Source organism: Amblyraja radiata, chromosome 17, assembly GCF_010909765.2.
Source record: "Amblyraja radiata isolate CabotCenter1 chromosome 17, sAmbRad1.1.pri, whole genome shotgun sequence".
In the NCBI taxonomy this organism is placed as follows: domain Eukaryota; kingdom Metazoa; phylum Chordata; class Chondrichthyes; order Rajiformes; family Rajidae; genus Amblyraja; species Amblyraja radiata.
Window position 1 is genome coordinate 16,938,167 of NC_045972.1, and position 288,358 is coordinate 17,226,524.

A 288,358-nucleotide genomic window follows, 5' to 3' on the forward strand; every position below is an offset into this window, starting at 1 on the left:
CTTCCCTGAAAGACATTGGTAAGCCTGATGGTTATTTTTAGTCACATGATTATCAGTACTGAAACTAACTTTTTATTCCCGATTTAATATCTTGAATTTAATGGCAGGATTTGAGCTTGTTTTCTAGATCATTATTTCAGATCTTTAACCACAATGCTACCATATCCCACAATATTTTACATATAAAGAGGATTAAAAAAGTTTCAGGGATTTGGGGTCACAAGGTCATAAGGGCATAAGTTATAGGAGCAGAATTAGGCCATTCGGCCCATCAAGTCTACTCCGCCATTAAATCATGGCTGATCTAACTCTCCCTCCTAACCTCATTCTCCAGCCTTCTCCCCATAACCCTTGACACCCTTATTGCTATTATTTCATGAATGGGGCTCCGTGCTTAATATTTTCAAAAGCAAAGGCTGTAGCCATGTGTCTCAGATTCCAATACATGTCTGCATTCTTTGAGGTCTTGTGGTGGACTTCGTGTCTGGCCCTCGGTCTCGCATTGTACATTTTGTCCAAGTATCCCTGTGGTGAGATGGCCACCTGAATTGTGGCAATGGTCTGAGAATGTAACTCTACCAGCTGTATGGCTTTGGCAAAGAACTCTTGAAGCCTCAACAGCAGGAGAATGAATACAGCAAATCATTCGTCATTGCCCACAAAATAAAAGCAAATACAACCATATACTTGAATTAAGTACAAATATATCAGCCACACCGTTCCAGATTATTTGTACTGTGAAAAATATTGAAAATAACCAAATCCAAAGCAACTACAATTTATTGAGCTATCTTTAACCAAGTTTGCTGTATCTTTATTATCTTGCATATCAATTATTATATTGCATATCAAATTATGGGAATCGGAGAACAGAGGAGGAGGGGTGGGGGGAAGAACATACTTTGTAGCAGATACTTTACAGATACTTTTCAGATTTGTGAGTGGCATTTATGTGGCGACTATTTGCATACCTTGGGTTTGCAAGCAAATAATTTCAATGTGACAATAAAGTATTAATTAATTCAATAAACATTGGGTACAAAATCAGGATTGGCTGTGATTCTGTTTCCATTTACACTAATTTCTAACCCTACAGATTTCAATGGAACCAAACTTCATGAGTTCAACACGTACTTGCTGCCAGACTGCGTTTTGCCACGTCCACCACAAATGAGTTCTTTGCCACAGGTCTAAGGGTGCAGAGTTTGATCATGTTACCATTCATTTGAATAGGGCAGTTATAAGGTTCAGTGTTTAGTTTAGTTTAGAGATACAGTGTGGAAATAGGCTCATCGGCCCACCGAGTACGTGCCGATCAGCGATCACCGTACACTGACACTATCCTACATACTAGGGTCAATTTCTTTACAATTTTACCAAGCCAATTAGCCTACAAACCTGTACATCTTTGGAGTGTGGGGGTGAAACCGAAGCTCCCGGAGAAAACCCAAGCGGGTCACGGGGTGAACGTACAAACTCTGTACTAAGCAGCCATAGTCAGGATCAAACCAGGTCTCTGGCGCTGTAAGGCAGCAACTCTACTGCAGCGCCAATGTGCCACCCCTAAATTGATATTGGCAAGTCCCCAGGAGTGGATCAGATTCACACTATTCCATCCACAGAGTGTTTTCACTGGCAAAAACTCTGCCTTTTTCTGTCTCGGCTCGTACATGATTGTGGTCACTTGAACAAATTAATTGTAAGGCGATCTGGGACACTGGTCAATAGAATGCAGCCTTCTGATGCAGAGAAGAAAATGCACAGTGAAAATACATATTGTGGTTTTGTGGTGGCACAGTGCGCAGTGGTTTATATTCTCCCTTACAGCGCCAGAGACCCAGGTTCGATCTAGACTACAGACGATGTCTCCATGGAGTTTGTACATTCTCCCTGTGACCTTGTGGGTTTTCTCCAGGTGCTCTGGTTTCCTCCCACATCCCAAAGACGTACAGGTTTGTAGATTAATTGGCTACTGTAAATTGTTCTTGGTGTATAGAATAGAACTAATGTACAGGTGATCGTTGGTCACCGTAGACTCGGTGAGGCAAACGGTCTGTTTCCATGCTGTAACTAAAATCTCGGTGTGCTATATATTAAACATTACAAATTCAAACATGAATTGTTTTGAATTTGAAGGGATGCTTTATAGTCGAAAAATCATAAAGTTTTACAGCGTGGAAACAGGCGCTTCAGCATAACTTGCCCACATGTCCCATCTCCACTAGTCTCACCTGGTCCATTTGGCCCATATCCCTCTAAACCTGTCCTATCCATGTACCCACCTAAATGTTTCTTAAATGCCGCAATAGTAACTGTCTCAACCACCTCCTCATTCCATGCACCCACGCCTTTTGTGTGAAAAAGTTATCCCTTAGGTTCCTATTAAATCTTTCTCCCTTCACCTTATACCTATGTCCTCTGGTTCTTGATTCCCCTACTCTGGGCAAGAGACTCTGTGCGTCCACTCAATCTATTCCTCTCAGGGATGCTTTAGTAAAGTAGTTGCTGTTCAGTTTAGGATGAAACCATGATCCTGTGTTTCCCTGGTACTGTGACATGTACAAGAGATGGCATTGGTGTGCTGACTGCTAATTCTGTATTTCCTTGCAACATAGAAAACCATTCAAGAACAATGTGGCTAATCTCACTCACTTGCCCATGTCAAGAGTGTTTTATTGTCATGTGTACTGGGATGGAACAATGGAATTCTTACTTGAATCAGCAGCAGCACAACAGGTTTGAAAACACAGTAAATAAACAAAAAAAAGTACAATAAATAAATAAACCTAATATAGTGCAAAAACAAAACAGAGCCCAAAGTCCCAAATGCAACCCAAGCAGGTTTCGGCCTGAAACGTTGCCTATTTCCTTCGCTCCATAGATGCTGCCGCACCCGCTGAGTTTCTCCAGCATTTTTGTCAACCCAAGCAGTTCATAGTTTGTGTTAGTCGGAGTTCATGGCCTGATCGTTGTTGGGACGAAGCAGATCCTGAAACTGGACATTACAGTTTTCAGGCGCCTTTACCTTCTTCCTGAAGGAAGGAGTGAAACGACAGAGTGGCCAGATGATGCTGGCTGCCTATTTGAGACAGCATGAGTCTGGATTTTTTTCTTCTTCGCTCGGTTCCAACTTTATTTAGAAAACAGTTTCCACACTGTGTGAAATATTGCAGATGTAGATAATCTAAAATGGAAACTCTTACTGGAAAGAAGCCCACTGACCATCAACAACGCTACTTATAGTGCTCAGTGTTGACCTCTGGCATTTCATCATAAGATTTTTGGAAAATTGTATTAACTGGCATCTTGGGCTGGAGTGGAGAGATGCAACAGCTTGAAAATTACTGTTCTTGATCAAACAGGAATTATGCCTGGCTTTGATAGAGCTTCTTGCCAGGGCTTGCACTAATACACATCTCATAATCAGATCTGACAGCCTGCATATACTGCAACTGGTCAACCACATTATCCAAACAATGTGTCACACTTCTTTCCTACTTGCAAAATACGTCTATGTCTAAGTCCAACAGCACCAACAAACCATGGGAAACTGAAATGAGTGTACCCTTATTTCCTTATGACACAGAATAAGGCTAATCAGTCCACTGAGTGCCACTTCATACATCTCATTCTCCAGCAATTTCCCCCATAACCTATTCCTCCTCCATTTCCATCAACAGTCTCCAGATTCTACCTCTTACTAGGGCAATTTAGACAGACCAATTAATTGACCAATCTACTGTCTTTGTGATGTGGCAAGCAGCAAGAGCACTGGAAAAAACCCATAACACAACCCAGTGAATGTTATATGAAGGTATAAAGCCTCAGTTTGCCTCAACCTACCTGATCTCCCGGTTGCTAAACACTTTAACTCCCACACTGACCATTTGGGTCCTGGGCCTACTCCATTGTCAGAGTGAGACTCAGCACAAATTAGAAGACCAGCACCTCACATTTTGCTTGGGCAGCTTACACCCCAGCAGTTTGAATATTGACATCTCTAACTTCAAGTAACCCTTGCTTTCCCTCTTTTTCCATTTCTCCCCCTTCCCAGTTCTCCCACCAGTCTGACTGTCCCTCTGATTACATTGTCTCCTATTTAACAATGGTCTATTCTACATTTTCCTTGATCTGCATCTCTATTGATCTCTGACATTTCCTTATCTCTGTAATTCCCTCTCCCCGATGCTCAATCTGAAGTAGGGTCTTGACCCAAAACATTCCATCTCTCCACAGATGCTGCCTGCCCCACTGTTACTCCAACATTTTGTATCTATCTTCAGTGTAAACCAGTATCTGCAGTTCTTTTACACAAATTTGAAAATGTTATTTTTTGGTAATGACGATGTTTCAGTAGTTTTTTTAAATTGCTGCCTCAGCAAAAGACCAGCATTGTGAATCAACTGCCCATTAAGTAATTCATTTCATTCTTCCTTTCAATTAAAATGAAAATTGAATATTTTGAAAATGTATTTTTGATTCACGCTGTCTGTCAATGGAATCTCCAACAGCATCAGCATCACCAGATAATAGTTCCCTTTTATTGACTGTTTCTTTGTTTCTTTTTAGCCTACTATATAGATGATGAAATACTGGCCTACATTGTATAAGGATGTAATGAGGTGTAAAGTAATATCAAGGCATGTATTTTCCAGCTTACTGAACTGATCCCATTACTGCTTATTGTCTAGTTAACAGTCAGCGCTAATTCTTTGTGAAGCTTCAGATTTTTTATTGTTTATAGCAAGTGCTTTACCGATGAACATGAACCATTAAGCTGATTTTAATTTACCGTGATAGTAAATTACCATCCAATCATATTTTTTTCATTTCAATTGAAAGTAGACTTACATGTTCAACTTGCAAGCAAATGTAAAATACATCAGTTATATCACATATAAATGGCATTTATACAAACTACTTCTCAATGTCTTGAACAATGAGCCATAAACATAAGACCATAAGACATAGGAGTAGAATTAGGCCATTCAGCCCATTGAGTCTGCTCTGTCATTCAATCATGGCTGATCTTTTTTCCCTCTCAACTCCATTCTCCTGCCTTCTCCGTGTAACCTTCGATGCCTTTCCTATCAAGAAATGAGGGAACGAAGTCCTCATTGATTGACAGATAATTATCACAATAACTCAACTACCATTCTTCAGTAACACTAATCCAAATTAAAGACGTGTTTCTGTATTCGAAGGGCCGAATGGCCTACTCCTGCACCTATTTTCTATGTATTTTCTCTCCTCACTTTGATCCTGGGATGTAATGACTGCTTAAGTTGATTTATTTTTAAAAGACGGCAATAAGTCTGTGGAGAGGCACACGTGATGGGTAGACAAGTTGGTTTACAAACAATAAAACATGAAATACATCATTACCCTCTACCACCTTGAGCAGCAGTTGAATCTTACTTAGACCAGAATTCTAGGTATGCTTGCAATTCTGACCATAGGAATATAAATATTCTGGAGATGGTGCAATATAGATTTTGAGGGACTTAATCAGAAACTTTAGGTTATGCCTATCAAGAAAGGCCAGTATAGGGTGGCCTAACAGCAGACTTAAAAACTATGAATAAGGGCCAAACTAAATTGTTGGATGAACTTCAAAGAAATTGCAGTTAATTTGCAGATGGAAAGAACATGTTATGGAAAGCCATCTTTATTTTCTTTTAATTTTCAGTAATTTGCACGTCAATGGAGGCTGGAAATCCCAATGCAGCGGGTAGACAGACCAGTGACCTTTGGGAGTACAGAGGAGGACGAGACCATGGGAGCTCGAGGAAGATCATTGAGCCTTGCAGTGCGATTGCCTGTGACCTTTCGAAGCTTAGGACGAAGAGGTTGGACAATCTGCTCCATTGATAGATTCACAGTTGCCGCATTATGGCAATTTATGCAGGGCATTGACTTTGAAAGACTTTAATATGGCAGACCCAGCCAGGAACTTTCCACTACAGATAGAATAAAGCTAAAGTCCAGTAAGACAGCATACCCATCAACAAATCAATTTGTTTTACAGTAGAAGAAATGTATGGCCCTTATCTAAATAGTATGGCTGCATGAACGGGGAGGGTAGATAAGGAAGTCAAGAGCAGATGGTTGTGCTGAGAGGGTGAGATGGGGAAGAATAGGAAGCACAAAAGACAGAATGAAGCACAAAATCAGTGGGGACAGTTCAGGCCGATGCTACTTCCGTGCCAAATGATCCATGTAACCTGTTCAGTCATCAATTCATTTTGAATGTTCATTTGAAAGGCCACTTTTGTGAGCTGTAGAGACATGAATGGGAAGAAAAGGGAATGTGGGTAGAGGAAGGATGGGATGAAATAGGGATTAAGTCATTATGTCTTCTCTCTGTTAGATGCTTTGGATTTACGTCATAACAGAACATTGACCATCAATCACAGTTTGGAATTCCTTTATAGCCTTTACTTAGTCACGCTACATTTAGTTCTTTGTCAGTGTCTCTGTATCTTCGTGGGGGATCATTTGTGCATGATCTTCAGCTAGTTCAAGTCTGGCTACTTGCCATTTCTACAATGCTTTAGTTTTACCCATATGAATAATGTGCGTGAATACAAAAATCATACAAATTGCATCTTGCAATTTAAGTAAAACTGATTGTGAAATTTTGTAGTGGGATGTAAACCTACAAGACCCAGCAAAAAGTGGAACAATGGTGCAACAATGCTTTGCTGTTTGCAAACAATTGTTTGCGTACATTTCAATCAGGCCTGGCTCATTTAGAGTTAGGCGGCTGCATATATGACAAAAAAACACCTTAACCGAATAAAATTGCTACAAAAGGTTTCTCAACGTTTTTTTGTAGTATCAGATGTGCTTAATAACATACGTTACCACAGTCAGCCTGCTGGAAAGGTCTAATTTTCAAGATGGTGTCGAAGATCTATTTTATGTGCAATATTAGCATAAAAGGGAATATTTTCCAGTGCAAGTATAGGTCTGCCATACAAACAAACATGACACATGAAAATCAAGTAATAGGAACTACAGTATAACCACAAATTGACCACAATATCATTACTATCGATGGCAGGGGTGCTTTCCATGGAATGGGAATCACCCCAGGGTGAAAGAAGGCTCGTGTTATCCCAAGGAGAAACTTTACCAACCTGGATTTTTTAGTGCATAGTAAAATTCCCATCATCAAACATCGCTTCGCGAAACATCACCAAACCATCGTGCTCGAACAACTCCCAGCATTGGTCAACAGTGTTAGGACAATTGATGCACTGTGGGAGCTCTCACTAAACTTCAAACATGAAACCCCTGGGTGGCAGCGAATGACGCACATCATTCATCAAGGATTAGAACATCCAGGCCAATCATCAATTGTGTTCTTGCCTATGATTGACATGTACCCTGGGGACAAGACATGCATCCAGTCCACGCTGGATTTCATTTGCGATCTCGCTATCAAACACCATGCTCCGCCAATTATTATGTTCGATCAGTCCCTGTATTGGAAAGCTGCAGAGATTATCATGGATGCACCACAGAGTAGTCACTTTAAAAACATTGTCTTGATGCTTGGATGTTTTCATACATTCATGAACCTACTTTGTGCAATAGGAACACTGATGTAAGGCACAGGATTCAGGAACATTATGGAAGTTGTCTATGGTGAAAATGTCGTCCAGCATATGATGACTGGAAAATCAAGAGTCAAGAGAATCAAGAGTGATTTATTGTCATATGTCCCAGACGGGACAATGAAATTCTTACTTGCTGCAGCACAACAGAATATGTGAATATGTAAACATTGTATATAACGGAGAAAAAAAGGAAAAAGTTCAATAAATAGCAAATATAGTGCAAATAACAAATAATTATATTTGCAGTTCAGAGCTCATAGATTATTCATTGTGTTTAATAGCCTGATGGCTGTGGGGAAGAAGCTGTTCCTGAACCTGGACGTTACAGTCTTCAGGCTCCTGTACCTTCTTCCTGATGGCAGTGGTGAGATAAGTGTGTGGCCAGGTCCTTGATGATTTTGGCTGCCTTTTTGAGGCAGCGACTACGATAGATCCCTTCGACGGTGTGGAGGTCAGAGCTGGTGATGGACTGGGCAGTGGTCACAACTTTTGGTAGTCTTTTTTGCTCCTGGATGTTCAAGTTGCCGAACCAGGCCACGATGCAACCAGTCAGAATGCTCTCTACCGTGCACCTGTAGATGTTTAGGAGAATCCTCTTTGACATGCCGAATCTCCGCAATCTTCTCAGGAAGTAGAGTCGCTGATGTGCCTTCTTTACAATTGCATCGGTGTGCTGGGTCCAGGAAAGATCTTCAGATATATGCACTCCCAGGAAAGAGCTTTCCGTGGACATATGTTGGTGGACAGATGTCTCAATCACCTGGTTGGGTCGGATCTGCTGGAAGATGACCCACAGTTACAGTCATTGGTAGACCAGGCGGGAGAAACGTACTCATCCTTGGTGGAGAAAGAAACGACTTTGGAGAGTACTGCAGCATCGGACATGTTAATCCAAATCAAAGAAAAGATTGACACAAAGAAGGCAGAACTTAACACAAGGTCAAAAGCCAGTCAACTGTGGATAAACTATCAGAGAATGCTGCAGACTGCCTGAGATTAGATCAAAGCGGATCGCACAGGATCTTGGATGCTGCACTTGCATGCAGTGTCAGATTGCCTGCCTATATTTGCCGCCGCTAGGCACTATAACTATCTGAAGTCTGCATATTTCTATATCCAAGAAATGTGCCAACTCGAGAACAGACATCCTGATATATCTGTCAAATTCTCTAAAGGTTTCCAAAGGTTTCCAAAGGAGCAACCGGTTCTGGGCAGGCCTTAGCTCTGATCTTTTCATTGAGCAGACATTGATGCGGTCCTTGAAGAGTAGTACAGGATCGACTCTTGGAAGTGGAATGACCGAAGAAATGCGTGCGTTGTGGACCATGTCCACACCCATCACATCTGAGTACAACAACGTCATGCAAGAATTCAATGATCTCACCTGCACGACCAGCGAGCAACACCGGGAATCAACAGAAGCAAGGATGAAACGAGATCACTCTGACTTGGAAATGATCAAGGAAAACTTTCCACTTGCACGTCATTCTCTTCAGATCCATCTCTGAGAAACATTATTACTGGTGTAGTCGCCCAAAGAGGATGTGAATGTGCATGGGTTGAAAAATGGTTGGAAAACCAGTTTTTGGGATCTCGTTCAAATGGAAAGACCGCGCAAAACCCTTGCATACGAGTCCAACATTTGCGAGTCAAAGTTGCCCAAGGCCGAACCATTGATCTGCTGATCCAACGATTTTTATTTGTGTCCAAAGCCGGAGACCTTTCACTGGAAGATGTAATGAGCTATGAGCTAAGCCCATTCCCTACATCCCTATTTGAAGCCAAAGAAATCTTTCGTAAAGCCAACAAGCCCCAACTAGCACATGCAGTGGCTAAGTTTTCAAGCAAGGAATCAACCAAAACTGTAATTGATTCGATCCCATCAACTGAACATGATGTCCTTGGCAGTCGCTCCCTGCTTCATCGCTTGCCATGGAAAAGGGGTGACAGTTATGGTGACATTGCAAACTCGTACGCCGACTTTACCATACGCCATTATTGTAAAGCAACCATAGTTTTTGATGGTTATAGCGAAGGTCCTTCCATCAAAGACAATACGCATCAGCGACATGGGGAAAACACCCACCCAATCATCAACTGCAATTCAAAAACTGAGTTTGTGGGAAGAAAGGATGATTTCCTTTCCAGACCTTGTAACAAACAAGGACATTGATCTTGTAACTGAGAAAGTGCAGAAGCAGGGCTGCACTGTGATCAATGCATCAGGGGATGCAGACGTGGACATTGTCAAGGCATCACAACATCAGCCCACGACCTTGATAGGGGAGGATACAGACTTACTCATTCTTCTTCTCCGCTATGCTGAGACGCTGAACAATAAGGGCCTCTTTTTTCGTTCTGACAAGTCCACAGTTCCTAAGGTGTACGACATCATCGAGATGAAACAAGTCCTGGGTAGTGATTTGTGATCTCAGATGCTGTTTATTCACGCTTTCACAGGATGTGATACGACTTCGCGCATTTTTAGTGTTGACAAAAAGTCAGCGTTTCAGAAACTTGCGAATGGTGAATCGACCATCCAGACCTGTGCCAATGCGTTTCTGCTTCCAAATCAAACAAACAATGTCATAGAGGACCTTGGGAGCAAGGCGATGACAGTTATGTTTGGTGGAAAGAATACCGATTCACTCGCTTCTTTGTGCTACAACCTTCTTAACAAGCAAATTGTTTACGCCAAGTCATTTGTTACCCCAGAACGTCTCCCTCCTACCGAGTCCTCGACGAAATATCATTGCCTTAGAGTGTATTACCAGATCATGGTGTGGATTGGCAACGAGAGTGATATGAACGCGGTGGATTGGGGATGGTAACTGGAGGGCAATCGGTTTGTGCCAGTTATGACCAACAAAGGTGCTGCCCCAGAAAGCCTCCTGCAGATGGTCCACTGTAATTGCACAACTGCCTGCTGAACAAGACGGTGTAGTTGCAGAAGATAAGGACTACCATGCACGCCCGCTTGTGGACCATGTCAAGACGAGAATTGTGAGAATCCACATAATCAGCCCTTACAGGAGGAAGAGTATAACAATGACTATTTGTAAATCTGATGCGGATCAAAGTTATTTTTCAGATGGGATTTGTAATCATTTTGTAATGTAATCACTTCACTATATTTTAAATCTGCTAATTGGATTCCTAGGTCCCCAAAACATGGGGTTAGACACCAAAATTACATGTCTATGATGAATGGCAAGTAGTAATGGGAATTTTCATAGCTCGGCGGCCATTTTGGTTCACAATCTTGGATTTCACAATTATGTACTCACTTTACTATAATTTAAATATGCTAATTGAATTCCTAGACCCCCAAAACATGGGGTTAGGCACCTAAAGTATTTGTTTACGATGAATAATGAAAGAATAATGGGTATTTTAAGGTTTTGGCGGCCATCTTGGACGCCATCTTGAAAATTTGACCTTTCCAGTGGTCTGACTGTGGTAAACTTTTGGTATTGTATTAAGCACACCTGATACTACAAAAAACTGTAGAGAAAACTTTTGTAGCAATTTTTTGGGGTCAAACCACATATGCAGCCGCCTAAGTGCTCATTCCTCTGACCAAGTGATTGTTGGTTCAAATTGAATTGCCGGCAGTCTCATTTCAGTAATACAATATTTTCAGTGTATATATACTTACTGTATTTCATTTTATATGGAGCAAGCTGCCAGCAGCTGGAAGAGCCAGGCACAACCATGACATTTAAAAGACAATGAGGCAGGTATGTTGACAGGAAAGGTTTGGAAGGATATGGGCCAGATGCAGGCAAGTAGGATTAGTTTGGTTAGGCAGCTGGGACGGCATCCATGGGTTGGGCCAATGGGCCTGTTTCTGGGCAGTATAGCTCAATGCCAACTTTCCTTCCATTTACACCTTGTGCTGCCTCAACAAGGCCACCAGCATAATTAAGGATGAGTTTCACTCCAGTTACTCTCTTTTCCCCTTTCCCCCACCAAGCAAGAGGTATAGAAGTGTGAAAATGCACTCCTCCAGATTGAGAGACAATTTCTTCCCTGCTGTCATCAGGCAGCTGAACCATTTCATCAACGACTAGAGAGTGGTCCTGAGCTACTATCTACATCATTGAGACACAGAGACTATCTTTAATCAGACTTTACTGGACTTAATCTTGCACTAAACATTACTCCCTTTATCGTGTATCTGCACACTGTGGATGGATCGATTGTAATCCTGTAGTGTCTTTCTGCTCACTGGTAAGCATGCAACAAAAGCTTTTCACAGTACCTTGGTACATGTGACAATAAACTAAAGTAAAATATATAGAAATCAGCAACACTGTGTGGTTTCACGACAGCACTGCAAATGATTTCTAGTTTAGGACACTTTATATCTTGACTAAAATGTTTATTTTATTTTCATATGTTTTAAACATAAACTGTTGAACACACAATTATTAAAATGGACCCTTTCAAGTTTTTTTTTAAGCCTGATAAAGCCTGAATAAGTTTTATTCCATTGTGGGGAAAACAGGAACATTAATTTTTCCATGCACATGTTGAATATAAGTTGCACTTTGCAAATTATTTTCTGTTTCCTTTAATACAGCTACAAAACAAAAAATATATTAATAGTTCCTATCAAGTTGTTTTAAAATCTAACTGCTGGGTATAATTGAAGGTTAGTACACTTCATTTAGTTCTGCTCAACTACTTAATTGCAACATTATCAATTCCAATTACACAATGGATGTCCACCTTTATAAATGAATATATGCGCACATCTCTTTTGTTTACAGGACACAGGGCTGTGGACTCCTGGTTTGCAAGTCTATTCATGCACAGGAACAAAAAGCTAGGAATCTAATTCTGGGAAATGTGTGGCTGAATTTTGTTTGCACTCCCCTCACCCTACCTCCAGCTGCTTGTGGTCAGAAAGTATCTTACGCTAGTTCTCTTCCACAATCCTTTCAATTACATCAACTTAGTCACCAATGCTATCAGCCAACTGTTAACATCAACTTCGTCAGAGCAGTACCAAAGTGCTGACTGTAATTAACATTGTATCCAGAGCATAGTTGATTTGACAATTCCTCCTACCTTATTCATCATACGTTCTTTACAAAGTGGACCATTGAAAAGATCTAACTACTGACATTTTCCCCAAACTACTAATGTTATGGGACAGAAAATGTTGCAAGGTCATTGCAATTTCTTTCAGCAAATGATTAATTTTTATATAGTGGAATTGGGTAATTAGTAGGACCAGGGCAGCATTCACTTGTATATCTTCACTTTGTCTCAAGCAGCTTGGTGTCCGGTGAGTAAGTAAGTGATGGCTCTTCGCTAAGCGGACATTGTTCATGTTGAAAACTTGACCACTCGGGTCAAGCTATGCTCAATTGTGTCATCGCCCAATATCTTCTTATGGTAACTTCTAGGAGTGGGTGATGGCCCTTTATGTAGTCTAGGTCCTCAATCTCTGCAGAGAGCACCCAACTTGGACACATTACAGATCAAAACATGATCTCCCCTTTGTTTTCTACTCTTTTAATAAAACCACTGAGTAGTTAGAAGAAGGTTGATATAAAATATCAAGAGCTCAGTATAAACATTGAATTCTCCAATTTTAAGTAAGTAATCAACAACCATCCCTTTTTTTCTCCCCTCTCATCTCTTACTTGTGCCCCATCTGGATGCACACACATTTCCTCCATTATCCCCTCTCCTTCCCTCCCTTTTCTCTCCGTTTTCTTTTCTGCTAAATCCCTTCCTCTGGCCTCGCAATTCACGCCCCTCCTCTCCTTAAACCATCTTTTGACTCCTTTTCATCTCTGGACTTTGTCCGCCCATCTGCTAATCAACCCGTGTCACCTGTAGCCACCTAACACTTGCTGGGCTTTGTCACTCTTCCAGCTTCACCACAACTTTCTCAGAAGACTTTCTTTCCTCTGTGACAATCTGTGACCTGAAACGTCGCCTATTCATGTTCTCCAGAGATGCAGCCTGACTCGCTGAGTTACTCCAGTACTTTGTGTTCTTAGCTCTAATTAATAATTTTATTTTATTTGCCCCATAACTTCTGACCTCACCAACACCCTAATATGACCACATTTCCCTTCTTCTTGCAAATACTGACCTCTGCTGTGCAGTGATGCCACTAGCCAGCTCCACCAATCCATCATATAAACACAAATCTAAATTCTAGTTCCAACTGAGGTTCGTTAAGTTGTACTTAGTAATGATTACTAATCCCTGTTGAGCCTATTCACTTGCTGCATATTTTCTAACAGTGGTCTTGCATAAATATTTGACTTTTTTTTAGTCTTGACCAATTGTTACCATTGTATTACATACTAATTGAGGGCATATCGTAGATGGGATCAGTTAACCTCCTGGTATATCTGGTCCGTTGCAATGTATGACTGTAGCATTGTTAAGGCAAAAGGACACAAAGTGCTGGAGTAACTCGGCAGGTCAGGCAGCATCGCTGGAAAACATGGATAATTGATGTTTCAGGTCGAGGTCCTTTTGTGTATTAACCACCATCTGCAGTTCCTTATTTCTGTGCTGCTAAAGTATATATTGACACCATTTTGTAGATGTTCTAGTATGGAATAAGCCTCAGAAGGAAAATTGTTAAATAAAAGGTAGGGAGTATCTGGCATATTACAAAGCACTACAAAGAAAAAAAAACAATTTTAGCCAGTTGCTTCCTACACATTATACACCTTTTCGCCAAGGAAAATAAAAACGCTGATATCATCATTTTGATGAGCCAATAATAAAGCAAAAACCATATGGAGAACTTTATAGAAAGTAACTTTCCTGGACTAATCCTGAAGGTTGCCACTAATCAAAGTGAGGAGGTTGCTAGCTAAGACAATAAGAAGCTTTCGTGCTTCTGGAAAAAAAAAATTGGAAACTGAAGTTAAACACATGCTCGGAAACATAATGTTATTTTAATAAGATTCATTTGAATCTTTACAGTATGGTCCATTTAATGTTTCCTCTCAGTTGTCAGTGTATTGATGTAGGCCTCAAAAGAAACATTCCCGGTTTCTTTCAAGTGTATCTCTGATGTGCAATGTTATTTGCCTTTAATGTGAAGGAATAGGAATACAACACCTTTCTCATCTCCCGGATTATTTGATGATTATAATTTTTTTAAATTCTGTTAAATGAGAAAATAGATCAATGGTTCTCTGTGTTTAAGAAAGAACTGCAGGTGCTGGAAAAATCGAAGGTAGACAAAAATGCTGGAGAAACTCAGCGGGTAAGGCAGCATCTATGGAGTGAAGGAATAGGTGACGTTTCGGGTCGAAACCCTTATTCAGACTAATGTGGGGGTGAGGGGGCCGGAAAAAGAAAGGAAGAGGCGGAGACAGTGGGCTGTGGGAGAGCTGGGAAGGGGAGGGGAATGAGGGAGAAAGCAAGGACTACCTGAAATTGGAGAAGTCAATGTTCATACCGCTGGGGTGTCAACTACCCAAGCGAAATATGAGGTGCTGCTCTCTCCAACCTATCCTTTTTCTCCAGAGATGCTGCCTGACTGCTGAGTTACCCCAGCACATTGTGCCTATCTTTGGTGCCAACTAATCATATTGATTTCAGAAACAAGAAATATATTAGGAAATAGGAAAAGATTCCCTGATTCTGCTCCACCGTTCAATTAAATCATAGCTATTTTGATCATCTCAGGGGTAAAGAATTGTAAATATTCATCACTATCTGCAGGTAGAAATCTCTCCTCACCTCCATCTTAAATGGGCAACCATTTATTCTGAATCTGTGCCACCAATATTAGATTCTCCCACAAGGGGAAAATTATTACAGCATCTCACCCATGAATGTCCCCACAGAAATTGTATCCTTTCATGAAATCACCTCTCACTCTTTTTATTTCAAATATGTATGGCCTTAAACTGCTCATCATTTCATCATTAGCCAACTACTTTATTCCAGAACTCAGATTCATACAGCAAAGAAATAGGTGGGATGAATATTGACTTCAAGTAACCCTTGCTTTCCCTCTCTCTCCATCCCTCCCCCTTCCCAGTTCTCCGACCAGACTGTCTCTGACTACATTTTAACTCTATTTGCTTTGTTGCTACGTTCTCCCAGCTAACAATTCTACATTTTCCTTGATCTCCATTCCCTTTGTGCTGGTTTAACACCTTACACTTACTTATCTATTTATCTCCCTCTCCCCTGACATTAGTCTGAAGAAGGGTCTCGACCCAAAATGTCACCCATTCCTTCTCTCCACAGATGCTGCCTGTCCCGCCAAGTTACTCCAGCATTTTGTGTCTATCTTTGGTTTAAACCAGCATTGCAGTTCCTTCCTACCGAACGAAATAGGCCCTTCGACCCAACTCATCCAAGATGTCCCATTTAAGCTAGTCCATTCACCTGGCCCACATCCTTCTAAACGTTTCTGTCTATAACACCAATGTAACTCTAGAAATTGTCTTTGGCCACTTAGAAAGCTATGGCCAAGAAAACACACTAATGCCTCCACTTTCTAAGAAGGCATAGGAAGTTCAGCATCTCCAACAACCCTCACCAACTTCTCCAGATGCACCATAGAATGCATTTTATTGGGATGCCTCACAGCATGGTTTGGGAACAGCTCCATTCAAAACCACAAGAAATTGCAGAGTTGCGGACGCAGCTCAGACCATCACGCAAACCAACCTCCCTTCCAGTGACTCCATCTGCACCTCACAAAGCCTCAGCAAGGCCACCAGCATAATCTCACCCGATCACTCTTCCTTCTCCCCTCTGTCATCAGTCAAGAGGTACAGAGGTTTGAAAAGGCATACCTCCAGATTCAGAGGTAGTTTTTGTCCCAGGTGTTATCAAGCAACTGAATTGTCTTCTCATCAGCTGGAGTACGGTCCTGATCTCACAACTACCTCACTGGAGATCTCTAAACTATCTTTAACCGGACTTTATCTTGCAGTAAATGTTGTACCCTTTATCCTTCTTCTGTGCACTGTGGATGGTTGAGTGTATTCACATATAGTCTTTTATTTCATTGGATAGCACGCAAACAAAAGCTTTTCATTGTACCTCGGTACATATCGCAATAATAAACTAAACTAAACTAAACTAAACTAAACAAAAGACCTTTGTGGTGGTGATGCAACTGATGGTACTGAGTGTGACCGTTGTAGATCAAATGAAAGCAGATGTAATAATTGCAATGAAGTGTTGTTAATGAATGTAGCTGGCTGATTTTCTACAGTTCTTGCTCAAGAGGATTAGGCCCCAGTGGGCATTGCTGAGGAGGATGATTGTGATCAGGCTGTGGAGGTCCTGCACACGAGAGACACCTCCGACTGTGGGAGTAACCTCACAGAAAGGAGCTGAGAGACATTGACTCATCTTTTCATCGTTCTATCTTTGTAGACAATCCCAGTGCGGGGATATCAATGATGGGACGAGGGCCAGGTTTTGTGTAGGATGGGAGTGTCCTTGAGGGCATAGAGTACAAGAATTGGGAGATTATGTTACAGCTGTAAAAGATGCTGTGAGACCTCACCTGGAATATTGTATGTAGTTCTGGTTCCCGAGCCATAGAAAATACTGTATGTTATTAAGCTGGAAAGTGCTTAGAAAAGCTTCACAAGGATCTTACTGGGGTTAGATGGCTTAAATTGTAAGGACAGGAATTGGAGGTGCAAAGGGACTTGGGAGTGCAGATGCAGGATTCCCAAAACATTAATTTGCAAGTCGAATAGGTTGTTAGGAAAGCAAATGCAATGCTGGCATTTATTTAGAGTGGGCTATAATACAAAAACAAGGATGTAATACCGAGGCTTTATAAGGCACGAGTCAGACCGTATTTGGAGTATTTTGAGCAGCTTTGAGCCCCACGTCTGAGGAAGGATGTGCTGGTGTTGGAGAGGGTCCAGAGGAGGTTTACGACAATGATCCCAGGGATGATTGGGCTAATATACGATGAACATTTGATGGCACTGGGCCAGTACTAGAATTAGAATTTGTACCCCCCTGTCCCCTTCTACCAATATTCCTTCCTCTGGCTTCACATTTCAGGCCTCTTCTATTCTTATCTCCTTATCTCATTCTTTTTGTTTTTTCATCTCTCACCTTTGTCCAACCATCTGCCTATTAAGTATGAAGAAGGGTCTCAACCCAAAACATCACCCATTCCTTCTCTCCAGAGATGCTGCCTGCCCCACTGAGTTACTCCAGCATTTTGTGTCTACCTGCCTATAAAGCCCACCTTTTGCCTGTATCCGCCTATCACTTATCTGGCTTTGTCTTGCCCTCAACTATCTTCCAGATTTCTCTCTCCTACTACATGTAGGGATGGTCCTGACCAGAAACGTCACCAGTTCAGGTTCTCCAGAGATGCTGCCCAACCCATTGATTTATTCCAGCACGTTATGTCTTTTTATTTGTAAACTGCTGTTCCTCATGTCTGACTTTTGAAGGTATGAATGATGGGCTAGAAATGTGCGTTACTCCAACACAGACTAGTTTACTGATATAACAATTCTTGGTGCATTAATAAGATGTAATGGTTACATTTGGAATTATCAATTGATTGATATTTATTGATTAATGGCATAGCCATTGATGTAATAAAATTGCTGAAAAATTTAATGGGCTTCTGATATTTACACTTTGCATGACCCCAAAACAGTTCTGAGTTGGCTGGGAAATCCAATAAGGAAGACTAAATGATTTTCCTTCTTTTCACATTGCCCGAGGGGACAAAAAGACATGGAAGTACCAAATGGAGATGTAATTCTTCCAACTAATCGTCCACTGTGTGGGTGCATCCTTCCTGTAAAGCCCTTTCACTAATCTCAGCCATGTAGTTGTTAAACCTCTAAAACACATGTCTTTTGGTTCAATTCACTTTGCTTTCTTTACATTCTCTCCCAATTATTTGCTCTTTTCCTCTAACTTCTCTGTTCTACTAACTTCCCATTTATTTGCCTTCGCAGTATCTCCAAACAAAATTTCCAGTAATACCAATATCTGAAAAAATAATTCATAGATGGAGAAGTGTATTATTTAACATCGTGATTTAGATTTTTTTTATGTTTAATTTTTAATCAACGCTTACAGTACATGGTGACAGCTGATTCCTAATTTGAGAAAGGACATTCTTGCTATTGAGGGAGTGAAGCGGGACTGTCATATGCTGAGAGCTGGGCTTGTACACTCTGGAGTTTAGAAGGATGAGATGGGATCTCATTGAAACATAAGATTGCTAAGGGTTTGGACACGCTAGAGGCAGGAAACATGTTCCCGATGTTGGGGGAGTCCAGAACCAGGGGCCACAGTTTAAGAATAAGGAGGAAGCCATTTAGAGCGGAGACGAGGAAACACTTTTTCTCACAGAGAGTGGTGAGTCTGTGGAGGGCGGTGGAGGCAGGTTCTCTGGATACTTTCAAGAGAGAGCTAGATAGGGCTCTTAAAAATAGCGGAGTCAGGGAATATGGGGAGGCAGGAACAGGGTACTGATTGGGGATGATCAGCCATGATCACATTGAATGGCAGTGCTGGCTCATAGGGCCGAATGGCCTATTCCTGCACCTATTGTCTATTGTATACTGTCTATTATCAACATTAAAAGCCACTATTCTGAACAAGCTTGAACTAATTTTTTTTAGATCAGCTCAGGTGGCTCCACCTACTGTGAGAATTCTATTATTGCAAAGATAAAATATTTTAATGTTTGCAATCCGATTAGAAGCAGAATTTACCAGCAATTTTGTGACCAATGTATGGCCTTAAATTAATAGATTACACATGCTGTGACTTGTATTTCTAATCACAATCTACTTTAACCTGCCTTCAGGTTCAGGCAATATTATGTTGCATTCATCGTTAAAAGAACATATAGGAAGAGTCTGCAAATGGATATAGATAAGCTAGGTGAGTGGGCAACAACTTGGCAGATGAAATTTAATACTAATAAATGTGAAGTCATTCACTTTGGGAAAAAAAATGATAGGGCAAGTTATTTTCTAAATGAGGAGGAGCTGCGTTGTAATGCAACGCAAAGGGATCTAGGGGTATTAGTACATGAATCACTAAAGGTCAGTATGCAGGTGCAGCAAGCAATCAGGAAGGCCAATGGAGTTTTGGCCTTTATTGCTAGGGGGATTGAGTATAAAAACACGGAGGTCTTGCTGCAGCTGTACACAGTATTAGTGAGACCACATTTGGAATACTGTGTACAGTTCTGGGGTCCATACTTAAGGAAGGATGTACTAGCCCTGGAGGCAGTGCAGCGAAGGTTTACAAGATTAATTCCTGCAATGAGGGGATTGACATATGAGGAAAGGTTAAGTAAGCTGGAGCTCTACTCTTTGGAGTTTAGGAGAATGAGAGGCGATCTCATTGAAACATATAAGATCGTGAGGGGCCTTGATCGGGTGGATGCACCGAGGATGTTCCCAATGATCGGGGAAACTAGAACTAGGGGACATAGTTGCAGAATAAGGGGGGGCTCTTTTAAAACTGAGATGAGGAAGAACTTCTTCACCAAGAGGGTGGTTAATTTATGGAATTCACTGCCCCAGGGAGCAGTGGAAGCAGAAACGTTAAATATATTTAAGTCTAGAATAGATGGTTTTTTAGCTGCCGAGGGGATAAGGGGCTACGGGGAGAGGGCAGGGATATGGACCTAGGTATGGTTAGTATAGTAAGACCTGAGTGATCTCCTGGACAAGTGTCGATCGCCTGGATTGGGGTCGGAGAGGAATTTCCCGGATTTTTTTTCCCGAATTGGACCTGGGTTTTTATCCGTTTTTTTGCCTCCCCCAGGAGATCACGCGGTTCTTGGGGTGGAGAGGGGTGATAGCGGTATGAAGGGGAGGGTAGTGTCTTGTGTTCTGTGTCTTGTGTCTACTGTTTGTGGGTAAGTGTGTCTGTTTAGTGTTCAGCCATGAGTGAATGGCGGTGCGGGCTCGACGGACCTGGTGGTCTACTCTCGCACCTACTTTCTATGTTTCTATGTTTCTATATTCTTTATTGTGCCTGGAACATTAACTTGTGATATACAGTATATCTGTATTAGATAAGGGATGCACTTTATTTGACGTGAACTTAAGATATATCCTGCAGAACTGTTAGAAACAATCAAAGTAATGGGTGTCTTTAAAATTGAAGAGATGAGTGATGTATTTGTTTAAACGTTTCCCTTTTCTGAAAATAATCTTGTAATGTAATTAATGACAGTTATGCATAGACTTTAAAAGTCAATGGTTGTACATTGTGCTTTCTACTTACGTTTTAGCATATATTATGAATATGATTTTAAATCTACATGGAAGATTGAAGTACTTTAGACTAAATATTTTAGTCATATTGACAAGCTGAATCTTGAAAACTTTTCAGTACAGAATTGCGATACACAATACGATACGATAGAACTTTTTTTACCCCAGAAGGGAAATTGATCTGCCAACAGTCATAAAAAAACAGATATGACTTATTTAAAGGGTGAGAGATATTATCCATAGGGAATGGAACTTATTTTGTTCAGGATGCAGGTTCTTATTCTATTTCCTATATATGCAGAAAATATAACTCAATCCAACAATGTTGGATGTTTTGACATAACATCTGCTTTCCAATGCAGTTTGGAGTGATGGGGGAAGCCCTATATATAACTGGTGCTGAATCTATCAAGGTAAACCTCCTGCTAAAGACAATAGCTTCTTTGTTTCTGATCTTGAAGAAAAATAAAACATGATTGAAAATTGGACACTTAAGTATGCGTTGTGATGTCCATAATTTTCCTAATGGATAGAGGATCTTGGACATATGCAGTAATATTCAACACACATCTAGAAGCCTTTTCCCAAGGTTTTCATTCAAATTGATTTGTTCCGTGTGATCAGCAGGCATTTCCTACAGAAGCAGCTCCCATTATTTTGAGTGTGAGGTAAAACACTTGTTCATGGCAAACTAGGCTGGGGAATACATCAGAAACGGCTGGAGGCAAAGATAGGCCGAACAAAGAGCGGCACTGGGGTGTCGTGTTGGAGTTGCTGCCTTACAGCGCCAAAGACCCGGGTTCAACCTGACTACAGATGTTCTCTGTATGGAGTTTGTACTTGCGGGAGCTTTTCTCTGAGATCTTCGGTTTCCTCCCACACTCCAAAGACATACAGGTTTGTAGGTTAATTGGCTTGGTATAAATGCAAATTGTCCCTATTGTGTGCAGGATATTGTTAATGTGCGGAGATCTCTGGTCAGCGCGGACTCAGTGGGTCAAAGGGCCTGTTTCCGTGCTGTATCTCTAAACTAAACTAAAAACTAAATATAGACAAGGTTTTTAAGATGACACTTGCTGGTTAAGCATAAAATTGACAGCAGGAAGATCGTGCAAGAGCTATACAAAATGATAGTTATGTCACGTCCAGGGCACCTACCATTCTGATCACACATGAAGGTTAAGATAGAAGTAGAGAGAGTCAGATAAGAGTTACATGATTTATGCCAGGGCTGGAGAATTGCAGTTATGAAAACACACTCTAGACTAACATGGTTGACTGAAACAAAGGAAATTGTGGGGAGATTTTATCATGTAAAATTATGAATGAACATAAAGTACGGAGCTATTTTCCTTAGCAGAATGGCTTGTAAGAAATGGGCAGAGATTTAAATTAATTGCTCAGGAGGATGAGAGCGGTATTGGGGAAAAAAAATCTTTCATTCGAGAAAAGACAGGAATCTGGAATTCTGATTGAAGTTGGTGATGACACAAACGCTCTCTACATTTCAAAAGTTCCTGGGTGATCACTTGAAAAACCATGACCTTCAGAACTATGGACCAAGAGTCGGGAACTGCGGTTAACCTAAAGTTCACTTTTAATAGGAAATCAGCCATGATCATATTGAATGGCGGTGCAGGCTCGAAGGGCCGGATGGCCTACTCCTGCACCTAATTTCTATGTTTCTATAATGGGCAAAATAGCTTATTTCTGTGCTCTGAGTGTCTATGAGCATTGAATGTGCCTGTAGACCTCTTGCACATTCCAGTCCCGTGTTGGGGACATGAGTCTATAAGATGGACATCTTTAGGTTATTTATTACTGTCTCTGCCCAGCGCTCCTAATTATGTTCACAATCCTTGTCCAGTTGTATCTCCCCTACTCCACTTGACACAACTCCTCTCTACATCCCCCTGCCTGACAGCATTGGTAATGCAGCTCTCCAACTCAATGTAATCTCACCCCCCCCCCCCCCCCCCAAACCCAACCTCCAATCTACAATTGCAAACCTTCTGTTCACCTCCACTGTTTGTCCACAGAAGACCCAGAACTCAACTCTCTTTGCTGATCCATGACCCTCCCCTTCATCCACGTTTAAGACATCAAGATAATTCTGGGGAAGATGGCGCTGCAGTAGAGTTGCTGCCTTACAGCACCAGAGACACATGTTCGATGCTGTACAATTCTGTGCTTCTATAATCACTTCAATGAATGGAGAAGCCAACTCAAAAGCCTGAAGGGACACATGCTGCTCCTTACGTTTTGATGTTGTAAGGAGATGGGGCACAGTGGCACGACGTGAGAGTTGCTGCCTTACAGTGCCAGACACCTGGGTTCGATGCTGACTACGGGTGTTGTCACTACGAAGTTTGTCGTTTTTCCCTGTGACCATGTGGGTTCGGTTTCCAAAGACATACAGGTTTGTAGGTTAATTGGCCTGGGTAAGTTGTAAAATTGTGCCTATCGTGTAGGATAGTGTTAGTATACGGGGTGGTAGTTGGTCAGCGTGGACTCGGTAGGCCAAAGGGCCTGATTCTGCGCTGTATCTCTAAAGTCTAAAGTCTATTTAGTACTGATGAGTGGAAACAATTCCTCGGCAAATATCTCATTAAAGCTTTCCATCTCTGTGATTTGTAAAACTCTACATTTATGATCAATTTCATGAAAGAAGCAGAGTTCAAAGCATGTCCCTTTGAAATTACTTTGCACATTTGTAGCACGCAACAGGAAATGTATTTGTACTCCATTTTAATCTGTATAAACTATATTACATTTAGAAAATACTTTGCTTTACTTAAGTAATTTTTCCGCACATTAATAACTTAGCAACAAATCCAAAGGATTGTAACCTTGGGACCGTATCAAACATTATCTCAACATTTCCTATGTTTTCTGAATGTTTAAAATAAATCTCATTGAGAGTGTGGTTTTGATATTGGTTTATCAAGCAAAGCCTGTTTCTGTCGTCAATTCCTAGAAAAAGCAATCCAGTCTATTTTTGTGAAAAATCTTATAAATCCAACCTTCATCTCAACCAGCTGGCAGTTTTTATTTGTTGAAAAAAGTGATGAATTGTTTTCGAGAAACACTACTGGCAGTTTTAAACTTTTACGTTTATTAAAAGGATTTGTGAATACTACATGTTGTCACTGTTCAGTTGCCAAGTGACAAATAAAGTACCATTAATGTTGACTTCTGATGTTAAGCTGTATGCATTTATCCAATATCCATAGTGTTGAATGGCCTAATTCTGCTCCTATCACTTATGAACATCAGATATAGATAGGTTCTTGATTAGTAAGGGTGTCAGCGGTGATGGGGAGAAGGCAGGAGAATGGGGTTGAGAGGGAAAGCTAGATCAGCCATGATTGAATGGTGGAGTAGACTCGATGGGCTGAATGGTCTAATTCTGCTCCTATCTGATGAACTTATGAACAATGTAAAATGGGGATATGAAAAACTGCAAATGATGGAATATTGAGCAAAGCACAAAGTGTTGAAGGAACTCATTAGGTCAGGCAACATCTGTGGAGGGAATGGGTAGATGGCATTTTGGGTCGGTACCAATCTTCAGATTGATTGTAGTAGTGGGGAGAAATCTGGAAAAGAGAGGTGGAGGCGGAACAAAGGCCGACAAGGCTTACACCACCAATCCACTCTCCAAACCCCCCTCACCTGTATCCACCCATCGCTTGCCAGGCTTTTTCCTGCCCCAACCTCTCTTTTCCAGCATCCCCCCCCCCCCTCCCCCGCTCCATTTGTCTGATGAAAGGGCCCGACCCAAAATGTCACAAGTCTATTCCCTACAAAGGTGCTGCCTGACCTCGCTGAGATCCTCCAGCACGGTGTTCTTATCTAATGTAAGGTATCTTTGGACAGGAATGGAAATGCCAAATTGCACAAATGCTATAGAATGTGCAGTCTATAAAGCCAAAAACTTTCAGCAGGATTCACAAACAAAATACAGGACTGCCCTATTCATACTGAAGGTGATGAACCAAAGAGCAGTCAATCAAAAGCAAACATTCTTTGCCATTGACAATTCTAAATAGTTAAGGAGCCACCAATGACACATTGGTTGAACTAAAATATATTGTGATTGGAGTCATAGAGCATGGAAACAGGCCCTTCGGCCCAACTTGTTAAGGCAGACAAAGGTGACCCATCTAGTCTAGTCCCATTTGGCTGCATTTGCCCTTTATCCCTCTTAACATTCCCTGTCCATGTACCTGTTCAAATGCCTTCGAAATGCTGTAATGGTACCTGCCTCAAATGGCCCTCTGGCAGCTTGTTCCATATACCCACCACCCTCTGAGTTCTTACTTGGTCAGTCACTGTACGTGATTCTAGACCCCTAACAGTGTCCTCTCTGTAGGCAGGATGTGGACATGCTGGCATTGTCCTAATTTTTTGTCCATTACTGGCATTCCTACTTGCTCCTAAGCTCAAGAGGTAGATAATAGTCAACCACATTGGTGGGTCTGGAGTCAGGTACAGTCCAGACTGAGTCAGCACAATAGATTCTCTCCCCTGAAGTGAAATCAATGTTTTTTTCACCACAATCAGCTTGGTACGTTACTAACAGTAGATTTCTATTAATTGGAGATCTATTTATTCAGTCCCCTGTGAAATGCCTGGGCAAATAATTGGTTCCTGCATCCAGAGAATAATATGATGGCTCTTCTGTTTCCATTCCTCAGTAGAATCTACTTTGGTTGTTACTGGGATTTATATTGCAAAATGTGGGTGTTAAAGTATTTTTTTCTGAAATAAACTGTGATTTTAATTAGCTGTCCATTGAGTGTAATTAACCACACGACACTTGAACAGATATGTTTAATGATTGTTTTTACTGGCAAAATCTTTATAAAATTCTTGTGAAATGATGGAATATTTGTGAAATGTCATGCAGTTATTGGGCACTCTAATAATGAGTAAAAGTTTAAATACTCTATTTGCACATTCCTTTTAGGATATTTCCAAGTGCATTAGAGTTTTGAACTTTAATTACTGAAGTAATTCAAACAAATACCGTTCGCTAATAGCCTGCTTTACACTGATCCTCACTTTGATTTATCTTAGTGTTTTTGATCCTGGAGTCAGAACACTCAGCGTTGGGAACCTGGGGTGGCACAGTGGACAAAACGGTAGAGCTGCAGCCTTGTAGACTGTATGTACAGTACCTCTCTTTTCCAGATTTCTCCCCACTACTACAATCAAAACGGTAGAGCTGCAGCCTTGCAGTGCCAGAGACCCAGCTTTGATCCTGACTACGGGTGCTGTTTGTACTGAGTATGTACGTTCCCCCTGTGACGGAGTGGGATTTCTCCGGGTGCTCTGTTTCCTCCCACACTGCAAAGACGTGCAGATTTGTTGGTTAATTGGCTTCTGTAAATTGTCTCTAATGTGCAGATAGAGCTAGTGTATGTGCGATCGCTGGCTGGTGTGGACCGAAGGGCCTGTTTCCGCTCTGTATCGCAAAACTAAACCTATGCATCAGCTCTGAAGTGAATCATGTGGGCTGGTACTGGGCAGGTGGGGTGCGCTCAGTACTGAAGGGTTGGTCTCAGGGGATACATCTCGGCCACTGTGCACCTGCGCTATCTTCCATAACCTCCTGTTGGATATAATGAAAGCTGCTACATTCCCATCTCTCCCTAGTCCAGGAATGTCCCTGTGCTAATAAGCTCATTGGCCAGGAACTACCATGTTACTATTTGAGATGATTAGAGAGACTGTAGGATCTGGTCAATTTGTCAACACAAAGAGTAGCTACTGCCCAACAAAAGTTGGATGAGGTGATATGATCTGTATACCAGGCAAAGCCAGACAGACCCATTGAGTTACTCCAGAACTTTATGTATTTTTTGTAAGAGACCAGACCCAAAACATTGCCTCTCTATGTTCTCCTGAGATGCTGCCGGACCCACTGAGTTATTCCATCATTTTGTGCTAGTTTTAGTAAACCAGCATCTGCAGTTCCTTGTTTAAGAAGGAACTGCAGATGCTGGAAAAATTGAAGGTAGATAAAAATGATGGAGAAACTCAGTGGGTGAGGCAGCATCTCACATAGTCACTTAGTCTGAAGAAGGGTTTCAACCCGAAACGTCACCTATTCCTTCGCTCCATAGATGCTGCCTCACCCACTGAGTTTCTCCAGCATTTTTATCTACCTTCTGCAGTTCCTTAATCTTTCTTTAATAGTAGTGTCATGGAATCTTCTGTATCCACTGTGGAGGACAAATGTGTCTCAGTTTAATCCATCAGGATGTTTGTATTGAAATCCCTGGAATGCAACCTAAACCATGTCCTCTTGTGTACAGAATCAAAGTGCTCCACCATCTTACACTCTTGTACTTAGTATGATTGTGCTTAATGTATAGTGGTATTACAGTATAGTAGAACTATTTGCAAAAAAAAATTTCACTGTACAGGTGCACAACCTTTTATCCGAAGTTCCAAATAACGAAAAGCTCCGAATAGCGGACATTTTTTCGGTCCTTGAAGAAAGGTCCTTGAAGACGTTCACCGAGGGCGGCCCGCAGAGGTGACAGCAGAACCTCCGGTCGGTCCGCGAAGAAAGGGGAACTAAATCCCCATTCATAAAAGAGAAGGTGAGGGTATATTGCGCGGGAAGGTTAATAATTGACAATCTGGTGCTGCCTGCCCGCTGAGTTAAAAAGTTCCCACGGTAGACTCACGATAAACAGTGTATCGTGAGTCTTGCGTGGAAACTTTTTAACTCAGCGGGCAGGCAGCAGCAGATTGTCGCTCCCTTCAGTTTCACCCCACCTACACCCCTCTGCTTCCCAGCCATGTGTGTGACCCCTTCCCTCCCCTCTCCAGCTCCCCGCTCATTGCACCGGCGCGGGGGCTTTGCACTGTCTTAACGTCGGCGATGCCAGCAGGGATAGTGGCAGTCACCGGAGACGTCAGGACCAACGGGACACCGACCCCCAGGCCCACTGCAAGCACGGAGATCCCAGAGACCCACAGCCCAGCCCCGATCCAACTCCAGAGGAACACGCTCCCCGTAGGGACAGAAGCTGATGGTGTGCAAGGTGCGTCTTGTTCTTGGGGTTGCGGATGAGGGGGCGCAGCTCGGGCTGTGATGTCTCCGGCCACCCCCCTGTACAGGAGCTGAGACTGGGAACTGTGGGGTTGTATGCAGTTGCAGAGGGAGGAGGCAAGGGCGGTACAGTTCCCAGTCTCAGCTCCAGTCCAGGGGGGTGGCCGGAGACGTCAGGACCAACGGGACACCGACTGCAAGCACGGAGATCCCAGAGACTCACAGCCAGCAGCAACTCTAGCCCAGCCCCGCTCCAACTCCAGAGGAAACCGGGTTGCGGATGAGGGGGCGCAGCTCGGGCTGTGGGTGAACTGCCACTTGTCGCTGTAGCGGCCCATCGGGGAGTGGGTTCCTGTTGGTCCTGATGTCTCCGGCCACCCCCCTGGACAGGAGCTGAGAGACGTCAGGACCACCAGAAGCCGCTCCCCGATGGGCCGCTACGGCGACAAGTGGGAGTTTGCCCACAGCCCGAGCTGCGCCCCCTCATCGGGACACAGACCCCCAGGCCCACTGCAAGCACGGAGATCCCAGATCAGCAACTCCAGCCCAGCCCCGCTCCAACTCCAGAGGAACACGCTCCCCGTAGGGGCAGAAGCTGATGGTGTGCAAGGTACGTCTTGTTCTTGGGGTGGCGCAGCTCGGGCTGTGGGCGAACTGCCACTTGTCGCCGTAGCGGCCCATCGGGGAGCGGATTCCTCTGGAGTTGGAGGGGGAGGGGGGTATTGTGCTGTTTGATCGCCCCCTTGCTATCCCAGGGACAGGGAGACACAGCGGCTTTTGAGAATGGTGGGCAATCACTTCCAAAGTTTTGCCCAGTCAGTACACCTCTCCTACATTTGTCTCCCGCACTAAGATCATCTCGCAGAGAATGATCCCAGCCTAACCCTCCCTATTCTCTCCTATTCTGCAAGAAAAAACTACATTGAAGCCTCAAACTCGCGATCGAGTAACTGCCGGGATCGAGGCGCAAACTCGCGACCTTGCGGATATGAGCCGAGCACTCTACCACTGAGCCAGCCATTAAAATCTACGCTAAAAATCTTCAATTCCGAAAGCCGAAAAATTCCGAATTACGAAAAGTGTCTGGTCCCAAGGCTTTCGGATAAAAGGTTGTGCACCTGTACTTAGATACACGTGACGATAATGTACCATTTTAAGTTTCTTACTCTTTGGCAAGGGCGCAATCAACTCAGCCACAAACCACTGTTTATGGCTAATTCACCTAGATCATTTTGACACAAAGCCGAGACATGTGTTTAAAAAAACCAGATGTCAAATTATAGGCAAAATATACCACTTAGCTCTGTACTATTCAAGCTTTACACTCATTTTTACCATCATGTACAAATTAATATTTCTATTTTGTGTAGTGTTTGGTGTAGGTCAGGAAAATGCAATTATTAGATTAGATTAAATGTTAGAAGAGTCCTTGCCTGTACGTTTCTGATTGATGCCTAATGTTTGGCAAGGGTTAAGCAATATTAATATTAGTTTGTTATTGTCACATCTACCGAGGTACAGTGAAAAGTTTTATTTCCTTGCTATCCTGATTATTCAAAGCATGAGTACAATCAAACAGAAGAGAAAACACCAGTGTGCAGAATATAGCATTAGAGCATTACAGTTATTATAATAATAATAATAATAATAATAAACTTTGTTACGGACTCAAGGTCCAGACAAGGGGCAACATTACATTAAAAATGCATTGCATATCAAATATCATAAATACCAGTGTCTCCACAACTGGGATTCGTAGCGTGTAGTGCTAACCCTTATGTTTGTCAAGGCCACAATAAGCACATTTTTATAGTCATTTATCCTGCAAATGAATTTATACATGTGGTGTCTTAGGATAGCTTCTAAAGTACTAACTCCTGCAGCCACAAACATATTACTGGCACTACACCATCTAGGTTCCCTTAGCAATGTTCTCATGGCATCGTTATATGCCACCTTTAGTCTCTGCATACTTGTCTTTAAATAGTTCGACCACAGGTGCGCAGTGTAGAGGGGTGTGCAGTATGCTCTAAATAGCGACATCTTCACCACATCTGCACACGCACCAAATTTACGCAAGAGGATATTTGCCTGTACATACAGCATGCGTCGTTGCCTATAAATATCCTCACCATCTGTCATTTGTTCTGTAATAATATGCCCTAGATATTTTATCTTATTACAGACACTAAGATTGTTGTCAGACAATTTAAAAACAGGATATTTTAGGCATTTATCCTCTTTGGTTCTACAGACCATAATAGCATTATATTTAATGTCATGTTCCACACCATACACGGAACATATAGTAAGGAGCTGCTGGAGACCAGCGCTAGATGGACTAAAGACCACAAGATCATCTGCATATATAATATGGTTCACTAAAATATTACCAATCACTCATAGAGAGCAGTCTGAAGAAGGGTTTCGGCCCGAAAACGTCGCCTATTTCCTTCGCTCCATAGATGCTGTTGCACCCGCTGAGTTTCCCCAGCAATTTTGTGTACCTTCGATATTCCAGCATCTGCAGTTCCTTTTTGAACACTCATAGAGAGAGTGCAGGTAAAGAAAAGTGCAAGGGCTGCAATAAAGTAGATTGGAAGATTTTACTTCGGAGTTACGTGAGTGACTACGTGAAGAACCCCACCAGGATGCATGTGTGTCATATCGCTACACGCATTGCGAAACGTCAGACGTGGTGGAAGGACGTTCCCCCGCGGCGGCAGTTTAAAAGCCACTAATTGCAGGTAAGCGTTTACTCTGCGGTCTTTTTTGTTTCCATTTCCAACTACAGGTAGGGAAATGGAGAAAACAAAGAAGACAAGGGCTGCGACAAAGCTGGTGAGGGAGGACCGCGGAGTAGCGGGCAGCCAGCAACAGCAGCTGACGGCACTTGGATCACCCGTAGTGGGATCAGCTGTGCCCGATGTCGCCTCCGCACCGGCTAAATCCACACGGCAGGGCGGCAAGGCTAGACACAAAACTAACAAGGTCGTGGACTCAGAGGAGTCCGACTTTGAACCACCGCGGGCGGCCAGCGACCGAGAGCGCTGGAGCCGAATGGAGCGGTGTATGGAGCATTTGCTCCAACGTGACAGACTCCAGGAGATGGAGTCGGGTCACTGTGGGCCCTATGATAAACCTACAGCAGTACCTTTTCAAGGACTGCACAGTGCTTCTACCTCATCGGAGGGGAGCACTGCGGGTCAGTTCTGCGCTGACCTGGAAGAGGGGTCCGCAGAAGAAAAGACAAGTGTGCATGGGGTGTGGGAAAAAGAGAACTTACTGGACATGGTGGCCAATTTTACACAGCCGGAACAGACTGGACAAAATCTGGAGCCAAAGCTTGCTGCCAGTATAGACTACATGTCTCTAAACCAGTTACAAGAGCAGGCTGTACTGGACACCACAGGAAGACACCTGGCACCGGGCAATTGCATATCTCTGAACGTTCCAATAGTTAACAACTGTATATGGAAACACATTGGAACAGGAGTCAGGAGCATGGATGTAAAATTGCAAAAAGTACTGAAATTACTGACTGCAGGGATAACAGCATTTGCCCGTACAGTGGACGACAGGGACATGTCCCAGGACCAACAAGATGCACTGGCACTTTTCTGCAACACCCAGCATGAAATAAATAACATCAGGAAAAGTGCCATTCAACCCACACTGAACCCAAAATTCGCGGGACTGTGCAAACCTGGGACCACGAAACCACCCATACTCTTGTTCAGAGGCAACCTATCGAAGCAGGTAAAAGAGCTCGATGAGGAAGCAAAAACCTTGGGATTAATAAAAGGAACACCAACAAAAACCCACTACAGCCAAAGACAGCATCCCTACGCACCCACCAGCAGAACTGGTGAAAGCTCGAAGGCACGGTATTTCAAACATGAGTCTTTTTTAGGCCATGGCCCAGGCCGGCCTTCTTGGAAGATGCGGGGAACCCCAACGCCAACCAAACCGAAAAACCAGACACCAGCGCAACAACAACAGCGAAAAAACTACAAAAAGAAGTAAACCTGCCACTGGTAACAATGGAGGTAGGTGGGTCTGGTTCCCTAAAAAATATGGAGAGCATGGAGGTTGGGGGAAGACTACACTGGTTTTTGAATGCATGGAGCATATTAACAACCGATACTTACATCTTAAGCAGTATCCAGGGATATACAATAGAGTTTATACACAAGTACAGCCCTCCAGTTCAACATATACCGAACCGAGTGTTCGTGCTCTCTGATAAAGAAAAATCAGAGGCACAAGCTGAACTGGAGCGGCTTTACATAAAAGGTGTAATTGAGAGAACTCAACACGAACCATTAGAATTCGTGTCCAATATTTTTACCAAAATCAAAAAAGATGGTGGTTGTCGCATTATCATCGATCTGACAAAATTGAATACATTTGTACAATATATTCACTTTAAAATGGAAACCTTTGTTACTGCTAAACAATTAATTTCCAAAGGTTACTTCATGGCCAGCATCGATTTAAAAGATGCTTACTATTCAGTGCCTATACGAGGTGACCACAGATGTTACTTAAAATTCAACTGGATGGGATAACATGGCAGTATAAAGCACTGCCAAATGGGCTATCATCAGCCCCCAAGCTGTTCACAAACAGTTTAAAAGTAGCCCTAGCATTTCTACGTAAACGTAAACACATGGTTATGGCATATTTAGATGACATACTCATTGTGGGCAAAACTTTGGAATTGGCCATACAAACTGTAACAGCCACAAAACAGTTATTTGAAAAACTGGGATTTATCATCCATCCAGTTAAATCTAAACTAACGCCGTCCACCACTATGGACTATTTGGGGTTCACCATTGACTCAGTTCACATGATGGTGACACTACCTAAGGGAAAGGCTAGAGATTTAATAGAGGCTTGTAATAACCTCATTGACATCAGAAAACCATCCATCAGATTGGTAGCAAAGGTAATTGGTAAAATGGTGGCTGCTTTCCCAGCCACACAATTTGGACCTCTACATTACCAAAACTTACAGAGAGCAAAAATACAAGCGCTCAAAATTAATGCAGGTCACTTTGACAGACCTATGAGACTACCAATCCAAGCCAAAACGGAACTAATATGGTGGATAGACAACATCTGGCTTTGTTCAAACCCAATCATTGTTAGTAACCCTTCCATGGTACTACAAACTGATGCCAGTGCACTTGGGTGGGGAGCCACCAATACCATCACCAGCTGTGGAGGTAGATGGACTGCACAGGAGGCATCTTTCTTACCCACACTGGGCATAAACTACTTGGAAATGTTGGGTGCATTCCATGGCCTAAAGTCATATTGTACTGGGTCATATCACCAGCATGTTCGACTACAAATAGACAATACCACCGTGGTAGCATACATTAACCACATGGGTGGAAACAAATCGATATCATGTGACAATCTGGCTAATTCAATTTGGCAATGGTGCATCCAAAGAGATATTTGGATATCAGCCACTTACCGACCAGGGAGACTAAATTTAGTGGCAGACACCAGGTCACGCAAATTCAATGAAAACACCGAATGGATGTTGAACAAAATAGTATTTGCTGATATTACACCAAAATATGGAACACCAGATATCGATCTATTCGCATCCAGACTAAACAACCAGATACCAAACTATGTTTCATGGGAACCAGACCCTGGGGCAGCAGCGACTGATGCATTTTCGCTGCATTGGGGGAAATTGTTTATTTACGCATTCCCTCCTTTCTGCCTCATCAGTCGGGTATTATGGAAAATACAACAAGACTCTGCGTCTGGTATTTTGGTAGTACCCGATTGGCCTACACAACCATGATTCCCAGTGGTACAAAACATGGTGTTAGAACCATGTATTACCATCCCACATAGACCAGACTTACTGCTACATCCCATAACAGGGGATAGCCACCCATGCCATAAATATTTGAACCTATTAATTTGTAGAGTTTAAAAACACCACTTCTACAACTGGGACTAACGGACCGAACAGCGAACATGATCTCGGCGGCCCAAAGACAATCGACTAAAAAACAGTATCTGGTCTACATCAGGAAGTGGGAAATGTACTGCCATAAAAACAACATTACCAACAGAAACATGAACATCCCGTCTGTTCTGGAATATCTGGCAGGCCTCCACTATGATGAGGGGCTCAGTTACGTGCCATCAACAGCGCCAGAAGTGCCCTGTCGACTAACCTATGGCAAGGGACAGAGCGTTACTCTGTAGGGACTCACCCACTGGTAACAAAGCTCATGAAGGGAATTTTTAATACTAATCCCCCAAAAACCAGGTACTCCCAAATTTGGGATGTAAGTATTGTCCTGAAGACGCTCAAGAACTGGTCTCCAGCATCAGCTCTGTCCCTACGCAGACTGACTTTAAAAACAGTCATGTTAATGGCATTGGTCATGGCACAGAGGGTACAGTCACTGCATAAACTTAGACTGGACAACATGACTTCCTCACCTGACAATATTACGTTCCACATCTACGAGCTAGTAAAGCAGAACAGACAGGGATCAGCAAGCCTCAATATACTATTTAGGTCATACCCTACAGATGACCGTCTCTGTATAGTTAGACACCTGTCATTATACATAGAGAAAACAAAAATCCTAAGAGGCAATGAGAAGGGACTTCTGATCAGCCACAAGCAACCTCACAAAAGAGTGACGGTCCAGACCATCTCGAGATGGCTGAAACAGGTGCTTACACAGGCTGGGGTGGATACTAACATTTTTAAATCTCATTCCACCAGGGCTGCAGCTACATCAGCAGCAATACAATTGGATGTGCCCATGGACCAAGTCCTCGAAGCAGCAGAATGGTCAGGGGAAAGAACATTCCAATTATTTTACAATAAACCAGTAATGAAATCTGGAACATTTGCAGAAATTTTTTAAGTTCTGTAAATTAATTCAAACCCATAAAAGGATTATAATTTGTGTTAATAAATTTTATGATTTCAATGTCGAATTCATGTCCAAATTATGTTAACACTATTCCTCCTACAGTCAAGGCAGACGTGATGCATGGACTCGTTTCCACGGCATGAAATCACAGAGCTTTAAAATCTTCACGTAGTCACTCACGTGACTCCGAAGTAAAATAGTAAGATTAAACGAGAACTTACCAGTTTGAAGTTTGATCTGTATTTTATGAGGAGTTACGATGAGGGATTACGTGCCCTCCGCTCCCACCCTTGATCATATACCTAACTGGTATCTCTTCTCTAATCTTACTATGTTTAGTCATTACAGTTGTCTGTGATTTCACACCGCTGCTTTGAAGAATGACACGCATGCGTCCTGGTGGGGTTCTTCACGTAATCCCCCATCGTAACTCCTCATAAAATACAGATCAAACTTCAAACTGGTAAGTTCTCGTTTAATCTTACTATTTAGATTACATCCTTATTTATGGGAGGACCATTCAGCAATCTGATAACAGCATTGAAGCTGTTTCTGAAATGGTGGCATGTGTTTTCAAGCCTTTATATCTTCCGCCCGATGGAAGAGGGGAGAGGAGGGGAATGTCCGAGGTGAAATTAATCCTTGATTATGTTGCTGCTTTCCCGAAGCAGTGTGTGAAGTGCTCATGGAGTCAATGGTGAGGGGGGGAGGCTGGTTTGTGTGATGATCCACAACACTGCAATTTCTTATGGTCATGGGTAGAACTGTTGCCAAACCAAACCATGATGCATCCCGATGGAATGTTTCTACAGTGCACCTGTAGATGTTGATAAGATTTGCTGGAGACATGCTGAACCTCCTTAGTATTCGGAGGAAGAAGAGGTGCTGGTGCGCTTCCTTGGCCATAGCTTCAATGTAGTTGGCACAAATGATCAAGAATGGTGACTCTTTGAGTGCTGGTCCCAAAAGAGGATCTACTATCATCCAATACAACATACTGTAGAAGTATTTACTGAGCATCAAATGTGTTTCATTGGGTTTGCACTGTCCACATGGTGGACAAATTGTGAATTGTTATCCATCCTTTGTGCAGAGCACCTCAATGGAAGATGAGAATTGCCCCATTTCCTCCATTTCCCACTCATCTCCACTGATGTTTGACTTCCCAGACAGAACAGCAATAGAGCTCCACTGGTTCTCACTTTATGTGGAATAGGTGAAGGTTTGGGTCGAAGGAATAGGTGAAGGTTTGGGTCGAGACCCTTCTTCCGATTGAGAATCAGGGTAGAGGGAAACACGAGGTATGAAAAGGTTCAGAACAAATCAGAGCCAGCACGTGCCTTAAAGCAGAGTTGTCCATCAGTATAGGGTATGGATTTAAGGTGAGAAGTATGAGGTTTGGAAGGGAGATAAGCAATGTTATGGTTTGTACCAGCACGGCATCGCCAAGAAGTTATTACTAGATTGCCCTAGAGCTGCGATGAACATCACGTAAAATGTTACGCATACTTTTTGTCTCAAAATACATCACTGGGTATAAGGAAGATTTTTTTTCCACCCAGAGGGTGGTTGGAGTTTGGAATGCACTGCCTGAGAGGGTGGTGGAGACAGATAAGCCCGTGAGTTGCTGAGGTATAGAAGACCAGGTGCTGGTAAATGGGTTGAGTGGAGATGGGTACTTGATGAATTGCATGGACAAAGTAGATCAAGGCACTATAATAATATTTAAAAGATATTTGGGCAGGTACATAGCAAAGAAAAGTTTATGGGATATAGGCCAAACAGGGCAAATGGGACTAGTGTAGATGGGGCATCTTGGTCTGGATGGACAAGCTAGGCTCTATGACTATCAGGTCTGCTTCTGTGCTGTACAATTCTATGTTTCTATAATCACTTTAATGAATGGTGAAGCCTACTCAAAAGCCTAAATGGCTACCTGCTGCTCTGTAAGTTTTGCTGTTATAAAAAGACAGGGCACACAGAAAACCCATGCGATCACAGAGAGAACGTACAGCCTCCATACAGACAGCACCTATAGTTAGGATCGAACCCGGCTGTCTGATGCTGTAAGGCAGCAACTCTACCACTGCACCACTGTGCCGCCCATCTTGTGTAGTGCATCTCTTTTAGTCTGGAACTCCAGATACTCCTGGGCATTCTTTGGATAATATTCAATGTTCACATATTCTTTTCCATGCTAAAATTTCAAGGCAATGCACACGCTCGATCTGTGATGTAACCAGTGTCTTGGACAAAGTGGAAAGGGGTTTAGTGGTGGTCAGTCAGAAGGATGCGCTCACTTTACTCCCCAGGTGTCCTCATGGACAGCATCTATCAGGTTGAGTTACAAGGAAGCAAATATACTCAACAATTTATAATAATTTAACTAAAAATAAAATGGAGTAATTGGAAATTAAGATTGAATACATAAAATGTTGATATCTCAGCATTATGGACAATAAAGTAAAGTTTAGCTTACTTAATGCAGAGCTATCAATGTTTTGTGTATTTCCTGATTTATTCTTCTCATGATAGTTCCTTGTTTGGAATAAAACTGGTATCAAAAACTCATAAGTTGTTAACTTCATAAAGAATCTTTGGTGATGGTTAAGCAATCGAAAGAAGGCAGAATGTCTGAAGAAAATATAGTCTGCCCATCCCCCGCTGCAAATTCTAGGAAAATGTCACTAATTAAACACCCATGAGTCTGTTGAGAAATGCTCGTGCTTTCCTCAAGGAGACTTTCTGGCGATCTACGGATTCATTTGTTCTAAGATAGAGCAAGCTGTCAAGATCAAACACTCCAGTGTAGCAGTTCTTGGGCCCAATCAATTTTCATCAATCTTAATTTCCAAGTGACTATTTTAATTTTAGGTTCTTGGCTTAAGTTATTGAGTATACAGTATTTGCTACCTCGTTACTCAGCCTGATAGATGCTTCCCATGGGAGATATGTGGTGAGTGGAGTGAACATACGCTTCCGACTGATCATCCATTGTTCACTAAACCCTTTTCTACCCTCTGTTAAACACACTACTTTAGTCAATAAATCACTCATATGGTCCACTCTATGGCCTTTCCCTTTCCCTTTTATCCACTCTACCTAAGGGGGGACCTCATTGAAACTTACCAAATAGTGAAAGGCTTCGATAGAGTGGATGTGGAGAGGATGTTTCCACTAGTGGGAGAGTCTAGGGCCTAGAGGTCATAGCCTTAGAATTAAAGGATGTTCCTTTAGGAAGGAGATGAGGAGGAAGTTCATTAGTCAGAAGATCGTGAATCTGCGGAATTCTTTGCCACAGAAGATTATGGAGGTCAAGGCAATGGATATTTTAAGGCAGAGATAGATAGATTCTTGATTAGTATGGTTGTCAGGGGTTATGGGGAGAAGGCAGGAGGGAGAGAAGCATTAGGAGGGAGAGGTAGATCAGCCATGATTGAATGGCAGAGCAGACTTGATGGGCCAAATGGCCTAATTCTCCTCCTATCACTTATGACCTTACGACTTTTCCTTTAATTCTCGTTTTCCCCCCATTTATCTCAACATTTCCCCAGTTTTAAAGAAGGTCCATTGTGAAGAAATGGCAATTTTTATGGCAGGACCCAGAGGCAAACCGCTGGCGTACTTAGTTCTGAGACAAATGATAGTCATTCGCTTCCATCATATTTAATATTATTGATTTGTGATATTGAGCACTGGAAGCTTTCTTTGGTGTAGTCGACAACCGAGGAATAGTGGAAAGATATCCAAACTGTAAAAACATTAAATCATTCAAACCTTCAATGGAATATCATAGTCAACATTAAAGAAAAATTACAAGAAAAAATGCAAATACTGGAACACTGAATTTAACAGGTTGGAAAAAGAGAGGAAGACGTTAGCCTGGGTCGTAGAGAAGATGGCAGAGGGTGAGGGATGGACTACAGAAATTTCACTGTAAGGGAGAAATAATGGAAAGTTGAAACTATCTCCATCGCAGGTGATAGACTCCTGATCGACATCCATTACAAACCCACTGACTCCCATGGCTATCTGGACTACACTTCTTCCCACCCTGCCTCCTGTAAGGACTCCATCCCTTACTCCCAATTCCTCCGCCTACGCCGCATCTGCTCCCAGGATGAGGCGTTCCACACCAGGACATCTGAAATGTCCTCATTCTTCAGGGAACAGGGTTTCCCTCCTCCACCATAGATGAGGCTCGCACCAGGGTCTCTTCCATACCCCTCAACACTGCTCCCTCTCCCCATCCCCGCACTCGCAACAAGGGCAGAGTCCCCCTAGTCCTCACCTTTCACCCCACCAGCCATCACATACAACAAATAATCCTACGTCATTTTCGTCACCTCCAACGTGACCCCACCACTCGCCACATCTTCCCATCTCCCCCCATGTCTGCCTTCCGCAAAGACCACTCCCTCCACAACTCCCTTGTCAATTCTTCCCTTCCCTCCCGTACCACCCCCTCCCCGGGCACTTTCCGTTGCAACCGCAAGAAATGCAGCACCTGTCCCTTTACCTCCCCCCTCGACTCCATTCAAGGACCCAAGCAGTCGTTCCAGGTGCGACAGAGGTTCACCTGTATCTCCTCCAACCTCATCTACTGCATCCGCTGCTCTAGATGTCAGCTGATCTACATCGGTGAGACTAAGCGGAGGTTGGGCGATCGTTTCGTCGAACACCTCCGCTCGGTCCGCAAGAACCTACCTGACCTCCCGGTGGCTCAGCACTTCAACTCCCCCTCCCATTCCCAATCCGACCTCTCTGTCCTGGGTCTCCTCCATTGCCAGAGTGAGCAACACCGGAAATTGGAGGAACAGCACCTCATATTCCGCTTGGGGAGCCTGCATCCGGCGGGCATGAACATTGAATTCTCCCAATTTTGTTAGCCCTTGCTGTCTCCTCCCCTTCCTTAGCCCTCGAGCTGTCTCCTCCCATCCCCCAGCCCTCGGGCTCCTCCTCCTCCCTTTTTCCTTCCTTCTCTCCGCCACCCCCTATCAGTCTGAAGAAGGGTTTCGGCCCGAAACGTTACCTATCTCCTTCGCTCCATAGATGCTGCTGCACCCGCTGAATTTCTCCAGCATTTTTGTGTACCTTCGATTTTCTAGCATCTGCAGTTCCTTCTTGAACAACATGGAAAGTTGAGATACAGTTTCTGTCTCTTTCTCAGTTCTGATGTAAATGTTAACTGTTTCTCTTTCCACAGATGTTACCTGACTTGCTGAAGTTTTTTTTGAGCATTTTCTGTTTTAAGACAGCATAAATCCGGCCAAACACAAAAAATGGTGGAGTGACTCAGTGCGTCAGGCAGCATCGCTGGAAAACCTGGATGGGTGACGTTTCAGGTCGGGACCATTTTTCAGACTTAATTAATCTGAGGAAGGGTCCCAACCCGATACGTCACCTATCCATATTTTCCGGGGATGCTCCTGACTTGCTGAGTTACTCCAGCATTTTTTGTCTTTCCTTGGAAAGTCAGCATCTGCAGTTCCTTGTTTCTACATGAATTTGGATTCAGCCTTTTGAAGAAACCAATTCATACAAAATTTGGAGATTCTCAAATATGTACTTTCCAAAAAACATTCACTACTTCAAGAGGGTTAATCTGCAGTGTTCAATTTTCAATATGTGTGCCAATGATGAGCAATTGATTTCTTAAAAATTATAGCTAACTGCAACTAGTTTGATCATTTGCTCCTTTAGTGAACAAAGTTGTGCATTAGCAAATAATCAGTCAGACTTGTACTGACCCACTTTCTGTTACCCAGTTCTAACCAGGTGATAAACAGCAAACTTGCATGCAAACTGTTTACGATTGTAGGATCTAGTTGCGTAGAACAATTTAAATATAGTATGGCCTGACCTTTAATGTTTTGTTTCTGACAAAGACTGACAAGGTATATACATTTTTATTGTGAAGGGGAACATAAAAAGAACTTGCAATATATGCTGGAGTAACTCAGCGGGACAGGCAGCATCTCTGGAGAGAAGGAATGGGTGACGTTTTGGGGCAAGATCGTTCTTCAGACTGATGTCAGTGGAGTGGTGGGCCAGAGATAAAATGTAGTCGGAGACAGTAAGACTGGTGGGAGAACTGGAAAGGGGGAGGGGATGGAGAGAGAGGGAAAGCAAGGGCTATTTGAAATTAGAGAAGTCAATGTTCATATCACTGGAGTGTAAGCTACCCAAGCGAAATATGAGATGCTGTTCCTCCAATTTGTGATGGGCCTCACTCTGACAATGGAGAAGGCCCAGGACATAAAGGTCAGATTGGGAATGGGAGGGGGAGTTAAAGTGCTGAGCAACTAGGAGATCAGGTAGGTTAAGGCGAACTGAGCGGAGGTTTTCAGCGAAATGATCGTCGAACCTGTGCTTGGTCTGGCCGATGTACAGGAGTTGACACCTGGAACAGCATTGGTCTCGTGGATGTACAGGAGTTGACACTATGGTCTAGCTTATTTCATTTATATATATTTAGTTTAGTTTAGAGAAATAGCATGGAAGCAGGCCCTTCGACCCACCAAGTCCACACCGACCATTGATCACCCATTCACACTAGTTCTATGCTATCTCGTCTTTGAGCGAGAGTCTTTCAAAATCATGACATCCAAACAGACACCAAAATGTTAGTGTGCAAAGCAGTGGTGATTCCAACGCTTCTGTATGCATCAGAAACCTGAACAACAGGTCATCTGAAAACACTTGAAAAGTTCCATCAACGATGACTTCGAAGCAGATTAAATATTAGCTGGGAAGACAGAAGAACCAACTTCAGCGTGCTGAATGAAGCAAAAACATCTATCATCGAAGCCTTCGTCAGCAAGAACCAACTAAGATCGGTCGGTCATGTTGTTCAGATGGAAGACGAGCGTCTACAAAAGCAAACCTTCTACTCCCACCTTAAAAAAGGTAAACGTAAAAGAGGCGGACAAAAGAAGAGATTTAAAGATGCCTTAAAAGCCAGCATGAAGAAATGTGAAATCGATAATTGGGAAACCAAAGCCAAGGGCAGGAAACTTTGGCGAATCATCAACCAAGACGGAACAGCGACCTTCGAAGCCAATAGATGTGCAGAATTAGAAGAAAAGAGAAGAAAACGGAAAGAGAGGCAGAAAAAAAACAAAGCCTGATCTGCCATCTGGAATGGCCTGTCCTGAATGCCAAAGAACTTTCAAAGCCAGGATTCGATTCATAAGACACCTGAGAGTCCATAAAAACAACGGAACATAGACCATCATCCTCGACCTCGAGGGATAGCCACGACTATGCTATCTCATCCCCTCCCTGCACAGTTGGTGGCAATTTTACAAGAGGCCAATTAACCTATAAACCCACACACATATGAGATGTAAAGTACAACCCAAATGTCTATGGGAGCAATGCATTTGTGATAACTGGAAGGATTATTAAAAGCAAAAAGGAAATTTTTCGACTCATCTATTATTTATGTTTAAGACAACAGTGGATTAATCCCATTAATGTCTATTTCTGACAGGAGCATGTTAATATTCATAATTATTGAAAATAGAAGTAAACTATGCATCATTTATGACAGTGATATGGAAGTAGGTATTAAAAAAAATCCTTTCTTCCTTTCTTTGTGCTTCGTGGCTTCTGATTCACACCAACATTCCACATTCCCTTGAAAGGCCATTTGGAGAATGCGTAACTTAATACAGTGTGAAGCAGGGGGAAGACTGCATGGAGCTCAAGCAGAAGGATATCTTTAGTCAGTTGCCAGATCCAATTATTCTGCCACGAAGACTTGAATATTTGACTTCAACTCAAAGGATTAAGAACAACTTTCATACACAGGCAGTAAATGATATACTGTCACAAACATTGGGTGTCTCTATAATATTTGACATATTTAATTATATGACAATTCCTCAATTAAATTTACTTATCAAAGGCAAGAGAGTAAACTAGTCTAAGGTTTCTACCCTTATATTGGCATGCTAAGTCTGTTATGTTGGGGCTCTGCACTCATCTTTGAATCGAAAGGTTTGGGTTCTCCATCAGGTCCATTTGTATTGTATAAACATTGAGGAAGCACTGCTAATAGTTCAGTAACATTATCCTAATGTGCAGGTCTGTATTCAGAGGCGTTTTACTTCTATATGCTCATCCTGGGTTCAGGGAGAGCTGTACCATTCTATCAAAACATCTCTTGGTCTCTTAAAACCAGCATCAGTATATAACATTTTTTCTTTTAATTTAGATGAAAAATTACATAACATAATATAGTTAAGTGGCATAGCAGTAGAGCTGCTGCCTTACAGCGCCAGTAACCTCGTACATTCTTCCTGTGACTGCGTGGGTTTTCTCCGGGTGTTCCGGTTTCCTCCCACACTCCAAAGACGGTTTATAGGTTCATTGGCGTTGGCACAATTATTTTTTTGTGTGTGAGCAGTTTTGGCCAACATATCAGAGGAAGGACATGCAGGCGTTGGAGAGGGTCCAGAGGAGGCTTATGAGAATGATACGAGGATGATTGGGTTAACATATGATGAGTTATGAGGGATGGGGGAGGGAGATGGGGTAGGGGGGGGAGGGGGAAGAGTGTGGAGGGAGGGGTAGGGGGAGAGGTGGAAGAGGGACAGAGGGGTAGGGGGAAGGGGGCGGAGGGAGAGAGGGAAGGGGGTGGGGTAGAGAGGGAAGGGGGTGGGGAAGAGAGGGATGGGGGTGGGAGGAGGAGTGGGAGGAGAGGGAGAGGGGTGAGGAGAGGGAGATGGAGAGGGGGAGGAGAGAGGGGTGGGGGAGGGGAGGAGAGAGGGGAGGGGGAGAGAGGTGTGGGGGAGGGGGGAGGTGGGGTACCACCATGTGGTACCACCTCCAGTTTAAATTCCATTTGGAATATTTTGGAGGACCAAGAAACCAAGAACCAAGAAACCAAGTTGTTGATAACTCTGGGCCTGTACTCATGGAGAATGAGGATCTCATTGAAAGGCCTGGATGGGATTGATGTGAAAAGGATGTTTCCAGTAGTGAGAGAGTCCATGACCAAAGGGTATAGCCTTAGAATAAAAGGACGTACCTTTAGAAAGGAGATGATGAGTTTCTTTAGCCAGAGTGTGCTGAATCTGTGGAATGCATTGCCATAGACGGCTGTGGAGGCCGACATTGGGTATTTTTAAAGCAGAGATTGATAGGTTCTTGATTAGTAAGGGCATCAATGCTTATGGGGACAAAGCAGGAGAATTTGGTTGAGAGGGGAAAATAGATTAGCCATGATTGAATGATAGAGTAGATGGGCTAAATAACTGAATTCTGCTCCTGTCTCTTATGATCTGAAAGATAAGATCTATTTTAAGGTGTATACTTAATATAAATTTCAGGACTGGTTTGTTACATAAGAGGTTGGGAGGGAGCACCATAAGGACTCAGAAGTGTTCAAGCATCGTCTTCACTGAAGTCACCAGACATTCCACCATGGAGACCAAGTTATTGAATATTTTCAGAATGGAAATTGACAGGTTCTTGATTAGTAAGGGTGTCAAATGTTATGGGGAGAAGGCAATAGAATGGGGTTGAAAGGGAAGGATAGATCAGCCATGATTGAATGGCAGAGTGGGCTCCATGGGCCGAATGGCCTAATTCTGCTCCTATGACTCATGAACATAAACTGATCACCTTCACTGAGCACAGTACTCCAAATGAGGCCTCCCCAACGTCTTGAGCAACTGTAACATAACATCCCAACTTCAACACTCAATACCCAGACTGATGAATGCACCCAAACTAGAAATGTTTAGAGGTTACCAGGAATGTTAAGGGAAATGAAGGCATTCACAGCTATGGATGGACTGGAAAAGTGGACAGGGATGACCGTTTTCAATTATGCCATTTTTAATTTTGAATAGCTTTAAATCATTGTTCTTCACCAAACAACTGTCTTTGATTCTCAAATCTGCCCCATCCCAAAATATTTACTGTCAGTTCTAATTACATTCAATCACTTATCTACACATTAAAACATAGCATAACCATTTTTGATATATGTACAACTTGCTCTTTGCTACCTTGCTCTGTGATCAGTTACTAAAGCTCCAGGAGGAAAAGGTCAATATTGCTTGCACTAATCCTTCAACATTGGGGCGGCACAGTGGTGCAGCTGGTGGAGCTACTGTCACACAGAGCCAGAGACACAGATTTGATCCTGTCCTCAGATGCTGTATGTGTGCAGTTTGCATGTTCTCCCTGTGACTGCATGGGGTTCCTCAGGGTGCTCCGGCTTCCTCCCACATCCCAAAGACATGCATGTTTGTAGATTAATTGGCCTATTAAATTGCCCCCAGTGTGTAGGGAGTGCATGAGAAAGTGGGATAACATAGAACTTGGGAAATCAAATGATCAATGGTCAGCTTGGACTCAGTGGGCTGAAGTATCTCTAAACTAAATTAACGATGGTAAGCATGTTAATCTTCTTACTATTGCTCACTTTGAATTTCACCTAGCCCACTGTCTCCAGACCTTAACCTAGCCTTGGTCCAAACATGGATTGAAGAGCTGAATTTTGAAGGTGAGGTTTAGGCAATTGCCCTTGACCTCAAGACTTCATTTGACCAAATGTGGCTTCAAGGAGTTCTGATACAACTCAAGCCATGGGCATCAAGGGGAAACCAGTCCAGTATTTGGCGACCTACCTAAGACAAAGGAAGATTGGCATTTGTTGGATGTCAGAATTCCCCGCCCCTGGATATAAAAGCAAGTGAATGACGGAGTACATGCTTGTTTGCTTTATGTCACCTCTTTTCTTTCTTGAGAATTATCTCCTAGTCGTTGCTATATTTACAGTTGGGTTTACTCATCTATTGCAGGGTTGGTTTATGCCCAAATTCACCTCAATGACTGTAGATCAGTGCATGCTCCTTTAACATAGTGACCTCACCACTACTAACCACTCCCCATTGTCTCTTGTATAATTGTAGCTTCCCCACCTCCAGCTCGCTTTCTAGCTCCAGTGATGACCACGGACAGCTAGGGCATAGTGTGTGTAGTGCATATAATAAAGTGATGTAGTAAAAGACTTTGTGTGTCAAGAAGTCCTTTTTACATGGTGTCAGCGCGGTAGACTTGCGTCTGCTGTTTATCGGCTTTATTTTATTATTTGTTTATCCCAGTTGTGTCCCCACCTCAACATTTTTACTATGTCCAACTCGTGTCGTCGTCCCGACACGCTCGTTTTTGACACGGACATCGTGCACCACTGGACTGTCTTCCAGCGCGACTACGAACACTATATCGCGATCGCTCATCCTGGTGCCACTCCTGCGGTACAGGCTCACCTACTCCTCAACCTGGCTGGTCCGGAGGCGATGGAACATTATGCCTCGTTCGAATTCGCCCCTCCAGAAGACCGCAACGACCCGGTATGTCTCATAGCCAAATTCACTGCCCTATGCGATATACCAACCAATAACATTATTGAGCGTTTTAAGTTCTTCCAAAGGCGTCAGACTCCCGGTGAGCACATTGACGCTTTCATTGCCTCTTTGCGACATATGGCTCGGCGGTGCCGCCTTGAAGCAATAACACCGGACGAAATGATCAGGGACGTCCTTGTCAACGGTCTCCTAAACTCTAAGCTGCGTGACGAGCTCCTGATGAAGCCTGATCTAACGCTAAGGGATGCCATGCATGCCGCTCGCATGGCCTCTGCTGTTGGCTCCGTATCTCAACCGGTGTCCCAGGACATCAATTTCACCGGTACTGCTGGCCGCCGGCGGATCAATTGCCCGCCACGCCAGGGCACCGCCGCTGCGCCCGCTAAGGTCACCCCTCGTCGCTGCCCAAATTGCAATTTCTCTACCCACCAGTTCAACGTTTGCCCAGCGCAGGGTAAAACTTGTAATTCCTGCGGGAAGCTGAACCACTTTTCTGCAGCATGTCGATTGCGTGGGAAACCTGTCCCTGCTCCTAGAAGGAGTCTAAACAACCTTTTGGACTGTGATAGTGCGCCTGGTTCCCAGTACCAGCCAGATGAACTCCCTGACTCTGATACGAGTTCCTCCCATGGTGATTCAAACGTGTTTTCGCTTTTGGGTGCACCTGCATTGATAACAGACCCCTCTGTACATGTTACTGTTAATGGACACTCCTTCCCTGCGAAGGTCGATACTGGTGCTTTTGCCAATGTTATGTCTGTTAGCCTCTTCAAGCAGATAAGCTCGGGGGAGAGGGTGACTCCCGATGACTCCCGCCTTCATGCCTATGGAGGAGGCATTCTGGTCGCTGTGGGGAAGGCCACGGTTATCTGTACAGTTCTTGAGACCTCTCGGCCCCTCACTTTTCTCCTGCTGGAATCTGAAAACGTCACCCTGCTGGGCGCCCGTGCATGCCAGGACTTTGGTTTGGTCTCTTTCCACCGCGACATCCACCTGGTGCAGGCTCCCATGGACCCCCTGAACGAATATCCCGACCGTTTTGATGACGTTCTGGGCAAACTGCCCTGTGCCTACAAAATCGTTGTTGACCTGGGGATCAACCCGGTGATTAGACCGGCCCACCGTGTGTCTTTTGCCATGAAGGGCCGCGTGGAGTCCACACTGCGTGACATGGTGGCCATGGGCATCCTCAAGGAGGTGAGCGCTCCCACCCAGTGGGTCTCCACCATGGTCGTCGCTGCCAAGAAGGACGCGAGCGAGATCAGGATCTGCATCAACCCGAAAGACCTGAACCTTGCTATCAAACGCCCGCACTACCCCATGCGGACGGTGGAGGACGTCGCTGCACAGGTCGGTCCGGCCACAGTCTTCTCAGTCCTAGATGCCAAGAGCTCCTTTTGGCAGATCCCTTTGGATGAACGTTCCTCCTTCCTGACAACCTTTAGCACACCTTTCGGCAGATTCCGTTTTCTCCGCATGCCTTTTGGGATCAACTCAGAAAGCGAGGTTTTCCAGCGCACCATGGAACAGCTGTTTGCCGGGTTGCCGTGCACTATCATTGTGGATGACATCCTGGTGTACGGGAGGGACGTCGCTGAGCACGACCTGCACCTCCGCCAAGTCCTGGACAGGGCTCGTGAGATCAATCTCAAACTCAACCCGAAGAAGTGTCGGTTCCGCGTTCAGGAAGTCACTTACGTAGGCCACGTTTTCACGGCCGGGGGACTAAAGCCAGACCCCCAGAAGACGGCAGCGGTCACCGAAATGCCCGCTCCCACCGACGTGCCCGGCCTGCAGCGCTTTCTGGGCATGGTCAACTACCTGGGGAAGTTCATACCCGACCTCAGCGAACTGAGTGCCCCCCTGAGGGAGCTGACCAAGAAGGACAATGCCTGGGTCTGGCTCCCGCACCACCAGTCGGCCTTCGTGGCCCTGAAGTCCAAGCTCGCACGCACCCCGACTCTCAAGTTCTTTGACCTAAACAGGCCAATCGTCCTCACCTGTGATGCATCTCGGTTTGGCCTCGGAGCCGCCTGCCTGCAGCTCTATGACGATCGGCAGCTGCCTGTTTCCTATGCCTCTCGCACCATGACCCCTGCTGAGCAGCGCTACGCTCAGATCGAAAAGGAGCTCCTTGCCGTGGTGTTCGCCTGCTCCAAATTCAAGGACTACATTCTGGGCAACTCCTTCAACATTGAAACTGACCACCAGCCGCTGGTCTCTATCTTGAACAAGCCCATCCATGTTGCCTCTTCACGTTTGCAGCGAATGATGCTGCAGCTCCAGCGTTTCACATTCGAAATTGTGTACCGCAAGTGCAAGGAAATGTTCGTGGCCGACACATTGTCCCGTGCGCCGCTCCCTTCCGTTGCCCGCCATCCATACGAATCGTCTGACCTGATGGTACTGAACGTTAACATTGTTCCCTCTTGGCAGATGCAGTCCCTGGTCAAACACACTGCCGCTGATCCTGCCCTGCAACAGCTTGAGGGCGTCATCCGCCGTGGCTGGCCTGACCGACGCTCTTCCCTACCGGCTGGTGCCGTGCCCTACTTCCTGGTTCGGGACGAATTGGTGCTGCACAACGGCGTGGTGGTGAAGGGTCACAAGGTCGTGGTGCCGGCCGCGCTGCGGGATCATTACTTTCAAACCGCCCACAACGGCCACCCCGGGGTGGAGGCCACTTTGTCCCAGGCCCAAGCCCAGTTTTACTGGCCTGGCATGGTTCAGGACATCCGGGACAGGGTCTCAGCCTGTGCTGCCTGCAACAGTCTCCTGCCTCATCAACAGCGCCAACCTCTCATGCAGCAGCCGGCCCCCGAGTTGCCGTGGATGGCTGTCGCCACTGACATATTTGAATGGCGTGGCAAACACTTCCTGGTCCTGGTGGACTCCTACTCCATCTGGTTCGAGGTGGACCAGCTACCGTCCCTCACGTCTGCTGCCGTCATCGGGAAGCTTCGCCGCCACTTTTCGACCTTTGGTTCCCCGGTGACTCTCCAATCCGACAACGGCAGCCAGTTTACCAGCGCAGAATTCGGCGCTTTCGCCACCCGATGGAACATTCGCCACATCACCAGCAGCCCCGAGTACCCGCAAAGCAATGGCCTTGCGGAGCGCGCTGTCCGCAGCGCCAAGGAGCTGCTGGAACATTGTCGGCTTGCTCATTCGGACTTCTACCTTGCCCTCCTCAACCTCCGCAACATTTCCCGGGACCCCGCACTCGGTTCGCCTGCCCAGCGCCTCATGTCCCGCACCACTAGACCCCCTCTCCCGGTCTCTCAGCAATCCCTAAAGCCCGCGGTCCGCAGCCCTGCCGCCGTCAAGGAGCGCATCATCGAGAAGCAGGTCATCCAGAAGCGCTCCTTTGACAAGTCATCCCGTCTCCTTCCCCGACTGTTCCCAGGCCAGGTTGTCCGGATGAAGTCCACCTCCGGTCATCACCGGCTGGCCGTTGTCGTTGGCAATGCTGACTCTCCCCGGTCATACCTGGTTGACTACGAGGGCACCGTGTACCGTCGGACACGCCAGCACCTGCTGCTTGTCAACGAGCCTGCTCCGCCTCCCGCAGACCCGTTTTCGCCGCCTGTCCCTTCCCCCCTGCCCGAAACTCCTCCTGCCCCTGTCACTCCTCGCATGCCCCGGACACTGCCCTCTCAGCTCTCTGTGCCCCGCACACGCCAGCCTCCTTCTCCTGCCTCACCTGCAGGTCTACCTGTTTCGCCCCCCCGTTCTCCTCTTTCCCCTGGGCGCTTTTCACCCGGATCTCCCGTCTCTGTCCCTGCCCCCGTACCTGCAGCTCCTACGGTTGAAGGGGAAGGCGGGTTGCGCACCCGCTCTGGGCGGTTGGTCAAGCCGCCTGTCCGGTACGGAGTGTGCGAGTAGTCTGTATCATGATATATTCTAACTGTTCCCTGCTTATGGTCTGATTCTAGCGTATGAGCCGTGGTCGCTTTGTTTCCAAGAGGAAGGATGTAGATCAGTGCATGCTCCTTTAACATAGTGACCTCACCACTACTAACCACTCCCCATTGTCTCTTGTATAATTGTAGCTTCCCCACCTCCAGCTCGCTCTCTAGCTCCAGTGATGACCACGGACAGCTAGGGCATAGTGTGTGTAGTGCATATAATAAAGTGATGTAGTAAAAGACTTTGTGTGTCAAGAAGTCCTTTTTACAATGACCACATCAAATAAAAGCCTTTTAAGATAGTACAATACTTACAGACTGTTATAGATAACCTCACAAACATATACATGCTTCCCATTTTGACTACACAATTGATTTCAATTCTTAAAACAATTTATTTTGAGAGGACTAGAATATATAAACAGGAATATAATGCTGATGCTTCATAAGGCACTGGTCAGACTGTATTTGGAGTATTTTGAGTAATTTTGGGCCTGATATCTGAGGAAGGATGTGCTGGCACTGGAGAGAGTCAAGGGAAGGTTTACAAGAATGATCCCGGGAATTATCGGGTTAAGATATGATGAGCATTTAATGGCATTGGGTCTGTACTTGCAGGAGTTTAGAAGGATGAGGGCTTATAGAACCTTATAGAACCTTACTGTATAGTGAAAGGCCTGGATAGAGTGGATGTGGTGAGGATGTTTGCATTAGTGGGAGAGTCTAGGATCAGAGGCCATAGCCTCAGAATAACTGGACGTACCTTTAGGAAGGAGATGAGGAGGAATTTCTTTAGTAATTCAGTGGAATTCATTGCTACAGAAAGCTGTGGAGGCCATCAATTGATATGTTAAGGCAAAGATTGATAGATTCTTGATTGGTACTGTGTCAGGGTGTATGGGGAGAAGGCAGGGGAGTGGGGCTGACAGGGAAAAATAGATCAGCCATGATTTAATGGTGGCGTAGACTTGATGGGTCGAAATGCTTAATTCTGCAGTTAGGAATTTATGAAGAAATGCTTATTAACATTAACATGGTTTTGTGCTATATTAGACATTTTCCTGTCCTTATCTGTGGTCTGAAAGCATTTTAAAAGACACCTTTTCTTGTCCCTTCCCTGTCCCTCTCCCTCTCCCATTTCTAACTGGCAAATATTGCTTTTATTATAGTGAACTGTTAATCTTTATTTGAAGTGCCCTACCTATAAACTTCAGACAGAGACATGGCCATAAACTCAACTCGGGGTATATGACACAAGCAAAGAATTATGATCATGATAAGCTTGGGCAAACAAGTTATACTTACAGGTAACACAGCAATCAACTATATAAATCAATTTATCAGTCGGCTGTATAAATCATTTTTTATGAAACAATTAGCAATAACAGTTGTGTTAAAGTTATATTTATAGAAGACCAACAAAATGTGATGATATAAGGCCAAGAAGCAGAAGTGGAAAAACACAACCTCAAATACTGAGAGAGTTTGTGACAGTGATATATTTCCATGTCTATAACTTGATGGAGTGTGCGTCTTGGCAGTGATAACAGGAGCTAGGTACAAGTAGATAATACGATGCTGGAATAGATGAATCATTTCAGCGAGGAAGGGAGTTTGTATGAATCATTGTTCTAGGTTTTATGAATCATTGCTACTTACACATTATTGATTACACATTATGGGGATAATGGGGATACATTTTGACTCATATTTAGTTTGCTGCAGATATGTGCAATGACAGATTTCTGTTCTGATATTTTAAGTTGGGCGAGTGATCTCACTTTGGCCAGAGAAACACACATTGGAAACAAAATGTTTGACTAATCCTTGGAGCCATCTCCATGCTTGAAGCTTTACAAAGCATGAAGACTGATGAAAAAGTTAATAGACTCATCAATGTAAGGCAAGTAATAAGTGGAAGAAGGAACTGCAGAAACTGGTTTAAACCAAAGATGGACACAAAATACTCAGCGGGACAGTCAACATCTCTGGAGAGAAGGAATGGGTAACGTTTCCTGCTGAGTTAATCTAGCATTTTGTGCCTATCTTAAGTAATAGGTGGGTGCAGGTGAGGAAGGTTTTTGATAAGCAGTTGGTTGGTGCACAGGCCAGAGATTAAAGCAGAAGTTGTGAGACGGACAGGTGGAAGAGTTGCACATTGTGAAGCCAGAGGAATGAATGTAGTAGGAGGGGGAGGGGAGATACCGATGCTAGTCCAGGTGGGGTACAGGGCAGGGAAGGGGGGGGGGGTAAATAAATAAAATAGTATCAGGAGATGTGTTGTTGTAAGTGATGGGAAGTGGAGCATATTTTTGTCAAGGGGATAATATCTGAGAGATTTGGCTCTGTGTAGAGGTGCAGTCTCAGTTGCAGACATATGTTACATCAGGGAGTGGAAAGTTTAAAAATTTGGGGAGATGCAGCGGTAGAGTTTCTGCCTTATAGCGCCAGAGACCCGGGTTCGATCCTGACTGCAGGTGCTGTTTGTACGGAGTTTGTATGTTCACCCTGTGACTGTGAGGTGTGAACAGGTGGCATGGAGCTTGAAGGTGATTTAGACTAGTTGAGTGAGTGGGCAAATAAAAAACAGATAGAATATAATCTGAATAAATGTGAAGTTATCCATTTTGCTAAGAGTATTTTAAAAGGGTGATATATTGTGAAATATTACTGTAGAGAGGGATTGTGTACACCAGTTTCTGAAAGCAAGCATTTAGTTATAGCAAGCATTTAAGAAGAAAAGTGATGTACAGGCACGCCCCACCTCACGCAATATGCGATTTACATAAACTTGCACTTATGTAAACAATTATTTAAGCCCACTGCTGTACGTTAGAATCCGAGTTGCATGAACATTTGCGTTACCGTAGCAGTGCACTACTGATGTGTTATGCAGTCGTTTCAGCAAGCTAATGAGTTGTTCTTGCGGGTGCCCCCCGTGGTCTTCCCCTCTCCTTCATTCACTCACACTCTCCAAAAGAATCTCGATACTATGGTTGAGTGGTCACAACAATGGGTCATGCAGTTCAACCCTTCCAAATGTGAAACTATGCGTGTCACCAGAGAGAGGAATCCAGGCGAAACATCTTACAATATACTTGATGCCACCCTTGAAGAATCCAAACAAACCAAGTATCTTGGCATCAAATTGCAGAATGATCTGCGTTGGAATGGTCAGACTCATCATGCAACGGTGAAAGCAACAGGTGTCCTAAACTTTCTGAGGCGCAACTTTCATCATTGTTCAACTTCTGTCAAGGAGAAGCTATACTTCACCCTCGTTAGACCTCATTTGGACTACGCAGTTGCAGCATGGGACCCATACACAAATAAAAAAAATTCTTCCATCGAACGTGTCCGAAGACAGGCAGCTCGATTTGTTACTAACACCTATGATAGAGAAGCGAGTGTCACCAAACTTCTGAATTCTCTGGGGTGGAACCCTCTCCAAGACAGACGTGAAGCTCAACGTTTGACCTGTTTTTACAAAATGTTAAATGGTCAGCTCGACATAGACTACAAGACCTACACCAAACCCAAACCAATTAGGAGCAGACGAGGGCATTCGATCCAATTTGTGATCCCAGCTACAAAGACAGATGTGTACAGCAATTCGTTCTTCCCCCGCACAATTAAAGCATGGAATAATCTCCACCCTACTATAGTTACCCAACCAGATCCAACTAAATTTAAAGTAGCTCTTTCTTCCCAATAACCCTTTCTGGCTTAAGCCCTCCCTTCACCACCTCCAGTTTAAATTCCATTTGGAATATTTTGGAGGACCAAGAAACCAAGAACCAAGAACCTCATCGGCAACTACCTTCAACCCATCTCACGCCTCACGCGTAGTTTTTCTGTGGACGTTTTCTCGTGCTATTGACATTGACGTGGCTATGCAGTGATTTGGGAAAATGGGTCCCAATACCTCTCGCTTCTTTAAAGTCCAAAGAGGGATGGAAGATGTGTTAGCCTGTTATAGAGAGATCTATGAAGAATAAGGACGCCTACCATACAATTATCTCCCAATCGTTTGGTCAGAGGATTGAACGACCAGGAACTTCCGCTGCTGCCAACGTCAAACCTAATGATCCTGATGATGTTCCTTTACTACTGCATCTCTTTCCTCACCTTCCTCACCTAGCAACTAAGTTCATTATCCTCCACAATTAATACGCTACTTCCGACAAGCTTGAATGATGTTAGTTTTAAGATAAGTGCCATTACTATGCAATTTTTTTGAACAATCTATCATTCCTTTTTTCTAATGAATGTACCGTATTTGCCATGTCATCCGAATGCCAGACCGTCGGCTGCCAAAACAGCTGTTGTACGGAGAACTGTGTCAGGGAAAGCGCTCAGTTGGGGGGCAGAAGAAACGCTTCAAAGACTACCTCAAAGTGTCCCTCAAAGACCTTAACATCAATCTCAATACTTGGGAGTCGCTTGCTCTGGGCCGCCCAACTTAGCGAAGCAAGACCACCACAGGAGTGGGTGCAGCTCAGAGGCAGTGTACTACAGAAGCTCAAAGGAGACATGCCGCGCGCAAGGCTCGAGCCACTTCAACTTCTACTGCAGCACCCACCCAAGTGTGTCCCATATGTGGGCGAACCTTCCGGTCCTGGATCAGTCTCACCAGTCACCTCTGGACCCACAAACAAAAACACTGAAGTCATGGTCTTCTTCGACTACGAAGGGTGAACAACAACACTATTTGCTATTAAAGTTAATTAAATCATTTTTAATTCTTTATTCCTCAAAAAGATAATAGCCAGTACAATACAATGCATAAGATCAGTTTTCATTCTCTATACATTCTGCTGTACAGTATAGTACATATTTAGTACATTTACACATGTATAGTAGAGATACAGTACAGTAAAGAGGGGCATTTGGATAGCAGTAAAAGGATTAGTCCAAGTCAACATGGATTTATGAAAGGGAAATCATGCTTGACTAATCTTCTGGAATTTTTTGAGGATGTGACAAGTAAAATGGATGAAGGGGTGCCAGTGGATGTAGTGTATCTAGACTTTCAGAAAGCCTTTGATAAGGTCCCGCACGGGAGACTGGTGACTATAATTAGAGTACATGGTATTGGGGGTATGGTGTTGACATGGATAGAAAATTGGTTGGCAGACCAGCAGCAAAGAGTAGGAGTAAACGGGTCCTTTTCAGAATGGCAGGCAGTGGCGAGTGGAGTGCCGTAAGGCTCGGTGTTGGGGCCGCAACTGTTTATCATATATATTAATGATTTGGAAGAGGGAATTAGGAGCAACACTAGCACAACATTAGGAGCAAGTTTGCGGATGACACAAAGCTGCGTGGGAGTGTGAACTGTGAAGAGGATGTTAGGAGGTTGCAGGGTGACCTGGACAGGTTGAGTGAGTGGGCAGATGCGTGGCAGATGCAGTATAATATAGATAAATGTGAGGTTATCCACTTTGGCGGCAAAAACAAGGAGGCAGATTATTATCTCAATGGGGTTAGGTTAGGTAAGGGGGAGGTACAGCGAGACCTGGGTGTCCTTGTACACCGGTCACTGAAAATTGGCGTGCAGGTACAGCAGGCAGTGAAGAAAGCTAATGAAATGTTGGCCTTCATAACAAGAGGATTTCAGTATAGGAGTAAAGAGGTTCTTCTGTATAGGGCTCTGGTGAGACCACATCTGGAGTATTGTGTACAGTTTTGGTCTCCTAATTTGAGGAAGGACATCCTTGTGATTGAGGCAGTGCAATGTAGGTTCACGAGATTGATCCCTGGGATGGCGGGACTGTCATATGAGGAAAGATTGAAAAGACTAGGCTTGTATTCACTGGAGTTTAGAAGGATGAGGGGAGATCTTATAGAAACATATACAATTATAAAAGGACTGGACAAGCTAGATGCAGGAAAAATGTTCCCAATGTTGGGCGAGTCCAGAACCAGGGGCCACAGTCTTAGAATAAAGGGGAGGTCATTTAAGACTGAGGTGAGAAAAAACTTTTTCACCCAGAGAATTGTGAATTTATGGAATTCCCTGCCACAGAGGGCAGTGGAGGTCAAATCACTGGATGGATTTAAGAGAGAGTTAGATAGAGCTCTAGGGGCTAGTGGAGTCAAGGGATATGGGGAGAAGGCAGGCACGGGTTATTGATAGGAGACGATCAGCCATGATCACAATGAAGGGTCGAATGGCCTCCTCCTGCACCTATTTTCTATGTTTCTATGTTTCTATAACAGGACTGCAGTATTGTCAGCAATTTTGTTCTCCTTACCTAAGAGAGAATGTACTTGCCTTTGAAGGAGTGGAGCGAAAGTTTGGTAGTCTGGTTCCTGGGATGGCTGGCCTGTTGTATGAGGGAAAGTCAAGTTGACTAGGCTTGTGTGTTCTAGAGATGGACAAGAGGCCACAAATGCTAGTTTGCTGCCTGACCAGCTGAGTTACTATAGCACTTTGTGTTCTTTGTATGGACTAGAGTTAAGGAAGAATGTGAGGAGATTGCAATGAAAAGTCAAAAGTTCTGAAAGGACTTTACACAGTAAATGCAGGGAGAATGTTACAATGTCCGAGGCATCTGGAACAAGAGTCTGCAGTCTTAGTATATGGTGTAAGATATTGAGAACAGAAAAAAAAGAGATGTTTTTTTCACTCAGAATGAACACATGGAATTCTTCACCATAGAAACATGGAGGCCAAGTCGTTGAATATATTTAAGAAGAAAGTAGAGTTCTGGAATCAAATGAATCAATCGTTAAGGGGAAAGACTAGGAATATGATATTGGGATAGCTGGCACAATTGCTTGGAAAGACAGAGCAGACTCAAGGAGTCAATACTCCTATTTTTCTACTTTTTATATTTCTATGAAGTATAAAGTTTGGAATATGTCCAGAAGCATTGGAAGAACTCCCGACTAGTTATTTGTTCAGCTGTGCATTTTTGGTCTTGTGGAATCAACTAAAGTTCATGGAGGCATTCATCAAATGAGGAAGACATTACTTCCAGAACCAGACTCCATTTGTTGGACCGGGCTGGAATTAAGATTGACCTAGCACAAGACTCCTGCATTTTTCTCTCAGCAAACAGGATTCTGTGGCTTGAGCCCTTGGTTTGCTGGCGTCGTTGGTTTACAACAACTGAAATTAGATTCTGCTTCTTTTACCAAGTATGATTCTAGTGGTACATTCAGGCTAGTGAGCTTGATTGTGGACAATGGGAGTAACTTTCCATGAATGTACTGCCAGTGGTGAATGTGACCTCCACCTGCACTTACTGGAAAATCGCATTTTATTTTGCCAGATTCTGATAGTTTGCAGAAACCAACCCTATATGTGTGATTTGACAAGATTGTAAGTGTGAATGAATGATGTGTTACTGTATTTCATTATCTCATTAAGAATAAAATGAATGATGAAAGATAAGCACTGTCTTCCTCTCTCTCTCGCTCCCTCTCTCTGTTTGTCTCTGTCTCTCTCTCTCTGTCTCTCTCTCTCTCCCTCCTTCCCTCCATCTCCCCCCCCCCCCCTCCCTCTCTCTCTCTCTCGTGAAGTGCTCTCACCTAAGGTGCAGGCTATGGGTGGTTGGGTGACCACCTGGAAATGTAAAGAGATTAGGCAGGCAGTGCAGGATTCCAGGAAAGATAGACACAAATGCTGGCAGGACAGGCAGCATCTCTGGAGTGTAGGAATGGGTGAAGTTTCGAGACCCTTCTTCAGACTGATAGTCAGGGTAGCGAGAGACGTAGAGATATTGAATATAATCCTGTTATTGAATATAATCCTGTTATGAGATGAGAAAAACATTTTTCACACAGAGAGTGGTGAATCTCTGGAATTCTCTGCCACAGAAGGTAGTTGAGGCCAGTTCATTGGCTATATTTAATAGCAATGTTACAAAATTTTGAGATTTTAAAAATCAAGTCTGTAATTTATCCCATCAGATAAAGCATAAAAATAAGTTTAATTTGACACCTAATTCACTTTCATATCTCATGTATTTAAAAAGTTATGGCCATTTTCATACTCGGAAATGAGCATCTTGTTCCCTATTGATTTTCTATGGACATAACAAAAAAGTTGTGATCGTGAACAGTCAAAAGCCCATAACTTTCTTAAAAATTAAGAGAACTGAATGAAATTTTCAGTTATCATAGATTGAAGCATTCTGAAACAAATATAAAATAATCTTACTTGGATGACCTGAAATTAAAGCATATAATTAGTTAGTTACCTAATTGTAGCTAATTTCAGACTTCAATTACTAGATCTAAACATCTGTCCATTTCTTAATAAATGATTAACATTTTTAAATAGCCTAAATGTCCAAATAATATTCACAAATAATTCACAATAAAACATGATTTTAAAATCTCATTTACATTAATTTATAGGCCAAATGGAAGGAATTCAGTGTTCAATTGCTGTAAATAAATGCCCATTTAAATCAGCTTTCCAGTGGGTCCCTGTGGAACGCGCTGGTTTAGAACGTTCACATTGCGGTAGATTTGTGCCCCAAATGCCCAGAAAAATACTGCGCGATATAATGGGCCCAAAATGAGCTACTCGCAATATTAAACTTTGTATAAAGGGATCTTTAGAAGCCCTTTTTAATGTAAAAATATACAACCTACCTTCTGTGGTTTGCTTTATGAGACCCTGCGGTTGCTGGCGGTCGCGGGTTTAGAGATTGATTTTTAAACTACTATAACTATTATTCAAGGCCTTTAAACCTAATAATAGCTTTTGCGACGGGGTCTTCCAGCGATTTTTCGTTAATAATTAACTAGGCTGAACATCTTCGATTTGAACAGCCTAGAGAAAATCGCGTTTTAAACCCGCCCCCCTCTAAACGGCGCCAAAATCGCCCACACCCGCAGCGGCAGATTTTCAAAGACGCTTCAGGTAGGCTTTGCAACATACCTATATTTAAGAGGGAGTTAGATGTGGCCCTTGTGGCCACGTCAGGGGGTATGGAGAGAAGGCAGGTACAGGATACTGAGTTGGATGATCAGCCATGATCATATTGAATGGCGGTGCAGGCTCGAAGGGCCGAATGGCCTACTCCTGCACCTAATTTCTATGTTTCTATGTTTCTATGTAGATGGACACACTGTATCCGTGCCTACTATGTTCTGGTGTGCTAAAGCAAAGTAAAGAATTTCATTGTCCTATCAGGGACACGTGACAATAAACTCTCTTGAACTCTTGAACTTGAAGGATAAGGTGCGAAAACAAGGGATCAAAGGAGATGGAGATCAAGGAAAATGTAGAATGGATCATTGTTAGCTGAGCAGAAAATGACAACGGCACACCATCAGTAAAATGTAATCAGAAGGACAGTGAAACTAGTCATAGAACTAGGATGGGAAAGGGATGGAAAACAAGGGTTACTTGAAGTTAGAGAAGTCAATATTCACGCTGCTGGGTTGTAAGCTGTCCAAGAGAAATATGAGGTGCTGTGTTCCATGGTTGCTAATGCCCCTTAGTACTGGGGAGAAGAGGCCCTGTTTGCGGGCTGTTTGGGGAGTGAAGGTTTCTAATATCCATCCCAAATGTTCTTCTTGCATACTGGATACCAATAATGATCTCTGTTCTTTCCTTCTTAAAATTTGATTAATCACACTTGATCACACTTGTTATTGGGTGGATCAGTTAACATTTTCTTGCCCATTAGTCACCACGTACACCTCTACCTCCTTTCAACACCTCCCCTGGCAGCGTGCTTCAGGCTCCATTTAAAAAACACCTCGCACAACATATAAACATTCCCCCTCTAACCTTAACCCAATGGATATGAAATTTCAACCCAGGGAACAGACTCTGACTATCTATCCTAACAATTCCTCTCATAATTTTATACTCTTCTATCACATCCTCTCCACAAAAATCAATCCAATTTTGTCCAACCTCTCCTTACAGGTCGCATATTCCAATCCAGGTAAATATGGATTACCTCCTGGTAAATATAACCTCCTGGTAAACCTCTTCTAGATTAGATTAGATTAGATATAATTTAGATTAGATTAGATTAGATTAGATTAGATTAGATTAGATTCGATTAGATTAGATTAGATTAGATATAATTTATTGCCACACAGCCAGGCTGGTTGAAATTTGGGTTGTCTGCAGCGATACAATAATAAAGAACACACAACCACAATAAAACTGTAACACAAACATACACCACAGCATTCATCACTGTGGTGGAAGGCACAAAATTTGGCCAGTCCTCCTCCATTTCCCCCCCGTGGTCAGGACCAGAGTCCAGAGTCAGTCCAGGATCGGCTCTTCCTCACTGGAGACCGCGGCTTTAAGTTGTTGTAGGCTGCAGGCCGGCGGTCAAGATTTAAAGTCCCCGCCGCAGCCAGAAGCACCTTAGACTGCAGGGCCGGCGGTCGAAGCTCCCCTCCAGGGGTGATGGTAAGTCCATGCCGGCCTCGCGGTAGAAGTTGGCCGCAGGCCGGCGGTGGAAGCTCCTTCTTCCCCCGGGTCCCCAACGTGAGATCCCGGGCTGTAGACGCCGCACCAGCTGGAGCTCTGCAGACCGCGGCTTCAGGCTGCGACTTCAGGCTGCCGGCTGCCCCGGGCCAGCGAAACGGAGCGCTCCCCTCCAGCGAGGGCTAACCCGCTCCACGCCGAGAGTCCACGCTGCGCCCGCCGCTGAAGCCCTGGGCGCGTCTCCGGGAAAGGCCGCGTCGATCCTTGATGTTAGGCCACGGGGGAGGCGACCTGGAAAAACTCGCCTCTCCGTGGAGGAAGCGACCAAAGCGGTTTTTCCCTCACCCCCCCCACACCACCCCCACATAAAACACACAAAGAAACATTAAATACAGACTTTAAAAAATACTAAAAAAATAAAAAAAAGGTTGAAAAACTGACGCGCTGCATGACATGGCTGCTGCCAGAGCAGCGCCCCCTACAATACTTCTGCACCTTCTCCAACACTCTCACATCCGTCCTGTAAATGCATTGACTAGAACTGCACATAATATTCCAAATGTGACCTAACCAAAGTTTTATACAACTGCAACTTGCTTTCCCAACTTTTATATTCAATGCCCCAACAGATGAAGTCATGGGTGTCATGTATCTTCTTTACCTTTCCATGTGCTAATGTTGCCATTTTGAGGGAGATATGGACTTGCATCCCAAGATCCCTCTGTACATCAATGCTCTAAAGGATCCTGCCATTTATTACTATATATTTGCCTCATGAATTAGACCTCCGAAAATTCATCATCTCACATTTGTCTGGATTAACCCTACCTGCTATTTCTCCACCCATATTTCCAACTGATCTATAATCTGCTGTATCCATTGACGACCGTCCTCTGTAATCCCAACTTCACCGATGTCTGAGATCTGCAAACATATGAATCAGACCACCTCTATTCCGGGGATCCCAGATTGTTCTGTCGGTCCTGGCATTTCAAATTCATTGCGTGAAAGAACTCCTCTATTTTGCATTGATAGGGTTTTGAGGTCATGGAGAGGCAAAAGGGCTTTTATTTTGCTTTTGTAGTAGTTAGATTTCAATGTGTTGATACAAGACCATAAGACCACATGACGTAGGAGCAGAATAAGACCATTCAGACCCTTGAGTCTGCTCCGCCATTCGATCATGGCAGATCTATTTTTCCCTCTAAACCCCAATTCATTTGCCTGCTGCCTGCTGCCCGCTGCCCATAACTTTTGATGCCTTTACTGAAAAGAGGGACTACTGGTTGGAAATTCCACAGAAGGTTTGTACATTCTTGATTCTTGATTAGTACAGCTATAAGCGGTTATGGGAGAAGGCAGAAGAATGGGGTTAGGAGGGAGAGATAGATCAGTCATGATTGAATGGCGGAGTAGATTTGATGGGCCGAATGGCCTAATTCTACTCCTATCACATGATCTTTTGATCTTATGATCTTATAAGATAACTAGCTGAGAAAGTAAATTGACCTCAAATGCATAAATCTCGATTTATTTTGGGTCAGTAGAATAGGGCAGTCACATAGAGACAGACGAATCTCTATGGTGGTTAATGAGTACATTTATATGACCACCAGAGCATCGCCACTGACATAATGCCAGCTGTCCCGTAGAGTCATTGAACCTAGGGCACAGAAACAAGCACTTTGGCCTGTTTAGGCTGAGCCAATTATCAGGCGACCATTTCTACAAATCATAGATCACACGGCATGAAAACAGGCCTTTCGGGCCACTGGGTCCATGCTGACACATTTACACACATCCAGGGCGGCATGGCGGTGCAGCGGTAGAGTTGCTGCCATGCAGTGCGAGAGACCTTGGTTTGACACTGACGACGGATGCTGTCTGTATGGAGCTTTGCATTCTCCCTGTGGGTTTTCTCCAGGAGTTCCAGTTTCCTCCCACATTCCAGAGACGTGCAGGTTTGTGGGTTAATTGGCTTCAGTAAATTGCCCCTATTGTATAAGATAGAACTAGAGTATGGGTGATCGGCACGGACTCGGTGGGCTGAAGGGCCTGATTCTATGCTGTATGTCTAAATTAAACTATCGGGACGACAGATGGCACAATGGGCTAAGTGTTCGGCTGGCAACCGGAAGGTAGCTGGTTCGAATCCCGCTTGGAGTGCATACTGTCGTTGTGTCCTTGGGCAAGACACTTCACCCACCTTTGCCTGTGTGTGAATGTGTGTGAGTGATTGGTGGTGGTCGGAGGGGCCGTAGGCGCAGATTGGCAGCCACGCTTCCGTCAGTCTGCCCCAGGGCAGCTGTGGCTACAGAAGTAGCTCACCACCACCGAGTGTGACTGAGGAGTGAATGAATAATGCGATGTAAAGCGCCTTGAGTATTAGAATGGCGTTATATAAATCCCATCCATTATTATTATTATTAAACTAAACTAAACTAAACTAAACTAGATCAAACTATAGTAATTCCATTTCATTGACCTTTCATTCCTTCAACTCTCCTCAGATTCTATTACTCATTAACACACTGGGGACAATATATAGTCGCCATTAGGCCTGCCAACATGCACATGTTGGGATGTGGGACCGCACCAGAGCACCTGAGACCAGCATCTGCAGTTCCTTCTTAAACATTTACTTACAGTTTCTATTTTTAATAACGTATTGTGAAAATCAAAAAATTCAATGTCATTAACGTGAAAACATGTGAAAACATTAAAAACGCTGGTATTCTTACTCGAACCCTAAAGTTTAATTTACTTTAGAGATACAGCATGGAGACAGTTCCTTCGGCCCACCGAGTCCACGCCGACCATCAATCACCCATTCACATTCTGTGTAATCCCGCTTTTGCATCCACTCCCTACACATTAGGGGCAATTTTACAGAGACCAGTAATCCTATAAACCTGCACGTCTTTGGGACATGAGAGGAACCCGGAGCACCCAGAGGAAACCCAACCAGTCACGGGGAGAAGGTGCAGACTCCACACAGACAGCACCAAAGGTCAGGATTGAAACTGGGTCCCTGGCACTGTGAGGCAGCAGCTCTACCAGCAGAGCCTCTTTGCGCTTTATGTCACAGGTTTTGCATTGCTACATTATTTTCAGCAGCAATGCTTTCAAATACTGATTCAGTCATTTCTCCTTCTGAATCAGTGCTTGCTTATGAATTAATGTGTAACCTATTTTTGTTTACAGAGTAGGCAAAAATAAACATTTTGAATCTTGTCTTATCTGCCTGGGGTGACTCAACATCATCTGATACCGAGTAACATCAGCCCATTGACCTTTTCTCCAGATACATTATGGCATTGTTTTTCTGCCAACATTACAGCACTAATTAAACACTGGCCACTCCTCCCGTTAGACCATAGGATTGATTTCCGTAGTTTTATTTCTTCGGCGCATTGAGCAACTGCATGTTATAAGCGGAGGGAAATAGGGTGGGGAAAGATGCATTCCTTGAGGAAGTCTACCTGGCTCTCTGGTGCTCAGTTCACTCAGGAATCCATAGAATCATATAGTGTGGAAACAGGCACTTTGACGCAACCTGTCCACGCCGACCGACATGCCACATCTACAGGTTCCTATTAAATCTCCCCCCCCCCCCTCCCCCTCATCTTTGACCTATGTCCTCTGATTGTATCAAAACTGAGTCCTATGATGCTGGAAATTTAAATACGTTGAAAGTGGAAATACTCATCAGATCACGTGGCATCTACGGAAAGAGAAAGAGATTTATCATTTTAAATGACTGATCTTTCATCACATGATTGTGATGTGCCGCAGTTAAGTTACCAGACCAGGAATGAGGCTGCCTATATTATCAAGCTGGAAAGAACTATGGGAAATGGAAGCAAGCAAGATCAGCTTCATCATCAGAGCGACTTATGACGTGCTTCCATCACCAAAGAACCTCCATCAGTGGTACGGCGAGGATCCAACCTGTGCCCTCTGCCCAACTCCAGCGACCCTCAAACACATCATGGTAGGCTGCAAGACCAGCCTCACGCAAGGGAGATACACGTGGCGGCATAATCAGGTACTAAAAAGCCTGGCATCAGCCCTTGAGAACAGGCGGTGTGCGACCAACTCCTTGCCTCCGAGAGCAAGCAACCCCCTCCCCCTAAGGGCAACAACCTTTGTCCGAGAAGGACAGAAAACATCTAAACATCCTTCCACCAGATCAGAAGAAGGAAACCTATGCAGGGCCCGCGACTGGAGGATGCTGGCGGACATTGGCCGACAACTAGTTTTTCCACCTGAAATTGCTTCCACCAACCTCAGGCCAGACTTGGTGTTCTGGTCCCCTTCACAGAAGACTGCTTACATCATAGAGCTCACAGTTCCATGGGAGAACTCTGTTGAGGAGGCCTATGAGCGTAAGAAGCTGCATTACGCAGAGCTTGCAGCAGAGGCAACGCAGCGTGGCTGGAACACCAAAGTCTATCCAGTTGAAGTGGGATGCAGAGGATTTGTTGCGTCATCTACCATCAGACTGCTGAAGGAGCTTGGAATCCACGGTCAGGCTCTGCGGAAGACCATAAGATCACTCTCAGAGGCGGCTGAAAGAAGCAGCCGGTGGATTTGGCTCAAGCGGAAAGATCCATGCTGGGCCCCAAGTATTTCAGGGTGAATCTTTGGGACGGTTTGACACCGGACACGCGCTGAGGGCTGATCATCCTGCAGCGGGCCGCCCTTGTGGAGGGTGTATAGTGATAAAAGGCCGAAACACCCAGTGATGCAAGGGTACACTACTGATGATGTGTCCTGTGCCCAACTGTCCTAAAGGTTACCCAGGCCAAGATATACGTATCCACTCCCCCACCCCCCCCCCCCCCCCCGCCCCCCCCCCCACAGATGTTGAGCGTCTACCACTCTCAACAATCAACGAATGTCGTGAAATGCTCCCCACCTATTGGCACAAGGGACTTCTTAACATCTTGTCCTGTGTATTTGATTCTGATAATCTGGACTCGTCCAGTGACTGCTGTGAAAGGACAGCTGACAACATGGGAAAGTCCACGTGACAGCTTGGAGAGACAGCTGACAGGAGGGAACAGACCCCACTGGGGCCGTCATGGGCTAGCTACCCATGATAGCAGTCCCCAACGCTGTTTCAGTTAGTTGGAGACACCCGCTAAATGCTACTAAAAGTAAATTAAAGAGAATACCCCTAGAGCCTGCGAGAGCGGGGGCGGAAGATGGCTCACCGATTGATAACACGGTTACAGACCAAGGAACGGAAACGACTACTGACAAGGAGAGCATGGCACATGAGACATCCACAACAGCTGCGGGACACAAACTTCAGGTGTGCATTTGTGGTTGGGAGAAAATTACATCAGTGAAGGGCTTGAAGATCCACCAAGGGAGGAAAAAGTGCTTGAGAGAGCAGAGACATGGGCCTCGCATTGACCAGTACTTCTTACGAAGCAACCAGTCAAATCAGTCGAGTGAAGCACAGCGACAGGACTCAAACCAAAGTTCGCAGAGCATCAGCACCCATGTCACTGAAGAGGGTGATACAAGCACAGAAATGCCGGTGGAGGAGCCCACGCAACAACGACAAAGACCTCCATTGGAGGGAAAGATCAAAGGGCACAAACCTGGAGTGAAATGGCCCAAAGCTGTTGAAAAGAAAGAGTGGGAGACGGTCAACAGTGACCTTATACATATCTTGGAGCAACAAGCGGGCACAGCAGTGGAAAAGCTTGAAAGGATGGGCAACACAATCTACAGCTATGGAGAAGAACGGTTTGGGGTGAGTAAAGGGAGAGGTGGAAAGAAATTACCAACACCAATCAAGTCTAGGAGGCAGCAGGAGATCGAGAGGCTAATCAGAGAGAGGAGACAGTTGAAAAAGCAATGGAAAAAAGCAACTGAGGCAGAGAGAGAAGGTCTCATGCTACTCCAAGAGGACATCAAGAGCCGATTGGCAACCTTGCGAAAAGCAGAGAACTTGAGGAAACTTCGCAGGAAGAAAGAACACACAAGAACACGGTTCTACAAAGACCCTTTCAAGTTCATCAAAGACCTCTTCGCAAAGGAAAAAAGTGGAACTTTGAAAACATCAAAACGGGAATTGGAGGAACACCTGGAAAAGGCCCACCAAGACACGAAAAGGCATGAGCAGTTAGTCATCCCACATGACATCCCGCCTATTCAACCACCTGAATTCAACCTGGACACCAGCCCTCCAAGATGGAAAGAGGTAGAGAACACTGTCCGGCGAGCAAGAGCAGCATCAGCTCCGGGGCCAAATGGAGTACCATACAAGCTCTACAAGAACGCACCGGATGTGTTACGCTTTCTATGGAAGCTCATGAGGGTGGTGTGGAAGAAGCAAACAATACCTAAGGCGTGGCGAAGGGCCGGCGGCGTGCTAATACCTAAAGAAAAGAATGCGTCAGACATCAGCCAATTCCGGCCAATATGTCTCCTCAACGTCGAGGGAAAAATCTTTTTCAGCATTGTATCACAAAGGCTGTCCACCTATCTGGTAACAAACAAGTACATTGATACATCTGTACAGAAAGCAGGAATTCCAGGATTTTCGGGCTGCTTGGAGCATACAAGCATGATCTGGCACCAGATCCAAGCAGCTAAGAAGGAGAAGAGAGACCTACATGTGATCTTCCTCGATCTGGCCAATGCATTTGGTTCAGTTCCCCATGAACTCCTTTGGGAATCTTTTGCCTTTTTCCATGTACCAGAGCTCATCACCACACTGGTCAAGAGCTATTTCCAAGACCTGCAGCTGTGCTTCACAACAGCTGACTTCAGTACAACATGGCAGCGCTTGGAAGTAGGCATCATGGCAGGCTGCACAGTCTCACCCTTGGCCTTTACAATGGCCATGGAAGTCATCATCAGGGCCTCAAAATGGGTGGTGGGCGGTGAACGAACCAGGGCTGGGCTCCGTCTGCCACCCATCAGGGCATACATGGACGACATGACCACACTAACCACTACTGCAGCATGCACCAAGCGGCTACTTGGAAAGCTGCAGGAGAACATCAAGTGGGCCCGAATGAAGATCAAACCATGTAAATCTCGAAGCATCTCCATAGTCAAGGGGGTGCTTAGAGACACAAGGTTCTGTATCGGTGACGACCCTATACCAACAGTGTCTGAACAGCCAGTTAAAAGCCTGGGCAGATGGTACAATGCAAGTCTCAAGGATAAAGAGCAGGTGGAACAACTAAGGCAAGAAATTGTCAATGGCCTGGAGAACATCAATCAGACCCTACTGCCTGGGAAACTGAAGCTCTGGTGCCTACAGTTTGGACTCCTTCCTCGGACAATGTGGCCACTGACCATTTATGAAGCCCCAATAACAACTGTGGAGAAGATGGAGCGAACCATAACTTCATACGCGAAGAAATGGCTCGGGGTCCCACGATGTCTAACTAACATCGGCCTATATGGCAAAGGGGTCCTGGAACTACCTCTCACTAGTCTAACAGAGGAATACAAGTGTTCTAAAGTAAGACTTCAGATGACACTGAGGGACTCTAGAGACAAGACCATCAGTGCTGTTGCGCCGCCCCTAGTAACTGGCCGGAAGTGGACGCCATCTGATGCATTACAGCAAGCTTCATCAGCCCTGAGATACAAAGACATCGTGGGGCAAGTCCAGCAGGGAAGAGGAGGCTTTGGCCTTACGACAAGTAAACCAACTTGGCGAAAGGCCACAACATCAGAGCGGAGGACATTGGTGGTCGAGGAGGTGCGGCGACAAGAGGAGGCCGCAAGAAGTGCAAAGGCGGTCTCTCTTGCCAAACAGGGGCAATGGATGCAGTGGGAAGGTGTGGAGCGGAGGAAGATCAGCTGGAAAGAACTATGGGAAATGGAAGCAAGCAAGATCAGCTTCATCATCAGAGCGACTTATGACGTGCTTCCATCACCAAAGAACCTCCATCAGTGGTACGGCGAGGATCCAACCTGTGCCCTCTGCCCAACTCCAGCGACCCTCAAACACATCATGGTAGGCTGCAAGACCAGCCTCACGCAAGGGAGATACACGTGGCGGCATAATCAGGTACTAAAAAGCCTGGCATCAGCCCTTGAGAACAGGCGGTGTGCGACCAACTCCTTGCCTCCGAGAGCAAGCAACCCCCTCCCCCTAAGGGCAACAACCTTTGTCCGAGAAGGACAGAAAACATCTAAACATCCTTCCACCAGATCAGAAGAAGGAAACCTATGCAGGGCCCGCGACTGGAGGATGCTGGCGGACATTGGCCGACAACTAGTTTTTCCACCTGAAATTGCTTCCACCAACCTCAGGCCAGACTTGGTGTTCTGGTCCCCTTCACAGAAGACTGCTTACATCATAGAGCTCACAGTTCCATGGGAGAACTCTGTTGAGGAGGCCTATGAGCGTAAGAAGCTGCATTACGCAGAGCTTGCAGCAGAGGCAACGCAGCGTGGCTGGAACACCAAAGTCTATCCAGTTGAAGTGGGATGCAGAGGATTTGTTGCGTCATCTACCATCAGACTGCTGAAGGAGCTTGGAATCCACGGTCAGGCTCTGCGGAAGACCATAAGATCACTCTCAGAGGCGGCTGAAAGAAGCAGCCGGTGGATTTGGCTCAAGCGGAAAGATCCATGCTGGGCCCCAAGTATTTCAGGGTGAATCTTTGGGACGGTTTGACACCGGACACGCGCTGAGGGCTGATCATCCTGCAGCGGGCCGCCCTTGTGGAGGGTGTATAGTGATAAAAGGCCGAAACACCCAGTGATGCAAGGGTACACTACTGATGATGTGTCCTGTGCCCAACTGTCCTAAAGGTTACCCAGGCCAAGATATACGTATCCACTCCCCCACCCCCCCCCCCCCCCCCCCCCGCCCCCCCCCCCACAGATGTTGAGCGTCTACCACTCTCAACAATCAACGAATGTCGTGAAATGCTCCCCACCTATTGGCACAAGGGACTTCTTAACATCTTGTCCTGTGTATTTGATTCTGATAATCTGGACTCGTCCAGTGACTGCTGTGAAAGGACAGCTGACAACATGGGAAAGTCCACGTGACAGCTTGGAGAGACAGCTGACAGGAGGGAACAGACCCCACTGGGGCCGTCATGGGCTAGCTACCCATGATAGCAGTCCCCAACGCTGTTTCAGTTAGTTGGAGACACCCGCTAAATGCTACTAAAAGTAAATTAAAGAGAATACCCCTAGAGCCTGCGAGAGCGGGGGCGGAAGATGGCTCACCGATTGATAACACGGTTACAGACCAAGGAACGGAAACGACTACTGACAAGGAGAGCATGGCACATGAGACATCCACAACAGCTGCGGGACACAAACTTCAGGTGTGCATTTGTGGTTGGGAGAAAATTACATCAGTGAAGGGCTTGAAGATCCACCAAGGGAGGAAAAAGTGCTTGAGAGAGCAGAGACATGGGCCTCGCATTGACCAGTACTTCTTACGAAGCAACCAGTCAAATCAGTCGAGTGAAGCACAGCGACAGGACTCAAACCAAAGTTCGCAGAGCATCAGCACCCATGTCACTGAAGAGGGTGATACAAGCACAGAAATGCCGGTGGAGGAGCCCACGCAACAACGACAAAGACCTCCATTGGAGGGAAAGATCAAAGGGCACAAACCTGGAGTGAAATGGCCCAAAGCTGTTGAAAAGAAAGAGTGGGAGACGGTCAACAGTGACCTTATACATATCTTGGAGCAACAAGCGGGCACAGCAGTGGAAAAGCTTGAAAGGATGGGCAACACAATCTACAGCTATGGAGAAGAACGGTTTGGGGTGAGTAAAGGGAGAGGTGGAAAGAAATTACCAACACCAATCAAGTCTAGGAGGCAGCAGGAGATCGAGAGGCTAATCAGAGAGAGGAGACAGTTGAAAAAGCAATGGAAAAAAGCAACTGAGGCAGAGAGAGAAGGTCTCATGCTACTCCAAGAGGACATCAAGAGCCGATTGGCAACCTTGCGAAAAGCAGAGAACTTGAGGAAACTTCGCAGGAAGAAAGAACACACAAGAACACGGTTCTACAAAGACCCTTTCAAGTTCATCAAAGACCTCTTCGCAAAGGAAAAAAGTGGAACTTTGAAAACATCAAAACGGGAATTGGAGGAACACCTGGAAAAGGCCCACCAAGACACGAAAAGGCATGAGCAGTTAGTCATCCCACATGATATCCCGCCTATTCAACCACCTGAATTCAACCTGGACACCAGCCCTCCAAGATGGAAAGAGGTAGAGAACACTGTCCGGCGAGCAAGAGCAGCATCAGCTCCGGGGCCAAATGGAGTACCATACAAGCTCTACAAGAACGCACCGGATGTGTTACGCTTTCTATGGAAGCTCATGAGGGTGGTGTGGAAGAAGCAAACAATACCTAAGGCGTGGCGAAGGGCCGGCGGCGTGCTAATACCTAAAGAAAAGAATGCGTCAGACATCAGCCAATTCCGGCCAATATGTCTCCTCAACGTCGAGGGAAAAATCTTTTTCAGCATTGTATCACAAAGGCTGTCCACCTATCTGGTAACAAACAAGTACATTGATACATCTGTACAGAAAGCAGGAATTCCAGGATTTTCGGGCTGCTTGGAGCATACAAGCATGATCTGGCACCAGATCCAAGCAGCTAAGAAGGAGAAGAGAGACCTACATGTGATCTTCCTCGATCTGGCCAATGCATTTGGTTCAGTTCCCCATGAACTCCTTTGGGAATCTTTTGCCTTTTTCCATGTACCAGAGCTCATCACCACACTGGTCAAGAGCTATTTCCAAGACCTGCAGCTGTGCTTCACAACAGCTGACTTCAGTACAACATGGCAGCGCTTGGAAGTAGGCATCATGGCAGGCTGCACAGTCTCACCCTTGGCCTTTACAATGGCCATGGAAGTCATCATCAGGGCCTCAAAATGGGTGGTGGGCGGTGAACGAACCAGGGCTGGGCTCCGTCTGCCACCCATCAGGGCATACATGGACGACATGACCACACTAACCACTACTGCAGCATGCACCAAGCGGCTACTTGGAAAGCTGCAGGAGAACATCAAGTGGGCCCGAATGAAGATCAAACCATGTAAATCTCGAAGCATCTCCATAGTCAAGGGGGTGCTTAGAGACACAAGGTTCTGTATCGGTGACGACCCTATACCAACAGTGTCTGAACAGCCAGTTAAAAGCCTGGGCAGATGGTACAATGCAAGTCTCAAGGATAAAGAGCAGGTGGAACAACTAAGGCAAGAAATTGTCAATGGCCTGGAGAACATCAATCAGACCCTACTGCCTGGGAAACTGAAGCTCTGGTGCCTACAGTTTGGACTCCTTCCTCGGACAATGTGGCCACTGACCATTTATGAAGCCCCAATAACAACTGTGGAGAAGATGGAGCGAACCATAACTTCATACGCGAAGAAATGGCTCGGGGTCCCACGATGTCTAACTAACATCGGCCTATATGGCAAAGGGGTCCTGGAACTACCTCTCACTAGTCTAACAGAGGAATACAAGTGTTCTAAAGTAAGACTTCAGATGACACTGAGGGACTCTAGAGACAAGACCATCAGTGCTGTTGCGCCGCCCCTAGTAACTGGCCGGAAGTGGACGCCATCTGATGCATTACAGCAAGCTTCATCAGCCCTGAGATACAAAGACATCGTGGGGCAAGTCCAGCAGGGAAGAGGAGGCTTTGGCCTTACGACAAGTAAACCAACTTGGCGAAAGGCCACAACATCAGAGCGGAGGACATTGGTGGTCGAGGAGGTGCGGCGACAAGAGGAGGCCGCAAGAAGTGCAAAGGCGGTCTCTCTTGCCAAACAGGGGCAATGGATGCAGTGGGAAGGTGTGGAGCGGAGGAAGATCAGCTGGAAAGAACTATGGGAAATGGAAGCAAGCAAGATCAGCTTCATCATCAGAGCGACTTATGACGTGCTTCCATCACCAAAGAACCTCCATCAGTGGTACGGCGAGGATCCAACCTGTGCCCTCTGCCCAACTCCAGCGACCCTCAAACACATCATGGTAGGCTGCAAGACCAGCCTCACGCAAGGGAGATACACGTGGCGGCATAATCAGGTACTAAAAAGCCTGGCATCAGCCCTTGAGAACAGGCGGTGTGCGACCAACTCCTTGCCTCCGAGAGCAAGCAACCCCCTCCCCCTAAGGGCAACAACCTTTGTCCGAGAAGGACAGAAAACATCTAAACATCCTTCCACCAGATCAGAAGAAGGAAACCTATGCAGGGCCCGCGACTGGAGGATGCTGGCGGACATTGGCCGACAACTAGTTTTTCCACCTGAAATTGCTTCCACCAACCTCAGGCCAGACTTGGTGTTCTGGTCCCCTTCACAGAAGACTGCTTACATCATAGAGCTCACAGTACCATGGGAGAACTCTGTTGAGGAGGCCTATGAGCGTAAGAAGCTGCATTACGCAGAGCTTGCAGCAGAGGCAACGCAGCGTGGCTGGAACACCAAAGTCTATCCAGTTGAAGTGGGATGCAGAGGATTTGTTGCGTCATCTACCATCAGACTGCTGAAGGAGCTTGGAATCCACGGTCAGGCTCTGCGGAAGACCATAAGATCACTCTCAGAGGCGGCTGAAAGAAGCAGCCGGTGGATTTGGCTCAAGCGGAAAGATCCATGCTGGGCCCCAAGTATTTCAGGGTGAATCTTTGGGACGGTTTGACACCGGACACGCGCTGAGGGCTGATCATCCTGCAGCGGGCCGCCCTTGTGGAGGGTGTATAGTGATAAAAGGCCGAAACACCCAGTGATGCAAGGGTACACTACTGATGATGTGTCCTGTGCCCAACTGTCCTAAAGGTTACCCAGGCCAAGATATACGTATCCACTCCCCCCCCCCCCCCCCCCCCCCCCCGCCCCCCCCCCACAGATGTTGAGCGTCTACCACTCTCAACAATCAACGAATGTCGTGAAATGCTCCCCACCTATTGGCACAAGGGACTTCTTAACATCTTGTCCTGTGTATTTGATTCCAATCTGGAGATAGGAGTTTGAATGGGTAGCTGTGGAATTTGAATTCAGTTAATAATCTGGGTTTTAAAAAAATATTCCCACACAGACCTTTCTCCTAGGTCTCCCCACCCAAGTCTAGCTTCTCAGTTTCAATCAACAAACAGCTAACAATGGCCTGTTTCCTTTATCATCATTACCTTTTTGCATACCTTTCATTCATTGTTCTTTATCTCTCCACATCATCTCTTCACATCATCTTTGATATCTCTCGTTTCCCTTATCCCTAACTAGTCTGAGGAAGGGTCCCAACCTGAAACATCACCCATTCCTTCTCTCCAGAGATGCTGCCTGTCCCGCTGAGTTACTCCAGCGTTTTGTTTCTATCTTTGTCTCACTGACACGGATTACAAAACCTACTACATTTTTGTAAACAAAAATCACTCAGGAAATCTAGGTTGGTTTATGTGACTCCAGACCCATTAATGTGTGTTTGACTCTGCAAGGACTTAGCAAGCAATCAGTTCAACGGCAATACACGATAAGAACTAAATGCTTTCGGCCCACAGTGTTCATGCTGAACACCACCGGGTGGCACCTGTAATGGCTGCCTCGCCAATAGTCTGCCTCGTCATTCTCCTTCTTTGTTGTTTTTTAGTATGTTTAAGTGTTCTTTAGCTTTGTTTTATGTGGGAGGTGGGGTTAGGGGAAACTTTTTTTTTAATCTCTTACCTCGACGGAGATGCAACTTTTTTCTGTATCGTATCTCCGTCCGCACGTAAACTTTCTCCTAACACTGGTATCTTGTTCAGTGCTCAGGATGAGTGCCAGATGCAAGAGCACCAATGGAGTCAGTGCTAAGAGGAGTTATTGTTGTGCTATTTGTGCAGAGATGAGTTACTGAAGATACTGTTGGGTCTGGAACCTCGAGTGAACCCATGTCTTCTATTGTAACAAGCTTAATGGTAATTGATGGTTGTTGTGCTTGTAAACATAGATGGGCAACAAGGCAATTCTGCAGCCAAACAACACAGCATGTTTTATTACATCCAGCAGGAGGCAATGGAGAGACAACAGGATGTGAGTGGTCTGTCAACATGTGGAGCAGTTGACGCCACCACCCAGCAGTGGTCTACATGCACCAAAGTGCAACCTCTGTGCTCCAGTAATGTGTCCCCACACCAATCCTCACAGGTAGGGTCTTCCCCATGATTGAGTGCTTGAATTGATTGAAAGACACAGCATGGAAACAGGCCCTTCAACCCACTGAGTCCATGCTGACCATTCACACCAGTTCAATGTTATCCCACTTTCGCATCCACTCCCTGCAAACTAGAGGCAATTTTCAGAGGCTATTTAACCTAAAAAAATCTGCATGTCTTTGGGATATGGTAAGAAACCAGGGCAGCTCAATGTGCAAACTCTACACAGACAGCACCTGAAGTCAGGACTAAACCGGGCCATGGCGCTGCGAGGCAGTCAAGCTTCCAGCTGCACCACTGTGCTGCCCCATAATCTATTACTGATCCACTGCTTTGAGAGTGCCAATAGGTGCAGCAGCAGGGAGGGAGGGGGGGTGTTAAGACTAGGTTTCTGACACATTAAGTGAGAGGAACATAGGGTCCCAGCACAGCGGGGCAGGGAAACATGGAGGGCAGTAGTGTGAGCCAAATGCCCAGCACACAACACTCAGCACACAGCTTGAGCAGCGGCCTTACTTCAAGTTTCGTTTTTAATTTAGTTGTGTTCAGAGATACAGCGTGTAAACAGGCCCAGCAGCCCATCGTGTCCACGATGACCAACAATACACTAGTTCTAGCCTACACACTAGTGACAATTTACAGAAGCCAATTAACCTACAAACCTGTACATCTTTGGAATGTTGGAGGAAACCGGAACACCTGGGGAAAACCCACGTATTCACAGGGAGAACGTGCAAATTTCGTTCAGACAGCACCTGCAGTCAGGATTGCACACGGGTCTCTGGCGCTGTGAGACAACAAATATACTGCTGCATCACTGTGCCGCCCTATGGGGCAGAGTGCTGCATGTATAGGGTGTATGTCCCAGTAAGTGTTCCAAATGGAAAAGCAAAAGCTCTGTAATGAATCTGCGTTCGGCATAATATGGGATAACAGTTGATCCATCAACCATTCTTTCACCCAAAAACCTCAGTTCAATCTCAAGTAAATCCATAGGGATTACAGATGTAACCCCCCCAAAAATTGCCTTCACAAAGTGACCGACTCTTAATTACCTCACTAGTTCCGGGACAATTAGAAATGAACAATAAATGTCAACATTGTCAGCAATAGTCTTTCTTGTGAATTAATACGTTAAAATTATTTTTTTCATGGTAAATGGGCACTGCATGTGTTCCAAGTGCAGAATATGCTTCCTGATGCAAAATGCCTAGGACTGATGAAAATATTCTAACTGGGGTCTAGCCATTACTTTGTACAACGTGATAACCTTGATCTTTTGCATTCCATGAGAGCAAGGCCAACATTTTATTAAGGCAATTATTTTGACGGCAGATAAGCCTGCAACTGGGTTATACTGCAGTGTAATCTGTTTGACAAGTGCCATCCCAGGAAGACCAACATGGTGCATGGAGTTCATAGCCATTGCACCTCCTACTACTGCAGGTATCCCAGCTTTCCCAGTGATACCGGCCCCCAAGTCTCCTCCAGTTGAACATAGAGCAACTCGAAAAGATTCATGATGAAGAAATGGGAGAAACCTCCTGCTGCGAGAAGAGAAAGTCAAAGACCTTCACAATGTTTTAATGATATTGACATTGTTGAGAGCTAGTGAGCATTGGGGCGTCCAAATCTCTGGGACAGCAAGTGTCTGCTTGCATTGCGAAAAGCTCTGTGCTTTAGTACTAACGTAGGGACACCTAGGGACTTAACCGAGGGACACCCAGGGAATAATCTGCACCAGGAGCCTCACTGGAAGCAATGGATGGTTCAGGAAAAGTGGGTCAGAATTTCAAGATAATGGAACCCCTACCTAATTATTAAACTTTGCAATTTAGAAAAACAACGCTTTGTGTAGTTTCATCTGAACACTAGGCATCGATGCCGCTGGTCTGCACCAGCTAGTACTCCTTCACTGGCTGCGGCACGGTCCGATTGATGCGGCTATTGTTGTGGCTCACGTTGTAGCCCCTGGCTGGCAGTGCTTTCTTCGGGCTGCCACCGCTGACAGGACGTGCTCGGTCACCGTGGGACTTCCTCCCCTCTCACCATCTGCCGTTTCTTCCTGTCGGCCGTTGCTTTGTCCACTCCCCTCTACACTGCCGCCTCCTCCTCTTCCTTCTCCCCAGCAGTCGCCACCATCTCCCAAGATAGAGTATGTCGGCGACCTCGATGGAGAAGTAGGAGGAGGAGACTGTGGTGGAGGAAGAAGTGGCAGCTGGTGAGAGGGGATGGAGCCCCATCCTGTCGGTGGCGGTGGCCTGAATAAATCACTGTCCCTAGGGGCTACAACATGAACCGCAACAACAGCCGCATCAACCGGACTGTGTGATGGGTGAAGAATGGCTCGCTTGTGCACCTTAGGGGTGGCGTTGCACTCCGGCGCTGGAAGTGGCCAGGGAGGTGGTGCGAGGGTTTACTGTATTTAATAACACACTGAAACAAAAGTAAATAATTGAAAAAATGTACATATATATATATACACAAACATGTGTAAATATATGGATACACATACACATACATGCAGACAGACAAACATACATACATACATACATACAGACATACAGACATACATATGAAAACAAACAATAATAGTGCAAAAAGACAAAACATATGCCCTCAAATTTATGTAGTTCAGAGCTTATTTGGAGGTTGTGGTGTTAAATAGGCTGAAGGCTGTAGGGAAGAAGCTGTTCCTGAACCTGGACAATTCAGGCTCCTATATCTTCTGTCCCATGGCAGGAGTGAAATGAACATGTGGCCCGGAGGGTGCGGGTATCTGATGATGCTGGCTGCCTTTTTGAAGCAGCAACTCCAGTAAATCCATGTCATGATGCAACCAGTCAATATCCTCTCTGCTGTTGAAGTTAAGAAAATGGCTGATTCTGTTTGTGATGTATCCGTGCCAAGAAACTTAAATTATCAAGATTGGTCGGAAGTTTAAATTGATCATCTCTCCTGACACCTGTAACCTAACATAGTAGGTATGTTACAATACTTACCTTCAGCAGCGCTGCAGTTCTGCCACTGGCCGTGTGCGCGATTTTGGCGCGTTTGAGGGGGGGGGGGGGGGGGGGGGGGGGGGGGGGGGGTTAAAATGCGGTTTTCTCCTACCTTGTCCTGGATTATATTTGGTTGGAGTGCAAGCTTTTGCTGAAGAATTGTTCCGATGGCCGTTCTGTGTCTTTTTTTTTTTTTTTAAATCACCCTACTAGTTCAGCGCTGGAGTCATTTTAAAATCAGCTTCTAAAGCCGTCAACGCCGACAACGGGGACGGATTTCAGGTAGGTGACAGGTAAAAGAAAGCTGTTCATTTTTATGTATAAAAGTGTTTCTTAAGATGCCTTTAGTTCAAATTTTAAGTTGCGAAACGGTGATTTAGTCCCCATATGAATCTGCAGTATTTTTCATGCCGATATGGGGTTCTAAATCACCGCAAACCGCAACGTTCCAAATGACCGCGTTCCAGATAAACCCACTCGCAAGTTGATTTAAATGGTCATTAATTTGCAGGTATTAAATATTAAATTCCTTCCATTTGGCCTATAAATCCATGACAATGAGATTTTAAAATTATGTTATATTGTGAATTCTTGTGTGAATGTTATTTGGACACTTAGGCTATTTAAAAATGTTAATCTATTCTTAAGAAATTGATAGATGTTTAGATCTAGTAATTGAAATTTGTAATTAGCTACAATTAGGTAACTAACTAATTATATGCTTTAATTTCAAGTCATCTAAGTAAGATTGTTACATATTTGTTTCAGAATGCTTCAATCTATAATAACTGAAAATTTCTTTCAATTCTCTTAATTTTTAAGAAAGTTATAGGCTTTTGACTGTCCTCGATCACAGCTTTTGTGTTCAGTCAATGGAAAAGCAAGATGCTAATTTCCGAGTATGAAAATGGCCATAACATTTTTAATACTGAAGATATGAAAGTGAATTAGGTGTCAAATTAAACTTCTTTTTATGCTTTATATGATGGGATAAATTACAGACTTGATTTTTAAAATCTCAAAATTTTATAACATTGCTAAACATAGGGCCCAAGAGCAGGAATCCTCAAATAATTGCTGGGTATTATCAGGAATGCTCTATCCTTAGACTCCATTTGGAAACCAGCAGCTGAGTGCAGCGGGGAAGCTGTTGTTGGAGTTCATGCCATGTGCAGGAGCTCTAAACATTGCCGAACTTGAGGTGACTGGTGCCAACAGTTTCACCTGGCAACATTCAACAAAATGTGTGCCAAAGTGAAACGACCATTGACCTGCAGAGTCAGTTCAAGGTCCATCTCTCTACCAATTCCACAATCCGCCCACATTCAATGCCGCTTCTGATTAGGAGCACTGACCTGTGCAATCCTATTGCATAAGAAGCTAAGGACTGTAATCAGATGCAGATCCTGCTGAGACTGACATTGCAGGCAGGAGCCGAGCAGAGTGCAGGGTTACTGTTTCCCTGGTTTACGACCCTCGCAAGCCATCATGTAGGCAGTCAGCAATGAATAAGGTGTCTAATGTGCTATTACTTTTGCAATGAGTCCAGAGAATATTTGCCTACTTTTAAAATCAACCATAAAGATTAAAAATGTACTCTACTCCGAGAAACTGCTGTATATGATATAGGCCACATTGTGTCATCTTGGCTGTTAGGTTGACAATTTTTAATGATAAATTTCATGGACAGAAAGCTGGATATAGTTGAATACAAGCAAATAAAGGTTACACGAATAAATCAGTCGATCACTTATTATAGCCTCACTCTATGGCCTTATCAATCTAATGGAATATACTGGAATCAATTATTACACATAACAATAGGTATACTTTATCAGACTTCATCTTAAATATAATGAAGTAAGGTAAACAGAATCAAGCGGTTATGTCTCATATGGTATATTTTTGTGATTATGACACCTTTGTTGGAATATTGTGTTAAATTGATTGATTATCATTTCACTTATTACCATGGACCAGATTCAACTCACGTGCCAAAAGCTGAAGCTTCCAATCTATTGTCTCCATGCAGTGGCTGAAGTACAAGAGAAGAAAGCTGTATCCTGGAATTTTTTAGTTTCTTAGTTTAGTTCAGTTAGAAATACATCATGAAAACTGACTTCGGCCCACCAAGTCCACATCGACCATTGATTACCCATTCACACTAGTTCTATGTAATCCCACTTTTGCATTCACTACCTACTTATCTGGGGCAATTTACAGAGGCAAATTCATCTATAAACCTGGGTCTCTGGTTCTGTGAGGTAACAGCTCTACCAGTTGTGCCACTTCTACCAGGTCGAAGTCCATGTCCACTCTTTTTCCCTCTCCCTGTTGATTGCTGCAAGTTTGTTCTTTCTATTGCAGGTAACCCACATACAAGCATGAGAGACTGCAGATGCTGGAATCTGTAGCAAAGAAAGGAAAGCAGCTTTGGAGTTCAACAAACCTGACAGCATCTGTGGATTTGTTCTATGTTCTTTTAAAAGACTTTTGGACAGGCATATGAATATGCAGAGAGTGGAGGGATATGGGTCATGTGCAGGTAGTTAAGTGATGGTCTTGGCATCTTGTTTGGCACAAACTTTGTGGGCCAAAGGACCGGTTCTTGTGCTGTAGTGTACTATGTTCTATGTGGAGGGAAATGGACAGTTGATGATTCAGATCAAAGCCCTTCATCTTGACTGAAGATCCAGATGAAGGGCCTTGAATCGGAAAATCAACCTTCCATTTTCCTGCATAGATGTGTCACAGCCACTGAGAACTCCAGCAACTCTCCTTTCTCTGGTCTGTCTCTGGTTTCTGCAGATTATGCACTAGACTTCAGGCAATTAAGGACATATTCGGAGATTGTTATCTCCTACTCCTGTCCTCTGTTAGTGTGTTCACTATTAAATGCCTGAAATGGTTTAATGGATAAATAATTGGAATAAAAAGGAACTGCAGATGCTGTTTTATACCAAAGACAGACACAAAGTGCTGGAGTAACTCAGCAGGTCAAACAGCATCTCTGGAGAAAATGGATAGATGACATTTCGGGTCTGTCTAAAGAAAGGTTCTGATCTGAAATGTCACCTATCCATTTAGAGATGTGGACTGATCCATTGAGTTTAATTTAGCTTATATTAGAGATACAGCATGGAAACAGGCCTTTCGGCCCACCGAGTCTACGCTGACCAGCGATCCCCGTACACTAGCATTATCCTACATACTAGGGACAATTTTACAATTTTTACTGAAGCCAATTAACCTACAAACCTGTACATCTTTGGATTATGGGACGAAACCGAAGCACCCGGAGAAAACCAATGTGGTCACGTGGAGAACGTACAAACTCTGTGCCGACAGCGCCCGTAGTCAGGATTGAACCCAGGTTCTGGCACTGTAATTCCAGCATTTTGTGTCCATAGATGATTGCAGCTGCATTTAATTACAAACTAGATCTTTGAAAGTGTGTTCAGCTAAGAAGTTGCCTGAAGAATTAATATTTGACAACTGACAGGAAAGGGCCTGAATGGAATGCTCTGCAATTTGAAACGTGTGTACAGAAAGAAGCATTTGAACTCTGTCATATGACTATCCATTGCCCTTTATAGATCTGGTTATGTACCAGAAAATATTTGATAGGCATTAGTAAATTATATCATACGATGAATACTCTCTTGTACTTCTGCAGGTGTACGGCAGAGAGCATATTAACTGGTTGCATACTGAATTCCCAGGAATTAAGGAGATTACAAGAAGTGCCAGGTCCATCATGGGGATTGGCCTCCTCACCATCAAAGGGGGCCCCCATCATCAAGGACCCCCACCATCCTGACCACACTCTCATTTCATTCCTGCCATCAAGAAGAGGGTCTAGGAGTCTGAAAACTGTGACTTTCAGGTTCAGGGACAGCTCTATCCTAACAACCACCAGGATCTTGAATACTACAAGCAACAACTACGCTTCGAACTACGAACTGTCTTGATTGCACGAGCGACGCTGGGCTTTTATTTTGCACTAATATTTACTTTTTTAATGTATTGAACTTATTTTTGTTTATTGTATTACCTCTGACCATTGTGTTTATAGACCTGTTGTACTGCTACAAGTAATAATTTTATTGTTCTGTTTTGGCTACATATGACAATGAACACTTTTGATTCTTGACTCTCTTAACTATTTGAAATCCCATGAACTATGCTGTGTCAATATGACTCCTACATTAAACACTTTAAGTTTATCTTTACAGGTTTGCTGGCTTCATCAGTATCTCAAGGTTACATTGCTAATTTAAGTTTATCTTCAAGTAGATATGTATTACATTGTCATTGTAAAACTTTGGAGTTCTTGTGTAAAGGCGATAGTGTACACTGTAATTGACTTTGTGATAAGATATGCGCAGCCTCTTCATCAACTTTTATTTTGCCCCGATATCACTTAAACTGATCAATTGGTGATGTCATTATTAGGGAAAATAAATTGCATATACTCTTTAGACTTTAGAAAAACAGCGTGGAAACAAGCCCTTTGGCCTACTGAGTCTGCGCCGACCTGCGATCACCCCGTACACTAGCACTAGTCTACGCACTAGGGACAATTTACAATTTACAGAAGCCAATTAACGTGCAGACCTGTACATCTTTGGAGTGTGGGAGTACCGGGAGAAAACCCACGCTGTCACAGAGAGAATGTACAAACTCCAAACAGACTGCACCCGTAGTCAGGATTGAACCTGGGTCTCTGGCGTTGTAAGGCAACAACTCTACTGTGCCGCCCTACACTTTAATAAGAATGTGGAGATATTATTTATTCAATGTTTACAGTCTGGTAAGAATGTGGGATTGCATCCTCTGAGTATTTTTAAACAGTTTTTAAACCAAACTCAGCTAAGACTGTATCCAGTTGTCAAATATGGTGGGGCTGGAGGGTGAAGGGGAGTCAATGGAGGAACGTCAAGCTCAATTAATGCCTAGGAACAGTTGATTTTTCTGAGTAAAAGGGGATTCAGTGATGAATAACGAGTTGGAAGACTGAACCACAAATATTCAAGTAAGGTGAACACCCCTAGAGTATTAATCAATTGTCAATGTTTGGGGAGATTTTAACTCGTGTTAATTGAGAAACGTGCTGATGTTGAAATCAAGGCAGTCAACCTTTTTATTCTACCAAGAGTTTCCCCTTGGATTCGGCTACAGGAGTGACCTACAGGATTACCTGAATTGAGAAGGAATCATGTGAATCTAAGTCATGGAGTCATACGGCGCTGAAACGGGCACTTTGGCCTCATTTCTTCATGCCAGCTGAGATTCTCATCGATGCTAATCCCAATTTCCTACATTTGGCCCATATCCCTGTATTCCTTTCCTATCTCTGTACTGGTTCAGATGGGGTCAAGGGAAGAGCGTTCACGTTGCGGCCCTGTTTTCACCAATCTTTCTATCACCACGCACAAGGAGCAAAAGACAGACGCCACTGTATGCAGATGTCGAGAAGTGTGTTCAACTCTGGCTGAACAACTTCTAATCTTGTGTGTGGACTCGATAAGATCCTTTTGGTTGGGTGAGGGAACCGGAGCACTCGAAGGAAACCCAGGGAGAAGCATGCAAACTCCACAGAGAACCTGGGTCTCTGGTGCTATGAGGAAGCAGGTCTGCCAGCTGCACCACTCTTTGGTCCATTAGTCAGGTCCTTCTGGTGGGTAACCAGGTCCTTATCCAGTACCTATGTTAGGCTCAGGTACTAATGGCACAATCAGATTAGTGTTCCAGGTAATATGAATGACTACTTGTCTTGTCTTCCAAGAGTGCTTAACAATCCTGTGCCATACAACTTGGCATGAGAGGACTGTAAAAGCTACCTGACCATAATGGGTGGAAGGTCAGATTAAATAACAGACCGGTGGCAATACATCCACAACATAACTGCAGGCTTCAAGGTTGGGTCTATGTTTAGTTTGGATGTCAGATATAAAGGTGGTATTCAATTGCTTATAAGGAGTCACAGTCCTGGTAGTTCAGTGAAAGGCTACCCAGTTTAGACTTCTATACATCAGCAATTGGAAGAATAAAAGCTAATCTTCTTGAAAAGTAAAAGAAGGTGGGGAAGTTTAGTTTAGTTTAGTATAGAGATACAGTGTGGAAACAAGCCGTTCGGCTCACCAAGTCCACACCGACCAGCAATCACCCATACACTAGTTCTATCCTTTAGGGACAATTTACTGAAGGAATTAACCTACAAATCCACACGTCTTTGGAATGTGGGGGGGGGAACCAGAGCACCTGGGGAAAACCCATGAGGTCACAGGAGGAATGTACAAAATCTTTAGTCAGCACCCATAGTCAGGATTGATCCCGGGTCTATGGCACTGTAAGGCAGCAACTCTAGCACTGTGCCACCATGTTACCTTTGGGATCACAAGTTGGGTAGATGCTGAGAGGATGTGTCCTCTTATGGGGCTATCTTGAACTAGGGAAGCATAGTTCCATAATAAGAGTTTGCAATTTAAGACCGATGAGGAATTTCTTCCTGCAAAGTCAAACATTTCTGCAAAAGTGATTTCCCCCATTTAGAATTATGCTATTTCATGTTAAACCAAAATTTGTAACAACATAAGGAGAACAGAGTGCAAATATTTACTGGGTAAATATAGCAGAGATAAGGAATGCTGTATTTCAACATTGCTTGTCCAAGTAAACACACTAGAATTTCTGGCTACTACTGCTTTGAAGAATTCTCTTTAGTGTTTAGTGTAAGACGCAGAATCTCTGAACACCCGCTACAAATCAATCGAAATGGAGCAGGGTTGGGGAGTTGACTTTGATCAACCTTTGGCTGCATCCCGGCATTGAACCTCATGCTAAGGCATGAGCCAAACTATGGCCGTATGGTTGGGAGTAGGCACAAGGCTCTCGAGCCTATTTCCATTCAAAGATGCGGCCACAGTGTTTATTGCAGATTCCAGTCTCACATCAGTAAGTTGCTTTCCACACTTTACTTTTACTTTAGTGATAGAGCGCAGAAAAAGGCCCTTCGGCCCACTAAGTCTGTGCCGGCCAGCGATCCCCATACACTAGCACTATCCTAAAACAAGAGACAGTTTACAATCTTTACTAAAGCCAATTAATCTACGAACCTGTACATCTTTGTGGTGTGGCAGGAAACCGGAGCACCCGAGGAAAACCCAAGCAGTCACGGGGAGAACATACAAGCACCCATAGTCAGGATCAAATCGGGTCTCTGGCACTGTAAGGTAGGAACTCTACCGCTGTGCCACCGTGCTGCCCCATACTCTGGAGTCAACCAAGGAAGTCAGAGTCAACTGTGATCCTGACATTACTGTTGGGATCACAATCTAATGCATTTCACTTTTTAGATTAAAAGTTCTATTCTATCCTAAAATAGTGAAGTTATTATTATTAAAGGCAGCCTTTCTTTCACAGTCTATAGTCGAATATAATCTTGCTTTTAATGTTCTTTATCTTCCTTTTCTGCTTTTAATAATAATAATAATGGATGGGATTTATATAGCGCCTTTCTAATACTCAAGGCGCTTTACATCGCATTATTCATTCACTCCTCAGTCACACTCAGTGGTGGTAAGCTACTTCTGTAGCCACAGCTGCCCTGGGGCAGACTGACGGAAGCGTGGCTGCCAATCTGCGCCTACGGCCCCTCCGACCACCACCAATCACTCACACACATTCACACACATTCACACACAGGCAAAGGTGGGTGAAGTGTCTTGCCCAAGGACACAACGACAGTATGCACTCCAAGCGGGATTCGAACCGGCTACCTTCCGGTTGCCAGTCGAACACTTAGCCCATTGTGCCATCTGTCGTCCCAACTCTTGTTTTACTCTTGTTCCTCCCAAGCTCAATATCTGCGGGCCATTCCATGCCCTGTATCCTCAACAAGATTCAGTGCACACATTCTCCAACAAAATAGATTAAATTTAAGATGACACAAAATGCTGGAGTAACTCAGCGGGACAGGCAGCATTTATGGAGAGGAATGGGTGATATTAAGGGTCGAGACCCTTCTTCAGACTGGTGTTAAGGGAGAGGGAGATACATAGATAAGGAAGTGTAAGGTGTGAAAACAGGACAAAGTGGCGTTTCGGGTCAGAAGCCTTCTTCTTACTGTAAATAGAGGGGGTGGGAAATAGGCCAGAACAAATTAGGGCTAACAACAGATGACCAAGAAAGGGTGGACCCCATAATGGCCCATTGCTAACTGGGGAAGAGGTAATAATGAAGGGATACAAGGATGCGAACAGTGATGAATGAACCATGCTTCTTGCCAACATACTATGCATGAGCTAAATGATTCACAGTCTGTCGTCACATTCCACCTGTCTTTATACTTTAGAGATACAGCTTGGAAACAGGCCCTTCGGCCAACCAAGTCCGTGACAACCAGCGTACAGACGAGGACAATTTTACAATTTTTAGCAACGCCGACTAACCTACAAACCTGTGCGTCTTTGGAGTATGAGAGAAAACGGAGCACCCGGACAAAACCCACGCGATCACAAACTCCGTATAGACAGCTTCCGTAGTCAGAACCTGGGCCTCTAGCACTGTAAGGCAGCAACCCTACCATGGCGCCACCATTGAATGAATTGAATTCTGTTTAAATTATAAAACCTCTTGAACTGTCTACTAAGCATTGTGTTGCACTTAAGCAAGTTGAACTACCGAGTGGTTATTTTTCTTTGCTTGGGCTCAGGACAAATTTTATACTTTGAGTTTCAACTGAACTTCACTGCAGAAAATCCTGCCCAATCAAACATTTGAAATAAGTGTACAGTACATGCTATTAATATATATGTACACATTATTCAACGGCATTTTTGCAAAATCTTACTGATAGTTTAGGAATAAATTGCTTGGGTGGCTCCACAGAAACCAATAAAGAATTACACCTCTTTACAATGTGTACACAGCAGCACAGATAAGCGAATTGCATGAGAACAGAGATGTTGGCTATTCAGATACAATCAAGGCCTTATCAGTGTCATATGCTATGCTGTGAGAAAGACAGCGTCAGGAGTGCTGGTGCAGAACTAGGATTCCGGCTTCCAGATCATCCTGGATTGACTCATAGGGTTTATTGGGGAATATTCTGTGGTTGGTGAGAAGTTGGTAGGTAGAACTTCAGCCAGAACTTCGATTATTATTTTGAGTTGTAACAGTTGTCTTTAACTTTGTCAGCTCACAATAATGAAGCTTTGTGAGCCCATGATGGATATGGATATGCCTGATTACACTGAAACCCTGGATTCTTCTTATAGCATGCTTGAGCTCGATAACCTGAGGGTACTGCCACCAAATAACGGTGAGTTTTATTGCGTAAGCGAATATTCTGGTGATTATTTAAAATTGGATTTTATGGAGAATGCTAATGTCTAATGATTCATATTTAATAAATTGCGAAGTATGAGAATATACAATGACACCTTTTTATTGATAATGAAAGCATATTCCAATTGAAAATATAGTCCCAAAATAAAAACGAGATAATTGAGAATTCAAACGTTTTTCACAATTCAAGGTAAAAAGGTCATTTTCAGATGTGTAATTCTATCAATTCAAATACATCATGAGAAATATATTTTAAATTTGATAAACAGTAAGCCACCTTTTACAGATGTCAGCACATTATTGTAATCTTTACATGAGCGCCTGCCTATTAATTATGTAAAATATTGTATGCATACTCTAAAACATGTTTTATTTCTGATTTTATTTTTCATGAGGTATAATTTCTAGTGGAATATTTGAAACAAGAGTAAAATACTAAATGATATAGGAATTTTCAGCTTGGAGTAAAGGCCAATAGTATCTAGGTCACTAGAAGATTATTTGCTTTGTAGTTAAAATTTAACTTAGTACCCTGTAGTATCAGGGTGGAAAACATTTGTTAGATGTGTCATTTCATAGTTTAATATTGTGCCACAACTATATATAACTAGAAACTATTAAATTAAAGAAACATGCAATATATCAACTGATTTTCCTTTATCATACATTGATAGATAAGGATATAAGGAAATAATTTCCTTTCTGTAACACCTTTCATGTTCTTAGCAGGATGTACTTCGCTGATTTGTAACTGATGAGTTACTTTTGCAAGAATTAATAAAGCCAATATACACACAAATAATCCTTGTAACAGCAACATAACACAAAGCTGGGTGGCAGTGTGAGCTGCGAGGAGAATGCTATGAGGTTGCAGGGTGACTTGGATAGGTTGGGTGAGTGGGCAGAAGCATGGCAGATGCAGTATAATGTGGATAAATGTGAAGTTATCCACTTTGGTGGCAAGAACAAGAAGGCAGATTATTATCTGAATTGTGTCAGATTAGGAAAAGGGGAGGTGCAACGAGACCTGGGTGTGATTGTACATCAGTCACTGAAAGTAAACATGCAGGTACAGCAGGCAGTGAAGAAAGCTAATGGCATGTTGGCCGTCATTGCGAGATAATTTGAGTTTAGGAGCAAGGAGGTCCTACTGCAGTTGTACAGGGCCCTGGTGAAACCGCACCTGGAGTAGTGTGTGCAATTTTAGCCTCCTAATTTGATGCAGGTAATTATTGCTATTGAGGGAGTGCAGCGTAGGTTCGCCAGGTTAATTCCCAGGATGGCGGGATTGACATGATGAAAGAATGGGTCGACTGGGCTTGTATTCGTGGAATTTAGGATGAGAAGGGGGTCTTATAGAAACAAATACATTTATTAGATTGGACTGGGTAAATCCAGGAAAAATGTTCCCAATGTTGGGGGAGTCCAGAACCAGGGGTCACAGTTTAAGAATAAAGGGTAGGCCATTTTGGACTGAGATGAGAAAAAAAACAGAGAGTTTTGAAGCTGTGGAATTCTCTGCCACAGAAGGCAGTGGAAGCAAATTTAATTGATGTTTTCAAGAGAGTTACATTTAGCTCTTAGGGCTCATGGAACTAAGGGATATCGGGAAAAAGCCAGAACGGATTACTAATTTAGGATGATCAGCCATGATCATATTGAATGGCTGCTGGCTCGACGAGTCGAATGGCCTACTCCTGCACCGGTTTTCTATGTTTCTATAATAAGGTCAAAGTACTGTCTTAGCCATGTATGTATCCCTTACTCAATAACACTAAGACACCAGGGATATCTCTCCTGTTCTTATTTAATAGTTCGATCGGAACTTGTACATTGTATACAGTATGAATAGAAACATCTAAGAAAACTAATGTTAAAGAGGGCAAAGACATTCTGCACCCTCTTCCTCAAGCCTGTGTTTCTATTCAGTAAGACCATAGCTGTTATAATTTACATCTATCTATTTCTATTTTACAAAGTAGTCAATGAATCCATCTCCATAGCACCTTTGGGTAGAGAATTCCAAAGGTTTACAAACTCAAAGAAGAAATTCTTGGTCATTTCCATCTTAAATCTGCAAGGCTTTATTCTGAACCTCAATGCAAAATAGGCGGCAGTTGGTGGGGAGAGTGAGGGTGAGGCGAGGGGGGGTGGGGGGACTGGAGTGGGAGATGACTTCAATATCTACCGAGTCAAGTCCAATTAGAATCTTGTGTCTTTCTTCAGTGTAAACCAGCATCTGCAGTTCCTTCCTACACATGGAATCTTATATATTCCACTAACATTGCCTCTTGTTCTTCTAAACTCTAATGAGTATAGTTGCAACATACTGAAACAACCCATTCATCCCAAAATTCACCCATTGAACCATCTGTATAGTTTCTAATAGACTACGTGCTTCAAGGTAAGGCTTTGAATAGCAAATGTTTGATTTAAATGGCCTGCATTTATAGCAGGTTTTGTCAAATACCATTCTTTCTTTTAAAATCTTTTTATTCGTTTTTTCAAAAAAAAAAAAAAAAAAAAAAATGATAAACATAACAATGATATTGATACATAGGGATCAGGATTACATTAATAACAAGTATAACCTAAATATGAGTCCAGTGTCAAAATACACATTGAGTATAGACTTCCCGGTCTCTATGTAAATATAGTTAAGTGTTTAAAAGAGAACTTGTATATATAAAAACAAAAAGATAAGAAGAAGAAAAAAGAAAAGATGAGAAAAGAGAGAAAAACAAAACCCCCTAAACTAGAAAAAAAAAAAAAAAAAAAAAAAAAATGAAAAAAAAAGCAAAACAAATTCAATTCTGAACCGAAAATTAATTTGCTGCACATTTTCATAGGAGCTCATAAATTTCAGACCTCCTCGAATATATTTTCTGTTCCTGGAGCAACTATGCAGTTGCGGAAACTATAACCCAACATATTCAATCATCATAAAATGATACAACCCTGTATAAAATGCGCTATAAAATGTGTACAATCTAATTGCTTCACTCTTTATGACTTTCTGCCTCAATCTACAATTATTTTCTGAGATGTCTTTAAGTGCCATTTGAATTTTGAGAATAACTTAGTTCAACTGGCAACACAAAGGCACATGATAGAATGTAGGTGACCCATACACCATTGAAAGGCCATTGATACATTGGATTCTGGCTTGGCTGCAAATTCTTGAAGTTAGTAAATGAGATTTCCACTAACATTTCTATGAATTGTGGCCTGTATGTAATTTGGATCTCATTTGTATTTTGGAAGTTAACATCACTAAGAAAATAATGGTTGGCCCTCCTTTGGATAGTTTCATGCCTGATTCACCCCAGACCTCAACTCTTCTTCTGTGTTAGTTATGTGGGTATATGTAATGAGCTGCCAGAGGAGGTAGTCAAGGCAGGTACTATAACAACATTTAAGAGACATTTGGACAGGTGCATGGAAAGGAAAGGTTTAGAGGGTTCTGGACCAAACGTGGGAAGGTGTGAATAGGGCATCTTGGGCATGCTGGGCAAGTTGGGCTGAAGGACCTATTTCCATGTTATACTTCATGACTATGACTCTGAGAGTTATTGCTTTAAGCATCCCGATTAACACTTTGTTCAACTAATGCAGTAAATTTGAACATGAGAATAACTGGATCCCACAATCTCGAATAGCCCTGCCTCTAATGGCAGAAGTTTGATCTGCAGTGAATACACCAGATTTTTTTAATATGATGTAATAGATTGGAGCTCATTTTTGCTGGGTTTATGACCATGTTGGCAGTTTTGTATTTTCCAAAACAATTTGGGGTAGTTTCCATTTAAAGTTCAAGTTCATGATGATTTATTAAAAAGTTGTTCATAATGCTGGTTGCAGCTGAAGTGGAAATGGTTGTATGTTCATTTATTGGCCAAGGTTGAAGACCTCACTGTTATATGTAACTGAGATTGATTTACATCATAACTTGCAGGTAACTAAACCCCTGAAATTTTTATGAAATTACCTTGCTCTTATTGGAGAAGTTGTAGTTTCTGTTTCCTGGTTTCTTTAAATGGACTGAATACTTTGCAATTTATACATTGATATATTTGTTGTGAATAATCTTGCATTGCCCAACCTCCTGCTCCCATGACAAACCAGTAGTACTACTCAATACTGTTATTAAAATAGTGCAACTGAGCCAATCACTTGATCCTATGACGTCTAATTTCACTGATCAAGGGTTAACTAGATTAACTGTCTGCAGAGTATTTGGCACCGGTCTACAATATAGAATCTTGCTACTTTCCCTCAGGTCCCAATGGGCGTTAGTTTGTTGGCCAATCTGCCTTGTGAGATTGTGTTAGTCCATGCTCTGCCAAAGTCCACACAGATATTGTAAAATGCTCATCAACATCTCTTATTTACATTAATTAATTCAATCAAGCTAGACAAACTGGATCTTATTCAACAAATCCATGTCCAAAGTAGAACGGAGAGATTCCTACATACAAGTACATGGTTCTCTAAAAATTGAGCCACAGGTAGACAGGGTGATGAAGAAAGCGTTTGGGACACTTGACTTCATCGAGTCATTGAGCACAAGGTCTATGATGATATGTTGCAATGATACAAGATGTTGGTGAGACCACACTTGGAGTATTATGTGTGGTCCAGTAACAAAGCATTAGGAAGCAAGTTGTTAAGCTGGAAAGACTGCGGAAAAGATTTGTGAGTATGTTACCAGAATCGTAGAATTTGAGTTATAAGGAGCAACTGGATAGGTTAGGACTGTTCTCCCTGGAGTGCAGGGGACCAAAGGGTAATCTTATGGAGATATATAAAATCACGAGGGGGAAGGTAAAGTGAAGAGTCACACTCTTTTTCACACGGCAGGAGAATGAAAAACTAGTGAGCATAGATTTCAGGTGAGAGGGAAAAGATTTAAAGGGGACCTGAGTGGCAACTATTTCACACAGAGGGTGATAGGTATATGAAAGGAGCTGTTGGAAAAAGTGATAGAGGCAGGTATAATTGTGATATTTCATAGATATGAGGACATGTATATGGAGGCAGAAGGAACTGTAGATGCTGGTTTAGAAAAAAAGGGCACAATGTGCTGGAGTAGCATCTCTGGAGAACATGGATAGTAACTTTTCAGGTTGAGACCCATCTTCAGGCTGATTCAGCCAGGCACATGGATAAGAAAGGATTCGTGGGATACCGGCCAAATGTAGGCAAATGGAACTAGCTCAGATAGGCATCTTGGTCAGCATGGATGAGTTGGATCAAAGGGTCTATTATAATTTATGCTGTATAATTTAATGACTACGACTGTCATTATTTTTTTCTCTATCTTTCTATTTTTCTAAGATATAACATAGTATTGGCAGTCCACTAACTAGCAATGTTACAAAATTTTGAGATTTTAAAAATCAAGTCTGTAATTTATCCCATCAGATAAAGCATAAAAATAAGTTTAATTTGACACCTAATTCACTTTCATATCTCAAGTATTTAAAAAGTTATGGCCATTTTCATACTCGGAAATGAGCATCTTGTTCCCTATTGATTTTCTATGGACATAACAAAAAAGCTGTGATTGTGAACAGTCTAAAGCCCATAACTTTCTTAAAAATTAAGAGAACTGAATGCAATTTTCAGTTATCATAGATTGAAGCATTCTGAAACAAATATAAAATAATCTTACTTGGATGACCTGAAATTAAAGCATATAATTAGTTAGTTACCCAATTGTAGCTAATTTAAAACTTCAATTACTAGATCTAAACATCTATCCATTTCTTAATAAATGATTAACATTTTTAAATAGCCTAAATGTCCAAATAATATTCACAAATAATTCACAATAAAACATGATTTTTAAATCTCATTTACATTAATTTATAGACCAAATGGAAGGAATTTAGTGTTCAATTGCTGTAAATAAATGCCCATTTAAATCAGCTTTCCAGTGGGTCCCTGTGGAACGCGCTGGTTTGGAACGTTCACATTGCGGTAGATTTGTGCCTCAAATGCCGAGAAAAATACTGCGGGATATAATGGGCCCAAAATGAGCCACTCGCAATATTAAACTTTGTATAAAGGGATCTTAAGAAGCCTTTTTAATGTAAAAATATACAATCTACCTTCTATTATTTGCTCTATGAGACCCTGCGGTTGCTGGTGGTCGCGGGTTTAGAGATTGATTTTTAAACTACTATAACTATTATACGAGGCCTTTAAAACTAATAATAGCTTTTGCGACGGGGTCTTCCAGCGATTTTTCGTTAATAATTAACTAGGCTGAACATCTTCGATTTGAACAGCCTAGAGAAAATCGCGTTTTAAACCCGCCCCCTCTAAACGGCGCCAAAATCGCGCACACCCGCAGCGACAGATTTTCAACGACGCTTCAGGTACGCTTTGCAACATACCTACACTAACACCCTGACACCAAATCTATAACTCAAGGGAACAGATATTTCACTCTTTCCTTTACTTGATTAGTGTCTTTAATTTATTCAATTATGGGAAGCGGATTCTGAAACTGTGAAGACTGAGTTAACAAAGTCACTGAAAACTATGCACATTATCTTTATCTCCAAACATTTTTTTTGGTTCCGACAAGCAACGCTGTGCTTATGAGTTTTATTAAAAACAAGTAGAAGGATATATCTTTGGATTCCTCTTCACCAATATGAGGTGTGGCCTCTGTCATCAGGAGGAAAGATTCTAAATGACTGAGTGAAGAATGAAGTGCATGCAACAGAGGATTGAAAATCTGATAAGATATGGTGTGGCTAGTTCTATATTAATTCAAAAATGCCCCCATTGAAGGGTCTAGTCCACTCAAAGATTGAAAGCATTTTTTTTAAAGTCCTACTTAGGCAGGGTAGTAAAGATGACACTGGGAAATCTCCGCTGCTTCCAAATCTTGGACCTGAGCCAGATTTTCCAGATGCAATGAAAAGACATTGTTGAAATTTGGAACAACAATGTGCCTGCATTTACCCTGCTAGTCCAAATGGATGATGGCAGGGGGGATGGGGGAAGGAGAAAACAAGACATGAACGTTGGGTTTGTGGCATGTTGATTTTCAAAGGGATTATTTGCTGCATTCCTAATGTACAAACCCACAAGTTACATTCCTCATCGAGAAACCATGCTAACATTTCATTACGATCGGCATTCAGGGACCACTATTTCATATTATTGCAATGAGTACTGACCCCACAATGTCAGCCAACATGCTGGAGATGGGAGGGACTATTTAGTTGGAGCCACAGCAAGCAGAGGAATTTGTCTCAATTACCAACCACTATGCCAATTTTTAATGCTCAAAGCTTCATAGAAATAATATATATAATATAGATATTTCTTGACTTGGCTTGAGGAAAATTATTGTTTTGGTACACTTCATCTGTGTGGAATTTAGTGCTTATATGAGTACTGTATTGACAAAATTAACATAACCATACTTCAGAAAGCATATAGGCGTTTTATAGTTCTTTCTACTGAGGTTAAAGGGTGGTCAGAACACAATTGCATCTTATTAACGTAAACATTGGTGAATGGCAGAAACAAGGAACTACAGACGCTGGTTAACAAAAAAGACATAAAGTGCTGGAGTAACTCAGGGATGTTCAGGTTCTCCAGAGATGCTGGCTGACCCACTGAGTTACTCCAGCATTTTGTGTCTCTTTCTGATAAATGGCAGTTGGATTAATTACATCTCTCATTTTCAGGCCAAGTACATCTTGTGCTGTTCTGGAAGCATATCATTTTGTTAAATCAGTCACACATTGATCTTGTTTCCCTTTCCCCTGACTCTCAGTCTGAAGAAGGGTCTCGATGTAAAACGTCACCTATTCCTTTCCCTAGAGATGCTGCCTGACCCGCTGAGTTCCTCCAGCTTTTTGTGTCCATCTTCATTGTAAACCATAATCCGCAGTTCCTTCCTACACACATAGCTTATGAGTGGTTCAATACATGCACTTGAAATGTAATTAAACATTAAATAACTTAAATGCCACACTCTGCTGCACAGAAAGGAAAGCATAATTTTTGGAGATATTGAGGGAGACAAGAGAAGAAAGGCAACAAAGATGCAGGATAATTTTAATTTCCTCCCAGTGAGAGATCTAAGACTTCTCTGGGGAGACGTGTTCCTCCCATTGTGCAGGGACAGAGACTGCCAAAGTCCGGCTTTGTTCTCAAGAACTTTGACACAAATTAAAATTCTTGATTCTCCAATCCTAGGTTCCTTCTCGACAGCTGTAAAAATATATGCAGTGGTATTATTACACTATTATTGTTTGTTTGTTTGTTTTTTATGTGTCTATATGTGTGTGCATGCATGTGTGTGTATATATATATATATATATATACACACACACACATGCATGCACACACATATAGACACATAAAAAACAAACAAACAAACAATAATAGTGTAATAATACCACGACAGACACAGACACAGACACAGACTCACTCACACACACACACACACACACACACACACACACACACCCTCCACCTCACACACATACAATCACTAACACACACACCCTCCACCTCACACACATACAATCACTAACACACACACACTCACTCACGCACACACATACACTCACACACACACTCACTCACACACTCACTCACACCCTCACCCACTCACTCACACACACACAGACTCACACACACATACACACCCACATACACTCACACACACTCACACACATACACACAAACATACACTCACACACACAGACTCACACATACATACACGCACACATACACTCATACACACAGACTCACACATACACTCACACACACACATGCACTCTCACACACACACGCACATAGGCAATGTTTGCCACTAAAGCGTGGGTTAATGACTTCTCCAGCATAGTTAGGTCCAATCCACCTATCCTTGATGTAATGTATCAATGATAATAGCTAGAGGATATGTATCCAGTGGCAAACACCCTAAAGCCTTTTCACTGCTTATATGCCTCAGATCAGAAGTGTAAACAAGTGATACACGCGACATGTAATCCAAGATTATCTTTAATCAATATGCAAACTATAGCAGTACAGTAGGTTGTTAGTTGTCAGAGCATCCTGACTGCTACCCGAACTGAGCAGTGTAGGAAGTGAGTGTTAATATAAATGACACAGTAAGGTGGGGTTAGTGATGCTGACCTATATATGATTGGTTGTCATGCATAAACCAATCTACATCGTTCCCCCTAAAGAGTGAGTATAGTGAGCACCCATGCCATTAGAGTTAAACATATTCGCCATATCTATCGGGCAGTCTACTAATACGACCCGAACGCGTACGGACCAAGCCCTCTCCTCCTTCACTGGAAAGATTAGAGGGATGGGGTGAACCCGGAAGCGAGAAAGCCACGGGAAAGACATGCGGTGGTCGACAGGGGGAGCATGCAGGAGGGGTGATCCCGTGGTTAGGCACAGCCGCTGGTCGTGGAGGAGTGTGGGACATGCGGGGATCGGTAGAAGGTACGGCAGCAAATGGCTGGAACTGAAGCGGTGGAGCATAGGGTCCGACCGGTGGTGGACGGGGTTCCCGGACAGCAAGCAAATGTTGGCGTCTTCTGCGGTAGACAGCTCCCTCATAGTCCACAAGGTAAGATCGTGGTTCGTCAGCCGGGCCGACAACAGTACCCAAACGTGAATGCCCGATAAAAGTTTGTAAATGAACAACCTGGCCCGGCAGTAGAGGCTTAAGTGGTTTGCTTGATTTGTCATGCGATCGTTTCTGAATGTCGTGTTTCTCCTGAATACGTTTTGGATTGTAGCAGGCTTCAGCACCTGCGGTATAAGCTGTTGCTGGGCAATCTGAATTGAAGGTCTTGTTGTTCTGGACATCAGTCGTTGGGCTGGTGAACCCAGGGTCCTGATCCTACAGTTCTGATTACTGTCAACAATTTCAGCTTCAAGGCTAAATTAGACACAGGTGCAAAAGTGAATGTAATGTCTATCAACCTCTACAACAAGATAAGAAATAACGAGCTCCTGATTACGGACAGCTCCACTTTGCATGCTTACGGGGGGGGGGGGGGGAGTACTGGTTCCACTGGGAAGGACCACTTTTAAATGTGTGCTGAAGAAAACCACAAGGGATCTGACCTTCTATGTCGTGAACTCTAACTCTGTGACTCTGTTGGGCAACCATGCGTGCCAGGATCTTGGACTGATTTCTTTTGACAAAACGGTCCACAAGCTGCTGTTATCAATGGACCCGATAAAAGAATACCCCGATCTGTTTGATGACAAACAAGGCAAGCTGCCTGTGATCTACAAGGTATCTACCGACCCCAACGTGGTACCTGTCATTCGTGCACCACACCGTGTGTCACATGCCATGAAGGACAGGGTTGAATCCGAATTAAAAAACATGGTCTCCTTGGGCGTGCTTGAAGAGGTCAGTGAGGCCACTGATTGGGTGTCCGCCTACTCTCAAGAAGGATAAAAATGAAATCCGCGTGTGCATCAATCCGAAAGACTTGAACTTTGCCATTAGGCGCCCCCACTATCCCACTTCTGACACCGTGTAAACAAATGATACATGCGACATGTAATCCAAGATCATCTTTAATCAATATGCAAACTATAGCAGTACAGTAGGTTGTCAGAGCATCCTGACTGCTACCCGAACTGAGCAGTGTAGGAAGTGGCTGTTAATATAAATGATACAATAAGGTGGGGTTAGTGATGCTAACCTATATATGATTGGTTATCATGCATAAACCAATCTACAAGAAGTACAATAAAATATTCTCAAATTATCTGGAAGAGATTCATTCCAACAGCACTCAAGAAAGTCAGCACCATTCACAGCACGACTAGTTTAGTTTAGTTTAGCTAAACTTAGTTTAGTTTATTATTGCCACGTGCACCACGGTACGGTGAAAAAGCTTTTGTTTGTGTGCACTCCTGTCAGAGTAAGACCATACATGAATACAATCAAGCCATCCACAGTGCACGGATAAAGGATAAAGGGTACAACATTTAGTATATTACATTAAAATCCCATAATGTCCAATTGTCAAGGGTTATGGGGAGAAGGCAAGAGAAAGGGGTTGAGAGGGAATAATAGATCAGCAATGATTGAAATAGACGGGCGAAATAAACTTGATGGGTCAAATGGCCTAATTTCCCTCATATAACTTATGAACATATGAACTTATTAAGATAAGTCAATGGTCCCTGCATTCTTTCCAGCTTGACAGCATCTTTCCTATAACATGGTGACTAAAAGTGAACACAATGTGGCTTCACCAATGTCTTACACAACTGTAACATGACCACCGAACTTCTATACTGAATACTCTGACTGATGAAAGCCTTTTTGACCACCCTGTCTACCTGTGATGCCACTTTCAAGATCTATCTACCTGTACTAGATCTCTCTGCATCACAACATTCACCAGAGCCCTGTCATTCACTGTGTAGATCCTGCCCTTCTAAAAACACAACACCTTGCACTTCTCTGTATTAAATTCCATCAACTATTCCTCATTCCACCTGCCCAACTGATCAAGATCCTGTTGCAATTTTTGACAATTATCTTTACTATCTACAATAATTCCTAATTTTGTGGCATCTGTAAACTTGCTAATCATGCCATGTACATTCTCATCCAATCATTGATATAGATGACAAACACCAATGAGCCCAGCACCAAACCCCGAGGCACACCACTAGACATAAGTCTCCAGTCTGAAAAGCAATCCTCCATCATCAACCCTTTGCTCTCTTTCATTATGCTAATTTTCTATCCATTCCACTATCTCTTCTTAGATCCCATATGATCCAGAGCAGCCTACCACGTGGAACCTTGTCTAATGCTTTGCTGTAATCCATAAATACAACGTTTATAGCTCTGCCCTCATCAACCTTTTTGGTCACATCTTCAAAAAACTCAATGAAATTGATGAGACACAATCTCCCATGTACAAAACTGTACTGGCTATCCCTAGTCAGTCCTGCTGTGCTTAGTATCTCTAGTCAGCCCTTGTCCATCTAAATGCATGTATATTTATCCTTCAGTATACTCTCTAGTAACTTTCCAACCACAGATCTTAGACGAACTGACCTATAGTTCCCAGGCATTCCCTGCAGCCCTTCTTGAATAGAGGTAAAAACCTTCCAGTCTTCCGGCACCTCACCATGTTTAATGATGCCTCTGGGATGGCATGTTGGTCTTACAGGGATATGCTAAGTAGACTGGAGCTGTACTCTCTTAATTTTTTAGAGAATGAGAGGTGATCTCATTAAATCCTATTACATTTTTAATGGGCTTGTAAGAGCAAGGACGAATCAATAAATCTCCTACCTGGCACATCAAGAACACAGCGATGCAGTCTCAAAATAAGAGGACAGCCCACACAAGTTGAGATGAGGAGCCATTTTTTCACCACCGAGTACAGTAGATTTTTTGACTCTCTACATGAAGCTTCTTTAGTCAGAGGGCGGTGAATCTGTGGAATTCTTTGCCAAAGAAGGCTGTGGAGGCCGTCAGTGAATAACTTTAAGGCAGAGATAGATGGATTCTTGATTAGTACAGGTGTCAGCGGTTATGGGGAGAAGGCAGGAGATTGGGGTTAGGTGGGAGAGACACATGATTGAATGGCGGAGTAAACTTGATGGGCCGAATGGCCTAATTGTACTCCTATTCCTTATAACCTTATGGTTGTGAAGCTGAGTTTATTTAGGGCAGAGAAGACAGATTTTTTAAATATCAATGGACTTCTGAGATATGGGGTAAGTACACAAAAGCTATGCTGAGGTAAATGGTAGGTCAGGATCGTGTTGAATGATTGAGATGTAAAAAGGTCCTATTCCTGTTTTGATTTCCTGTGTTCTTAGCTCGATTTCAGGATGTGTCTGCTGGTGCCATGCTCTCACAAAAAACCCCAACATATTTTAACTATTTATTTGCCATTCCTAATCAACTATTGATTGCCCATACTTTAAGTTCAAGTCATAGTAGCAGAAGTAGGCCAATCGGCCTATTGAATCTACTTTGCCATTCAATCGTGGCTAATCTCTCTTTCCTTCTCAACCCCATTCTCCTGCCTTCTCCCTATAGCCCATGACACCCTTACGAATCAAGAATTTGTCAATCTCCGTCTTAAAAAAATCAAATGAACTGGCCTCCACAGCCGTCTATGGCCAGCTTCTTCTTGCGTATGGCGTGCACAGCCTAAAGTTGTAGGACAACTTGTTCTTTTTGATCTTATTTGATTGTGCACGCCAGGTTGATTGCATTCGTTGAAACAGTGCGGACCATATGAAGGTTGTAATCTCCCACCCCTATGGCCATGAATTCCACAGAGTCACCACCCTCTGGCCAAAGAAATCCGTCCTCGTCTCCTTTTTAAAGGTACGCTCTTTTGTTCTGACTATGTCCTCTGGTTCGGGACTCTTCCACTGGTGGAAACATTCTCTCCACATCCACTCTATCCATGCCTTTCATATTATACCATATTACATGTTATTTGCCCCACCCCCTCCCAGCATGAGAGTGAGTTCATAAGCACGCACGAAGAACCAGAATTCTGAGCTACCATAAACACTAGAGGATCTAACATTAAATCTTGTGCTGACCTTATTGGTGATCTACTTCCTGCTTTTCATGCTATGAAATTCATGTTTTTTTTAATCACCAGCATAAGTTACTTTTGTGAATATTTACAGCATTCCTGTGTGAAGAAGCTAAATACACATCCAGAATAATTTACCGTCAGTAAAATTGATTCAAGAGTTAACAGTGAATAATTATCATATGTACTGCAAACAGAACAATTACATTCTTAATGTTAGCTGGAAACAATTGGTGTGTGATTAAATGGGTGTATTTTATGATTCATTTTTAGTGTTATTAAGTAAACAATTGGAAAATTGGAACCATTTTGACAAAATGGATGATATAGAGAAAAAAAAATATTTTTCATATAAAATAATCAAGGCCGTTTTGATTGCATGCAAAATTATTCCATGGGTCAAGTCCAATGATTTTGTTGAATTCAAGTTTTTTGAACTTCTCTGGAATAGAGTAGATACATTTATTCCATTTAAGCCCAAAATTGAAAAGCAGTGATGGGGTCGGTCAAAGTCAGTATGGATTTATGAAGGGGAAATCATGCTTGACTAACCTTTAGGATTTTTGTGAGGATGTAACAAGTAGAATGGATAACGGAGAGCCAGTGGATGTGGTGTATCTGGACTTTCAAAAAGCCTTTGACAAGGTCCCACACAAGAGAATAGTGTGCAAAATTAGAGCACGTGCTATTGGGGGTAGGGTGTTAAATCCATGGTATTGACATGGATAGAGAACTGGTTGGCAGACAGGAAGCAAAGAGTAGGAATTTAACGGGTCCTTTTCAGAATGGCAGGCAGTGATTAGTGGGGTGCCGCAAGGCTCGGTGCTGAGACCCCAATTTACAATATATATTAACGAATTAGACAAAGGAATTAAATGTAACACTCTAAGTTTGCGGATGACACAAAGCTGGGTGGCAGTGTGAGCTGCGAGGAGGATTCTGCAGGGTGACTTGAATATGTTGGGTGAGTGGGCAGAAGCATGACAGATGCAGCATAATGCGACTTAATGTGAGGTTACCACTTTGGTGGCTTGAACAGGAAGGCAGATTATTATCTGAATGGTGTCAGATTAGGTGAAGGGGAGGTACAACGAGACCTGGGCATGCTTGTACATCAGTCTGAAAGTAAGCATGCAGGTACAGCAGGCAGTGAAGAAAGCAAATGGCATGTTGGCTTTCATTGCGAGAGGATTTGAGTTTAGGAGCAAGGAGGTCCTACTGCAGTTGTACAGGGCCCTGGTTAGACCGCAGCTGGAGTATTGTGTGCAATTTTGGTCTCCTAATTTGAGGAAGGACATTATTGTTATTGAGGGAGTGTCGCGCAGGTTCATCAGGTTAATTCCCGGGATGGCGGGACTGACGTATGATGAAAGAATGGGTCGACTGGGCTTGTATTCGCTGGAATTTAGAAGGATGAGAGGGAATCTTATAGAAATTCTTAGAGGATTGGACATAGTAGATGCAGGAAAAATGTTCCCGATGTTGGGGGAGTCTCTAACAATGGGTCACAGTTTAAGAATAAGGCGTAGGCCATTTAGGACTGAGATGAAGAAAAACGTTTTCACCTAAAGAGTTGTGAATCTGTGGAATTCTCTGCCACAGAAGGCAGTGGAGGCCAATTTATTGGATGTTTTCAAGAGAGAGTTAGATTTAACTGTTAGGGCAAAGGGAATCGATTTATGGAAAAAGTCGGAACGGGGTACTGATTTTGGATGATCAGCCATGATCATATTGAAATGCGGTGCTGGCTCGAAGGGCCGAATGGCCTACTCCTGTACCTATTTTCTATGCTTTCATGTAACTATAATTAGCAAGGTAAGATGAAACCGATCAATATTCCTCTTCAGTATTGCTAACCAGTAATCTCTAGTCAAAATGCAGGAGAAAATTGAGAGGAACGTTTTAGATTTAGGTTTATGTTTATTATTGTCACGTGCATCGAGGTGCAGTGAAAAGCTTTGTTTGGCAGGTTATCCACATGGATCAGATATACCATACATGAATACAATCGTCAAAATTCTAGTACAATAAATAAATCAAGGGGAAGATACAGAGTGCATAATATAGTTATCAGCATTGTCGTGCACCAGTTCCAATGACAAAGTCCAATGTTTACAATGGGGTAAAGGTGGCACTATTATGATCGTATCTGTAAGGAATATTGGAGTTGTGGAGAGTCCTCTGCCCTTCTGCTTTGTTGCTGTGAGGTTCCTAACAGTGACATTCTGTTAGGCCTGAGCCCAAAGAATCTCTTCTCATAAATCAGACTTTACACACACACAGTGCAACAAAAACTCTCCCCAACTAGCTTAGTAAAGGGCCTGTCCCACTTGGGCGTTATTTGCATGTCATTTACGTGGCATCATTTACGCGTCATGACGCACGACGCGCGCATCGTGACGCTTGCATTATGCGTGCATGGCGTGCATTTATGCGCGCATGGTGTACATTTATGCGCGCATGGCGTGTGGTGAGACGTAGTGGCGTAGGCAGTGACACGCGGTAGCACGCGGCGCCCCAGGATTTGGGGATTCTCAAAATCCTCGCGCACCACCTGCATGACCCTCGAATGATGCCCAAGTGGGACAGGCCCTTAATGGAGTCAATGTTAGAAATCTGAACCTACTGTCCTCTTGAGCTATTTCTCTGCCCCGTACTCTCTCTTTCACATTCAGACTTGGTGCATTCGCGCCTGTCTCTTCTTTTTCTTCTTTTGCTGTTTTGGTCTGTGTTTACTTGTATGTTTTTAGTGCACCTTGGTTTTTGTATTAGGTGGGGGTGGGGGGACAAGGAGCGGTTGGGGGAAACCTTTTTTATCTCTTCCCTCGACGGAGATGCAACTTTTTCCTCGTATCTCCATTTGCACAGCGGCTTTAACATCGTGGAGCTGACGGTGCCTTTGTTAGGGATCTACTTCAGAAGCTCCAACCGCAGGAGTTTCGACAGCCCCGATCGCGGGAGCTTCGATCGCCCCGACAGCGGAAGTTTCGATTTCCACGACCGCGGGAGAAAAGGGGGGAAAAAGGTATAAGTTATTTGCCTTCCATCACAGTGGGGAATGTGAGGTCGCCGAAAAAACAAGATGGAAGTGCTGCCTGCACTGGTGAGGACTCAGAGGGAGTGCCGTGAGTCCAGTGATCTCGGTGTTTTGCAGAGGCATTGCTTCATGAGGACATCCTGGAGTCTACTGTGAGTGTGGATGGCTTTCTGACTGTTCGGGCGGACAGGGACTGCAGAGAAAGTGACGCGGTCGATCCAACTCTGGTCACATCATGGTGAAGGAGTGTGTATGTGGCCCCGACATTAAACTAATGGCTGTGGGTCTCTGCTTATGCTGTGTGCCTTGGGGATTCTCATACACCGCTGTGGTGGCTGTTTAAGTCTACGTTTAATTTTTATGTGGTTATGTATCGTTGTTCCTTTGAATGACTGTTGGCCAATCAAATTCCTTGTTTGTTTACATACTTGGCTAATAAAATTAATTACAAATGAATTACAATTCTTGGAAGATCTCTGGTGCCTGGTACCAATATTCCTCAATCCCACCCCAGCCACCAGCAAAATGGCAGTGGGCATCTCTGATACCCACTCATGATATGTCACTTTGCCTTAAAATATCCCGATTACACACAAACGAAATGAGCAAAAGCACATTCTCGTGAGATGGCATATGAGAGGTGCAAAAAAGGAGACAATGGGTTGGGGCATTGGTAAACCAGAGAAAAGGAACAATTTTAAGAATATTGGCAGAAGCGGCTAAAATTGATCTGCTCCAGTGATCTAATTTCAATGTTGTGTTTTCAATGCACAAAGCTCACAACTGGAGTCTATTCAGAAAAAATGATTCTATAAGTTGTAGAAGACAACAAAGTGGTGTGGGTAGTACAATTGCTGCCTCACAGCCTTAGCGACCGAGACCAATCCTGACCCCAGGTGGTCTGTGTGAACTTGTATCTAATCCTTGGGCTTGTGGGTTTCCTCCAGGTATTACAGATACCTCCCACTTCCCAAAAACGTGGGTTGGTAGATTAAGGGACTGCAAATTGTCCCTTGTGCGTAAGTGAGTGTTAAATTGTGTGTGTGTGTGTGTGTATGTTTGTGTGTGTGTAAGAGTGAATGAGTGCGAGTGTCTGCGTGCTTGCGTGTGTGTGTGAGGCGTGCGTGTGCGTGTGCGTGTGTGTGGCGGGGGGTGGGCAGTTGATGGGAATGTGTGAAGATTAGGATAAGATTAATGTAAAGGCAGATGTGTAATGGCCAGCACAGATTTGAAGGGCCTGTTCCTTTGCTTTATTTCTCTCTATGTCTTAATGAAATGTGAAATGTACAGGGGAGAAGATGTATGGTAAAAGATGCAGAAAGAATGGGATGAAACTAATTCACCAAAGGTGAAAAAATATATCTGCCATTCTTTATTTTTCTTTTGGAAATATTACGTGTGTTTTCTCTATAATTTGTTTTTTGTGCATTTGTCTGCATCTATGTGCCTGTGATGCTGCTGCAAGCAAGACTTTTCATTACACCTGCACCTCACGGTACATGTAGATATGACATTAAACTTGACTTGACTTGTTTCATGTCTTCATGTCCAACACTTGGAAGATCACAGGAAATAGCCATGTGGCCATTCCCCCGCACCACTATTTGATTAGATTGTGGCTGAGTCAGCTGATTTGCTGCCGTACAGTGTTAGAGACCCGGGTTCAAACCCGGGTGCTGTCTATACATTCTCACTGTGACCACGTGAATTTTCTCCAGATGTTCCAGTTTCCTCCAATCTTCCAAAGGCTTGCAGGTTAATTGTCTTATGTAAATTCTCCCCGTGACCTGCGTGGGTTTTCTCCAAGTTCTTTGGTTTCCTACCACACTCCAAAGAGTCCAGAACCAGGGGCCACAGTTTAAGAATAAGGGGTAAGCCATTTAGAACAGAGATGAGGAAAAAGTTTTTCACACAGTTGTTATTCTTTGGAATTCTTTGCCTCAGAGGGCGGTGAAGGCTGGTTCACTGGATGCTTTCAAGAGAGAGCTAGACAGAGCTCTTAAAGATCTGGGATCTTTAAGAGCTCTTTAAGAGTCAAGGGATATGGGGGAGAAGGCAGGAACGGGGTACTGATTGTGGCTGATCAGCCATGATCACATTGAATGGCAGGGCTGGCTCGAGGGGCCGAATAACCTACTCCTGTACCTATTGTCTATTGTCCATTGAAACTATATTCCAATATGGGAATATGGGATGGGGAGTAACGATGGCGCAGCGGTAGAGTTGCTGCCTTACAGCGAATGCAGCGTCGGTACCCGGGTTCAATCCCGACTACAGGGGTGCTGTCTGTACAGAGTTTGCACGTTCGCCCCGTGACCTGCGTGGGTTTTCTCCGAGATCTTCGGTTTCCTCCCATAATCCAAAGACGTACAGGTTTGTAGGTTAATTGGCTTAGTAAATGTAAAAATTGTCCCGAGTGGGTGTAGGATAGTGTTAATGTGCAGGGGGCCCTGGTCGGCGTGGACCCGGTGGGCCGAAGGACCTGTTTCCGCGCTGGTGTGTTGGGTAATGCTAGTGTACGGGGCGATTGCTGGTCAGCGCGGATTCGGTGGTCGAGGGGCTTGTTTCCATGCTGTAACTCTAAAAGTTAAAAAGAGTAGTCTTTCGCATCAACTCCACTTTCCTGACTGATTCTGTAATGCGGGTTTGCCTTTCTGCCCAAAACTATGTCGTTCTTGAATATAGTCAATTACTTGGTACCATCATCCTCAGGGGTTACGAATGAAGAAAATTAAAAAAATTGTTAAAGACACCGACATAAAATATTTACACCAACCTGCAACGTTTCAGTGCCTCCATGCTCATCAATCACATCCACTGACACTATGTCAAGTAGCCTTAAAAACTTTTTCCAACTGTGAAAATCTACTCCAGATAGAAAATACTGTGATGAATGAGATTTAGATTTTCATTTATCTGCATTTCAAGACATCTGATGCCAGTTTTAACAATGTTTGGTTAAAAAATAAAGGCATAGCTTGTTGAATATTATTGCACTTTATGTCATTCCAATGACATGAAAATATTCAGATAAACAAAACGGCACAATGACACAGTGGTAGAGTTGCTGCCTTACAGCGCCAGTGACCCGGGTTTGATCTTGACATATGGGTGCTGTCTGTACAGAGATTGTGCGTTCTCCCCTTGACCGCGTGGGTTTTCTCCGGGTGCTCCTGTTTCTTCCCACACTCCAAAGATGTACAGATTTGTAGGGTAATTGGCTTTGATAAAAATTGTAAATTGTCCCTGGCGTGTAAGATAGTGCTCGTGTGCAGGGATCACTGGTGGGTGTAGTCTCGGTGGGCCAAAGTGCCTGTTTCTGCGCTGTATCTCTAAACTAAAACAATTAACAGCTTTGCTCTGAGGCAACCATTAAGTGTTCCCTATCAATTAATTTTTCAGTATTCATCTACATCATGAAATCTGCTATCAATATAAAGTGATTGATAGTTTTGGTATTGAATAATCGAATCACTATGATGTGGTCTGAATGCTTTTGTTTCATGAAATCTATTGTCCTTTTTCTGTCCCAACTAAAGTGAACATGGACTGATTGTGGTAGAAAAATTGCTACATTTTGTTCGCAGTATATTGAACTGTTGATCCAAGTATGACAAGTGTTGGCAAACTAGTTAGATGTTTATCAGGGCTAAGGAGGACTAGCCACGCAGATCTCATTAGTCTCTGCACACAACCTACTTAGATCCAAGTTGAACTGCGTATGTTTTTTTTAATGGATGATAATTATTTCCATCATTTGCTGAAAAAAACCCAGAAGCTTCCTTGGTATTTACTGGTAAATACATTTAAGGGCAGCACAGTGGCACAGCTATTGGAACTGCTGCCTCACAGCTCTGGTCATCTGGGTTCCATTAGGCTAATTTTCCACAATAAATTGTCCATTGTGAGCAGAATGGGTTATGGTAGGATCAGTGTAAAAACGGGTGCTTGATGGTAAGTGCAAACATGGTGGGTCGAACAACTGTGGGCTGTGTCATGAGAATTTTACTATTCACCTGAACCACAGTCCCTTCTCTCCAGAGATGCTGCTTGTCACGCTGAGTTACTCCAGCTTTTACTGTCTATCTTCGGTTTAAACCAGCATCTGCAGCTCCTTCCTACATAGACAGATAATGTTTGATCTGCAGAATGAGTTTATAAGAACACCACACTGAACAGCGAAATGTAGAAACAAGGAACTGCAGATGGTGGCGTACAAAAATGCTGGAGTAATGCAGCGGGTCAGGCAGCATCTCTGGAGAACATGAATCGGTGATGTTTCTTCAGATCGAGACTTCTTTAGACTGACTGTAGATGGGGTGGGGGTAGGGAGGAAAAAAAGCTGGAAGAGAGGAGGGGCTGGAAAAAGCCTTGCAGTAATACGTTGATACAGGGGTTGATAAGCAAATTGTTGGACAAAGGCCAGAGACTCAAAAAAACAGATGGTGTAAGACAAAATGGTTGAAGAGTTGCAAATTTTGCAAATTTTGAAGGAATGAGGGTGGAAATTGAGAGGGATAAAAAGGTGTGAGACCAGATGGGGCACATAGGAGAAGGGGGGGGCAGGAGAGGGTATATGGGGAAAGAAGGGAAATGGAGAGGGTTGTAGTTACCTAAATTTGGAAATTTCTATTTTATACCATTGAATTGTAAGCAACCCAAGCAGAATATGAGGTGTTGTTCCTCCAGTTTGTGTGTGGCTTCACTCTGGCAATCAGGCCCAGGCCAGTAGGGTCAGCATGGCAATGGAAAGCAATGGTTAGCAACCCCGAGATTCTGCAGGCCATGGTCGAAGTCTCACAAATGCTGCCTGACCGGCTGAGTTACTCCCGTGCTTTGTACCTTACCCTGAGCAGCTAACCTGGCTTGATGTATTTTCTATCTGTAATGAAGCTTGAACTCACGGAGCACGGTTTTATGGACACCATTTAATGGGCCACACCCAAGTTCACATTAATTTTTTTCCCTATATTTTGATGTCTGCTTTAAATTTGACAAACCAACAAAGACAATGGGAAATCCATCACGAGTTGCTGGTTTCTCCACACAATGCAATCAATTCAATGGAAAATATGGCCTCAGCCAAAATGGGTCTAAACATCAAGAAATATATTTTTGATTAGTTTTAGATTCAAGTGATTTTCTCCCTTTTTTTTGCAATGCTTGCAAACATTTTCTGCAGTTTGGAAAGTGTTCTGAATTTTTCCACATTTCCACAACAAAATATTAAATAACATTCCCTTTGGACCAGTTTGACAGAACTGATTAACTATGAAATAAGGCTGAAATTGAAACGTCGTCTGTAATTATTTAGGGCCGTGTGTTTCTAATAAAACACTAATTTAATTTAAGTGGGGAGTAAACTAGTGCTATCATTTTTATGCTTGGACCCAGGTTTATATTTTGTCCAAGGCTTATTAAGTTACCAGTTTGATACAGCCCCAGGTATGTGCATGAAAATAAGTGTGCTTTCATTGAGTGTTGTTTGACAGTGGTCTCTGACCTTGTGTTGGAGACAATACAATGTTCGACTGTTAAGTTGGAACTGTTGGGCTTTGCTGTGTGGTGCTCTTCACTGTTTGGACATGTCTAGGAGTACTCCTCGAACTTACAGCTACAATGAAGGTTATGCCAATAGAATTGGAAGATTAAATGGCATGGAATGGAATACTTTATTGTCACATGTGGCCAGGCACAATGAAATCTTTGCTTGCATACACAAGGTATGCAAATAGCAGCCACCTACGGTGCTGACAAAGTTATGAAGCACGACGGCTCCTCCTTTTGTTCTCTCCCTCCCTCTCCAACCCCCCCCCTACCCCGAACCCCTCCCCCCCCCCCCCCTCTCCCCCCACAATGGTGAGCAAGCTCTTGTGAAGCATAAGTGCTGGCATTGACCCATTAGGTTGAATGGCCTGTTTCCGGGTTACACATATGCCACTTTTAGTCATATTAAATCCCTTTAGGCACTATTATCAAACTTATCCTAGATACATTCTGTCTTTGCCAACTGGATCTTTCTACATCTATACATATTTCTATTTTGAGTTGAACACTTCCATCTTAATTTTATGTTTTAAAAAAAGACCCACATTTTAACACAAATTATACATTTAAATAATTGGTTTTCAAACAAATAAATAAATTACTCTAATAGTAATAACTATTATGATTTATGTATCTGTGGATGTTTTTTTTTTACAGGAAACTTGGTCCAAATCAATTGCGAATGAATGGGTTTCTTTCGGGTCAAAAATGGACATTCCAAACTTTTTTGATTTGCAGATCTGAAATTAATGTCATATTTAATCAGCAAAATGGCTGATGGAATGAGTACCTAATCAAGAAAGCAGTTGGCTAGTCTCTGTCTTCACCAAGTAGTAAAGATAATTTTGTGCACCATTAACCACATGCAACACCTCCTAGCCTGCTGCACTTTGCTCCGTCATGCAGACAGAATGCAGTTCATTGAAAGTACATTCTGCATCAATTGGTGCAGAACAAATTTAAACCTTAGCAGTGCCCAAAAAGCTGTGTATTTTCACCACTTACAAGATACTAACTCTGATTTATCGGGTTACCTTGTTCATTCTCATTTTATTCTGATGTAATTAAAGTGCACAATAAGATTTCACATTAGAAAATCAAAATTCTGAGAAATGCATGATCCATATCCATAATTATTCAGTATGAATTTCCAGATTCAGGAACAGTTTCTTCCCATTGAATTGTCATTCAAGGACATTCTTGCTATTGAGGGTGTGCAGTGTAGGTTCATGAGGATAATTCCCAGGATGGTGGGACTGTCATATGTTGATAGAATGGAGCGACTGGGCTTGTATACACTGGAATTTAGAAGGATGTGAGGGGATCTTATAAGATTATTAAGGGATTGGACACACTAGAGGCAGGAAACATGTTCCCAATGTTGGGGGAGTCCAGAACCAGGGGCCACAGTTTAAGAATAAGGGGTAGGCCATTTAGAACGGGGATGAGGAAAAACTTTTTCACCCAGAGAGTTGTGAATCTGTGGAATTCTCAGAAGGCAGTGGAGGCCAATTCTCTGGATGCTTTCAAGAGAGAGTTAGATAGAACTCTTAAAGATAGCGGAGTCAAGGGATATGGGGAGAAGGCAGGAACGGAATAGTGATTGTAGATGGTCAGCCATGATCACAGTGAATGACGGTGCTGGCTCAAAGGGCCGAATGGCCTACTCCTACACCTATTGTCTATTGTCAAATGAACTAGCCTATCAGCAACTAGAGAGCGGTCCTGATCTACCATCTACCTCATTGGAGACCGTCGGACTATCTTTATTCTGACTTTACTGGACTTTATCTTGCACTAAACATTATCCCCTTCATCTGTACACTGTGAACAGCTCAATTGTAATCATGTATAATCTTTTTGTTGACTGGATAGCATGCGACAAAAAGCTTTTCATTGTACCTCAGTACAGGTGACAATAAACTAAACTAAATTGTAAGTGTAAATTGATTGTTATGTCAAATATCATTAACATAATGAACTCTCAAATAGTGCATATTTTCAATTTTGGTATACATAGTAATCTGTTAAGTGCACAAATAGTACAAGACTTGTGTCCAAACAACAAAGCTAATAGAAGATAGACACAAAATGCTGGAGTAACTCAATGGGACAGGCAGCATCTCTGGAGAGAAGGAATTGGTCATTCCTTCTCTCTAGAGATGCTACCTGACCTGCTGAGTTACTCCAGCATTTTTTATTTAAACCAGTATCTGCTGTTCCTTCCTAAACAAAACTAACATAACTATCTTAATAGTCAAACATGTAAGCATGTAAGATGTGAAGATCATGATCTAACACCAGAGTGGTTGGTATAAACTTCATTGTGAATACATCACACATGTGTGGTTATAAACACAAATCACTCATAATATATATCCCTGGTACATAGGTTAGAAAATTTGACTCATGATGTACATGCAGACTGAAGAGAGTGTTTGTACCCCATCCACTTCCCAGATGGCTGCCTGATAAGCTGCAGCATTTATATTTAGTCATTTTTTGACAACATTTATCTTCCTAAACTGCTATTTATTACATTAATGTTTAAAAAAAAGAACGAAACAGAGTAAAAACAGGATTATAAAAAGAACGGAAGATGGAAACAACATATTATTGTCAGAACTTGGCTTGAGGAAAATTATTGTTTTGGTACACTTTATTTGCGTGGAATTTAGTGCTTAAATGAGTACTGTATTTACAAAAGGATCCATAACACATTTCAGAAAGTATACGTGTTTTGTAGTTCTTTCTACTGAGGTTAAAGGGGGTCAGAACACATATGCATCTTATTAACGTAAACATTAGCGAATGGCAGGAACAAGGAACTACAGACGCTGGTTAGCAAAAAAGACATAAAGTGCTGGAGTAACTCAGGGATGTTCAGGTCCTCCAGAGATGCTGGCTGACCCACTGAGTTACTCCAGCATTTTGTGTCTCTTTCTGATATATGGCAGTTGGATTAATTACATCTCTCATTTTCAGACCAAGTACATCTTGTGCTGCTCTGGAAGTATATAATTTTGTTAAATCAGTCACACATTGATCTCGTTTCCCTTTCCCCTGACTCTCAGTCTGAAGAAGGGTCTTGATCTGAAACGCCACCTATTCTTTTTCCCTAGCTGATGCTGCCTGACCCTCTGAGTTCCTCTAGCTTTTTGTGTCTATCTTCGGTTTAAACCAGCATCTGCTGTTCCTACCTACACGAATTGTTAAGGAAATTCATGAGGGAATATATTAATATGATTAACAATACAGCTCTCTTGCGCTTGTTCAATATGGTCCTAAGGTTTATGATGGTAGATAATAGTGATTGACGGCACAGTGGCACGGCGGTATAGTTGCTGCCTCACAGCACCAGAGGTAGGGTTTGATCCTGATTACAGGTGCTGTCTGTGTGGAGTTTGCATGTTCTCCCTGTGACTGCGTGGTTTTTCCCCAGGTGCTCCACACGCTAAAGACAACAGGTTTGTGGGTTAATTGGCTTTGGTAAAAAATTGTAAATTGTCCATAGTGTGTGGGATAGTGTTAGTGTACGGGGCAATAACTGGTTAGTGTGGACTGCGTGGGCCGAAGGGCCTAATTCCATGCTGTATCTCCAAAGTAAAGTCCAAGGACGGTCTCAGTGTAACATTCACCTGAAAAACAGTACCTTCAATGGTGCAGTGCATTGGACACTGCAAATCCATGCAGTCTCTACTGTTCTCCACAGATGCTACTTGACTCGCTGAGTTACTCCAGCATTTTGTCTATCTTTGGTATAAACCATCATCTGCAGTTCCTTTCATTGCCACGTAACCTCATTATGTCACACAAGGAATAATCAACAAACAGGAGCTCATCATTTAGGAGGATAAAGTCAACAATAGTGGATTCAGATGCATGGTGTTCCTATCAACCACAGAGATTACAAGTGAGCATGTGTTTTGCTACTGACAACAAAGATTGCACAATTAGGCTTAACGAGGAGCCAATATTGTGATGCTGTTCCAGACTAATCTTATTAGGAATTGGCAGTCAAATAAGGTCTTCACCTTTTGTTCACTTGTGAGATATGGGAGTTGTTGTTACGACCAGCATCAATACCTGGTTTACCTATCCTGGATAGTAATGAGTTGAACATTTTTTTTAAACTGCATGTAGAAAAATATTGTTTTAAACTCCACGAAAAACAGTAAATGATGAAAATAGCAGATCATGCTACATTTGTAGGTAGAGAAGCCGCAGAGATTTTAGATTAAATATCCTTTGTCCATGATGAGGCATTGCCTTCCTGAACCACAGATGTCTGTGTGATGTTCGTGTTATACTTTGGCCTAAACATGTGGTGTAACTGAGTGGCTTTTTTGGCAGGTTTAGTGGCAGTTAACAATCAACCACTTTGCTCTGGTGCCTGAATCACAGATCGGCCACAGATGTCCTTTTAGAAAGGAGATGAGGAGGAATTTCTGTAGCCAGAAGGTAGTGAATCAGTGGAATACATTGCCATGGACTGCTGTGGAGGCCGTCATTGAGTATTTTTAAGGTGTAATCTGACAGGTACTTAATTGGTAAAGGTATCAAGGGGTTATGGGGAGAAGGAGGAAAATGGGGGTTGAGAGGGAAAGATAGATCAGCCATGATTGAATGGTGGAGTAGATTCGATGTGCCGAATGGCCTAATACTGTTCTTTTGACGAACTTATGTAGCAATGTTACAAAATTTTGAGATTAAAAAAATCAAGTCTGCAATGTATCCCATCAGATAAAGCATAAAAAGAAGTTTAATTTGACACCTAATTCACTTTCATATCTCAAGTATTTAAAAAGTTATGGCCATTTTCATACTCGGAAATTAGCATCTTGTTCCCTATTGATTTTCTATGGACATAACAAAAAAGCTGTGATCATGGACAGTCAAAAGCCCATAACCTTCTTAAAAATTAAGAGTACTGAATGAAATTTTCAGTTATCGTAGATTGAACCATTCTGAAACAAATATAAAATAATCTTACTTGGATGACCTGAAATTAAAGCATATAATTAGTTAGTTACCCAAGTGTAGCTAATTTCAAACTTCAATTACTAGATCTAAACATCTATCCATTTCTTAATAAATGATTAACATTTTTAAATAGCCTAAGTGTCCAAATAATATTTATAAATAATTCACAATAAAACATGATTTTTAAATCTCATTTACATTAATTTATAGGCCAAATGGAAGGAATTTAGTGTTCAATTGCTGTAAATTAAAGTCCATTTTAAATCAGCTTTCTAGTGGGATCCTGTGAATGCGCTGGTTTAGAACGTTCACATTGCGCTAGATTTGTGCCCTCAAATGCCCAGAAAAATACTGCGGGTTATAATGGGCCCAAAATGAGCTACTCGCAACTTTAAACTTTGTATAAAGGGATCTTAAGAAGCCCTTTTTAATGTAAAAATAAGCAGCCTACCTTCTACTATTTGCTCTATGCGACCCTGACAGCTGCCGGTGGTCGCGGGTTTAAAGATTGATTTTTAAACTACTATAACTATTATACGAGGCCTTTAAAACTAATAATAGCTTTTGCGACGGGGTCTTCCAGCGATTTTTCGTTAATAATTAACTAGGCTGAACATCTTCGATTTGAACAGCTTAGAGAAAATCGCGTTTTAAACCCGCCCCCCTCTAAACGGCGCCAAAATCGCGCACACCCGCAGCGACAGATTTTCAGCGACGCTTCAGGTAGGCTTTGCAACATACCTAACTTATGAGGCCAGACTGGATCAAAAAGAGATTTATATTTCTCTTCAGGACATCAGACAATTATTGGAGAATATGGAGTTTGATACGGGGAAGTTTCCTCAATGTTATGTAGGTGAACTCTTTCAGTGATTAAAAATTTGATGCCTGTATGCCTTTGTTATTTTTGTCTTTTAGAGAGTGTTCCAACAGATGTCAACCACATCGAAGTGTTGATGAACAACGGTGTTACAGCCTTGTGCTTAATCTGTGGCGACCGTGCGACAGGGAAACACTACGGAGCTTCCAGCTGCGACGGGTGCAAAGGTTTCTTCAGGAGAAGCGTTCGTAAAAATCACGTCTACTCATGCAGGTGTGCTCCACGCTGAGCTTTGGGTAACGATACGATCCAATATGATACAACTTTATTTATCCCAGGAGGGAAATTGATCTGTCAACAGTCTCAGTCTCAGTCTGCCCCACGACATAAGAGGATGGAATTGTAAAGTTTCATAGCCGCAGGGGAGATGGATCCCTTGTGGCGTTCTGTCCTGCATCTTGGTGGAACCATTGTAACTAGAGTCATGATTCACATCAACAATGCCTAAACTTCACTGAAGGGAGCTTGAGTCTATGCCATGTACAGTGCTTTGCCATTCATGAATAAAATTAATTCGGGACAGAAGTGTCTCTTCCAAAACCGTTACCAGGCTCAACAAAAGCTCGAGGGACAACACCTCAACTTCCATTTTGTAGCTGGCAGACTAAATACTGGATTCTGCAATTTTAGATAACTTGCTCTTTTATCTATCTGCATCAACATTTCCCAATTCTGCTTGCCATCATTGTGGCTTGGATTTTCTTCTTTATTGTTTGGTCTGGCATGTCAGCTTGCTTTACCATCATCCACACGTCTCACAGATAAATGTTTAACCTGATCACTACTGCTACTTTAGTACATCTGGTCTCACTCTATCCAAGATACTTTTTTGTTCTACCCATCCCAGATAAGGTGAGCAGCCATAGTCTTTTCCCCAGGGTAGAGGAACCTAAAACTAGAGGGCATAGGTCTATCTAAGTCAAAGGGTCGGCAGGGATGATTTAGGCCAAAGGGTTTATTTCCACGCTGAACAGCATTGTGATTCTACAATTATGACCTTCTCTGTTGTCTAAACTGTTTATGTTCCCTTTTTCCTAGTTCTGGGGAAGGATCCTAGCCCTCCAATATTAACTGCTTCATTCTCCACAGATGCTGCTTGACATGATTATTATTATTATTATTATATTTATGGGCGCCTTTCAAAGCAGATTACAAAACATATAAGCAGAATAAAACAAAAAAACATACCAAAAGAACATTAAAACGAACTTCTAACAAACTTAAAAAATAACAAAAGCAATGAAAAGACAACAGACTGCTGGTGGGGCTGCCATCTCCCCAATGCCACACCGCTTTTTGGATGTTACCATGATGGATGTTACCAACATTTTCATTTCATTTAGATTTTCAGCTTATTCAGTTTAGATTTTCAATTACAGTCTGAAGACGGGTCTCAACCCAAAATCATCCATTCCTTCTCTCCAGAGATGATGCTTGTTCCGCTGAGTTACACCTGCATTTTTTGTCTATCTATACATTTTAACCTCGATGGCCTTTCCCTGCCGTTTGGAGATGTGTCATTTGCAGATGGGAAAGGGCTGGAGAGGGATAGGGGTTGGAAATTTTAAAATCTATTCAAATCAGTAGACAATAAGTTAAATCAGAAATAGTGCAGAAAATGAAGTCTGAGGAAGAGTCCCGACCCGAAACGTCACTTATCCATGTTCTCCAGGGATGCTGCCTGACCCGTTGAGTTACTCCAGCACTTTGTATCTTTTTCTGAACAAACTATGAAACTGCCTTGTATAATTATTTATATGTTTTGTAGTCTGATGATTACGGATGGGAAACTGAGAGAACCTTTACCTCCCTTGGCCCAGTGATATTGTAGGCAATGCATTAGCATAAGACCTATTGAGATCTACTAATGGGGCTGTCCCACTTGGACAACCTAATCCATGTGTTTAGAAGACCCTAGACGAGTTTAAAAAAATGTCACGGTCATGTTGACTTGCCAAAGTAAAAGACCTCCTACGACCTCCTACGCCTATGTCTACGACCTCCTACGCCTATGTCTATGACCTCCTACGCCTATGTCTACGACCTCCTACGCCTATGTCTATGACCTCCTACGCCTATGTCTACGACCTCCTACAACCCCCCTCGACCTGTCTTCCACACCGAAGACCATCTACGACTAGCTACGAGTGGAAATGATCACATGGTAAAATGATGTCATGTTTGCATTTTTTTTTCTCGGGCCAGTTACTGACCTACGACTACCTACGACTAACATCACGACCTACTACGACCCACCTACAAGTAAAAAGTATCAATTTTTTCCATGCCGACCTTTTTTAACTCATGGACATTTTTTATCAGGCTGGAAAAAACGCCGCGACCTCCTTGAGGCCACGAGCACGCGGAGACCACTCACAAGCATGAGGAAGAGTGACCTACGACCTCCTATGACCTCGTGGCGACCATGCTGCGAGTATGAGTCAAGGGAAAACTCGGCAGAGATCGCCAATTAGGTCATGAAAGTGGGACAGGGGCTTTACTCAGCTCAAAGTAGGGCCTTCTAGTTGCTGTGGCGCAGTATGCAGGCCTTTATGCATCAGAAAGTAATGGAGCACGCTTCATATTAATACCATGTTTATATCCTGAAAGATTTGCTTTCCATTAGTTCCCGTTAGAGTGGCATTGTGTATGGTAATTCACACCAACATTTATCCAGGGAAGCTGATTCCCTCCATTCTGACCTCCTCTACTTCTTAAAGTACAGCTTGGTAAGATAGGGCCAAACTGCCCTTCAATAACTTCCTAAACTGAGAAGGGCACACAATAAAGTATTTGTGATTTAGACAGATGAAGCAACCATTGCTGGAATTATCAATTAAAGGTGCCACAAACATTTATCACACTTGTTTGTTCCTGTACATCAGTATATTCAGGTTATAAAGCAATAAACATGTTTGTTACAGTTTGAGAATTATCCTTTCATCATAAAAATGAGCTTTGTGGCCTGATAAAGCTGCACTTTGAAAGAACCCTCCAATCTGACTCAAAATTAAAAGGGTTGTGCCTTCATATAATTTATCATCGTGAGATGTTGTTAAGCTGGAAAGGGTGCAGAAAAGATTTACGAGGATTTATGTTGAATAGGCTGGGACTCTATTCCTTGGAGCACAGGAGGATGACGGGTGATCTTAATCACAAATATCCCTCTAGCTTTTACTACCGACTCACTTTGGGGAACAAAAAAAAATCATCAGCCTTAGAACAGGTACATGGATAGGGAAGGTTTAGAGGAATATAGGTCAAATGCAGGCAAGTGGGTCAAGTGTTAATGGGGTACATTGGTACTCCAATACTAGAGGACATAGCTTTAGAGTGAGAGGGGGAAAGTTTAAAGGAGATTTATGAGGCAAGCTTTATATTTTTACGTAGAGAGTGGTAGGTGCCTGGAATAACTATAAGGGGAGATGGTGGAAGCAGATATGAAAGCAACAGGCAGCGAACAGAGGGATATAGAACAATGCATACGCATATGGGATTAGTTTAATTTGGCATAATTGCCAGCACAGATATGATGGGCTGAAGGGCCCATTCCTTTGTTCTACTGATCTATATTTTATGTTTAAACAGTAAAAGAAGCAGTGACAGATTTTTTAAATATTTCATTTAGATGTAAATAATTACATGGTCCAATTTGAAGAAAAGGAAAAGAGAGAACGGTACAGTGGCACAGCTGGTAGAGCTGCTGCCTCACCGTGCCAGAGACTTGGGTTCGATCATGACCTTGGGTGCTCTCTGTGTGGAGTTTGCACGTTCTCCTTGTGACCACTTGGGTTTCTTCCGGGTGCTGTGGTTTCTGTAAATTGCTCCTAGTGTGTAAGAAATGGATGAGAAAATGGAATCACATAGAACTGGTGTGAACGGATGATCGATGGTCAGTGTGGACTCGGTGGGCCGAAGGGCTTGGTTCCAATATTAAAACAAAAACTAAAGATCTTCCAGTGTCCTCTCCAGAATTCATCCATTAGCTAGCGTTTCTAGAAATAGATTACCTGGCTCTGGGACTTTGCTATGTTACCTTATATTACCGCAGCAAACATACTTAACAGGCTATACAATACTTAGCAAGCCAAGCTGCATGTGTGGGAAGTGAACATTTCAGTCCAAAGACTCATTCTATCAAAGGGTTTTTAACCTGAAATATTAACTAAGTTTCTCTCCCCACAGATATGGCCTGACCTCCCAAGCATTTCTAACATCTTTTGTTTTTATTTTAATTTCAGATTTTTAGATTTCTATTTAATAAGCTTTGAACTACTTTAGGAAGTGCTTGTATACTGAAGAGTGTTGTACAAATTCAAGTCTGTTCAAGATTTATTTCCTCCAAAATGAGTAATAACCATACTATTTTCCAATAACAACAAATCTGAGAAATTCTCATTCCGCATACCAATGCTGACATTGCCCATCAGAACATTTATTGCCCAGCATAAGTTTGACATGGTGGTGACAATTATAATGGAAGGATGAATGTGTAGCCTGTGCATATGACTACCATGTGAAGAACATAACACAAGATTAATATTAAGCCATTCAGGAACGTTTCTGCCATATACCTTCAGTCTCCATGTGTATCATTAGGTTGCCTCAATAGAGTTCCTTTTTTAAAAAGTTTAGTTTAGTTTGGTTTAATTCAGTTTAGTGATACAGCTTAAAAACAGGCCCTTTTACCACCGAGTCCATGCCTACCAATCATCAACCATTCACGTTACTTCCATGTTATCCCATTTACGCATCCACTGGGGACAATTTTGCAGAGGTGATTTAACCTGCAAACCTGCATGTCTTTGGGATGTGGGAGGAAATCAGAGTACCCGGCAGAAACCCATGCAGTCACAGTGAAAACATGTAAACTCCACACAGACAGCACCCAAGTTCAGGATTTAACCTCGGTCTCTGGGTTTAGGGATGTTATTTTTCAGAATTACTCTGGAAGACAGGCAATCACAAGTATGAGATCGCTCAGTGATTTACCTGTGCATGCAATGTTACTAAATGAAGGTTACGCCTATCTGGTTTCAAGCCAAAATACCTATCTCTGCCAGGCTTTGTCCAGCCCCCATCTCTTTCCCAGTTATGTCCCCCACCTTTACTACAATCTGTCTGAAGAACGGCGGCACGGTGGCACAGTGGCAGAGTTTCTGCCTTACAGTGCTTGCAGCGCCGGAGACCGGGGTTCGATCCCAACTACAAGCGCTGTCTGTACGGAGTTTGCATGTTCTCCTCGTGTCCGCGTGTGTTTTATCCGAGATTTTCGGTTTCCTCCCACACTCCAAAGATGTACAGGTATGTAGGTTAATTGGCTTGGTGTAATATGTGTAAATTGTCCCTAGTGTGTGTAGGATAGTGTTAATGTGTGGGGAATGCTGGTCGGTGCGGACTCGGTGGGCCGAAGGGCCTGTTTCCGCACTGTATCTCTGACTAAACTAAAAGGGTCCCGACCCAAACGTTGCCAATCCATTCCCTCCACAGACGCTGCCTGACCTGCTGACTTACTTCAGTACTTTATGTCTTACTCTAGATTCCAGCATTTGCAGTTCTTTGCTTCTCCATATTAATATTTTTAATCCATTGGCCTTTATTTAAATTATTTCTCGTCATGTGAAAGGCAACTAGGGCGACAGTAAACAGACAGTTTAAAGTCTTCTGCTTTATTTCTTGTGGAAATTGGTTCAATGGTTCAATAGTTCTTTATTATCACATGTACAGAAGTACACTGAAATTATTTTTTAGCAGACAGTTCAGTTAAATATTGTCATACCTAAGCACAATCCCTAATTGTACAAAGAACATAGAAGTATTCCACTAAGACTGCATGTAAGAGTCACCAGGTTTTAGCACCAATTTTTAAAGTCCGGTATGGTCAAAAGATAATAATTGAAAGGACACTTTAACAGATAAATAATTGCTATCATCTTCCCCGTCTACAGGTTTAGCAGGCAGTGCGTGATCGACAAGGACAAAAGAAACCAATGTCGATACTGCAGACTCAAAAAGTGCTTCAGGGCTGGGATGAGAAAGGAAGGTAAGGACAATTATGGTGTTCTCCAGCGGCATCTGTATTAAATTGATGTTTTCTCCCTGATACATGAGCAGCAGACATGAAGCAGCTAGATTATTACAAGCACTGCCACTCGTAAGTGATTAATGTCACCAGAGCAGATTTCCTTCCAATGTTGGCTTGAGAGAGGAGGATCTGTTATTTCTGCTTTCTGGCATGTAAATTCACACCTGGTCCATTCTTGCATATCTCAATAAATATGTTATAGGAGCAGAATTAGGCACTTGGCCCATCGAGTCTACTCCGCCATTCAATCATGGCTAATCTATTTTCCCTCTCAAACCCATTCTCCTGCCTTTCCCCCAAAAACTTTGAAATAAATATTTGTCTTTATCATAAATTGATTACATTTCTCTGGCTGTTTCCAAATCGGACCATTGTTGCTTGACTAGTGTTTCCTTGCACATCTCTAGTCAAAATTTGGAGTTAAAAACTGTTCAATGTGCTGTACCCACCTATTAATTTGCTTGTGCAAATAAACGTTGTGCTGGACAAATTATTTGGTGAATGCATTGTGCTAAGATAGATGGCAGCATGTTGCTGGGATTCACACCATAGATAAAATAAGTAAGTTGTGTGAATATGGATGAATTCAATTGGATGAATTCAAACCATTCTTCAGTCAAATCCATCATGTTTCAGTGTCTACACATATCGAATGAAACAGCATGGAAACAGGCACTTTGGCCCACCGAGTTCACACCGACTATCGATCACCTGTTCACACTGCTTCTGTTAGACCAACTGTCTCATCCTCTCCCTGCACACCAGAGGCAATTTGCAGAGGACCAATTAACCTACAAACCTGTAAGTCTTTGGGATGTGGGTGGAAACCCATGCGATCATTTGGAGCGGGAGGAGCTGTAGTGGTGAGCTGCTGCGACCCGACCCCGGGGATTCGGAGGCTCCGACCGCAGGTCTGGTGGACGGTGACACCGGGAGCCCGCGGGTCCCTGCTGGGAGACCGCTTTTCGGGGCTTCCGCAACGGCGACTTCTCACGCCCGAGTTGCGGGGTTGAAAATTACCTGGAGCGGGGCCTTACATCATCGCCCGGCGCGGCTTTAACGGCCGTGGGACTTGCTAGCGCTGGCCGGGGGCTCCAACACCAACCCGGAGCGCGTCCTTGCATCACCCAGCGCGGCTTTAATGGCCACGGGACACTTACCATCGCCCGCCAGGGGCTTTGACTCTGACATCGGGAGGAGAATGAGGAGTGCAGGAGAGAGATAAGACTTTGCCTTCCATCACAGTGAGGAGGAGATTCACTGTGATGGATGTTTGTGTAAATTGTGTTGTGTCTTGGTTCTTTTTCTTGTGTGTATGACTGCAGAAACCAAATTTCGTTTGAACCTCAATAAGGTTCAAATGACAACAAATAAATTGTATTGTATTTGTAAAGGAGTGATAGCTGACACACTGTAACCTTTACTAGTAGTTTAATATAGCACATGGCACACACATCCCAGCACTGACTGCATCCAGCCTTCAGGCGTACTGGGACCTAGTGGGAGGAACAAAGGGAGGATACTACAGTTATACTAATATGATGGGGCGTGGTTAGTGGTGATGAGGTAGCTACATTATAGGTTGCATGCATAAACCATCTACATCCTTCCCCTTACAATTTAAACAAGTTACAGCAATGGCAGGTTGGTTATACAGTACCTGCAGAGCTAAGCAAACTCTCCGTATCGAGCCGGAGGTTTTACAATCCGACCCGAGCGAGTGCGCACAGCACCCTCACCCTCCCCACCCGAAAGAATAGGAGGAGGGACAGGAACAGAAACAGGAGGGGGAGAGAAGGTGGGTGGAGACCCAACCTTGGAAGGGGAACGGAGAGGCACAGGTGAGCCAGGTGAAACAGAAGGGGTAGAATGAGCAGTCGGAGAGAGAGAAGACCTGACAGGGGACGACAGGGCCTGGGGAGCGAATCCAGGAAGATCAGGGGGAGGTGCCCGAGGCAAACGGACCGACCGGGGCATGCAGGGAGCAGAGGGTAAGTCAGTAGAGGAAGGCTCGACACGCGACGGAGGGGTATACGGAATCGCAGGAGGTGGTGTGGGCTCGTTGACCACCAACAGGTGCTGGCGGCTGCGTCGGTATACAGTCCCCTCAAAATCCACCAGGTAGGACCGTGGCGCGCTGTCGAACCCGACAACGGTGGCAAGTCGGGAATAGCCGGTGGGCGTCTGCAAACGGACGACCTGTCCAGGCATCAGTGGCGAAAGGGGGCGGCAGGATTTGTCGTGCGAGCGGCGCTGGATTTCGTGCTTTTGGGCAATTCGTTGCTGGACATCAGCAGGCTGCAGGACTTTGGGCATCAGGGACTGCTGGGCGATCGGCATCGGAGGGCGAATAACTCGGGACATGAGTCGTTGGGCAGGGGATCGCATAGTATTGTCTCTGGAAATGTTCCGAAGGTTCAGGAGACCCTGATAGAAATCCCCGTTGGAGAGACGGGATTGTTCAAGCAAGTACTTAGCGCTGCGGACCGCCCGTTCAGCTAGTCCATTGCTCTGCTGGTGAAATGATTGAAGTTCCACTTCGCAGCAAAAGCCTGAAATTCGGCGCTGGTGAACTGGCGGCCGTTGTCTGTCTGCAGCCGAACAGGGGAGCCAAACGTGGCAAAGTGACGGCGTAGCTTACTGATCACCATCTCGGAGGTGATGGCAGGGAGGAGGTCCACCTCGAACCAATTTGAGTAAGAGTCTACCAGCACAAGGTACTGCTTCCCACGCCAGTCGAAGATATCGGCAGCCAGTGAAGACCAGGGCATGTCAGGGGCAGGCTGTTGTAAAAGCGGCTGTCTCTGCTGATGCGGGGCAAGAGAGTTGCAGTCCGGACAGGAATCCACCCTGGCCTTGATGTACTTTGCCATGCCCGGCCAGTAATATTGTTCCTGGGCATGCGAGATAGTGGCATCTGCCCCGGGATGCCCCATGTGGGCAGCGTTGAAGTACAAACCATGCAGCGAGGCAGGGTCGACCACTTTATGTCCCTTGATAATAATGCTGTCCCGGGGGACCAACTCATCGCGGACCAAAAAATAGGAGTGGACGCTAGCAGGCAATGAAGTCCGTTTGGTAGGCCACCCTCGCTTAATGACAGCAGCAAGCTGTTGCAGGTCGGGGTCGTTAGCAGTATGCTCAACCAGGCACTGTAGTTGCTTGGAAGGGACGAAGTTAACGTTCAGTACCTGTAAGTCTGCCTGCTCGAAGGGGTGCTGGTCGCAGGAGGTCCGGGGGGCCCGGGACAGCGCATCAGCCACATGCATCTCGGTGCCCCTCTTGTACACGATTTTAAAGTCAAACCGCTGTAGCTGCAGCATCATCCGCTGTAGCCTGGCTGGAGCGCAGTGTATAGGCTTGTTAAGTATCGTCACCAGTGGCTGGTGATCCGTTTCAACGGTGAACCTGGTTCCAAATAGGAAGTCCTTAAACTTCGAACACGCAAACACCACCGCCAGCAGCTCCTTCTCTATCTGCGCATAGCGCTGCTCTGTGTCCGTCATGGTCCTGGAGGCATAAGAGATAGGCAGCAGCGAGTTACCATCATGGGGCTGCAGGCAAGCAGCACCCAGTCCAAAACGAGAAGCGTCGCAAGTGACCACGACCGGACGCAGTAGATCAAAGAACTTCAGAGTAGGTGTGCTGATCAGCTTCGTCTTTAGCAGGTCAAACGCCTGCTGGTGGTGTGGAAACCATGACCAAGCAATGTCCTTTTTAGTGAGTTGTCTCAGGGGTGCGCTCAACTCGCTGAGGTCAGGGATAAACTTGCCCAGGTAGTTGACCATACCCAGGAAGCGCTGTAGACTGATAACATCTGTCGGGGCAGGCAGTTCTGAGATGGCGCTGGTCTTCTGCGGGTCAGGCTTTAACCCGTGGGCCGTGAAAATGTGGCCAACGTATGTGACCTCAGGCACCCGGAATTTGCATTTTGACTGGTTCAGCTTTAGATTGATCTGCCGTGCACGGTCCAGAATCCGTCGGAGGTGGCGGTCATGTTCGGCCACATCCCTGCCATAGACCAGAATGTCGTCTACAATAATCGCACAGGGCAGACCTGCAAACAATTATTCCATAGAACGCTGGAATACCTCGCTGGCGGAGTTGATGCCGAACGGCATCTGCAAAAACTTAAACCTGCCGAAGGGCGTACCGAACGTGGTTAGGTCCGTGGAACGTTTGTCCAGGGGTATTTGCCAAAACGAACTTCTGGCATCAAGGACGGAGAACACTGTGGCTTGTCCGACCTGGGCGGCAACATCCTCAACAGTCCTCATAGGGTAGTGGGGCCGTTTAATCGCCAGATTCAAGTCCTTAGGGTTGATGCATACCCGTATTTCATTTTTTCCTTTCTTCATTGTGGCGACCATGGTGGAGACCCATTCGGTTGGATCGCTGACAGCTTCCAGCACTCCCATGTTGACCATGTCTTTCAGCATGCTCTCCACCTTGCCCTTCATGGCGAACGACACTCTATGGGGTGGACGGATCACAGGCACCACGGATGGGTCAGTTGCGATTTTATACACCAGCGGCAGCTTCCCCAGCTTGTCGTCAAACAGGTTCGGGTACTCGGATAGTGGGTCCATCACTGCTTGCACCTCGTGGACTGTACGGTCAAAGGACACCAGACCAGGCCTGGTTGCTCAGTAAAGTTACACAGTCGCAATCCAGAATAAAGAACGACAGGTCACGGGAAGATTTCTGTAGCACGCAATGGAAAGTCGCCCTCCCCACAGGTGTTAGCTCCTCTCCCCCATAGGCACGCAAAACAGAGCGATCTGCAGTCAACAGCTCATTATTCCTTATCTTGTTGAACAGTGATGTTGACATTACGTTCACTTTTGCTCCCGTATCCAGCTTTGCGGAGAAGGACTTGTTGTTCACAGTAATGAGCACAGATGGATCGGGGAGGCGAGATCGGCTGTGGAGGAGAGTGTAAACACTTGCATCTCCCATGGAACAGCTGAGCTCAGAGCTGGGGGCAGTGTCGACAGAGGACTGAGAATCCATCTCGCTATCAACTTGCTGAAGGTTGTTTAGGAGTTGTCTAGGAGCTGAGGGCACTTTCCCACGGGACCGGCAGGCAGCTGCAAAATGGTTCATTTTCCTGCAGAAATTGCAAGTCTTTCCGAGGGCTGGGCACTGTGATTCCGTAGGATGCACATAATTACAGTTTGGACACTTCTGAGATCGCGGGACCCGAGATGTACGAACGGGCCGCGGTGGAGGGCGAAAGTTGTCCTGCATGCGTCGTTGTCCAGCAAAACCAGTCAGATTTATTGCTCGGCTGTCAGATCCCCTCTGCCCATGCGGAGGGGTAACCACTTCGGTGATGCGGCACGCATGCATTGCTTGAGTCAGGGTTAGGTCAGGCCGTTGCAGCAGGTCGGCACGTAGTTTCTGGTCAAGCATGCCAGTGACGAGAATGTCCCTGGTGAGCTGGTCGCGCATGGTTTCAAAACGGCACCGCTGAGCAAGGTAGCGCAGGTCAGCGATGAAGCACTCGACAGGTTCGTCCGGCTGTTGCTTGCGTGAGAAAAACCTGGCCCGCTCCAGTATACGGTTGGAGGGCAGGTCGCATATCTCCGCGAACTTGCGCAAAAGACATACCGGGTCATCGGCAGATTCAGCTGGCTCGACCGGCAGTCCGTTGTCATCCAGGACCGCTGGTTCGTAGACGAACGCCTGAGCTCTCTTCATTGCGTCGGGACCGGCCAGGTTGAGCAGGAGTGAGGCTTTGACCGCGGCTGGGTCGTTCCGGTGCGCAATATTGACGAAGTGAGTGTAGTCCAACACAAAAGTCGACCATCGCTCCGCAATGTCAGCGTCAAAGACAAGGGGAGATGGCTTGCGGCATGAGGATGCCATATCAAGGGAAGCCCAACACAGGGCACTCAGGGGACAAATAAAAGAAAACCGGTAAAATGGGAGACGCGAGTTTAACTTTCTGACACCATGGAAAGGAGTGATAGCTGACACACTGTAACCTTTACTAGGAGTTTAATATAGCACATGGCACACACGTCCCAGCACTGACTGCATCCAGCCTTCAGGCGTACTGGGACCTAGTGGGAGGAACAAAGGGAGGATACTACAGTTATACCAATATGATGGGGCGTGGTTAGTGGTGATGAGGTAGCTACATTATAGGTTGCATGCATAAACCATCTACAGTATTGTATTGGAGACTGCACAAATTCCATACAGACAACATCTGAGATCATGATCGACGCTCGGTCTCTGTTGCAGTGAGGCAGCAGATCTACCAGACACTGTGCCACCCAAATGCATCTGCAGTCTAATTACATTGTAATAATTTGTATTGTAGTGTAGCTGCACTGATCATAATGACTTGAAGCAGACAAATTTGCTGGGTTAGGTTGAAAAAAACAAGGTCATTTATGCAATTGATTTTTAAAAAAGCAGCATGGTAGCATGAGTCAAATGGTCCTCCCTTTGAGTTATGGGTTCATGCAGTATGGAAATAGTCTCTTCATCCCAACGCATCCATGTCAACCAAGGTGCTTCATCTGTCATTTGCCTGTGTTTGGCGCATAAACCTCTAAACCGTTCCTTTCCATGTCCCTATACAAATGTCTTTTAAATGTTGTTATTGCATTTGCCTCAATTATTTCCTCTGGTAGCTTATTTATTGCATATGCTGATCACACTCTGTGTGAAAAAGTTAGCCTTCAGATTCCTATTAGACCTTTGTCCTTTAGTATTCTTGATTCTCCTACCCTATGGAAAAAAGACTGTGCATTTACCCTGCCTATGTTCTTCGTGATTTTATACACCTCTATAAGGTCACCTCATTTCTTGTGCTCCAAGGAATAATGTGCTAACCTGCCCAACCTACTGCTCAGCTTCTTGATTCCTGCCAACATCCTTGTAAATCTTCTCTGCATTCTTTCCAGCTTAATGAAATTTTCGTATAGCAGGTTAACAAAGCAGAACACAATACTCCAAGTTCAACCTCATCATCGTCTTGCACAACTGTAACATCACATTCCAGCTTCTATACTCAATTCCCTGATTGATGAAGGCAGCATACTATATGCCTTCTTCGCCAGTCTACCTACTTGCATTGCCACTTTCACAGAGTTATGGTCTTGAAACCAATATCCCTCTGTACATCAATGCTGTTATGGATTATACCATTAATTATATATTTCCCCCCACATAATTCAACCTCCCAAAGTGTAACACCTTGCATTCGCGTAGATTAAACTCCATCGATCAATTCTCCACTCATTTCTGTAGCTGATCTATACCCTGCTGTATGCCTTGACTTCTCGACCAGTCTGTGACCCCCAACAATGTTGGTGTCTTCTGCAAACTTACTAACCATGCCATCTACACATTACGACCAAGTCATTTATTTATATCACTAACAGCAGAGGTCCCAGCAGAAATCCCTGCGGAACTCCATGGTCGCAGACCTCCAACCTGAATGTTATCCTTCCATCTGGTGCTTGAATGATGTAAAGTCATAACATCGGTTAAAGATGGTGAATCTGTGGAATTCTTTGCCACAGAAGGCTGTGGAGGCAAAGTCAGTGGATATATTTAAGGCAGAGATAGATAGATTCTTGATTAGTATGGGTGTCAGAGGTTATGGGGAGAAGGCAGGAGAATGGGGTTAGGAGGGAGAGATAGATCAGCCATGAATGAATGGTGGAGTAGACTTGATGGGCCGAATGGCCTAATTCTACTCCTATCACTTTATCTTATGAAAATCAGTTTTCCCATCCACTTCACTGGGCTGGTCAGACAAGCCAATCATACATTTAATTTTCTCAGTGTGGCATGAAAAATTGAATAACAGCTTTCGTAACAGCTTGCATGTTCCATCTGTGCAGTGGAACTTATCTTGTGCTAAATTGATGGGTTTTGTATCATCTATCATCAACTAGTTATATTACACTGAACCTGTTATGTATAATGAAAGTTTGCCAGCTGTGTCTTTCCCTCACCCAGCTTCTCCTTTCATTTGTCATCTTCTTTGATGTCTCATCCTATTTTTTTCCTGCCCCTTAATTTCTCTAAAGGGCTGTAAAACAGGCAATTGGCTCCTCATTACTATTTACAGCAGAATGAACATCTGTTGTGGACAGTCTAGTCTGACCCATTTTCAGGTCAGCTGTTTCTCAGGCAGCTGGTATTGAGGCCAGGACAGACCTTTTGACCAGGACACGTGGCAAATGCCTGTTATATTCACAGCCTCTAAATCTGGTGCCTTTCAACCCAAGTCCATCATGCACGATGTCTTTCTTTCTTCCTTACACAAATACATGTCATGAAGTCTAACGCACTTTAGGCCACTCACAGGGAATTGATCTCTGTACATGCTTACAATGAGAAAAGGTAGCAGTTTATTGTCTTCAGTGTGGTGAAATATTAAACATACATTCTGCAAGCACAAGTCATCTCATTCTATTGATTCTCTTAGGAATATGAGTTATAATAATACTGTGTCGGAAGCCTTCCCTCCTTGCAACATTTATCATTATCTTGTGATCTTTGATTACAACAATGAAATTAACTTCAATTAAAGCTATAAAAAAAGGAGAAATACATTAAACCTGCATAATATTTAATATGTTTTAAATTTATTTATGATGCAAATTCTCTTTGCTCTATTCCTTTGACTCAAGATTTTAGTGCTGCATTTACCTCAATGGCCATCAGAAAGTTTCCACCTATTAGTAAACTAATAGGAGCAGGTGTAGACCATGTAGCTCTGCACAAATATATCAAGAAATGTATCCTCAGGGGCAGAGGGTGGTAATAGATGGATCGTTTTCTGACTGGAAGTCTGTTACCAGTGGGGTTACGGAGGAATAGATGCTGGGACTCTTTAGTTTAGTTTAGTTTAGTTTAGAGATACAGCATGGAAACAGGCGCTTTGGTCCACCGACTCAGCACTGACCAGCGAACCCTGCACATTAACACTACCCTACACATTCTAGGGCCAATTTTACATTTATACCAAGCCAATTAACCTACAAACCTTTACGTCTTTGGAGTGTGGGAGGAAACCGTAGATCTCGGAGAAATCCCATGCAGGTCATGGGGACAACGTACAAACTACGTACAGACAGCACCCGTAGTCAGGATCGAACCCGGGTCTCTGGTGCTGTAAGGCAGTAGCTCTACCGCTACGCCACCGAACCGCCCTTATGGTCTGTGATTATATAGGATGCAAAGGTACGTGATGAGGTTAGTAAGCAACTTGGTGATGCCACAGATAGTGAGGGAGGTTGTCCAAAGCGACAGCAGGATTTAGATCAGATGGAAAGTTGGGTGGAGGATTAGCAGATGAAATTGAATCCCAACAGGTATGAGGTGATGTATTTTGCAAAATCAAAAACAGTTAGGACATAGACAATAAATAGTTGGGTGCTAAGAGAAGTTGATAAACAGAGATGTCAGGGTTCACGTCCATAGTTCCTGAAGGTGACACAAGTAGATATAGTTTTTGGGTCCTGACCTGAAACATCACCTATCCATGTTCTCCAGAGATGTTGCCTGATCTTGTGCCTTTTTTGTTTAGATATAGTGTTAATTTCAAATGGCAGAGATTGATTTCTCCCATTTTGTTTTCTTGTTTTCTTTGGCGAGTATGAGGCTGAGGGGTGACCTGTAGAGGCTTATAAAATTATAAGAGCTGCAGGTTGGGGTAGATAATCAGAATCCTTTTCCCATGGTAGGGGTATGAAGAAAAACCATAGGTGAGAGGAAGGGGTCTTATAGGGGATATGAGGAGAACGTTGTTTTAAATATATGTAAACAGTGATTGTGCATGGAACTTGGTGTTAGTGGATGTGACAGAGTGAGATACAATCACTACATTTAAGAGACATTTAGACAGGCACTTGAGTAGAAGGATATGGACCTAGAGCGGGCAAGGACGATTATTGTAGATGTTAGAATATATTTGTTGTAGAACTCTATGACAGTTGATAGTAACAGTGCCAATGGAACTGAATTTCACAAGCAGAGTACAATGTCCTGCTGTAAATGTCTACAATGTGTAGTAGTACTGACAGAGGGTGGATTTCTTAAGCTTGAACATCTGCTTAGCCACTTAGGCTAGGTAAATAGAATGAAGATTCATGTGCAGGTTGGGGTAACAGATGATAGATTCATGCCATCTACTGGTAGCTTCAGGTGCTGAGGGGTCAATTTTATTTCAGATTTCTTTACTTTTGGTTCAGTTCAGAGATGTTTGTGCAGATGCCCAAATTCACCATTTGCTGTGCCTGCTTGTCTGTATAATCCAGATATGACGGGCAGGCAGAGTTGACCCTTCGTGCCTGAGAATGAACCATGAAACACAACAAGCCCAAAGTGGCAACATTAGTTTTGTTTAGTTGAATGGATTGTGAACATTTTTTGTTGCGTGCTATCCAGTCAGTGGAAAGATAATACATAATTACATTTGAGCTATTTACAATGTATAGATACATGATGAGGGAATACATTTAGTGCAAGGTAAAGTCAGCAAAGTCTGATCAATCTTGCCTTGGGCATCATATCCTGATGACTTTTTATTAGCATGTCCTCTTTGAAAACAGATCAATTCAACATAAGGAACTAAATGAGACTAATGCCCCTGTCCCACTTAGGAAACCTCTGGAAACTTTGCGCCCCACCCAAGGTTTCCGTGCGGTTCCCGGAGGTTGCAGGTGGTTGCCAGAGGTTGCAGGTAGTGGAAGCAGGTAGGGAGACTGACAAAAACCTCCGGGAACCTCTGGGAACTGCACGGAAACCTTGGGTGGGGCACAAAGTTTCCAGAGGTTTCCGTTCAGGTTTCCTAAGTGGGACAGGGGCATAATAGAAGAGTTTAAACAACAAAATTAAAACACTGTAATGTTCTGGAAATGAATGACAAACAGTAAAATAAAGTAACACAATGAAAAATTGGTTACCAGTTGCCTGTCGTTATTTTTCACTCGGGGCTCTATGGGACTGTCCAGCATGTTCCTGCCGAATGTCATATCATTGGCTAAATTGGGTGTAAGGTATTTTCCATTATAATATAAGACTTGGGTAAATGTATCAGATGCTGACTTGAAAAGGAAATTGCAATTAAATGGTAATGACAATGAACACGAGGCATACACCCAAAGCCATCCATTTCCACCTACGATTTTAGTAATCCATTTTCTCCTTCTAAATCAAGAAGGTGGATAGCTGAATAGCATATTCTATTTCAAGACCATGGCAGCCAAGCACAATAACTCAATTATAAAGACATATTCTTACAGGAAAAGTATGCTTGTCATTATGTTACAATGTCAACACAGAGTTTTGTCAATGCAAAAAAAGGAATGATTTTTCTTTTTAGGACTTCAAGGTTGATTTCAGTAAAGATTGAAAAATTCAAAAGAAAGACACAAAACACTGGAGTAACCCAGCGGGTCAGACAACATCTCTGGAGTAACATGAATAGGTGCTATTTCGGGTTGGGATCCTTCGTTGGTATAAACCAGCATCTGCAGTCCCTTGTTATTACATTAAAAAATTCAAACCCTAAATGTGATACAGACAGAAAGAGCAAAGGACAATTAACCTTCCGTGCCTCCGAAAGGATCACTTGGGGATGCCCCGTGCACTCCATAATCTTCCACATGAGAGACACAACAGTTGTCAAATCTTGTCTCAGTGAAAAGATCTATATAAATACAAGTTTGTAGAAAGAGGGACCCGACCCGAAATGTCACCCGGCATTTTTCTCCAGAGATGCTCCCTGACCTGCTGAGTTACTCCAGAACTTTGTGTCGGTCCTCGATATAAATACAAACACTCATTTCTTCTCTCGTTCTAACTCAGAGACAGGCTCATATAGAATTCATGTGAATTTTGCACAAAGAACAATAACATTGCATTTGATATTTTGCAAAGCTGTACAGAATGAACGGGACAGAATCAGCATCCGCAGAACAAACTATGAAGATGTCGGCTCCCTCTGTATTGCTACACTAGTACAAGCAGAAGCAATGTCTTGTCAGGTAATTTTATCCAATGAGTATTATGTTGCTCTCCCATTTTAATGACATCTCCCACTTTATTTACCAGTGCAAAACATAATTGATTTCTGCATCAATAAAGTCAAGAAAAACATTTGTGTTATGTTAAGAATTTAGAGAAGACATTTGGATTCATAAACTCTGCTGATCATGCCTAAGCAAATTTGTATCTTGCCCCTCAATTTAAAAGTTATGGATACAAGCTCTACTGCAGAGACTTTTTAGTTTAGTTTAATTTAGGGATACAGCATGGTAACAGGCCCTTTGGCCCATTGATTCCGAACCTATCAGTGATCCCAGTTCACTAGTTCTATTCTGCACACTAGGGACAATTTACAATATTTTACCAAAACCAATGAACCTACAAACTTGGAGGAAACCGAAGCTCCCAGAGAAAACCCACACAGGTCACGGGGAGAACATACAAACTCTGTACAGACAGCATCTGTAGTCTGGAACAAACCCGAGGATTGTAATGCCCCTGTCCCACTTAGGAAACCTGAACGGAAACCTCTGGAGACTTCGCGCCCCACCCAAGGTTTCCTTGCGGTTCCCGGAGGTTTTTGTCAGTCTCCCTACCTGCTTCCACTACCTGCAACCTCCGGCAACCACCTGCAACCTCCGGGAACCGCACGGAAACCTTGGGTGGGGCGCAGTGTCTCCAGAGGTTTCCGTTCAGGTTTCCTAAGTGGGACAGGGGCATAAGGCAGCAACTCTACCCCTTCACCACCATGCCTCCCTTTATCACGTGCCGTACGAATATCCATGTAAACAACAGGAACATCTTGCTCACAGATGGTTATTTAATTCTAGGTGTTAACTGAGATGTAGTTATGATTAAAGGCTTTGCAAATTTGACTGGATAGACTGCAACGAGCTTCACTAAACACAATCCTGCTCAAACCAGCTACAGCAGCAGTTAGGCAATATTTAAAAATAAAATTGTCACTGGCACTGAAATAAGCTCTGAATGCCCTTTGGAACTTGTACCTTTATGAACTGCCAATGCTGCACAGGCTCAGAGCTTACCAGAATTAAGACCAAATGCTGAAGTGAAGAAAGCTTGTTGTTTTCACGCTGGTGGAGAACTCAAACCATCAATCTTCAACAATGTCTTCGCCAACAAGATTGGCAAAGATTGTCTTGTGATCAGCATGACACAACTTTTGGATAGGCTTTGCACAAATGGCTTCCTTAACAAATTGAACATAGAAATGCAGCTTTAATTTAGTAACACATTTCACCACAGCATAGAGAGTATATTACATATTTAGTTGTATGGTGTAACTGGGTTTATTTTAAGCAGATACATACCACCATCTTCTTCCATTGGCACAATATTCAGGAGAAAGAACTTAATGTTATTTAGAAATGACAGATAATACAGAGACGTGTTCTCTGGAGAGGAATCCTGTGTTTCCATTTTATCAACTGACAGGACTTTTCCAGTTATCCGAAAATAACTAATATCCTTTGGTCTAAAGCATGATATTGTTATATAATCATCTCCTCAGTTTCTATCTGTCTAGCTCTGAAACTCTCGGTTCTTCCCAACATCAATGTCTCTTCATAACCACACCTGTTAAAGAAGCGTCAAACCCCAGTAAAGCCACTTCAAACTGTATTTCAATTAATTGTATGGATGGTTGCCCATTGGCCTGCCCATGGAGTTTTCCACTTCTCCCAGTGTACCTTCAGTTTCCAACCTTATGTACCTGCATAACATCATTGTTTTGGTTTGTTTCAATTTTTGATATAAAAAAACATTACCAACAAACTTCAGTAAAAGCTTGGTTAATATCTGCCCTGGTCAGAAGATAAAGCTTATAATGCCCCCTATAGGAATTGTTCTGTAAAATATTGCTGTTAACACAGTGAATTACTCAAATGGACACCATCGTCAAAATTCTGTCTCCACAAAGATGTTGAAACATACTACTACATCATTCACTAGTCTTTGGCTTGTGACTAAAATGGTTATATACTTTTCTCAGCCCAAAGAGTTGAACATTATTCCTTGAGAAACCAATGTCTGTGTTCTTTGTTAGTAATTTTATTCTATTTTAATAGTGAAATCCTCTCTCTGCTACTTAAAATTCCTAGTGATAGAACAGAGAACAGTGCAGCACAGGGTCAGACTCTTCGGCCCACAATGTCCATTCCAAACACGATGCCAAATTAAAATAATCTCCTCTGCCTGCACTTAACCCAAATCCCTATATGCCCTGCACATCCCTGTGGATAGCTAAAATCCTCTTAAATCCCGCTGTTGTATCTGGCTCCACCACCATCCATGGCAATGTGTTCAGGCATTCAACACTTCCTGTTGAAAAAAACTTTCCTGCACATCTCCTTTAAATTTAGCCCCTCTCGCCATCAAGCTATACCTTAAAGGCCTTGACATTTCTACCCTGAGAAATGTTCTAAATGTCTATCCATCTCGTAATTTCAAATAACTCTATCAATCTCCCCTCTACCTCTGAGAAAACATTCCATTTTGTCTAAAGTCTCCTGATGGCTAATGCAGCATGCTAGTAAACTGATATTAATCTTCCCTTGATGATTCTTTCTTTTGGTGGAAAAGCACAAATTTGCACAAGAACATTTTAGAATACCCGCAGGTTTTCACAGGCTAATAACTCATTGTACAATCATGAACACAAACCCACCAACATTTTTAATTGTTACATCTCTTTCCCATGTGATGAATTTGTTAAAAGTATGGAAAATAATCACATTGCATTTTCACAGTCCAAGTATTACATTCCATAAATTAATAATTTTCTCTGTTGGTAGATTGCTGCTTTAAATCCTGTGAATATTGCTGAAATTGCAATGAAGAGGATCGCAACTATTAATGATGTCAGTGAGTCCATGAAACAACAGCTGCTTGTGCTAGTGGAATGGGCAAAGTATATCCCTGCCTTCTGTGAATTGCTACTGGATGACCAGGTTAGTAAAAGGCACAAGCCATAAAAGCAAACGTTGTTTATAAAACGTTGTTTATAAACCAAAATAATTCATTGACACATTATTTTTGTGTTTGTCTGTGCGGATTGAGTGTATTTAGATTAGCGATACAGCATGGAAACAGACCCTTCAGCCCACCGAGTTTACCCTGACCAACAATCACCCATACACTAGTTGTATCCTACACACTAGGGACAATTTACTGTCCTTAACAAAGCCAATTAACCTACAAAACTGCACGTCTTTGAAATGTGGGAGGAAACCGGAGCACATGGAGAAAACCGATATGGTCAAAGAGAGAACTGCCTGGAAAGATGGTAGAAAACAAAACCTTCAAAAGGGAATGTGTAGAAAGGATCTGCAGATGCTGGTTTATACCGAAGATAGACACAAAGTTCTGAAGTAACTCAGTGGGTAAGGCAGCATCTGAGGAGTAAAAGGATGGGTGATGTATCGGGTCGGAACCCTTCTTTAGACTCTTTTATACCGAACATAGATACAGTGCTAGAGGAATACAACGGGTCAGGCAGCACCTTTGTAGAAAAAGGATGGGTGAAGATTCATGTCGGAACCCTTCATCAGACCTCAGAGTTCCATGTACCCACCGAAGAGAAAATAACTCAAGATTCCGAGCCGAAACATCACACATTCTTTTTCTCCAGAGATGCTGCCTGACCCGCTGAGTTACTCCAGTCTATCCTTCAAAAGGGAATTGGACAAGTTTTTGGGAGTGAATAATTTGCTGAGCCAGGGGAGCTGGTGGGGGATGGAAACTACAGGATTATTCTACTGGGAGCTAGCACAGACATAGTGGGCTGAACGGTAATAGACACAAAATGTTGGAGTAACTCAGCGGGACAGGCAGCATCTCTGGAGAGAAGGAATGTGTGACGTTTCAGGGCAAGACCCTCCTTCAGCCTCATGCCTTTGGTGTAAACCATCACCTGCTGTTCCTTCCTACACATGGATGACACGGTCTTCCTTTGTGCCATAGCAATTCTATGACTCTCTCATTCTTTATCAGAGCAAATTGGTTGGATGTCCAAATGTATAAATCACCAAATAACGACTGACTTGTACAATCAGGAAAGGTTATTGGAGTTTATCCCAAAGGAGCTCAAATACAAACGGCTGAAACTATGCTTCAGCTCAGCAGAATCTCATTTTCGCTCCTTCTGGTCAAATGGGTCAAACTATGCTTTCTCTGCCTCATCTCCCACACTTAACCTACACTGGACCTGTGGCTGTGCTGATCTTTCATGACAACACGGTTGTTAACACCCTTGAGACCTTCCAGCCATCATGCAAGTGAAATAAGCCATGAGGCTGGGACCTACAGATGTCATGAGGCCCCACCCCCAACACTGCACTGACCTTTTACAGCCGAGATTATCAAATACCAACTTCATTGTATTTAAATGTCTATGAGAAGAGACATATAAAAATGGAAACATTTAAACATGAAAAAATTGTAAAAAAGTTAAATTAAACCAATACACATTCTAGTGTGCAGGGAGTGGGTGAGACAACATAAAATTAGTGTATCCTGATGATCGATGGTCGGCATGGACTAGGTGGGCCGAAGAGCTGTTTCCATGCTGTATCTCTAAACTAAATTAAATTGTTGTTAATTAATTAAAATTACAATGCTCATAAAATAAATAAAATTAACTAAACGTGATTGTAGTTTGAAGTTCAGCAACTGCTTTCAGATGAATGGGATAAGGCAGCTAAGACTGGTATCAATCTGAGGGACAGAAATGCAATGCATCAGGTGTCTTAGTTCAGAAGTTACAGAGCCAGGACCCTGGATCCCCTACTCCAGATCTGGTGTTGTGCAAAGACACAGCGGAAAGTGGCAGGTGCACCTGCTTCTGATCTCCAGTGCATTCCAACATCATGGCCTCGACAAGGCCATCAACATAAACAAGGTCGAGTCACTCCCCGCCCACTCCCTCCTCTCCCCTCTCCCATCGGGCAAAAGGTGTAGAAGTGTGAAAGCGCCCACCTCCAGGTGCAGAGAGAGTTTCTTCACAGCTGTTAACAGCCACTGAACCATCCTACCAACAACTAGAGAGCAGTCCTGAACAACTATCTACCTCATTGGAAACCCTTAGACTACCTTTGATCAGACTTTACCAGCTTTATTTTGAACTAAATGTTATTCATCATATTCCCTTTATTGTGTATCTGTACACTGTGGATGGCTCGACTGTATTCAAGTGTTGTCTTTCCGCTGACTGGTTAGCATGCAACAAAAGGTATTCACTGTACCTCGGTACATGTGACGATAAACGAATGACTATGACTCTATGGGAGTCTGTAACATGCTGATGCTCACACAACAGCTGAACTACAGAACTGCCAGCCTACAGTCAGTGAAATACGGACAACTGCATTAATTTCCAGACATTGCCTCTTAACATGGTACATTAGTCTTAGAGCATGTTTACCGCAATTATATCAGGACCAAGCAATTAAATTCTGAGGCTTGACTGCATAAACTTGGCTGGTATTCCTTGAAATTTCCATGGCCGACGAGTGATTTCATGGATGAAATAATAAAAAGATATTGTAGAATAAACTGAAGGCATTTTCTTGTGGGATATCCAGAATAGGTGGGTGTGATCTTAAAACAATCTACAGTCATGCAGTTAGTTTTGATTTCTGGAAGTGTGTTTTCTTTGTGAAGGACAGTGAAAATCAGTAGATCCTCCACCAACAACCCATCCTCTCACGAACCTCCCACCCAAAGGACTTTAGAATTGTAGGTCAGATCATACTTCCAGGATTGATTTAAACTTTTTTTCTCCAAATTGGGTATCAGGAGTACAGAACAATGGCAGGTACACACAAAAAAAGCAGCTCATGCGTGAACTTAGTGTTTGAACCAGCTCATGAATCTATCAGTATATCTGTAATCTAATGCATCATTTGATCTCTCTTTCTCTTTCGCCGGTCTCAAGGTTGCACTACTCAGAGCTCACGCTGGTGAACACTTGCTGCTGGGATTGGCCAGGCGGTCAATTCCCTACAAGGATATTCTCTTGCTCGGTATGCATTGACTACTCGAACTTGTGCCATAGTTATGTTGATTCCATGTTTTCCTAGCAAGTGTGATCTCCACAAATTAGATGGTCAAGTTGTCCTCACAAAACATTCAGAAATGTTTCACATTCTCGGTGTGAATGTGAATCCTATTGATATTATGATGTTCAAGAGGGAACTGCAGATGCTGGAGAATTGAAGGTAGACAAAATTGCTTGAGAAATTCAGCGGGTGCGGCAGCATCTATGGAGCGAAGGAAATAGGCAAGGTATCGGGCTAAAACCCTTCTTCAGACTGATGCAGGGTGGGGGGTGGGAAGAAGAACGGAAGAGGAGGAGCCAGAGGTCTGAGGGAGAGCTGAGAAAGGGAGGAGACAGCAAGGGCTACCGGAAATTGGAGAAGTCAATGTTCAGGCCACCAAGATGCAGACTGCCCAAGCGGAATATGAGATGCTGCTCCTCCAGTTTCCGGTGGTGCTCACTCTGGCAATGGAGGAGGCCCAGGACAGAAAGGTCGGATTCGGAATGGGAGGGGGAGTTGAAGTGCTGAGCCATAGGGAGATCAGGTTGGTTAATGCGGACCGAGCAGAGGTGTTCGGCGAAACGATCGCCAAGCCTACGCTTGGTCTCACCGATGTAGATCAGCTGACATCTAGAGCAGTGGATGCAATAGATGAGGTTGGAGGAGATGCAGGTAAACTTCTGTCGTCAGGGCCGGCCTTAAGCCGATTTGACCGATTGCTCCCAATTGGACCCCGCGCCTAATGGGGACCCCGCACTAATGTTCCGTATTTCATACGGAAATACGAATCTCTTTGTTAAATAAAGATTTTTTTTAAATTCGCCATCCGGATTTTTTTTAAACGAACATGTATAACAACCGCTGCACGGCCATCAGACACAAACGATTTGTTAACTCGTACTGTTAGCACTTCTTAACATGAAGTAGTTAACAAGTTGTTATACAATGTCATCAATCTGCATCCATCCACATTCCTCAGTAAATGTTATTGTGTTTTGAATAAGTATTAATGACGTCATGTTCCTTTGAATAAAATTCACGCGGCGTCAATAATACTTGTTTAAAACACAATTACATTTACTGAGGAATGTAGATCGATGACACTTTGAGAATTTCTTTAAACTCACCATCATGAGTGAGGGCCCCGGACCGCTAGAAGGGGCTTCTGCCTGGTGCGCAGGTTAGTCATTCGCCTACCGACCCACGTTGTGTCTCTCTGTGTTTTGCTCTCTCTCTCCCTCCCTCTCTCCCTCCCTCTCTCTCTCGCGCTCCCTCTCCCGCTCCCCATCTCGTCTCTCTCCAGCTCTCCCACTCCCTCTCTATCACCCTGTCGCCTCAGCATTCCAGGAATCATTGACGTTTAGCGGCAGCCGCCTTGCCCGCTGAGTTCCTCCAGCACTCTGTGTTTTTTGTTTGGCTCTGAAGTTGAAGGTGGCTCAGCGGGACGGGCAGCGGCTCTGGGGAGAGGGTTGCGTTTCTGGTCGAGACCCTTCTTCAGACAATCACAAGTACTCTCACCGACGAGAGTTCAATTCAGTCTGAAGAAGGGTCTTCTCTCCAGAGTCGCTGCGCTGCCTGTCCTGCTGAGTTACTCCAGCTTTATGTCTATCTTCAATTTCAGAGAAATACAATTTGTCACGGGGGGCTTATAACGTCTCTAAACCCCTCTGGGACCCCCTGAACACCTCTAAACCCCATCTAAACCCTCTATTCCCCCCTATTCCCCTCTATAACACTTCTGAACACTTCTAAACCCATCTGAAGCCCTCTAAACGTCTCTAAACCGTTTAAACCCCTCTAAACTAGGAGGCTGCAAGGTGACTTGGATAGGCTGGGTGAGTGGGCATAGCAGATGCAGTATAATGTGGATAAATGTGAGGTTACCCACATAGGTGGCTAAAACAGGAAAGTAGACTATTATCTGAATGGTGGCCGATTAGGAAAAGGGGAGATGCAACGAGACCTGGGTGTCATGGTACACCAGTCATTGAAAGTAGGCAAGCAGGTGCAGCAGGCCGTGAAGAAAGCGAATGGTATGTTAGCATTTATAGCAAAAGGACTTCAGTATAGGAGCAGGGAGGTTCTACTGCAGTTGTACAGGGTCTTGGTGTACCTGGAGTATTGCGTACAATTTTGGGCTCCTAATCTGAGGAAGGATATTCTTGCCATAGAGGAAGTACAGAGAAGGTTCACCAGACTGATTCCTGGGATGTCAGGACTTTCATATGAAGAAAGACTGGATAGACTCGGTTTGTACTCGCTAAAATTTAGAAGATTGAGGGGGGATCTTATAGAACCGCAAAATTCTTAAGGGGTTGGACAGGCTAGATGCAGGAAGATTGTTCCCGATGTTGGGGAAGTCCAGAACAAGGGGTCACAGTTTAAGGATAAAGGGGAAATCTTTTAGAACTGAGATGAGAAAAACATTTTTTACACAGAGAGTGGTGAATCTCTGGAATTCTCTGCCACAGAATATAGTTGAGGCCAGTTCGTTGGCTATATTTAAGAGGGAGTTAGATGTGGCCCTTGTGGCTAAAGGAATCAGGGGGTATGGAGAGAAAGCAGGTACAGGATACTGAGTTGGATGATCAGCCATGATCATATTGAATGGCTGTGCAAGCTCAAAGGGCCGAATGGCCTACTCCTGCACCTTGTTTCTATGTTTCTATAACTGCGTCCAACTGCTGTCTGGTTCGTTGATCGGTTTGCTAGATATGAACTGTTTTGGGAGAGAAAAATGCTCACGGCAGACCAAACGTGTTAAACAGAAATTGGTCAGATATTGAGCTTTACACCAAAGATCCTATAGCGGATCTTTGCTTTACACAGTGAGAAATCATGTGAGATAATCACTGAATTTAATTTTAAATGAATGTACCTGCATGTTATACTGTTTAGTTTGGAGATACAACCAGATAGTCTACTGAGTTCGCACCGACCAGCGATTATTGTTTTCCTATTTGACAATTTTATTTGGCGGCCAATCAATCGTTGTCTCTAAGGGGGTTGCATCCAATCACCAACCAGCTTGCCTTAAAATTCCCGTCCAATCAACAAATAGGTCTCCTCTCGTCCAATCAGCCGCTGTCTCCAAGGGCATTGTGTCCAATCACATAATGCAGTTTAATGGTAATTAGCTGCTACGGTAAAGGTTGGAAGCCAGCGGAGCTACTGACAGTCAAACGGGAGGGAGCAGGAGAGATTCACACAGTGTACAATCCATAGCACCTAGTGTACAATTTCATAATATATACTAAATAACTGGGCTGACAGACCTTGGCTGGGAATCTGGGGTTCACCAAAATTGTTCCCAATTGGGCCCCGCACCCCCTAAGGCCGGCCCTGTCTGTTGTACCTGGAACGACTGCTTGGGTCCTTGGGGGGGTAAAGCGACACGTGTAGCATCTCTTGCGGTTGCAAGGGAAAGTGCCCGGGGAGGGGGTGGTGCCGGTGGGAAGGGAAGAATTGACCAGGGAGTTACGGAGGGAGCGGTCTTTGCGGAAAGCAGACGGGGTGGGGGGGGGGGGGGGGGGGATGGGAAGATGTGGCGAATGGTGGGGTCACGTTGGAGGTGGCGAAAATGACGGAGGACTATCTGTTGTATGTGACGGCTAGTGGGGTGGAAGGTGAGGACTAGGGGGACTCTGCCTTGTTCCGAGTGGGGGGATGGGGAGAGAGAGCAGTGTTGCGGTGTATTGAAGAGACCCTGATGAGAGCCTCATCTATGGTAGGGGAGGGGAACCCCCGTTTTCTGAAGAATGAGGACATTTCAGATGCTCTGGTGTGGAACACCTCATCCTGGGTACCGATGCGGCATAGACGGAGGAATTGGGAGTAGGGGATGGAGTCCTTAAAGGAAGCAGGGTGGGAAGAAGAGTAGTCTAGATAGCCATGGGAGTCAGTGGGTTTATAGTGGATGTCGGTCAAAAGTCTATCACCTGCGATGGAGATAGTGAGGTCAAGCAATGGTAGGGAAGTGTCGGAAATGGTCCAGGTGTATTTGAGTGCCGGATGGAAGTTAGTGGCGAAGTTGATGAAGTTAGTGAGTTGTGTGTGGGTGCAGGAGGTAGCACCAAGGCAATCGTCGATGTAGCGGAGGTAGAGGTCGGGGATGGGGTCCTGGTACGTCTCGAACAAGGATTGTTCGACGTACCCTACAAAGAGGCAGGCATAGCTGGGGCCCATGCACGTGCCCATAGCTACGCCTTGTGTTTGGAGGAAATGGGAGGTCAAACGAAAAGTTATTGAGGGTAAGGACCGACTCCGCTAGGCGGAGTAGAGTATCAGTAGACAGGTATTGGTTGGTTCTCCGGTCGAGGAAGAACTGGAGGGCTTTGAGACCATCCTGGTGGGGGATGGAGGTGTAGAGTGACTGGACGTCCATGGTGAAGATGAGGGGATGGGGGCCTAGAGAATGGAATGCCTGGATATGACGGAGAGTGTCTGAGGTGTCTTGAACATAGGTCGGGAGGGATTTAACCAGGGGGGATAGGATGGAGTTGAGGTACGTGGAAATAAGTTGTCTTACAGCCCAACTCATTGTCTCTGAGTTGGGCTGTAGGACCTGTTTCCATGTTGAACCAGGCCTATTAACCGGAGGTTTCTTGTAAATATCCTGAATAGACTAGCTTTTACACATCTTTGTTATGAGTTATTGCACCAAACCTCACAGGGGATTGCAACTAATTGCCTTAGTTATTAGCTATTTCCATTCACAAAAAAAAGTTAAGGAATGTAAATAGTTTGTTTATTCATAAAGCAGGATAGTCTGCAGAGAAACTCAAATGTATGGCGTAGATTTGGGGCATGCTCTCAGAGTGTAATCGGATAAATCATAGTTCCTTCTTGTTTATATGAACACAGCTTGAATGACCAAGTTTCAGTGGCCTTGGGAATTCGCCTTTCAGCTCTTTTCTAACGTTGTAAATTAATATTTCATTGTTATAGATGGTTCAGCTGACAGCTTGATTTTTTAAATGCTTGCTTTTCAATTACTGCAGTTCAACTGCAGATTTATTTTCTGCTTATGATGTATTTGTGCTTTATTTGAATTCAAGGTGAGTTATAATGAGCTTTTGTCCCGTTGCTTGCCAATTCATATGTCTTGTAGTTTCTTAATCGTTAGCCAAAGGTCTCCAACCCTTATCTAAAAATTCTGGAGCCTCTTATATATTACTGATAATATTGCACTATTAGTTGGTCGATCATAAATAAGAGTTATTTAATGATATGATGGAGTTGGAGGGGATCCCGATATCATCTGCAAACCATAACTATGGAGCCACTGAAATACAACCACAGCCAAGCATCTTTGTCCATTAGATACTTTGAAGAATATTCATGGAGTCAGACAACACGGAAACAAGCCCTACAACCCAACTCGTCTATGCTGATCATGATGCCCCATCTAGCCTCCTATTCGTCTGCATTTGGCACATATCGCTCTCATTTTAGTTTTAGAGATAACGTGTGGAAATGGATCCTTTGACACTGAGTCCTTTTGCTGACCAACGATCACCCATACACTATTTCTATACTGCACACATGTACATGTACAATGCCAATCTAAACCCTGGATCACTTGCATGCACTTCCATTCATGCTAAATAATACATGACATACTAAAATTTCCAGAGCAGTGGGAAGGTCCATGGAAGTGATATACTGCAAACCGTGAACTATAATCGGCACGCAGTATCTTTCCCTTGGCTCGACCGTTCCCACCACAATCAGATCGAGGAAGAGTCACAACCCAAAACGTCACCTATCCATGTTCACCAGAGATGCTGCCTGACCCATAGTTCACTCCAGCACGTTGCATCTTTTATATAGTACTTAAGATTGGCCTGATGGTATGGTATTATCTGAGCTGATGGGATAGCATACAATACAAAGCTTTGTTTTCTGTACCGTGGTACTCATGACAATAATCAACCTAAACCTAATCTTTATGCTTGATGGTAAAATTAAAATTTTAAGGATCTATTTTGAGTTTTTAATGGTTTTAGTTTTTTTTTGGAAGTTGCTTACTGTATCAGTTTTGCAATCTAGGAGTAAACACTAACAGAACACGTGCTCTATCAATAGGAAATGACTTCATAATTCCCAGGCACTGCCCAGAGTTGGAGATTATGAGGGTAGCCAACAGGATCCTCGATGAGCTGGTGAAACCTTTGCTCGACCTCCAGATAGACGAGAATGAGTTTGCTTGTCTCAAGGCTGTGGTCTTCTTCGATCCAGGCAAGTAGTTTGTTGATATGGAGTACAGTTTATCCAGATATCAATGTGGCCCAATCTCTGTAGTCTCAAACGTTCAGCTATGGCTCCAGATTGCAGGGAAACAAAAGAAGAATGACGAGGAGGAGCAAGAACAGTGGTTAGACCAACACTTTATATCCAAGGGAGTCAATTTAAAGAGACACACTTGGAAAAAGTTTCCGTTTGCACATAGCAATCACATAGATTGCTATCTGGTCATCTGGTGCTGGCCCTGATTTTTTTCTGGTCTTTTCCTACCTCTAGTTCCCTCCTCTCTACTTTCAGTTTGAAGAAGGGTTCCGACCCAAAACGTCACCTAACCTTTCTCTCCAGAGTTGCTGCCTGACCCACTGTTTTACTCCAGCATTTGTGTCCATATTCACAGTGCATCTACTCGTGCCCACTCGTTTTGAAAGAACATATGAAAGCACATGGTAACAAAGTTGGTCTGTGAGGCGAGGTCATTTAAGTAACAAAGCTTTTAGGCTCGTGAAAATTTTAAAGGACTTTATTTGTATAGATTCCGACAATATTTTTTAATTATACTGTGAACCGCACTATTTAACAAACGCTTATGGAATGTGTTAATGGCATACAGAGCACTTGTTTAGATGGATTTTTAAGAAAGAATTAAGAGAAAACTCTAAAATACACATCTCCTAGTAGATAATGAGAATAATGTTGTGCATTCATGCATGTAATGGCACACTTGTTTAAAATGTAAATTGATAATTAAAACACAATAGTATAACAAGCAATAGTCCAACGTATGAAAGATGCAGCTGTACCTGGTGAATTTAATTTATTTAAATTATTTTCCATATTAAGATTGCTATGTGCCTCAAATCAATCTCTGTCCAACAAGCCAAACAGTGAATACTCTATACCTGTTGTGCATACTTCAGCATGGGTTATTTTATGGTCCTTTGCCCCTTTCTCCAGCCTCACCTTTCAAACCCTCCCACTTTGGCTTGTGTTCATCATCTCTGTCAAATCATACAGGAGCTCAGTATGTGCACATTAGAAAATATAGAAACATAAAAAATAGGAGCAGGGAGAGGCCATTGGCCCTTCGAGCCAGCACCGCCATTCATTGTGATCATGGCTGATCATCAACAATCAGTAACTCATAGAAAAATAGCATTCTACTGCATTGAAGCCAACAACTTGCATAAAATGATTTGTTCAGCTAGGCACAGATCAGATTGTTAACACTGATCTGTTTCCCCAATATAAAGCCGTGTGTTGCATAGGTCACGCTGGGACACATTTTATATGCCCTGCATCATCCAGAGTTCTCGATGCTGGAAAACAGAAGGGAAGACTGAAAAGAGCCAGAGTAAATTTCCACTGCAATGAAGATGGAGAACAATTCCGGGCCCTTTGCTGGGATTCAATCTTTCCACTTAATTTTGTGTCAATACTCCCCAACGATTTTAAAATCTGACCATTACCTGTGAATTTAAATCAGATGTTCAAAAGAGATTATTAAGGTAAACATATTATTGCTGTCAGCCAGTAGAGATATAACTATGAGCATTGTAGCACCTCAGGGCTGGAGTTTAGTTGAACTGGTTTTGTCTCATTCCAAAAATAATTGATTGGTTGATTACAAGACACAGCATGGAAACAGGCCATATGATCCACCGAGTCCATGAGCTGTTCACACTAGTTCTATGTTACCAAGTTTCTCATCCACTCCCTACACCAGGGCAATTTGCAGAGGCCAATTAACCTACAAACCCGCACATCTTTGGGATGTGGATAGAAACCAGAGCACCCAGAGGAATCCCACGCGGCCACAGGGAGAACATGCAAACGCCACACAGACGGCACAGATGTCAGGATTGAACCAGAATCTCTGGAGCTATGAGTCGGTGTCTCTACCAGCTGCAACACTGCACCTCTCCCTCAAAGGCTTTGATATAATTTCTATTTGTGCATTAAAATTTCCCATTAAGTAGAATATATGCTCTGAACGCATTACATTTTGGAAAGAAATGTTAATTCAATATGCAGTCCTGAGCTACTATCAATCTCATTGGAGACCCTCGGACTATCTTTAATCTGACTTTACTGGACTTTATCTTCCACTAAATGTTATTCCCTTTATCATGTGTCTGTACATTGTGGATGGCTCAATTTAATCATGTAGAGTCTTTCCGCTGACTAGTTAGCATGCAACAAAAGCTTTTTAAAGTACCTCCGTACATGCGGTAATAAACTAAACTATGACTTCTCTCCAATAGATTGCCGGGGTGTAACCGATTCAGCAAAAATCAAAAACATGCGATTCCAAGTGCAAGTCAACCTGGAGGATTATATAAACGATCGGCAGTACGACTCCAGGGGGCGGTTTGGCGACATTCTATTGCTTCTTCCACCTCTGCAAAGCATTACGTGGCAGATGATTGAGCAGATTCAGTTTGCAAGACTCTTTGGAGTAGCTAAAATTGACAGCCTTTTGCAGGAAATGCTCTTGGGAGGTGAGACCCTGGTTTTATCTTCAGACACATGTTATTTTAGAAAGAGGAGCCACAATATCACTCTGGCTGCTACTTGCGATTCCAGGAATACATAATCCATTAACATTGAACAGTCCACTCAATCAGTTACAGTAATCCCTAAATGCCAAAGGTTGCATGAAAGGTAAAAACAAAATGTGTTGCCACATAAGTGAAATATATGGACAGGAAATACACAAAAGATACTGATAGCACTGAAAGATGTGATAATTACAATTTCGAGACTTTGGTTTAAATCTGGGTCAGGAAATTCCAAAGCCAATTAATGAATTGTGGTAGGTTCATGCTGTAATGTGGAAAGTGCCAAAGCTAAATTGTGTTGTATCCTTCCCAAAACATCAATGCAATAATGTTTCAGTGATTGATAAACAAATACTGGCTAGGGATAATTTCCCTGCTATTCTTCAGGATAACTCCCTTATATTTTACACCCCTTTGGTACAGCAGATGGGGCCCTAACCTAATCCCACATCTAAAAATGAACGGGATCACTGATCAATAAATGTTTAAGAAAGAACTGCAGATGCTGGAAAAATCGAAGGTAGACAAAAATGCTGGAGAAACTCAGCTGGTGAGACAACATCTATGGAGCGAAGGAATAGGTGATGTTTTGGGTCGAGACCCTTCTTCATACTGATGCGGGGGTGGGGGGGGGGGGGGGGAGAAGAAAGGAAGAGGCGGAGACAGTAGGTTGTGGGAGGGCTGGGAAGGGTAGGGGAAGGAGGGAGAGAGCAAGGACTACCTGAAATTGAAGATGTCAATGTTCATACCGCTGGGGTGTAAACTACCCAAGTGAAATATGAGGTGCTGCTCATCCAATTTGCGGTGGGACTCATTCTGGCCATGGAGGAGGCCCAGGACAGAAAGGTTGGATTCGGAATGGGAGGGGGAATTGAAGTGCTGAGCCATCGGGAGTTCAGGTTGGTTAATGCGAACTGAGCAGAGGTGTTGGGTGAAGCGATCGCCAAGCCTGCGCTTGGTCTCACCGATGTAGAGCAGTTGACACTTAGAACAGCGAATGCAATAGATGAGGTTGCAGGTGAACCTCTTCCTCACCTGGAAAGACTGCTTGGGTCCTTGGATGGAGTTGAGGGGGGAGGTAATGCGACAAGTGTAGCATTTCCTGCGGTTTGCAAGGGAAAGTACCAGGGCCCATAAAGAAAAGACCAATAAATTATCTTCTAACATGAATCCTGCAACAAGGGGGGCTTTACTCAAGCATAGGCGAAAGAGATGACTTTTGCGCAGCAGGGTGCTGGCACCAGAACACGAGCACTGTGCAGGTGGTGTCCTTATGAAACCCACTAGCAGGGTGCCAGCACCTACATTTTATTTCGATCTTTAACATATCATTGTACCTTAATTGGTACACGTGACAATTAAAGACCTTTGAACCCTTTGAAACCTAACCTGTGCCAAGTAGAACAGTCCCATTAAACTGAATGGGAGAAACCAGTTGTCCAGCAAAAGGTAAATAAAGGGGCGACATGATGGCGGTGGTAGAATTACTGCCTCGCAGCATCAGAAACCCGGGTTTATTCCAGCTTACGGATACTGTCCGTATGGAATTTGTACGTTCTGCCTGTGACCACAAGGGTTTTCTCTGGATGCTCCGGTTTCCTCCCACATTCCAAAGACATATAGTTTGCAGGTTAATTGGCTTCTGTAAATTGTCCCCAGTGAGTCGGATAGAACTAGTGTACGGTGATCACTACTCAGTGCGAACCCAGTGGGCCGATGGGCCTGTTTCCATGCTGTGTCTCTAAAGCTAAAAAGTGTTTTATTTCATTAAGTTCGCGGACCAGTTTTCAAATATGTTTGGGTTTAAAAATCTATTATATATTAAAAGTCTGTGGCTGCCGCCGTCCGTCCATCCGGCTGCCTGTCTGCCTTTTGATTCGTTTCCATCGTGTGATGTCACAATGCCCAATGCACACATATGTCCAATCGGGATGGATTCATTTACATATGCCTTTGCACCAGCCCCAGCCCCTGGTGAACGTTCCATTGTGTGATGTCACAATGCACAATGCTAACAGATGTCCAATCGGAATGGATCCATTTACATATGCCTTTGCACCATCCCCAGCCACATTCCCACCCCGCAACCGTGCTTTGGAGGAACAGACCCAATAGACCAAGGTGGTTAGTGTGACGCCTCACCCCCCCCCCCCCCCCTCCCCAAAACGCGTGTTTGGGAAACAGACCCAACGGGTCTGCACTTGGTCTAGTATATATTTAAACCAGTTGTCAAGTGATTTTGAATGATTGTGAATGTCAAAGCCATTCTATAGCATTCAATAACTGTGACAGCTTCAACAGCTGCTGAACCTGGAGGTAAGGCTTCACTAGGTGTCAGGGCCATTCTGAGAGTGTACTGTGCCATAATGCTGAGCGACAAGGCTGTCTCCCATGCTGTTTCTTCCAACAAGATCCCGTCTCTCACCATTTTATTTTAAGCTCAGAACAGATTCCAACGAGGCTTATCTTAGAACGTGAATACAAATGTAAAAGCGAGAAAAGAACTACCGAAACAAAAACAGAATGCTAGAAATATGCAGCAGGTTAAGGGCCTGTCCCACGTGACCGTCATTTACGTGACAGGCCGGTAGTGACTGACGCGCGACACGTCATTTGAAGATAGACACAAAATGCAGGAGTAACTCAGCGGGACCTGCAGCATCTCTGGAGAGAAGGAATGGATAAAGTTTCGGGTCAAGACTCTTCTTCAGTCTGAAGAAGGGTCTCGACCCGAAACGTCACCCATTGCTTCTCTCCAGAGATGCTGCCGGTCCCGCTGAGTTACTCCTGCATTTTGTGTCTATCTTCAATCATCTTGGCCCCGCTCTGGGAGTAGGAGTGGGGGCGGATCCGGATCCGCAACGGCCGTGAACCCCAGGCCGAGCTCGGCGATCGCTTGCATGCTTCTGCTGCTGTTGGAGGTGAGACGTTGTGCCGCGCCAGGGTGTCCCACTTGGCCGTCGTTTATGCGACAGGCCGGTGGCGCGCGAAGATTTAGTCCAGAACGAAATCCTGGAGCACTGCGCGATACTGCACGCAACTCCACACTCCTCCACGCCACTCCATGCGCCCGTCCCGTGCTAACCACACGCTACCAGGTCGCGTAAATGACGGCCAAGTGGGACAGTCCCTTTAACCAGCGACTGAAGAGAAAAATAGGCTATTGTTTCACATCCAAAACATTTTGGGTGTCTTTCAGTTAATTTATTTTCTCCACTGGTGGTGTCAGACCACCAGAGCATTTCCAGCATCCACAGTAACAGTGTGAAAATACATGCATTGTGTTCATTTTTTACATTATACAAGATGTTGCTGAGGCAGCATTTGTAGTACTGTGTACATTTCTGGTTGCCCTGTTGTAGGACGGATGTTATTAAACTATGAAGAGTGAAACAAAAATATGTTATGCTATCGGGTCAGGGAGATATATGTTATCGGGCCTGTTTCCATTCTGTATCTTTAAACTTAACATAAAACTCCTGAATTGCCTCAAAAACTACTCTACTCCATATGCCCCCTTCCCAGCCTTTCCTATTTCACATTCCAGATCTACTACAGCGGTTGGTTCTTAAGTGTATTCGTAAGTAGTCATGCAAGTAGTCACGTAAGTAGTCATTCAAGTCTCTCAATTCAAGGGGCAATTAGGAATGGACGATAAATGCTGTCTTTATCAATGACATCCATTTCCATTTCCCACAAATCAATATAAACACATCCACTATGTTTTGGTTCAGAGATGCAACCTTCCAATTGTTTAATTTAAATACATCATGGACATGTCTGAGATCAAATTTAAATGATTATAGTCTCCAATCTGATGTCTTGGAAATGACCTCTTAATGGAGACTTTTGTGTCTCAACTCGCTATCCAAGCCTTTGTTCAGAACATTGTTCCACCCTTTTATAATGAATTTGACATGTAACCTTCATCTCCTCACAGGGTCTACAGCAGAGGTAACACAGTACTCACACTCTGGACATACCAGTATTGTTCACAATCCATTAGGTCAACATACAGTGATATCATCTGGAATGTCGCCAGCCATTCAAGTTCAACTCTGTAAGTCTCCTAACCAGAGTCTGACCAAACATGTTTTTTTTCCTGTAACAACAATATCCTATAATTCTGTGGTTTAATTTTATCAAATAGTATTAATGTAGACACAAAATGCTTGAGTAATTCAGTGGGACAGGCAGCATCTCTGGAGAGAAGGAATGTGTGACGTTTCGGTTCGGGACTTTTCTTCAGACCCGACCCGAATGTAAAGTGGAGGTAAAGAAGAGAAGCCAGAATGGGTGAAACACATCACCAGACTGGCCTTTTCTCATCTCCAGTTTATCCCCTCCCCCACCTCTACTTTCAATCTGTAGATGGGTTCCACCCGAAACACCACCCACTCCTTCTCTCCAGAGATGCTGCCTGTCCTGCTGTTACTCCAGCATTTTGTATTTATCTTCAGTGTAAACCAGCATCTGCAGTTCCTTCGTACTCAAATAGTATCAATAATTGTTAATACATTGCATTTGAAATTGAAAATGAAATCGTACATTTTCAATATCTGAACTGTAGCATGCTTATTTAAATTACTCTGCAGCAATTTACCATAATAAGAAAAATCACAAAAGCTAACGTCTTTGTTTTTTTAATTTTCAGCCTCTCCAGAAACTCCCCTGCCATCTCCATCTTCAGGTTCTGGAAATGAAGAATATAAATTGCGCCCTGTCAGTCTAATCCAAGCTCATTCTGTGTCTATGCTCGCTCAGACCCTTATTCCCAAACAGGAAATATTGTAAAAACAATTGGGTGAGGTTCCACGATGTCTTGATGTAAACTCTTCCAACTTACTGCAAGCACTTCTACAAATCATGACTGACATTAAATATGTGTTGAGCTGTTGCATACTCAGATTGCAAATAACATGATCAAGCATTATCATCTCTTTACACTTTAGTAACATGCAGTATATTGAAATCAAATGTAAAATGTTCCAAGATTACCTGATATGTATCTTAAATGTTGTGGTAAATTGGAGATAAACTATTAACATAGAAGAGTACAGCACAAGAACAGGCCCTTCAGCCTAGAATTTCTGTACCACACATGTTACCAAGTCCAATTTTTATCTGCCTGGCCATAATCCATATCCCTCCATTCCCTGCATATCCATATGCCTCTCCATAAGTCTCTTAAATACCACCTTCATATCTGACCCAACCACTACCTCTGGCAAGGCATTCCCGGCACTCACTACCTTCTGTGTAAAAATACATCCTGCACATCTCCTTTAAACTTTCCTCCCTCACCTTAAAGCTGTGCCCTCTGATATTTTTTATTTTTTTATCTTGGGAAAAGGTTCTGAGTGTCTATCATCCCATGCCTTTCATAATTTTATATAGTTCTATCGGGTCTCCCTGATTCCTCTAGCATTTCAGAGAAAACAATCCAAGTTTGTCCAACAGCTCCCTGTAGCTAATATCCCCTAATCCAGAAATCATTCTGGTAAACCTTATGCAGTCTCAAAGATCACAGCATTTCAGGGGGATAATTTGTAACTACAATTATTAGGCCCCCTTCGGTCATGGCTGACCATGGGTGTCTCCAGGGTGTCATTCCCTATATGGAGAACGCCAGGGCGTGATTTTGTTTAACGTGGGTAGACTGGTGCACAGACAGCCACCCTACGGTCCTTGACAGATCTGGGTCAGGATCCAGTGGCATGGAATCCAAGACGACCAGAGACCCTTTTCTGCTGCAGCCTTCATCCGCCTTCCCAGCCGTTGTGACGCTCCACTAAGGTCAGCTATCGTCCTCCGCCTGTTCCACCGTTGAGGTCTTGGTTGGATTGTTCTGTGTCAGAGACCTCTCCCTCAAACTTACTGCCCTGGGTGGCCCTACCAGGAGCACAGCTCCAGACGGCATCGCTCTCAGGATCTCAGGTCCACACATGCTTCTCCACCACGACAAGGTGACAACTACAATAAGGTTATTAACAATAGGTGCAGAATTAGGTCATTCGGCCCATCAAGTCTACTCCGCCATTCAATCATGGCTGATCTATCTCTCCCTCCTATCCCCCTTCTCCTGCCTTCTCCCCATAACCCCGGCACCTGTACTAATCTATCTCTGCCTTAAAAATATCCATTGACCTGGCCTCCCCAGCCTTCTGTGGCAAAGAATTCCACAGATTCAACATCCTCTCAAATGCTCGCAAATGTCCTCGTGAACTATTTTTCAATCCCACTGCTTGAATGAAGTCACATCCGTGAATACTAGCACCCAGAACAAAAGTGCCACAAACTTTCTGTATCTGTCTTTGCTGAAAGTCTCTCTCAAAATTGTGACTGGATTTTTAGAGGCAGAAGCAATCATTCCATTGCTTTATTAAAATTGTTCTAGCATTTAAAACAATGGTCATCAATTGAGATACACTCTGTACTTTCTGTTTCCTTTTACTATATTTTTAATGCATAAATGTCACATTAAAAATTGAATAACTTCTTTATTTGCAAATTCTCCAGCATGTGTATAAGGACAAATGATGGTTAGATTAGAAATGAAATTTACATTTTAAATTGAGGTCTGTGAAGTGTATGTTTTGCGATTCCTTGGCAATTCATTGGGTATTTTGGTTTATGTCCATGTTTTGCTATGGAAAGGTCACTTTTCAGCGAGATTGGTCAGGAAATTTAATATGACAATGGAACAATTAAGAGAGAAATGGGCACCTTATCAAGTCTAATTTCCAAATTATACTCTTGGAATAAATTCCAGGTCATTCAATTCCATTTATTAAAACAAAAAATAGTAATTTATGCAAGCACAGGTTTTTAGTATCATGTTGGCAAATTTTCTCAGTTTTTAAGCACCTATATAAAGGCAATAAAATTTGATTAAAAAATAAATTGAGTGGAATACATAGAACATCTGCCAGTTTCATTTACCATCAAGAAAATAATTCAGCAGTTTGTTAATCACTGTGAAAATAAAAGATTTTTGTACACAAGTCACGTATAGACACCCAGCTATACTGGGCACACTATCCAGTGCAATGTTTTTCATTAAAGGCTTTTCTAGGCTCTCTGAATGACTCAGATTCTTAATCATACATGAAAACTGCAAGAAGCATTTTCTTGCTTAAGCCATCAGTAAGGCCCACGGAAGACAAAAAAAAACAGGCAAGTTAATGGAGAGTGAAGAGCATGCATGGAACATCTTACCAGTGAGGAGTCAGGGAAAGGGGAAATAACAGGGAAAGAAAGGTAAAATAATAAGTAATGAAGAAAGAGCAGGAAGAGGTTCCAATCCATTTGATTAATTAACATAGTTAAAAAGCAACAGAGCCTCTTGCATAGTAACATAGAAATATAGAAAATAGGTGCAGTAGTAGGCCATTCGGCCCAACACCGCCATTTAATATGATCATGGCTGATCATCCAGAATCAGTACCCATTTCCTGCTTTTTCCCCATATCCCTTTGATTCCATTAGCCCTAAGAGCTATATCTAACAGTCCAGAATACATCCAGTGAATTGGCTTTCACTGCCCTCTGTGGCAGAGATTTCCACAGATTGACAACTCCCTGTCTGAAAAAGTTTTTCCTCATCTTAGTCCTGAATGGCCTACCACTTATTCGTAAACTGTGACCCCTGCTTCTGGACTCCCCCAACATCGGTAACATTTTTCCTGCATCTAGTCTGTCCAATCCCTTAAGAATTTCATATGTTTCGATAAGATATAAGCCATGTCGATCCATTCTTTAAGATTATTTACTCCAAAGAGAGGAATATGACATGTCCAACAAACAAAATTGATTCCATAAATACGTTATGGTAATTACATCACAATAGTTTTGCAACCAAGAATAACGGCACTAAAGCATAAGGCAAAGCAGGTCTGTTATTAAACAAAAAAGAAAAGTACCTTCCGGTTAGATTGAATGTGCAAACTTAATGGCGTTTTGTGATTCCAATGACTTTGCTTTCCTGTTCTAGGTATTTTATCAACAAAAACCCAGGCAAATTAGTGCCATGAGTTCTTTCCACTGGTCTCCATTCAAGTCTTGACTTCATTCTGCCTCTCTAAATATTACCATAAAACAAAATTAACAAAATGATACATTATTCCAATACTTAATTTGATACAATTTCTTTAGACAGTTCTTTACCTATATCTAAACAATCCCATCCAGAATCAGATCAGCAGACAACTGTTTATATCATATATTCATACACTGAACTCTAACCTCACAAAAATCATGTGCAGGTACCTTAGGATTCACATGTAGCAAAGTCTACATTTAAGCATTCATTATCACAAAATTCACCACTTTTCATTTCACTGCACATCTCGTATGTGTATGTGACGAATAACCTTGACTTGAGTTGACTTGACTATTAGGAACTTTGTGATTTGAACTATTCCTTGATCTATTAATGAATCTTCATCTGATAATGGCTAAAAAAGGCTGTATTAAGAGTTTAAAAAAATTCAAAACCAATTATGTTTAGTGCAAACATTCCATCAATATGATCACTTACACAGAACAGGTTTTAAAAAAAATAAATGCAGCTTCAAACTTTGACAAGTATTTAAGGTTTAATCATGGCACAATCCAAATTACAGTAATTAAGATTTCCAAGTGTATTTTAACTATGGTTTAAACAATATGTTTAAATGGCTAAACCATCAAAACATAAAATTATCAGTTATCAACAGAAGAATGTCAGCATCACATGAAACTGGGAACAGCTGCAGCAATAATTGGCTGACAATGAGTAAAACAGCAAAAGTGCAGGGTGGAGGAGAGCCAATAACTAATATAGGGTATTACTAGAATTGGTAGCAATGTCTGCTGTATATAAGTTGCAGGCTTAATAGGTATAGTGAGGCATGGTAAAAAAATGAAATGAATCAAAGCATTTTTAGTACGGACGCTCTCTCCGATTTACACAAGAACTACGTCCCAAGGACCCTTCCACAAGTCAGATGTTGTGCAAGTCAGAAACTGAAGTGCTACTGTACATGCGTAAATTTACTATTTGTACAGTGTAGTACCAGTGGAAGCTCCGGCGTGAAGTCCACATGGAAACATCCGCGAGAACAGCTGATGGCTTACAGAAACGGCTGCATGCACAGTAGCGCACTGCTACTGAGACGTGCAACTTGGAAACAAAGCAGTGGGCTTAAATGAATAAGTGAATGAATTAATTAATTAATAAGTTTATTGGCCAAGTATTCACATACAAGGAATTTGCCTTAGTGCTCTGCCCGCAAGTGACAATGACAGTGACAGTGACAGTAAGGAATGACACATAAAATATTAAACATTAATAATACATTATTGATTAAACATATGAATTAAGTAAAATACCAGAGCAAAAGGAGGCTATAGATTTTGGTTATTGAGTAGAGCTACTACTCGTGGAAAAAAGTATTTAGTATTAAAGTATTACTTATGTAAGTGTGAGTTTACGCCAGCCGCTAATTACACAAGTTGGGGTGTACCTGTATTCCTAACAATTTTATTTGTATTATTATGCATTCAGAATATAGGACATAAGTGGTAGAGTTCCTGCCTCACAGTGCCAGAGACCTGGTTTTGATCCTGATCTCTGGTGCTCAGTGTGGAATTTACACCTTCTCCCTGTGATCGTGTGGGTTTCCTCCCATATCCCAAAAGACATGCGGATTTGTAGATTAATTGGACTGAAATTGCCCCTTCAGTGAAGGGAGTGGATGAGAAGGTGGGATAACATGGAACTAGCGTGAGGTCATTGAAAGGTCTGTTTTAATGCTGTATTGAACTAAATAAACAACATTAAGGCATGTAGTAAATGGGACACTGACAGGTAGGCACAAAATGCTGGAGTAACTCAGTGGGCAGGCAGCATCTCTGGAGAGAAGGAATGGGTGACATTTCGGGTCGAGAAGAAGGCTGAACCCGAAACGTCACCCGTTCTTTCGCTCCAGAGATGTTGCCTGTCCCGCTGAGTTACTCCAGCATTTTGTGTCTACCTTTGATTTAAACCAGCATCTGCAGTTCTTTCCTACACATGCTGTCTCTTTGAGGAAGCGCTTCCTATGCCTCCCTTTGATGGTTGGTAAGTCAATACTCATGATGGACCAGGCAATATCCACCATTTCCTGCAATCTTAAAAGTTCTTGGGCATTCGAGTTACTGAACGAGGCCTGGATATAACCAGTCAGTATGCTTTCTACTGTACACGTTCGATAAAGTATTCGTCAACGTGTCAAATCTCCTCAAACTTCTTGGGAGGTTTAGGCATTAATGAGCTTTCTTTGTGATGGCATCAATATGCTAGAGCCAGGATGAATCCTCAGTGATATACACATCCAGGAACTTGAAACTATTGACTCTGTCGACTGCCATCTCATCGATGAAGACAGGCTCATGCATTCTCAGCTTTCCCTTCCTGAAGTCAACAATCAGTTCCTTGTTAGATAGTTGTTCTGGCAATCAGGTTGTGGATGCCCCTTTTGTATTCTCACACATCCTGTGATTTGTCCATTAACGGTGGAATCGTCAGCAAATATGCAGATGACGTTAGAACTGTGTTTAACTCCTGGTCATGGGTTTGGAATGAATAGAGCAGGGAATTGACCACACAGCCTTGTGCCAAGAGTCATCAAGGTGGAAGTGTTAAGAGATGGAAATTTACAGCACGGAAACAGGCCCACAGTCCACCAAGTCTGTGCCAACCATCAACCATTAATCCTGCTTTTTAATAATTCTCCCCACATTTCCATCAACTCACCACAGATTCCATCACACAACAGGGGCAATCTATAGCCACCAATTTACCTACCAATCTGCACTTCTTTGGAACGTGGGATGAAACTGGAGCACCTGGAAGAAACCCAAATGGTGTCAGGGAGAACATACAAACTCCACACAGACCTGGTCAGGATTGAACCCGGTTATTCAACACTGAGGCAGTGGTTTGTGATTAAAGATCACTGTCAATTACTGCCCATAAATCCCTCATATTAAAAAATAAGAATTAAATAACAAGTCTCATTCCTTCTTTCTATATTGTCAGTGGATAGTGAAAAATGTGAAAAGTTAAATCGAAGTTATTGCCCTTTCTCCTCTGATTTGCTTTCTCTTTCTGTACCCGATTTTGCTTGGCGTTCATCGTTCCTCCTCAAGCTGTTAGCTTCACAATAATTTGATCTTGGTGGCTCATCAGATGCAGTTGCTTGACCTATTCACTAGGGTCACGAACGCCCTATGCCACCGCTTGCCCAAATCGTCAGCTATCGCAAAATAAAAATTAAGACAAAAACATGCAAGGTCACATGCAATCTAAAGCAGTCACTGTTGCATGCCCTTCCAAATTATTCTTTAATAATCTGAATGGCACTATGGAAATGGGATCAACTCCCTTAAAGGACTGACACCAAGGTTTGCCTAATGTTCCAACAACTGTTACCACCGAGGAAACTTTCGGTCGAGATTAAGGAATTTTGTTTTAAACATAAAAAAACTCTTCTTAGGAATGGATGTTCTTCATTAATATTCCTAATCTGTTTTACCAAGAAAAGTAAAGTAAAAGTTTTCTTCCACAGAAGGTTCAAACTATGTCTAGTATGGTGCTGAGACCACATGGCAGCTAATGAAAAACAAACCCTCGCATTGAAAGCAACTGTTACTTCAGAAACTAAGGAGGAGTTATAATATTCTAGATCCTCAAGGTTGCTCAGCGGTAGAGTTAAGGGCCTGGCCCACGAGCATGCGACTCCATGCGGCAAGCGCGACCTAAAGGGCCTGTCCAACGAGCAAGCGCGACCAAACCAGAAGCGGGGGCCGCGCGGAGGTCGAGTGAGTGACATGAAGTTCGAGTGAAGTCCGCGGGAAGTTCGCGCGTGACGTACGGCGTCGAGGCGGCTGCGGGCCGGCAGGCCGTTGCCGCGCGGAATGTTTGAACACGGTCAGTCTTTCGGAGCCTCGCGCAATGTCGGGACCAGCTCCGCACAACTCCATACGGCTCCGGCGATGGAAGTAGGACCGGCCCCGCGAGGCCGTACGGCTCAAGCGACCACGTTAGGTCGCGCTTGCCGCATGGAGTCGCATGCACGTGGGACAGGCCCTTTACTACCTTATAGCGCCAGAGATCCGGGTTGGATCCCGACTATGGGTGCTGTCTGTACGGAGTTTGTACGTTCTCCCCGTGACAGCGTGGGGTTTTCCCCGGGATGCTCCTGTTTCCTCCCACATCCCAAGGTAGTACAGGTTTGTAGGTTACTTGGCTTTGGTAAAATATTGCAAGTTGTCCCTAGTGTATAGGATAGTGCTGGTGTACAGGAATCACGGCCAGCGCGGACTCGGTGGGCCGAAGGGCCTGTTTCTGTGCTGCATCTCTAAAACTACTCTTTTAAAAGTATGGGTAGAAAGTTAGCTAAAGCACAGAAAGTGGGCAATAGTGATTCTATATAGTGAGTCTGAAGAAGGGTTTCGGCCCGAAACGTCACCTGTTTCCTTCGCTCCATAGATGCTGCTGCACCCGCTGAGTTTCTCCAGCATTTTTGTGTACCTTCGATCTTCCAGCATCTGCAGTCCCTTCTTGAACACAATAGTGATTAATTGATTGCTTTTCCAATTTCAACGATATCCTTCAGATTATTGCACTATTTATCATTAACTCATAATGTGTGATGAGCACATAATCATAGTGACGAAGACATAGATGCCCAGATACGAAAGAAGGTACTTAACTGTGCAAATCCAAAGAAAATGGAGGATTAGCTCTACCTAATTTTCTTTTTTACTACTGGGCAATTATATTAAAAAATATAACTTTCTGGTTGGATGATACATGTCAACATGTAAACTGGTTAAAAATGGAGAGGGTAGATTGTTTGCCTTTTTTTATAGGCTCGATCCTCCTATCTCCAATACATCTGAATAAGTCAACGTATGAGCAAAATCCGATAATACATAATACTGTCCGTATCTGGAAACAGCTGAAATTCAGTCTTAAATTGAGAAATCTGTCTCTCCTTCTTTATATTGCAAATAATCCCTCGTTTAAACCGTCTACTTTAGATATGGTGTTTGTTCAATGGAAGAACCTGGGAATCAATACTGTGGGAGACCTCTATAAGGAGGGGACTCTCTCCTCTTTTCAAGAACTACAGGAGAAATATGACGAATGCCAATAATTTTTTTAAATATCTCCAAATCCGAGATTACGTGAAAACATATACACAATACTGTCCTCTTATGGGTCCAGATATATTAGACGACTGTTTGAATAGACATGCAGATACAAGTAAGTTGATATCTTACATTTGTAACACCCTTTTAAATATTAACACCCCATCCTCTGAGATTTATAAGCGAACGTGGGAGGACGAGCTGGGTTTACCCATTTCGAAAGATATGTGGGAGGAAAGCCTGCAATATATACACTACCGTTCTTTAAATGCCAAGCATTGCCTGATACAATTTAAAGTATTGCATAGGTTATACTACTCAAAGACCAAATTGAACAAGATCTTCTCAACGGTCTCTCCTCTTTGTGATAAATGTCACTTTCAAGAAGCCACCCTAACTCATTCTTTTGTATCCTGTATAAAAATACAAAACTTCTGGACGGAAATATTCAATATTATTTCTAAAACACTTAAAACACAATTGAAGCCAGATCCAAAACTAATAATATTAGGAATGTCAGAGGGCTGCCCTAATCTAACGATATTTCAAAGACGCTTCCTTGACTATGGTTTAATAACTGTGAAAAGACTTATTGCATTTAAATTCTGGGAAAAGATAATAGTCCCCACAGTGAAGATGTGGATCACAGAAATGCCCGAGACACTACATCTAGAAAAAATTAGGCTTGTCTTGACTGACAAACCAGGTCAATTTTCAATAATATGGTCTCCTTTTATTGAATTTCTTTAACAACATAATGGTTGAACACAAACTCAAAACCGACGCTAGGGTCGGGTGAGCGGGCGTATGGAAGGGCCGTGGGATATATCTCCGCTTCTTTCACTCCTTCGTTAGTTCTGCCGTTTTCTTTTTCTCTTTTTCTTGAAATTCTTTCTTTTCTTTCTCATTTGTTCTTTCTTTCCCATTTTTCCTTTTTCTTTTTTCCCGATCTAGTTACTGGTTCATAAAATGTTAAAACTGAAGCAATACGAAAATCGTATAAGTGTTATGTCGATCATTCTTTCTTTGTAAAATTGCTTCTAATAAAAATAAATATTTAAAAAAAAATTACAAAAAATTAACTGCAATGATAAAATTCAATCAAAATACATGTGTGTGTGTGTGTGCGCGTATGTGTGTGCATGCTCGCTTTGCTTTGTTTTGTTTTATTTTGGCTGCATTTTCCTCCAGGGCTACACTTCACTAGATTAGCTTTGGTACTAACCAGTGGCTGGTAAACATGAATTATAAATGCATTCTAGCAGCATTACTTGAATATTTCCAGGTTTCGTCTCACAGTAAATAAATTATTCTGGTTGACGGTATTTTCAAAGGTCCAATGATGTTGACCCAAATCTATTTAGTAGTAACATGAAAGTGATTGCAGCTACTGTTTTTCCTCAATCATCCATCTTAATTTTAAAGTTATTAGTCTTTTTGTTGTTTTTATTATCCTTTTCTCCCTTTAGAACATCATCCTGCCATATAGGTGATGTAAGGCATTTTTAGACTTCTAGCATTTTGTGAAGCCATAACATAATGTATGTGCCAGAAACAGCACCAGAAATATGGAATATGGCATTGTACAGTGTGGCAGCAAACTAAGACAAAATAAATTACACACACACACACACACAAATTCTGATAAAAAGGACCCTTCAACCCTTAAATCATAATTGACGTTCAATTGACATTTAATGCTCAAACTGTGCCACTACATTCTGTTAGTGTAATGCTTGCACCTCCATATACTTTTTCAATACATCATATCATATGGGGAGTAGGTTATATAATAAATGCTTCACCTTAGTAGCAGAAATCAAACTTTAATATTATTTTACCTCCAGATAAAGACTGATAGTTTTGTTTGAGAGTGAAAGGAATTTGGAACATCTAAAAAATTAACACACAGCCTACCGGTAGATAGGATTATACCTTCTGCTGATCAAGATTTCAGAAAACAGATTTCATCCATTAGATCACAAAAAATCTGCTAACTCTTATCAAGGTTGAACTGTAAATGAACAGTAAGGATCAGCAATAACAAAATTAAGTCATTGCATCTATGTTGTTTTCAACTAAGGTTGATGTTTCAGAGAATTAAAAACATTGACTTTTTATTCTGTTCCATACACTAAACATTCATTCTACATTAACTATGTGAGACGATTTGTAATGAAGATAGTTCATATCAATTTCAGAAATAACCAACAATCTTACTTACAATTCATCTGTCTGTGTATTTTAACAAAGCAATAAATAAAAGTCAAAATGTGATTACGTTCAAGGTAAACTTTGAATTATTTTAAAATAACAGTGCACACCCATACCACAGTCAAAGGGAATTAAACTTTCCTGAAATTAAAAAACAAATACACATGAACTGAAAAAATAAAGTTTCCCCTTATTTTTTATATATATAAAAAATATAAAAACAGATAAAGAAATTATTCAATGTCAACCGTGTTTTATCTCATGTAACAAATGGTAAATATAGAACCTGAAAATTATTGTTGATGGATGCTAAATGAATTAAGTAGAATGGATTACAATTTTTATGCTAAAAACATTCTTAAGCAATGTCACTAAATCAACATACATCCAATTTGTTTGTGATTATGCCACAAATAGTACATTGATGCAATACTACAAAATGAAAAACTATGCAATGGTTTGTACAGTAGAGGGTCAGGACATGTAACTGTCCATTCAAAGCTGCAGTTTAATCTTCTTTGCAATCCATTTTTATGACAGCCGATGGAATTTTCTGTCAGTTTGCTAGTTCCAGACTTCATTAGATTTGCTCATAATTAGGTTACTATGTGCAATTTTAACAGGCAGCAGTTATTTAATCCATAGCACCCTATAGGCAGACAGTAGAAAGGAACAAAGTCTTGTGCTAATTTTAATATTAGAAAGTTTACTTTTGCAGAAAAGTTCTTCCTTAGATTCAAACTGCAAATTCTGGTCCACCCTTCATTGGTCTGGGAAGGAATCGCCTTATTCTAATGCCTGAGAAAGGATTAATCCATAGAAATGAAGGCTGCCCTCCAAAAACATTCTTCATTCCCTCCCATCGTAGTTTCCTTTCCCATGTAGGCTTTTCATTTTTTAATCGTTCAATTTCCTGCATAACAAACACAATTTTATATTGATTAAGTGTGATTATATTGTGGGTAAATATTTCAAACACTCCAACTTTACTTTTATTTCCTCACTCCCTTCTTCACTAAAATAATTCGGAATGGGGGTGAATGTGGCTAAGTCAATCAATTTCCCATGGAGAAGTGAAACTGGACTGTAAATGCATTTTTCAGAACTGATGTAATGTGCTCCTGTGATTACCCAAGGGAAAGCATTGATCTTCAGATTTTACATTTGTCTGGACCATGGCAGTGAAGCTCAGCAAGCAAAAAGTTGGAATGATTATGTACCTTGTCAAATATCACAATATCATGGAAAGAGTTTATTTTGCTGTGGAACACAATTAAAATCCACCATTTGCTTAACACTCAAAATGACAAAACAAAGCCAATTGAAAACCAGATAGATTTTGCAATGTTATTCTTCTTCTTCTTCATTTTGTAAGGTCATGTGTTGCAGAAGCACACAAGTTGCAGAATCATTGCCTGGACTAAATTGCTCAGCACTTAAATCTAGATGTTAATTTTTAGTCTACATCTTGTATATATCTCCAACTGGAATTTGAATGGGGGCACACCCATTGAATGGATACCAATTTTTAATCTACACCACACCCTGACTTTCCATTTTGTGTTTCTTTTTTTGAAGGCAGAGGTGGTTTTAACGGCAGGGAGAGAGGGAGCAGGGTTTGATGTTAAAGAGGTGGGGTATAAATACAGCTCAATTCTAATTTTTCTAGCAAATAATCACGTTTCCATTCAATGGGATTTTGTTTTAGGCTCTTGTTCTACAGTAGACGAATTACCACCAAAGTTGTTGAAAATTTCATTGAAAAGCACTATTCTTTGAAACCTACATAGTAAAACGGTGCTTCAGATTTAATTTGTGTGATTGGACCAATGTTTAAAAGAAAAAAGCTGAAGGCAAAAGGGTAATTATCTAGGATCTTTTTAGCATAATGCCAAAATAAACATTGACCCAGGTTCTCCGTTTGTTGATATTTAACGTGGCTTCTCCAAATAAAAGAAACAAACAAAAGTTTAAAAATCACTAAAATAAAATCTTACCGTCTCATCATTGCATATTGAGTGAAGCTGTGTGCCAAACATTACTGATGTGAATGTAAGAAACAGAAATCCCTCAAGGCACAAAAAGATGATTAGGATCACAGTAACAGGAGGTGAAAATCCACTGCATTCTGTGGAGGAAAACATCTTAAATTATATATTCTAGTTGTAATCAATTTTATTTTACATATTTAAAACTAGCATACTTTACAAGTTTTAATTTAAAATAGCGTTTTTACAACATAATAAGCATTGCAAATAACTAACAGGCTTTGAAGCTCTCTAAAAACTGTTCTATCGAGTGATTTAAAATAAAAACAGATCACTGGTATGTAAAAAGTAACTGAATGCTCTTCCTCCATACTGACTCTGAATATGAAGAGTTTATTTGCTGCAGCTTAAAATTAAAAAATTAAAATAAATAGGTATTTTTGTAGTTAATGGATCAGAATTTAACACTAATGGAACCCAAAGTCAGAATACAAGGCATATTATTAGTTTAGAGATACAGCGCGGAAACAGGCCCTTCGGCTCACCGGGTCCGCACCGACCAGTGATCCCCGCACATTAACACCATCCTATACACACTCAGGACAATTTTATACTTATACCAAGCCAATTAACTTACAAACCTGTACGTCTTTGGAGTGTGGGAGGAAACCGAAGATCTCTGAGAAAACCCACGCAGGTCACGGGGAGAACGTACAAACTCCGTACAGACAGCACCCTCAGTCGGGATTGAACCCGGGTCTCTGGCGCTTCATTTGCTGTAAGGCAGCAACTCTACCGCTGCGCTACCGTGACCGCCCGTCCCATATTGGAATGTAGTTTCAATGGACAATAGACAATAGGTGCAGGAGTAGGCCATTCGGCTCCTTGAGCTAGCACCGCCATTCAATTTGATCATGGCTGATCATCCACAATCAGTACCCCGTTCCTGCCTTCTCCCCATATCCCTTGACTCCGCTATCTTTAAGAGCTCTGACTAGCTCTCTCTTGAAAGCATCTAGAGAATCAGCCTCCATCGCCCTCTGAGGCAGAGAATTCTACAGACTCACAACTCTCTGTGTGATAAAGTTTTTCCTCATCTCCGTTCTAAATGGCTTACCCCTTGTTCTTAAACTGTGGTCCCTGGTTCTGGACTCCCCCAACATCGGGAACATGTTTCTTGCCTCTAGCGTGTCCAAACCCTTAATAATCTTATATGTTTCAATAAGATAACCTCTCATCCTTCTAAATTCCAGAGTATACAAGCCCAGCCGCTCCATTCGATCAACATATGACAGTCCTGCCATCCCGGCAATTAACCTGGTGAATCTACACTGCACTCCGTCAATAGCAAGAACTTCCTTCCTCAAATTGGGAGAACAAAACTGCACACAATACTCCAGGTGTGGTCTCACTAGGGCCCTGTACAACTGCAGAAGGACCTCTTTGCTCCCATACTCAACTCCTCTTGTTATGAAGATCAACATGCCATTTGCTTTCTTAACTGCCTGCCCTACCTGCATGCTTAAGCCCCTGTCCCACTTACGTGTCCTTGGCACGCTAATTACGCGACCTCGAGGTCGTGTTGAGGCGCGACGGTCCCGCGACTTCATGCGTCCGCACAGCCGTCTGGAGCGCGTGACGTCATTTGAAGATGGACAAAAAATGCAGGAATAACTCAGCGGGACCGGCAGCATCTCTGGAGAGAAGGAATGGATGATGTTTCGGGTCGAGACCCTTCAAGGGTCTTGACCCGAAACGTCATCCATTCCTTCTCTCCAGGGATGCCACATCCAGAAGTGGCGGCGCTGCCCTAGAAGCTGCGGCTCTCCTGCAGTCCGTTGGTCTTTTTTTTTTTTTGTCCCGTTGTTACAGTTTATTTCGGTTTAATTTAGTTGTGTATGTGTGGGGGGGTGCGAGAAACTTGTTTTAGTCTCTTCCTTCGGGGGGATGCGACCTTTTCTTGTCGTATCCCCGTCTCCGTTTGTGCTGAGGCCTAATCGCGGAGCTGGCGGCCTCCAACTGGGACCGACCTCGAGGCTCCGGAAGCAGAGCCCGCCTGGACTTACCAACGCGAGGTAGGCCGACATCGGGGCTGTGGTGGCGTTGCGGCGGCGGCGACCCGACTTCGGGGCTGTGGCGGCGTTGGCGACCTGACTTCTGAGCCTCGGAGGCTCGGCCGCGGGCCCAGTGGACGACATTGTCGGGAACTCGCAGGTCCCAGGTTGGCGACCTGTTTTTCCGGACTTCCCGCAACAACAGCTTCGTCCGTTGAACTGGAGTTTGAACCGGCCCATTCGCGGAGCACGGATTCAGCCGCGGGACTTACATACCATCACCCGGCGGGGTCACAACATGGACTGTCTCAACGCGGAGGGAGAACAAGGAGGGAAGAGACAAGGACTTTAAGACTTTTGCCTTCCATCATAGTGAGGAGGACCTGGTGGACTCACTGTGATGGATGTTAAATCTGTGTTTACTGTGTGTTTTGTTATTTTATTTTATGTTATGACTGCAAGGCACGAAATTTCGTCCAGACTGAAAAGTCTGAATGACAATAAAGGATACCTGATACACTTGATGCTGCCGGTCCCGCTGAATTACTCCAGCAATTTTTGTCTATTTTATTCAATTTTCTTGGCCCCGCTCTGGGAATAGAAGTGGGGGCCGATCCGAACTGCAACGGCCTTGAGCCCCAGGCCGAGCTCGGAGAACGTTTGCCTACTTCTGCTGCTGTTGGAGGTGAGACGTTGCATTGCGCCAGGGTCTTGGGTCTGTCACACTTTGGCCGTCAGTTACGCGACAGGCCGGTGGTGCGCGAAGGTTTCGTTCGCTACAAAATTTTCGGAGCGCTGCGCGATACCGCGCACAACTCCATACCCCTCCGCGCTTCTCAGTGGGACCGGCCCCGCGCGGCCACACGATGCCCGTGCGCCTCAACGCAACAACGAGGTCGCGTAATTTGCATGCCAAGGACACGTACAGTGCATTTAGAAAGTATTCAGACCCCTTCACTTTTTCCACATTTTGTTACGTTACAGCCTTATTCTAAAATGGATTAAATTCTTTTTTTTTTTTAATCAGCAATCTACACACAATAGCCCACAATATAAAAGTGAAAACAGGTGTTTAGAAATTTTTGCAAATTAATTAAAAATAAATAACTGAAATATCACATTTATATAAGTATTCAGACCCTTTACTCAGTACTTTATTGAGGCACCTTTGGCAGTGATTACAACCTCAAGTCTTCTTGGGTATCACGCTACAAGCTTGGCACACCTGTATTTGGGTAATTTATCTCATTCTTCTCTGCAGATCCTCTCAAGCTTTGTCAGGTTGGATGGGGAGTGTCGATGCACAGCTATTTTCAGATCCCTCCAGAGATGTTCGATCGGGTTCAAGTCCGGGCTCTGGCCGGGCCACTTACGGACATTCACAGACTTGTCACAAAACCACTCTTGCGTTGTCTTGGACGTGAGCTTTAGGTCGTTGTCCTGTTGGAAGGTGAACGTCTGCCCCAGTCCGAGGTCCTGAACGCTCTGGAGCAGGTTTTCATCAAGGATCTCTCTATACTTTGCTCCGTTCATCTTTACCTCGATCCTGACTGGTCTCCCAGTTCCTACCGTTGAAAAACATCCCTACAGCATGATGCTGCCACCACAATGCTTCACCATAGATATGGTATTGGCCAGGTGATGAGCGGTGCCTGGTGTCCTCCAGACGTGACACTTGGCATTCAGGCCAAAGAGTTCAATCTTGGTTTCATCAGGCCGGGGAATCTTGTTTAGGTGCCTTTTGGCAAACTGCAAGCGGGCTGTCATGTGCCTTTAACTGAGGAGTGGCTTCTGTCTGGCCACTCTACAATAAAGGCCTGATTGGTGGAGTGCTGCAGATATAGTTGTCCTTCTGGAAGTTTCTCCCATCTCCACAGAGGAACTCTGGAGCTCTGTCAGAGTGACCATCGGGTTCTTGGTCACCTCCCTGAATATGTTAGTAAGTCGCTATCCTAAGGCCCTTCTCCCCCGATTGCTCAGTTTGGCCAGGCTCTATGAAGAGTCCTGGTGGTTTCAAAGTTCTATTTAAGAATGACGGAGGCCACTGTGCTCTTCGGGACCTGCAATGCTCCAAAAAATGTTTTCCCCAGATCTGTGTCTCAACGCAATCCTGTCTCGGAGGTCTACAGACAATTCCTTCGTCTTCATGGCTTGTTTTTTTGCTCTGACATGCACTGTCCACAGTGGGACCTTATATAGACCGGTGTGTGCCTTTCCAAATCATGTACAATCAATTTAATTTACCACTTGTAGACTCCTATCAAGTTGTAGAAACATCTCAAGGATAATCAATGGAAACACGATGCACCAAAGCTCAATTTTGAGAGTCACAGCAAAGGGTCTGAATACTTACGTAAATGTGATATTTCAGTTATTTATTTTTAATTATTTTGCAATAATTACTAAACACCTGTTTTCGCTTTTATATTATGAGGTATTGTGCGTAGATTGATTATAAAAAAAAATGACTGTAACCAATTTTAGAATAAGGCTGTAATGTAACAAAATGTGGAAAAAGTGAAGGGGTCTGAATACTTTCTCAATGCACTGTAAGTGGGACAGGGCCTTTACTTTCATTGACTGATGAACAAGGACCCACAGATCCTGTTGTACTTCCCCATTTCCCAACTTGACTCCATTTAGATAATAATCTGCCTTCTTGTTTTTGCCACCAAAGTGGATAACCTCACATTTATCCACATTAAACTGCAACTGCCATGCATCTGCCCACTCACCCAACCTGTACAAGTAACCCTGCATCCTCATAGCATCCTCTTCACAGTTCACACTGTCGCCCAGCTTTGTGTCATTTGCAAGTTTGCTAATGTTACTTTTAATCCCTTCATCTAAATCATTAATGTATATTGTAAATAGATGCGGTCTCAGCACTGAGCCTTGCGGTACCCCACTAGTCACTGCCTGTCATTCTGAACGGGACCCGTTAATCCCTACTCTTTGTTTCCTGCCTGCCAACCAATTTTCTATCCATGTCAGCACCCTACCCCCAATACCATGTGCTCTAATTTTGCCCACTAATCTCTATGTGGGACCTTATCATATGCATCTGAAAGTCCAGGTACACTACATCTACTTGCTCTCCCTTGTCCATTTTCCTAGTTTCATCTTCAAAAAATTCCAGAAGAAGAATCAAGCATGATTACACTTCGTAAATCCATGCGTAAATCCTGCTACTGCTATCCAAATGTGTGGCTATTTCATCTTTTATAATCTTCCCCACCACCGATGTCAGGCTAACTGGTCCATAATTCCCTGTTTTTTCTCTCCCGCATTAAAAAAAAAGTGGGATAATCCACAGGAACTGATCCTGAATCTATAGAACATTGGAAAATTTTCACCAATGCATCTACAATTTCTAGAGCCACTTCCTTAAGTACCCTGGGATGCAGACCATCGGGCCCTGGGGATTTATCAGCCTTCAGTCCCATCAGTCTTACTCTACCCAACACCATTTCCTGTCTTATGTGAATTTCCTTCAGTTCCTCTGTCACCCTAGATCCTCTGGCCACTAGTACAACAGGGAGATTGTTTTTGTCTTCCTTAGTGAAGATGCATCCAAAGTACCTGTTGAACTTGTCTGCCATTTCCTTGTTCCCCATAATAAATTCACCTTTTTCAGTCTTGAAGGTCCAACTTTGGTCTTAACTAATTTTTTCCTCCACATACCTAATGAAGCTTTTACTATTCTCCTTTATATTCTTGGCTAGTTTACCTTCGTACCTCATCTTTTCTCCCTGTATTGCCTTTTTTAGTTATCTTCTGTTGTTCTTTAACAGTTGCCCAATCCTCTGGCCTCCTGCTCATCTTTGCTATGTTATGCATCTTCTCCTTTATTTTTTAACTGTCCCTGACTTCCCTTGTCAGCCACGGTCACCCTTTACTCCCCTTGGAATCTTTCTTTCTCTTTGGAATGAACCGATCCTGTACCTTCTCCATTGTTCCCAGAAATACCTGCCATTGTTGCTCCACTGTCATCCCTGCTAGGGGATCTTTCCAGTCAACTTTGGCCTGCTCTTCCCTCATGGCTCCATAGTGCCCTTTGTTCAACTGTAATACTGACAGCTCTGATTTACCCTTCTCCCTCTCAAATTGTAGATTAAAACTTATCATATTATGGTCACTACCTCCTCATGGCTCCTTTACCTTGAGTTCCCTTATCAAATCCGGTTCATTACACAACACTAAATGCAGAATTGCCTTCTCCCTGGTAAGCTCCAGTACAAGCTGCTCTAAGAATCTATCACGGAGGAACTCCACAAACTCCCTTTCTTGGGGTCCAGTACCAACCTGATTTTTCAGCTTTTTCAATAACACCATTACACTGCTGAACTCAGAGTCCCGTCGCTAGCTATCTTTAGACTCTCCCATTTGTATACAGTTATTTGCCTATGTACCAGTTTAATTCATCCACAATCCACACATTGTTAAACAGTATTTTTATTTTTATTTGTATTTTTATTTTTACTTCTACTATCTTGCACTATGCCCAGACGCTATACTGCATTTCGTTGTACCTATACTCGTATTTGTGCAATGACAATAAAGTTGAATTGAATTGAATTGAATTTTCCCCAGTCTACCTGCATGTTGAAATCTCACATAACAACCGTAGCATTACCTTTACAACATGCCAATATTAACTCTTGATTCAACTTCCACCCTATATCCAGGTTACTGTGTGGGGGACTGTAAATAAGTCCCATAGGGTATTTTTACCCTTACAATGTCTTAGTTCTATCCATACTGACTCCACATCTCCTGTTTCAATGTCACCCCTTGCAAGGGACTAAATTTAATTCCTCACCAACAGAGCTACCCCACCCCCTCTGCCCACCTGTCTTTTCGATAGGACGTATACCCTTGAATATTCAGTTTTCCAGCCCTGGCCCTCTGGCAGCCATGTCTCTGTAATTCCCACAACATCATACTTACCAATTTCTAACTGAGTCTCAACCTCATCCACTTTATTTCTTATACTTTGTGCATTCATATACAACACTTTGACTTCGGTATTCACCTCTCCTCTCCCCTCTCACTATTGCCCAGACCTTACTCTCTTATCTCTTCACAAACTTTCCTTCCCATTAATTCGGGAGTCTTTTGTAACTATTCCTGCACTCACTTCCCCTTTAACTCCATCTTTATACTCCCAATTTGTCAATCCCTTCCCCCCACTATTTAGTTTAAACCCACACGTGCAACACGAGCAAACCTGCCTGCCAGAACGTTGGCCCCCCTCCAGTTAAGGTGTAACCTGTCCCTTTTGTCACCCCTACCCCAGAAGAGACCCCAGTGGTCGATAAAGCTAAAACCTTGCTCCCTGCACCAGACCCCCAGCCACACATTTAGATCCCCTATCTCCCTGTTCCTGCTCTCACTCGTGCAAGGTACTGGAAGCAATCCAGAGATAACCACCCTAGAAGTCCTGCTTTTCAGTCTTCTTCCTAACTCTCTAAACTCGCGATGCAGAACCTCCTTCCTCTTCTTCCCAACGTCGTTTGTGCCCACATGCACAACTACTTCCGGCTGTTCACCTTCCCTCTCGAGGATTTTCTGGTCGGTTTGTGACATCCTGAACCCTGGCACCAGGGAGGCAACAGACCATCCTCGAGTCTCGCCTGCCGCCACTGAATCTCCCGTCCGCACCTCGGACAATGGAGTCAATTTGGGCAATTATATAACAGAAATTTTGGTTAGCAACCTAAATTCAGTAAAACTACAAGTCATAAAGAAAATAGGTCATCATGTTCACACTTTAACAGCACCAAATTTATGGTGCGTTTTTCACTGATTAGTTCAGAAAAACAAAATAAAAAGAAAAGCATTTTGGTTGATCATGGTGAAAAACTATCCTACGTTTCCAGACGTTAGTGACCCTGAAATTTAAGTCACATTTTCTTATCAGCATTACACAAATATTGATTTCCTTTCCCCTTGGGAATAGTAACTATTATCAGATCGACTTGCCTCACTTTGGAAATTTGGTCAGGCACCTCTGCAAGTGACCCTGGCCACACATGATCTTAGTTGATCTAACACTGGTTGATGCCATTCTCTGGGCCATGCGCTTTTTAAGTGTATTGCGGGGGATGAATTAAATTCCCTGAGGAATGACGTTGTTTGGCATGCTTGTGGTATCTGGGTCTTCCCTATATAATGATGGACTTGGACCTCTGTCAAGTAATCACCTTTCATTCTTTTGGGCATATCCCACTTAACATAAACCCACTTCCCGCCAAATACAGAGCTTGCCACCACCCCATCTTAAGACCCAAGCACTAATTTCACAACACGATAAGACCATAAGACATAGGAGCAGAATTAGGCCATTCAGCCCATCGACTCTACTCCACCATTCAATTATGGCTGATCTATTTTTCCCTCGGAACCCCATTCCTGCCTTCTCCCCATAACATTCCAGTTCTTCCAATCCATTAACCACCCAAGGCCTTGGATGTAATTCTCCAATCTCCAAATCCCATGATTTTCTGATGGATGCCTCGACCTTTAACCAACTCCAGCTTTGTTGCCATATTGATTCCGGATCTTGGGGCCTTTTTTAAAGCAGATCGTCAAAACTAAAAGTGTTTTGGCACGAAAGGACAGAGAGTAAAGTGATGGCATGACAGCTTTCAGAGATAATGTAGTACAGTCAACATCAGATCCTAATCCATGCCTAGCCATGACAAAAGATATGTTGAGAAAGACAAGGAAAGAGTTGGAAATAGACAATGGAGATGGAAATTACCTGCAAAGTTAATGTAATTTTATGTTCATAATGAGAGTGGGATATATGACTGAGATTATCCCCAATGAAGTGGAAGGAAAAGGTGAGGGGTGAAGGAATGAACCTGATTTTGACTGGAGCAAAGAATACTCCTCGTGTTCCAAAGAAAGACACAGGCGCAGAGACAGCTATATAGATTCTCATACCAACAGCTGCTAGATCGAGAAGTCATTCTCTGCCACTTCACCAGTTTCCTGGACTCAACTGTCTTCACCATGTACATTCTCTGCACCTGCAGCGGCACTATAACGGCTTGAGGATCACTACTTCTTCCTTGAACTGAATCCAGACCAATTCTAATTCACCATTATCATTCCCTCCCCCACTGAACTTGTTTTCACAATGAAACATTCTCAGACTTCACATTGTCCAAAATAAAAAACTTTGTGAACAGCACTATTCACATCACATGTGATTCAGAGCTTCCGACTGTCTGTCACTTTACCTCTTCATCTCACTTCTAGTTAATAAGGCTAGATTTTGTGGTCAGTAATACAAGGAAGTCAGTACTAAACACCATGTTTTCCCATCATAAAAAAGTTTAGCAATTAAGATCATGTCATATGGTTATAAGGGAAAGGAGTAGAATTAGGCCATTCGGCCCATCAAGTCTACTCTGCCATTCAATCGTGGCTGATTTATCTCTCCCTCCTAACCCCATTCCCCTGCCTTCTCCCCATAACCCCTGTGAAACCCATATCATAAACTAAACAACAAATAATCTGACAAATCTGTCATTTATGACAAAACATTTGCATACATTATCATGTCTGAAGAAAAATGCCAACCTATATAAAAGATTAAACATAATTGTCCTCTGTTAAAGTGGTAGGGTAACTTGCATCCATGGTTGAGTGTTCTTTGTGGTTTTAAAACTTGTGCTTTCCTTTTATACTTAATTCAGGGAAAAGTTAAATCTGTCCTTGCACTGCTAAATATTAAACTGTTTTCTTATTAGCAGAAGAGTTATGAACAAAGGGACATAGCTAGAAAAAATAGGGGACCCATCATTTAAAACTGAGGTGAATAGAAATGTCTTCTCTCATAGAATATTGAATTTCTGGATTTCATTGCACCAGAGAATAATGGGGCCAGATCATTCGATATTTTTATGGTGGATATAGAAAAATATTTAGAAGGTTGAAGAATTCAGGGGCATGGCAAATTGGTGCAGACAAGAGGATGAGATCAGCCATGGTCATATTGAATGGCAGAGTAGTCTCCAAGTTTCTGCTCCTAGTTTCTTGTGTTCACTACAGTTAAGAACATATATTGTTGGATACCGGCAGTTATTTAACGCAAGGCTTCAGGGCAAGCCAATGCTCACACTCAAGTGCATGCACACACAAATCTGATTATTAACACGTTAAGTTGCTGTCTTTTTTCAAATCTATTTTCGTAAGACAACTTTACCATTCCAGACTAATGTAATTACTCACCACTCCACTGTGCTCTGATACAGAAGAAAAACTGAAAGCCACATAGTATCAGCGCATGGACTGAAATCAGTGCTACGTACATCTGCAAGTGGATGGAGAGAGATATTATTGCACAACACCTGTCACTATCACTTTGATTATCAAGCAAGACCAGTCAGTAATGACGGGATCAGTCTGGCACAATACAGGTCAACATTTATATCTCTAAGGCTTTGTTCAGTCTGCAAGCCAGTCAGCAGTGACTTACATACAGATTTTAATGAAGTAATATGCCGCTTGGTTTTAAATTGACTGGGTTCAAATGCTCTGACGATAAAAAAGTCTAATTCGAGTATAGAGGCAGATTGTTTTGCTGTTAGAAAATGGCAAAACCATTACAAAGGCTAAATATGTTGCTTTAATCTCATTTATAAGAACTTAAGTATCTAACATTTGATTTCTTACATTTCCACCAATCCACAAATTAATAATGACAACGGGTCACTTGTACGTAATTCATTTGGATTAATATGCCCATAATGTAAGAAATCTTTCCTAAACCCCAAATTTCTATAGGTTGCTTTATCAATAGCAGGGCTTTAAAGTTTGGCTTTAAGTGGGAATTGCACAATGAATTATTATGCAAATAATTTGTAAATTTAGAATGGAAAAGTAAAGTAAAATCATACTATGAAATAAACAGATTATTTTAAATTATAATTAATTTGAGATGGGAATTCCATATCAAAATTAGGAATGGACTGAGATCCTTAGTATATCCTCTTAACTGCAACAATGCAAACTGCAGCAACATTTAATGTTTCTCTCCTCTTTTAGATGAAATGAATGCTACTTTCTTTATAAAGCAATGCAGTATGTTTTACAATTTCACCAGATTATAAATGACTACAAAAATGAATGTACATTACCGAAAAAAGTTATTCCTGCTATTCATATATCAAGCCTTTGCTAGAAAAGCTGATACGGTTTTTATCCATTTATACCCATGGCTTTATTCCCTGGAGATGAGATAATTGAAGGGCTTAATGATGAACTTACACTTGTGAAGCAACAAGAAACACAAGATCGCTTTCAAATAAAAGACAAATGAAGTGAATGACAGCAAGTTCCAGAGGCTCTCGGAATTTTAAGGTTGTTTACAAAAAAAAAAAAAAAAAAAAAAAAAAAAAATTGAATCTGAATCTTGAATCTGAATCTGTTAACACTTGGAGTTATTGAGGTGATAAGTCAATGATATTCATGACTCTACTGATTTTGCCACAATGGAAATATTTGTGGTCTAAACTGAAAACAAAAAAGATTTAAATTTTACTAATGATTGAAGACAGGAATGAACAAAATGGAACAGGAGTTTGTCATAGTCATACAGCCTGGAAACAGGCCCTTCGGCCCAACTTGCCCAGACAGGCCAACATGTCCCAACTACACTAGTTCCAGCTGCCCGCGTTTGGTCCATATCCCTCCAAACCTGTCCTCTCCATGTACCTATCTAACTGTTTTTTAAATATTGGGATAGTCCCTGCCTAAACTACCTCTTCTGACAGGTGGTTTCATTCACCCACCACCCTTTGTGTGAAAAAGTTACTCTCAGATTCCTATTAAATCTTTTCTTCTTCACCTTAAATCTATGTCCTCTGGCCCTCGATTCACCAACTCTGGGCAAGAGACTCTGTGCATCTTCCAGATCCATTCCTCTCATGATTTATTACACCTCAATACGATCATCCCTCATCCTCCTGCGCTCCAAGGAATCATGTCCCAGCCTACTCTACCTCTCCCTATAGCTCAGACCCTCTACCCCATTCAACATCCTTGTAAATCTTAACACCCTTTCCAGCTTGACAACATCTTTCCTATAACATGGTGCCCAGAACTGAACATAATACTCTAAATGCAGCCTCACCAACATCTTATACAATTGCAACACAACCTCCCAACTTCTATACTAATTACTCTGACTGATGAAGGCCAATGTGCCAAATGCCTATTTGACCACCCTATCTACCTGTGACTCCATCTTTAAGGAACCATGCACCTGCACTCCTGGGTCTCTCTGCTCTACAACACTCCCCAAAGCCCTACCATTCACTGTGTTGATCATGCCCATGTAAGACTTCCAAACTGCAACATCTCACATTTCTCTAATTCCATAAACCATTTTCAGCCCACCCGACCAATCGATCCAAGATCCTGCTGCAATTTTTCACAACCATCTTCACTATCTGCAAAACCACCACCTTTTGAATCATCTGCAAACTTGTTAATCTTGCCGTGTATGTTCTCATCCAACTCTTTTGATATAGATGACAAACAGTAATGGACCCTGCGGCATACCACTAGTCGCAGCCTCCAGTCTGACCTTCCACCATCACCCTCTGCCTCCTTCGATGAAGCAACTTTTCTATCCATTCAGCTATCTCTCCTTGGACCCCATGCAATCTAACCTTCCAGCCTACCATACGGAACCTTGTCAGATGTTTGTCCCGATCTTCACCAATTTCCCAACTTAAGGTAAGGGTCGCAATGTGCATTGCTCAATGAACCCTCAGTGACGCCATCACACTCCCAGAGTTTGGTGGTTTTTCTCTGAAAATCCTGTGTAATGCTGGTCTATTTTCTGCGTACGAGAGATCCTGAAACTAGTTCCTTGTGTGTGATGATGACAGGATTAATTCACATACTCCAAAAATTGGATTTTAACTTCATCATTAGACACATTAAACTTTTCTTTACTACATAAAATCCAGATACATACGGCAACAGATTTAGCTGCACACAAGTGAGTTGACCAATGACTTGCTTATGAGTCCGATCATTTAACCTGCCATCAGTAACCTTCCTAACCATGGGAAACATGAACCATCAGGTAACATGAACTAGTGATCATGTGGACTTCTCCACAGCCTTTGGCAGTGTCTCTCTCCAGCCATTCCAGGCTGTGTGGGAGCACATATAATACACTATCTTACCACTGTTAAAGGCATACCCCTCAAAAACTGTCTTTTCAATGTCAGAGCAAAGTCTGACATCTCAATTGTCTTTATAAAGGAATATGGCAATAAACATATACTACAGTTAAGAAAGCACTGCCATTCACTGTGTAGATACTGCCCATGTTAGACTGCCAAAATGCAACACCTCACATTTCTCTGTATTAAATTCCATAAACCATTCTTCTGCCCACCTGGCCAATCGATCCAAGATCCTGCTGCAATCACTCACAACCATCTTCACTATCTGCAAAACTACAAACTTTTGTATCATCAGCAAACTTGCTAATTGCCCTGTATGTTCTCATCCAAATAATTGATGTAGATGACAAACAGTAACTGGCCCAGCACCAAACCCTGTAGCACACCACTAGTCACAGGCCTCCATTCTGAGAAACAACCTTCTACCATCACCCTCTGCTTCCTTCCATAGAGCCAATTTGCTATCCATTCAGCTATCTCTCCTTGGATCCCATGAGATCTAACCTTCCAGAGCAGCCTACCATGCAGCACCTTGCCAAACGCCTTATTAAAGTCCATGTACACAACATTTACAGCTCTGCCTTCATCAACCTTTATGCTCACGTCTTCAAAAAAATCAATCAGATTTGTGAGACACGACCTCCTACATACAAAACCATGCTGACTGTCCCTAATCAGCCCTTGCCCATCCAAATGCCTGTATATCCTATCCCTCAGAATACTCTCCAGCATCTTACCAACTACAGATATTAAGCTCACTGGCCTTTAGTTCCCAGCATTTTCCCTGCAGCCCTTCTTGAAAAAAGGCACAACATTTGCCACCCTCCAATCCTCTGGCACCTCTCCTGTATTTAAGGATGACTCATAAATTTCAACCAGGGCTCCCGCAATTTCCTCTCTAGTTTCCGCAATTAGTCTGAGTTCAAAGTATGGGTTTTGGAAATTCTATTAACCCAAGAGATTAATATTCAGAAACAATACTGGTATTCCAAAGACATAAAGCACAGACTGAATAATTAATCAAAATAGTGAGTCAACATAATCTTTAGGAATATGAAATGAACACAATGTTTACAAGAAGTTTTTCCCTGCTGGAGGTTTTCGATGGCTTATATTGAGCAGCACAGCACAGGAACAGGCTCTTCAGCCCACGATGTAGGTACCAAACATGATGCTTATTGAAACAAATCCTGCATTTCCTCCATTTCATTTCATTCCCTAGTCACGTGTCTATCTAAAAGCCTGTTCAACCCGACTGTTGTGACTGCTTCTACCCCCACCCCTGGCCTTATGCTTCAGGCACCCAAACCTGTTTAAAAAAAACATTTTGTTAAAACAACAGACGGATAAATGTTGTCGTTGTAATATTGTCATTAATAATTTCTTGGTCTACATCCCACTAACTGGCAAGCCACTTTAATCATACAATGCTTTGTCATTATGAAATGTACTGTCGGCAACCTAAATTAATTATTAATTAACAACTTCTCTTTTGAGAAGCAAGGAGAGGGAAGAATTACATTTCATGTTTTCTTCACTCCTTACAATGCTATGTACGACAGTGATCGCAACTTCTACTGAAGTGTGGATGGCCGTTGGCTCACTAGAAGCTCATCCGCCCTTTGACAGGTCTTGTTTTGGTCTTGCTGGGGGTCCACAGCCCCCTGCTCACCTAGCAAACCAGGTGGGGGAGATGGTTTAATCGCCGACTATCCAACCATGGAGCAGGTAGCATGGGATTACATGGTACCCATGGCGGGGAAAACTCCCCCCCCCCCATTCAAAACCTGATGAATTAAGAATTTATTGCACTCATTGCGACAGGTCATTACACTCAAAATGCTCTTTTGCACTCCTCATGTACTTACTGTTGTATTTATAACTGTATGTTTGTATACTGTTTACTATGTGAGCTTCATGTGAACAAGGAATTTCATTGCACATTGATATATATAACCATAAATTCTGAACTATTCACAATTCAAATCAACAATGGAATGCAATGCCACGTTAGAAAGATTTAAGAGCTTTATTATAGTTGTGTATTAATTTCAGTGAAAATACTCTTCACAATGATTTTATTCGGCAGATCTTATTATTTAATTTTGCCACCATTTTTTTATCATTTCTCCATCTTCGTCCACCAATTTCTTTACAATCACTTCCTAATGTCCTTCACCAATGGGAGATTCCATGCCCTCAGTAATGAGGTGAAGGAATGACCAGTGTGTAAAAGGCCACCTTCACCTGCTAGTTACCATCTCAGCAATCAAAAAACAATTCTGTTGGACTGACAATATGAAAGTAAGTGCGGCAGTTTTTGAAGCATTCCAATTTGCTTCCCCTCATGGACATCTCTTGGATATTAAAAAACTCATTTGTTTAGAATTTTTGAAATATAAATAATACTGGGCTAGAAATTCTAGTGCAGCCAGAGCAAGATACACTAGTTAGGCTTAACATGAGGTTATGAGTTACCACTTATAACTCCCAACATCATCATTAGTTGTCCTCAAGGGCTGTGTTACATTATTGGGATTGAAAATGAGCTGCTCAGATGTTAGGGTTGGGAGTGATCAAGCTAAAAGGGGACGAGGGAGAGATGAAGGGTGGGCACTCAAAGCTCATGACTGATTAATGCTTGGGATCAGGGTTTGAGAGGGAAGTGCGGTATAGGAGCTGTAACCAGTTTAGAAGAATGGTTGGGGGGTAGAGGACATGGCAGCAAATAAGTGGGGGCTGGATCCCGACCTCAGGAGATGTGGCTTAGTAATACACAGTGGAGAATGAGATGTAATGAGGGAGAGTTGTTGGTGCTTCACTCTGGACAAACAAAAAATGTATTTGCTTGTGGCTGGAAGATAAAATCATTATGCAGATGAATTTCTGGGCAACAGATTTTTTCCCCCAAATAATGCTTACATTTTGAGTAGTATGTATTACTTTATATAGCAACTCAAATTGCATCTCTTACAACAATAAGACAAAAAGCCTACTGTGGTATGAAGCTTGACTATATTGCACAAAAGTCATGTTTAAATTTTTTTAATGCACACATATTAAAGATCGGGGATGTGAATTTAGCATAATATGATTTAAAAAATATATTCTGGGTTGATTCAGACAAACAAACATGATTTAGAATTCCAAATGGGGTGGCAAAGAATTTAAAATAATCTTAAGAAATTTACAACATGCTACTGACATTAAATCCTTCTACTGGAACAACGCCTTAATTTAACCAGGAACTTATTTTAAATGACAATACTCTATCTCTATTTCCCTAACCAACAGTGGATTAGGTTTCTTGTTGATTGTGTTAACATCTGCTTTTTATGTCACCAAACATTCACATTGGTCTACTTCAGAGCTGCCAAGTTTTGTCAGAACATTTCAGTATTCTAGTATCTGAAAATCAGTATTTTTACTCAGTGCCATTTTGCTGAAGAAAATATTATGTGCGGTCTTCTTCTTCTGTCGTATGGTCAACCCCCCCCCCCCCCCATGTTTTGTAATCCGGATTTTGAAATTCGGTGAAAAAAAAACTATCGAAAATCTCCGCTTTACGCGAGACATTGGGAGTGGACGTGATGATCGAGGACGTCAATTGGACGAGAGAGATGTCGGTCAGCAGGCAGTGACATGACGATTCAGCAAAATGATTGGAGGAGGGAGGTGTCAGTCAGAGGCGGAAGTAGGGCGGTGGGACTGAGGATAGAGCGCGGTGATTGGAGGAGGGAGACGTCCTGGTGAAGCAAAGATCATAGAGCGCATTGGCACGTTCGCGGGGCTTTTCATCGCCCGCCATGGCTTAAAATCGTCTGCGGGATCTTCCATCACTCCGCGGTCAAATTGCTGCATCAAGGCGATCGAGGCTCCCGATGTTGAAGCCCCGCCGGGCGATGGAAGATCCCGCGGCTGGTTTTAAGCCGTGCCAGGCGATGAAGGCCCCGCAAACGGGCCGATTGAAGCCCCACGATTCGGCGCGGAGTAGGTGCTGTAGGAAACGGACCAGGAGCCGCCCCCGGCCAGGGCCCCCCCAACAGGAAGGAACCGCAGATGCAGCCGTCCCCGCAAAATGCCAAATGATTCCGGGAATGCCGAGGCGAGAGGGTGAGGGAGAGGGAGTGAGAGAGAGACGAGATGGGGAGCGAGAGAGAGAGCGCACGAGAGAGGGATGGAGAGAGCGAAAGACAGAGCGACATAGCGGGGGGGGGGGGGGAGGGGGGGAGGGAGAGAGAGGGAGAGAGAGAGAGAGAGAGAGAGAGAGAGAGAGAGAGAGAGAGAGAGAGGAGAGAGAGGAGAGAGGAGAGAGAGAGAGAGAGAGAGAGAGAGACCCCAATCCAAGCACGGCGGCAGACCAACGCCCACAAAAACAATCATCCAGATCTTGAAACCCAAAACACCAATAGATTTAATCTGTTACAATCCCCAGAAGTACAGCATGACCCCCCACATCCCTGCATTTTCCAAGCAGCAAGAACCCAAGTCAACCCCATGGGGCCACCACCCCACCGTTGGCAAGTGGCATGGCAACGAAACAGGAAATCGGGGCGATCCTGGCCGCTCCCACCTGCCCGCTACACCTCCTTGTTACGCTTATCTATGGTCGATTTTCCGTTGTTAAATACGGACTTAAAAAAAAGCCATATTTAACAATGCAAAACCGTACATCTGTATTCTTATCGCATTTCTGTACAAAATACAGAAAATCCGTACCACTTGGCAGCTCTGCTACTTGATAAGTCAAATCAAAAATGTTTAACAAATTCAACTAGTGAGTTAATCTATCCTTCTTCTCAACAACACATTGAAAATTTAAATCCTATAATATCCATGATAAAGTATGTGAGAATACGAATCCCCTGCAGCACATAGTGAAATTAGTGCTACTTAGTAAATAACAAGCCTAGTAAATTAGTTCTTTGTTGCATGCTATTCATAATAACATGGATTCATTTGGAAAGTTAAGCCATGAAAGCTTATAAAGCCAATTTTTAGTTCCACAATTCTTAATATGTTTTCCTTAATTGCTAAAAATTTGCATTAGATCACGTATGAACTTACAGTAAAGAGCACAAAGAATTTTTGGTTATTTTCTCCAACACAGTTGTTCACCCAAGGACAATGGTGGTCCATCTTCCGTATGCACCTTTTACAAATACTGATTTTGCGAAGAAAGAAAAATAGCCATTACAAACTAAAAATTATTAGCTAAGAAATACAAGTCAATTTTAAATTATACATTCATTCATAATACTTCCAGATCATTTCTCATAGTGCAGATAATCACATATTCAGAATTGAACGTATCCGCAAACACAAGCAAAATTATATATTTTTAAAGTTTTCTGATTGTTCCATCCTATTTCAATAGAATGGAGCTACTGTATAGCAGCAGCAGCTATAGCCATTGAGCAGAATTACTATGTCTTGAGTCTTAATTGTGTCCACTGGGCCTGACATAGTCAGAAGACTGTGGATTCATTCTTCATTCCAGAGCAAAATAGACTAACATTTTGGTGCAGCATTTAGTAAGGTGTTATCTTCCAACTGGGACTTTAGCCAAAGTCTCATCTGACATTTTAAGCATCAAGTGAGAAGACTGGATTCATGCCTCAATCCAGAGCAAAATTAATTGACTGATATTTGGTGCAGCATTTAGTAAGGTGTCATCTTCCAACCAGGACTTTAACCAAGGTCTCATCTGCTGTTTTGAACATTATTTTGAATATGAGCAATCAACAGCGCCAAAAATATAATCTAGTCATTTTCATGCTGTTGTTTGCGAGATCCAGCAGCGAAGAGATTGGCTGCATATTTCCTACAATATCATGACGAGACTTCAAAAGTGCGTCACTGGTTTATAGGGTCATGAAAGATACAGCAAAAAACAGTAAATAAATACAATTATTTTTGTAATTCTACTGCCAACAACTATGAAAACTATTTGGAATCTAAGCCTCAATGTTACCTGGCTACCACTGAAGAGAAATAGCTTAGAAATAACATCCAGTTTCACGAAGAGTTGTTCAACTTTATTTCTAGTATTCAGATTATAAAGCGATTGATAATAAAATCAATCTAATAAACTGAAACGTGGCCTGCCATCTGTCAAAACTCTAGCCATTCAATACACATTGATTACTTACAAGTCACTTTATTTTTATTTCAAAATCATTTCTCTTCCATGATACTTTATGAAACTCTTCTTAGAATTCCAAATTTGATGCTACATGCTGGTACATTTTATTGTTCTCATATCCACTAGGGTTGAAACAACAATCAACTGCTCTGTTGATATAAATGAACTCAACGGGGTGGGAGATTGCAACCTTCACGTGTTCTGCCCTGTTTCGCCTAATGCAATCAACCTGACGTGCACAAACAAGATCAAATAGAACAAGTTGAGGCTGTGCACGCCATACGCAAGAAGGCGGCGCGACCGACGTTGCAGCGGCCTCTGCAGTCAGTCTGTCTTTTTTCCCCGTTGAATGTATAGTTTGTTGTGGTTTTATATTGTTTTTAGCCGTGTATATGTGGGGGGGGGGGACTTTTTAAATCTCTTCCCTGTACGGGTGACCCGGCCTTTTCCCTGTCGGGTCTACGTTGTCGTTGGGGCCTAGCATCGTGGAGCGGCCTCCTACCGGAACGACCTGGGGGCTCCAGTCGCGGAGCCGGCGCACTTACCATCGTGGGGCTGGCCGGCTTCGGAGCATGGGGAGCGGTGGTGGCGCGCTGCTGCGACCCGACTCCGGAACTTGGAGGCTCCAGCCGCAGGCCCGGTGGACAGTGACATTGGGAGCTTGTGGGTCCCTGGTGGGAGACCGCTTTTCGGAGCTCCCGCAATGGCAACTTCTCCCGCCCGAGTTGCGGGATTGAGGGTGACCCGGAGCGGGGCCTTACATCGCCCGGCGCGGCTTTAATGGCCGCGGGACTTGCCATCGCCCGCCGGGGGCTCCAGCATTGGGACCTGGAGCGGGGCCTTGCATCGCCTGGCGCGGGGCTTGCCATCGTCTGCCGGGGGCTCCAACATTGAGACCCGAGAGGGGCCTTGCATCGCCCGGCGCTGTCTAAATGGCCGCGGGACTTGCCATCGCCCGCCGGGGTCTTTAACATCGGGAGAAGAATGGAACACAGAGAAGAGACAAGACTTTGCCTTCTGTAGATTGGTTATTGCATGTGAACCAATCATGGTAGAATAGCATCATTTACCCCATCTTACTGTATGATTCATACTAACACCCACTTCCACCATGGTCAGTCTTGGAAGCGGTAACAATGAACTAACAACTAACAACCTGCTGTACCGCTAAAATATGGGTACTGATTAAAGATGATCTTGAACTCCAGATTGTGCAGTCTGCTTATTTACACCTTCCATCACGGTGAGAAGGAGATTCACTGTGATGGATGTTTGTGTAAATTGTGTTGTTTGTGTGTCTTGGTTCTTTTCTTGCTGTATGACTGCAGAAACCAAATTTCGTTTTAACTTCTTTTCAGGTTCAAATGACAATAAATTTGTATTGTATTGTAAGAAGAATCAATTCAACACAAAATTTATGTTAACTTTGAATGCACCACCAAACAAATAAACTATGATTTTTTGAAGGTAAATTAATTAGTTGCTAATTAATGTGAAATAAAATTTGTAATAGTTCAACAATTATTAACCTCACTGTCAATAGTACTACTCTTACAGAACGATCAGGCACATTAATCATAATTGCACTGGAAGCTTAAGTATAAATGATGCTCTTCGATACCTGCAATGATGAGCTCGCTCTGGCTTAATACTGCAACATTTTGGGCACTTATAGATTACCTCCCCTGGTTTCAGCTGCAGATTCTCCATATACTCTTTTGTGGCATTGCCTTTAGGCACCGCACCCTGTGAAAAGAAACCATGAAAGTGGTCACACATGAACGATAACTAAACAAGACAGTCACATGAAGCAATATGAAGTGAACTAAAGATATAGGGTTTCCTCTTCCACCATGGAGCTTTAGCTCTACTGTAAGGCATTCTTCAGCATATTTATGGCATTTTCAATTAGAACAATGAAAAGTTTTAAGCATTCTCTCGTTTCTTATTATGCTTCACATGCATATCCATTTTTGCCTTAAAAGATGCAGTGATTTCTGCTTGAACCACAGGCAGTGGTTAAAATGCTTCATTATTCATTGTTTATGAAACCTCTCTCGGTATATGTCCTCATTTTCTAGTAATTTTCATAATTTTTTTTGCCATGCTACCTGACTCTCCAAACAGTGACTCCATCAAATTTAAAAGAAAAACCTTCAGTAAATGTTCCAGTAAAAATAGTTCTAATATTCCAAGTTTGCTATTCAAAAATGCAGCTTTCCCAATGAAAAGAGCATTCACTGGGTTTGAAGCCTTCCTTTAAAGGGAGCTGAGAATTGAAAAGCATTATAATTTTACCTATTCTATATTTTGCATGAGATCTTAAGGCATCTTTATTATTTTACTCTAAGAACATCTGCAAAATTTAATGAATCTATTTATGTCTTTCTAAATTTACTACCTTTCATCAGCTGGGAATCCAGACTCATATGCATGCTTCATTGTGAAGGAATATTATAAATAATTATCACTTTTGCTTAGTTGTTATTTTATATTAACAAAATATTATTTAAGATCGAATATATGACATGCCCTACCTAAATCCTGAAATGTTTCAAAACATTATTGCTGAGAATCAAATGAGACTGATTTGGGAAATAGCTTAAATAATTTTGTATTAAACATTTAACCATGCCATTTTATCATAGAAACATAGAAAATAGGTGCAGGAGAAGGCCATTTGGCCCTTCGAGCCAGCACCGCCATTGATTGTGATCATGGCTGATCGTCCCCTATCAATAACCCGTGCCTGCCTTCTCCCCATATCCCTTGACTCCACTAGCCTCTAGAGCTCTATCTAACTCTCTCTTAAATCCATCCAGTGACTTGGCCTCCACTGCCCTCTGTGGCAGGGAATTCCATAAATTCACAACTCTCTGGGAGAAAAAGATTTTTCTCACCTCAGTCTTAAATGACCTCCCCTTTATTCTAAGACTGTGTCCCCTGGTTCTGGACTCGCCCAACATTGGGAACATTTTTCCTGCATCTAGCTTGTCCAATCCTTTTATAATTTTATATGTTTCTATAAGATCTCCCCTCATCCTTCTAAACTCCAGTGAATACAAGCCTAGTCTTTTCAATCTTTCCTCATATGACAGTCCCGCTATCCCAGGGATCAATCTCGTGAACCTACGCTGCACTGCCTCAATCACAAGGATGTCCTTCCTCAAATAAGGAGACCAAAACTGTACACAATACTCCAGATGTGGTCTCACGTTAGCGAAGCGTCTTATCTTTTTTTTCCAATTAGTATATATCCCTTGATGAATTGCAGTTCATTACTCCAATCCAGGAAGTAATGGTTGGTATTAGTGTTGGTATAGTAACGCTGCAATGTTAGGTCTGCTGGATAAACAGGGCAGATTCCACAGACAGCAAGATTTAGGCCTTAAGGGCCTGTCCCACGTAGGCGATTTTTTCAGCGACTGCCAGCGACTGTCACAGTCATAGCAGGTCGACGAAAAAGCGGCGACTGGACCCCCCCCCCCCACACGACAATGTTCACGACAAGCTACGACAGCCTACCACATAGTCGACGTCAAGCTACCGACAACCGGCGACCTAGAAGGACGTCCACCTACGACAACCAAAGTCAACCTACGTCTACCCGCGACAAGCAATGACCCTGTCGGCGACAACTGAAGACAATTCAGTCGCCAGTACCTGTTGCCAAGTGACATAGGTTGGCGTGGGTAGTCGCCAATGGAATTCACCAAAGTCAGCACCCGGCGACAACCAACGTCACCTGGCGACAACCTGTGTCCGCTCTCCGACAACCTGTGTCATCCTGGCGACAACTTACAACAGCACCTACGACAGGATAAGACAAGCTACGTCAAGCCCGCAGTCGCCGAAAAGTTTTGAACATTTCAATATCCAGCAGCGACCAGAAAAACGTTAGGACTATTTAGGTGACTTGAGGAGACTACTCACGACCAGACAGGCATTACCCCGCGACCTTGCGGTGACAGCCTGTAGTCGCTGAAAAAAATCGTCTGTGTGACAGGGGCTTTACATATAGGCGTGCTGGAGATCCCGGTAGTGGTTGAAATGGAGTAAAGATACATCAAAAGCATCCAAGAGGGAAGTGAGAAACCCCAGAGTGACTGTGCTAGCAGCAAAGACCCAAAAAGTGGTAGGGGTCATAGAATCCTGACCATTACGTTAAAGGTCTGCTTCAAAATCACAATTTAGGTGGCGTCTCAGTACTTTCTAGCTTCCTCCAGCAATTAACATTCTTTTTAATTACTTTCAGCTTTTCAGCATTTATTACGGAAATTTGAATGCATTGTCAAAATCATTCAGATTTATTCTTTACGTTTAAACTTCACAGTGCAATTTTCAGATTTAAATCATTTTTCCTTAGTAACATAGAAACATTTGATTTGCCAGCTTGATATTCCTTAAATATCAAAATGATGTATGATGTTTGTGTGCTAAAATTTAAATGCTGAAATAATCTTGAAAATACAAAATTATTTTGATAAATATTGCCAATTCAAAACTTAAAAATTAAATGATTGATTTTCATTGAAACAAATCGAGGAGACTATACCTTAATTTGTAAAAAAACCCAATATTATTTATTTTGGAGGACCAAGAAACCAAGAATATATGTATTTAATTTAATTTATAGTGATCACAGTTACTATTCTCAATTTTATTTTTCAAAAGAAATAAATGTCTAGTTTAGTTCAGAGATACAGCGCGGAAACAGGCCATTCTGCCCACCGGGTCCGCGCCGACCAGTGATCCCCACATATTAACACAATCCTACAACCACTTGGGACAATTTTTACATTTACCAAGCCAATTAACCTACAAAACTGTAAGTCTTTGGAATGTGGGAGAAAACCGAAGATCTCAGAGAAAACCCACGCAGGTCACGGGGAGAGCGTACAAACGCCATACAGACAAGCACCCGTAGTCAGGATGGAACCCGGGTCTCCGGCGCTGCATTCGCTGTAAGACAGCAACTCTACCGCTGCACCACCTTGCCACCCCGTACCTAATAAATTCAATTAACTAGCTACATATGTATTAAGTCAATATTCCAAGCGATTGTTCAATACAAACAGTGCCCTCATAATCTTTGGGACAACGACCCATCATTTATTTATTTGCCTCTGTACCCCACAATTTGAGATTTGTAATAGAAAAAGATCACATGTGGTTAAAGTACACATTGTCAGATTTTAATAAAGACCATTTTTATACATTTTGGTTTCACCATGTAGAAATTACAGCAGTGTTTATACATAGCCTCCCCATCAGGGCACCATAATGTTTGCGACCCAGCAATATCATGTAAATGAAAGTAGTCATGTTTAGTATTTTGTTGCATATCCTTTACATTCAACGACTGCTTGAAGTCTGAGATTCATGGACATCACCAGTTGCTGGGTGTCTTCTCTGGTGATGCTCTGCCAGGCCTGTATTACAGCCATCTTTAGCTTATGCTTGTTTTTGGGGCTAGTACCCTTCAGTTTTCTCTTCAGCATATAAAAGGCATACTCAATTGGGTTCAGATCAGGTAATTGACTTGGCCACTCAGGAATTGGCCATTTTTTAGCTTTGAAAAACCCCTTTAGCAGTATGTTTGGGATCATTGTCGCGTAGAATGAACCGCCGGCCAATGAGTTTTGAGGCATTTGTTTGAACTTAAGAAGTTGTGGATGTGTCTATACACTTCAGAATTCATTATGCTACTACCATCAGCAGTTGTATCATCAATGAAGATAAGTGAGCCAGTACCTTCAGCAGCCATACATGCCCAGGCACAACCCCCCACCACTGTGTTTCACACATGAGGTGGTATGCTTTGGATCTTGGGCAGTTCCTTCTCTCCTCCATACTTTGCTCTTGCCATCACTCTGATATAAATTAATCTTCGTCTCATCTGTCCACAAGACCTTTTTCCAGAACTGTAACCTGGCAATCCTATTTTGCAGTTAACCAGTGGTATGCATCTTGCAGGGTAGCCTCTGTTTTTTGTTCATGAAGTCTTCTGTGGACAGTGGTCATTGACAAATCCACACCCGACTCCTGAAGAGTGTTTCCGATCTGTCGGGCAGGTGTTTGGGGATTTTTCTTTATTATAGAGAGAAGTCTTCTGTCATCAGCTGTGGAGGTCTTCCTTGGCCTGCCAGTCCCATTGCAATTAGTAAGCTCACCAGTGCTCTTTCTTCTTAATGATGTTCCAAACAATTGATTTTGGTAAGCCTAAGGTTTGGCTGATGTCTCCAACAGTTTTATTCTTGTTTCTCAGTCTCATAATGGCTTCTTGGACTTTCGTTGGCACAATTTTGGTCCTCATGTTGATAAACAGCACTAAAGGTTTCCAAAGGTGATGGAAAGACTGGAGGAAAGACTAGGTGCTGAGAGCTCTCTTATACCTGCATGAAGGAGGCAATTAAACACCTGTGAAGCAATGTGTCCCAAACATTATGGTGCCCTGAAATGGGGGGCGACTATGAATAAACAATTTGGTTTCACCATGTAGAAATGACTGTTTATCTCAATCTCAAATTGTGGATAATGTCATGTGAAATTTGCCAAGATGGTTAATACCAACTAATTTATCACCACAAATTCATATGGTAAAGAGTAATTGGGAGGAAATTGGCAGAATGATTTTCAATATGATTTGCAAGCTGTTTGATAAATCTGCTCCATATTTTAAAAATGGAGCAAGGATGGGATCAAGAAGGATGGTGTTTATCAATGATGTTGATATGTCTTTTATCTGTTTGGGGCATTCAGCTCTTAATGTTTTGTGCAAAAAGCAAATCATCTTTGAAAATTTACAATGTTTTGACATTTTTATTCATAGCAAGATTATATTCGGTTGCTCCAAGACTACAGATTGAATGTCTGTATCATGAAGATACTGAACTCAAAGGATTAAACAATGTAGTTACTCTATTTAATAAGTATTAACTTTATTTTGGCTCATTTCCAATCTACTAACCTTTGACACTAACATTATGTTAATCTTTAATATAATGACATAGCTGTCCCATGCATAATAACTTAGGTCAGACCTACTAAAACCTCACTTTAGAATCACACAAGGCTCCTAATGCAGCACTGGCTGGAGAACTGATGTGGCAAGTGAATAAAATTCAAAAATTAATAAATATTTTGTGGGAAATGTACAATGGTTCCTGCAGCTGGGAACCTTTAAAACACCCATAACATCTTTGGTATTGTATCTTAATAATTTAGCTGAATATTCTCCATATTAGCTAATAGTGTTCATTGTTCAATTAAATAAGTGAATAGCTGTAAATATATCAATACACAATTAATACATGTTAACTCAAATGACCAAAATTAGAGTTTAAAAAATGGTTTTCTCGTTAAGAGTGGAATAATGTATTCCGTTTCCTAGAATTAAAAAAAAACTTAAAACATATGGTTCAAATTAATTTATAGAATCTCCTTAAAGCAGAAATCATTCTGGTCATCAATTTAGTTCAGAACGCCAATCCATGCTGACCATCAGCCACCCATTCACACTAGTTCTATGTTATCCCAATATTGCTTTGGGGTAATTAAGAGATCAATTGACCTATACATCCGCACATCTTTAAGACATGGGAGGAAATCGGAGCACCTAGAGGAAACCCACCAGTCACATTCATATTTTTAAAAAACGACAGAATTTTCTTTTGAAAGTTTTTTCTAAAGAAATATGCAGTTAATAAAATCTCCATCCAGATGAAAATAAGTGCAAAACAATACTCTGTATATCTTTACGTACTCTCTCGAATTCCACCCACTGATCCTTGCAAAATATCACAACACAATGTTGCTGCTAAGTGGCCATCTATTCACATTTAAACCAAACATGTGGTCTAAGTAGCAATTTGCGCTTGAAGACAGACAATGGGCCATAACACAAGGGTTCACCATTAACGTGGAACAAACACTAGATTAGTCCTGGGGCTGATGATCCTGTCACAAGTGACTCACCTCTTGATATTGCAAGGCCTTTCAATCAACTACAAGTTGGAGTGTCAGGGAATACTTTTACTTGGTTGGTTGAGTGCAGCTTCAACTCAAGGGGTTCAACACCACCCAAGACAAAGTAGTCTATTCACCACGTTATACATATATTCTCTCCACCTTTGACACCTCACTAGGGCAGTATGTGCCATCAATACCTAGGATACTTCAACAGTACTCCAAATCCAAACAAACCGGTGTCACAGTGGCGCAGCGGTAGAGTTGCTGCCTTACAGCGAATGCAGCGCCGGAGACCCGGGTTCGATCCCGACTACGGGTGCTGTCTGTACAGAGTTTGTACGTTCTCCCCGTGACCTGCGTGGGTTTTCTCCGAGATCTTCGGTTTCTTCCCACACTCCAAAGATGTACAGGTTTGTAAGTTAATTGGCTTGGTAAATGTAAAAATTGTCCCCAGTGGGATTGTGTTAATGTCGGGGGATCGCTGGTGAGCCGAAGGGCCTGTTTCCGCGCTGTATCTCTAAACTAAACTAAACCCAAATCCAATCATCAACAATAAGTGCGAGAGGAACTCAGCGGGTCAGGCAACAACTGTACAGAGAATGGACAGATGACATTTTGGGTTCTGTCCCTTCCTCAGTCTGAAGGGGTGACGTTTCGGGTCGAGACCCTTCTTCAGGCCCTCTAACACTTTGTTCTTTGCTCAAGACTCCTGCAGCTGCAGTCGCTTGCTTTAGTTGGCTGAGATCACCACCACCTTCAGGTTCTGCTCCAAGTAACATACTAACCTTACTTGTATATATGTCACACACTGTCATCATCACTGTTGCTCACTACCCAAGAGCCCAAGAGCTCCACGAGAATCCTATCACAAAAAGGACTGCAGCAGATAAACCAATTTCTTGAGGACAACTAGATACAGGCAACAAATGGTAGTCTTGACAGAAATTCCCAGAACTCCAAAAATTAACAAAACACGAATCTGTAAATTGAAAAAAGAATCTGGCTTTTATTTTACATCAATAACCCACTTCTCGGCATGATATCATCAACATCCTTCCGAGATTGTTTTTTAGATTTTGGTCATCTCTCCTTCCCCCATGGCACATGCTGAAAGAATCATTAAAAATCTATGAATACAGATATGCAGCAGATTTCTGAACATTGGAACCCACACAAGTCTCTGTCCTTGACTTGTGGAAAGAAAAAAAGTGCACTAACTATTGTGTGTGGGCCAGCAAAGAAAAGCAGTAAATATTGGCCCGTTTCCCTCTATAATTGACATTGATTTTAATGTGCCCCCCACTATTGTCTTGGCAGAGATTAATGAAGTCAACACACATCAGAAACAGTACCTCTTTGACCAGCTGTAGATGCCCATCTCACTGTTCATCTTAATTGCTGCTAAATATTTTAAAATATTTGATATGCACTTACTGGATCTGTCAACATTGCTCTCAGGTGGGATGAAAGAGCCAGCACTGCCAGACAGTTAAAAACAATGCCATTTATCAGCGAGTACCAGTAGTTCTTGGGAGGCAGCAGCATTACAAAAGTCACAACAAAGTCTGCATATAAAACCAGGAGCCAAGTTATGACAGCGCAAATCAGTCCACATGCATCGTTAATAAACCAGATTCGACCCACTGGTTCCACATTGGCAGACGAGCATTCAAAGTCATCTTCAGAGCTCAGCAAAGGATGGTGGTCAACATCCCGGAATCGATGCCCTGTTGACTGCATGATCTGTCGGTCTCATCTATTGCAAAAGAGACACAAATAAAATAAATGCCAACATTTATTACTTAAAATAGTAAGTGCAGTAATACGGAATGTAGCTCTTCAAGAAAAAAAGTTAAATAATGAACTTGAAGTGTTTTGGATAATCATAAACTGCACTTACTCTGCACGGTTGAACTTCTGTCTTAAATTATAACTTCAGAAAATAAATATCATAACTAAGAGTGAGAGTCATACAGTGCGGAAACAGGTCCTTCAGTCCAACATGCCCATGCCGACCAAGATGCCCCATCTACATTAGTCCCACCTGCCCACATTAGGCCCATGCAAGTTAAATTACAATTCTTTTTGAATAACATAATGGACAGGACTTTTCTTACATCATCCTTCTGATGCAATTTAATTCCTCATTTCATTAGTACTTATTACATAATCTCTGTGGAAGGGTCTTTTGACCGGAGGAGATGGCATTGTTCCTCTTTCCATCGATACTGCCTGGCCTGCTGACAGTTTAATTTGTCTTTGTCAGATGACTAATCAGACGAAGACAAATTAAACTGTCAGCAGGCCAGGCAGTATCTATGGAAAGAGAAACAATGCCATCGCCTCCGATCAAAAGACCCTTCCACAGAGGCTGTGTGTTGGAAGGAACTGCAGATGCTAAGGGTCTCGACACAAAACGTCACCCATTCCTTCTCTCCAGAGATGCTGCCTTCCACAGAAGCTATCTACCCTACTGAGATTTTCCTACATTTTCTGTTTTAGTTTCAAATTTCCAGTATTTGCAGTTTTCTGATTTTTACTGGTTCCAATTTAAAGTAGTTTTAATCAACAATTCAGGAACGCTTCCCTTTTCAAGCGAAACTATGATAATTCAACATAATCGCATCTTTAATGGTGCTGGACTGATAGATTTTCTGGACATGAATTTTATATTTATTTACACATCAACACTCTTTCAATAAATATGCTGTATGCTACAAAGTAAATAAATATTCAAGTTAACCATGTAAGTTAAAAGGTGTGAGAATGGTCTCCAAGGCGAATAGCTGAGAAGTGCATTTTGACACAAGGGAAAAACCAGGATAAGTATTAGAACTTACTTAAAAATGGCATGTCTTTGGATTGATACAAATACATCGATAGATGCTCCTGAACACATCATCAATGATGTAACCTGGGGTCATTGGGTGTTTCGGGTCTTTCAACATCAGACACCCTCACCCAGGCGATCCAGCCGTGGTTGATCAGACCACGACTTGTGTTCAGGTGGCATTCGCTCCTCCCCATGGACCTCCTCTCCTGATCCAGAGCCATCTCGAGGCCTTCTCCGCTGCCTCTGTGGTGTTCTTGATGGCCCTTCTCCTCGCCACTGCGTTGATGCCCAGTGCACTCAAGGCTTTGTAGTACGATTGCCCGGCAAAAATTCTGCAGCCAACCTCGATGGGCATACACCTTGCCTTCCAGCCCTGCTTACGGCAGTCTATGACCAGCTCTTCATGTTTGGCCATCTTCCTCTCGTGGGCCTCGTCCAGACGGTCCTCCCACGGCACTGTCAGTTCCAACAAGACAATGTTTTTGGTCGCCTCTGAGACCAGGAGGATATCTGGCCTCAGGGTGGTCGTGGCAATGTGCTGTGGGAACTTCAGCTGTTTCACCAGGTCTACGGAAAGCTGCCAGTCCTGCGCAGCCGCCAGGATTCCTGACAGATTCCTGGCTGCTGTGGTTCTTGGCAGCTGCACTCCGGCCTTCACGAAGGTGATCATCTGGGTGGTGGGGCGTTCTCGTCTGCAGCTGCTGATTCCCATGCTGATGGCTTCTGCAATGGGTTTGAGAACCTGGTCGTGCCACCATGTGTACCGGTCCTGCCCAAGAGCCTTTGGGCAACAGCTCAGGATGTGTTCCAACGTCCCCTTGCCTGAGCATTGCGGGCAATCTGGAGATTCCGCTTTGCCCCAGATGAAGAGGTTTGATGGGCTGGGCAGGACATCATACACTGCCTGGACCAGGAACTTGATGCGCTGTGGTTCAGCCTGCCAGAGCTCAGTCCATGTGACTTTTCGGTCCATGACCTGCTCCCACCCTGTCCAGGCTTCCTGCTGCCTCAATCCAACTGCTCTGGTACACCTCTCCTCCTCCAACACTGCCCTCACTTCCTCCTGGACCAGCCTGTGCCTCTCCTTCCCCTTGGCCTTGTCAAACCTGGAGAGAACTGCTAAAAAAATAAATAAAAGGGGTCCTCATACATAAGAGTTCTAAATTAACTGGTTTCTATTTGTACCAGATTAAGAAAATAAACTGAAATCCAATTTTTACCCATTGTTTTAAGAATATTGAAGTATTATTAAAAAAATAAGTCAAGGTGATTTCAAATCTTGAATTTGACATGTTTTTTTAAATAATTGATTTATTGCTCCGAACTGTTTTATATCCAATATTAGCACCCGCAACCCTCATGAAGATGATTACATGAGCCATAGTCCTTAACATTACGTCCGTGCGTATTTTTAAAGTCCCAAATGATATAATTTTGATTTATTTGGACAAAGGTTCTGATTTAATGCTAAACTCTTGAGTTTTGTATTATATGGTCATATCTGTTATTTAATTTCCCTAAATAGCTTTACAATTGGCAAAGAATGGTACATCAAATTTAGTCATTATACTTGTTCCTACTGTTTGGCAAAAGGAACATTAAAAATAACATCTTACCTAAATGTTTCAAGCTTTTCCATTAAGTGGCTTCCAAATCACAACCACTTTTCCAAATTATTCTGAAAACCTAAAGAAAACACAAATTTAATTGTCATATTTTAGTTAAAATTGATGTGATTTTTTTTTTTACAAAATCTTGGGTCCATTCAGAATATGAATCCCTATGTTCTTCAGTTAGAAAATGCTTTTAGTCATGTGATTTTCAAACATATCATAAAGGTTAATAGTTGAATACCAGCTGAGTTTCCCATTTTAAATATGTTCACAGGCAAAGAATGCTTTGTATGAGTAAAATAGAGTATATGGTATCGCTACATTTCAAATATGCAATTTTTTGCATAAAGGGGAAGTGGTTTACATATGGGGACAGATGTTGCATATTTATTATGCTAATTGACAAGAAACTGGTAATATTAGATAATATTGTGGGCATCTGATTGATGAGGTATGGGAGGAGTGATAATACTGATCAGGAAAAGAAAGTGTTGGTTACTTAGATTCCATTTTGATAAACATGTTTTTATCATTATCATAAGCACCAGTCCTGAAGGGTATTGTCCATTTCATGTTCAAGATAAGGAAAGAGTTGGTAGAAAAAATTTAGCCAAAAACATTAACTCTGTTTTTCTCCCACACAGATACTGTGTGAACTGCTGAGTGGTTCCAGCATGTTCCGTTTTTATAGAACATTTCTTGGATTAATCCAAAAACTGAACACAGCACACAGACATAGTCTGACCATGTCTCTATCATTTGTGAGCAGTTTGAGAATACGGGAGCTCGTTTTTCTTCACACACAATATGCATAGTCTAATATCCAAACTATAACTTAAGCTCCTGTATTCAAAATAAGTCTGGAAAGGTCATCTTAAACCACATTTCCTTCCAGTTGACAAGGATATCCAGTCACTGGGGGAAAAAAAAGTTCAACTCTGCTGTAAAAGAATGTAAACTATTTTTCCTTCATGCGTAGAAATTAACTCTACAGAAGCAGAAAAATGGTTCTTGACCGACATCAGCTTGTTGCCACATAAACAGTAAAATCTAACTGATTAAATATGGCTGCATTGAAACAACCAATTATTATACAAAAATGGTGAAATAATATTCTTCCATTGATCTTGCAAGGTTATTCTAATTTTAGTTATTTGTTGATAAACAGACAAGCAATTAGATTTTAAATCACATAAAAATCATCTTTGAGAAAATTGAGTATTGCTTATTAAAAAAGGAAGAGCATTTAATTTCAAATTACCAAAGAACAAATAATTAGCAACCATTTCTTTCATGTCAACTGTTGCTACCTACACCTTTGTTCATCTGCTGGCAAAATCCTCATCTATATTTCGTACCCCTCAAATTGATGACTCTAATGCACTGTTGACAGACCTTCCTTATTCTACCCTTCGTAGGGTGGAGTGATTCAAGACTCTGTGGTGTGACAAACACACACCATACTTCCTCTATTCATGTCGATGTGCATTTACTTTGTAAAATTTCCTTCTTGTTTTCACATCCTCCATGATTGTCCTTTTCTAACCATGCAATAACTTCCAGTCCTTGAAGCCTGTGAGTTATTTGCACAAAAATAGTCTCTTTGCAAGTATAAACACTGGGATTTTGCTCTCCAAATGTCTCTTTTTGACCAAGCTTCAGCCAATTGCCCTAATAACTTACATACTCACTGCCAAATTGTGTTTGTTTGGGCCTACAAAATGCTTTGGGACAATCAGCTCTGTTAATGGCAGGGAACAAACTTATAGCTGTTCTACTGAGCACTCTTGTTAAAATCCACACTAATGAATATGAAAAATAAGACCCAGAATGAACGACTGGAACCACACTAATTTTTGTTCCTAAAATTTCAGAGTTACACCAAATTAAGTCACTAAGCTCGAATGAAATTTAAATATTCCAGAAAATGTGGAGGAAATTGATAATGCTTAGTCATCCATGCCCAGCAGGAAGTAATATTGATTTTAATTATTTTGAGCTTTGCGAGTACAAATGCTAACTCATATTCAATCTATGGTGGACAAAAATGCTGGAGAAACTCAGCGGGTGAAGCAGCATCTATGGAACGAAGGAATAGGTGATGTTTCGGGTTGAGACCCTTCTTTAGTCTGAAGAAGGATCTTGACCCGAAACGTCACCTATTCCTTCGCTCCATAGATGCTGCCTCACCCGCTGAGTTTCTCCAGCATTTTTGTCTACCTTCGATTTTTCCAGTATCTGCTGTGCTTTCTTAATCATATTCAATCTACCACTGTTCCCCATTTAAAGTAATCTGTAATGCTTTTTAACAGAGCTGGATTAAGATTTACAGGATTACACAGATGAGAGCGACAATTCTTAGGGCTTTCTGTTTTATTCAACATTAAGTTTTTAATCACAGCTGGAAAGATAGATGGAATCAAAATTACTAATCATAAACAATATTCAGTTTAAGTAGACTACATAAAATTGATTGCATTTTATATAGCATTTTTATCTAATCCTAAAAACGTTTTAACATTATAAAACTAATTTGTTGGCTCGTCACCCAGCAAGCAAGAGATATGCAGCTATATCTATGTAATTAGGAGCAAATCAACTATTCAAACACTAGTTAAATGTTTAATGTTAGAAAATAGCTGATGGAACAGTTGGCTATAAGCCAACCGTCAAGGTTAGAAAATAAAATACGAATGTTGGTTTCTTAGAATTTTAGATTTTTACTGAAGCTAGCAAAAAAAAAAATGATTGGGTGAAAGACTGCCTCCCAAGATCTAAGGGACACCACTTTTTGGGTAAGGCTGGAGCAATTTCCAAATTAAATCTGAGATTCATAAGCTATAGTGTGGTCTGATCAGACGTGTCTTTTGGTGCCGAAGGCAAGATTTGATATGGTCCATCTATTTGACCTGGGTCACCACAATAACAACCAGAGACAGGTCTGAATTACATTAAGTGGCCATATTGTGCACCTTATTAGAACTGCCCATCATCTATAAGGCTGCTTGATGCTGAAGAACGTTTGCTATGGGATCTTGAGAGAGTTCCTTGTTTCAGATGGCAGTTTTGGTCCAGCATTTACTTCATTCAAGTAAAACCATCTGTCGGGACACTCCGGGAGGTAAGGGCACTCCAGCGCTCGTGTGCCGGCGCCTGACACCTGATGGCGAGGGTGGAGCCGCGGGCCCTGGCTGGAGCAGAGCCTGGTACTCGAGCTGGAGTGAGAGTCGGGCCTGGGGTTTGGGATGGGGCCATGACTGTCGACGCCAGACACCTGGTGGCGATGATGGTGCCGTGGGCCCTGGCTGGAGCCTAGCATGGTGCCCGAGCTGGAGTGAGAGCCGAGCCCAGGACTTGGGATAGGGCTGTGACCGGGGCAGAGAAAGAAGCTGCCGCTGGAACCAAGGACGAGCCTGGGTCCGTGGTCAGGAATGAGCCCGGTGATGAGGTCGTAGCCTGCACTACAGCCCAGGCGGCGGGCGAGCTGATGGCTGGAGTCCAAAGCCAGGGCTGGGCCGAGTTCGAGAACCTGGCCGAGTTCCAGGCCCTGGCGCTGCTTTACGACCTGGGAAGGTCCTGGGGCAGGGAATGGGAAATGAGATGGGGTGGGGAGTGGGATGGTAGAGGTAGATAGGGGGATGTAGAGGAGGAAGATGGAGAGGGGTGGAGGAGATGCCCCCTCCCTATCTGCCCTCACCGCGCGTTTTTTAAGATTTCTAAACTTTGCTACCTTTTACAATATACCACCGATCGGAATGAAACTTGTTGCATTCGCAGCACAGGAGAACAGCAAGTAGGCTGTCAGAAAATCGTAGCGCTATCGCGTACCGTTTTTGCATAAATAGAAAAACCGCACAAACCAGAAGAGCTTTAGTTATGTAGAGATGTCAAAGGTATTTCCAACCAACAAATTACGTCATCTTATTTTCTCAATTTAATTCCTGTAAATTATTCACAATTAAATCACACAGCCATCATACTGAACATCCAATGTTCATGTTTCCTTTGCTTGCAACTAAACAGGCACTGTGCATTTCTGCTGTTAATCTATTTCAATCAATCATGCCCTGCACCATTAGATTGTTTGGAGAAGAATAAAATGCATGTCATTTAGTTTAGTTTTGAGATACAGTGTGGAAACAGGCCATTTGGTCCACGGAGTCCACGCCAACTAGTGGTCAGCCATACACTAGTTCTACCCTACACACAAGGGACAATTTACTGAAGCCAATTAACTTACAACATAAAATAGGCATAAAATGCTGGAGTAACTTAGGCAGCATCTCTGGAGAGAAAGAATATGTGATGTTTCGGGTCTAGACCCTTCTTCAGACTCCTACACCTACAACTTACATGTCTTTGGAGTGTGGGAACAAACTAGAGCACCGGAGAAAACCCACACAGTCGCAAGGAGAATGTACAAACTCCATACAGGCAGCACCCATATTCTGGATTGAGCCGGGGTCTATGGCGCTGTGAGGCAGCAACTCTACTGCTGCGCCACAGTGCCACCCTGTACAACTTTGCACCATAACTTATAATTCCACGTCAGAGTCCTTAAAGTAGAACAGAATGGCGTTAAAATAGCACTGTAGTTCTAATTAGGTAGGATCCTCAGATTAATAGTGTAATAAAAAGGAACTGCAGATGTTGATTTATACCAAAGATAGACACAAAATGCTGAGTAACCCAGCGGGTCAGGCAGCATCTCTGGAGAAAATTGATAAACAATAGGTGCAGTAGGCCAATCGGCCATTCGAGCCATTCAACGTGATCATGGCTGATCATCCACAATCATTACCTCGTTCGTTTTGGGGCGGGACCCTTCTTCAGTGAGGATCAAAGGTATCAAAGGTATCAAAGGTATCAAAGGTATTTTATTGGTCACATTCACATACACCGAGGTGTAATGAAGTGAAATGCTTTTTGCCATTTTGCAGCACACAAAGAACGAATACAGACATAACACCAATGAGAGTCTTAAACACAAAGAACATCCCCCCACAATGGCTCCCACCATGAGGGAAGGCACAAAGTCCAGTCCCCAACCCCAGTTTACCCATAGTCGGGCCTATTGAGGCCTCCACAGTTGCCTCTACGGAGGCCCGATGTTCCTGGCCGTTCTCGCCGGGTGGTGGTGCTCCGGCGTCAGGAGAGTCCTCACAGCGGCATGGGAACCCTGGAATGGCCGCCTCCGTTCTGGAGGCCGCGGCTTCCGAAGCCGACAAGGCCGCGCCGGTTGGAGCTCCACAACTGCCGATCTCGTCGCAAGATCCCAGGCTCCCGGTGTAAAGTTCAGCGCCGCCACCCGCAGCTGGCCGCTCCACAGTCCCGCAGCTCCGTGATATTTTACCCGGCGATCTCAGCTCGCCGGAGCTCCAGCGCGGCGACCCAGGCAAGGCATCGCCCGCTCCACGATAGCGCTCCAGCGCTGTGCCGCCGCCGAAGCCGAGGTTCTGGGCGGTCCGCGACAGGAAATGCCGCTCCAGGCCCGCTGGTAGGCCGCGAGGACAGGTCGAAACTGCAGCCCGGAGAAAAGCTGCCGCTCCGACGAGGTAGGGACCCTGAAAGGCAGTTTCCCCCTCCCCCCACACACAAAAAAGTCTAGACCTCCAAACAAAACACTTTAACTAACTAAAAATAAAAATAAAACGGTGAAAAGACAGACAACTGCTGGCAGGGCAGCCGTGCACAGGACAGCGCCCCCTAGATTCAGAGGTTCCTGTACGTAAACATCTTTACCTGTCCTTGGCCCATTACAAAGATGCAATTTGGAAGGCGGTGCCTCCATCTACATCTACAACATTCATTAATTTGGGCTGAATGTGACTCCATGCCAACAAATAAGGTTCAGTTTCATATAGAGTTATTTATTGACCTAAAGAGAAGCAAGATTAAGTTCAGAACGTGGGCATCAGTCTGTCTGTTCTGCAGTTGGACTCAACAGAGTCTGGTGGTAGTGCAGTAACTTGCTGAAAAGTGCCTGGATACACTATCCATCGAGCTTTCAGCTCCATGCCAGGAAAGGCTGGCATTTGGACAGCCACACATATCGTTTGAAAGGAGATGCAAAATCCTGCACATGAAGATACAATTTAGCCTGATTTTAATGTTTTAATTATATGCCAGTATTTTAAAGTTGCCACAAAATGTATATTGTAGTAATCGTTTTAATCATTTAAAAAGTATTTGACTAAAATAGCCTTAATTATAAAAATAAGTATTTAAAAAAGTGTTAAAAAGCCTTGGAGGACAGATGTTAAAAGCTGCCAGGGTATTCTGGGCACAACATCCAAAGCTCACTCTCTCCTCAGATCCTGTCAGGTTGTCAGGTTGCAGAGCGCCGGCTTGCTCAGCTTGTTCCAAATTTGGAACAAAATCACAGGAAGGTGGGAACTGCAAGTGGCCAGTTCAAGCATTAAGTCAATTGTGGGATAACCTGGCTCCATGTAATGCACAATGTCTTTGCTCCTCCATTCAAAAGAAGCTGTGTTCATCAAAGACCATACATTTTAAACTGTTATTAGTTATAATCATTATCTTCTATCAATTGGAGTTTAATCTTTGGCAAAGAAACTTAGCGTTTTTCATTATATTTGTTAAACTTCAGGAATTGGATAACTCATTCATTAAGTTGTTGTTTACTTTCTGGGATTTTTTGACCTGTAACCTCCTGAGTGTCTTGAATACAGATTGGAACAACATTTTTATATTGTGCTAGCAAGTGCCAATGGCATTACAAGCCAGCTGATATGATGTTTATTTTATGTGGCTATACCTTGTTATTCTGCTTCGAGCTAATAAAGTACAACAGTAAATGAAGGCAAAGGTCACTGGCTTCATTATTTCATTTGGAGAATTCAGTTTGGAATGCAATTACAAATTTTGGGCCAAATTAACAATAACATTCAGAAGTTAAAAGAACATAATTTGCTTAAAGAAGAGTCACGGCCTGAAATATCACTTATCCGTATTCTCCAGAGTTACTTCTGCACTTCGTGTCTTTTTTTGCATAAGATTGATATCTATTAAAGATTAAGCATTTTAAGATATTCTTATAGGTAACTGGCAACTTGTAGGTATCGGGCAACAGAACCATCCTCACTCACCAGCAAGAAAGTGGTCCTGACCTCTAATCTACCTTATTGGAGACCTTCGAACTATCTTTAATTGGACTTTATTTTGCATTATGCGCTATACCTTTTATCCTGTATCTGTAATAATCATGTAGTCTGTATGCTGACTGTGTAGCACACAACAAAAAAACTTTTCACTGTACCTCAGCACACGTGACAATAAACTAAACTAAAGGGTGTAAAACATTTTATGACTTTTTAATCTTTTAAATGATGGGAGTAAGTTGCACTTACTCCCTTCATCACCAAGTGCTTCGAGAGGCTGGTCCTGGCACACCCCAAAGGCTGCCTACCTCCCACACTGGACCCCTATCAGTTTGTCTACCGCAAGAACAGGAGTACGGAGGATGCCATCTCAACGGCACTCCACTCCGCCCTCTCCCACCTCGACAACAAAGACACCTATGTGAGAATGCTGTTCATCGATTATAGCTCAGCATTTAACACCATTATCCCCTCAAAACTGATCACCAAACTCAGCGACCTGGGCATCGATCCCTCCCTCTGCAATTGGATACTGGACTTTCTAACTAAGACCCCAGTCTGTTAGGTCAACCAACCACACCTCTTCAACCCTCACCCTGAACACCGGCGTACCACAGGGCTGTGTGCTGAGCCCCCTCCTCTACTCCCTCTTCACCTACGACTGCACACCTGTATATGGTACTAACACCATCAAGTATGCAGATGATACAACGGTGATTGGTCTCATCAGCGACAACGATGAGTGGGCCTATAGGGAGGAGGTCCAGCTCCTAGCAGCATGGTGCGCTGACAACAACCTGGCCCTTAACTCCAAGAAGACCAAGGAACTCATTGTGGACTTCAGAAGGTCTAGGGGTGGCACGCACACCCCCATCCATATTAACGGGACGGAGGTGGAAAGTGTTTTCAGCTTCAGGTTTCTGGGGGTCAACATCTCTGATGACCTGTCTTGGACCCACAATACTTCAACTCTGGTCAAGAAGGCTCACCAGCGTCTCTTCTTCCTGAGGAGACTAAAGAAGGTCCATCTGTCTCCTCAGATTCTGGTGAACTTCTACCGCTGCACCATCGAGAGCATCCTTACAAACTGTATCACAGTATGGTATGTCAACTGTTCTGTCTCTGACCGGAAAGCACTGCAGAGTTGGCACCGTCCTGTAGGGGGTATGGCTGCCTAGCCTGCAGCTGTCTGTTTTTTCATCTCTTTTTCTTATTTTTAGTTAGTTTAGTGTTTTGTTTTGAGGAACTAATTTTCAGGGTCCCTACCTGGTCGGAGATGCAACTTTTCTCCGGGCTGCAGCTTCGACCCGTCCCCGCGGCCTACCAGCGGGCCTGGAGCGGCGTCTCCTGAGGGGACCGCCTGGAGCTTCGGCATCGGCGGCGGCGGCAGCACCGGCTCAGCAGCGGCGGCGGCACTGTTTCAGCGGCGGCGGCACTGACTCAGCAGCGGCAGCGGCGGCACCGGCTCAGAGGCGGCACCGGCTCGGCGGCGGTGGCGACAGCACCGGCTCAGCGGCGGCGGCACCGGCTCAGCAGCGGCGGCGGCACCGGCTTAGCAGCGGCGGCAGCGGTACCGGCTCGGCATCGGCGGCGGCAGAGCTGCGGGTCGGAAGACGGCGGTGCAGCGCTGGAGGACGGCGGTGCAGCGCTACCAGCGGGCCTGGAGCGGCGTCTCCTGAGGGGACCGCCTGGAGCTTCGGCATCGGCGGCAGCACCGGCTCAGCAGTGGCGGCGGCACTGTCTCAGCGGCGGCGGCGGCGGCACCGGCTCAGAGGCGGCACCGGCTCGGCAGTGACGACACCGGCTCAGCGGCGGCGGCACCGGCTTAGCAGCGGCGGCAGCGGTACCGGCTCGGCATCGGCGGCGGCAGAGCTGCGGGTCGGAGGACGGCGGTGCAGCGCTGGAGCGCCATTGCGGGGCTGGCGGTGACTTCGCTGAAACTCCGGTAACTGGAGCTGGGTCCGTTGCGGAGCTGCGGGTCTGTGGAGCGGCTGCGGGCGGCGGCGCTGAACTTTCCATCGGGAGCCTGGGATCTCCTGATGAGATCGCCAGTTGAGCTCCATTCGGCGCGGCTGTCGGCTCCGGAAGCCACGGTCTCGAGTAAGGAGGCCCGACTATGGGTGGACATGGGGATGGGACTGGACTTTGTGCCTTTCCCCACAATGGGAACCATTGTGGGGGGATGTTTTGATGTTGAAACTATCTATTACTGTCATGTTGTATTCTTTTTTTATGTGCTGAATGGCAAAAAGAATTTCACTACACCTAAAGGTGTATGTGACCAAATAAAATTTGAAATTTGAATTTGAATTTGAAATTTGAAAACTGCCCAACGCATCACCGGTTCCTCACTCCCCTCCATTGAGTCTTTCCAAAGCAAGCGATGTCTGCGAAGGGCACGCAGCATCGTCAAGGACTGCTCTCACCCCAGCCACAGACTGTTTACCCTCCTCCCATCCGGACCAGCAGGTTCAGGAACAGCTTCTTCCCTGCGGCTGTTTCACTACTTAACTCTGCACCTTGGTGATTGCCAGTCACCCCCCCCCCCCCCGGACGCTCCTTCCCCCAGAAAAATTGCACTACTACTAATGTTGTACATATATATATAGATATATATATATATATATATCAAAAGATATATATATATATATATATTACTGCTCATTATTCTATGTTCGCTCTTCTGGGTGAGATGCTAACTGCATTTCGTTGTCTCTGTACTGTACACTGCACAATGACAATAAAGATTGAATCTGAATCTGAATCTAATCATTTGAAAGTATAGATATTTGTAAGACATCCCAGCATGAATAAAGTTTGTAGGAAAGAACTGCAGATGCTGGTTTAAATCGAAGATAGACAAATAATGCTGGAGTAACTCAGTGGGACAGGCAGCATCTCTGGAGAAGGAATGGGTCGGGTCAAGACTCTTCAGACTGACGCTTCTTCAGAACTTTATTCAGACAAATAAAGTTAAATATATATCCAATATTAAATATATTTTGTTCATTGCAACTTGATTTGCTACAGTCTAAAAGAAGTAAAGGTAGGAGGTGGAGTCGTCGTACAAAAGAATGTGCAATGTCAATGGCTTTATACGTCAGGTTATATTATTTTATGTAGCAACATCTTACGATGGATATTGAATTATATTGCAACTGAAGAGAAGCTGCATTTGTTCAAGCTATTAAATACAACTATATTCACTAAATAAAACTGAAGGATGCTGACAGTTTAATTATTTAGTTTGGAGAAATCTGGCTTGATACAATTCTGCTTGCAGAAAATACTCATGATTCAGGACTCACTAATGTGCTTGTCTTCTTTTACATCAAGTTTTAGTTTTTGAAATACAGCATGGAAACAGGCCCTTTTGCCCACCGAGTACATGCCGATCATCGATCAATGTTCACACTAGTTCAATGTTAACCCAACCTCGCAACCAATCCCTATAACATTAGGGGCAATTTACAAAAAAAAATGATCCTACAAACCGGCATGTGCTTGAGATGTGGGAGGAAACCAGAGCACCCAGAAGATACCCACACAGTCACAGGGAGTGCGTGCAAACTCCGCACAGACAGCTCCCAATGTCGGGATCGAACACCGGACTCCGGCACTGTGAGGCAGCAGCTCCACCTACATTCTGAAATTTTCGCTCAAGTAGATGCACGGTGTGTAGGATCCACTCTTCAGTGAGACTATGAAGCTGCCTTCAACTGAAGTTGTGAATTAAGAATAATCCATAGCTATTCCTATTCATGATGTAATTGAAGAACAAGTTATAATATTGAAGATAGACACAAAATGCTGGAGTAACTCAGTGGGACAGGCAGTATCTCTGGAAAGAAGGAATGGTTGACGTTTCAGGTCAAGACCCTTCTTCAGTCAGAAGAAGGGTCTTGACCTGAAACGTCACCCATTCCTTCTCTCCAGAGATGCTGCCTGTCCTGATGAGTTACTCCAGCATTTTGCATCTATCTTTGGCTTAAATCAGCATCTGCAGTTCTGTGATACAAGATATATAATTGCATAGGCAGTTTCTTTTATTAGATATAACAGAATTATGACACTATGGCAGATTATTTTATTTGGTATATATAACAGAATTTTGCCATTGTGGCTCTGTACAACAAGCTCCTTTAAAAATAAGATGTACTGTATTACTTGGCCCTGGTGCAAGTTGCGACATAACATATGTATTTATTGCCTATATTGCTTTGTCATGCAATTAAATAATAATACTATACTACAATCAGTGCTCACCTAAAGGGCATCATGTTTGGTCACCAAATTGCAAGAAATATAGATTGGCCTTGGTGGGAAACAGTCCACATGCACAATAATATCAAGACATATTAAGGGTCTAATAATGAAGACAAGTAACTAACTTGACAAAAACACTTTTGAAAATAGAAAGCCATGCAGGGGCCTAATCAGACTCTTTTAATTAGTCTTTAAAGAATTCAATAGTGGATAAAGAGAAATTATTTATTCTAGCGGGACTCTGCAGAAAAAGTAACAACCTTTAAAAAAAGTACAGAAGCAATTGTGGACTATACAAATAATGGCAAAATCTGAAACTTGTTTCTCAGAAACAATGTAAACATTCGGTCAAATGACACCCTTAGAGTTAAGATCAACACTTTTTCGGTATAAAATTTATAAGAGGATATGGAACTAAGATAAGTGAAGAGAGTTGAAAGATCAATAAAAATCAAACAAAATAGCATAAAAGGCACGAGGGGCAGAATGACCTCTTGTTTCCACGAGAATACGAAACAGAAAATTCAACAAGCCTGAAAGCTTTTTCCAATATCACATATCAAATTAGTTATCTTAGAAAAATTATACTCAATCCTTTCTCCTCTCCACTTCTCATTTAAAACAATGGCACCTTCGTCACTTAGGTCTAAATAGTTCCTGCGGCAGTTTTTCTTTAGGTAGACAAAAGTGCTGGAGAAAATCAGCTGGTGCAGCAGTATGTATGGAGCCTTCGCAGGCTGCACCCGCTGAGTTTCTCCAGCACTTTCGTCTACCTTCGATTTTCCAGCATCTGCAGTTCCTTTTTAAGCAGTTTTTCTTTACCTTAGGACCCATTGGAGACCACACATTTCACTGTACCAATTGGTACATGTGACAAATAACTGTATCTTGTATCTTTACCAGTTATAGACACAAAAAGCTGGAGTAACTCAGCCGGACAGGCAGTATCTCTGGTGAGAAGGATTGGGTGACGTTTTTCGTGTCAAGACCCTTCTTCAGACTGACGTCAGGGGAGAGAGAGATGCATAGATAAGGAAGTGTGAAGGTGTGAAAACTGGGCAAAGGGAATGGAAGGTAGACAAAAATGCTGGAGAAACTCAGCGGGTGAGGCAGCATCTATGGAGTGAAGGACATTGGCAACGTTTCGGGCCAAAACCCTTCTTCAGACTGATATGAGGGTGGGGGTCGGGAAGAAGAAAGGAAGAGGAGGAGCCAGAGGGCTAGAGGGAGAGCTGAGAAAGGGAGGAGACAGTAAGGACTACCTGAAATTAGAGAAGTCAATGTTCATACTGCTGGGGTACAAACTGGAATGGATATCAAGGAAAATGTAGAATAGATCATTGTTAGCTGGGAAAAGGTAACAACAAAGCAAACAGGGATAAAATGTAGTCGGAGACAGTAAGACTGGTCTGAGAACTGGGAAGGGGGAGGGATGGAGCGGGAAGGAAAGCAAGGGTTACTTGAAGTTAGAGAAGTGAATGTTCATACCGCTGGGTGTAAGCTGCCCAAGCGAAATATGAGGTGCTGTTTTTCCAATTTGCCCAATTTAACAGTTATAAATATTCCTGGAATTGAAGACTAGAAAAACATATCTAAACTTGAGTCATTATTGTAAGTAAAAAATCAAAAGTACTGCATTATTACTGTAGAAATTATGTCTAACTTAATATAGCATAAATTTGAAGGTGCAAAATGTATCTCCTGTTTCTCAACTATGCGTGTAATATAGTTATTGTTTTTGCTTGAGTGAATGAAAATACATCACTCTTAAGCAGATGTGCTTCAAATGTTATGCAACATACTTGTATAGAAACATAGAAATTAGGTGCAGGAGTAGGCCATTCGGCCCTTCGAGCTTGCACCGCCATTCAATATGATCATGGCTGATCATCCAAGAGTATCCCGTACCTGCCTTCTCTCCATACCCTCTGATCCCCTTAGCCACAAGGGCCACATCTAACTCCCTCTTAAATATAGCCAATGAACTGGCCTCGACTACCCTCTGTGGCAGAGAGTTCCAGAGATTCACCACTCTCTGTGTGAAAAAAAGTTCTTCTCATCTCGGTTTTAAAGGATTTCCCCCTTATCCTTAAGCTGTGACCCCTTGTCCTGGACTTCCCCAATCTTCCTGCATCTAGCCTGTCCAACCCCTTAAGAATTGTATAAGTTTCTATAAGATCCCCTCTCAATCTCCTAAATTCTAGAGAGTATAAACCAAGTCTATCCAGTCTTTCTTCATAAGACAGTCCTGACATCCCAGGAATCAGTCTGGTGAACCTTCTCTGCACTCCCTCTATGGCAATAATGTCCTTCCTCAGATTTGGAGACCAAAACTGTACGCAATACTCCAGGTGTGGTCTCACCAAGACCCTGTACAACTGCAGTAGAACCTCCCTGCTCCTATACTCAAATCCTTTTGCTATGAAAGCTAACATACCATTCGCTTTCTTCACTGCCTGCTGCACCTGCATGCCTACTTTCAATGACTGGTGTACCATGACACCCAGGTCTCGCTGCATCTCCCCTTTTCCTAGTCGGCCACCATTTAGATAATAGTCTGCTTTCCTGTTTTTGCCACCAAAATGGTATGATAGTCCAAATTCATCTACTCAAATTGCTCCCACTTCTACTGCCATCAATGACTCACTTGTATTTTACCCCCATGTTAGACAGCTCCAGATAATTGCAGAAGACAAAGCTGAATTCTGAATGACCATCATTTATAATTGTACTGCAGGTAGTTATCCTGTTCAAGCATACAAAATTATGCTGTAATATGACTTTAATGTAATTGAGCAATTAATGTCAAGCCACGAGTGGTTTATAAATGTCACCTAGAGAATTATAGACTTTACAATACCAAAATAAGCCACTCAGACTAACCAGTCTGTCTTGATGTTTATGAATCACATGGGCAGCAAGTCAAATCCCATGTCCTCACTCTTTCCTGATGCAGTAACACAGGTCCACCACCAATTTTCTGGTAACTGGTAGTATGACTCCTCCTTTAATCCAGCCAAAATTATGAGTGCACTAGAAATCCCCACAGGATGATCCCAAAAATGTCCCCCGGGTATCTCGACCTCATCGGGACTTCCGTGCTGATCAGCAGGTTGAATTTTCCCCCTACGGCCGGGACTCTGGTGCTGTAGCCCAGCCGGAGCTGGCAAGTAGGTTCTCACAGCTGACTACTGCGGCCAACCAGCAGGTCGAACTTGCCATCTGCGTCCAGGCCTCTGGAACTCCAGCCCAGCGGAGACAGCAGATTCATTCCCATAGCTGTATTCCACAGCCGACTTTGCCGACCGCTTCCTCGGCCTTTCAAGGCCCTGAGGTCTGTTGGTCCAGCAAAACGGATGGACTCGGTGGGGCGAAGGGTCTGTTTCCATCCTGTATCTCTAAACCTCCTAACTTAGAAAGATCTTGAATTAAGTAAATGTCCACAAATTACAGCCAACAATATTATGAACAACATTGCAAGTATTTCTTAGGAAGGGCTAAACAATAGAAGGCAAGTTAATGCTTTGGAATTTTCCAATCCTTCCAATATGCATTGCTTGGATTGTAGGACCGACTGATTGACAATTTACTGGAAAATACAATGGTAATTAAGTTATTCTCAAAATCACTGGTTTTGTGAATTTTATGAGAATAATGCCAAAAAGGATCAACCCAACTGAGAGAAAATTCCACAACAAAATATCCTGTTTTGAAGATCAATTGGCAGAATGCAAAGGGACTTTAATACCTGACAACCAAGTCCTACTGCATCTTCATACTCAGATGCCAATGCCATCTGCTAACATCAAATGTGTAGTTCCATTAAGAGTAATTTTGGTAATAGGCAACATATCAGATTAAAACATATGGGATATGGAGCAACAATAAGTAAATCAAATTCAAAACTAAAGTTTGTCACTAAAAAGTGAGCAAAACCTAGCTGTGAGATACCAGCAATATCTCAAGTCAAGTCAAGAGAGTTTATTGTCATGTGTCCCAGATAGGACAATCTGCTGTGCCAGATTGCTATCAAATCTTAAATGAATTAAATCATTCTCTTGGAACTTACAGCTGCTTAAATCTTCCCTGCCAGCACTACACCTGATGATTATTGGCTCAATGAATCCAGGAATGAAGCGAGCTTTCAATTATGAAGTGCCTATCATGACCTCAGGATATATTTGAGAACCAAACAGTTGATAAAATACAGTCGGAGTACAGAGGCACAGGAACCAATATTCACTCAGAATGGTTGACGAGAGCAATTAGACCAGCGTTCAATTTCTTCATCTTAAAGATGCCACCTTCATCTGGCATGCTATTACAAGACTCCAGGGCATTTGTATGGAGGCAGCCTGTGATTTTCTTAGAAATTAGAGACCATCGAGTAAGCCAAGGGTGATATTGAGTCAATGCATGGTAGCTACACCATCCTATGTTCATAAAGTCTTCATAAGATGAAATCATAAATTTATGCAAGGAAAACGTGTCCTCCACTCCAGCCAAAAAAAACCCCAAGAGTTACTGAATAGGAAGGTCCTTTTGTATAAACTCTTCACTCTTTTGAAGGGGGAGTCCTCATGGAGATTGACACTATGGCAGAGATTCACATAATTAAAAAGAATCGTTACCTGAAGACCCCAGAGAATTTTATCAAGAAAGGAACACGTTCCACAAAATCACTGCTGGTTTGGTGTTTTAATAAATGTAGTTACAGTTGCTCAATTTCAAATATATCACAAGCTGCCTTTATTGACATAAAGGACATGAAACATTGGCAAAATTCCTATAGACCTGTTATGATTCTGCATAAACACAACAGCAAATAAGGTCTTTTAAACTTAAATCACTGGAATATTACTCTCTCCGTCGCACTAAAGAAACCACACTATACAAAACTGATACATTAAACATACATCTAAAATAAAATAAAATTCATGAAACTAATCAATCTAATTTCCTTTCCTCTTTCCTTGCCTCATTGCTCCTTCGCTGCAGAGTTCTAAAGTGCACAATGATAATTTACAGTGCCACATCAAAACGCACAACAGGAGCAGGATTATAACAGTGTCTCATTAGTGATTCATAAAATGAAACATATAAATTAAAAATACTGTGTCACTGCTTTTGAAAGCAATTTCCTTAGTTTTATGCACCACTCCGGGTATTATCTGGGGAGACATCGGTTCACACCAGGTGTGTCCACGATCTTATTTTGGTGGGCGTATGTTTCCGGAGGCGGGGGTGCGTGTGCGTGTGCACTTTTCCAGTTTTGCCTTTGCTGATGGAGTGATGCAAACCAGCAGAATGCCTATGAGTTCCTATGAATGTGTAAAACAGGTAAATGGCTGAAAGAAACAAGGTTCCACATGGGAAAGACCAATTCCTTTCAGCAGCTGGTCATATTAATCAACTGTTGAAAACTGATGAAAGGAGGACACTACTTTTAGATGCATTATTCTCTGCTCAGGCAAAATAGCTAAGTATTTCTTCCTTGTGACATTTGTAGCTTGACACTAGGAACTCTAGTGAAGTCAGATGCATAAGCCAACACAAGACAAATTATATGTCTTCTTATTATTGCGCTTCTAAATAAGGTTTTAAACAGGTCCGTACTTGGAAAAATGAGTGAGCAAACTGAAAAAAAAATGCTTAAAACTTTTTTGGAAATGAATTATGAACCTTGCATTACCCTTTGTTATGTTAGCCAAGACTTTGAAAGCCATGCAGCCATTGATTTAGTAATTCCATTAGTGTCATAGACTCATACAGCATGGAAACAGGTCCTTTGGCCCAACTTACCCATGCCGAAAAAGAAGCTGCATCAACACTAGTCCCATCCACCCGTGCTTTGCCCGTATCCCTCTAAATCTTTCCTATCCACATAACTATACAAATGTCTTTTAAATGTTGTCATAGTAAGTAATGGATTAAAAAAAACATAACAGAAACATAAGATTATTTACTTTGGTTTTGTTTGGATTCATTCATCCTTGAGTGGTTTTAATGCATTCACCTTTTCTAGAACTAGAAGTAATGCATATTATGTATCACATTCACATAATTATTTAAACCAAGTTAAGTGGAGGACAATCGGGCCGATCATAGCCATCATGTTCGGCTCATTGTGGGCCGAAGGGCCAGTTCCTGTGCTGTACCTTTCTATGTCTGTGACTCACCGCGTACCACTTGCATATTATTTTACAGCTTACTACATATTCTACCAAAATTGGTCATTTTGACCACTATATAAATTACTCAATTTGCTTACCATAACACATAAGGAGGTCTTTTGGTGTTCAGGTCAATGCTGCTTCCCAGTGGAGTAGTTACATAAGTCCTAAATCCCACTTTTATTTCCCTATAACCTCACAATTTATTTTCTCTTACATGCCCACACACTTTCCTTTGCTTTTTTTTTGGCCAGTTGTTTATCGTAGCCTGTTAATCTAGAAAAATGGCAAAAGATTAGATGTAAAGATTTTAATTTCTCACAGGATCATTATTAATTGGTTTAGTAATTATAGTATAATGATTAGGTTCTTTTGTGAATGTCACTACAGCTTAAAAGAGATGACACCTGTTGAAAGCTGAACTATACATCAATGGTTAAAAAGATACCGACAGTCTAAAAGCAAAAAATAAAATTATTGTATTAAGCTGAAATTGTAAATACAAGTTTGAGTCATAGAGAGAAGCTGGATAGGCACAGTCTTTATTCTCTGGCGTGTGAATTCTGAGGGAAGAGTTATGAGTCATGAAGGGCATAGATAATGTGAACACCACAGTTATTTCCTCAAGAGTAGGAGAGTCCTAAACTAGAGGCACAAGTTTAAAGTGAGAGGGGAAAGATTAAAAGGGGCAACTTTTCTTACTGTTATCTGAATACGGAACAACTTGCCAGAGAAAGTGGTGGAGAATTATACACTTACACCCAGACAAATACGCGGAGAGAAAAGGTGTGGACTGATATGGGCCAGGCACAAGCAAGTGGGTCTCCCTCGGTTAAGCAATTTAGTCGGCATGGACAAGATTGGCCGGAGAGCCTGGTTCCTTGCTGCATAGCTCTAGGACCATGATGGGAGGCAGATGCGATAGTGGCGTTTAAGAGACATTTCGATAGGCATATGGATATGCAGGGAATGGAAGTATCATATGCAGGCAGATGAGATTAGTTTATCTTGACATCATGTTCGGCACAGACATTGGGGACCAAAGATGATATAATTTTCTATGCTGTATAACTCTAATAATAGGTATGTTGCAAAGCCTACCTGAAGCATCGCTGAAAATCTGTCCCAGCCCGTGTACGCGATTTTGGAGCCGTTTAGAGGGGGGCGGGTTTAAAACGCGATTTTTCACTAGGCTGTTCAAATCGTGGTTTTTCAGCCTAGTTAATTATTAACGAAAAATCGCTGGAAGATTCCGTAGCTGGAGCTATTTTCAGTTTTAAGGGCTTTCTATACTTATTATAGTAGGTTAAAAATTAACCTCTAAACCCCCGACCGCCGGCAACCGGCCGGATCTCATACAGGGGAAAACGGAAGGTAGGCTGTTTATTTTTACGTTAAAAAGGGCTTCTTAAGATCCCTTTATACAAAGGTTAAAGTTGCGAGTAGCTAATTTTGGGCCCATTATATCCCGCATTATTTTTCTGGGCATTTGAGGGCACAAATCTAGCGCAATGTGAACGTTCTAAACCAGCGCGTTCACAGGATCCCACTAGAAAGCTGATTTAAATGGACTTTAATTTACAGCAATTGAACACTAAATTCCTACCATTTGGCCTATAAATTAATGTAAATGAGACTTAAAAATCATGTTTTATTGTGAATTATTTGTGAATATTATTTGGACACTTAGGCTATTTAAAAATGTTAATCATTTATTAAGAAATGGATAGATGTTTAGATCTAGTAATTGAAGTCTGAAATTAGCTACAATTGGGTAACTAACTAATTATATGCTTTAATTTCAGGTCATCCAAGTACGATTATTTTATATTTGTTTCAGAATGCTTCAATCTATGATAACTGAAAATTTCATTCAGTTCTCTTAATTTTTAAGAAAGTTATGGGCTTTTGACTGTCCACGATCACAGCTTTTTTGTTATGTCCATAGAAAATCAATAGGGAACAAGATGCTAATTACCGAGTATGAAAATGGCCATAACTTTTTAAATACTTGAGATATGAAAGTGAATTAGGTGTCAAATTAAACTTATTTTTATGCTTTATCTGATGGGATAAATTGCAGACTTGATTTTTAAAATCTCAAAATTTTGTAACATTGCTACTAATAACAGATCTGGAAGTATGGATCTTAATAGTGCTTTACAGAAAATGTTTCTCTAAAATTCATTTCTTGAGATACTGGCTTCGCTGTCAAGTATGACATTTCACACCCCTTGAAAAGATTGCAGTGATCCACTTCAAGAGGTTTTGTTCCTTCTCACAAAGATACTCCCACAATGTTGTTACGTCAAGAGCTCCAGAATTTAAACACCATGATGAAAGAATATGTTCAATGATAACCCCAGGATATTGATGGTGAAGAAAACAACAATGGTAACGTAGGCAATAAGGAACTGCAGACCCGAAACGTTGCCCATTCCTTCTCTCCATAGTTGCTGCCCCACCCGCTGAGTTACTCCAGCATTTTGTGTCTACCTTTGATTTTACCAGCATCTGCAGTTCTTTCTTACGTAAAGAACTGCAGTTGCTGGTTTACAAAAAAATAAAGACAAAGTGCTGGAGTAAGGAGTTATTTATCAGGTAGCATCTCTGGAGAATATGGATAGGCCACATTTCGGGCCAAGATCCTTTTTCAGATTTCTATAGGATTGTATAGAGGAGGGATAAAGTTGGAAGAGAAGAGGGGGCAAGTGATAGGTGGATAAATGTGAAGGAGGGGTTTGGTTTGATTATGGTTGGATAAAGGCCCAACATGAAAAGACAAAATGTAGTGGAATAATGGGATAAGAAGATAAGGAGAGAAGAGGCTTGGAATGTGAAGCCAGAGGAAGGGATTGGGGGCAGGATTTTGGGAGAAATGGGTGCACATCCAGGAGGGACACAGGGAAGTGAGGCAGAAAATGGGGGTGAGGGGCGAGGGGCGAAGGGGTTGGTTGACGGTTAAAATTGGAGAATTTAATGTTCTTACCATTAGGTTGTAAGCTACCCAAGCAGAATACAAGTTACTGCTCTTCCAGGTAGTGGTGGCCTCACACTGGCAATGGAGGTGGCCCAGGACAGAAAGGTCAATGTGGGAATGGGAAAGGAGAATAAGATGCTTAGCAACTAGGAGATCCAACAGGCCTTGGTGTTCTGAGCGTACATGTTCTGTGAAACAGTCGCCTAGTCTAAGCTTGGTCTCATCAATATAAAGGAAACCATATTGGGAGCACAGAATGCAGCAGATGGGGTTAGATAAGGAGCATGTGAACCTCTGCCGCACCTCGAAGGGCTGCTGCAGTCCTTTAATGAATATAAGGGAGAAGGTAAAAGGGACAGGTGTTACATCGATCTTGACTACGATGATGACTATATGGAGTTTTTTTTTCTGTGACTGTGTGGGTTTTCTCTGGGTTCTCCAGTTTCCTCTCCATTCCAAAGACGTGCAAGTTTGTAGGTTAATTGGCTTCTGCACATTGTCCCTAATGTGTAGGATAGAGCTAGTGAACAGGTGCCCATTGGTCAGCGTGGACTAGGTGGGCCCGTTTCCAGGCTGTATCTCTAAAACAAATCCCCAGATGTTCAGAGAGAATTTAAGCAAAGTCAAATGAGCTAACAGTGATCGTGCTACATCCAAATGTAATGCCTAGGTCAATGCAGAGTGACCTCTCTGTTTTTATACTTGCATCAGTAACGCCAGCTCATAATCATAGATGGGCACACAAAACAATCACAGCTCTGGAAAGCATTTTATTTGCTTCAATGATCTGTCAAATGTTTTGAATCTGTAGCAGGAAAGATTTTTTTAACTTATTTTTACCTTGCTCACTTCAATTGATTTGCCAGTTTAGATTTACTAAGGGACTAAGGGAAATAAAAACCTGAGGTGGATTTTGAAGCAACATCTGTAAAAGTGGCTCTCAGGTGTGGGCGATGTACAAAAATATTTCATTGAGTCTTATTCAAAGGCTATTTAATAAAATGTCAAGAGTTAACATATCATTTGGGTTTGAGGTTGATGTGCAGGTTAAAATAAAAAAATCACAAGCATCATTTTATGGTTTTAAATCATTATCTGAACCCTTTGGTTAGATCATAATTTGCAGAACTATGATCAAATTTGTTGGGTAGCTTAAAGCTACCTGATAGTTAAAATAGGAACATAAGGATTATTTTCGATTAGACCAGACTAACAAATGTAAAACTACACTGAAGCAACAATGGACTATTAAAAAAAAGTACTTCAATAACTCAGCACATTATATTTCCTTTACCACTGGGAGAATCCAATTGAACAGCGCCTTTTTCTAGCTTCTAGCTTCAGGCAAGGGTGCACTTGTGAGTGACAGATTCAGCAAAGCAAACTTCAACCTTTTTTCTTTGTCTTCGCAGATTCACAAGGCAATAATAACTAACCAATTAAATTTGAAGCTTGGTTCAGCAACTCCAACACACAGGAATAAAGACAACTACAAAAGGGAGCAGAGATTGCCTGTCCATCATAGGTAATGACCTCTCCACCATCAAAGGTACCTACTGAAAGTGCTGCCTCAAAAACGCAGCCAACATCTTCAAAGACCCACACCCAAGAAGATACAGGAGCCTGAAAACCACGACCACCAGGTTCAAGTATAGCTTCTTCTGAGCAAGCATCAGGCTCTAGATTTTCGGCAACAGTGGCAACAATTTTTACTGTCGTAGGTTGATGTAGTTGTTGTCATAGGTTGTCATAGGGGGGTCGTAGGTTGTCGCCAGGTGTCGTAGGTGAATTCCATTAAAACTAGTCCCTGGCAGTCGCGTAAAGAGTCACCCAAGTGGGACAGGCCCATTATTTAGACCTTTTAATTTCCAACTGCTGGCGGGACGTCAACCGCCTCAACTTTTCCACTCCACTTACTTACTCGAAACGCTCCCCCCTGAACGTACAGCTCTCCGCAGACTCTGCAGAAACCCCGACTTGATAATCAAACCCGCCGACAAGGGAGATGTTGTGGTAGTTTGCTACCGGGCTGAGGCCAGGCGACAACTCTCAGATACCTCCTTCTACCTATCCTTGGACCATGATCCCACAGACGAGCACCAGACCTTAATATCACACACCATTTCTGATTTCGTTACTTCCGGCTCTCTGCCCTCTAAAGCCTCCAACCTTATCGTTCCCCAGCCTCGCACGGTCCAATTTTATCTTCGCCCTCAAATCCACAAACAGAACTATCCTGGCAGACCCATTGTTTCCGCTTGTTCATGTCCCACTTAATTAATTTCCACATACCTCGACTCCAGCCTATCCACCCCTGGTCTAATACCTCCCTACCTATGTCCAAGACACCTCACACACTCTTCGCCTCTTCAATGACTTCCGTTTTCCAGGCACCCACTCCCTCATTTTTACTATGGATGGATGTCCAGTCACTCTACACCTCCATCCCCCACGAGGAAGGTCTCAAAACCCTCCGTTTCTTCCTCGGCCGCAGAATCAGCCAATTTCCGTCTACTAATGTAATTATGCTCCTACAGCTTACCACCTTAGCAAAAGGATTTGAGTATAGGAGCAGGGAGGTTCTACTGCAGTTGTACAGGGTCTTGGTGAGACCACACCTGGAGTATTGCGTACAGTTTTGGTCTCCTAATCTGAGGAAGGACATTCTTGCCATAGAGGGAGTACAGAGAAGGTTCACCAGACTGATTCCTGGGATGTCAGGACTTTCATATGAAGAAAGACTGGATAGACTCGGTTTGTACTCGCTAGAATTTAGAAGATTGAGGGGGGATCTTATAGAAACTTACAAAATTCTTAAGGGGTTGGACAGGCTAGATGCAGGAAGATTGTTCCCGATGTTGGGGAAGTCCAGAACAAGGGGTCACAGCTTAAGGATAAGGGGGAAATCTTTTAGGACCGAGATGAGGAAAACATTTTTCACAGAGAGTGGTGAGTCTCTGGAATTCTCTGCCACAGAAGGTAGTTGAGGCCAGTTCATTGGCTATATTTAAGAGGGAGTTAGATGCGGCCCTTGTGGCTAAAGGGATCAGGGGGTATGGAGAGAAGGCATGTACAGGATACTGAGTTGGATGATCAGCCATGGTCATATTGAATGGCGGTGCAGGATCGAAGGGCCGAATGGCCTACTCCTGCACCTATTTTCTATGTTTAGTTCAATAAAACACTGAGTCAAGCACTGGATCAACTATTCTTTATTCTTCCCAAGCACAAACAAACTTCCTATACAATACCAAACGCACCGCGGGTCCGATCCTTGTCTCTACCCGTCCAAGCCCTTCAGCCTCGTGCGAGCAGACACCTCCAGCAAGCCAGCACGGTCCCAAGTGCTCTCCCGGAAGATCGGCTCTGATCCATGTGGGGTTCACTCTTTTATAGGGCATCAGACCTGTGGCGCAAAACTACATGGGGAGGCAGCCCCTACAAGCCAATCACAAATATCGATCATATTATAGTTATTGACAATTCCCTAACCCAATCACAAAGTACCCCATAAATATTGTTTCCACAGACGCTTCTAGATGGAAGACAGTTAACTAAATGTCGCCATCTAGAATTAAATGTAGACAAAACGAAGGAGATGGTTGTCGACTTCAGGAGGGCGCAGCCAAAGCATACACCCCTCAACATCAGTGGCACTGCAGTGGAGAGAGTGGAGAGCATAAAGTTCCTCGGTGTGCAAATTACAGACAGCCTCACCTGGTCCAGGAACACCACTGGGACCGTCAAACGAGCCCATCAGCGACTGCACTTCCTGAGGAAACTAAAACAGGCCTCACTCCCCACCAACATCCTCAGGACTTTCTACAGGGGTACGGTGGAGTCTGTACTCACGTACTGCATAAATACGTGGTACTCCACCTGCAACTGCTCGGACAGGAAGGCTCTGCAGAGGGTAGTGAGGGGAGCAGAGAGGATCATTGGCGTCTCCCTACCCTCGGTACAAGAACTGTTCCAGAGCCGATGTCTGAAAAAAGCTCAGAGAATTGCTAAGGACAAACTGCACCCCCTCCACATACACCTGGATCTCCTGCCATCAGACAAGAGATATCGAAGCATCAAAGCCCGGACTACAAGACTGCTAAACAGCTTCCTACCACAGGCTGTGAGGCTGCTAAACAGTCACTCTGTACTCACAGTCACTTGATTCTGCGGCTGGCACGGACACTTTAATAACTGGCACTGGCCACTTTAATAACTGGCACTGGCCACTCAAATCAGCTGCCCCGGACATTTTTATGATTGGTTTATTGTATTTTAACGTTGTGTTTTATCTGCTTTTAACTATTTATTTATACTGTTCCATCAGGGACTGGATTGTTTTTAGTGTTATTATGTGTGAAACGTTTTAAATGTCATGTGCGATGTTCCGCTATTCCCTGGGAAACGTCTTTTCATGTTGCATTGTACAACTGTTGCTTGCAAGATGACAATAAAGGTTGATTGATTGATTGATTGATAAAGTAAGAAACATTTCCCCCAGGTTGTATAAACAATTTGAACAAGGCTTCACACGTTAATCAATCATCAGATGACAGCACAAACACTCTGCAACATAATTAACAATCTATATTACTAAAAGTCTGATCTTGACCACTTCCTGTTGTTCTGTATATTGATTTTAGTAAAATCGCTGCCACTTACGGCTGTGATTTTTGGCCATCTTACTCAGAGTCCCCCTCTGCTGCGCAGGACATGAGTATTTTTCCCATAGATGAAACATAAAAGTGTTATTAGTGTTTAAAAAATGTTGAGATTCTCTCTCCTGAAGGCCACGCCCCTTCCGCAGGGTCTATAAAACCCGGAAGTGTTGAGTGTCTCAGACAGTCTCTGCAAGATGGGGGAAGTGAGAGAAGCATCCCTGGCATCCAACATGCGCAAAGCACAGCAAATGGTTGGTGGTGGTTGGTTTGAAATAAAGCACAGCAAATGGTTGGTGGTGGTTGGTTTGAAATAAAGCACAGCAAATGGTTGGTGGTGGTTGGTTTGAAATAAAGCACAGCAAATGGTTGGTGGTGGTTGGTTTGAAATGGCAAATGATTAAAAGTCTAAACTTGACAACTTCCTGTTTGCACTGTATATTGATTTTAGATAAAACGCTACCACTTACGGCTGTGATTTTTGGCCATCTTACTCAGTCCCCCTCCACTCATCAGGTGCAGAGAATTCTTCCCATCAATGAAAAATAAAAGTATTATTAGTGTTTAAAAAATGTTGAGAATCTCTCTCCTGTCAATCACGGCATGAAGGCCACGCCCCTTCCGGTGGGAGGGGGAGGGATTATAAAACCCGGAAGTGTGGGTGTGGCCCAGTCTCTGCAAGATGGGGGAGGAAAGGTCACGACTCTGTCTGAGCTGTGAATCAACTGAACACACTGAATGTCTACTGAATTGGACATCCAGTGGCGCTGTTGCTAGCTGCCTCCGCCTTCAGTCCGATATCTTTTTGTTATGTTTCAAGAGCGTTTTTTGTGTTTTTTTTAATGTCTTTATGTGGGGGAAGAGGGTACGGTAAGGGGGATAACGTCCTTCAGTCGCTTCTTGGAGAGGATACGACTATTATTCGAGTCGCATACCTCGCCCCCCCCCCACCCCCCCGCGGCCTACCTCCTGGATTGGCGCGGCCTTGCCTGCCGGGACCGGCCAGAGCTCCAGCAGCGGCGGCGCAGCGCTGGATACATCGCGGGGCGGGCGATGCCTTACCGGGGATCGCCGTTTGGAGCTCCGGAGTGCTGGATCTGCTGCACCGACATCGCGGAGCTGTGGTTCGCTGAGCTCCCAACACGGGCGGCGCTGACCAACATCGCGGAGTCCTGCGACTCCGCCCGGCTCGGCCTGTGGACTTTGGGAGCCGCGGACTCCGGTGGGAGGTGGCTGATCTGGAGGTCCAGGCCACTGAGGATGTTCTCCGTCGGGGTTTCATCGTTCCCGGCGAGAGGGCCTGAGCTTCGGGCCGCCCGTGGAGGCGACTGCGGGTGCTCGGGAGGCCCCGACCACGTGTGAACATCTGGGAAGATCGGTGGGGAGGCTGGCTGGACTATGGTACCTTCCTAACTTTGGTGCTGCTGTGGGGTTATGTTGTGTCCTGGACTTCTGTGTTTGTGCTTTTTTTTTAAATATGTTTATTTATTTATTATTTATTTTTATGTTACTTGACTGTAAGTAAAATCCATTTCGTTGTCTCTTATGAGATAATGACTAAATTGAATAAAGAAAGAAAAAAGAAAAGGAAGAACTGTGAGTGTGGTGTTTAGTGTGGTTTTATGGTGGTTTCACCCAGCTTGAAATGGTATGAAACTGCATTTGAATGTGGTGGCCTTGCACCCTGCTTGAAGTGGTATGAAACTGCACTTGAATTTGGTGGCCTTGCACCCTGCTTGAAATGGTAGGAAACTGCATTTGAATTTGGTGGACTTGCACCCTGCTTGAAATGGAATTTCAAGGAATAGCCGTGAGTCAACTGCCAGCCTACCAGCCGTGAGTGAGCTGCCAGCACATCAGGCTTGTGTGACTGAGCTGCCACCCCAAGAATCCATTTGGCCCACAATGTCCATATTAGCTCTCTGGAAACCAGTCCCTTCAGCCCACAACACCCAAACTAGCGCTCCAGAAAGCCCCCCACTGGCCACCAATATTGAAATTGGTGGAGAGGTGGAATATTGCGTGCTGGAACAGCCCTCCCGTGTGAACATGGGACTTAGTCTAGTACCTTTATACACCCCCCTCTATAACGAATCCTAATCATGCATTTGCAGACCTGCTCAGCTCTTCTGCAAAACCCTCATACATATTAACAAAAGGAAGGACATCTGGACCTCTGGACCTCGCCTTATTCTCAACTTCCATCTAGGGTCCAGACTCCTTAGAGCCGTGACTTCCAGCTTGCAACTTTCACAGAAAGAGGCCAAACAGGCCCTGCAAATACAAAGATCCTCCATTTTGTGACATATTTTATTTAGCCAATATTAACACCACACTCTCCTCTGCCTAGCAGAGCTGGTCCTTACCCTTAACAACTTCTCCTTTGACCCCTCCCAATTCCTCCAAATCCAAGGCATAGATATGGGCACCCCCAGCTATGCCTGCTTCTTTGGAGGGCACGTCAAACAATCACTGTTCCAAGCGTACACTGGCCTCAATCCCAGAACTGTACCTCAACTACATTGCTACCTCCTGCACCCATGCAGAACTCACTGACTTCATCAACTTCATGACTAATTTCCAACCTGCACTCAAATTCACTTGGACCATCTCCGACATCTCCCTCCCATTTCTAGATCTCACCGTCCCCATCACAGGAAACAATTGACTGACATCTAATACAAACCCACTGACTTCCATCGCTATCTAGACTACACATCTTCCCACCCTGCTTCCAGTAAAGACTTTTCCCATGCTCCCAATTCCTCCGTCTATGCCGCATCTGTGCCCAGGATGAGGTTTTCCATACCGGGTCATCGAAGATGTCCTCATTCTTTAGGGAACGGGGGCTTCCCCTCTTCGATTACAGATGAGGCTCGCACTAGGGTCTCCTCGATATCCTGCAGCTCCGCTCTTGCTCCACCTCTCCCCCATTCATAACATGGACAGAGTCCCCCTTGTCCTCACCCTCCACCGCATCAGCCGTCGCATACAGCGTTTAATCCTCCAAAATTTTTGCCACCTCCAACGGAATTCCACTACTGGCCACATGTTCCCATCTCCACCCCTTTCTGCTTTCTGCAAAGACCGTTTCCTCCGCAACTCCCTGGTCAACTCGTTCCTTCCCACCCTAAACACCCCCTCCCCAGATACTTTCGCCTGCGACCACAGGAGATGCAACACCTGTCCCTTTACCTCCCTCCTCGACTCCATCCAAGGACCCCAAGTCTTTTCAGGTGAGGCAGAGTTTCACTTGAACCTCCTCCAACCACAACTACTGTATCCGCTGTTCCATGTGTCAACTCCTGTAAATCGGAGAGACCAAGCGCAAGCTTGGTGATTGTTTCGCTGAACACCTCCTCTCAGTCCGCCTTAACCTACCTGATCTCAAGGTTGCTCCGCACTTTAACTCTCCCTCCCATTCCCAATCTGACCTTTCTGTCCCGGGCCTCCTCCATTGTCAGAGTGAGGCCCAGCACAAATTGGAGCAACTGCATCTTATATTTCGCCTGGGTAACTTACACTCCAGCGGTATGAACATTGAGTGTGGGAAAGAACTGGACATGCTGGTTTAAATTGGAGGTAGACACAAAATGCTCGAGTAACTCAGCGGGACAGGCAGCATCTCTGGAGAGAAGGAATGGGCACTTCTTCAGTCTGAAGAAGGGTCTCGACACAAAACATGACCCATTCCTTCTCTTTAGAGATGCTGCCAGTCCGCTGAGTTACTCCAGCATTTTATGTACCTTCGGTATGAACATTGACTTCTCTAACTTCAAGAAGCCCTTGCTTTCCCTTCCCCCACCAGTCTTACTGTCTCCGACTACATTCTATCTCTGTCCCACCCATTCCCCTAACATCAGTCTGAAGAAGGGTCTCGACCTGAAATATCACCCATTCCTTCTCTCCAGAAATGCTGCCTGTCCCACTGATTTACTCCAGCATTTTGTGTCTACCTTTGATTTAAACCATAATCTGCAGTTCTTTCCTACACAATAGACAGTAGGTGCAGGAGTAGGCCATTCGGCCCTTCGAGCCAGCACCGCCACTCAATGTGATCATGGCTGATCATCCCCAATCAGTACCCCGTTCCTGCCTTCTCCCCATATCCCCTGACTGCTATTTTTAAGAGCCCTATCTAGCTCTCTCTTGAAAGCATCCAGAGAACCTGCCTCCACCGCCCTCTGAGGCAGAGAAATCCACAGACTCACCACTCTCTGTGAGAAAAAGTGTTTCCTCGTCTCCTTTCTAAGTGGCTTACTCTTTATTCTTAAACTGTGGCCCCTGGTTCTGGACTCCCCCAACATCGGTAACATGTTTCATGCCTCTAGCGTGTCCAAGCCCTTAACAATCTTATATGTTTCAATGAGATATCCTCTCATCCTTCTAAACTCCAGAGTGTACAAGCCCAGCTGCTCCATTCTCTCAGCATATGACAGTCCCGCCATCCCGGGAATAAACCTTGTAAATCTACGCTGCACTCCTTCGATAGCAAGAATGTCCTTCCTCAAATTAGGGGACTAAAACTGCACACAATACTCCAGGTGTGGTCTCACTAGGGCTCTGTACAACTGCAGAAGGACCTCTTTGCTCCTATATTCGATTCCTCTTGTTATAAAGGCCAACATGCCATTCACTTTCTTCACTGCCTGCTGTACCTGCATGCTTACTTTCATAGTGGAGTCTGAAGAAGGGTTTCGGCCCGAAACGTCGCCTATTTCCTTCGCTCCATAGATGCTGCTGCACCCGCTGAGTTTCTCCAGCAATTTTGTGTACCTGCTTACTTTCATAGACTGATGTACAAGGACCCCCAGATCCCATTGTACTTCCCCTTTTCCCAACTTGATGCCATTTAGATAGTAATCTGCCTTCCTGTTTTTGCTACCAAAGTGGATAACCTCACATTTATCTGCATTAAACTTAATCTGCCATGCATCTGCCCATTCCCTCAACCTGTCCGTCACCCTGCATTCTCATAGTATCCTCCTCACAGTTCACACTGCCACTAAGCTTTGTGTCATCTGCAAATTTGCTAATGTTACTTTGAATCCCTTCATCCAAATCATTGATGTATATTGTAAATAGCTGCCGTCCCAGCACCGAGCCTTGCGGTACCCCATTAGTCACTGCCTGCCATTCTGAAAGGGACCCGTTAATCCCTACTCTTTGTTTCCTGTCTGCCAACCACTTCTCTATCCATGTCAGCACTCTATCCCCAATACCATGTGCCCTAATTTTGCCCACTAATCTCCTATGTGGGACCTTTTCAAATGCTTTCTGAAAGTCCAGGTACACTACATCCACTGGCTCTCCTTTGTCCATTTTCCTAGTTACATCTTCAAAAAATTCCAGAAGATTAGTCAAGCATGATTTCCCCTTCGTAAATCCATGCTGACTCGGACCGATCCTGTTACTGCTATCCAAATGTTCGGCTGTCTCATCTTTTATAGTTGACTCCAGCATCTTCCCCACCACCGATGTCAGGCTAACTGGTCTATAATTCCCTGTTTTCTCTCTCCCACCTTTCTTAAAAAGTGGGATAACATTAGCTACCCTCCAATCTACAGGAACTGATCCTGAGTCTATAGAACATTGGAAAATTATCACCAATGCATCCACGATTTCTCGAGCCACTTCCTTAAGTACCCTGGGATGCAGGATCTTAACGGGCCTGTTAAGCTGCAGGAAGTAAGATTCTCATTGTCCTATTGATGGAACATATGCCATTAAACAATTTTGACTATAAAAAGCATGAAGGAAGCCCATCCTTGGGTCCTTGCAGTACATGGTACCGTTAAATACTGTACTCCAATTTGTAATTTACTGTAAATAAGCCATTGCGAATGGGGTGGGAAGGACACTAATGGATTCCTTTTTAAGTGTTTTGAATGATTCATTTAATATAATAAGTAATTGACGACTGACACTTTAAATAAATATGGTTACTTTTTTCAAAAATAAATATATTTAGTTATTTAAAATAAGGTTGTTCTTAGGGGATTGAATTTACACTGGTATTTACACTGCTTTTACCAGTCAATAACAGTATTCAAGCTTTACGAAGCACCCCCAAGCAAAATCTGAATAATTGTTTTAGTTTAGTTTAAAGAAATAGGCCAGTCGGCCCACTGAGTCCGAACCGACCAGCGATCCTTGCACATTAACACTATTCCACACCAGGGACAATTTACAATTTAACCAAGCCAATTAACCTACAAACATGTACGTCTTTGGATTGTGAGAGGAAACCGGAGCTCCTGGGGAAACCCCACACAGGTCACGGGGAGAACATACAAACTCCATATAGACAGCACCCACAGTCAGGATAGAACCTGGGACTTAGCCTCTGTAAGGCCGCAACTCTACCGCTTGCGCCACCATGCCATTATTTTAAGCAAATTACAATTTTTTTAAAACTTCTGGTGCAAAATATTATTGGCTCATGGCACATTTTACATTTTGTCATACGTCAATAGTTTGTGAAAACACAGAGGAAAAGTAGAACTTGGCACGATTTATACCAGCATTACTGATCACAATCAGAAGAATCTTCATGGCTTGGTTCATTTGCACCAACTAATTTTGAGCATGATCCCAAGTGAATTAATAGAGGTCATTGAGATTGATGGACTTAAGTGTATATCTTTCCATAGCCCAGTACAGCATCCCTGGCATCAAACATGCCCAAATGCCAGCAATGGGAATATTAACACCCAAAATGTATTTCTGGTGAGATATTCAAATCACAACTGGCAATTATATCACAGAAAACAATAGCTTTTAATAATATTAAAGGCTGAAACTGAGTTTTACTGAAAGAGTCTTGCATGTCCCTCCTGCAGTTAATGGCAGAGTTCTATACATCTACAGTGTATTGTCAAACACACCCTAGGCAATCGGACACAAGTCCCTGAGTGAAGTAATCACACAAGCTACTTTTTGTACTTTGTCACCATAACCTCACCAGAAACAAATTGTATGCGTGAACATCACCATTACTGGCGTTTGGTCGTTAAATATCAGGGATGCAGAACTTGGGTGCAAAAAGTGATCACACTAAAAGGTCCATCATCATTAATGAATAGCTGGTTTCAATAGATTGGCCCTCAAAATAAGTACCAAGAAAATTATTTCGAGAAATATTTCCCTAGTATGATTGTGCAATTGGTTTATTTTCCAAAAGACTAAAGCATTTTATCTTTACATGATCAAAAACTAAATGACTGGCAGAGCCATACTGTACAAGTTGATCAAGTGCATGATCGCCAAGTGGTGTTAAGGTACATTAAAAAAAGTCATCCCATCAATTTCTGAGGAAAATGTGGTATTCAACAACAGAATTTGATTTAGATGCAGTGAAGTTTTAACAATAATTTGCAATTACTCAATAATTAACAACTATTTCAAATTGGAGATATTAAGGGGTGAAGCCAAGAAAACAGAACTACATGCCAAGAGGATTGTGAGATAACTGAAATTGTTTCAAGTCTGTGTAGTAAAAGTCACTGTTCAAATCTATTCACACTGATTCAAATATCTCTTCTTTATTGCTTATTGAAGTCAATTTTCAAGCCTGTTTATGAATGCTTATTCCTGCTTTAAGTACATCACCTGAAAAAATATAACCTTCTCAAGTGTCATCTACATTGTACATTGACAGCAAACCAAAAAGCCAGATCAACTGATATTGAATGATAATAATAAATTACTTCTACTTTGCCAGATAATGTGGAAAAAGTTAGCAATTAGCATGACTGACAATTAATTGATGTTCATTATTCCAATGAATCTATTGAATTACTGTTTTGTAGATTGTTACTGCATATAGTTGATGGTTGATTGTAGAAATAAACTATATAGGTTTGCTAGAATACAATCAAATATAAATGCAACTTAAAATCTATATTTATCACAATAATATCCTTAAAGATTAATGTCTTCATTTACAATATTTGATTTTCTTAGCAGATACAAGTAATCAAAATATGCCAAAAATATAAAATCTTCATATTGTAAATCACTGTTTCTGGCAATGCAAAATCTGAAAATTACAGGTTATCATATCTTCCGTGTAAACACCTGAAAATATTGCAATCTGTTACCGAATTCAAATATGCATGTAGTCAGCTTTTCTGCAAAGATCTGTGAATTCTAAGTAAACATAACATCCAGTATTGGATGTAGTATTACTATTAAGAATCCAACCGTGCCTTTTTTTTTTTAAAGGGGTAAATGCAAGCAGGGAGGATTGCTGCAATGAGGTTGAGATAGACTGTGAGATTGTTATTATTATTATTATAATATAATAAAACCCATAATAAATTATAATTGCACAGAAGAATTTGCTTAGTTCTACAACGCATGCTCAGGGTACGAAAAGAGACTTAAAGATTGGTTACATTTAAACTTTGTCTGTTTTTAAAGAGGGACAGTGGCCTAAACCTGATTGAGATTTTGTGAGGCCGGACAGGGCAATGGCAATTAAAACAGAGCTTTCTTAAATCAAACAACATAAAACACTATACATACCCATCAGTTTGAGATGCGGGGACAGCGAAGGGGTTGAGAGGGGAACACGGTTAAAAGAAACGCAGCCGCTTTCGACAAGAGTTTCCCATTTGTGTTGTATTTCCCCCCTGCCTGCCCGCCCGCCCGCCTCCCAGTGTCAGGAAACTCCGCTCTGCCACAGCGACCGAGCCCCGAACACGCGCCCGAGCGCCGCACTTCCGCAACGCCTTCGGGAACTTTCGGCCGCCTTCGGACGGGGCTCGGGCTGGACTCGGCGAGGAAGCCGAAGGCAGGCGGGAGTCGGGAGGACTCGGGCGCACTCGGAAACATGGAGCGAGAGAGTCGGTTGAGGTCCAAGACTCGAGGCCGGGTCCGGTCCATCAGAAGAAGTTGGCTGCGACCAGCAGTTGTCGTGGCAATTGACCTTCCATACATGACGGAAGATTCAATGGTAGGGATAAAAGTAAGAAAGGCAATTGGGATGTCTGAGTTGTACACGTTGAGATACTGACTGCAAAAGAGCGAAGATTTAGGAAGTCTTCTATCATCAAAAGATCATTGCATCCAACTTCAAACGCTGCCTGGTGGGCAAAGGCTCTGCTGGTACGTCAAAGGCGATGGTGAATTGCACTATCGGTATGTGCCTTTTGTGGACCAATGCTCCTGAGATGTGGGTAGGAGTCCATGCTTTCCAATATCTTATTATAGACCTTTATAAGTAGAAGGTGTGGTATCTCAAGGGCCTGTCCCACTATGGCGACCTTAATTGCGAGTTTAGGGGAGTTTGCGCTCGCCACTATCTTGCAGCATGGTCGACAAGTGGTCGTAGGTGGTCACTGGTAAAGGGGCTGTCCCACTTGGGCGACCTAATCCGCGAGTTAAGAAGAGTGTCTTCGACCTTTAAGCCCGAGGGCACTCGCCTGGAAAGCCTTGAGCTGGATCGAGCGTCCGCGTTGAAACCGCGAGCTGGATCGACCGACACACACACACACACACACACACACACACACACACACACACACACAGAGCAAAGGCGGGGGCCAGGGAAAGCGGGGGAGCGCTGTCTGAAATTCACACCCGCTATGAAGAGGAATGTAAAACGGCTGCACAGTAACGGTAAGTCCTTTAGAGAACGCTGAGGGGGGGAGTGGGGGAGAGAGGGATGGGGAGGGGGAGGGAGGTGTGGGGGAGGGGAGGAGGGAGGGGAGGAGGGAGATGGGGTAGAGGGGTGGGGGAGAGGGAAGGTGAGTGGGAGAGACAGGGATGGGAGGGGGAGGAGAGGGAGAGGGTGAAGAGAGGGGGAGGAGAGAGAGATGGGGAGGGGAGAGAGGTGGGGGGGGATGAGGAGGGGGGAGAGGAGGAGGGAGGGGGAAGAATGTGGAGGGAGGGGGAAGAGTGTGGAGGGAGGGGGAGAGGGGAGGGGGGAAAGAGTGGGGGGGGGGAGAGTGGGGAGGGTCAGAGGGGTGGGGGGAGAGGGGAGGGAGGGGGAGGGGGAGAGGGGTGGTGGAGGGAGAGGGGTGGAGTGAGGGAGAGAAGTGGAAGAGGGGAGGGAGGGGTAGGGGGAGTGGTGGAAGAGGGACAGAGGGGTAGGGGAAGGGGGTGGGGGGAGAGAGGGAAGGGGGTGGGGTAGAGAGCGAAGGGGGGTGGGGGAGAGAGGGATGGGTGGGAAAAGGAGAGGGGTGAGGAGAGGGAAACATAGAAATTAGGTGCAGGAGTAACTAAATAGCGACCCCACTCCATTGCACAACGAGTTCAAAAGAACCAAATTTTACTCGCAGAACATTTTTCAACATGCTGAAAAAATTTCCGCGACCTAGCTGAGGCCACGAGTATTCGGAAACTTCCCTCGAGCATGAAGGTGAGTTCCAGCGACTTCATAGGACCTCATAGGACCACGTGTCGACCATGCTGCGAGTTTGAAGGTCTAAAACGCTCTTCTAAACTTGCAGATTAGGTCGCCCAAGCGGGACAGTCCCACTGCAGCGACCTAATTGGTGAGTTTAGTAAAGTTTGAAAAAGTGTCATGTTGAAGACCTCCTTCGACTATGTATTGAATTGAATTTCCTTTATTGTCATTCAGACCTTTTCGTGCCTGCAGTCATACATACAATAATACAATAATAAACAACAGTAAACACAAATTAACATCCACCACAGTGAGTCCACCAAGCACCTCCTCACTGTGATGGAGGCAAAAATCTTACGGCTGCAGTCTCTTCCCTCCTCTTCTCCCTCTGCACTGAGGCGATACCCCACCGGGCGATGGCAAAATCAGTCCCATGGCTCACCGAGCTCCGCGAACGGGCCGGCTCAACCACCGCGGCCCGGGGTGGTCGGAGCTGCCACCCTCCAGTCCAGCGGACGCAACCGCTGACGACGTCGTCCACTGGCCCGCGGCTGAACCCCGGACTCAGGTCACCGCCGCCAGAACGCCATCTCAGCCACCGGAGCACCGTTCCAGCCCCGAGCCGGATCGCCCTCACGTGAGTGCCATTCCACCTTCGGGCTGGGCCGCCCCGACGGGAGCGCCGTTTCCCTCGGGCTGGGCCGCCCAGACGGGAGTGCCGTTTCCCTCGGGCTGGGCCGCCCCGACGGGAGCGCCGTTACCCTCGAGCTGGGCCGCCCCGACGGGAGCGCCGTTTCCCTCGGGCTGGGGGAACAGAAAAGTAAAAACAAACGGACTGCAGGCGAGCCGCAGCCATTTCACAGCGCAGCCACTTCCACTGTAGAAGACCTCCTTCGACTATGTTGAAGACTAGCTTCGGGAAAATTGGACACCGAATAGTGGAGAGTGAAGACGATCTCCTTCGATCTTCTTCGACCTCACTTCGACTATGTTGAAGACTATCTACGAGTACCTTCAGCTTGAAGGTCTCAGACAGTTTGCTGAAAGTTGCGTAAGTGGGAGAGGCCCTTAAGGCACTGGTTAGTAGTGTGTGCTCAGATGGCAGGAGTAAGACTCGATGCTTTGGTGTGCCTTGGTTGAACAAAATTAACATTTAGATTTCAACCTCTGGATATTTGTGTACGCAGGTATCGTCAGCATACTGCAGTACTGAAGTTGGAGTATCCTGGTTTTGGCAGGGATTGATAGGTCTTTGAATAGGAAGGGTGGGGAGAATGGGGAAGGAAAATAGATCCATAGTATGGTGGAGTGGACTTGATGGGCTGAATGTCCTGCTTCCGCTCCACTGTCTTTTGCTCTTATGGAGTGGAGGTGAAGTGGGTTGAACAGTTTCTCTTTGGTCCTGGAGATTTGTTGCATTTCAGTGGGAAATTTGTTGGAAGTGAGGTGCAACATGCAGAGGAAAAGATTGAAAGAAGGTTTCTAGGAGATGATGGAGCCTTGATTGTTGATGCAAGAAACTGTAGATATTGGAATCTTCAACAAAAAAATAAAACTGCTGGACATTTCAATTTCCCTCCACAGATGCTGCTGCACCTGCTGGAGCCCTCCAGCAGTTTATTTTCAGCCTCAATTGTCATACGTCTCTTCTCAGATTAGGTCTGTTATGGATCCATTAGCTAAAAGCCTCCAAATCAGCATACAGGAACATAAGGGAACAACAAAATTCTGCGAGGAGTCAAATTTGGAAATTAGGCTCCACACTGATGTTCCGAAACTGATTGGGGGACCAACCCTCCTGTTGCTAGAAGGAGGTGGCTGAGGAAGCAACATGGCAGGCAGGAGGGAGAGCCCTTCTGTAAATTGTATTTATCTCCTTTCTTGAAGATAGTCCCAGTTATGGCAACTCGTATGTTCCTGACAACTCTTTTTCTCCCTGATGTGGGAGATGAGGATATGAATTTGTGACTGAAGTGCCTCTCTGCAATTATTTAGCTCCCAGATCTGATCATTTTCATTAAACCAATCCTGATATTTAGTGGAGAGGTCAGGAGTCTTTCACAGGTGATAATATGGTGGACTTCAGAACAATCCAGCTCCTCTTGGATGGTGGTCGCTGAGTTGTCTTTGAGACACTATGAAGAGAGCAATTTTTGTGGGATCTGAGAATTTTGTTTCTATTGCTGCTGGTCTTTAGGGGCAAAAATAATAGAGATGAAAAAAAGCAGATTAGGGTGTGGTTAATCCAATAGCCATTGGTTATATCATCATGGCATCCATCATACTTTAGTTTAGCTTAGTTTAGCTTAGTTTAGCTGTGTTTTTTCACACAGAGAGTGGTGAATCTCTGGAACTCTCTGCCACAGAGGGTAGTCGAGGCCAGTTCATTGGCTATATTTAAGAGGGAGTTAGATGTGGCCCTTGTGGCTAAGGGGATCAGAGGGTATGGAGAGAAGGCAGGTACGGGATACTGAGTTGGATGATCAGCCATGATCATATTGAATGGCGGTGCAGGCTCGAAGGGCCGAATGGCCTACTCCTGCACCTAATTTCTATGTTTCTATGTTTCTATATGGATGTCCTTGCCGCCTGCCACTTGAATGATGATATGCTGTAACAAGGGACGGTGCCTGGATCGAGCAAGCTACTTGGGTTCTTACATCTGCCTTTCTGACAAAACAAGTTAATGGTTATGACCAAAGCCTACTTCAAACTTTTTATCAGGAGAAGTAATCTGTTGGTGCTAGTTTCACAATTGCATTCAGTGCTCCAGCACAACCTTGTTGAGCTGGAGCACTGAATGCAAAGCTTAGCTGTCTGGAGGAGATGTAAATCGATGAAGATGAAGAATAATAAAGAATAGAGAGCAAAAAGCGTGATCCAGAACACTGCAGATGAAAACAAACCAAAATAAAAAGGAATGTTGTTAATCTATGACAATGTTTAATTTCTGGAACTCCATTCAATGATGCAATTAGTTCACCTTCACCAAGTGGATTGCAGCAGTTACGGAAGACAGTTAAGCATTACATTTAAAGGGGGAACTAGAAGCAAACCTTAGAAGGGTCTCAACCCAAACCTAAACCTATCCATGTTCTCCAGAGATGTTGCCTGACCTGCTGAGTTACTCTAACACTTTATGTCCTTTTGAATATTTACTTTAGTTTAGCTTAGTTTAGAGATAGAGCACGGAAACAAGCCCACCAAGTCCTCGCCGACCAATGATCACTCATACACTAGTTATCCAAGTTTTGCATCCTTCACACTAGGGACGATTTATTTGGCATGTAGGAGAAAACCCACGTGGTCACAGGGAGAATGTACAAACTCCGTACAGACAATGCTCAAGGTCAGGATTGAACCTGTGTCTCTGGCGCTCTAAGGCAGCAACTCTACCGCTGTGCCACTGTGCTGCCCCCAATAACACCCACAGTCCATAAGAGAAAGGTGAAGATGTTATTCAATGTGCAACATCCATTTGTAGGACTCTACTTATTCAACTTTTAGTGACAAAATCCATTTACAGACTTTGAAGCAGATTGCATTTCATAGGATTGCTTTCTTGCTGAATGCTTCCCTTGTGTATTTAGAGGTTTCTTTGGGGCATGTGCATCTTTTCATCTCCCTGGAAAGGACTCTGACTTTACATTTTCTGAAGACGGAACCTCAAAGGATTACAACAACAAAACAGCAGTTGAAAATTGCACATTATTTGTAACTGATGCCTTCAAATTACATTGAATGTGGAGGCTTTTATTTATTTATTTATTTTTATTTTTTATTAGGGACAGTGCATATTAATAAACATTTGCATGTAATATGCAAGATTGTAGCCAGTAGCTAATTTCCATCTTTTGTCCCAACACAAGGTAAACACATCCCAAACAAGGTAAAAACAAAAGACAAAAACAAAAAACAAAACAAACAATAAAGTAAAAAAATAGCAATTAAAGAGTACCATAGGATAATTTTAATGTAGATTATGATTGCAATTTTGATTTTGCAGTAACCATGTTTTTAGATGTTTGTTAAATGAGGTAAGGGTTGGCAGATCCCGTATGACGCATGGTATCGCGTTCCAGGTCTGCGACGCTCGATATGAAAATACTGACTGCCCAAAGACACTTTTCCTAAACGGGACTATACAATCACCCCTGGAGGCTGCTCTTGTCGACCTATTTGTGTTTTTCTTTATGAAGTCCTTTAACGGAGGTGGGGCTAGTCCACGGAAGATTTTGTAAACCAAAATCGAGTCCGAATATTTTATTACGTTTTCCCAGCTCAGCAGATCACATTTCTTCAGGATGTTACAGTGATGGTACATTCTGGGCTTTTTGTCAAGAGTTTTTAGGGCTTGTTTATAAGCAATTTCAACAGGCTTTAGTGTGGACTTACATGCCAGTGCCCAAGTTGTTATACAGTAGGTCATGTATGGCACAATCATTGCATTAAAGTATAGTTTGGCTGAATCAATAGTTAAATTATTTCTAATATATCTAAAGTTGGACAAATTAAATTTTATTAAAATTTATAGAGGTGTTCTACATGCAGGTTTAGAAACTCATAGTTGGGTAGTTGGTGAAAAGGAGTGGTGTGGTAGGTGGTGGGTAGACCAAGGAGGGATGAAGGATAATGGGCAGATGGAAGGAGAGGGGTGAAGTTGGACGAAGGGCATTTGAAAGCAGAAAAAAAGAGACAGCTGGTGCCAGATAGGGGGAGGGAAGGGTAAAACTGGAAGCAGCAAGGAGGGTGATAAGCAGGCACACAAAGGCTACCGAAGATGGTGTTTGGTGTAGGGCATATATTTAAGGTGAGAGGGGATTTTTTTTTTAAATGGGCTATGAAGCTATTTCTTTACAGCATGTTGCACATATGGAATGAACTGACAGAAAAAAGTGAGAGGGGCGGATACAATTCTGACTTCTTAAGAAATATTAGGACAAATTTGTGGATAGGAACATTTCGGAGGGATGTGAATCAGGAGCAGGCAGGTTGGATGAGTTGGGTTAGGCAAATTGATTGGCATGGATAAAAAATAGGCTTCATGGAAGGAAGCAGAGGGTGATGGTAGAAGGTTGCTTCTCGGACTGGAGGCCTGTGGCTAGTAGTGTGCCTCAGGGTTCGGTGCTGGGCTCGTTACTGTTTGTCATCTATATCAATGATTTGGATGAGAACATACATGGCAAGATTATTACGTTTGCTGATGATACAAAAGTCAGTGGCTTTGCAGATAGTAAAGATGGTTGTGAAAAATTGCAGAAGGATCTTGATCGATTGGCCAGGTGGGCTGAGGAATCGTTGATGGAATTTAACAAATGTGAGGTGTTGCATTTTGGGAAGTCTAATATGGGCAGGGCCAACACAGTGAATGTTAGAGCGCTGGGAGGCGTTGTAGAGCAGAGGGGACAAGGGGTGCAGGTGGACACAAAATGCTGGAGTAACTCAGCGAGTCAGGCAGCATCTCTGGAGAGAAGGGATGGGTGACGTTTCGGGTCGAGACCCTTCAGACTACACGTTTCCTTGAAGGTGTTGTCACCGGTAGATAGTGTGGTCAAAAAGGCTTTTGGCACATTGGCTTTCATCAGTCAGAGTATTGCATAGAAGTTGGGAGGTCATGTTGTAGTTGTCTGAGACATTGTTGAGGCCGCATTTAGAGTATTGTGTTCGGTTCTGGGCACTGTATTATCGGATAGATGTTGTCAAGCTGGAAAAGGTACAGAAAAGATTTATGAGAATTTTGCCAGGACTAGAGCTAGAGGGAGAGGTTGAGCAGGCTGGAACTCAGTTCCTTGGAGCGCGGGAGGATAAGGGGTGATCTTATAGAGGTGTATAAAATCATGAGAGGAATAGATCGGGTAAATGCAGAGTCTCTTGCCCAGTGTCACAGCTGGTGTCCTGGTGCCATCGCAACACCCTGGAGCTCAATGCTCTTAAGACAGTGGAATTGATTGTAGACTTTAGGAGACCTTCCCCCCCCCTCGCCCCACTCACCATCAACAACACCACAGTCACATCTGTGGAGTCTTTTAAGTTCTTGGGAACCATCATCTCCAAGGACCTTAAGTGGGGGACTACCATCGACTCCACAGTCAAAAAGGCACAACAGAGGATGTACTTCCTACGGCAGCTGAGGAAGCACAATCTGCCACAGGCAATGATGGTCCAATTCTACACGGCCATCGTAGAGTCTGTTCTCACCTTCTCCATCATGGTCTGATTTGGCTCAGCCACCAAGCACGACACCTGGAGGCTGCAGCGAATCGTCCGATCAGCAAAGAAGGTTATTGGCTGCAAACTTCCCTCCATTGATGAACTGTACACTGCAAGGGCCAGGAAGCGAGCGGGCAAGATCATCTCTGACCCCTCTGACCTCGGCCACAAACTCTTTGAATCACTTCCCACTGGAAGGCGACTCCGGACTGTCAAAGTTGCCACAGCCAGACATAAAAACAGTTTTTATCCACAAGTAGTTGCTCTACTCAACAGCCAAAAATCTGTAGCCTCCCTTTGATCTGGTATTTTGATGGTCCACATGCTTGATCAATGGTGTTTTATCATTAATGTTTTATTATTATTAATGTTTAGTGTTTTCTGAGTCATTCGTAACTGTCATTGTATGTCATGTTGTTGTGGCTGGAGCACCAAGGCAAATTCCTTGTATGTGAATACTTGGCCAATAAACTTACTATATTCTGATCGGAAGAATGAGTTCGAGAGAATTTCATGCTTCTCTGAAGAGAGACAGTGAAACAAGAGAAAGGAGAATAAAATCTATCTTGACTACTAATGATGCAGATCTTTATTCCACTGTGTACATATCAACAAATTCCAATACATGCACTTTCATTTGCTAAATGACAAATTATAATGTGGAGATAATCAAAGGCTGTTTACAATATTTCTGGCGGAAATGGCTGGGGTTGATTGGGGCAGCATGCTTCCTGAAGGAAAATGGACACTATGATTAGCAAATATGAATGGTTTGAGAAATAGAAGAGATTTAGTGGGTTCTGTGGTTTTTACTTTAACTACAAAGAATATATGAGGGATTATAGTGAATTTGTAATTCGGCAAAGTTGGACTAAGGACGCTGAAAGACATTAAGATATGAACCTTGAAATTGAAGGCTTGGATCATCTTCTTACTATAGGAGTATCTGACTCTGCTGACTGCACACATGCTTTGGAGTCAGATGTTTGTGGCTTCAAGTCCCACTCCAGAAATCGAGGATCCACCTACCCTCCCACGTGATTATGAAAATTCCCTGATACAATTCAGAAGGAGAGCACTATTCCTGCTATTCTGAGCCAATATTTTCCCTCAACCAAATTTAACAAATTAAAAATATTTCTGCTTTTGGTAACCTATGCTGTACACCATAGCTGCTGCATTTCCCACATTACAATGACTACATTTCCAAAGTGTAGTCCATCTAATAGACCATATAACATTTTGGGACACCCTGATAGTTGTGAACAATATTACACAAGTGCACATTTGCCTTTGAGGACATAGAGTCTAGTACAACAGGGAACCATTTATCCCAATTTCTTTTCCATCAAATCTTGTGCATTCAGCACAATCCCTGATTTTTTTTTTCTATCTACTTAAAATAAATGGAAGAAAATTACATTGCAATGATATGAGATATTGGGAGGCACTGACCGTGACTTCACATTTTGCTGGCAGAGCTGGATTGTAAAGTCAGTCCTTATGTTGAAATGATAGTGGAATGTAAAGCACTATTTATAGATACTGATTTGAGGCTGGAACAATGCCAAAAACCTTAGTTTGACTGAGGAGGTAACAATTTTCCAACAATGCTTATTGTAGTCTTGTTTTATAAAATGCGCAAATATTTCATTGGTTTAATTCTGGAAAGCTGCTTTAGAGTTATTTCACAAATTTTCTCCTTTTATCTGTTGTCTCACTGAGGTTGTAATTCATGATAAAATGGTGTTCAGTTGTATGGACAGTTGTTTTCTGTTCTATAACATTAGAACCACAGAGAAAAAATGCCCAGTTAGATTACTCAGTGATTTGAAGTATGGCCAAATCATGGTTAGCAGGAAATCTATAAATTATCCAATTAATTGAAGTAAGTCATAGAGAAGGAATTGTCGAGATTAGTCTGCTGAACTCATTGTGAAATGATGGTACTAATGTCAGCAAAACTGGAGGGGATGTACTGTGGTGGTTATAGAACTACATTAGCCACAAAGCAGCAGAGAGATCAAGTTCATTCACGGTTCATTGTCAAACTGGATTCAATATTTCGGGTCAATAGTGGATTAGCACTGGAAAACAATTACTATTAAAATTGTTGTTTAAACCAAAAGAGTGCCTCCTTACCAGGTTGCCTGAATAGCCACAGGAAGCGTACAGGTGAGTGAGAAATATCTTCCCCTTTACTCTTATCTATTGCACATGAGTTTGGCTTGATTGTATTTATGTATAATATATGTTGATTGGATAGCCTGCAAAACAATGCCTTTCACTGTACCTCGGTACATGCAACAATAATAAACCTAAATCTAAAAATGTCCACAATGTTAATACAAAATCAACATTCTGTAAGCTGACCTATAATGTGCATACACCATAAGCCTGGGAAATACTGTGTTGCACTGTAGGTCTAGATACATTTTTTTAAAGTTTGCCAAGAAATTAAATTCAAAATTAGATGCTGTTTATGTTTTTTATTTCACACTTATAAGAAACATTAAATGAAACAAATTGATAATAAATGCAAGTCTACCTGTAATGACACAGAAAAATTATTGAACATCCTCAGCTGGTCAGGAGTAGCTGTACCAAAAGGAACAGAGGTAAAATTTCAAGTGAATGAGAGCTGGCTACTGACCTGAAATGTTCTGCCCCTTTCTCTCTTTGCAAATATTGTCTGACCAATCAGTTATTTCTAGCAATTTCTTTTCAATTTTAATTTTCCTAATATCTTCAATATTATGGTCTCCATCAATGGTTATTTCATTTCAATACAATCATGAATACTGTTCTTCCTCAGGTTATGACATGGTTTTGTTCCTTATAACTGTTTGTAATGTGGAGATGCAGCTGCTCGCACTAGATTTAGATTAAAAAAACATCGGCCCACCAAGAGCAATGATAGTGAAACCAGGACGTTTAACTCAACCAGTCTGATATTGTCGTGAACTGAACCACATGGCAAAAGATGTCTGCAGACAGACAACAGTCACTCAAATACTAGTTTGTACAGGTATGGGCTGCACATAAGTCAGGTGTTCATAACTTGTGGAGGACGTGTAACTAGTCAAGACAAAGTCATTTCTCTACACATGGGACGACAGAAAGTGCTGGAGTTACTCAGCTGGTCAGGCAGCATCCCTGGGGAATAGGAGCGTTTCGGGTCAGGACCCTTCTTCAAACTTTATACAGGTACATAGATTAAATGAATGACTAATAAATGATTACATTAAGGGCAAGTTTAAAGGAGGTGTGTGAGGCAAGTGCCTGGAATGTGATGCCAGAGGGTGGTTGAAGCAGATACGATGGTGACGCTTAAGACACATTTAGGCATATATACACAGAGGACATAGAGGAATCAGTTTAATTTGTCAGTATAGACATTGTGGGCTAAAGGGCCTGTTCCTGAGAATCAGGAGTTTTAATTGTAATAAAAACTGGGAATAGAACAGTGAAATTCTTGCTTCCTGCAGCTTTATGGGCCCATAAATGCCACCGTACAACAAATAAATATACAATACATCAATGATTTAGATGAAGGGATTCAAAGTAACATTAGCAAATTTGCAGATGACCCAAAGCTGGGTAGCAGTGTGAACTGTGAGGAGGGTGCTATGAGAATGCAGGGTGACTTGGACAGGTTAGCTGATGAGTGGGCAGATGCATGGCAGATGCAGTTTAATGTGGATATATGTGAGGTTATCCACTTTGGTAGCAAAAACAGGAAGGCAGATTATTATCTAAATGGTTTCAAATTGGGAAAAGGGGAAGCACAATGGGATCTGGGGGTCCTTGTTCATCAGTCAATGAAAGTAAGTATGCACGTACAGCAGGCAGTGAAGAAAGTGAATGGCATGTTGGCCTTTATAACAAGAGGAGTTGAGTATAGGAGCAAAGAGTTCTTTCTGCAGTTGTATAGGACCCTAGTGAGACCACACCTGGAGTATTTGGTCTCCAAATTTGAGGAAGGACATTCTTGCTATTGAGGGAGTGCAGCGTAGGTTCACAAGGTTAATTCCCGGGATGGCGGAACTGTCATATGCTGAGAGAATGGAGCGGCTGGGCTTGTATACTCTGGAATTTAGAAGGATGAGAGGTGTTCTTATTGAAACATAAGATTATCAAGGGTTTGGACACATTAGAGGCAGGAAACATGTTCACGATGTTGGGGGAGTCCAAAACCAGGGGCCACAGTTTAAGAATAAGGGGAAGCCATTTAGAACGGAAATGAGGAAACACTTTTTCACACAGAGAGTTGTGAGTCTGGAATTCTCTGCCTCAGAGGGCGGTGGAGGCCGGTTCTCTGGATAATTTCAAGAGAGAGATAGATAGGGCTCTTCAAGATAGCGGAGTCAAGGGATATGGGGAACAAGGCAGGAACGGGCTACTAATTGTGGATGATCAGCCATGATCACATTGAATGGTGGTGCTGGCTCAAAGGGCCGAATGGCTACTCTACCTATTGTCTATAATAACTAACAATCAAATGTTATCATATTTACTAAGTAACCAAACCATTTAATCTGGTTTAGAATAGATTTGTTCCCTATTCTATTACATTGAAATATTGCAATAAGTACTCTGAGACCCAGCAGCTATGTAACAAATGTGTACAGTGCGAATAACTGAAGCATTCCCATGCAGTCAGTTGCATGTTAGTGCTCTAGTCAAAGCCGCTCAACTCATGTCTTCTGGCTGAGTTGCTGTGCCTCTGCTCTTTGTTTCACTGGAATATAAAAATAAAGGTTGGGTTGCATATATTCTAATTTCTATAGTGAGGCAAAAGGAATGTCACTCGTGCGTGTGTGATTAACGACAGAAGGGTTTTAGTGCCTGGAAGTGCTACATCCATCTTCAATGGCTGCTAGCAAGTTAAAATGTATGCCAAACTGTGATTTGTGATTTAACGATGAAGAAAGGTATGTGCTTCAACCACCAGGTGTCAGTCTTCATACTATGGGGCATGGGTCAGAGCCATGTTGATTAGTAAATAGAATAGTAGAGAATGCTACAGCGCACACCTGAGCTCAACAGGCTTGTTGCATTCACACGGCTTACGATGCAGTGTAATCCACATTCTGTGCTGCTACAGCACCGGTGAAAAATAAGTACAGGATCAGTTGGAATAATACCTCTTGTCTGAAGCAACCTGCTATTGTCAATGATAATACTTAGAAATTAAGTAACAACCAGCATTCCTAGAGAAAATTGCAGAACATATATTGTGATTGGCTATGTTTTTGACATAGGTGAACATATGTGCGTGTAGGGCATCGGTTAGCTTGTAAAAGGCATTTGTAATTGTATGTATGTTTCTCTGACAAGGAAGACTAAACAAATTCTTCCTATCTTTCCTGGTATGATTAAAATATGTTAATCTTATCCTTATCAATGTAAATATTTATTATTTGAAATTTAATGTTTATTATGACCAATTACTGTATTATACATGAGATAAAAATAAATGCATTAAGGAAAAATTATGTTGGTAAATAAAAGCTATCCTAACTCCAATAAATGAGATATGACATGGGAGCTGAAATAGGTCATTTGATCCATCGAGTCTGCTCCGCCATTTGATTATGGCTGATCTATTTTTCCCTCTCAACCCCATTCTGCCTTCTCCCCGTAACCTTTGACACCCTGACTAATCATGAACCTATAAAGCCCTGCTTTAAAAATACCCAATGACTTGCTCTACAGCTATCTATGGCAATGAATTCCACAGATTTACCACCATCTGGCTGACAAAATTCCTCCTCTTCTCCAATCTTAAGGTGCGTTCTTTTATTCTGAGGCTGTGCCCTCTGGTCCCAATCTGTCCCACCAGTGGCAATATCCTCGGTCCCTCTGGAAAATTCCTCTGCGCCAACTTCCTTATTATAGCAATTAGACTGTTTACATCCAGCAGCATTGTGTAGAATATACTCTATTTAATGGCCACCAAGGTTCTCCTTCACATCTCTATTGGCTCAAGTGACTCTTTGTTTACTTATCATGTGGTATCATTCATCCAGTCTCAGTGATCAATGCCCCCAACTATCTTCAGGAATTGTGAAATTCTTGATTTTTGAATATTTATTTCTGTTCCAATGCATTGTCAGAGGATATTTCCAGAAGAACTCATGTTTCCTTAATTAAATTTTAAAATGATAGTTAAGTGTTGAAATCCAATGCCTAAATTATTACTGCATGTTAATACTGTACCTGTAAATTATTACTGCATGTTAATACTGTACTATTAAAATATACTTCTGACTCCAACTTTTGGTATTATGCAGAAATACCTGGAAATTCCTATTACCTGGAAATATCCAGTTTGTTCACAAGATTTAGGACATTTTTTAACTCTTGGACATAGGTATAAAGTTTACCCTGTGGCAAATGGGCTGCAGAAATCCATTACTAAGATGACTATGATGGCATCAAGGTCTGGCAGTAAGGGGTGTCAGAGTGGCATAGCAGTGGAGCTGCTGCCTTACAATGCCAGTGACCTAGGTTCAATCCTGATAATGGGTGCTCTCTGTACGGAGTTTGTATGTTCTCACGTGGGTTTTCTCTGGGTGCTCGGTTTCCCTCCACTCAAAGACATAATGGTTTGTAGGTTAATTGGCTTCGGTAAAAAAATTGGAAATTGAGTCTGTAGGATAGTGCTAATGTACGGTGGTCGGTGCAGATGTGGTGGGCCAAAGGGCCTGTTTCCGCACTGTATCTCTAAACTAAACTAAACAAATGTTAGAAAAGGGAATGCTAACATTTCTAGTCATAAATTATTATAACAATTATAAACACGTGTAGATATTCTCTCAAAATGTTCAGGTGAGCATTATAATTGTAAGCTTACTTCTCTGACATCGATAACCATGTTTTTGCAGGAAGCTTTGAAACTTCTTGTGAGAATCTCCACTTTACTGAGATAAAAGCCGTTTTTAGTGCAATCTGATTAAGAAACCAAATGGTTAATTCACACTGCAATCACAAAGGATTAATTTAACAAATAGATGTGTAGCACATATTATTATAATGATTCATACAATATGCCCAGGGAATTCTCACACGCCATTGTGATGGCTGTTTACATTCATCCGGCCGCAAATCCTCGGCGCGCGTGTGACGTCATCCACACAGTCACTGCGAGACTCCAGACACAACATCCAAGTGTTTTCATCGCTATCTCGGGGGACTTCAACCACGTGACTTTGGACGCTACCCTACCCACTTTCACAGTTTGTTAACTGTCCCACCAGGGATATGAAAACATTGGACCTGCTGTATGCCAATGTTAAAGAGGCATACAGCTCCATAGCTCTTCCGCCACTGGGAAGATCCGACCACAACCTGGTTCACCTCCTACCAAGGTATAAGCCAATGGTCCCGAGGCTGCCTGTGACCACAATGTCAGTGACGGGGTGGTCACAGGAGACCTACGATGCTCAACAGGGCTGTTTTGCGGACACAGACTGGGACGCACTCTGAGTCCCCATGCAGAGGACATTGATGGACTCACGGACTGTGTTACCAGCTACATAAAGTTCTGTGTGGATAATGTTGTCCTTGAGGAGACTACACTGTTTCCCCAACAACAGCCCTGGGTCACCAGTGATATAAAGGCCCTTCTCAACCAGAAGAAGAGGGCCTTCAGAAATGGTGACATGGAGGAGGTGAAATGGGTGCAGAAAGACCTGAGGCGAGACTGAGACAGGGCAAGGACGACTACAGGAGGGAGCTGGAGCAGAAACTTCAGCAGAACAAAATGAGGGATGTGTGGAGCGGGATGAAGAGCATTACAGGCTACTAGAAGACCAGTGACCTGGAGAGGGAAAGCAATCAGGACTGGGCCAATGAGCTAAACCTGTCTTTTTTAATAGATTTGATGGTGGGGCCTCTGTCCCCCATCCTTCCTGCTTCCTGACAGTCTCTCCCCCTCAATCGCCCTGGTCCACTACCTCTGTCCTTTCTTTGCCGAGCCTGACCATCACAGCTGAGCAGGTGAGGAAGGAGCTGAGCAGACTCCGCTACGGGTCCTGATGGTGTCAGCCCTAGGGTACTCAAGGCCTGTGCCAGCCAGTTGTGTGGAGTACGAAAGCATATCTTCAACCTGAGCCTGAGCCTGGAGAGGGTTCCTGTGATGTGGAAGACATCCTGCCTGGTTCCTGTACCAAAGAGGAACTCTTTCAGTCCAGTGGCGCAGACATCACACATCATGAAGTCCCTGGAGAGGCTGATGCTCACTCACCTGCGATTCCTGGACCTACCTGGACCCCCTGCAGTTCGCTTACCAAACAAAGATGGGGGTTGAGGACGCCATCAGCCACCTGCAACCACTATGCTCACCTGGATAAGCAGGGAAGCAATGTCATGTTTTTTTTACTTCTCCAGTGCTTTTAACGCGATCTGGCCTGCACTGCTAGGGATTAAACTGACGAAGATGCGGGTGGATGCTCCATTGGTGGCCTGGATCAGCAACTGGACGACCACAATATGTCAGGCTGTGGATTCATGGGGAGGATGCTCCTCAAACTGAGGAGCATCCTGGACAATACAGCTCACCCCCTCAATGACACACTGGTTAACTTGAGGAGTACCTTTAGCAACAGACTTGTTCCAGCAAGATGCAGGACAGAATGACACAGGAGATCCTTGTTCCCAGTGGCTATTAAACTTTACAACTACTCCCCCTTCTGTCGTGGGGTAGACTGAGCGTGTGAATGAAAAAGTTCAGTGTATATATATATATACACACACACATACTCAACAAACAAACAATGGTAGTGCAATAATAATAACAATAATAGTCTATTGTAGTTCAGAGCTTATTTGAGGTTGTAGTGTTTAATAGCCTGATAGCTGTAGGGAAGAAGCTGTTCCTGAACATGGACGTTACAGTTTTCAGGCTCCTGTACATTCTTCCCGATGGCAGGGGTGAAATGAGTATGTGACCAGGATGGTGTGGGTCTCTGATGATGCTGGCTATCTTTTTGAGGCAGCGACTCCGATAAATCCCTTCGATGGTGGGGAGGTCAGAGCAGGTGATGGACTGGGTTCGCCAATATTTGTAGTCTTTTACACTCCTGGACGTTCTAGTTGCCGAACCATGCCATGATGCAACCAGTCAATATACTCTCTACTGTGCACCTGTAGAAGTTCAAGAGAATCTTCTTTGACGTACCGAATCTCCGTAATCTTCTCAGGAAGTAGAGGCGTTGATGTGCTTTATTTATAATTGCATCGGTGTGCTGGGTCCAAGAAAGATCTTTGGAAATATGCACTCCCAGGAATTTAAAGTTTTAGACTCTCTCCACCATGGTCCAGTTGATATTAACAGGATTGTGGGTCCTCATCCTTCCTCTTTCAAATTCCACAATCAGTTCATTGGTTATTGATATTGAGAGCCAGGTTGTTGTGCTGGCACCATTTGGTCAATCGGTCGATCACACTTCTATACTCTGACTCATCACCATCTGTAATTCATCCAACTTGAAGATGGAGTTCACACTATGTCCGGCTACATAGTGATGAGTGCAGAGTGAGTAGAGCAGGGAGCTGAGCACGCAGCCTTGAGGTGCTCCTGTACTGATTGTTAATGAGAAAGAAGTATTTCTGCCAATTCGAACAGACTGTGGTCTATGGATGAGGAAGTCGAGGATCCAATTGCAGAGGGGTGCACAGAGACCCAGTTCCGTGAGCTTGGTAACTGGCTTTTTTTTTAAAAATCAAAAATAATTTATTTAATTATGATCACGATACAAAACAAAACCGTGGTAACACACCCACCACCATAGTGCAAAATCACCAAATTATCCAGATGCTAAATTTTTAAACAACTATGTTACAAACCTTACAAATATACTAAATAACTACTATACAACTATGTTACAACCCCTGTCAAGGATGCATTCAACCCCCCCCACGGTGCCCAGCGGTCTCGGAAATGTGGTCAGCGCGTAGTCCCTCTACACCACCCCCGGGCGCAGACATAACTCCAGAAAAGGGGCAGGCATCTGGCTCGGGTAAAGTCCTCTTCCGCCTGACGCCGTGACTCGTGGGTGGCCAGCTTGGCCAGGTCTCGGAGCAACCCAACCAGGACATCTCGGCGCTGCTCACTCCCTAGATCCCGTCACCAGTCCTTCGGTCGATGACAGCAGAGCCACTTCTCCCCCTACGGACCGTAGGTGGTGGCGGTGCTCCTTGCCCTCCGGACCCTGGCTACAAGGGATGCTCTACTGGTTCCTCTACCCTTAGCAGGAACGACGCTGCTCTAGGCCTTGGCGTCCTTCTCCAGGTTATCCAAGAAGGACCTGAGCTGATGCCGGTCATTCCCCCATCTCCCTCTTCACCTCCTTGCCCCTCCCCCTCCTTTTGAGAATGAGGTTCTGCGAGCTGGTGAGCCCGTGTATGTTTGGCCACTGGTGGGAGGCCAGTCTGAGCCGATGTTGGGCTCCTTCGGTGGCTACGATGAACTCGTGGATCTCCTCCACTGGACTGAGTGGAGTGGTGTCGGGGGAGGGAGAACATTAATTGACTCACTGTCCGAGGAATCCTCTTCCACCCGCTTACTGCGGATGGAATCACCATCCCCATATTTCGACACAGCCTTGGTGCTTGATACACCCGCCCCATCCTGTGCAGTGGTTGCCTCTTCCCCACCCGCTTGTCTCTCCTCCACCTCAGTCCCAACCCTGGGGTCAGTGGCAGAGGGGCCTTCCCCAGATGTACCCGGGGAGTCAAGACCATCGATAGTGGGGGTGTCTATTCTTCCACCAATTGGGCCCAGAGTGGACTCTGGTTCCGTCAAACCCAGGAAGTCCCTCTGGAGCCAGGTCCTGAAGGAGAGAAGAAGGTTTCCCCTACCCCCTCCTCCCCTACTGTCCCTAACTCCAGAGGTGTGCTCTGCGCCTTGTCTTGGGTGGATTGCTCCTGGGCTTCCTCGGGTGCATGATACGGGACTCCCACCCTAACAGGAATCTCCCCCTGCTCCATTTCACCCGAGTGGTCTCCATTTCACCGCCCTCCCAGAATCCCCTCCAGAGCATGGGACCGGGGCCCGAACCAGAGGGTGTGTCTCCCTCCACCACAGTACTCTCCTCCCCCCTTGAGGATTCCCATCCATCCTCCATCCGCTCCTCTCTAGAGAAATTCCTTTTTTTTAAGGGGAGGAGCTCACAGACTCTGGGGTCACCTGAGCAACCTTCATCTGTGGCTCCCCCTCCTCCCGCCCGATTCCCTCCACCCCCGGCTGTAATATGAGCCTTGCGGACCCTCTGTTGGGAGGTGACGGGATGGGTGGAACGTTCTTGTCTCCGGGAGTTTTGTTCCTCAGGTGTTTCACCTTCTTTGCCACCTTGCCCCCCTCCCCTCTTCTTTTGACCTTCTCCACCCCCACCCACGCTCTGCACAACCCCAGGGTTCCCTGACTCAACAACAGTGGGAGTGGGGAGGGGATGGGGGGTTAGTGGCACCAGAGGTGAGGGCTCCGTCTGGGATTTGGGGCAATTCCTCCGAATATGGCAGGCATGGCACCTTGGGCGCTCCGATGTCCAAAAGATGGTGAAGTCTCGCCCATCTTGATGGACACAGAAGCACCCGAATACTTCTTCCTCCCGGTCCACCACCTTATCTCAAGCTCAAAAGGCGCGTTCCTCATGGGGAACCGGGCCCCAAGAGGAGCAGCCGAAGCAGCAGAAGCAGCCGCCTTTGCATATGGTATTGATGGTATTGAATGCCGAGCTGTAGCCTATAAACAACAGCCTGACGTAAGTGTTTTTATTGTCCAAGTGGTCCAGTGCGGAGTGGGGAGCCAGTGAGATTGCATACTCTGTTGACCTGTTGTGATGGTAGGAAAACTGTGATGGGTTGAGGTTCTTGTTGAGGTAGGAGTTGATATGCACAATAACCAGTTTCTCAAAGCACTGCATCACCATGTTAGTGCCACTGGTCGATAATTGTTGATGCAGGTCACCTTACTCTTCTTGACCATCGGTATTATTGATGTCCTCTGAAAGCAAGTGGGAACCTCTGATCTCAGTATTGAGAGGTTGAAAATGTTCGCAAAAACTCCAGCCAGTTGGTCTGCACAGGTTTTGAGAATTCGAACAGGTATACCATCAGGTCCAGGTGCTTTCCGAAGGTTCACCCCCCTGAAGGATCTTCTGACGTCGGCCTCTGTACATATGACTGTAATGTCATCATGGCATATGGGGGCTTGGGAAGGCACATCAGTGTTCTCCCTATCAAAACGTACGTAGAACGCATTGAGCTCATGAGGGAGTGATGCTTCGCTGTCGCTTGAACTGCCTCTTGGTTTCGCCTTGTAGGAGGTGATGGCATTCAAACCCTGCCACAGTTGCCGAACATCCATCCCATCCTCCAGCTTTGAGCAGAAGTCCCTTTTAGGCCTTTTTGATGGTCTTGTCAAGGTCGTGTCTGGACTTTTTATAGACCTCTTTGTCACCAGACCTGAATGTCCAGGATCTGGTCCTCAGAAGAATGTCGATCTTCTGGTTCATCCAAGGCTTCTGGTTAGGAAACACTGAGAAGGTTTTTGTTGGAACACAGTTCTCCGCACGTTTCTTTATCGAGTCTGTAATGACTGCGGCGTATTCATTCAGATCCGTTGCCGAGTCCCTGAACACTGCCCAGTCTACTGATTCCAAGCAATCCTGTTGTTGTTCCTCTGCTCCCCAGACCAGCTCTGTGCAGTCCTCACCTCTGGGGGTGTGTTCTTCAGTTGCTGCCTGTATGCAGGAAGAAGCAGCACCGCTGAATGGTCGGATTTCACGAAGTGAGGGCGAGGGATAGAGCGATAGGCGTCCTTGTTGGTCGTATTGCAGTGGTCAAGGGTGTTTAATTCTCTGGTGCTGCAGATGACATGTTGGTGGTAGTTTGGGAGTGTTTTTTTCAGGTTGGCTTTGTTAAAGTCCCTGGCTATGGTGGTAAAGGCTTCGGTGAATGCTGGCTGGTGCTTGTTGACCATGGTGTGCAGCTCCTCCAATGCTAGGCGGATGTCTGCCTGGGGTGGGATGTAGACTGCGATCAGGATGATGGAGGTGAATTCCCTTGGGAGGTAGATGTTGAGGCACTTCACCGCCAGACGTTCCAGGTGCGGAGATCAGAAGTTAGACAGAACTGCCACGTCCGAGCACCACGAAGAGTTTACCATGAGGCAGACGCCCATGCCGCTCCTTTTCAAAGATACCTGCGTACGGTCCATACGATGGATGGAGAAACCTTCAAGCTGGAGGTGAGCCATGTCTCTGTGAAACAGAACACAGAGCATTTCCGCAGCTTCCTTTGGTAAAGCAGCCTTGACTTTAAGTCCTCCACTTTATTTTCAAGTGATCGTACATTGGCTAGTAGGATGGTAGGGAGAGAGGGGTCATAGTCCCCTGTGCTTCAGTTATGTAGTCCTGCCCGCCAACCACTACTGAGGCTTAATGGAAACTGAGATTGGTGTATTGGCTATGTTCTATCTGCTTAATAGTCATCTATTTAAGACATATGTGGCCAGAATTACATTTGATACTGTTGAGGATCTAACTGGTCGTGTCAAGGTATAGAACCAAATAAATGTAAGACTCAGCTCTGTCATGTCAACATGATGAAACAGTACCATGCCCAGGAGCCTGTGGAGGTTAATGGGTCGGAGCTATGTCCATCGGTATCGTCTAAGCCTGTTTTGGCTGCAGTGGTGCTGCCCCCTGACACGGGTGTTGATGTGGGGGAGGCACGGTTGTCTTACGCCTCCGATCAGGGCAAAACTCCAGCAGAAGCCTTTGACGTCAGGAGATGTTCCGAGACGTTTCTGGACGTTCTCGTGGGAATGTGGGCTTTATGTTATGATTGGACGAAGCTCGATGGGGAGACATGAGGTAGTGACCATAGTGAAGAAAGGTATAAAAAGATAGATACAACCTCCATTTTTGTGTGTCTCTAGAGGATGATAGAGGAGGGACACCCTTTTCTGCGCAGAAATGTAATAAAGGAAAACTTGTTTCTTTGATTTTGTCTCTGAAGAGTTTGTGATTGATTTTGAATCTCACAGATGGGGGCTCGGTTCCGGGATCAATTACTCCAGCCAGCTGACGGGAGTAGACGGACGAAGGGAAGGTGCACCCTGCTGAGTTCAGCAGTCTCAGACTCCTTGCTTGCCGCCAGCTGTTTGAGCAGTAGTATCCAGGACCACACAGAGAGACACGAGAAACAAGTGATAGTGTGGGAGTGGTTGGAAATCGCGAAAAGTCAATCGAGCAATTTCTGTGCACAGACTCAGGTAGGAACAATGGTTATCGTTATGTTCTTGTCTGACTGTGGTTATCTTCTGACTCTCATCCTTGCAATGTCACCATCTGTACTTGCTGCTATTATCTAGAATTTCTCTCTGTTCTTTATATTGTTATTTTCTATTCTACCAGCAGTCTGACTTCTGCTGACATCTTATTTCTTTCTAAGTTATAATTTTCAGAATTCTAGTATAAATCAACCATCCCTATTAACCCTTCTCTCACAATAGGGAAAGCTGAGTAACTCTGAGGCTTTGGAGACGCTTCCCTTGCGGTTGTCTCATTTGACTGGAAGTCAGCGGGGTGACCTGCTTGCTTTGGTGAAGTCAAATGGGTCACTGTTCTCGGATGTGCCTTCTCAGACGTCTGTGCTGCAGCATGACATTGACGTGGCCGGTGCTACGCCAATTAAACAGCATCCGTATCGGGTCAACCCTGACAAGCGTCATCGTCTAAGAAGTCAGGTTGACTATATGCGGCGGCATGGCATTGCTGAACCTAGTTGTAGCCCGTGGAGTTCTCCGTGTCTACTGGCGACGAAGGCTAATGGGGAGGACAGGTTTTGCACGGACTTTCGGTAATTAAATAGTGTAACTAAGCCGGATTGCTATCCTCTTCCACGGATGGAGGATTGCGTGGATCGTGTGGGAAGTGCATCTTTTGTGTCTAAGTTGGACTTGTTAAAAGGCTATTGGCAAGTCCCTTTGACTAGGCGGGCGAGGGAGATCTCTGCGTTCGTTACGCCTGATGACTTTCTTCAGTACACGGTAATGGCATTTGGGATGCGCAATGCGCCGGCAACCTTCCAACGGTTGGTGAACATTGTATTGTCTGGTTTGTCCTTCTGTGAGGCATACCTTGATGATTTGGTTGTGTGCTCCAGGTCGTGGTTCGAACACATCGGTCATCTGAAGGAGGTATTTCATCGTCTAGCGGAGGCAAACCTAACGATCAATCTGGGGAAGTGTGAGTTTGGCCAGGCCACGGTAACGTATCTGGGTAAGGTAGTGGGCCGGGGTCAGGTTCACACTCTCAAGAAAAAGGTGGGGCATATTGTCGCATTTCCTGCTCCAACCTCTAGGACTGAACTCCGTAGGTATCTGGCTATGGTTGGGTACTATAGAGGATTCTGTCCAAACTTCTCTGCGGTGGCTGCCCCTTTGACGGATTTGCTGAGTCCGAAGGTAGCTTTTGTGTGGTCCGCAGAGTGTCAACAAGCCTTTGATCATACCAAAAGTCTTCTGGTGCGCGCACCTGTGCTTGCGGCACCTGATTTTGAGCGTCCATTTAAGCTGGCAGTAGATGCTAGTGATCGTGGGGTTGGTGGAGTTCTTCTACAGGATGATTCAGATGGGGTGGAGCATCCAGTTTCGTACTTCTCTAAGAAGTTTAATCATCATCAGAAGTGGTACTCCACCATTGAGAAAGAAACCCTTGCTGTTGTAATGTCTCTGACTCATTTCGAGGTTTATGTTGGCTCCTCGAATGACCCTGTCATCGTACTCACGGATCATAATCCTTTGGTATTTTTGCAGAATATGTGGAATAAGAACTGGCGGTTAATGAGCTGGAGTTTGCAGCTGCAAGATTACAACTTGGAGATCAGGCATATCCGTGGCAAGGATAATGTATTGGCTGATGCATTGTCGCGCCAGTGATGTCTGTGCTACTGAATAGTTGCTGAAATTTGGTGGTGTTTTTTAGTTCATTTTCAGAAACTTATTCAGTATCTTTGGGTGGGGGTGTTAGGCGCTTCCCCCTCCTGGTGAATGCTATGTACTTACCTTTCTCTGTTTCTCTCCCGAGTACAGGCCTCGTGGCTGTGAGTCTGGAATCGAGGGGTTAAAGGCTCCTGTACCCGATTGGCCAAGCTGCGTCAGGTGACGGGTGACTCATCTGAAGCATAAATACCAGAGCTTCCCAGGATTCTCTCTCTTCTTCGTAGACCCTGACTGATGAGCACACTGCTGGTGTGAGCCGAGGAAAGCCTGGCCACATGGCATAGAACTTTGTGTACTTTCACCATTCCTTGTTAACAGATATTGAATTGGGACGGATAAGGGCTGACCTTAGAGTTTTCGTGTATTTTGTTTCAGGGTTATATCTCTTTAGGCAGGTTTTAGAGTCTCCGGTTCGACGGCCCATTACGTGGCTGGCTGGAGCATTGTTAAATTGTTTGTCAGTTCATCCATATCCCTGACTGGGTTGTTTAAAATCATGTTTGGGTTTTGTGTTCCAATGAATAATTAAAACTGTTTTTGAACTTGAACCTGGTTTTTGACTTGTGTTACGCGGCTCTGAAGTACTTGCATTCGGGAGTCGTAACAATGATGGAGACAGGTTCTGCCAACAGTAACACAATCTTTATGGTCTGGGTTGGTGAAATATCTTCTCAAAGCAAATTACATAATTCTGGAATTGGCTTTCTGTTTAATTGGTATTTGCAGCAATGGTTCTCTCTAATCATTGTCAAACCTGCAGGATAGAGCCATTGATGTTGCTGGTGGGTGAATGACGGATTTAGTCATTTTAATCTCAATGTCTGCCACTAATCCCTAAATTTCACGTCAAGCCATAAGACATTCATGGCATATATTGCTATTGGCGTGAGTGTGGTGCTTAAATTAGCTGCCACATTTCCATGCCAGTATTGTAATAATGATTGTTTTATATAAATACCTTAGTTTTAAAGTGCTGTGGGCCATCATGTGGTTTAGATAGTATAATGTAAGTACAAATTCCTTCTTCCATGCGTAAAATGAGAAGAATGCCCTGTAATACTTTCTTCTGACAACTGAGAATGATGAATAAATAGTCTGAATATATTGAACAATAAATTCCACAACTGCTGTAACTTTAGGGCTACAATCCTGCAAGTCCTTGTAGTGCTCCCACAGGCCTAATGACCCAAAGATATTTTCAGAAATGTCACTCTGTGAATAACGTCAGAGCAGAATCCATTTATTTTCTCATCTCAGCTTCCTTTGTGAGATCTGTGCATAGCACTTCTTCCCTTTCTGCCGAAGGAGAGTTCTCTGTGGTTTGGGAACTGGTCATCCCTTGAATATCCCTTGTTACGTAAAGTTTGGAATGCAACTTGTTAAAAGCAATTCCAACTGAATTTTGTAACTGCCTGGAATCTCTAACCTGTGCATGAAGATGGATGCATGAAAACATTTTCATCCTCACCTTGGGCTTTGATTTGTTTGCTGGGCCTGCAAAATGCAATGCCATAAAATATTAAGTTTTACTTCGGAGTCACGTGAGTGACTACGTGAAGAGCCCGCTCAGCACGCATGCGCGGCATTACGCCAGCAGTGCAACAGCGGCGCATCGGGAGTCAGGCGCTCCCGCTACGGGGTGAAAGAACGGACCGTCAGGTAAGCTCTGAGGTCGGGTTTTCTTTCACAGGAGAGCCTTCTGCTTTCAGGCAGCGAAGAAAGGCTCTTGGACAAACCTGTCCCCCGCTCGACTCCACGGAGCAGCGTTCCATCTGGGGGGGGCAGCAATAAGGCGGTAGGACCGCTTACCGGGCGCTCCGCTATTTCCCGACACCGTGCCGAGCCCAGCCCGCTAGCGCCTGAGCAGCGGGCTGGATGTAAAGCCACGGAAGAGGCGTCCGGCCGGTGGCTTCCGACTTGTCGGACGGGGACGTCTCTCCACCCGCACGGGGAGGGGAGACAGCCGCCTGAGCCGCTTGGAGCGGCTCCTGGAGCAGGAGCTCCAGCGAGACGCGCTTGTGAGGGGCGCTCTCGCAGAGGGAGTTCAGGCACTCCCTCCACAGTGTCTAGTGCACTGTCCATTGCTTCCTCCTTACCCGAGGGTAGCTTTGGTGACCAGGATGGGCTGGTCAAGAAGAGGGGACGCTAGCTGAAGATGTCGGGAGTATGCAAGGGGTGCAGGAACAGGAAGAGCTGCTAGGTGTGGTGGACCGCTACGTGGCAACCCCACGTGCAGGAGGCCGTTAAAGGCCCTACAGGAGAGGTGGTCAATGAGGCATATACAGCTCCAGAGAACTGTGAGTCCCTTAAAGTGCCGGCTGTAAACAGCCAAAAGTGGGGGCACGTTGGGGCAAACATTCGGAACCAGGAGCTAAAACTGCAGCGGATCCCCAGGCATCACATCGTTTGCTCGTTCCGTGGACAAATACGGAGATGACCACAACCTTCGTAAACAAATCATAAGACCTGCCATAAAATCCTAAATTTGCGGGGTTGTGCAAAACCCCAGCCACTAAGCCAGACCCACTGCTCTTTGGCAAAAACCTCACAAAGCGTATGAAGGATATGGAGAGGCCTTAACAAGCTTTCGGTCTCATGAGGGCAGGCCCCGAGACGAGAAAACCAAAAACAATAATTCCTAAGCAGCAGCACCCCATTGCGTCCATCAGTCGACGTCTACCATATGGGACTGGTGAAAGCTCGGGGTCCGCATTCTATCCCCGGAAGTCTTCTTTAGACCAGGGCCCAGAGCGGACCCCATGGAAAATGCGCCACCCCCCAACATCACTGCCACGTCAGACAACGTGCAAGACTCGTTGGACCGGCAGGAAACAGAAGAATACCCATAACCATGGAGGTAGGTGGGTCTGGTTCCTGCCAACGTATATAAAATAGGGGCTTAATACTAACAGGGGGGAGATTACACCTGTTTTAAGAAGCACGGGAGTCTATCACGAGTGATCAGTATATACTCAATGGCATTAGTGGATACAAAATACAATTCATACTAGAAAAATTGCCACCAGTTCAACATTCACCCCAGAGGGTATTTTCCCTCTCCGTTAAAGAAACGAGAGTGACAAGCTGAACTAGTGAGACTAATTACAAAGGGTATAATGGGAAAACATGAACCCTTGGAATTCGTATCAAATATTCGTCACTAAACCCAAAAAAGATGGTGGATGTCGCATCATCATTGACTTAACTTCACTAAATATGTTTGTTAAGTATATACATTTCAAAATGGAAACGGTTGTTACTGCCAAACAACTAATTTCCAAAGGATACTTCATGGCAAGCATTGATCTTAAAGATGTTTACTATTTAGTACCATTCACAAGGATCATCGCAGATACCTGAAATTTACCTGGATGGGGCAGCTATGGCAGTTTAAAGCGTTACCCAATGGGTTCACATCAGCCCAAGATTATTCACCAAGATACTAAAACCAGCTCTGGCAATATTCAGAAGACAAAAACGTATTGTCATGGCATATCTTGATGATATCTTAAATAATAGGCAAGAACATGGAATTGACTATGTTAGCTGTATCAGCTACCAAACAGTTATTCGAAACCCTGGGATTGTCTTACATCCAGATAAATCTAAGTTGAAGCCATCCACAATCATGGACTACTTGGGCTTCACAATTAATTCAGTCTACGTGACTGTAACATTGCCAAGATACACAACAGTTGAATTGGCACAATCATGCAACAATTTAATGGTCAACGAACTACCAACTATTCGACAAGTAACAGAGTAGGTGGGAAAATAGTAGCAGCATTTCCGGCTACACAATTCGGACCTTTGCACTGTCAAAACTTACAAAGAGCAAAGGTACAGGCACCAAAACGACATACAGGTCATTATGAACGTGTCATGAAGTTACCCACTGAAGCAATATCAGAACTACAGTGGTGGGCAAAAAACATTTGGCATAGTTTCAGCCTATTATCATCACTAACCCTACGTTAGTTATCCAAACAGATGCCAGTGCTCAAGGCTGGGGAGCAACTAACTCTATATCCAGCACTAGTAGTAGATGAACTAACCCAGAATCATCGTTACCACTCACACTGGGCATTAATTATCTAGAGATGTTGGGTGACTTTTGTGGTTTAAAAGCATATGCACAAATATGCATCACTTGCATGTACGGTTACAAATAGATAATACTACGGTGGTGGCCTACATTAACCGTATGGGCGGCATAAAATCGGTATCATGCGACAAGTTGGTCAACACAATTTGGCAATGGTGTGTCGAAAGACATATTTGGCTATCAGCAACTTACCTGCCAGGTAAGCTAAATACAGTGGCAGACACCAGGTCACGTAAATTTAATGACAACATCGAATGGATGTTAAACCCCAAAAAATTTGCAAAAGTTATCAAGCAATATGGCACGCCAGATATCGATTTATTTGCATCAAGGCTAAATCACCAGGTGCCTATGTATGTCGCTTGGGAACCAGACCCTGAGGCAGCAGCGGTAGATGCGTTCGCGCTGGATTGGGGAAATTCTTCTTCTATGCATTTCCTCCCTTCTGCCTCATCAGTCGGGGACTACGCACAATACAAATGGACTCTGCTTCAGGTATTTTGATAGTACCCGACTGGCCTACGCAGCCATGGTTCCCAATACTCCATGACATGGTTGTTGAAACTCCGATGGTATTCCCCAGTGACCCAGAGTTATTAACACCCAGTGTCGGGCACAAGCCACCCATGCCATGAAAAAATCAAACTCCTGGGTTGCAGATTCTGCACAAACCACTTCTGGGACTGGGATTATCAGAACAAACCGTCGACACCATGTCAGCATCTCTCCGAACATCCACTAAAAAACAGCACTTGTCCAGCATCAAAAAATGGGAGAAGTACTGCTTGGATACAGGTACCACCTACTCAACCACTACAGTTACCAACGTACTGGAATTCCTGGCGAACCTTCACCACGATGAAGGACTCAGCTACAGAGCCATCAACACAGCTAGAAGTGCCCTGCCTGTCTATTTAAAACCAGCTCCAGGACAACAGGCCATGGGGTCCCACCCGCTGGTGGTCAAACTAATGAAGGGTATTTACAAATCTAACCCCCTAGACCAAGGTACACCCATATATGGGATGTCAGTGTGGTCCTGACATACCTCAGGGGATGGCCACCAGCCAGATCCCTCAACCTGGAACAATCTATGCTCAAAAACACTCATGTTGATGGCACTTGTATCTGCACAGAGGGTCCAGTCACTACACCTATTGCGACTGGACAGCATGCTCACAGCTCCAGACCAGATCTCTGTCGTTATCCAGGGACTGATCAAACAGAGCAGACCAGGAACACCTAATCCAGTCGTGGAATTCCGGGCTTACCCGCCAGAACCACGGTTATGTGCCATGACCCACCTACTATCCTACATAGACACAACCAAAAATATTCGAGGGAGATGAAAAGCCTTGTGGGTCAGTCATAAAAAACCTTATGGCCGGGTGACGAGCCAAACCATTGCGAGATGGCTCAAGCAGGTGCTAAAAGCTGCTGGGATAAACACTAACATGTACAAATCTCATTCCACCAGGGCAGCATCCACGTCGACGGCTAAAAGAATGGACATGCCTATAGACCACATCCTGGCTACAGCAGGATGGTCGGGGGACAGACCGTTCAGAAATTTTATAATAAGCCGTTGGCAAAACCTGTTTTATTTGCAGAAAAGTTTTTACAGACTGCAAATATTTAATTTAAGCTCAGGGGAGCAATTTAATTTCTTTGTTGTTATTGTTAAAAAAATACCATTGTGTTTTTCTACAAACAGATTCATTGGTTGATTACGATAACACACTTCCTCCCTCAAGGACTTCGACAGTGAGTGAAGTAATACCTGTTACACGGTTTGAAATCACAGAGCTTTGAAGTCTTCACGTAGTCACTCACGTGACTCCGAAGTAAAATAGTAAGATTAAACGAGAATTTACCAGTTTGAAGTTTGATCTGTATTTTATGAGGAGTTACGATGAGGGATTACGTGCCCTCCGCTCCCACCCTCAATAAAATGGGTCAAACTGATAAACTGATGTCTCCTTTTCTTTACTATGTTTACTTCAATAACTGTGTCTATCTGTGATTCCACACCGCTGCTTTGAAGTATGCCGCGCATGCGTGCTGAGCGGGCTCTTCACGTAATCCCTCATCGTAACTCCTCATAAAATACAGATCAAACTTCAAACTGGTAAGCTCGTTTAATCTTACTATTAAACCATATCCTCATGTGCCATAAAAAAAGATAATTTGGTCCATCAGTCAGTCTCTGGCAGCTTTAGACTTTAGAGATACAGCGCGGAAACAGACCCTTCGGCTCACTGAGTCCACGCCGACCAGCGATCACCCTGTACACTAGCACTATCCTACGAAACACTAGGGACAATGTACAATTTTTATAGAAGCCAATTAACATACAAATGTGTACGTTTTTGGAGTGTGGGAGGTAACCCGAGCACCCGAAGGAAACCCACACGGTCATAGGGAGAACGTACAAACTCCATACCACCTCTCCTGTATTCAAAATCGAATCCGGGTCTCTGGAGCTGGAAGGCAGCAACTCTACCGCTGTGCCACTGTGCCGCTCTATGAGAGGAGTATGAACAGAGAGTGTAATTGACATAAAATTACTGGTAAGTATCTCAGATATGACAGATGTAAGTAAAGAAACAAAAGAATAACCTTACTTGGAGTTCAGGAAGCTATATTCAGGACATTTTAGCCAGTTACTGATTGAAGTGGGCGCCAATCTGATACAGACTGGATAGTTGTTCAGAAGAACGTGGATTGGATGGAGCCTGAGAAAATTTCTAGGTTTCTAAAATTCTGATTACCATTTGATTGCAGAGTTTCAGTGGCAAGATAAAAGAGTGTGTTTCTCCGTCTTGAGACAGTAAATCTCCCCCTTTAGGGGCCAGAGAAGACAAGAGCATGAGAGAAGGAGGTCTCAGGCATAGGGCTGTGTAGTGGGAGAAAAGGGTAAGAAAGGAAAAGTTAAAAAGACAGATTAAAGATGCAACAGAGAAGGCAGATTGGTGTTTTTTTCTTGAATTTCTGCCTTTTATTAATCATTAAACAATTGACCCGATCCCCAAAGAAATTATATAGTGCTTATAATACACTTTTATAACAACTTCTAGCGTATACTAAAAGAGGAGGGGGTGGAAAAATGCCTATGTATTTTTCTGCAGTTTAGGAACTATACCACAGGAAATCTACATGGAAGAGCAAGTCATTTATTTTGTGCCTTATCATGTTTTCCTTGTACGAAAATGCTCATGACAATTTGATTCCAGATTTTGTTGACAATGTCAGTGATGCGACTGACACTGAAAAGGAAATAAACATCTCTGCAGGTCACGATTAAAGAAATGTCTCGTCATTAATGGAATGTAATCGGTCTGCATGTATAATCAATTTAAATAATCTTCTGAGTGAAAATAGCCTCAGTAAAACCATGGCATGAATGATGTATGAAACAGGCAATGATGAGTTGTCAGTACGTTCGTTTTCAATGAAAGTAAAATATGCTTAAAGACTTTTTTTTAAATATGAAAAGGTTTGATTTAAAAAAATGTAAAGGAGAAGTTCCGAATTATGAGGGAATCCAAAATTAGAGCCCTTTGAGAGGGGGAGGGTTTTGTAGTTACTTAAAATTGGAGAATTCAATGTTCTTACAATCCAACCTATGGTAGCTTACAACCCAAAGGTATGAACATTGAATTCTCCAATTGTAGGTAACTCTAAAAATATCTCCCTCTCCCTTCTTCCCCCTCCAAATCTCCCATCTCCCATTGTGCCCCACCTGGACTTGCACCTATTTCCCCTTCTCCACCCCTTTCACCCACATTCGTTATTAGCAACCCTTCAACCTCAACACCCCCCCTCCCCCCACTACAATCAGTCTGAAGAAGCGTCCTGACCAGAAATATCTCCTATCCATGCTCCCTAGAGATACTGCCTGACACGCTGAGATACTCCAGCACTTTGTGTCTTTTTCCACAGGAAGAGTTTAATCCCTTCCCTCTCCTCCATCTCATGATACCAACACAAAATATCTATTCCATGACGCCACTGATTCCAATAAGTTGCAGATCCAAGGAAAAAAACCTCTAGGACGAAAGGGCACAGTCTCTAGTTCCTTTAGAATGGAGATGAGAAGGAATTTCTTTAACCAGAGGATGGTGAATCTGTGTGATTCATTGTGACAGATAGTCGTCATTGGGTATTTTTAAAGTGGAGATTGATACCTCATGTCAGCCAAACATCCCTAATCTTGTCAGGGCATCAAAGATTGCAGGGAGAAGGCAGGAGAATAGGGTTAAGAGAGAAAAATAGATTTGCCATGATCGAATGGCAGAGCAGACTCAATGGGCTGAATGGTAATTCTGCTCCTATGTCTTACAGGCTAAGATTATTACTGTAGGATAAATGTACAGCAGCATTTATGCAGGCGTTCTTTATTAAAGAAAATGCCTTTACTAAATTGCCAATTAAGTGAGTGAATGGTAATAATTTCTTACCGTGTAGTATTCTGGGAGTTACTAGTCCATGTTAAGGTAAAATTCTTTGGCTGCGCTTGCAGATGGAATCTGATACGTTTCAGATTCTTTATGAAAAACATGCTACTGCTGTGTTGACACAGCCAAATATACAGTGTAGCTGGGATTCAAACACAATTCCTGTTGCATCATTACTTTCAGGAGAAGTTCATCACATTGGCAAGCATGGCACTACCATAGTAAAAAATCCATGCTGTTTATTATCAATAACAGAAATAAGGATGTAGAAGCAAAGAACAGCATATGTTGGGTTATAAAAGAAGAGACCAAATGCTGGAGTAACTCAGTGGTCAGGCTGCACCTCTGGAGAATATGGGTAGGTGGTGTTTTGGGTTGGGGCCCATTTATAAGAGCCCCTAAATTACAGTATAAATACTATCTGGGATATCAAATTTCTCCAGCTCTTCCTGCTCATGCTGGATACTGCTGAAAGGGTTTTGGTGTTTTTTACTGCTTTGTAAATTCTATCATACCAGAAAATGCTATTGATAACATGACCTTGGATAAGATTACCTTGAATGTCAGTTCAGGTTTAGTTTAGTTTTGTTTAGAAATACAACGCGGAAGCAGACCTTTCGGCCCACCGAGTCCGCACCAACCAGCGATCCCCGCACATTAACACTATCCTACACACACAAGGGACAATTTTACATTTATACCAAGCCAATTAACCTACAAATCTGTATGTCTTTGGAATGTGGGAGGAAATCAAAGATCTTGGAGAAAATCCACGCGGTCATGGTTCACGATCTTAGTCCTACTACTCGAAGTTAGAAACTGAAACGGCAAGGGTGAACTTCTACAAAATGCCTGCCTGCTCCAGTATTAGCCCTGCAAATCTATTTAAATCATAGTTCCAGTTATATCCCATCCCAAAGCTTCATTCCCTGCCTTGCAGTTTAGTTTAGTTTAGAGATCCAGCATGGAATCAGGCGCTTCAGCCCACCTAGTCCTCGTCAACCACTGACCACACATTCACACTAGTTCACACTGAGAAAAATGTGTTCAGGGCCAACATGAAGGCTGACAAGATTAGGGATGTTTGGCTGACATGAGGTATTGGCAGTTTGAAGTGCAGATGGAGTCAATGGTGGGGCGTCAGGTCTGTGTGATGGACTTGGCTCCATCCACAATTCTGCAATTTCTTGCGGTCTTGGGCAGCATTGTTCCCAAACCAAGCTGTGATGCAACCAGACAGTATATTTTCCACCGTGCATCTGTAGAAGTTTGCAAGAGTCGTTGGAGACATGGGTTTAATCTGGCACAAGATCGAACAGAACCCACATTGTAAATGTTGTGTATTTCTACCAAACTAATATTTTGTTCCTAGATTGTGTAGGAAGGAACTGCAGATGCTGGTTTACACCGAAGATATACATAACATTCTGGAGTAACTCAGCGGGATAGGCAACTTCTCTGGAGAGAAAGAATGGGTGATGTTTCGGGTCGATACCCTTCTTCAGACTGATCAGTCACCCATTCCTTCTCTTCAGAGATGCTGCCTGTCCTGCTGAGTTACTCCAGCATTTTGTGTCTATCTTCTGTTTCTAGAATCCATGCTGAGTTTATGGACAGGTGTGCCATTTGGAATCCATCAGTCAGTGTGTGACTTTTATGTTTGCAAATGCAGGTCCTAGAGTCCTGAATTTGCTTGCATTATTACAGATTCACCAACATTGAACTGAAAGATTAAGCTTTGCATCTGTCTTTCTCAAAGATACTGCAAGATTTTTTTTAATAGAAGAAAAAGTTATTGGTAAGGGAAGATGCATCAAAACATTTCTGACATTTTTTTTTCAAGGGAATCAAGAGTTTTAATTATCAAATGTACTGGGAACAGAACAATGACATTCTTACACGTGACAGCTCTACTGGCAAAGCAAGGCAAGGCAACTTTATTTATATAGCACATTTCATACACGAGGCAGACTCAAAGTGCTTCACATAAAAACATGTCATACAATAAATGAAATAATAAAATGAAATAAAATAGAAGAACTAAAAGAAAAGAAAAGCAAAATTAAAAATGCATTATAAAAAGTGCAAAAGTTAAAAGTGCAATGTAGTTAAGATTTAGCTGAAAGCTAAAGTAAACATAAAAGTTTTCAGTCTTGTTTTAAAAGTGGTCAAAGTTGAGGCAAGTCTTAAATCTTCAGGAAGTTTATTCCAGCTATTTGTTGCATAGTAACTAAATCCTGCTTTCCCATGTTTTGTATTTACTCTGGGAATCACTAGCAGATTGGTTTCAGAAGATCTTAGCGGTCTAGAAGGCTTATATAGTGGAAGCATGTCAGTGATATACTTTGGCCCTAAACCATGTAGTGATTTATAGGTGAGCAGCAGGATTTTAAAATCAATTCTCTGACATACAGGGAGCCAATGTAAGGATTTAAGAATTGGTGTAATATGCTCAAATTTTTTGGTCTTTGTTAGAACTCTAGCAACAGCGTTCTGAACAAGCTGTAGCTGCCTGACAGTTTTTTTTGGAAGACCTGCAAGGAGACCGTTGCAATAATCTAGCCTACTATTAATAAAGGCATGTACAAGTTTTTCTAAATCTTGAGCTGACATGAGTCCTCTTAATCTTGCTATGTTTTTGAGGTGATAGTAGGCCGATTTTGTTACTGATTTGATGTGACTCGAAATTTAAATCTGAATCCATAATGACCCCAAGATTTCTGGCTTTGTTTGAAGTTTTCAGGGACAGAGAGTGAAGGTGTTGGGTTACTTTAAGCCTTTCTTTTTTAGCACCAAAAACAATTATCTCCGTTTTGTCCTTATTTAGTTGGAGAAAATTTTGGCACATCCAGTCTTTGACTTGCTCAATGCACTGGCACAACAGATCTATGGGGCGATAATCATTTGGTGATAGCGCTACATAGATTTGAGTGTCATCGGCATAGCAGTGGTGGTCAATATTATTATATCGCATGATTTGCCCTAGTGGGAGCATGTAGATGTTGAATAAAGAGGGCCCTAAGATCGAACCTTGCGGTACTCCACACGTCACGTTGGTTGGTTCTGATACAAAGTCGCCAATGGAAACAAAATAGTTCCTATCTTGTAAATATGACCTGAACCAGCTTAAGACTGTGCCTGAGAGCCCCACCCATTTTTCCAACCTGTCCAAAAGTATTGAGTGATCAACAGTGTCGAATGCAGCACTGAGATCTAATAGCATTAATATTGAAACTTTGCCAGAGTCTGTGTTAAGACGGATGTCGTTTACAACTTTAATAAGAGCGGTCTCGGTGCTATGAAGAGGTCGAAATCCTGACTGGAAGTTGTCGTAGCAGGCAGTTGAAGCCAGGAATTGATTAAGTTGCTGGAGGACTACTTTCTCAATGATTTTACTTATGAAAGATAGGTTTGAAATTGGTCTATAGTTGTTAATAATAGAGGCATCTAGGCTCCGCTTTTTTAACAGAGGTTTAATAACTGCAGTTTTCAAGGCTTTTGGGAAATTGCCTGATTGAAGAGAGCTGTTAACTATTTGCAGTATATCTAATGCTAGGCAGTCAAAAACATTCTTAAAGAAGTTGGTAGGTAAAGCATCAAGGCAGCAGGTGGATGGCCTTAGTTGTGTCACCGTTTCCACAAGAGTTTTAGAGTCTATGACATTAAAGCATGTCATCATTGCCACGTTACCTTTGCCTAAACAGGGTGGTGATCCAACATTTTTGTTTGAAGCGGTGATATTGATGGCACGTCTGATGCCTTCAATTTTATCTGTATAGAATAATGCAAACTCATTGCATTTCTGCGTGGAATGGAGTTCAGGTGGTAATTGTGTTGGGGGGTTGGTCAGTCTGTCAACAGTTGCAAATAGGGTTTTTGCCTTATTAGTGTTGTTGTTAATGATATTGGAGAAAAATGTTTCTCTAGCACTTTTTAAGTCTAAATTGTAGGCACGGAGGCTCTCTTTATAGATGTCATGGTGAATATGAAGTTTTGTTTTTACTGGGGCAATAATACAACAATAAATATACAATAATCAATAATAATAATTTGATAAATATCATAATAAGCAAATAAACCATGATAGTGCATAACCAAGTGCATCCAAAGCAAGGTTCATAGTAGATCATTGCTGAAACATGCTGCTTTTGTGAGGCAGCGTTTCCTGTAGATTTCTTCGATGGTCTGGTGTGGAGATCAATAGCTGTGTTAGACCTGGCAATATCCGCCACTTTCTGGCCACACCAATCATTATGGTGAATAGCTTTTCATTGGTTACTTTGATATTTCCCAAACACCAGAAGGAGGCTACTTCAACCCATTGAGTCAATGCTGACTCACTGAGCAATCCCATTCTCTAATTCCCTTATAATCTCGGAGGGGGGGGGGAGTCTGCTGCCATGTACGGCGGCAGGCAAAAGATAGGACTGTTTGGTGAAATCGGAGCACCTTAGGGAGAACTACATGAACACAGGGAGAACGTGCAAACTCTACCAGCTGCTTAGTAAACACTCTGAAAAATATCTGTTGCATTAACAGACATTATGAAGATGAGGTATTTGGCTTACTTGAAACACAGAGATAAGCTGAGATCTTTTTTCCCCAGTCAAACAGTCATGAAGAAAAGGTACACAAAAATGCTGGAGAAACTCAGCGGGTGCAGCAGCATCTATGGAGCGAAGGAAATAGGCAACGTTTCGGGCCGAACCCCTTCTTCAGACTCTCAGTCATGAAGCAACCTTGATTTGGGGTTGAAGAGTGTATAATTGTATAATTATATGCAAAGATTTATCCTAGAAGTAGAACCATTTTCCTAACTTACATCAGGGTTAATTGAATGTCATTTTTCCAGCTTCTATAATGGATTTAAACTAATATCTCTGAATTATTAACATAACCTGCTCATGTTGTACAACGGGTATATTGGTTCAACTAGGAAGGAAGGAATCATCACAAAACCTCACCTTTGTGAACTCTTTGTATGCTGCATCTTTTAACCATGATTGAGTATTTATGGCTGTCAATTCACAGAATACAGAGCTCACATCTTGAGCAGAGGTGATATGAAAACAAGCAGCTCAATTATGAAGTTGATAGCGTTTGCGATGGGTGAGAATATTAAAGTAACAGAATATGTTTTGGAAGTTGTTTAAAATAGTAGCAATGTGCTAATTCGTATTTTTCACAATTTAGAAAGAGACCATTTGTCCCATCAAACCTGTGCTCTCAGAGCATTCTGATCAATTCCCCGACTTACTTTCCTGTAACCTATTTTCCTTCAAATGTGTATCACATCCTTCACTCTCTCTCCCTCCTTCTCCCCACAATGCCACCCATCAGTGGTACTTTACAGTATCCAATTAACCTACCAACCAACATGTTTGGGAGGTGGGGATGTGGCAAGAAATTGGAACACCTGAGGAAATTCCACATGACCACAGGGAGAACATACACACTCCATACAGACAGCACCAGAGGACAGTATTGAACCCAGGTCATTGGGGCTGTGAGGCAGTATTTGCTGTGTCACTACATCAGTCACTTTACTATTACTCAGATTGTTACCCAGGACTTTGGTTCTTGAGATCCTTCCCAATATCCTTTCACTATTCCCTCCTCCTTTAAGATGCTCTTTGAAATCCAACTCTTTGATGAAGTGGGAAAGAGTCAGGCAGGCAGGACTGGTAACCCACCCGAAGGCTCATTGGTCGGTGGAATTATTGAAGGCTCGTCGGTCAGCGGGACCAGTAACCTGCCCGAAGCTTCGTTGATCAGCTGGAGCTGGAGACATTGGATGCGAGGAGCAAGGGCCGGTTTAGGAGGGTGAACTGGGCTATTGCCTCCAGCGCCTTCAAGGTCGACTGCAGGTGGTGCCCCTGGGGCACATAGATGGACGGGCGAGGAGATGAGAGGGATGTTGGTTCGCGGAAACTGCCACAGTACAACGAGCGCGTGGACCGACCGGACTTTGGACTTTGAATAATGGCGCCAAAAATGGCAGTGCCTGTATGTGTGATTAATGTTAAAATAATTTCACTGTGCAGTTGCATAGGTGACAAATAAAGCACGATTAAATAAAGCACCATTGAAATTGCTTCAATCACTTTCATTGGAGCTTTTATGTCTTCTTTCAATCTGCCTCCAGATAGGCCACTGAGGATGTAGTTTAGCAGCAATCCATCTTGATTGAAAGATACAGCATGGAAACAGACCCCACAGCCCACTGATTCACTTCCGAAACACTGGGGGCGAGTTTACAGAAGTCAATTAACCTACAATCTTGCACGTCTTTGGGATGTGGGAGAAAACCGCAACACTCGTAGGAAAGCCATGTGGTCAAAGGGAGAACGTGTAAAATGTACATAGACAGCACCCAAGATCAGTATCGAACCCGGGTCAATGATGCTGTGGGCAGCGGCTCTACCTGCTCTACCACCATGCTGCCCAGTTATTGAAGAAAATGTGAATCCTTGGTTCTAATCTGAGACACTCAAGTTGTATCAAACCATATGGATTCCATTTGTCAGCTATCTATTTTTTATTCATAATTTCATACCTAACAGTTTCTTTTAAGATTTTTCAAGTACTTTCTGAAAATTGTAATCAAATTTCCAAAAAAAACTTTGCATTAACAAAGTGTAATTAATGTATCTTTTAAACCAACAAAGTACTTTTGAACTAACTATTATTACAAAATTAAAAAATGTGCTTGAACATTTACAGATTCCTCAAAGCAGCACTATATCTCATTAATGCAGCTTGGGAGATGAACATTGATCTGAAATTCAATTTCTGCTCTTCATTCAAATAGTACACTGGAATCTTTTATGTTCGCCTTCCATTCACATCCCACTCTAAAGACAATACTTCCAAAAATACAGAACTCACTGCACAGAAGTGTCAGCTTAGGTAGAGCAACACAGTTGATTTGGGTTTAGGTATAAGTATAGGTTTAGGTTTATTATACAGCTGCTCTTCGGCCTACGATGGGGTTATGTTCCGATAAACCCATCGTAAATCGAAAATATCGTAAGTCAAAAACGCATTTAATACAATTTGATCATGTGCCCGGAAGTGAGCTGCGGCTCGCTGCTGATGCCCATCATTTGCACCATCGTAAAGTTGAGATATCATAAGTCGAAGCATCGTAAATTGGGGAGCATCTGTACGTGTACCGAGGTACAGTGAAAAGCTTTGCTTTGCGTGCTATCCATTCAAATCAGATAATACTATATGTAAACACCGTCAAGCTAAACCTAACTAAAATAGGTAGAGTGAGGGGAGAAACACAGAGTGTAGAATATAGTTCTCATCATTATAGCACAACAGTTCTAGAGGCAATGTCTGCAATGTGGTAGAGGATAATCGGATTGTACCCTAGCTCATGGAAGGAAGATCAGAAGCCTGAGTACCGAGGGGAAAATGCTGTTCCTGAGACAGGTGGTGCACCCTTTCAAGCTTCTGTTTCTGCTTCCTGGCAGGAGTGGAGAGAAGAAGGAATGGCCGGCATGGGGAAGGTTTTTGGTTATGCTGGTTTGTTTCCCGTGGCAGTGTGAAGTGTAGATAGTCAGAAAATGACAAACATTTAAGATAAAAAGGCAAATTAGGAATTCTGCTGATTTACTGTAAGCCTCGACAAAGGGTATCAAATGTTAACTATGAACCCAGCTACTTAAATAATAGGACCATGTCATTAAATAGTTTTAAAAATAATTTACACTGTTGTAAAATTGAAACCAAAAGATTGAAAAACATATGACAACAATAGGTTATGAATAATGAAGATGCATAGGGGAATAAATGGTGAGTGCTTCCAAAATTAATCTGCAATCCCTAGCTGAATAATACAGAAGAGGTATTACGGTATTTTGCAGTGTATCTAAAATGCTGCACTACATATGGTCAAAATTAATTTCATATATGTGAAGTAATTGTTAACGTACTGATATCTATTATTCAATGTCTGAAATTACAGGATTTATTCTTTGCGAGAATTCATCTATGTATGGAAATAAATCAAACTGAAAGTATTCGATCGTTAAAACCTTAATAGAGCATTCCTGCACATTATTTTACACCAGCCTTGTTGCTCTTCGTTCCCCAATGAATAATTTACCTAAATTTCATTCGAGTCTGTCAATATTTATCCGTACCAGTTGACAGCTTTTCTTTGGGGCAAAGTTATATTTAAATATATTCCATTGAATTTATAACCTCCTGTTTTGCTGTTAAAACTCACCAGGAATGCTTTGGCAAAGGTGCTCAGTCTTCGAGGTGTAACAGCTCCTGGCCAGGCTTCACTGCAATATTTAAAATGTTTATAGATTATCTAAGCATTTTTCTTACCCTCAGCATCAGAACTGTATATTAAACATTTGAAGCATTGATTTTGTAGCTAGTTATTATTTTTAGCCCAAAGCTACAATGTGTGACACTGACTGATCCATCATGGTATTACTTTTGGTGTGGAGACTGAATGCAGAATTAGAGGTCTGAAAATGAACAATCCTGTTGTCTATTCTATTAATCCAATTGGAATCTGCAGCATAGGAGAGGAGCCAAGATTTTGCTTATTTTGGTTTAGTTTAGAGATACAGCGTGAAAACAGGCCTTTTGGCCCACAGAGCCTGTGCCGACCAACGATCACCCGTACACTAGTTCTATCCTTCACACTTGGTACAATTTAGAAGCCAATTAGCCTACAAACATGCATGTATTTAGAATATAGGAGGAAACTGGAGGCTCTCTTTCTGGTCAAGTAAAGAGGCAAATCCAGAATTGCCTGGCCAGAGTTGGAAACAAAGCCTCTTCTTGAAAACAGGAATTGCCATCCCTTGATAGATTTTGAGTGTTCAGTTTGTGAAGTGTATGACAGACCAAAACAAATCAAAACTATTTTGGAAAACCTCTTGATCAGCTAGATGAAGGTTGAACATGGAAATTTTCAATGTAACATGCTCCCATGTTCTGCATATATCTATGCAAACGATCTTATAACAATCTGGATTCCTACTAGATCACCTTGTGAACTTTAACCACATACTGAGGCTGCATGCCTTGCAGCCTTGGTCTTGTAAATGTCTGCTTCAATGAAGCTCGTTTACTGAAATTTCAAAGTTCATATTAAACAACACTAAAGGGCCTGTCCCACTTTCACGACCTAATTCACGACCTTTTTTACTCGTGGACATTTTTCATCAGGCTAGAACAACGCCCCGACCTACTTGATGCCACGAGTATCTATGACTAGCATCACGACCTACCTACAACGTCCTACGACCTCCTACGACCTTGTGATGACCATGCTGCGAGTATAAGTCAAGGGTAAACTCGACAGAGGTCGTGAATTAGATCGTGAAAGTGGGACAGGCCCTTAATATGGTGAACAGTGGCCAATATGATCTTCTCATTTATTTCTGATTCCAGTCATTTTTTTAATATCTAAAAGCAAAAATTGACAGTGACTATTGTGGGTGGATCTTCAAACTGGGACTTTCCATGTTCATAACACCTCTGGAGATGATTGTTAATTTTGTTGAGACTTGTTGGAGCTGTGCTCATCCAGGCAAGTAAAGAGTCTTCCATCACACTTCTGACATGCCTTGTTATAGAGTAATAAAGTCATACAGCTTGGAAACAGCTCCTTCAACGCTCCTTGTCCACGCTGACCAAGTTGGCATTCTGGGCTAGTCCCATTTGTCTGCATATCCCTCTAAACCCTTCCCATCCATCCATCCATCCATCCATCCAAATGTCGCCAAATGTCTCGTGAACAATAGGAGGGTTTTGGATGTCAGAAGGTGAATCAATAGCTGAACTACAGCCATTAATTAATTTCAGTAATCAACCTTGTATTAATGAAATCACTAATTATCCCACGTTAGAGGTTGTCATCTATATGTAGTCTGTTGAGAAGAGAGTATCAAATAGATACTCAGATGGAGTATCAAGAGTTGTCACTGGCCTAGCCTGGCCTGACAAAAAATAGTGCTTTAGAGTCATAGAGCCCTAAGGCAAGGAATCAGATCCTTTGGCTCACTATCAAACAACCATTCATATTAATCCTATACTTGTCTCATATTATTATCCTCTTATTCCCATGAACTCTTCCCAGATTCTACCCCTCAGGTACAAGGGGTAATTTACCCATGATTTCAGGATGTGGAAGGAAACCAGAACACTCAGGGTAAATATATGTGGTCACAGGAGATCATGCAAACTCCACACAGAGTCAGGATCAAACCCAGGTTTAGTTTAGTTTAGAAATACAGTGCATAAACAGGCCCATCGCCCCACCAAGTCGGTGCCGACCAAGGATCACTGTTACACTAACATGCACTCCACACTAGAGCCAATTTACGATTTTTACAGGAGCCAATTAACCTACGTCTTTGGAGTGTGAGAGGAAACTGGAGTACCCGGGGAAAACCATCGCTGTCATGTACAAACGCCGTACAGACAGCACCTGTAGTTAGGATCAAATCCGAATTCTCTGTTGCTGTAAGGCAGCAACTCTACCACTGCGCCACCGTGCCACAGGTTGCTAGAGCTGTGACACATTGTCCCACATTGTAATGTTAATCCTGGCTAAAACAGAGCAGCCATAGCACCAAAATTTAATTAAGGACTCGTGTATTGTTAGGCCATTTTGGTCAAGTCTGATGTGCTCTGCAGAAATAAGACAAGCTTCTGAATGGTGCCAGTGTCTAGGGCCCAGATCAATGTTGCATATTCAATTGACAGAATGAATGGGATTTCTGTAGAGGACATCCAAGGATGTGTAAAATGTATGGTTGATTTGATTAATGCAAACTAAGTGTACATATTGTTAGTTACTCTGCTGTTTTTTGATTGGTTAAAGTGTTGAGTCCCTGGCCTGTTTGTTCGGATTCCAGGGTAAATGTTGCATTATTCAAGTTAAGTTAGCTTCTTCTGGAAGCTTCTCCTGCAACAATGTAAGAGAGATTCTGTTATTGGGCTGGGTAACTGTCAATAATGTAATGTTGTCATTAATATGTATGATTGGATTGTAAATAGAACACCCCTCTGTAGATCAGCCCCTCAAGGTTTGGGGTCCTATAAAAGGCAGCCCCCACGAGGTCGTTTGCCGATCTTCTGGAAGAGCGCTTGGGACTGCGTGACCTTTTGGAGTGTTTCTGCTTGCACGAGGCTGAAGGGCTTGGCCAGGCAGATACAAGGCTCGAACCCGCAGTGGTTTAGGTATCATATAGGGGAATTTGTTGTTCTATCCAAAAATAAAGATTAGTTGTTCCAGTGCTTGAATCAGTGTTTTATTGACTGAACTAGACTGGGGGGGGGGGAGCTTAGAAGAGCTTATTTACAGTACCATTTAAAAAAATATAAGATGTGAGTTTTTACAGACGACCACTGACATTTGCAATATTTTAAAAATCACAACCGAAAAGCAGTCTCCTGTTTTTCAAATGTAAAGATGCTCCTATTCTTAACAGATGTTTTAGACATGTTTTAATTAACTAAAGGAAACTGAAAAAAAGCAATGTTCATGCCATTGGGTTGTACAACCTACATATGAGATGCTGAACAACTAAAGGAAAGTTGCTGTTTTTCTCAAGAGGGGTAGAATAAAAAATATGTTGGTTCCATTGATGTGAGCAGCATAGTGTAAGGAGTCAATTATTTTTTTGATTACATGAGTGACCCACCCGAATGAAAAAGCCAGACATCTTGGGCTGATTGACACAAATATTATTTCCAATTTTAGGCATCGAACCCCAGGAAAAATGCATACGTTTTGCAGTGGGTAAGAAGCAAATGCATGACAACGATACAAGGCTTAAATGGTAGATTAAGCGGATAGGTCCCGTGGACCACACCTGTATTTTGCAGAGTTTTATTGAGTGAAGTGTGATCTGATTTAGTGCATTAGTTACACTAAAATTTTTGTTCCTCAGTACCTCTAATTCTCTTACTCTCCAAAGAGTCAGCAGTGTTCTTATTCCTCACATTTAATTTTAATTTTAAATTAACACAGGCACTCCCTAACTTACGTAATAGGCGAGTTATGTAAAATCACACTTACATAAATAACTCACAATAGATGGTCCCATTTTGTGAATGACCTGTGTTATTGCAACAAGAGGATGGCAAGAGCTTCCCTTCAGCTTCATGGATATAAAGGCGCAGCCCGGGCTCGCTGCTTTTCCAGTTTCGATTACTGTCAGTGCGACACTGGGAAGGCGAACGAGAACGAGGGAGATGGTAGAGAGTAACTCCTGGTCAAGTCGCCAACATCTCCCACTAAGTGGATTAGGGAGCCCTTCTTCACCAGCTGCTGTGTCGTCCGGTTGACACGGCTGTTGTTGCGGCCCACGTTGATGCCCCTGGTCAACAATGCTTTCTTCAGGCCGTCGCAACCGACAAGACGTGCTCGGTCACTGTGGAGCTCCATCCCCTCTCACCGGCTGCCGTTTCTTACTGTCGGCTGTCGCTTTGTCTACTCCGCCACTTCCTCCTCCACTGCCACCTCCTACTCCTTCTTCTCCCCCACAGTCGCTGACATCTTCCACCTTGGACTGGAGAGAAGAAGGAGGAGGTGGCGGTGGAGGGGTTATCTACGGTGCGGACAAAGCAACGGGAGCCCACCGAGTCTATGCTGGCTACCGATCAACCATTCACCCTACTTCTCAGGCTGGTCAGACTGCATTTGGAGTACTGTGAGCAAATTTGGGCCCCATATCTGAGCAAGGATGTGCTGGCTCTGGAGAGGGTCCGCAAGAGGTTTACAAGAATGATTCCAGGAATGAGTGGGTTAGGATGTGATGAGCACTTGATAGCACTGGGCCTCTGCTTGCTTGAGTTTGGAAGGTTGAGAGGGGACCTCATTGAAACTTACAGAATAATGAAAGGCATAGATATGTATGTCGGCGAGACCAAGCGCAGGCTCGGCGATCTTATCGCTGAGTCCGCCTTAACCTACCTGATTTCCCGGTTGCCCAGCACTTTAACTCCCCCTCCCATTCCCAATCTAACCTTTCTGTCCTGGGCCTCCTCAATTGTCAGAGTGAGGCCCAGTGCAAATTGGAAGAACAGCACCTCATATTTTTCTTGGGTAGCTTACACCACAGTGGCATGAACATTGACTTGTCTAACTTCAAATAACCCTTGCTTTCCCTCCATCCCCTCCCCATTCCCAGTTCTCTCACCAGTCTTAAGCCCCTGTCCCACTTTCACGACCTAATTCACGACCTCTGCCGAGTTTGCCCTTGACTGATACTCGCAGCATGGTCGTCACAAGGTCGTTGGAGGTCGTAGGAGACCTAGGTAGGCCGTAGCAGGCCGTGATGCTAGTCGTAGGTCGGGGCGTTTTTTGTAGCATGATGAAAAATGTCCACGAGTAAATTAGGCCGTGAATTAGGTCGTGAAAATGGGACAGGCCCTTTACTGTCTCCGAATACACTCTATCTCTGTCCCACCCACTCACCTGACTGAAGAAGGGTCTCAACCCGAAACGTCACCCATTCCTTCTCTCCAGATATGCTGCCTGTCATGCTGAGTTGCTCCAGCATTTTGTGTCTACCTTCGATTTAAACAAGCATCTGCAGTTCCTTCCTACACATAGATGGAGTTTCCACTGGTGGGAGAGTCCAGGACCAGCGGTCATAGCCTCAGAATTAAAGGGCGCTCTTTTAGAAAGGAGGTGAGAGGAACTTCTTTAGTCAGAGGGTAGTTAATCTGTGGAACTCATTGCCACAGAGTGGTGTGGAGGTCAAGACAGCGGATATTTTTAAGGCCGATGTAGACAAATTCTTGGTTAGAACGGGTTTCAAGGTTTATGGGGAGAAGTCAGGAAAATGGGATTAGGCAGAGATCAGCCATGATTGAATGGCGGAGTAAATTCGATGGGCCGAATGGCCTAATTCTATTCCTATAACTTGTGAACTTGTGAATGTTATTCCACTTTCATATCCACCTCCTGCTCGCTAGGAGCAATTTCTTGCACATCTTTGGGATTCTGGAGGAAGCACCTGGAGGAAACCCACTAGGTCACAGGGAGAACGTGCAAACTCCACACAAACAGCAGCCAAGATTAGGATCAAACTCATGTCTCAGGCATTATAAGGTAGCAACTCTACCAGCTACATAACTGTGTCACCCTAAGACATTTAAGTATGCAGCATGCTGCAGAGCTATTTATTACAAAAATGTTATTTTATACTTTAAGAGATTAAACATCATGAAGCCATGGGCCTTCTGCTCACCTTATCCATGATAATCAAATGTCAGTTGAGGATGGTCCGTTCCATTGTTCCACAAGTTCCATTTGTCTGCGTTTGGCCCATTTTCCTCGTAAAGCTTTTGTATTCCTCTACCTGTCCCAATGACTTTTAAATGTTGTTATTGTAAATCATTGCAATCAACGATTTAAATTAAAGCATGGCACAATTTCAATAGTGTAGCCCGTGGGAGTTAACAATTCTGCTAGTTCCTGATATAAAATGTAGAGATTTTTTGCTTGTCAACGATACCTTGCCTGCCTTTTTCTGCAATAACAATGTTTGCCACAAGAGGGAAAGAAACATAGGCTACTGTTGTAAAGCCACTACAAAGTGTTCAAAGTCATATCAGCCTTTCAAAGAAAGAGTATCCAACTCCTAAGCCACAGGCACAAACTCATTAACCAGATGAAAGACAATCAAACTCATTCAGTCCAAAGTACAAAGACCTCATCACTAATCCTGAAGAAAGCTGGAGCAACTCAGCGGGTAGTTAATCTGTGGAACTCATTGCCACAGAGTGGTGTGGAGGTCAAGACAGTGGATATGAGGTCATCTGTTTCTTCCTTCTCTCCAGAGATGCTGCCTATCCCGCTGAATTGCTCCAGCTTTTTGTGTCTATCTTCGGTTTAAACCAGCATCTGCAGCTCCTTCCTACACATCACTAATCCTGTAACAGCTATCCATTGCTCCAAAGAAGGACACAAAGTACTGGAGTACTTCAGCAGGTCAGGCTGCATCTCTGGAGCACATGGATAGTCAACATTGCTCCAAAGATACCGGACCAGCCTCAATATAATCTGCATGGGCCATAAATATTGTACCCGTCAGCTGCACCAATGGATGATCCTAGATGATCGAAAACATGACTGGCCATGAATCCAAATCATGGAACACACCACAAGAATCGGGCAGAGAGACACAGCTTCAGTAACCTGATTCTTTTAGTTTATTGTCATGTGTACCGATGGACAGTGAAAAGCTTTTTTGTTCCGTGCTAACCAGTCAGCGGAAAGATTATACCTGATTACAATCAAGCCATCCACAATATACAGATACAGGATAAATGGGAATAATGTCCAGTAAAGGCCAATTAAAGATAGTCCGAGGGTCTCCAATGAGGTAGATCCTGACCTCTGCCGCCGTCTGTGTGTGCTTTTCCGATTCTACCTTGTGAGTGCATTAGTTTCACCTGCACTGCTCCAGGTTCCTGTAACATCCCAAATGCCGGCATGTAGGTTAATTGGCTCCTGTATATTATACTATCTAGATAAGTAGAGAAGTATCAAAAGGCAGTAGATGGACAGGTAAGAGTATAAGTAGCAGTATTACAGGACAATAAGAAGTGTAGTGGAACTGAAATGCTTTTCTGGGAGATGGCATGGATCAGATGTTAAATTACACCTGCATTTCTTGACCCACTTTCCCATCATCCTGTTGTACACATAGATAACTGTCTTCAGTTTCCATCACACCAATGTTTGGATCATTTGCAAACTAATTGGCCTGTCCCACTTAGGCGACTTTTTAGGCAGCTGCATGAGACTATGTGGTCGACACATGGTCGCCACATGTTCGCGGGCAGTTGCCGGGTAGTCGCCTTCATGGTCGTGAGGAGTTCCCACATTCTGGGAACTAGTCTTGAGAATATGTAGAATTGGGGATACTCTAGGACTAAGGTTTAAGTATTCTGTTTTTGAAGACCAGGAGCTGATTGGAGTTAAGTGTCACTTTTCTTCTCGTGACATCATAATTCTTGTAAAACGTGATGTTCGATGCTATTGTGATTGGCTAAGATGTATTATGTTGTGTATGATTGTAATTGGGTGGAAAGATTGTCCCCACATATATAACCATGTGATACTGTAGTAATTGGTCTAGAATTACCACCCTTTGTAAATTACCTCCCACTGTATTAACCAATTATATATGCTGATTCCTTTGTTTGAGAACATGTTTATCCGTGACTGTGCTGGAGCTAGAGAGCTCCCCAGAGCAAGACAGAGAAGCAAGGTCACCTAGGTGAAATAAAGGTTTTTTAAAGTATTCTAGTCTGTGTTTTCACTGAACGGCTAAGGGGTGCAAACTAACCCCATTTTCTATATGGTCATCCAAATCATTAATGTAGATTATGTAGATAATGTAGACAAACAACTGTGGACCCAGCACCAAAACCTATAGCATACCACTGGTCACATGCCTCACATCTGACATGACTCTCCACTACCACCAAGCAAATGTGTTAAAGGCCTTGTTAAAGTTCATGTGGACAATGTCTGCTGTCCTTCCCTTCGTTAATCCTTGTGCATACCTTTTCAAAAAACACGATCAAATTTAAGAGACATGATTTTGCACACATAAAGCCTGTCCTAATCAGTTCTTGCTTTTCCAAATGCTAGATGGTAGTTTAGTTTTTTGTCACATGTTCCAAGATACAGTGAAAAGCTTTTTTTGTTGCATGCTATCCAGTCAGCGAAAAGATTATACATGATTGCAATCAAGCCGTCCACAGTGTACAGATGCAGGATACATTTAGTGCAGATAAAGTCTAGTAAAGTCCGACTAAAGATAATCTGAGGGCCTCCAATGAGGTAGATGGTGAATCAGGACTGCTCTCTTGTTTGTGATAGGATGGTTCAGTTGCCTGATAACAACTGGGAAGAAATGGTCCCTAAATCAGTAGTTATGCATTTTTACATTCCTGTACCTCTTGACTGATGCTGGTCGATGCTGTCCCTCAGGATTTTCTCCATTAACATTCCCACCACTAAATTTTGGCTTGCCAGTCTGTAGGCCCTGGCTTGTGTTGCAACCCTCCAAAAATAAAGGCACAACATTAGCCACTTCCAGTCCTCTGATCTGGATTTCAGATTATACAGGTTTCTCTTCCAGGGCCCCTGCACTTTTTTCTCAAGCATCCCACTCTGTCTTAGAATACACTTGATCAGGCCCCAGAGATTTGTCCACCTTATTGTGCCATAAGACTGCTTGTGCCTCAAAACAAAATTATTTTCCACTCAGCAGATGGTAAATCAATAGCAAATTTGGATTACAATCTGACAGGATTCAAATCAATCTCCTCAATCATTAGATTTTACAGAAACCAGTCTCTTTTTTTTCCAAATGAGTTTCTTGGAAATAGTTTCAGCATTACAGATACTTTGGATCATTGCATAATATTGGCACTGAGACTGCCAACTGCTGGACTATTGTTTGCAAAGAAGGAGAATGGCAGTTAAAATAATCATACAGGACTGAATTCTTAAAAAAATGTCGATGATTTGGTAACTGTAATTAAGCAAAGCTGGGTCATTACCCTTTTGTGATCTGACTTTGACTATAAATTAGACCCCCGGACTATCTTTGGTTGGCTTACTGGCTTTATCTTGCACCAAACGTTATTCCCTTATCATGTATCTGTACACTGTGAATGCTTCGTTTGTAATCATGCAGTCTTTCCGCTGACTGGTGAGCAGCAACAAAAGCTTTTCACTGTACCTCGGTACAGACGACAATAAACTAAACAAAACTAAAGATTCAGAACCGTTTAAAAAAAATTATTGTTCATTTACTGGTTAAGGACACTGCCAGAAAAGCCAAAATGTATTCCCCACCTTAAAGTCATTTGTCACAGTATGGGACCACTGAAGTCCTTTTGCTCATGATGTAGTTGGGCAGGGGATTCCTGCAACTTGACTCAGAGAGGACAGAATGATGGGATATATTTCCAAGTAAAGATCATCTTTGACTTACATGGAACCACAGGTGGTCGTATCCCCATCTATCTGTAGATAGACACAAAATGATGGAGTAACAGTGGGACAGGTAGCATCTCTGGAGAGAATAAATGGGTGCCGTTTCGGATCGAGACCCTTCTTCGGACTGAGAGTCAGGGGAGAGGGAAACTAGAGATATGGAAGGGTACAATGACAATTTAGGTGCAAAAAGGACAGATCAAGTCCAATTAAAGATAATCCGAGGGTCTCCAATGAGGTAGAAAGTAGGTCAGGACTGCTCTCTAGTTTGTGTGACGGTGATGTTTGACAGGTGTGAAGAAGGGTTTCGACCCAAAGCGTCATCCATTACTTCTCTCCAGAGATGCTGAGTTTCTGCATGATTTTGTGTCTATCTTTGGTGTAAAGCAGCATTTACACTTCCTTCCTACACATACCTGATGCCTGTGTTCCTCTGAGATGGTAGAACAGGGCACAGGTTTGGGAGGTGCTGGACAAAGAGCCCTGGTGAGTTGCTGCAGTGCATTTTGGATATTTTATTTGATATGCCTCACTTAAGGCTCTCAATTATTATAAGATCTGACTATTCATTGTGAACCTTATTCAATTGAAACTTACCGAATAATTAAATGCCTGGATAGAGTGAATGTGGAGATGATGTTTCCACTACTGAATGAGTCTTGGACCAGAGGTCATGGCCTCAGAATAAAAGGACATACCTTTAGATAGTAGATGAGGAAGAATTTATTTAGTCAAAAGGTGGTGAATCTGTGGAATTCATTGGAGGCCAAGTCAATGGATATTTCTAAGGCGCAGATTGACAGATTCTTGAATAATAAAGGTGACAGGGAATATGGGAGAAGGTTGGGGAATGGGGTTGAGAGGGAAAGATAGTTTAACCTTGATTAAATGGCATAGACTTGATGGGCCGAATGGCCTAATTCTGCTCCTAGAACTTATGAACTGTTGAAATACCTTTAAGAGAAGGGAAATGGAAAAAAACTGCATATGCTGAAATCTGCAGCAATGAACAATCTGTCAGTGGAGCTCAATGAACAAAGAGAAATGTCAACGAGCCCTTTCCTCACACAGATGCTGCTCGAGCTGCTGAGTTCCTCCAACAGATTGTTTGTTGCTCCGTTTATAGAAAACCCTCACTGCTCAGAGCTGAAGAGTGCAACTGATGACAATATTTGCCAAACTAACGCTTTTTAAATCATTTTTTAAAACAAGAAGCAAATAATTCGATTTTTAAAGAACTCTGGTATTTGGCCACATTAAGGGGCAGCAGGAGTATGTTTTAGCTTATTCCTACAAATTATATTTCCATATCAAGCTTTAACTAATGTGACAAGTGAGTTGCCCACTTGTGAAAGTCAAATATGTTGTGATCCAAAGCCAAGTCAAATCTGGGATAGGCTCCGAGAGCCCACTAATTTATTTGAGGAATGTGGACCAAAGATTTAGATGGCATGGGTGAAGTTAAAATATTTTCCTTTAATTTAATATTTTTATTTATTTCACTGTTTAATTTAACTATATAATATACTAGACTAAGTGGGACCCGTTGGGTCCCAGCATCACACAGGAGGGCTGGTCATCCAACGCAATATTCCACCTCTCCACCAATTCTAATATTGGTGGCCAGTTGGGGGGGGGGGGGGCTTTCTGGAGCGCTAGTATGGGTGTTGTGGGCTGAAGGGACTGGTTTCCAGAGGGCTAGTATGCAAATTGTGCGCCAAATGGATTCTTGGGCTGGCGTCTCAGTCAATCAAGCCTGTTGTGCTGGCAACTCACTCACTCACGGCTGGTGGGCTGGCAGTTGACTCACGGGTAATCCTTGAAATTCTATTTCAAACAGGGTATAAGGCCACCAAATTCAAGTGCAGTTTCTTACCACTTCTAGCAGGGTGCAAGGCCACCAAATTCAAGTGCAGTTTCATACCATTTGAAGTAGGGTGCAAAGCCACTAAAGACAGCGAGTCGTGACCTCTCCCTCCTCCATCTTGCAGAGACTGAGCCACACCCACATTTCAGGGTTTTATAACCCCTCCCCCCCCCCCCCACCTGAAAACGTGTGGCTTTCATGGAGTGATTGACAGGAGAGAGATTCTCGACATTTAAAAAAAAACTAATAACACTTTTATTTTTCATTGATGGGAAGAATTCTCTGCACCTGCTCAGCAGAGGGGGACTGAGTAAGATGGCCAAAAATCACAGCCGTAAGTGGTAGCGTTTTATCTAAAATCAATATACAGTGCAAACAGGAAGTAAGTGCATTTACAGTAGTGCCTTTTAACTTCAAGCCAAAGCACCCAAGCCGCCATTTGCAGTAAGTAGTGCCTTTCAACTTCAAGCCAAAGCAATCAAGCCACCATTTGCAGTAGTAGTGCCTTTCAACTTCAAGCCAATGCACGCAAACCACCATTTGCAGTAAGTAGTGCCTGTCAACTTCAAACCAAAGTTCCCAAGCCACCATTTACAGTAAGTAGTGCCTTTCAACTTCAAGCCAATGCACCCAAGCCACCATTTGCAGTAAGTAGTGCCTTTCAACTTCAAACCAAAGCTCCCAAGCAACCATTAGCAGTAAATAGTGCCTTTCAACTTCAAGCCAATGCACCCAAGCCACCATTTGCAGTAGATAGTGCCTGTCAACCTCATGCCACCATTTGCAGTAAGTAGTGCCTTTCAACTTCAAGCCAAAGCTCCCAAGCCACCATTTTCAGTAAGTAGTGCCTTTCAACTTCAAACCAATGCAACCAAGCCACCACTTGCAGTAAGTAGTGCATTTCAACTTCAAGCCAAAGCTCCCAAGCCACCATTTGCAGTAAGTAGTGCCTTTCAACTTCAAGCCAAAGCTCCCAAGCCACCACTTGCAGTAAGTAGTGCCTTTCAACTTCAAGCCAATGCACCCACGCCCCCCATTTGCAGTAAGTAGTGCCTTTCAACTTCAAGCCACCCCCAAGCCACCATTTGCAGTAAGTAGTGCCTTTCAACTTCATGCCACCATTTGCAGTAAGTAGTGCCTTTCAACTTCAAGTCAATGCTCCCAAGCCACCATTTGCAGTAAGTAGTGCCTTTCAACTTCAAGCCAAAGCAACCAATCCACCATTTGCAGTAAGTAGTGCCTTTCAACTTCAAGCCAAAGCAACCAAGCCACCATTTGCAGTAAGTAGTGCCTTTCAACTTCATGCCACCATTTGCAGTAAGTAGTGCCTTTCAATTTCAAGACACACCCAAGCCAAGCCAACCAGGGGGGGGGGAGGGAGGAGGGGGGGGGGAGGAGGGGGAGGAGGGGGGGGGGGGCTTTCTGGAGCGCTAGTATGAATCATTTTAGAACCAATAGACATTTTTTTTGCAAGCTTTAGAACCAATATAGACACTTCGCAAGCTTTAGAACCAATAAAGACACTTTTTGCAAGCTTTAGAACCAATAGACATTTTTTTTGCAAGCTTTAGAACCAATAGACATTTTTTTTGCAAGCTTTAGAACCAATAGACATTTTTTGCAAGCTTTAGAACCAATAGACATTTTTTGCAAGCTTTAGAACCAATAGACATTGTTTTGCAAGCTTTAGAACCAATATACACTTTTTTTGCAAGCTTTAGAACCAATAGACATTTTTTGCAAGCTTTAGAACCAATGGAGACACTTTTTGCAAGCTTTAGAACCAATAGACACTTTTTGCAAGCTTTAGAACCAATAGAGACACTTTTTGCTAGCTTTAGAACCAATAGACATTTTTTTGCAAGATTTAGAACCAATAGACACTTTTTTTGCAAGCTTTAGAACCAATAGGCACATTCTGCAAGCATTCTAGAACCATTAAGGACACTTACATTTGAGTAGGCATGTGTTCAGTGTTATTCACAGCTCAGAGAAACGTGACCCTCTGCCTTCCTCCATCTTGAAGAGACTGTGTGGCACACCACTTCCTGGTTTTATAGTCCCTCCCCCCTGCCGCCAGCGGGTGCAGCAGAGAGAATGGGGAATTTTGTAAAAACATTAATATCTCTGTCATTTTTAATCGACGGGAAAAATCCTCAGCACACACGCGGTGGAGGGGGGCCCTGAGCAAGGTGGCCAAAAATGACGGCCGTAGGTGGCGGCGTTCTCGGAAATCGCAGCACAGATGGCCAAAAGCGGTCAAGAACAGACTTTTAGTAATATAGAAGATAGATATCCAAAAATGTTAAACTTTAATTATTTTTATCCATTAATTATTTACTTCAATTTTCATACTTCTCAAATGTATTTGAATACAGAGACATTTAAAACTATTCCATAGTTAAAAAAAATATATGTCTCGAGCTTTGAAATACAAATAAAACATATTTTTTGCCTAGGTGCGACAGAGGTTTCCTTGGGCATGTTAGGTGCAGGGCCCCTTCACCACCTCACTGTCAAGGACAGGTAAGATACATATCTAGCCCTGGTGTGTGTGAGTGTGTGTCGGTCCATTTAATGGCATTGGGTCTTTCCCCAGCAGATACTTTGCTACATGGATGCAAAGGACAAGCAAGATCATTAACAAAGGAATAGTCATGTTTACTAAACAGTGTTTACTCATGTTTCAGCTCGGTGTCCAATATATATTGGGTGATGGCACCCCACGGCGGAGGCTGAGTATTGAAACATTGACCCACCCTTTCCATGTCATCTTCAACTGAATACCCTACATGGAAAAGAAAACTTGCTTCAGCAAGAAATGGCTACACTTCACAGTTTTGGCACAATTCTCCTGCTGACTTTTAATCTTTAACTGACCTGTAACTGCCCTTCGCTTTGATAAAGTAGTATTTCCTTTTTGTCACTTTACTTTTATGCTGTAATGAGATATTTGTCGCATATAAATCTGGTAAAACTAGTTTAAACTAGTTTATTCTGTGCTATTTCCTTTTAAATTCATTTCAGCTATTTGCAAATTTGATATAGACATAGTTGGCAAACCGAGCCCATCTCTAATTGCCATTGAACTGGATGGCATGCTGGAGCTCAGCAGAACAAAGATGAACTTAAACACCAACTGGATCACATAAAGGCTGCAAATTCTTTCTCCAAAGACCATTCATGAACAAATTGAGCGGCACAGATGAGTTGCTACCTTACAGCGCCAGAGACCTGAGTTTGATCCTGACTATGTGTGCAGTCTGTAGGGAGTTTGCACATTCTCCCTGTTAACATCTGGGTGGTCTGGTTTCCTTCCACACTCCAAAGATGTACGGGCTTGTAGGTTAAATGGCTTCGCTAAAATTGTCCAAAATGTGTAAGATGGATGCTCCAGAGATCAGTGCTGGGGCACCAACTATTTCAAACCTCTGTTGAGCTGGGTGTGGGGTCCGAAGGTATTGTCACCAGTATTGTCAGCGTTGCCATTTTTCTTCACAATTGTCATCAAATTTGGTGACAATACCTTCGGACCCCACACCCAGCTCAACAGAGGTTTGAAATAGTTGGTGCCCCAGCACTGATCTCTGGAGCATCCATCTTACACATTTTGGACAATTTTAGCGAAGCCATTTAACCTACAAGCCCGTACATCTTTGGAGTGTGGGAGGAAACCAGACCACCCAGAGTTAACAGGGAGAATGTGCAAACTCCCTACAGACTGCACACATAGTCAGGAGTAGAATTCTGCTCCTATAATTTATGAACATATAAGCAAAGATGGAGCATATTCGCATTTGAGTCTATAAGATTCTGGGCAATTTTGACAAGATAGATGGTGAAATATATTTCCCTTGAAGGAATAATCTAGAACAAGAGAGAATAGATTTAGGTTAGAGGTCACTTTTTAATAATGAAGAGAAGCAGGAATTTCTTCTCTCAGAGTGTTGTGAATCTTTGAAATTCCGTACCAAGGTTATTTCCCATTTAACAAGCTCATGGCTGATCATCCATTGGCTGATAGACGTCCACACCTCATTCCTGCCTATCCACAATCATATTTCACCACCTCTCTTATCAAATTTCTATCTATCGCTGCCTTAAAAATATTCAAAGACTCAACTTCCACTGACCTTTCACAAGGTGGAGTTCATTATAAGAGAAAAATAATTTCACCGTTTTGTTTTATTTGAGCCATCTCTTATTTTTAAACAGGCGTTGAGGCCCGCAACAGCCTGGGGCTTGCCTGGAACAAGCACCGCTCATAGTAACTAGAGTGGATTTTGGAGGCTGAATCACTGAATATTTCCAAGGTCAAGATGACAGATTATTAGTCCGTAGAGGAATTGAGGGACATGAGAAACAGACAGTAAAGTGGTACTGATACTCAGATCATATCTACCATAATGTTAGAGCTGCTGTAAGGCCTGGGCGGCACGGTGGCGCAGCGAACGAGTTGATGCCTTACAGCGCCAGAGACCCGGGTTCAATCCTGACTATGGGTGCTTCTTTGTACGGAGTTGTACATTCTCCCCGTGACCTGCATGGATTTCTCTGGGATCGCCAGTGTCCTCCCACACTCCAAATACGTATAGATTTGTAGGTTAATTGGCTTGGTATAATTGTAAATTGTCCCCAGTGTATGTTTATGTGCTGGAATTGTAGGTCGCCGCAAACTCGTGGGCTGAAGGCACTATATCCACTCTGTATCTCTAAACTAAACAAAACTATTCCTGCTCCTAATTTGTACGTTATGTTATGCCTCAGAAGGTCACCTTTGGATACAATGTCATAGTTATACATTACCAGATCCAATCTATTATT

General features: G+C 43.2%; 2 protein-coding genes across 7 annotated transcripts; one reads left to right on the plus strand and one right to left on the minus strand.

Moving 5' to 3' along the window:
- Positions 1 to 86,595: 86,595 nt before the first annotated feature.
- Positions 86,596 to 154,466, plus strand: LOC116982537 (hepatocyte nuclear factor 4-beta-like). Of its 3 annotated transcripts, XM_033035797.1 has the most exons (11): positions 86,596 to 86,870; positions 87,020 to 87,063; positions 115,179 to 115,353; positions 121,089 to 121,183; positions 133,139 to 133,245; positions 136,060 to 136,215; positions 139,200 to 139,287; positions 145,390 to 145,542; positions 147,810 to 148,046; positions 152,047 to 152,166; positions 152,761 to 154,466. In XM_033035797.1, the coding sequence occupies exons 2-11, from the start codon at positions 87,021 to 87,023 to the stop codon at positions 152,898 to 152,900; spliced, it is 1,314 nt and encodes a 437-aa protein (XP_032891688.1). In that variant the 5' UTR covers positions 86,596 to 86,870; position 87,020; the 3' UTR covers positions 152,901 to 154,466. The 3 variants fall into 3 exon arrangements, with proteins under 3 accessions (XP_032891688.1, XP_032891687.1, XP_032891689.1); XM_033035796.1 differs by having other exon boundaries at positions 86,597 to 87,063; XM_033035798.1 differs by lacking the exon at positions 87,020 to 87,063 and having other exon boundaries at positions 86,599 to 86,870.
- An 8,488-nt stretch (positions 154,467 to 162,954) lies between these two features.
- On the minus strand, positions 162,955 to 231,232 carry zdhhc7 (zinc finger DHHC-type palmitoyltransferase 7). 4 transcript variants are annotated; one of them, XM_033035800.1, is made up of 9 exons: positions 231,046 to 231,222; positions 214,977 to 215,154; positions 197,322 to 197,391; positions 194,307 to 194,628; positions 186,523 to 186,647; positions 183,824 to 183,920; positions 175,785 to 175,866; positions 165,496 to 165,626; positions 162,955 to 164,411 (listed from the first exon to the last, which is right to left on the minus strand). In XM_033035800.1, exons 4-9 carry the CDS (start codon positions 194,610 to 194,612, stop codon positions 164,235 to 164,237), a joined length of 918 nt encoding a protein of 305 aa, XP_032891691.1. In that variant the 5' UTR covers positions 194,613 to 194,628; positions 197,322 to 197,391; positions 214,977 to 215,154; positions 231,046 to 231,222; the 3' UTR covers positions 162,955 to 164,234. The 4 variants fall into 4 exon arrangements, with proteins under 4 accessions (XP_032891691.1, XP_032891690.1, XP_032891692.1 ...); XM_033035799.1 differs by lacking the exon at positions 214,977 to 215,154 and having other exon boundaries at positions 231,046 to 231,232; XM_033035801.1 differs by lacking the exons at positions 214,977 to 215,154; positions 231,046 to 231,222 and adding an exon at positions 200,291 to 200,405.
- Positions 231,233 to 288,358: the final 57,126 nt, after the last annotated feature.

Bases quoted from the DNA above. Each gene is read 5' to 3' on its own strand.
- LOC116982537 (XM_033035796.1), top strand. From the start codon at position 86,949: ATGAAGCTTTGTGAGCCCATGATGGATATGGATATGCCTGATTACACT. The intron at 121,184-133,138 runs GTAAGGACAATT...TATTTTGCAAAG, and splicing joins GGCTGGGATGAGAAAGGAAG to CTGTACAGAATGAACGGGAC. The intron at 139,288-145,389 runs GTATGCATTGAC...CTCTATCAATAG, and splicing joins CAAGGATATTCTCTTGCTCG to GAAATGACTTCATAATTCCC.
- zdhhc7 (XM_033035799.1), bottom strand. From the start codon at position 194,612: ATGCAGTCAACAGGGCATCGATTCCGGGATGTTGACCACCATCCTTTG. The intron at 186,648-194,306 runs GTAAGTGCATAT...TTCTTTTCACAG, and splicing joins GAGCAATGTTGACAGATCCA to GGTGCGGTGCCTAAAGGCAA. The intron at 183,921-186,522 runs GTATCGAAGAGC...TCGCAAAATCAG, and splicing joins GAGCGAGCTCATCATTGCAG to TATTTGTAAAAGGTGCATAC.